This window comes from Amphibalanus amphitrite, unplaced genomic scaffold (genome assembly GCF_019059575.1).
Source record: "Amphibalanus amphitrite isolate SeventyFive unplaced genomic scaffold, NRLGWU_Aamphi_draft 000799F_arrow, whole genome shotgun sequence".
In the NCBI taxonomy this organism is placed as follows: domain Eukaryota; kingdom Metazoa; phylum Arthropoda; class Thecostraca; order Balanomorpha; family Balanidae; genus Amphibalanus; species Amphibalanus amphitrite.
Genome location: NW_024882293.1, coordinates 129826 through 343325, shown reverse-complemented (window position 1 = coordinate 343325; position 213500 = coordinate 129826). Strand labels below are relative to the sequence as shown.

The 213500-nt window shown below is 48.4% G+C and overlaps 3 protein-coding genes and 2 long non-coding RNA genes across 5 annotated transcripts; 3 read left to right on the top strand and 2 right to left on the bottom strand.

Annotated features, from left to right (window-relative positions):
* Positions 1-8083: 8083 nt before the first annotated feature.
* Positions 8084-124245, bottom strand: LOC122366349 (coiled-coil domain-containing protein 113-like). Its single transcript, XM_043338527.1, has 5 exons — positions 123599-124245; positions 104949-105224; positions 94352-94506; positions 33351-33471; positions 8084-9117 (listed from the first exon to the last, which is right to left on the bottom strand). The coding sequence occupies exons 1-5, from the start codon at positions 123680-123682 to the stop codon at positions 8983-8985; spliced, it is 771 nt and encodes a 256-aa protein (XP_043194462.1). The 5' UTR covers positions 123683-124245; the 3' UTR covers positions 8084-8982.
* Positions 77457-79058, top strand: LOC122366350. The gene is made up of 3 exons (XR_006253874.1): positions 77457-77481; positions 78284-78424; positions 78938-79058. It is a non-coding gene; the product is annotated as an uncharacterized LOC122366350 (long non-coding RNA).
* A 9785-nt stretch (positions 124246-134030) lies between the features above and the next one.
* On the top strand, positions 134031-135808 carry LOC122366355. The gene is made up of 2 exons (XM_043338531.1): positions 134031-134807; positions 134942-135808. The coding sequence occupies exons 1-2, from the start codon at positions 134031-134033 to the stop codon at positions 135806-135808; spliced, it is 1644 nt and encodes a 547-aa protein (XP_043194466.1).
* Positions 135809-153528: 17720 nt separating this feature from the next.
* On the bottom strand, positions 153529-167978 carry LOC122366354 (putative nuclease HARBI1). The gene is made up of 6 exons (XM_043338530.1): positions 167803-167978; positions 167351-167440; positions 166899-167202; positions 165996-166242; positions 161216-161394; positions 153529-153654 (listed from the first exon to the last, which is right to left on the bottom strand). The coding sequence occupies exons 1-6, from the start codon at positions 167952-167954 to the stop codon at positions 153529-153531; spliced, it is 1098 nt and encodes a 365-aa protein (XP_043194465.1). The 5' UTR covers positions 167955-167978.
* Positions 167979-195968: 27990 nt separating this feature from the next.
* LOC122366356 lies at positions 195969-202071 on the top strand. The gene is made up of 3 exons (XR_006253877.1): positions 195969-197226; positions 200337-200338; positions 202055-202071. It is a non-coding gene; the product is annotated as an uncharacterized LOC122366356 (long non-coding RNA).
* Positions 202072-213500: the final 11429 nt, after the last annotated feature.

The following is a 213500-nucleotide window of genomic DNA, read 5'->3' as shown; positions in this document are numbered from 1 at the left end:
CAGCAGCCCAAAGAACGTCTAACCGATGAACGAACAGCTATGCACGTCCGGGTTCGTTTGTGATTTGAAACTGATTTTATTATGAGTTTGACAGCGGGTTGTTGGAGTTATAATGTATGTCATATCAGTCGAACGTTTTTCATAGTTTTGGAGTTAGTCGAAGTCAGTCAGGGCTGACCCTGAGGCCGGAGTCGCAGTCAGAGCGCAACAGGAGTAACGCTGCCACGACTCCGAAACTGTTTTTTCTCAACATTTTCGGCTTCAAAAGAAGCTGGCTATATTCAGGGGAAAGTGGGGTAAGACGGTCAACGTAACTTGGAGGCATTTTCGGCTACTTAGAAATAACAACGAGACGTTAAGCTGAGTGAAAACGTTCTTATACATTTACTTCCATTTTCCAAAGGATGGAACTTAGCGCATATGCAACAAATGCATTGAAGCTATTTTCGCAGAACGTTGTCAAAACCCGTCTTAGCCCCATACGTAAATGAAAATATCCCGGGCACGGAGTTGGTCGCCTGAAAAGACGAGCTGTAACATAATGCTGCGGAGCGAAAAAATTGGCAACAGGTAAACAAAATAATGTGATAACATCCAGAGGTAGTCGGGTATATCAATGTGCTCACATTAGTGTCGTTTACGCATTTGTTTCATGTGCATTGACGCCTTGCAGTAAACACTCGCTTGCCATTTCGCTATTGCCGGCCCCGGAAGTGACATTTTGCCCTGACTGGGGAGGGGGGGGGGGGGCAGGCCGTTAGCGACGGGGGCTTGGCCCCCCAGTTAGCATGTTAGGCCCTGGTGTGTGTTGTGAAAGGCAACACCATGGTCCTAGCTTTTCTCTCTCAACCCCGACTAGGGCTGTGCCCGTCGGGAGCAGAATTAAAAATAATAATATTTTAGCGCTACTGGTGTGATCTGCAGAGGGGGTGGCCGTCTTGCTCCACTTTCCCCTACCATTATCTTACAATGCACGCCAATTGTGCACTGCTGCGTGGGAGAGGTCCTACATCCCACCACTCACGGTTTTCAGCAAATGACTAGAAACTACGTGGCTCCGCCATTTTCGGCACATCTTACAATGAATCTTGTTTTGCAATTGTGTGGCAGAATAAATCAGGCCAAGGATTTCAGTAGCCGCGTTTACATAGGGCTAGTTGCCAGATAGTGGAATTCCGATACCGAGACATTTATTCCACTAACGAGACATTTCAGGCACATTCCGCTAGTTCTGACGACCTATCCGGCCCTATCTGGCAACTAGCCCTATGTAAACGCGGCTAATGTCAGATCGCGTCAAGTGCCCTAGCCTCAGGAAGCCTCAGGAACTTTAATGCTTGCCAGCGTCAAAGAATGCTTGAGAGGTCACCGGTTGACCTGCAAACTTAACCCTTGAACTCAGTGGGGGAGGTCAAACGGACTCCTGTTTGTTTTTCACGAACAACTCACGTAAAAGAGGCCGATCACGATACAGCTTTCAGTACCCTCCAGGTGATCAATGTTATATCTTTCCGCAAATAGTCATGACCATGCAACCAATAACTTTTGGCCATTAACCTTTTTCTCGATACCATGTCAGGTCTCAATAGTGGTTCCACGTAGGGCCTCGGCTAAGGAATTTTGACTGGTGGGCCACTTGGGCAGCGACATGGACTGACCTTCGTAGCCATAGCCCCCCCCCCCCCCATTTTCGATTTCTCCCCAGATTTCGGCCACTACATATATTCTGCAAAAAAAGTCAGGATGGCATTAAAAAATGTAAAAAAAAACGGGGCTCGACCCCCCCCCCCCCCGACTCTTCAGAGAGAGAAGAGAGAGTAGGGACCCACAACCCTCTCAGTGGTGATACTCCGGCGGTGCACATAAAATCGCACAAATATGCACAAAATATTGACGCAGATTATAAAACTTTGGACGATAACTTACGGCCGGTCGGATGTTAAAAATCAGCGAGCCCTGAATAGATCGCTCGCCGACTACTATGGACGTCAAACCCCTTGAGACCCCACTTTTTTGCGATAATTTTTAAATGCGTGAACTCTCGCTGACGATGTTCTGGCAATGTGTGTTTCAGAACCTGCCGAAACTTTTATTACTAAGATATTTTGACGCCAAACGATTATGAAAGGTACTTCTCATTCACTCGTAATGCGAAGGTCAATTCAGGCCCGGGCAGAGGCTTGCGCTCGGCCACACTCGAGCCCCGCCACCAGCGCCATCTACTCTTAATGCTATCTACCAGCGCCCGCTACCGCTACCAGCTACCGCCCACCATCAAGCCTGGATGGAGCGCGAGATGCGAGTGACCGGTCACCGGGCAAGAAGCGCCGGAGGGGTAGGGCGGAGCTTAGCGCTGACGTCATTACGTGGCTCCGCCCCATGAGCGCGTAGCCTCTACCCAAACAGCAGATTCGTTCCGTGAAATTTAACATTACGAGTGAATGAGAAGTACCTTTCATAATTGTTTGGCGTCAAAATACCTTAGTAATAAAAGTTTCGGCAGGTTCTGAAACACACATTGCCAGAATACCGTCAACGAGCGTTAACGCATTTAAAAATTATCGCAAAAAAGTGGGGTGTCGAGGAGTTTGACGTCCATAGTAGTCGGAGATTCGGAAGTGGTCGGACGGGATCGGGCGTTGTCGGGTGGATCGGGAGGAATTGTGAACAGCACAAGTGCAACTTTACATATAAAGTGGGTTGTAGCAGGAACCCCAAAAGGGGGTTGTAGCAGGAACCCCAAAAGGGGGTTGTAGCAGCAACCCCAACATCTCTGAAAATTATCATTAAGCCTATTGGTGTCGCATGGAAAAGAATTCACTCAAAAGCCCAAGCACACTGCGCAACCCTAATATTTTCTTTAAAAAAAAACTAAGTTATGTACACTTCTGGTGAACAGTGTCCCAAACTTCATATTTCTCTTGGGTGTCTGAGCGGAAAATTCTAGCCACCCAAAATGTGAGAGTGGAAAATTATCCATTCTTATTCTTGAGTGTCATCTTCAGCCCAAATGAGAAATTTTTGGAACGCTGACTGTGAACGGTTCGAAATTCGTCCAACTGGTCAGATGTGCGACTGCAAGCATCATACCGCTCGTGAAGACGCATAATATCGCTTGCAGACTTCAATCGGCTGGAAGTTGCCGACACTACCTTTAGTTTGACTCTGGCTTATATCGTGTCTATCGGCGAGCCGTCTGAGATCGCTCGCAGGCTTATCCCCGACCGTCTGAACTGGTCTGTTCTTTATTCGTAGTTTTTCTTGTATCCGACTGGTCTGCGGCAGATGTTTGTGTGACTGTAACCACTCGACTCGATCGATCGGAAAGCTTGCAAGAACTCTCGCAGACCTCGATCGGCTGGAAGCCGCCGACACTATCTGTAATTGACAGAGGCAAACGTCAGCGGAGCGGGCCGGACGGGACCGGTCGGCGGGGCGGGCGGGCTGTTCCGGGTCCCCTCGCGCGGCGGGGAGGCGCAGTCGTCTGGCAGCGGAGCCCGGGCCGACGGTGTAAACGAACAACTGCACTCTCACACGGAGCCGAGTCTGGGCCATCATAACCAAAGTCTGGAGGAGCGCCCCGGCGACCGAGGTGCCACGCGTGACGGTGCCGCCGCTCTTCTGCGATCGGAACGGCGGGGGAGCTCGGCGCCCCGCGGCCGGTCCGTTCTGCGGCGTCTGGCGGCTCGGCGCTCGCCGTCTCCTCCGCGGGTCCGGCGGCGCCGCCTCCTGGGGGCGGCGACGTGACTGCGGGGGTGTCTCCGGCGGTAGCGCGTCGTTGGCTCCCCGTCAGCTGACGCATGATCCGGAGTGCCGAACTCTTCCCGTGGACGCGGACGTTCGGCCCCGCGCTCCCGGCGTGAACGGCCTCTGGTGTGGAGCGACATGACGGACTCGCGTGCGGTGAGACATCCGTTGAGGCGGTGAGTCAATGCGACTGTGGCGTTTTCCACGGGTTGCGTCACTAGCTGGTCTGAAATTTTTAAGTTTATTTTGGATTCTATAAGGTCCGATTACGTTCTGTGATACAGTGAATCCTTAGAAGTAAAGACTATGAGGGGTGGCTGGACTGCTGGGCTGCGCTTTTGCCGGGCTGCCCGCGCCGCCCAGCCACCGCGCCGTCGCGTTCGGTGCAGGAGGGCGCGAATGTGTGGTGCGGGAGGGTGGGAGTGGGACGTACGGGAGGTGGGGGGCGTTGGGATTGTGGGTTGGAGACGGGGTCTTTGCGTAGTATTTGTATTGCGTCTTGTGTTAAGAGTATATACACTGCTGAATATCAAGATGTGTCGTTGCTGGTACATGCGGCGTTTGCAACGCGTGGTAACAGCCAGTCCGTCAAATCGCATGTTATATCTTTCTGTGTGCTATGACAAGATACACTAAAATCGCTACGCTAAATGTCAATGGATTAAGGTCATCAAATGATCCGTTGAAGCGACGTAAATTGTTTAAATGGCTGAAGTTACATAGGGTTGATATTGTTTTTCTTCAAGAAACGCACTCAGATCCGACAGTAGAAAACATGTGGCAGAAAGAGTGGGGAGGCCGAGCACTGTTCGCACACGGGGACTCGAGGAGCCGCGGTGTAGCTATACTTTTCAACCCTAGTGTCAAAGTCGATGTAACGCGTACAATACGTTGTGATAACGGCCGATTTATCATAGCCTGTGTAAATTTGAATAGGTGCGAGATAGTCTTGGTGTGTTCTTATGGTCCAAACGTTGATAATCCTGCAACATTCACCGAATTGCTGAATAGATGTAATGATATTGAATGCACTGAAATGATCTGAGGTGGAGATTTCAACTTTACTATGCAAGATATTGATAGAATGTCAACAGCTCGTAACGTACGCAACAACAACAAATGCAAGAAAGCTGTAGTGGACTACATGGTCGCAAATAATTTGATTGATATTTGGAGGCATCTTCATCCTTGCAAAAGGGAATTTTCATTCCATCGTTCAAATCCTGCGAGTAAATCGCGCATATATTTTTTCCTCATTAGCAACTCATTCTTACGCCAGTCTAAGGAACCATATGCTAAAATACTTGACGGCTATCTTGCGGACCATAAGCTAGTCCTTTTAGAGTTGGTCATCGAGCAGCCTGAAGTTGGCAAATCGTATTGGAAATTTAACAACGCCCTGCTAGCGGACGAAAATTTTGTTAATGATGCTAAGGAAAACATTAATTTAATACTGCAGGAAAATGTTTGTAACTCTCATAACCTTCGTCTCCAAACGGTGTTGTGTTTTTCGAGGCTGGGTTATTCAGTACTCAGCACGGGCCAGAAGGCAGATAGATTTTGATTTAAGAAGTTTAGAAGCAAAAATTAATGCCGCTAACAATGTCACTGAGGAGCCGGACAGTGCAGAGCTGAACCGGATGATTTCAGAGCGAGATAAGCTATTGGAGAAGGTGACCAGAATCAGCATTGATAGGAATCGAGCCCGGTGGAGGCACTTTGCCGAGCGGGGTACGGCTTACTTCCATGGACTTAATACGCGATATCGGGTTAACCCGCGCCCTGCTGGGGGGGGGTGTTTGAACACCCCCCTTGTGGTTTTTCGCGAATATCTCAAAAACGGCGGCGCGGAGCGCCGCCATTTTTGGTACACCTTATCATACATCAATTCTACACATGTTGTGAAAATTTTAGACCAAGGTCATTCAAGGTCAGGTCACCAGGTCACTTGAAGTGACCTCACCTCATAAAAAGTTTCAATGTCTGTCATAGCTACACCGAGTGACCGATCGCTTTGAAACTTTCAGCGATTGCTAAGAGCAATAGCATGTACAAAATGTATATCTCCGAATTTTGATATCGATGACCTAAGGTCAGGTTCAATTTTGCGACCCTCCCCATTATAAGTCAATGGGAGAAAAATTGAAATGCGCTCTTTGGATGAAAGACATTATAAACACTCCCAAACACCGAATTACAAGTGGTTTAGACACACTGAACATTGAAAATGGTGTCCGTGACCCTTGTTTGTGCCCTGAGGTCATCTTAGGTCACGAATGGTATCTAACAGTTTTTCGCAAATAACTTTTGATAGAGGCATGCTAGAGCGATGAAAACGCCCTTAGATGTGTTCAGCTCGACGATACGGATCGACTGATATGCAACATGACCCTTTCCGGTCCGGTCATGACCTTGACCTGAGGTCAAATTTTCAAGTTGACCTTTCAAGGTCAAGTTATAGTTCATTCGATGCGTCTTGACGAGAGGAACACGACTGCCGGTAAAAGTAAGCTCGCGCAAGGCTTGGGTCAAAAGTTATTGCAGAAAAACGTTTTTCGAAAAAATCGGCTATTTTTGCAGTTTTTGCCCCCTGCAGGCAAAACCGTTGACGTTAGGTCAAATCTGAGAGAATTACTCAGAAAGGGTGTTAATAGGGCTATCGAATGCGCTTTTCCGCGGCGCTGTAGCTCTATTGGTTCCCGAGTTATGCGTTGGCTTCTTGGAAATTGTCTACATTCGACCTGGAAATCGGCGAAATTTTGCCTTCAATGACCTCTGGTGACCTGACCTTTGACCTGACCAAAAAATTGACCGAAGTGATTTCGTCATTATTTTTGACGCTCTTTCGAACGCCGCCTTCCGCGTATCGCTACGTGGCCCAGGAGCCGAGTTACAAGGGGGGGTGTTCAAACACCCCCCCCCAGCAGGGCGTGGAAATCCAGGACCCCCAGCAGGGCGCGGGTTAAAGCACCTTTAAAGTGCATGGCTCTGGTGCACTCCGGGGATGGCAGTTACTCGCAGGAAACTTCCAAAATGCTGCTCGAGTGCAAAACATTTTTTGGTGGTCTATATAATCGAAAAGATCGCATAAACGCTGATAGTTTTCTGGCGAACGTTAATTTACCGTCATTGTCACCGGAACAATGTAAGGAACTAGATGGCGAGCTTTCGTTAGACGAACTTAAAGATGCCCTCTTTTCGATGAAAAGCTCTACTAGTCCAGGTCCTGACGGATTCACTGTGCCCTTTTATAAAGCGTTTTGGACAGAATTGGGAGTTCTTATTCAATCAGCGTTAAATGAAAGTTATGAGCGAGGTTTTTTCGCTGAGGAATTACAGAGGAGTGTCACTATATTGATACATAAGAAAAATAAGGATACAAGATTCGTTGAGAATTTACGACCCATTAGTCTGCTAAATGTTCTATTTAAAATATTCACAAAAACCATTGCGCGGCGTGTCTCGAGGGTAATTGGACGTCTAATAAATGGAGATCAAACAGGATTCATAAAGGGTCGCTATATAGGCGAAAACATTAGATTGGTGCTCGATTTGATTACGTTTGCGGCAGAAAAGGAGAAGGGTGGCATGCTTTTGTTCTGTGATTGGGAGAAAGCATATGATTCTCTAAATTGGGAGTATTTGAAGTTCGTTTTGAAGCGGTTCAACTTCGGGGATAATTTCCTCAGATGGATCGACCTTATTTATCCCAGCCCAGACAACCCTCCTCCGAAGGCTCAGTTGCAGATAAACGGCCAACTGTCTGATCCGTACACAATTCTTAGGGGTCTGAGACAAGGGTGCCCACTTAGTTGCAGTTTATTTCTGTTAAGCATTGAGCCCATGCTACAAAAGATTCGGTCCAATCCGTTGATAGGAGGGTTTCACGTAGATAATACTTGCTTTAAAGTGTCTGCATATGCGGATGACACGTTATTCATATTGGATGGTAAGCCATCTTCTTTGCGTAACACGATACAGTGCTTGGAAGAGTTTAATGCAGTTTCTGGTTTGAAATTAAATAGACACAAGACACAGGCTGCATGGATAGGGCGGTTTGCTAGGAGAAAAGAGGGCATCTGTTCGGAATTAAACTTAGAATGGAAGTTTGATGTTGTTGAATACTTAGGCGTCACAGTAACCCTAGACAAACGTGACATGACTTATCCTATTCAAAGAAAATTGATAACCTTAAAAAGCGGCTGAACCCATGGCTAAGCCATGATTTAACGCCTTTTGGGAAAGTGCATGTATTAAAATCTGAGGCCCTATCACAACTAGTATATCTAATGTCAGTTCTCCCTATGCCCTCACAACAGCTCATTAAGCAGCTGGAAAGAATTATGTTCAGATTTATTTGGGGGAGCACAGAGAAAATAAAACGTTCAACAATGAAAAATTTGAAAAACGAAGGCGGCTTACAGGTTCCAGACATCAGGTCACAGGCGAACAGCTTAAAGATACATTGGGTTAAGAAATTCTTGGACCCAGACTGTACAAGTCCATGGAAGGTATTAATGCACGAAAAGCTTACTATCAGACGAGACATAACGGTATTTCATTGTAACGGCGATAAAAAATGCATCAGTCAAAGGCTGCGCAATGGATTTTGGGAGGAGGTCGCTGATGCCTGGTATAAATTAGCCGATGATTGTACCCCATCAGGTCGGCAAATTCTCTCCAAGATGATATGGTACAATAAAGACGTAAAATGTAGTAAGTCCATTAAAATTAGTCAAATGATTGCAAGAGGAGTCGTTCAAATAAAAGATATACACAACACCACTGAAAGACGGCTAATGACAGCTAGCGAGCTACAACTGCGCTTCCATATTTCGCATTTTATCGGCTGGAACAGTTTGCTCTTATCAATTCCAGCCCAATGGAAGCGAACCCTCGAGATGGAAAAACCGATAAACGACGACGAGCCGGAAATTTTAAGCGATATTAGTTCTATTCACAAGTGTGCCCAGTGGTCTTATCCAAAGCTTCTGAAATCAGTCCCAGTATCGGCACCAGAAACCGCCATAAGGAAATGGCAATCGGAATTAGTCCTGCCGTCACCTACGGTTTGGACCAATCTTTTTAAGAAGTTATACGTTAGTACCGCCGACTTTAGGCTCAGATGGCTTCAACTACGAATAATGCATCGTATTATCCCAACTAATAGCCGTTTGCACCTGTACGGAATCCTTCCCTCAGATAGCTGCGACCGTTGCCCAAGTTCACGCGAGTCTATCTTGCATTTGTTCTGGCTCTGTCCAGCAGTGTTGCGCTTTTGGGCCCAGTTGCGACAGCTGCTGAGGCTGCGAGATCCATTGTCGGCTCCGGCTGTACTGCTTGGTGTAAACCTGCCACACTGTCGCGGATCTGGGAATCAGTTATATATGATTGTGTTACTAGGGAAATGGTATATATGGCGATGCAGACTGAATAGCGCAGCACCGAACATGCAGGGGTTCGTGGGTATGTGTAGTGATTATATTCGGGTCGAGCGATATCATGCTTTAGTTACTAGCACAATGCATACATTTAACCAGGAATGGCACCAGCTGAGGGAAATGTTAAAAACAGCAAGCATCCGCCGTAGGTTAGTAGAGGTAGACAGGGACAACCTAGCGTGTGAACTGTTTATTGTAATTATGTGTGGGATTGGACACAATACGTGATATAATTGGCAACTGTTGAGTGTATGACCACGTGATGATTGATGTATAAATACACCCCCGGCGGAAGCCTGGGCAAACTGAAAAAAAAGACAGAGGCAAACGTCTTTCACGATTATTGCATAAAATTTAAAGCCTCGGTCACACTTAAACGGATTGGACCAACGGACGAGAAACGGACGAGAACTGTCAGCGTCCGGTGATGTCCGTTTGTTTCCGTTGGACGTCCGTTTGTCATCCATTAATATCCGTTCCATGTCCGGTGGTGTCCGGTTGAGCACACCGGACACCACCGGACATGGAACAGATATTAACGGATGAGAAACGGACGTCCAACGGAAATGAACGGACATCCCCCGAACATCACCGGACGCCGTCCGTTTCTCGTCCTTTAGTCCAATCCGGTGAAGTGTGACCGGGGCTTAACCTACGGCTGTCTCAAGACACCGGGAATGGTGATGGTATGAGGCGGGCAACGACGATCAAGTTCTTACTTTTAATAAATCAACAATGTAGTAGGGCCTCTGTCTCTGTCTGTATCACAATGTTACCTATGTCGTGATGTAAAATGTGAAAACTTCGATTTTTCAGAAAATTACTGGTGGGGCAAATCTTTGAGGCTGGTGGGCCATTTCGGGTCACTGGTGGGCCATTTGGCCCACCAGTTAACATGTTAGCCAGTGAGTTCCACGCATGTCGACATATTTATCTGCACGTTTCTAGGCTTTTTGTGATAGAAAACGAACCAACATGTGTCATGACCAGGGCCGACATGATCATATCACATGTTGGATCAGGGGCCGAACGGCTGTAGGGCGGGTTACTACGATCCCCCATACCTACTTAAGAAGCTATGAAACGGCCAATACGGGCGGGGTTAAAATTTGATACCCGCTTTCCAGTCACTGCGTCTCGTAACGGCGCACACGCTTTTTGCGAAGATCTAGCTAAAATAATCAGGAGCGAAACGACGACAGGGTTTGCACCCGCTGCCCTCTGGCCGGATCACATGTATAACACTAAAAGGTGACTAAAATATCGGGAAGCTTCACTATCAATTTATCAAAGGTATGAACTAGTGATGTCAATTACGGAAAATCGTGATACCGATACCAAACCAAATACAAACAATACCCATGGAAAAATACTGAAACCTAACCGACTTGGGAACATGAGGGAAATACCAATTTTTACCAAACTCACAGACTCATTTACATTAGATACATTAGAGATCATTAGATTGATAGATATTACATTAGATACTCATTTACATTAGATACTCACTTTTAGTGATGTCAATTTCAGAAATTTTGGAAACCAATACCAAACCGATACCGACCAAAACCACTGAGAGTATACCAAAACCGAACCGATTTTCAGAAACAGGGGGAAATACCGACTAGATACCGAAATCAGGGAATTATCTTCAAACTTTCTCAAGACATATGATAAGCCTTGAAAGGCACCTAAAACTTTGAAATAAGGTAACAAAAACAAATCAGGCAGTCTCTTAATTATTTGCATTGCAAAAAAACATTTATAACTTATTTTGTAACTATTAACAAATATTCAGGTCAGTCATTTTACTGGAATGTGGATTCAAGTCAACTGCATGAGGTGTTTGGAAAATAACTTGAACCCTGAATCTTGTCCATGCCTGAACCATCAAACATTCTTTCAATTCAAGTCATTCATTTCCAGTCCGGTCAAGACAGGGTTAAGTGTGTTATCATGATCCAAAAGTGGTGACCCAATTGACAATGATGGGCTACACCTTGGGCTGGCTACACCATTAATGTAAACAAAGCCCATGATACCTAAGGCCTGGTCGGAATCGGCTGCTGTGCTGTTGTCAGCTGAGATCCAAGCCCCTGATTGGTTGAGATATTGATGACGTATAACGCCTTCCCGCGCTGTGACGTCATACCTCTGCTGACAGCCGGCTTTTCGGCTGCTGGGAGAAGGCAGCAGCACGTCAGCCGAAATTCAAAGTGGCTCGAAAGTGGCGCATGTAAGTCAAAGCGCAGCTTTATAGTGCAGGTGGTTATTTTTTATATACTAGTTTTTGACGTATTTTGTATTAAATATTTTTCGCGAAAGATAGCAATTATTTCTTTTTCATGGCGCAATGTGCGAGTCAGCCTGAAAACAGTACCTACAAATCGAAATGCCAGCACCGCCTCAATTATCAATCCTGTAATTTTTTCTACAGCCTCGGCAAATAAACCTCAGAAATATAATGTAACGACTAACGGAAGATAGTCGTTGAAAAAAGCGCGAAAATGCTACCTCTCCTCAAGCCTCAACTCTCAACCCCTATGCTCAACCCTATCTGTCGAGCGCCATCTTAGCATCTCAGCGCCATCTGGGCTGACGTTTCCTGTCAGCCGATTATGAACAAGCCCGTCAGCAGCGTGGTGTGGGCGGGGCTTATTCTCGGCTGACAAAGTTCTGTCAGCCGATTCCGACCAGGCCTCTACAGTTAAACCCAAGTAGCATGGTGATTGGTGACGATACTGACGCAGCCAATTTTTCTTCATAAACAAATGTGTAACACAACAAAACTTGATAAATAATTACTTACGAGGCACACTGATAGATAGCAGACACCACTGTAATGATATCGCGATGAGATCTAAGTAAAATGTCCATAATTTTACGGAAGCATTGACACACGTCACGTGTCATCTCTTCCATAATGGCGGCCTTACAGGCGGCGGCCATTTGCATTAATGATTTAACTGTATAAAATAAAGTTTTTCTTTTCTTTTTTGCTTAAATCCACTTAAATCAAAATTCCTTGTATAAATTTTGACATCTTAAAATTAATTCAAGAAAGTTGTAGGCCACTTTTGCTGAGAAATGAAGTACCAGAAAAACATACTTGTTCAATTATTTTCAATTAGTTTTTGAGCTATATCGGTTCCTCAACCTGGCGCAGCTGAGACATTGAAATGTTTTTAGATGTGTTCAGTTTTGAAACTGCTGTGTGCGAGTCAAGCCAAAAGCCAATTATATTTTATGAGTGCTTATGATTAAATTGCTAGCGACCTGTATCTGTTGAGAGAGCAGGAAAGAGAACACTAATTGAAGAAAATAAATTATCCACAGGATCATGACAGCATCGCTCACTACAAGGCTTTTTGAAGTTGAGCGAAGTTGAAGATTTGTGGGGTGATGCGGGTGATGATGAAGTGACAAATGCTGCCTTAAATATTAAATGATAATGGTGAAGCTAGTGCTGTATTAAACAGGGTTTTGGATAATGTAATTGCATTGCAGTAAAATGGAGAGGAAGACAAGGTCAAGATCAATCACAGACTCCTCAAAGCAAAGTCAAATTTGTTGCTAATAAATGCTTTGGAAATTTTGAGAAAGGTAGTTTAAGTATGTTTTCCAGCATTCAGTGAGTTAAACATTAATTCATGTTTATGTCTTGCACATTGACTTTCTTTGTAGGATAATTATCCTCATGGCATTGGAATTTGCTAACACTGATATGTTGCCATTTAACATTGGTAGACTGATGTATTTGATATTACAGTTGATGTGTTTGCCCATTTGTTAGGACATCATGCATTTGGGAGAAATGTGTCATGATTGCCATTTTTCTTCATCCAGTGTCATTTAGCAAAATCAAATTTGAGTTCAGAAGGTTTATCAAAAATGCTTTCAAATATTTTATGACAGTAGTTGATTTTCATGATACCGACAAAATACCAAATGCTTTTGGTATATAATACCGAATACCGAATCGGTATTGGTTCGGTATCGGTATACCGAAATTTTGGTAACCGATTGACACCACTACTCACTTTACATTAGAGAGGATTCGTAACACCAACAAAATACCAACTGCATTCGCCATGAAATACCAAATACCAAGCTGGTATAAGTTTGGTATTGTTATACCAAAAAGTTGGTATCCGATTGACATCTCTAGTCTGAACCCTCGCCCGTATGGGGGGTGTCGAATGGACCCCCTTGGTTTTACGCGAATAACTCGCGTAAAAAGCGGCCGATTGCGACGAAACTTTCCGTACCCTCGAGTTAATTTATTTTTACACCTACCCTCAAAATTTCATGACCCTGACCCAAATGACCTTTGACCTGTGACCTATTTCTCGAGACCATGTTTCGCCGGAATCGCGATCCGGCGTATGTCGGCTGGCATTAGCCGGGCGTTTGCAGATTTTTGTGGTTGTAAGTGTTTAAACATGTAATATGATGCCGGTCCCCTGTATTAGGGTGGATCTCAAGGTCACCTGAAGGTCAGGCCACGTCATTGACCTTTGATGACCTCGGTTCACTTTTTCGAGTTGTAGCATGTTTCTAGGCTAGTTTTTGGAGCTGAATTCAAATTTAGCAAACATTTGAACATTTACGAAGTAGTTTTGGTATCTTCGTAACATGCTACGAAGCTGTCAGAGGCTGTTCACACGTGCTACGAATACCCGTCACGACCCCTACTGGTTGACCTGACCTGACCTGACCCGACCTGGCCTAAATGCATAAAGTCATCACCTGCAATCAAAACTTATATGATATTCGTGATCAGCACCCCGAAAAAAAAACATAGCAGCCACACTTAACGACGACGTTCTAACAAGTCCCGATTTTCAAGACTTTTGGGTCATTGACCTGACCTGGAAGGTCAATCGATGACCTAGGACCTTAACCCTCGCCGGCACAGGCCATTTTTAGTCCTTCGACGGCACAAGGCGTTGGTACGACACCCCCTCCCTCGCGTTTGGCCCCTGATCGAGCTACAGCTTCGCAGAAAAAAAAAACGAGCGTGTTGTCCGTCACGAAAAGAAGCCAATGATACCCAATTTTAAGGTCCTAGGTCATCGGGTGACCTTCCAGGTCAGGTCAATGACCCAAAAATCGGGAATATCGGGACCTGTTAGAAAGTCGTAAAGTGTGGCTGCTAAGGGTTTTCCGGGGTGCTGATCACGAATATCGTGTTTGTTTTGATCAGAGATGATGTTTGTAAGCATTTAGACCAGGTCGGGTCAGGTCAGGTCAGGTCAACCGGTAGGCAGGGGCGTCGTTTTGTATAGGCCTGGTAGGGCCCGAGCCCTACCAATGTTTATTTGGGCCCTAATAGGCCGGTAAGGGCCCTCAGAGGCCACCAATAGGCTCTCAGAGCCGAGGCCACCAATGCGCCCTCAGAGCCAAGGCCACCAATGGGCCCTCAGAGGCCAGCAAGAGATTCTCAGAGACCGTGAGGGGCAGGCTGGTAAGAGGCCCTTGGCGGCCTCTTAGGGCCTTAACTGGTGACAAGGGCTCTAAGAAGCCGGCGTGGGGCACTTACGAATATCTTAATACGCCACTTAGGGGCCCATGAGATGCTCTGACGAGCCCTGTGGGGTCCCTTTGAGACGAAATATGGCCAGCGTGGACCCTCAGCGGCCGATTGGCGCCGCAGGGACCCGAAGGGCCCCCTGGACCCGATGGGAGGGGCACGCGCCCCCTGTGCCCCCCCCCCCCACTTGGCTACGCCACTGGAATCTATCATGCTATGTTTAAGATCTCTGCAAGATGTATCCCCCGTTTGCTGACACTGCGGAGAAAAGGCAAGCTCGAAAGGAGGCTTAGCGGGGTGTTTGGCCCCTTATCGAATATCTACACCTTTTTAGGCGCAATTTCAAAAATTTAAAGACCAAATTCAAAAAGTTTACATTCAAAATGCACGTGAACGTTTTGAATTTGGTCTTTAACTTTTTGAAATTGCGCCTAAAATGCTGTAGAAGATATCATTGACTTGTCACCGTAAAGGAATTGTGGGCGTCACACGTTGACACTAAGGGACATCGTGCCGAGTTGCGCAAGTGGAAGCACAGTGCACACCGAGTAACGGCCACCAAATGAGTGGTACGAGTTGAAGTTAGTCGGCAAAGTGATAGTGGTTACATTTTGGTATGCCGACGGGGCTCTGCTTGTCAACTTTCTAAAACAGGGGCGCACAATTGATGATGTGCGTCCATTCGATAGACATCGAGGAGAGGCTATAGGGAAGCTGACATAAAGTGTGCAACTGATCCACGGCCACGCACCTGCGTACTTGCGCGGGGTGACGATAAGTTAAGTGATGAAATGTGGCTTCGAGTTGTTGTCGCATCCACTTTTTTTCCGAACCCTGCACCCTCTGGTTGCCACCTCTTCCCCAACATAAGGAAATTAGCAGTGGCAGCTTCGCTGACTGCAGGGAGACTAAAGCAGCTGTCTTGGACGTGGGATGGGTCCAAAACCCAATTGATTATGGAGACTTTGAGGGCTCTCCCGAAGGCCGAAGCGCTGCGCGAAATGTGTTTGTCTTAGCGGTGGTTATTTGAATAAATGAACTTTTTTGTCTAATAAGTCGATGATGTATCTCTCTGCTTCTTCATGGTCGGGCATGTAACTTTCTGAATGCCGGCTTGTACCGTCATCCTTTTATTTTGGCAAGCAGGTCTTTCTAACTATCGTGGTGTTTCGAGACCTCGTTAGTTGTCGAACCCTGCGATTGGCGTGGGCCTTCAAAGCCGTTCCTGGCCCCGTAGCCGTCTTTTTCATTCGGCTTGGGCCATCAAAACCGTTCCTGGCCCCTTTCAGCACAGCCGTGCTTTTAAGTCGGCGTGGGCCTCTTTCAGAATGGCGTGCATTCCTCCGACACTATTATAACTGCCTATTTAACTGCACGTTTTGTGCATGGAGCTCGTTGAGGACCTAGACTTCCAAAATGTTTTTTTTTCCACAGTTTTATTTACATAATTCGCATAAAAACACCGGCATGAAACATTGTTGTGGTCACCATCGGCGACCCGCCTGGCCAGGCCGGGACGGTGCCGTCCACGGCCCTGGGGAGAGCTGGGGGATGCTTCCCCAGCCGGGGAGATCTGATGGCTACCTCCCCGGCGCTCCAGGCGGGCCGCCAGCCCCCGCCCGCACCGCCCGGCAAGCAACCCCGGGCGGTGCCCCCTAACCGCCGACCGGGCGAGCGAAACGTCGACCCGTCTAGGTCGGCGCTCCGCACGCCCGGCCGGCCGACCGGCCCCTCACAGTAGGGGCCAGTCCCGGGTTGGCCCGGATGGGTCATAGGGGCGGGGGCTTGTTTCGCGCACATCGTTTTCCACTGATACAGACACATCATTGAGCGCTTCTTCACGATCGCCCAGACAGCACTCCAATGGTTTTTGCCGTAGCACACCAGAGTGTGCTAAACTGTTCGGCTTTATCGTTTAGTCTATGTACACCTACCTGCACATTAAAAAACGTCTGCAAATGAATCAAAAACAACCGCACCGTTACATCACTTCCTTTTTTACTTTGTTTCCATATAAAAGATTTGGCCAGTAATAGCAATAGGTTTAAACCATAATGTTTGTTTGAATCAACACCAAACAATATCTTACGAGGAGATAGCTCCATATTGTTATATGACCGGTTTCCTCTTTTAAACGCTCTCCATACTTCATCCCAAAAAGCCTCAACTTTTGGGCAGTGTACAAATAAATGTGATGCTGTTTCTACAGCTCGTTTACAAAACACGCACTGGTCATTTTCGACCATTCCGAACATCTTTAACATTTTTCTCGTTGGCAATATTCTGTGCAAGATGCGAAATTGCAGCCATCTTAGATCAATATTCTTTGTACTTTCGGTTAGATATTTCGTTATCTGTCTCCAGTCCGGAGCCAAACCAAGTTCTGCAACCCATTTACGTTCGCATGAACACGTTTCATTTAGTTTAGGTTTTACTAAAATTATATAAGCCCATTTCGTAGTACTTTCTACGTTGAATAACCTTTCCAATGTTATGTGAGCATCTGACGCAGGTTCAGAGCATCGTTGCACCGATCGCCATTCCGATGGTATCTTGCTGACCAGTGAGTTACACGTCATTATGTCCAAACCACTCCATTTCTGTTTTAGTTCTAGTGCAGTGAACCACTTCTTTGACGGAAAGTTATACAAATGTTTTACATGTGTGATCTGCAATGCCTTCATTACTCGCAATTGATAGTTCGTAAATGATGATTCAATGTTTAAGTTCCGATTTAAAAACAAAACCTGTGTCATAATCTCGTCTGTTTCACCACTGCTCTGTAGTATCTGGGCCCATGCTGACAGTGCCTGGTCCCAGAACATCGGGAGATGTCTCCGTCGGATTTGCAGGACGCCAATGTTACATTGAAAGATATTTAACCTGTCGCTGACCTGAAGGTACTCATTTACAAATAATTTCCAGCTCGATTCCTTCGGGTCCAACCAACGTTTGATCCATGCTACTTTAAGTGCGTTTGCGAACGATTCAACGTCTGGCGCCCCAATGCCACCTTCTAAGAACTGTCTCTTTGCTATTCCACGTTTTATTTTATCCTTCTTTCCCCATATGAATTTAAATAACAACGATTCCAACTTTCTTATGTAGGCCTTATCAGGATTCTCAATTACAGCGAAAACGTGGACGAATTTAGAGAGCAAGAGTGATTTCACTAGAATTACTCTGCCAAGTGGCGTTAGACTCCTTTGTACCCATGGGGACATGGCCTTCTCTATTTCTTCAAGCTTACAACTATAATTTATATCTCTTGTACTTTGACTATCGGGAAGTATTTTGACACCGAGCAGTTCTAAAGGCTCTCCTATTTTTAACCATTTCAGATTTAACTCCTGACAAATCGGGGCACCCCGATGCCTTGTAACACCCATCCATGAACAGATCGTCTTTCCCATATTAAGCTGTAGACCTGAGACCACTCTGAATTCATTCAACACATTTACTGCATGCCTTAAGGAGCTTTCCGATCCATCTAAGATCAGAGTTAGATCGTCTGCATATGCCGACAATTTTATTTCTCTTCCGGAAGTTGTTATCCCTTTAATCCGCTCAGCTGCACGGATTTTTCTCAAAAGCGGTTCGATGCACAACAACCATATCAAGCAGCTCAAAGGGCATCCTTGTCTTATACCGCGCTCTATTTGAAAATTCGATGATAGAAAGTTGCTCACGTTTACTCTACTGTTACTATACGAAGTGGTTGGATAAAGCATAGCTATCCATCTTTGAAAAGTTTCTCCAAATCCATACGCTCGAATTACTTCATTCAAATAGTCCCAGCTTATAGAATCATAGGCCTTCAAAAAATCACATTGCATTAGCAACGCTTTAATTTTCTTTCTTTTTGCATATTCCATTAAATCCATAATCAGTCTTATGTTTTCTCCGATATAGCGTCCTTTCATGAACCCAGTCTGGTCAGAGTGGATAAAGTCACCTATTACTTTCTTTAAGCGTAGCGCCATAGCTTTTGCAAGAATTTTGTACGGTACTGGCAGTAAGCTTATTGGCCTTAAGTTTTCCACACACCTTTTATCTTTGCCTTTCTTTGGGATTAGCGTTATTATACTTCCGGAAAAAGAGTCTGGTAATGTACCGCGTTCATAAATTTCAGCTATCAGCGCGAGCAGCAACGGACAGAAAATGTCCCAAAAAGTTTTAAAAAATTCAACTGTCCAACCGCAAGGACCAGGCGCTGTATTTAACTTCATAGAGGAGAGCGCAGCCGTCAACTCCGCCTCTGTAAACCGCATGTCACATTCCTCTCTTTGTGCTTCCGTAATTGCATCGATCGACTCTAAAAAAGAAACGGTTTCTCTTTCTGGCGTCGGCACACGTTTATAAAGCTTGCCATAAAAGGCGGTGCATTCGTTCAACATCTGATCTGCGCTGTCAGACAGTTCTCCAGTATCTCTTACATGATGTAAGAACAAAGATGGTATAGAGCGTGACCTCGCTTTACGTTGTTCAAGTGAAAAGAAATAAGCCGAGCTCTTTTCGGCATACGCTGCCCAATTGACTTTGCATCTGAACATGTTCGCTTTTGTTCTAAGCTCTATTATCTCGTTTCTCTCTTCTATAGCTCCTTGCAGTTGCTCATCATTTTCGTTTGCATCACTTTTAACAGAAATTATATTTTCTAGCCTTTTCAGCCGTTCCTCTCTAAGTCGTTTCTTCCGTGACGCGTACTGAATTACCTTACCACGTGTCATGCAAAGCACTGTATCAAAAAGAAGCGTACGGGATATTTCATTTGTATCGTTCTCTCTTAAGGCTTCTCGAATGAAAACGCTTGTCTCGTCGACAAAAGCTTCGTCTGTCAGTAACGAATTATTAAATTTCCAATACCCTGGACCTCTGGTTTGACTCATGGGGCAAACTGTCAGCTGCACAGCCCGATGATCGGCTAGGAAAGGTGGCAATATGCTGCATTTAACATGCGCTTCTGGCAAACATAAATTTTCTGATATAAAAAAGTAATCTAATCGAGATCTAGAAGACCCCCTTGAAAATGTAAATTGCGCGGCAGTAGGATGCAGTTTGCGCCATATATCAACAAGACTAAACTCATCTAAAGTCTCTCTCAGAGCTCTACTTCTTAGCCGACAGTAGTCTCGGACCGTTCTCTGATTTTGCCCATCTCGGTCCAGATTCGGATCTAACGTTACATTGAAATCTCCTGCAATAACTTAACCACCTGCATTTCAGTCAACCAATTGTTCGCGAGCATGATTGATTCGATCTCGTCTGTGTTTGGACAATAAATATTTCCGATCAAAATCGATTTGCCTTCAAATATCCCTTTAATGAATAGGGCTCTGCCCTGATCATCTCTTCGAATTTCTTTTATCTCAAGATCAAGACCTCGCCGCATGAGTATGCAAACACCCCTACTGTTACTAGTACCGTTAGAGAAGTAACTATCTCCACCCCATTCATGCGACAGAATGTGCTGCATCGAATCAGAACAGTGCGTCTCCTGTAATAAAGCCACATCGCAACGCTGAGCCTTCAGCCAAGTGAATACTTTACGCCTTTTGGGCACCATTGCATCGTTACTGGCCAAACCGTTAACGTTAAATGTTATAACGTTTAGCATCTTAGTTTTTTCTTTCTTTTTTAGTTTTTTGTTACCACCGCTCCTCTCCTACCTATACATAAACTTTTTCTCTTGGTATAAACACTCATACCCACGCCATACATGCCACCATACATTTGCACTTTTCTAATGTTCACTCGTATACACAATCTTAACACTACATCATAGCTAACGCGCGCACATATGCACACGCAACACACGTTTACTGCGCTGAGTACCTTATATCTAAAGCGCGGCCCATCGTGGCATACAGTTGTTTGGTCAGTGACACTACATGCCATATCGCCACTGGTTCCCTCCTTAGTCGGTATGTACACCTGCATAACTGCGACTTTTGCACGTTTATCTCTACTCGCTCCCCCTCTAGTCTACTTTACTGTGTCCCCCTCGCACGAATTTGCGAATATCGCCACCGAAGCGGTGACGTGCCCCAGACGCCGACGCCATCACACCGCGGCTACCTCCCACCCGACCCGCCGAAGTCCCCCCGCCAGCGGCCGCTCGACCTCTACCTTTGCCCGGTGCAGAAGTTGCGCTGTCACCGGTACCGCAGCCGCCGTCACTCTCGGAAACACCAGGCTGAGGACCGGTCCCCGCCGCGGCGTCGGAGCCAGCTCCCGTGGCGGTGGAGCCGATCGCCGCCGGATCCGGGCCGGTCTCCGCGGCGGCGGAAACCGCCGGGAGAGTCGCCGCGGCCGGGAGACCACGGTCCAACGGAGCAGAAACGACTTGCGTCCAGGTCCGCTCTTCTCCGATTTCTCTGCCGCCACCGTCTGCGTACATGTGCTGCCGCTGCTCTGTGTTGACATCCTGCGGGCTGCGGCTCAGCGTTCGCCGCCGTGCCGCTGATCGCGGGGCTGAGTCTCCGAGACGCGCCACTGCCGCTCCCCCTGGGTCAGCCGAGTCTCCACCTTCCACCGCAGGTGTCGCCTCAGCCGCTCCCAGTGAGACCCGCGGAGACTGACGTGGTGAATGTGATGCTTCGATCCTCTGGTTGGCAGACTGTTCGGCCAGGTGCCTCCACAGCCGCTCCAGCGCCGCCTCCGACCGCACCGGACGCGGCCGGTCGTGCTGGCTGGTGACTACGAACACGGTGCCCTCCCTGGTGAACACCGTGCTAATCAGGCTGTTCCGCTTCAGCTTCATCAGCTCGTTGAACAGCCACTGCCTGAATGGGGTGAGGCGCTCCCTGATGTAGAGGCCCGTGCCTCTCAGTCTCGTCTTGTTGCGCACTAGGAAGAATCTGTCCGAACCAGCTGCCACTGTGGTGAAGTGCACCCGGATCTGACGTTCATCGCGCTGCACCTCTCCGATCTGACTCATGTCCAGGTCATAGTTCATGAGGCTCTGGATCAAGTCTTGGAGTTGGCGGGCTGTGTCCTCGCCTCTGCTGGAGCGTGGTACTCGGGCGGTCGCCGGTCCGCTGAACACCAGCCAGCCGTGCATCTCCCTCTGCTGCAGCTGATCCAGCTGCTCCTCCATCACCGCCAGGCGCTCGGCTTGGTGGCGGTAGTTTTTATCTGCCTGCTGGGCTCGCTGCTCCACCTCTCCAAGTCTTTTCGCCAGAGTTTCGTTCGTGGTGAGCGCGAAGCTGAGAGAGGTTTCTAGGGCAGTCATCCGCTCATCGTTGTGGCGCCGTATCTCCTCCGCTAATGACTTGCTGTTGCGAGCGTTCTCCGAGCGGATGAACTCTTTCAGGTCCGTGATGACATCCACATCACCGTCTCCGTCCTGCCCCGCCTGGCTGCTGCCATCATCGTCCACATCGGCGGTGCGGGGGTTTTTTTCCACCGTCCTTGTGGAGTGGGCTGACGGTTTTCCGCTTGTTTCTTCCCATGGTGGCGCGGTGAAGAAACTCAGCTTCTCGGACTGGCCGGAAGGTGTCACTACCGTCACCCCGGCTCTGCTGACGTGACCGGGCGACTTGATGGCGAGGTCCAGCTTGAGTGGGTGTTCGCTAGATGTCACCACCGTCGCCCCTGTCTGTCGTGACCTCCGGGCTGCCAGACGTGTCAGACGAGACAAAACCGGCGCACCCAGTGAGAATAATCACGGTGATTTTTAATCAATGCCTTTCAAATTCACAACTTGAAAATGATATCCACGCCGGTGTTAGGGCGTTAAGTACCTCTTGAAAATACTTTCGCTCCGGTACTCACGCTACTTCCGCTGGAATAGCTAAAAAACAGACGGAGCTCACACCACCAGCTGACCGTGAATATGGCAGCACTCTGAAATGTTTTTTTTTTAAGATTTTGGTTTGTCTTGTCAATGACCAGGGCGAAAAAATAAGTGGCCGAAATCCGATGAGAAAGGCAGATTTGGGGATACCCTACCTTTTAAGCCCCGCCACATGTGGCCGGCCGCCGCCTTTGGGCCCTACCAATCATTTTCGGAAAACGACACCCCTGACCTGGTGACCTGACCTTGAATGACCTTGGTCTGAAATTTTCACAACATGTGTAGAATTGATGTATGTATGATAAGGTGTACCAAAGACGGCGGCGCTCCGCGCCGCCGTTTTTGAGATATTCGCGAAAAAACCACAAGGGGGGTGTTCAAACACCACCCCCCCCCCCAGCAGGGCGCGGGTTAAGGCACCAAAACTACTTCGTAAATGTTCAAATGGTTGCTAAATTCGAACTCAGCTAAAAAAAAACTAGCCTAGAAACATAAAAAACTCGAAAAAGTGAACCGAGGTCACCAAAGGTCAATAACCTGACCTGACCTTCAGGTGACCTTGACACCCACCCTAATGCATGGGAGCAACATCAAGTCACATGTTTGAACGTTTGAAACCACGAAAAGCTTGCAAACGCGCGGCTAATGCGAGCCGACATACGCCGAATCGCGATTCCGGCCAAACATCGTCTCAGAAAAAAGATCACAGGTCAAAGGTCATTTGGGTAGGGGTCATGAAATTTTCAGGGTGGGTGTAAAATTGATCGATGCGAGGGTATTGAGAGTTTCGTCGCGATCGGCCGCTTTTTACTTGAGTTATTCGCGAAAAACCTTAGGGGGGTTGCATCAACCCCCCTGTGCCGGCGAGGGTTAAAATCGGGTATCATCGGCTTCCTCACGTCACGAGCAACGCGCTCGTGTTTTCCTCGAAGTCTAGCTCGATCAGTGGTCAAACTTGGGGGGTCGTACCAACGCCCCCCCCCCTTGTGCCGTCGAACTGGACTTAAAATGGCCTGTGCCAGCGAGGATTAAAACGGCTCAATGGAAATTAGCAGATTTAATTATGTTATGGAAATTAAATATTCAACTAGAGGGACAGCATTACGCGCAGCGTAATAAATCAAGTTTCAATAAAATCGGCCCAGTAGCGGCCGAGTTATGGCCAGAATAAATTTAGCATCTCCTCCTGGCCGGCGGTGCTCTGTTCCGGTATTCATTGCCAAAGGTCAGTGACCTTTGAAACTTGAATTGCAAAAATAAATTTGGTGACTCCTCTTGGCCGGCGGTGCCTTGTTCCGGTATTCATTGCCAAAGGTCAGTGACCTTCCGGCTCTGATTTCGCTCAGTTTTGCAAGCGAAGAAACTGAGCCTAAGGCGCGTGCTCTCTGATCGGCGCCGGCCGCGGCCCAAAATCCCGCAAAGATGCGCCCGCCACGGGCACACCGCTGCACGCACCCCCTCGAAAATTTAATACGACAAACAGATGCACGCGTCCGACTTACGTTCAAAATTTCACCCCCGTAGCCCGCACCGTTCCGGAGCAATAGCCCGCCAAGCGTGACTGACGCGTTACATACATACATACATACAGACATTTTGATTTTTATATATGTAAACTAGGTGTCCAGCATTACGCGCAGCGTAATAAACCAAGTTTCATTACAATCGGCCCAGAAGCGGCCGAGTTATGGCCAGAATAAATTTAGCGTCTCCTCCTGGCCGGCGGTGCTCTGTTCCGGTATTCATTGCCAAAGGTCAGTGACCTGCCGGCTCTGATTCCGCTCAGTTAATCAAGCGAAGAAACTGAACCTAAGGCGCGTGCCGTCTGATCGGCGCCGGCCGCGGCCAAAATTCCGCAAAGATGCGCCCACCACGTGCAAACCGGCGAACGCACCCCCACCAAAGTTTAATACGACAAACAGATGCACGCGTCCGACTTAAGTCCAAAATTTCACCCCCGCAGCCCGCACAGTTCTACAGCAATAGCCCGCCAAGCGTGACGGACGCGTTACATACATACGTACAGACATTTTGATTTTTATATATGTAAACTAGAGGGACAGCATTACGCGCAGCGTAAAGAGGGACAGCATTAAGCGCAGCGTAATAAACCAAGTTTCATTGCAATCGGCCCAGTAGCGGCCGAGTTATGGCCAGAATGAATTTGGCGTCTCCTCCTGGCCGGCGGTGCTCTGTTCCGGTATTCATTGCCAAAGGTCAACGACCTCCGACTCTGTTTTCCCTCATTTTCGCAGCGAACAATCTGAGCCTAGGGCGCGTGCCGTCTGCTCGGCGCCGGCCGCGGCCCAAAATCCCGCAAAGATGCGCCCGCCACGTGCAAACCGCCGCACGCACCCCCTCGAAAAGTTGATACGACAAACAGATGCACGCGTCCGACTTGCGCCCAAAAATTCACCCCCGTAGCCCGCACCGTTCCTGAGCAATAGCCCGCCAAGCATGACTGACGCGTTACATACATACATCCATACATACATACGTACAGACATTTTGATTTTTATATATGTAAATAACTAGAGGGACAGCATTACGCGCAGCGTAATAAATCAAGTTTCATCAAAATCGGCCCAGTAGCGGCGGAGTTATTGCCAGAATAAATTTGGCGACTCCTCTTAGCCGGCAGTGCTCTGTTCCGGTATTCATTGCCAAAGGTCAACGACCTTCCGGCTCTGATTTCGCTCAGTTTTGCAAGCGAAGAAACTGAGCCTAAGGCGCGTGCTCTCTGACCGGCGCCAGCCGCGGCCCAAAATGCCGCAGAGATGCGTCCACCACGTGCAAACCGTCGAGCGCACCCCATCCAAATTTCAATATGACAAATGGTTGCACGCGCCCGACTCGGCGCCAAAATTTCACCCCCGCAGCCCTCACCGTCACCTCGCAACAGCCCGCCAAAGGGAACTGACGCGTTACATACATACATACATACATACATACGTACAGACGTTTTGATTTTTATATAGGCAACTAGAGGGACAGCATTACGCGCAGCGTAAAGAGGGACAGCATTACATGCAGCGTAATAATCAAGTTTCAATAAAATCGGCCCAGTAGCGTCCGAGTTATTGCCAGAATAAAGTTGGTGACTCCTCTTGGCCGGTGGTGCCCTGCTCCGGTGTTCATTGCCAAAGGTCAGTGACCTGCCGGCTCTGATTTCACTCAGTTTTGCAAGCGAGGAAACTGAGCCTAAAGCGCTTGCTCTCTGATCAGCGCCGGCCGCGGCCCAAAATGCTGCAAAGATGCGCCCGCCACGTGCAAACCGGCGAGCGCACCCCTACCAAAATTTAATACGACAAATGGTTGCACGCGTCCGACTCGGCGCGAAAGTTTCAACCCCGTAGCTCGCACAGTTCCAAGCGTGACGGACTCGTCACATACATACGGATATTTTGACTTTTATATAAGTAACTAGAGGGACAGCATTACGCACAGCGTAAAGAGGGACAGCATTACGTGCAGCGTAATAAATCAAGTTTCAATAAAATCGGCCCAGTAGCGGCCGAGTTATGGCCAGAATAAATTTGACGTCTCCTCCTGGCCAGCGGTGCTCTGTTCCGGTATTCATTGCCAAAGGTCAGTGACCTTCCGGCTCTGATTTCGCTCAGTTTTGCAAGCGAAGAAACTGAGCCTAAGGCACGTGCTCACTGCTCGGCGCCGGCCGCGGCCAAAATTCCGCAAAGATGCGCCCGTCACGTGCACACCGCTGCACGCATCCCCTCGAAAAGTTGATACAACAAACAGATGCACGCGTCCGACTAACGTCGAAAATTTCACCCCCGTAGCCCGCACAGTTCCACAGCAATAGCCCGCCAAGCGTGACTGACGCGTCACATCACAGATAACAGTAGTACCACAGTGTATATAAATACAGTGGCGGCAAATGCGCTTGGTCACGTGACCAAATCTGCACGTGCAGTTGTGGCGAGGGCACTTCCCGAAACTCTGGTGCCAACGGCCTCGCGGCGCCCATAGAGAATACATGGGACCTTTTCTTTTCAGACCTATCGTGTCTAAACCAAGCCATTTAGTGCAAGGATACGACTGGTTTGAGATTCAGTAGTCTTTTGGCTATAAGTCAGCATAAGAAACGTATTTTTATCGGCAAAATTCGCAAAGTACCAGGTGGTTTTCCGATACCCTGCACGCCTCCTAACCCCCGGCGGCCGACCGGAGGAGTCAGTAGCGCTCTACTCACGACTTTTGGCGATAGCTCAAAACACCTTACAGCTAGAGGGCTGCTATTTGGCACACCTTATCTTTGCTTCCATACGCATCTTTGGAAATCAATTGCATTTCCGTCTCAGGTCAGATCACTGACTTATGACGTCACACGTGAACCTCTGCAATAGTCACAAACAGGGCTGCGGAGTCGGAGTCGGAGTTGGAGTCGGTCGGAGTCGACAGTTCTACCCGGAGTCGGAGTCGGAGTCGGAGTCGCCAAAACCTTTCCGACTCCGACTCCGGAGTCTGAGTTGACGCCTCATGGCTCAACGTCATGCACCGCACCTGTTTGATTGACGATACTGCACTCGAAATTAGATTTTGTAGAAAAAAAAACATTTTGCTGTTTTGGACGAAGGTTTTCAGCGAAAGAAGCAAGGACGGTGAATGCCCCAGAACCTGCTTTTTAAAGGGACTGTCCCACCTTAACATTAGATTTGAGTTGAGATAGCCATCTTGATGGACGTTCTTTGAAAATCAGTGCCGTGAAAACCGTTTCTCCAGCAATTACTTCATCGCAAAGAAATTTGAGTTTGATTTTGACATCTGTGCAAATAAGTGCCACAATGTATTGGTATAGGCACTTAAATCTGATGACGTCATCAGGCTTTCGAACGTCCGTTAAATGTTTGACTAAAACGTTTTGTAGCACGCGGTGGAATATGCTGCGTTGCGCGCAACAAATGCCGCACTTTTAAATAAAGTCGCTAGGAACAGCGGAGATCCCAAAAAGTAAACAAAAGTAAAAGTCTAATATCTTGAAAACCGGTGAATATTTTTCGGTGAAATTTGGTAGATATTCGTTTTCGCTCGTTCTGAACCGAGCGACATCACTTTCATGCCAATTCATAAACTTTTTTAAAGGTGGGAGGGTCCCTTTAATTCTGCATGCTATTTACTATGCGTATTTGCAACGCAAAGCCTTAGAACGCACAAGGGATCGTTTCAGGCAAAATAAAAACATCTCCATTATGAACCTCAATATCAGGATATGGATTTTATTAGAATCATCCGGAGTCGGAGTCGGAGTTGGAGTCGGAGTCGGAGTCGATTTTTAAAGCCGGAGTCGGAGTCGGAGTCAGAGTCACCCTAAAATCCATCGACTCCGCAACCCTGGTCCCAAAATACCGAAACTTCGCAATGCCCTCGGTGCCAGAGGAGCTGTCACAGCGAGATGATACAGAACCTAGAGTCCTCTAGAATTCCCAAAACTTGTATATCTCGGATTTCTCCTAGAGGTCACATGAGGTCAGGCCGATCGCGTGACGTCACCATTACAAGTCAATGGGGAAAATATGGAAACTGTAGTTTTGACGCCGAGAATGATCTAAACCTAGCTCAAGCACATGGAATCGCATTTTCATGCACTTCTTGCAATGTTCAATGCCTCACTTTTGCATCTTTAACCTAGCGTGACGTCATTTATGACGTCAAAAAGGTCACAAGTTTTTTCGTCAATAGCTCCTGATAAAATTGAACTGGCAAGTCGGAAAAGTCGCCAATGGACTCGGGAAGACCTACCGAATCGAATGATATACGATATAACCTCCTCCGACCAACTTCGTGACCTGAAGTGCCTCTGACCTGACTTTGACACGATGTGAACACCTTATGTTGACCCCACCCAAACAAAAGTGTAGGTACCATTTGACGCACCTGAGCATGACAAACATGATGGTACTAAAATCGCGACGCTGCGCCGTTTTTTTTTTTTTTTGGCAGTTATTGCTCAAAACCCGAAATCGTATTTTGGCCCTCGGGGCACTTGACCTGACCCTCAGAGGCCACCAGTTGACCTGAGGCTTTTAAACCGTGCATCAATCGCTGCGTCCCTGGTCCCGTAACGGCACACATGCTCGTTTTTCCCGCGAGGCTAGCTCAATTCAAATTAGGGCGAGGGAGTCGTACCCGCCCTCTCTCGCGGCGTAGGTATGTAAAAAACTAATAAGTCTGGTGATGGTTGATGCAAGATTCTTACAGATAATGGTTGATGACGGTAGGGTATAAGTTATTAAAGATAAGTGAAACAAAGTTGCAGCCCTCAGTAGCCTTGATTTATGTTATGTGAGTTATAAAACAACTGTAAGCTGCAGGCTCAGCTCTTCAGTTTCTATCTATGCCTGCAAACACAATAAAATCAATGGAAGAGTACCTAATAATAGTTTTATTGTATTTTATTGATGCTTTTCTAGTTTCAATGGTAACTATGTCACAGATGATTCAATGTCATTTGCATGGTATCATTTACCACCACACGTCTAAATATTAAGTATATAAAATAATGCAGTAAAATAAGCTGCGCCACATCTGTCGACAAAATCTGGTGCCAACTCAAGGTCAAACGGAAAATGTGGTCACGTGACCAATGTCCGGCAGCTGAGAAGTACTGGATTGGAAACAGGATTCCGGTGGTTGCAGTAAGAGGCCGAAAACAGAACCGAATATTTCGTGCCCATATTTCGATATCTCCTCTCACAGGCAACAAAAAAAATATTGGTTTATGTGAATGAAACTTATAAAGAAGCAATCGACTAGCCGTGCTCGTGTTTATTGCTGCATTTTTGCATAATGGCAACTTATTTACTAAACGTTGCTGGTTACACTTTCCTCACCGTTGTGAGGGAACGTATGCCACTGATTTGATTATAATGATTTCTCACTCTCATCCACAAAGAGTACTTGTACATACATGGGAGTTTGATCTCTTTATTTACATGCTAATCGATACCAGTCCTGTCACAACGAACCATCCAAACTTCACGATTCAAACCAACGTCACAAAACACCCCTTCAAGTGTCACTTTGCTTCGCCTGCCCTCCCAATTTCATCAGCGACCTTACTTCCCCGCCTTACATCTTCTTGACCCTGCTGAGCTTTGGCCTCTTGTCGCTCCTCGATCGGGTTGCACCAGTGGCTGGGGTGTCTGCTTCCTGACTTTCGATGGACAGCACTGTCTTGAGTGTCTGTCTCACTTATCAGTTACCATGTTTCCACACTTTCCAGCAAATAGATTGAAAACCGTCGCATACATCTCTGGAAGGAGGCTCCTAAGGACGTCGTGGCTGGCTATCATTGCAAACGACTTCCGGTCACTTCGACATCTCGGTTTACGACTATCTTCGTCACTTCTGCGTCACTTCTTGGTTGATCGCAGACCAGCAGCTGGTTCCTGTTAGCTTCCGTCTTCGGCAGTTGCCTCCAAATCTGGCAGATCCTCACGGTGAGGTCGATGTCTTCCTCGTCTTTCTCCAGTCGTGCCTCCAGCGGCGTAGCCCCATGATAGATCAGCAGGCTGGCGGAGGCAGGGCGGAGGCACCGTACTTGTTACGCCTGGTGGCCGAGCGCAGAGCCGAGCGTGCCAAGGCGCCGGAGCTGTGTCCCAGGGAGGCCTTGGCGCTGTCATCCAGGTCCTCCATTTCAGTGGATGTCGCCACCGCGGCCACTAGCTCCTGGATGACAAGAGCACCATCCTGCTGTCACTTCTGCTGTGATGGTGCCATTCGGGCGGAGGCGTCGGCGGGGCTGAAACGTGACCAGTGACCCGGAGTACCGCCTCATTCTCCAGGAACTGTCGGACACTCAACCAGTTGTAGTTGCCACCTGATAGCTGATATTGTCATTCGTGAAGAACGCATCGGTCTGGCCCTTCATAACCTGCTTCTGGTGTGAGTGGCGTGCGGATGCCATGGCTAGTTTCGCTGGCCGCTCGTGCACAGGGGCCAGGGGGCATCGCGTAATCCACGCTGGTCAATACTGACAGGGCTGCGCCGCTCTCGAGCCGACGGCGCTGTCTGTGCATGCCGGTGCGAAATGACCGATCTTCTTCGAAATATTCCTTTCTGAAATGCAGCTCACACACAGCGGAATAGTCCTGATCCCACTAAGCCCGGTCACGGTGACCCATGGCGCCAACCCACTGAGCGCGTAGAGATGTTCGGTGAGAAAAGCGAATAGGTGGCATGTGAGACATCTCCTGTTCTAATCTTTTGTTCCTCTTGGTTCGTTGGGTTGTAGCCAGAACGGCAGGTTTTTACCGCTCATTCCCCTCCTCCATTGTTGATGTACCTATACGTATGTAAGGCTTTGCACCACAATTTCTTTCAAAAGAAAACACCACGCATTGTGCCCTCTAAATGATCAAATTAAAAGTGAAATACTTTAATTTTTTAAGCAAATGAAAGTAACTTCGGTAGCTTCGATTTTAAATGTAAACGACAAAACACAAAAAAGACGATTTCTTGCAATACACAACACACAAATTATCCACCCAGCAGCACGCGAGAATCTCATTTTGGCGCCGCCGCATAAAAGCATTCGGCCTCTTACTGCAACTGCCAATATTCTGTTTCCAATCCAGTACTACTGTTATCTGTGGTCACATACATACATACGGACGTTTTGATTTTTATATATGTAACTAGAGGGACAGCATTACGCGCAGCGTAAAAAGGGGCAGCATTACGCGCAGCGTAATAAATCAATTTTCATTAAAATCGGCCCAGTAGCGGCCGAGTTATGGCCAGAATAAATGTTGCGTCTCCTCTTGGCCGGCGGTGCTCTGTTCCGGTATTCATTGCCAAAGGTCAGTGACCTTCCGGCTCTGATTTCGCTCAGTTTTGCAAGCGAAGAAACTGAGCCTAAGGCACGTGCTCATTGCTCGGCGCCGGCCGCGGCCAAAATTCCGCAAAGATGCGCCCGCCACGTGCACACCGCTGCACGCACCCCCTCGAAAAGTTGATACGACAAACAGATGCACGCGTTTGACTTGCGCCCAAAATTTCACCCCCGTAGCCCGCACCGTTCCGGAGCAATAGCCCGCCAAGCGTGACTGACGCGTTACATACATACGGACATTTTGATTTTTATTACATACTAGAGGGACAGCATTACGCGCAGCGTAAAGAGGGACAGCATTACGCGCAGCGTAATAAATCAAGTTTCAATAAAATCGGCCCAGTAGCGGCCGAGTAATGGCCAGAATAAAGTTGGCGTCTCCTCCTGGCCGGCGGTGCTCTGTTCCGGTATTCATTGCCAAAGGTCAGTGACCTTCCGGCTCTGATTTCACCCAGTTTTGCAGCGAAGAAACTGAGCCTAAGGCGCGTGCTCTCTGCTCGGCGCCGGCCGCGGCCCAAAATCCCGCAAAGATGCGCCCGCCACGTGCAAACCGCCGAGCGCACCCCCACCAAAATTTAATACGACAAACAGATGCACGCGTCCGACTTGCGTCGAAAATTTCACCCCCGTAGCCCGCACCGTTCCGGAGCAATAGCCCTTAAAGCGTGACTGACGCGTTACATACATACATACATACATACATACATACGTACAGACGTTTTGATTTTTATATATGTAAATATAAAAATCAAAACGTCCGTATGTATGTATGTATGTATGTATGTATGTATGTGACGCGTCAGTCACGCTTGGCGGGCTATTGCTCCGGAACGGTGCGAGCTACGGGGGTGAAATTTTCGACGCAAGTCGGACGCGTGCATCTGTTTGCTGTATTAAATTTTGGAGGGGGTGCGCTCGCCGGTTTGCACGTGGCGGGCGCATCTCTGCGGCATTTTGGGCCGCGGCCGGCGCCGAGCAGAGAGCACGTGCTCTAGGCTCAGATTGTTCGCTGCGAAAACTGAGCGAAATCAGAGCCGGAAGGTCACTGACCTTTGGCAATGAATACCGGAACAGGGCACCGCCCGCCAAGAGGAGTCGCCAAATTTATTCTGGCCATAACTCGGCCGCTACTGGGCCGATTTTAATGAAAATTGATTCATTACGCTGCGCGTAATGCTGGACACCTAGTTTACATATATAAAAATCAAAATGTCCGTATGTATGTATGTATGTATGTATGTATGTGACGCGTCAGTCACGCTTGGCGGGCTATTGCTCTGGAACGGTGCGGGCTACGGGGGTGAAATTTTCGACGTAAGTCGGACGCGTGCATCTGTTTGTTGTATTAAATTTTGGAGGGGGTGCGTGCAGCGGTGTGCACGTGGCGGGCGCATCTTTGCAGCATTTTGGGCCGCGGCCGGCGCCGATCAGAGAGCACGCGCCATAGGCTCAGTTTCTTCGCTTGCAAAACTGAGCGAAATCAGAGCCGGCAGGTCATTGACCTTTGCCAATGAATACCGGAACAGAGCACCGCCGGCCAGGAGGAGACGCCAAATTTATTCTGGCCATAACTCGGCCGCTACTGGGCCGATTTTATTGAAACTTGATTTATTACGCTGCGCGTAATGCTGGACACCTAGTATATGTAAATATGTAATTCAGGCGGTTTAGTAAATGCCGCAACTGCCCCACTATTGTACAGTGGATTTAGTAAGGATCTCCAGACGTAACTACATGGCGTTGAACCTTAGTCCAGTCCATGTCAAATTCACAATTCCTATTCAGTTTGTGATGCGAATTACCGGCCGTCGAGGGGTTAGCCAAACTAGATCCGTTTGACGTCGCTAACACGAATTTGTCTCATGTAGCCAGTGCCATAAAGACTTTTTGGGGAGCAGTATTAGCGTAATGGGTTTTTGGAACGGATCGCTCATGTAGCCCGGGTAACTGTCCGACAAGACGGCCGGGCCGGGCACATACCTTCTCTGACATCACCCGACTGGAGCGAGGGTTGACGGCTCCCTTGATGACGTCCTTTTCAAACATGGCCGTTATGCTCTGGATCTCCTTCAGCCGGATATCTGCTGCCTCCAGAACAGCTCTGCCGACACACAGCGGCTGGTTACGGCCCCCAGTCAATGATATTGGTAGCTTCAGCTCTGGTCAGTCAGAGCGTGAAGGTTTTTATTGTCCCTTCACTAGTGCTAAACCTATGGGAGAAACCGATTTCGAGGGCAAAACTAAAAGTCGATTTTTTAACTTATTAGTCGATATACGTAAAAACCGAATGTACCACACGACAGCCTTATCTTTCTTCTATCGATGCCCGCATCCATTTTGGCGATGGTACAGTCACCAGCACTTGCTACTAATCACCTCGTTTTTGTTCAGCAGTTTGAAGACCGATCAATTCTCAGTCGCGCAAGATACGTCAAACGATCCGTTTGGTCCTCCGATTTTCGAATATCTTACTTGTTTTTGTATATTCGAAGCATTTTGGGATGGGGAGCCAAAAAAACCTCTTTTCTGCCCTGAAGTGTGCCCCAAGAAGTCGTAGAACCTAGCCCCGCCTCTGATCCACAGACCACTAGTGCCATCTCTTGTCAGCCGAACAAGCCGCAGAAGTAAATAATGTCACGTGACCTTTGCACACGCTACAATTACTACGCGGCTGTAGTGGTGGAAGCGGGGCGGAGGCGTGGAGAGGAACGCGATCGGTCGGCTGGGTTCAGGTCGCCGGGGTCAGAGGTCATCTGCCGGAGGGTGTTTGAGCGGTTGGGCCGTGTGGGCTGGCCTGCGGAGTGGGGAGCGCCGGGACCTGTCTGGAAACCAGCCCTACAACGCTGTGACAGTCGAGAATATTGTGAGGAAAGAGAGAGAGAGAGAGAGAGAGAGAGAGAGAGAGGGAGATGGACAGGGTGAGAGAGAGACAGGAAGAGAAAGAGAAAGAGAGAGAGAGAGAAAGAGAGAGAGGAGAGAGAGAGAAAGAGAGAGGGAGAGAGACAAAGAGAGAGGGAGAGAGACAAAGAGAGAGAGAGAGAGGGAGAGAGAGAGGAGAGAGAGAGCAAGAGAGAGAGAGAGAGAGAGAGAGAGAGAGGAGAGAGAGAGAGAGGAGAGAGAGAGAGAGAGAGAGAGAGAGAGAGAGAGAGAGAGAGAGAGAGAGAGAGAGAGAGAGAGAGAGAGAGAGAGAGAGAGAGAGAGAGAGAGGAGACGAGAGAGAGAGGAGAGAGAGAGAGAGAGAGAGAGAGAGAGAGAGAGAGCTAAGAAAGACTGGAGGGAAGGGGTAACGACGGGGGAGGAGAGAAAAGAGAGAAAACTGAAAAGGAAAGCCAGAGAGGGTAAAATGAGAAAGAAGGCAATGGGTAAATCAGTGAGAGGGAGCGAGAGAGGAAATATCTAGTTGTGTCAGCTTGTTTCACATGTAAAATGTAAATTTGCTTTCCATCATTACAGCTTGGGATTGGAAATTAAATCTTACCATCCTTATGATAAACCCACGTTGACGGGATGCAGTAGCGGCGGAACACCTACAATTAAGGGGATGGGGCACTGCCGACTTTTGGTCCTATTATTTCCATGCAACGCTCATAGGGCTAATGTTGAAATGCCAAAATCAAAGGGGGTCACGGTGCCCCGGTGCCCTCCCCGTTCCGCCGCCTATGACGGGATGGGGACGCTTTTATGGTCGTCGTTGGGAGCTCGGGACTAATGGGGTCTGGGGATGATGTTGAAGGTTTCTCAAATGTTTCATAAAAGAGATGCTATTTTTTGCACAACCTATTTAACATTTTTTTTACGTTTGCTATGAAAATGTTAGGCCCAGTTCCTTCAAGATCAGGTCCACGACTCCACAGCTTACAACAGGAGCTAGCTAACATAACAATTAACCCGCGCCGTGTTGGTGGCATGAACTTTCCATCGAGTGCTGGGGGGGGGGGGGGCGTTTCACGCCCCTCCGTCTAACTCGGGTCCTGGGCCACGTAACGACACGCGGTAAGCGGCAATCGAAAGAGCGTCAAAAATAAGGAGGAAAACACTCGGTCATTTTAAGGTCAGGGCAAAGGTCAGGTCACCAGGATTCAGCAAAGGTCAAATTTTGTTGATTTCAACGATTTCGAACAACCGACGGCTAACTCGGGAACCAATAGAGCTACAGCGCCGCGGAAAAAGCGCATTCGATAGCTCTTTTAACGCTCTTTCGCCAACATGTCCTCAAATTTGACCTCAGATCAACGGTTTAGCCCCCAGAGGGCATCGCTCTGATTGACCTCAAATTTGACCTCAAATCAACGGTGTTTTCACCGCTCTAGCACGTCTCTGTCAAAAGTCAAAGAACTGCTGAAGACCTTTTATGTCCTAAAATGACCTCAGGGGCACACACAGGGGTCACAGGTGCAATTTTCCGATTCAGTGTGTCATGTTTACCTATGGACCGATGTTTGAGAGGGTGTAGAACGAAATTCGTCCAAAAAAGGCGCATTTCAATTTTCTCCTATTGACTTATACCTAATGTAGCAGTCGCAAAATTGACCTGACCTTAGGTCACAGACATAAAAATCCGAGGTATCCATCTTATATACATACTGTTACCAAAAGGATTTACTGAAAGTTTTAAAGTGATCGCTCAGTCGGTGTAGCTACGGCGGGCGAGCTTTCGATTTTTTTCTGAGGTAAGGTCACTTGACGTTACCTGGTGACCTGACCTTGAATGACGCTACGCGTCGCGTCGCCGTTTTTGAGATATTCGCGAAAAACTTGAGGGGAAGGGCGTAAAACGCCCCCCCCCCCCCAGCACGGCGCGGGTGGTCGACATAGTGACTCGGACTGAACAAATGCCTTTAAAGGTAGTGTGCCAGCTTTCTTGGACCGTATGGAGTTAATGGCCCAGATAAGGAGAACCGGATTTTTAGAACTTATCCATACCTTCAAAACTCATGGAAACGTCTTAAATTCTTCAAATTTTGAGTACCCCAGTGCGAAATTCGCCCCGACGGGTTGTCGGTCGTACCCCAACCACATTTCACACCACTATGAACAATAAATGCACACACTGAAATCGCTATTACCGATATGCTCATCCAATCAAGTTTCGATAAACCCGTTCATCATCATCTCCTGCGGTTTCGAACACGCCTGTTAGGTGGCTTCTGATGCTCGTCGAGGTCGGAATTTCCAAATACGCGTGGTGCGTCGGGCCGCGCGCTCTGACTTCGGCCAAGAAAAATGCGTCAGCTGATCATTGTCATTTCTGCCACTTGCGTGTGGTGAAATGGGGTCGTAACTTATAAGACGGCTTTTTCATATCAATTATTTTACATAAAATCATATTTCAAACCATAAATAATGTTCGACAGCCAAATAAAAGAAACAATACCAATACGGGCTTACAGTTTAAGGCTCGACATTGTGTTGTCTACGATTAGACAGCTGATAACTCATTCCCGTACGTCGTATGGTCGTAACACTATAATGACCTTTGCTTATTGTCACAAGTGCGCCGCATTCGCGATTGTTGCCCGACGCCTGTTTGCAGGTGAGCTGCACTACAGTTGTTATACATATCTAAAAACCGAAAAACTTTTAGGCGAAAAAGGCACTATTCCAGGCCCATTTTTGATTTTTTTTTGCGATATTAGGTAAAAACAGAAGCTTCTTATCCTAGGAAAAATAAAATGGGAAATCTTTCAAAGGTGGCACACTACCTTTAACGTTTCAACGGTTGAACAAGGTGAGAGGATTGAGGTAGGCTTGTATCGGATTTTCTTCTGCTTGTCGGTAGTTTAGGTTGAAGTTAATTTTGCGAGCTGTCCATAATCATTCAAGAGGGTAATTCAGCTGCACATCGTTCGGGTTAAAGAAATACCGAACATTTTCAAATTTTGCAGTAATGAGCCAGTAGTCTACGAATATATTCAAAAAACAATTAGAAAAAGAATAAGCGGACCGGTTTCATCTATCAAAGACTTCTTTAGCGCTTTTTCAAAAACGTATAAGAAGAAAACTAGCACAGTGACAATCGTTTGAAATAAAATTGGATTCAGTAAGAACTAAGAACTTCATTGTCCGAAAACCGCTGATAGTTGATAGCTCAATGACACTTAGAGGCTAGAGCCGTGCATAAGAAGGCGTGAAAACACTCTCCTCATCTCGTTCTATTAGAGAGGACCATGTCATGGCGTGAGAAAGGTGTTCTCAAAATAAATGACACTGTATGAGTGAATAAATATTCCACGCCCCCTTGGGCTATTGACGGACCCTACTACCTGATCGGGTGGTGCAGCCGTTTCGCCCTCCACCTGAGATCTCGGAAAGTTACCGACCGATTTTAAACATTCAAAGAGCGTTCGATAGCCCCACCAGGGACCTACCTTGTTACCAGGTTTCGTTGACCTAGGTGCAACCCATGACGTCACAAGTCAGGTCAAAGGTCGCATTTTTTCACCGATTTAGTCTAAGGAATGCGTTACAGTCAGTTAACCCGCGCCCCGCTGGGCTATTCAGCCATACGCGCCCTGCTGGGGGGGGGGGGGGCAGATTCTGCCCCCCCTGTCTAACTTCCGAACCGATGGTCGTAGAAAGACGGGGAAAACGGCAATCGAAAGCTCTCAACAAGGCGGATCTTAAGAGCCCAAATTTTTTTGCTTAAGTAGGTCAGAGGTCAGGTCAAGGTCAGGTCAAGGGTACAAAATGCAAGTTTCTACAGTATCGGCCTTGCACCGTAGTTGCCGAAGAATGGACTGAGACTGATTGCCCAAAACGTGTTCTTAGACTACCAAGACAATATTCGTTGCATACACTGTCATTCAAAGGTCAAGGTCAAGGTCAGGTCAGGTCAGGTCAGGTCACCAAAAACAAAATATAGAAAAGGGCATGTGCGACACATGTTTAATGGGTCATTTTACTCATAGAATTCAATAGGCACACTCAATAAGTGATATGGACCACCTCTGGATAAATTTCAGATCGAGGTCAGTTCAAGGTCAGGTCAAGTGAGGTCAAATTTTGAAGTTGGTTGTTAAGGTCTAAAAAGGTGTCTATCTGATGCAGATTTTCACGGCGAATCGAATGGTGCTACTTTTGTTCCCGTACGAGGTCTCGAAATTCCAAAAAAGTCATTTTTCAAAAAGTTTATTTGTCGTTACGTCATAAAATTTTGAATAACTCCTACATTTTTGAACCGATTCTTCTAAAAATTGGTATGTAGGTGCACAAAGACCACTTCTCTGACATATATTCCGGTTTTTTCGATACACTCAAAATTTTGGATTTTATAATTATTTTTCCAAAAAAGTCAGTTTTTTGAAAAAATTTGGGCCAAAATCCAAAATTTTCAAAAAACCGAGATAGCCATTTGATAGACAAAGTGGAATCACGTATAACCTTTTTTGTTACGCCTTAATTCGTTCAAAAATGAAGATGTTAGCGGCGTTTGAAATTTTGCCGTTTTTGAAGCGAAAATGGCGAACATGACGTCACTAAAACGTCAATTTCTCAAAAAATTTCCGACGGATTTCGCTCAAATTTTCAGGGAACGTGTCAAATTGATGTATGATAAGGTACTGAAAGTTTGACGTCGCTGGCGTAACGCGTTTAGAAGTTATTGGCGAAAAACGGGAGGGGGGCAGATTCTGCCCCCCCCCCCAGCGGGGCGCGGGTTAACACATCAAATAAAAGGCATGTTATCGAAAAACATAGATGGAGCGTTGGTTGTCTAATACATATGTTGCCTAAAGAGGTCATTGATGCCAGGTCGGTTCACAGAGGTCAGGTCACTAAGGGTCACAATATGAACCCAACTATGCTAGGGTCGTGCGATACATGTTTTATGGCCAATTTTACATTTAAAATTCAATGGTGTGGGCTAGACAGCTATTAAGGCCAGTTTAGATTACATTCTAGTGGAGTTCAGGTCAAGGTCAGGTCAAAGAAGGTCAAATTTCAAAGTTGATATTTTGCATAAAAGGGGTATCTACTCGACGCAGCTCATCACAGGAAATCCAGTGGTGGTCTTTGGCTTGCTTTGTGTGTTCTGCGACGGCTAAAAATTGAAATTGAAACTTTTACGTAATAAGTTGAGTAGTAATAGACAAATATATATATTGAGACGGGTTACACAGCACATTGGGTGGACGCGTTTCGTCTAAATGACTTTTTCGACACCCTCTCGGAAATTAAAGTTTTAATTTCCGAGAGGGTGTCGAAAAAGTCATTTAGACGAAACGCGTCCACCCAATGTGCTGTGTAACCCGTCTCAATATATTTACGTAATAAATTTTAAATAGTTATTTTTTTGCCATAACTTTGCTAAAAATGGAGCTATCGAGTTTAAGTTTGGCATATCTAGAGCAGATAGTTATATAACATAAATTTCAGTTTTAATTTTGAAAATTGTTGGTATTTTGGGGGTGTTATACTTCTATAGTTTTGATGGTCAAAATCAATTTTTGCTTGGAAATAAGAGTTAGCAGTTTGGTAGCGCTGTTTATTTTACATCTTGTTGATCTTGAATATTTTTCGTTATCTTCAAAACGGTAAGCGTGACAGCTCTTCCCGCTAAACCTTTTATTGAGTCGAAAATGACAGAGCATGAATCCCTCTGACGTCATTTGTGACTAACCTTTCATAAGAGCTCTGGAAAAATTTGGTCACAAGGTGTAAAAATGATGCCCGGAGGGGCCTTGAAAGTTTGGTGGCGACATTTGCTATACTTTAGGACAAGGCCCTAAATACACTTTAGGAGATATCGACTGAAAAGGAGAGAGGGGGCCGTTTCGCGCCGCCCTTCCCCCCCCCCCCCCCTCAACGGGGCTTTCAGTTGCTGCTCTCACAGAACTCTTGGTTATATTACAACGTAGTGGAATTGTAATGGCAGTATGACCTTCCTGCCAGCGCCGGACCAGAGTTTAAACATGCAGGCTGAATTTTAACATTGAACTTTTGAATTTTTAAACCGTTGAGCTTTTTAGAAGTTGTATAAAATGTTCAGCTCCTTTTTTGGTCCATCACAGCGGGCTTGTATGTCATTTGTCAACCAAAATCGAATTAAAAACTTTTTATTTGGCCTGGCTACCTCGCCAACTTCTTAACTGGATCGTTTAGTAGCTTTTGATTGGGCACTGCCCACGTTGTCTGTCTAGCTTTTCGTGTCATAGACACTGTCTATGACACGAGAGGAGGCTGCTGACATCGTTTGTCGCGGTTGGATAATACCAATCCACGTCCCAGTGGCTGCTCGATCGCACTTTCCCTGGCCCACCTCTCCCACCAGGCTAGACTTTGCCCGGCACAGCCGTCGCCTCAGTGCCTCGGGCGATGACCCGTTCAAAGGGGCTCACAATTCGTATGGTGCCGTGGCTCTCAAACCAATACAGAACAGTGAAACGCAAAGGCTCACTTTCCATATAAGGCGAACGGCTGATTCTGGCGCCGGGGCTTCATTCATGCTAAGGCGCCCAATCACAGCGCCGCATTTCAGTTAGTGTCGGGCGCAAAAGCTACTATGCTCCGCCCCTCCATCACGTGACCCTGTCCTCACGTGGCCTCAGTCACGTGGTGTTTCCACTTCTTGGCGCATGGCGGCGCTAGTCTCGCAGGGGCGGTGGTAGCTTGCTCCCCCGCCGTCCGGGGGTGATGGGTAGCAACTGCTGGTGACTGTACATACAAAAAACGCTGAAATATGGCGATAAGGGGAAGATGTCATCCTAAACAATATCATTCAATTACATCTTGATGGTTGCTTTCTCGAATGCTCGGAACGTACCGAGTGGTGATGAACCTGACCTCTGATTCAAGCCGAATTTTGTGATACCAGCAGCTTTTTCAGGTCAGGTCAGGTCACTGACCTTTGACGTCATAAGTGAACCTCTGCTCGTCTCCCAGCCTCAACCCAGCCTAAGGACGTCTCCCAGCCTCAACCCTGGAACTGGAGATCGGGATCGTGATTCGTGGAGGAGAGCTAAGAGGAACTCCCGCCGCGCGTTCCGGACACTCGATGGAGGAGGGAGCCGGCGCAGCCGGGGTGTCTCCCGATGACGTCACGGAGGACAGGAGTCGGCGCTCGTCGTCTTCTCTGCTAGACTGCGCCAGAGAGCCGGTACGGCAGGTGCGCCTGCTGCCGCCGCTGCAGGCCGCCTCCACCGCTGATGCTGCGGCTGTGCCGACGGGGAATGGGGTCAGCGGTGTTACTGGGACACCAGGCAGAGATCACCGACAGCCGCCGGAGGTGATGCAGTCTACTCCTAGAGACTCAGCGTGCTCTAGAGAGGCGGACAAAGACAAGGAGAGCCTGACCCCCGCCGGCGACGTGACTGGTGACCGGTCTGTCGCCACTCTATCATGTGAGTCTGGTGGCGGGGAGTCTCCAATGCAGACTGTGTCTCCGGCCACCTCCGAGGGGGCGATGGGGCTCTCGTCGCGGGGCGGTGGGTTGCAGAGGGAGGAGCGCACTCGGCGCTTTGGCGGGAACGACGGGGACCTGGGAGCGAGTGCGTCTGCTCAGGGGGGAACGAGAGCTAAGGGGCCTGCTCGGGGGCGGGGGAGTGTTAAGGTGTCGGAGCAGTCACCAGGTTCGGGTCCAGTAGAGGACCGTTTGTCTGCCGACGTGGTCCGATCGTAGCAGCCGTCTCGTGGTCCTAGTGGGGGCTCACGGGACATACGGGAGTTTTTCTGTTGAGTTATACCCTACGCAGTCTCATAGGCTCGATGTTATATGTTGTGCGAGTTATTACGCGTCGTTTGTTAGTAAGGTGTCTAAGGTACCATTGTAAGGTGTTTGTACTTGTATTGACTGGTGATCAGCAAGTGTTCTTTATGTTATTTGTGCTTGCAGGTATGTGGCATCCACGGAACGTAGCGATGCTTTGGATCCTTCCGACGAGCGACGTAGTGAACGAGCTGTATTTGATTTTTTCGTCTATGTTAATGCTTTGTTTTTCATCAGTTTCCTTTTTTATTTTGTCAAATACGCAATCAAGTCACACAAAAAGGATAGAGAATGAGTATGTGTCTAACAGTGCTTAGCGTTAACGTTAGAGGGATACGTCAGTTCAAAAAGAGACGAGACGTGTTTCAGTACATTAAGGGACTTAGCTGCGCACTGTATTGTCTTGTGGACACGCACATTACCCCAGAAATGAAGGATAGGATTCGCTCGGAGTGGGGCACTGATGTATTCATGAGTTGTGACTTGTGGATCCGGTAATTCAAGAGGCATAGTGGTATTGCCCAGCCCTGGGGCGCCGGTGATAGTTCATAGTTTTGTTTCGATGAAAAGATACCAAGTTTTATCGACAGATAGGCAATCCTAGAGCTAGAAGGGTAGTGTTAGATGTAATTGAACAAGAAAATCTTATAGATGTTTGGCGAGAGCAGCATTTAAATTTATTAAGGTATACTTGGAGAAAACAAAATCCAGCCAAGTATTCTAGACTGGATTTCTTCTTGGTGTCACCAGAACTTTTGTCACATATCACGTCATCGGATATTTCTTATGGGTATAGAACGGATCATAATGCAGTTACAATAACATTTAAGAATCCACAAGTAGATAAGAGAGGCTTATTTTGGAAGTTTAATAATAGTCTGCTTAAGGATGAGAAATTTGTCAATCTTGTCAAGACGGAGATATCACACATTAAAAGGCTTTACATTTTACCCCCGTACTCTATGGAAGCAATACAAGGGGATCCAGATATTCAGTTTACAGTAAACGATCAACTCTTTTTTGAAACCTTGCTGTGTCACTTGAAAGGCATTTGTATTCAATATGCAGCCCGTAAAAAGAGGAATACAAATTTAGAAGAAAAACGCATCGTCAACAGGTTACAGAATCTAATGAATGATGCAACAGGCGACTCTAGGGTTATCGAGGAAGAAGAGAGGCTGAGGAACGAACTTTATCTGATTCGGGAGAAGAAGGTAGAAGGGATGCTTCTTCGGGCAAAAGCCAAATGGATTGAGCTCGGTGAGCGTCCAACAAGATATTTTTGTTCTCTCGAAAAGCGCCAATATGCTAGAAAGTACATAGGTAGTTTAGAGGTAAATGGGCATGAAACCCATGACCAAAATGTAATAATGATCCATTTGAAAGATTTCTTTGAGGAAGTATTTAGGTCTAAAGGGAGGCGTAAGAAGCTAGGTGATATCAGGCACCGACTGGGCGATAATTTTCCGAGACTTTCAACGGATGAGAGAATGGAGATAGAAGGAATGCTATCTGTTCAGGAGGCAAGTAGTGCGGTGGCCAAATTGCATAATGATAAGTCTCCTGGGCCTGACGGCTTTACGTCGAACTTTTTCAAGTTCTTTTGGAAAGATTTAGGAATATTCTTAGTCAGATCCCTAAACTATGGTTTCGAAAATGGTCAGTTGTCCATCTCTCAGAAACAAGGCATGATTACTTTAATCCCGAAGAGTGGAAAGCCAAAAGATAGAATAGAAAACTGGAGACCTATCTCTTTGTTAAATACGACTCAAAAAATACTATCAGCAGCGATAGCAAATTGTCTCCGTAAGGTAATGGACAAACTGATATCTGTCAATCAGAAGGGGTTTATGAAAAACAGATATATAGGGGAATGCATCCGAACAGTATACGACATTATGTGGGACGCCAAGCACGCAGGCGTTGATAAAAAGGGACTGATCATATTTGCAGATCTCAAAAGGGCGTTTGATACTCTTAATCACGTCTTTATTATTGAAACGCTGGAACTTTTAATTTTGGTCCGGAGTTGATCCGATGGATCAAGATTATGTTGACTGGAGCAAATTCATGTATAACTCAAAACAAGACTTCGACTGATTTTTTTCCGATAAGCCAAGGTTGTCGGCAGGGTGATTGTATTTCACCGCTGCTTTTCATTCTCTGCGTAGAAGTATTAGGGATTATGATACAGAATGATGCTTCCATTTCAGGATACAGGATAGGTGATGTGGAAAAAAGTTGAACAATATGCAGATGACTGTACTTTTATCTTAGATGGAACGTATAGCAGTTATACTAGTTGTGTGGAAACGGTATCCGAGTTCAGCTTGATTTCCGGTCTGTTCCTAAACATGCACAAAACACAACTTTTGTGGCTAGGGTCTTTTCAGGCTCCTGCGTTTGTAACTGATTCTTCGTTTGATGTTATTGTAGCACGCTACATCTTGACCATCTAACGTAGTATCTTTTCGGCACGGTCGGCCCGGTGACGCGCAGCTGAGCAGAGCGCTGCCGCACGCTTCCCTCCCTTGTCATTATTCCCTTCCTCCTCCCACCCGTCCCCAGGTCCACCCTCCCCAATCATTTCTCACTGTCCGCACAGAATGGGCCGCCATTAAACTCCAATTAAGACAAGCACCTCGAAGACAGTCACATCAGGATGAGTCATTGGTAGTCATTACAAAGCAGCTGAAGCTACAAGCAAACGTCGGCACACTGTGAGACCACGCGCAGGCTTAAGGCACGTAGCACATTGGATCTCACGTAGCCATGGTAGCACAACAGTGCGTCTCACTGCAACGGAATCTGCTAAACTTAGCAAACAGTTGTCCGGAACAAACGTAGTTCAGGACGTCTCCACTGCGGACAGAAAGCGCTGTTGTCCGAAACAAACGTAGTTCAGGACGTCCCCACCGCGGACAGAAGGCGCTGTTCTACCGACCCTCCCAACCAAGATGACGTCAGTGGGCGGAGCAAGAGTGACGTCACAAGGGGCGTTGCCGGCAGACGAAACGGAAGGAAACAAAAGTTTGAATAAAATGAAATTGAAGAATCAAAATTAAAACTCGAAAAGCACCAACCTTTCGGGGATTGGTTTATGCCAGCAACTACTAAGATGATAAAGCACTCAACACGAAGACGATTCGACGGCCAAAAATTGCAGAAACAGATGAGCAAGGTGACTAAACAGGACAGAGGGCGCCATCTTACGGGCCCACCCACAAGAGGAAGGCAGAGGAAGATGACGGCGCAAGGGCGTGGCAGTCACCCCCTCCCCCCAAGCTATAAAAGGGTGCACCACCCAACCAGAGAGTGAGACAGAGTCGAGCAGCCGAGAGTCACAGTCCACAGCTGGAGCCGGAGACGCCATCTGGGAGCCACCGTCAGTCCGGGGTCACCCGCGAGAAGCCTCTTCAGTTCAAGTGATCAGAGCCGGAGGACAACCGCCGACGCTTGTGACCACACTGAGAAACTCCAGAATGTGAGTGTTGTTGAAAAGTCTGCTCAATCCCAATCCTTGAACCCCCCCCCCCCCTCTGCCCGGTTGCCGTGCCGTGACGACTGCCAAACATTTTCGGTTGCCATAAAATGCACTCTCAATTGGAATTGGAAAACTTAAATTACTTTGAACTTATTGGTCCAGACACCCTAGTAGCATATTATAGGATCTGAATTGTGAGGTCATGTCAGAGCCGCCAGTAAATACGTTATTGTCAGTTGGAGTTCACGATTAGGCCGGGAGCGAGATGCTAAAATTTGAATAAGCAGCTCATTGTCACGAACGTTGAGATTGATGACATGATGCATGTCAGCATTGAATAATGAATATGTCGTTGTGTTTGGCCAAGCTGGTTCGTTGATTTATTATCGGGGTAGTCAGGTGCGATTAAGATTTGAGGTTGGGAAGTTTGTGAAATTAAGGGTGTAGATTCATGCTGTACTCACTAAAAGTTGCATTGCGAAATCATTGGTAATATTGCTATAGGAATTAATTGCGAAGTCGAAATCAATTATTCAACAGGTAAATACGGCTGAAAGGGAATGTAATGTTTAAGGTGGCTACTGATTCATGCAATCGATCTATGAATATGGCTATGAGTTATGATTTTCGACAGATACGAATGCTTGAGCTTACGGCGGAATTTCTTCTGTTACTTAGGTGCAGAGTTGTGAGCAGTGGTTTGAGGTTGACGGTTTGACACTTTGCGACTTTAGATGGTCACTTTGCGTCATTGAAATTGCGAAATGTCGAGTAACAGGTAGATGTAGAATTGTTTGTGGTTAGAACTAATATGCGACTAATATCGGTACCGATCGTTGTGCTTTTGTAGAATAAATACTAGAAAGGACCATCTTTGTTGGGGAACGATTAAATGGGACAAGGAGAAAAAAAACTTACGTAGAACGGAGCTGATGAGATGTCGAACAGGGAGATATTGTAGCGATATTTTACCAGATTCACACTCACTGACACACCCGGTGAATCTACCCAGCCAGAAGAGACAACACGCACGAGCACTACACCGCGAGTGATGACGCGCCCATCGGGGCGTGGCCTTGACTGACTGTCGACGCGACGCCAGCCGGCGCGGCGGCCAGTATCGTCGTCCCCGACGCGGGCGTTGAGCCGCCAGAGGGCGCGAGGAGCAGCCACAACAGGGGCAGTGGGTTAGCCGTAATTGGGGCGCGTGCGGTAGGTGAAGGTCATCGTATAGAAACATGGTTAGTTGTGGAAGTTGCAACGGGATAAGAACGTAAACAGTTAATGCATAATTTTAAATATGACATGCTATATGATATCTAGGACTGCAGTTCGTTTGATGTGCATTGGTTACTGCTAATAGGATGATTTAAATTAGATTTTCTATGAAAGGCTATCGGGAACCCTATGACAATGTTCTGGCACTCTATAAAGATAATTTGTATAGGTAACTAGTAGCCCATCAGAAGCTATCGAACGAGTTTCAAGGAGTCATTTCCGTTTGAGCATTCAGTAATTTAATATGATACGGTGGATCACAACCAGACGATTGATCGGTGCGTACTAATTGGTTCTAGATCATCTGATTAAATCAAGAGCAGTTCAAGGCCTGCTAGGATTGTATACGAGAACTGATGATTAGGTTCACGCGTGCAGCAGCAATTAGGACTTGAGATTACGATTAGGTTTGGATCAATAATGCGTTTCTGTTATTGGCGTTCTTGCGAGTTAGCGCCAATAATTACTCCACCAATATTGGCACAGGGCATTGTGAGGCACAGACGGCTTGTTTGCCCGTCTCCTATGGCGTAACGTTTACCAGCATGACCGTATGAGACACAGATGCACTTCTCTAACCACACGTCCAGACCGGAATAATAAGAGGGACACACCGTCACGTACGCAGGGCATATGCACGTTTTCCGCCAGTGGTACCGGCTACTGTTAGATTTCCCGCTTAGGTAATACTGGGTAACGAGGCAGTGAGAGGTTTCTATGGCAGGGGAAGGAGTAGACTGGTACAGTGCAGTCGGAGAGTAAGTTGGAGATATGCCAAAGGTAAGAAGTCGAAGGTCAGGGGTGAGTCACCCAAAGGGCGGATAAGGCAAGCTGTAGTGTCCCGAATAAGTCCTCATACTTATTTTGTAAGGGTACCTTAATCGGTACTGGACAGCCTCAGGGGAGGTAACGATGTACTCCAGGACACGTAAGGCCTTGAAAGTAAATCCCAGGGTTTAAGGAGAGTTCCTGAGGAGAGTTCCAGGATATGAACGGTGGTCCCTGGGTCGTGAACGGAGGTGTTACACGCGGACCGGAAGAGGGCATAGGTAATCTCTCCCGGATAGAGAGATAAGTCGGATGTAAATCGCGTATGTGTGTACCATAAGTCTATTGGACGTGTAGTGAATCCCATAAAATGGCAGGGTGGATATTTGTGCATAATTATTCTGGACGGCCCTGCGATAAGTATCTTTGTCGCCGGTTAGCGGAGCATGCATATGGATTTCGGAAAGAGACATTTATCTCGCCGGGGAGATCGCTATTAGTCAGGCACCTAACACCATCGGACGGAATTCGAGGGGCGCTAAATAAATTTGGGTGAATATATGACGAACGAATGTAGAGAGAGGATGAGCGTGAGAATGGTAAAGAATGAATCTTAGGATAAGGCCGATGGGAGTTTAGCGAAGCTCAGTTAGGACAGTCAAACTAATGACCCTCGAGGGCAACTAAACTATAGCAACGCTAATACGAAGTAAGTGGGCAATTTTCGTAATGGGGAGGCCAGTGATATAGGAATGGGTGACTGGACGAATGATCACATTCAATTAATCAATGTAATTACCACCCATAAGTTTGGCAGTGGTCATCGGGACTTCGAATGCCCTGTCCTTCACCTGCCCAACTGTGCCGCAAACCCAGCTGATCGGGTCCCTCTATCCCTAATCCGAGCAGTGAAGAAGCATCTCGTGCGTTATGGTCTATACAATGAACAGAATCATCACGCCTCTAAATTAAAAAGCATCTTCCATCAGATGTATTTGTACGCAAGGTGGATCTATATCTACATCACCTCTCCCAGGTGGATCTGGATCTACACCTCTCCCAGGTGGACGTCATCTGAAGATCCCTATCTGGAACCATACCTCTCTTTTTTTATCCCTTCTTTTTTCTTTCTCTAAATACCTTGCTACATTATTAAAGAAAAATTTAAGTACTTGGGCATTATTTTTACAAGCAACATGCTAGATATGAGCTCAATAAATTTTGAAGCAAAAATGATCGATATTAGAAACCTTCTGAAGGGGTGGCTCAGAAGAAAGCTTACTGTGTACGGTAAGCGCACGGTACTCAAAACGCTAGCACTTTCGAAACTAACGAACCTATTAACTGTATTACCTGGTCCTCCAGAAGACCTTATCGTAAAACTTCAAAGACAGTTTTTGTATACCTCGGAAAAGTGACACGAGGTCATCATAGGTCAATGACCTGACCTGACCTGACCTTCAGGTGACCTTGACAGTTGACACCCACCGTAATGCATGGGGCGAACATCATTTCACATGTTTGGACGTTTATAATCGCAAAAATATTAGAAACACGCGGATAATGAGAGCTGACATATACACTGAATCGCGACTCCGGCCAAACATGGTCTCGAGAAATAGGTCTGTCAGGGCTGTGTGGAGCGCGTGTTGTCGCCCCGTGTTGTCGTGCTGCGCTGTGGTTGGCTGTCCCCGCCGCCCGGGTCACGTGACGTGGCGACCGGCCGGTCGGGCCGTGCGGCGGGGCCGGGGGTCAGTGACAATACAGACGCGCCAGCGACCGGGTGTTTGCTGCTGCGTGCGTGGCCACGTGACATGGTGGCAGCGGTTCAGTGATCGCCATGCCTGAGGACGCGAAGAGTGCGACGCTTAGTGGCACTGCCACTGTTCCAGTGATCAGAGTGTCATTGTCGGATTTTCCGGTCTACGACGGTAGCTCGGCACCCGACCGTTTCATCCAGCAGTGCGAGCGGCTGGCGGCCCTCGGGGGCATCGCTGATGGGCAGCTTCAGACCGTCATCGCGGCGCGATGTCGCGGTCTGGCCCTGGAGATCGTCGAAGCTGACGGCGAAGTGGTGGACGTCACAGGCCGACTGCGTGCCGCCTTTGGCGCCGGGACATCCGAGTTGGCTGTGTCGCGTCTTGGCTCAGCGGTCAAGGGCGACGCACCGGTCCTGGAGTACGCCACGCGTATCAAGGAGCTGGTGCGTGATGCGTGCCCCGAGTTTTATGACGCCTCGGGCAAGGTCAAGACCATCTGTGTACCGGCCCACAAGGCCGCTCTCTACCGGCATCTTCTGATCGGGCTTTCGCCGCAGGAGAAACTTTTGCTGTCCCGTCAGAACGTGTCCACGTTCGACGCCGCCGTGGACGTGCTGCGTCGTGAGGAGACGCTGGCGGAGGCTTTCGGCGAGGAGGAGCGCCGCGCGAGCGCTTGGGTTCAGTGGGCGGATCGCGAAGTGATGGGGGTCGGGCGCGGAGACATGATGTCTCCGACTCCGAGCGGTGATCGGAATCAGGAGGATTCCTCGCGCCGTGAACGTGACCGTCCGTCCGTGGAGCGGGCGCGCCGGAGCCCGAGTCCGGCTCGCGGCTCCTGGGGGCGGTCCCGCGCCGTCGCCGCTGGCGGGCGCTCGGGCGGCTCGCCGTATGCGCCCTCTCGTGGCGGCCCTCGGGGCTCGCCTCGCCGTGATGACTCGCCGTGGCCGACTCGTCGTGGTGACCCGCGGCGCGCGCCTCGCCGTGGCGACTCACCGTGGGCTGCTCGCCGTGGCGACTCGCGACCGGCGCCTCGCCGGGATGACGCGTCGCCTGACAGTGAAGAGGAGTGGCGGCCGGGGCGCCCCGGCGGGAGACGCGGCTCGCCGGCGCCGCCGGACCGCACACGGAGGGAGGTGCGCTGCTGGTCGTGCCGTGGCTATGGGCATCTGAAGCGGCAGTGCCCAAACGGCTACTAGGGCAGCGTGGACGTCGGGTGATGACTCTTCCGACTACTCGGGTAAATGTGAACGGCTTCCTGGTAAGTGACGCACTTTTGGACAGTGGGAGCCAGTTGTCCTTACTCGATAGTCGTGTCTTTAGTGTCATCGCCCCGAACGCTGAACTGACGGCACCTGCCCGGCTGTTATCGGCTACCGGTCATCACTTGAACGCGGTAGGGAAATGTGTTTTGCCAGTGCTAATCGCAGATGGTCGAACTAAGGACACGGAGTTCACAGTGGTACATAATTTGTCTCACGACATTGTGCTGGGGTGGGACTTTATGTCGGAGAATGGAGTTGTTTTGAATTGTTCGCCAGATGCGAGCCAGATTAAAGTCAGGACAAAGAAGCCCATTTCAGTTCCCGCGCGATCGGCAGTTTGTCTAAATGTGAAAGTTGATCGGCCCGTGTGTGTTGCGGGGGAATATTTGTTTGTCGGGCAAAGTTCGAATGATGTCGAAATATGTGACTCGTTACTTACGCCATTTTCCGAGACGGAGATACCACTTTATGTTCGCAATCGTTCCGACCGCGTTATCACGATTCACCGCCGCAGCGTCATTGGTTATTTGGAGAGCGTCGAGCCCGTGGAGGCCGAGCCTGCCGAGCGCGTCGGGGAGGCTCAGGTGAATGCTGTGTCGGCGGACGACAGTCGCTTTGTCGGGAAGTCCACGGCCGACATTCTCTCAGAGTTTGTTGTCGGAGAACCGCTCTCGGCTACTCAGCGTGATCGGCTGGCCGATCTCCTCAGGTCGTATCCCGAGATATTTTCGCGAAGCTACGCGGATATCGGGACATATAACGGCGGAGACGTTGATTTAGAGCTGTTGCCAGGAGTCCGCCCTCAGTTCGTTAGGCCATACCCTGTCCCGTGGGCCCGAGAGGACCAGCTCAAGGCCCAGCTGGACGAGCTGCAGTCTTGTGGTGTTATTGAGGAGGGAGAGCCGTCCGACTGGAACAGTCCCATTATTCTGGTGCCCAAGGGAAAGGACAAGCGTGAATTTAGAATAGTGCAGGATATGCGGTCCTTGAATAAATGTTTGATGCCCAAAACGTTTGTGTTCCCGAATATAGATGATTTTATTTTTTCATTAGGCGACTGGAAAATCGCGTCCTCGTTAGATATTAAGTCTGCGTTTTGGAATTTGTGTTTGACGGAAGAGTCCAGTAAAATATGCGCATTCTATGCTTTAGGCAAGACATATTATCCCCGTCGCATGCCAATGGGGTGCATGCAGAGTTCGTATTTTTTGCACCTAGTTATGCGCCGAGTACTGGGAGACTTGCCTGGCGTTCACATTTATTGTGATGATATTTTGTGTACTAGTTCCTCGATAGAAGATCATTTCCGTTTACTGCATAGCGTCTTCGAGAGGCTTAGATCAGCCGGTCTCAAAATCGCTCCGGAGAAGTGCAAGCTTTTCCAAACGTCCCTGACATATTTGGGACACCTCATCACGCCGGACGGCATATCCATTGATCCCAGCCGTCTCAAGGTGATTGACGAGATGCCCCGTCCGTCTTCTATTAAGCAGGCCAAGCGTGTCCTCGGTTTCTTTGGTTGGTTTCGGAAGTTTTTCAAGTCTTTCTCGACTGTGGCAGAGCCTTTAGTTGTGTTGAGTAATGCCGATAAGTTCTATTGGAATAGTGAGCTGGAGCAGTGTTTCCTGCAGCTGAAATCTGAGCTCACTGCTCACGTGGTTCTCAGTTACCCGCGGAAGGATTGTCCGTTTATTCTATATACGGATAGTTCATCGTCGGGATCGGGACAGGTTCTCTCCCAGATCTGGCCCGATGGCCAGGAGCGGATCGTTGCTTTCAGTGGCAACCGATACAGTCGCGCCCAGCGCAAATGGACTATTTTCGAATTAGAGCTTTTCAGTTTTATCCAAGGTCTCAAGAAATGGTTCAAGTATTTGGCTGATAATGAGTTCCGATGGATTTGCGATTGTAAGAGTGCTTTGCAAATTCTGAAAAATAAGGAGTGGATCAATCCCCGCTTGGTCCGCTGGCGAGCGTTCGTCAGCCAGTTTCGTTTTACAACGGAACACAGAGGTGCCTCGCAGATGCGTCATGTTGATGCACTCTCTCGCCTTCATGAGGATGCTGAGCCCCCGATTGTGCCCAGCGAGGCGCGGAGGCAAACAAATGCGACGAGTGCTGAACTCGAAGGATCGCCTTGTGCGTTGGATGGTGTGCTCAAGGAGCAGCCGGTGGAACCGGAAGCGGCTCGGGAGGTCTTAATGACTACTGCTGACCTTTTAGTCCAGCAGGCTCTCAAGCCGGAATCAGTAATCTGGTACCAGAAACACGACCGCAATTGTCGAGCTATTGCGCACCGACTGAAGCACAACAAGTGGCCCAGGTACGCGCCGCCCGTTCTGCGGCGGTTATCAGCAGACCAGTTCACTTTTCGTAACGGGATGTTATTCCGCGGTGATCAGATTGTCTGGCCTCTGTCTAAACGATTCGAGATGCTCTACAATCATCACGACGTATCGCAGCACGCCCATGGAGGCGCCGGGAAGCTGTACGAGCTACTTAGCCGGCACCTCTGGTATCCGGGCCTGCGGTCCGACTGTACCGACTACGTAAAGAGCTGCACGAGGTGTTGCCAACGGAAGGACACGAGAGCCCATCGCTCGCCTCTGCTGCCCCAGCGAGCTTCATACCCCAATGAAGTACTCGTGATCGATATACTTTCCATGCCGAGAGGGAATGTTCACGGATGCTCAATGATTTTAACGTGCGTTGATAAATTTACCGGATATTTGACCTATTATCCACTGCGCTCCGGCGCCGCAGATTACGTTGTGGAGGCGTTGACACAGCATTTTTTGACCTTCGGTCCCCCTGAGCGCATTGAGAGTGACGCGGGTTCGAACTTGCTGAAACACGGTCATGTCAAGGTCTTGTGTCAACATTTCGGTGTGAATATTCGTGTGAGTGTAGGGTATCATCACGAGGCGGTGGGTGCAGTGGAGCGGCGTCATCTGGACATTAAACGCCGCTTGCGTGCTGTCTCTGAGTCGGGCGGCGCTGACTGGGAGACACGCTTGTCTGGAGTGGTCTATTCCTTGAACAATGAGATTTGTGACACTACTGGATACAGCCCGTTTTTTCTGTATTTCCTGCGCCATCCGAATAGTCCGCTGTCACAGCTAGCTAGCGCGCCCAAAAACAAGTATTCGCCAGATTTTGTGCACGAAAAACTGCGTCTGTTATCAGCGACCCTTCGGCAGGCTCAGGACCGTCGTGATGAGATGTCTGGTCGTTACCAGCGCCAATTTGACAAGCGGTATCATGTACGCGATGTTTGTTACCGGGAAGGAGACCGACTTTGGGTGAGAAATGTTACAAGGGCCTCCAAGATGGAGGACCCGTGGGTCGGACCGTTCATAGTGTCATCGATGGTCGGGCGCAGACATGTTGAATATATCACCGACAGGGGCGTCCGTCGAACCCATGTCCAGAATACAAAGCCGTATGAGGTGCGCCGCCCGTAGTTCATGTTCGTTGCCGCGCTGCCGTATGTTAAGGTTTATGTTCACTTGTTCGCTGCCTTGTTTATTGTGTGTATCCGTTGCACATTTTCGTGGAAGGGGGGTAATGTCAGGGCTGTGTGGAGCGCGTGTTGTCGCCCCGTGTTGTCGTGCTGCGCTGTGGTTGGCTGTCCCCGCCGCCCGGGTCACGTGACGTGGCGACCGGCCGGTCGGGCCGTGCGGCGGGGCCGGGGGTCAGTGACAATACAGACGCGCCAGCGACCGGGTGTTTGCTGCTGCGTGCGTGGCCACGTGACAAGGTCACAGGTCAAAGGTCATCTGGGTCAGGGTCATGAAATTTTCAGAGTATGTATAAAATTGATCATCTCGAGAATACTGAAAGTCTCGTCGCGATCGGCCGCTTTTTACGTGAGTTATTCGCGAAAACTCATGGGGGTCCATCCCACCCCTACACATACGAGGGTTAATATGCATTGAGCCACCAAAAAGCATCCGCCGATTTCGCTCTTTTTGCTCTTTTTCCACGTTTCTAGACGAATGGCATCATTTGAGGGGGCGCAAGCGCGAAAAAATAAAAATAAAAATTTTGTATGGAAATAAGGACCACCCTAATAAGTATCAACCCGAATTATGTGTATGCACATTTACCACGAGACTGTGAAATTGCATCGTTGTATGCCAAATACTTTCCGAGATATTCACCAAAAACCTAATTTTTTGCCGTTTGGGGTATTCTGGCCGCAATCTTCCTGGGATCGCCTATGACATCAGTAGAGCCATCTAACGAGAGGAACGCGGAAACACAGAAACATGAATGAATCGAGCGCGTAGTTAACGGTGTATGAAAGGGAGACTCGGCAGAGGCTATCCGGGTGGCCGGCGCGCGGCGCGCCCTTAGGCATCGGCCGACCCGTCGGACCGTGTGGGGTCAGAGGTCGCGCTCGGGAAGTCTCGGCTCTGGGTTTTAGCGCTGTGCAGTCAGGAAGGGAGGATAGGATAGCGCTAGCCCGACTGACTAGTATCTCGGCTGATTCGTGTGGGGTGGAAGGGAGCACAGAACGGGATGGTGGCTAGTGGTGGATGATGGGATGGTGGTTAGGTTAGTGCGTACTGCGTAGAACGTAGCTGAACATGCATTTTTTCATAGCAAACAACATGCAGCATAATGTGCGGGATTATGCCAGAACTCATACAATATTTCGGCCGAGGGAGTGGATGAGTGCCGTGACAAAGCATGACGATGCTGCCAAAATCGGGATGCTTTTTTGCCCCCATTTTTTACCCCTAACATGCAGCGCTTGATCCGAACTTAGAGGTCCCCGACTGACCTTATGACCTTAAAATCACACCCGTCCGGTGCGCCACCTTTTCTTCTGGGGCGCTCTTCTTGGTTGTATCTGTTCTTACCAATAACTAAAGCAAATCGAATGTTTAATAAAAAAGGCATACTTCAAACACAGTTTTATTCACATCCGCTCGTGTGCATACTTGTTTTGACCTATACCTTCTCACATCATAATACATCACTTCAGTGCTTAACCCTCAACGGAATTTTGGGTTTTCTGCATAAACCCCGGCCGAGGGGAGGGGGCGATTACGACCCCTCTCCGTCTTTTTGCCCCTAATTGAGCTAGCGCCTTGCGGATCAACTGAGCGCGTGCGTCGTATGAGATGCAGCAACTGGTACCCGAGTTGAATGTCTCAGGTCAACCGATAAACTCTGAGGTCAGTAGGTATAAGTGCTCCAAGTCGCGGGATCGGTTTTTGGTAAACAACTTCACCATACGTGGTTACAGAGCCAAGATAATGGCACCATCGAGTTTTGCATGCTCAAGCGCGTCGAATAGCGCTTTGTTTTTGTTGAGGTCAATTTAACCCTATTAGTGGCAGGGGGGTTGTTTTCATCCACCCCTCAGGTTTTTCGGGAATATCTCCGAAAACCCTGAAGCTACGATGCTGACATTTTCTGACTTTTCCTAAAACTAAATTGGGCACATTCCCTGAAAATTTCAAGTTCATAACTTTACCAGGGGCGGCTCCAGAGCACTGGGAATTGGAAGGTCCTATTCGTAAAGCGAGTCATTTGGGCGAAGATCACGATGCTGATGTATTATAACTGTATGCACCAGTTTTACGAACAGTGAATGAAAGGTATCATGTGATAACATATACAAAGTTATTGTGCATCCTCTTTTGACACGTTTTTGCTATAATAGGCGGATCCAGGCGTCCAAAAAGGGGGGTTATGTTTTACCTCCCAACATAGGTGCCCTGACACCGCCTATGCATGACCAATACAATTATAGTCGTTCCCTCATAAGAAAATTGTAACATAAAAAGACCATTACCACCCTTTTTAGAAACAGTACCATCAAAAACCTTATTTACTATACTTTTTGTGTACCCCCAATCTCAATGATCTGTATCCGCCTATGATTTTTGAAAATGCATATATTTAGGATCCATGTGAATTCCTGGTTCATTCTCTATCCATCGCCAAAAGTTGTGTTAAGATTGGTTCAGAAACCTGGCCGTGATTAACAGTCTAAAATGTATCTGCAATTTGCCCGTTTTTACCCCCCTCTACCCCCTATTGACATTTTTTAATTTTTATTTTTTAGAAATGTAGATCACGTTGAGTGAAATCGAATGCCGTTTGAATTTTGAAAATCGGCCCGTTAGATCTCGAGATATCAGGGGGGGGGGGTCGTAAACAGCCCCCCCCCCCCCTGCCACTAATAGGGGTAGCCAGGAGCCTGCCACTAATAGGGTTAAGGTGTTCACCTCAGGTCATGTCAGGGCAGAGCCACTCAGGCCACGAGGCTGGCTCAAGGAGGTCATATCGCTTCTTTGATTCGGTAGGTCCTCACAAGTCCACTGGTGGTTTCCCGACTCGCTAGCTCAATTTGATCGGGACTTTTTGGTGAAAACTCCTGTGACCTTAGTGACGTCATAAATGAAGTCGCCTAACTTTAAGAATGGAAAAGTGAATGCTGGGGCTTCCAAAGATTGTATAAAATCGCGAATTAATGCGCTTGAGACAGCTTTAGATGGTTCCCGGCGCCAAAATAACAGCTTTCATATTTCCCAATTGATTAATAATCGTGAGGTTGCGTGACCGACCTGACTTCAGGTGACCTAAGAAAAATACGAGATAGCTACATACAAGTTGTGAAGCCTCTGGGAGATAGTACTAGATCATATAAGCTTCATTCCCCGTTGAAAAGTCCCCTGGCACAAAGGCTGTTGCGACGTCGCGACATTTTGGGACCTTACAGAGGTTCACTTTTGACGTCATTGGTCAACGGCCTGACCTTATCCTTCGCACTTGTAGGAGGGTGTCGAACAGACCTCCTACCCTCAGTTTTTTTCGCAAATAACTCGCGCAAAAAGCGGCTGATTGCGACGAAACTTTCAGTACCCTCGAGTTAATCAATATAACGCCTACCCTATAATTTGTATGACCCTGACTCAAAAGACCTTTGACTTGTGACCTGTTTTCCGAGACCATGTTTGGCCGGAATCGCGTTTTGGCGTATTTCGAGTACAGCGCGTTTTATTGTCTTTTTGTAGCTTTAAGCGATCAAACATGTGAAAGGATGTTGATCCCATGGATTCTAGTGGGTGTCAAGGTCACGTGAAGGTCAGTCAGGTTACTGACCTTTGATGACCTTTGATCACTCTTTCGAGTTCTACATGTTTCTAGGGTAGATTTTGGAGTTGATTTCGCATTTAGAAACCGTTTGAGCATTTAAGAAGTAGTTTTGGTTCCCTCGTAACATGTGACCTGACCTGACCTGACCCGACCTGGCCTAAATGCACGAAAACATCATCTGTGATCAAAACTAACTTGAAATTGAGGCCTCCTGCTATGCGAACGGCCGCCGGGCAGCGATCGTTTTTATATCGCGCAACATCACTTTTAAATGAACTGCCTGTGAGTATCGTTGAGCTGGACCCCATTTCTTTCAAACGTGCCGTGAAGATGGTTAAGTGTAATAGGGATATGTAGTGGGAGGGGGAGGGGGCATAGGAGTGCAAGCTTTATGATGTGCACGTGTGCCTGATGTTTGCCTGTTTTACCCATTCCGCCTTTTACCTGTTTTTATATTGTGACTATCGGCACAGAATAGCCACGCCGGTGTATGTGGAGTGCTGGCAAAAGTCAATACGAAATTCGTGATCAGCACCCCGCAAAACCCTATAACAGCTTCACTTTACGAAGCTCTAACAGGTCCCGATTCCCCGACTTTTGAGTTATATTGACCTGTCAACCCATGACCTAGGACCTTAACATTGGGTATCATCGGCCTCCTCTCGTCACGGGAAACACGCTCTCTTTCCGCGAAGCTCTAGCTCGATCAGGGGCTGGACGGCAAAGGGGTCCAACGGACCCTCCCCCCTTTACGATAGACGCTTGCAAAACACCAATATGGGCGAGGGTGAAAATACAGCTGCTGTCATAAAAATTCACCTTGAATCAAAGGTCATGCTTGCCAAATTTCAGCTCTCGCAGCTATCAACAAAAATAAACATGTGGAGGCGGCACCCGCCTTCCCGCCCCCCCCCCCTCTCCTCTCGGCCACTGCCAGCGAGGTTTTAAGCGTATCATACACGTTACAAAGCATCATATCAAGATAACACACCCCAGCAGCCATATGCACTGAACGAAAACTTATTACCCACGCTAGTCTATCGGCACCATAGCACATGGTCGAGACTGTCGTCAGCCACGGACGCGCACTCGACCAACCCTTTTAGAGTTGCAAAATTTCCCTACCGCACTACCGGCATGCCGGTAATTTTTCACTACCGCAGGTTTTTTCGTGGTATCTGGCATGTCTTGCCGGTAGCATGCCGGTATTTTTGATTTTGCACAAAAAATTATCAGCATATGATTCAAACTTTGGACACTGAGAGGCTATTGAATTGTAATAAGTTGGACAATGGGTGGCTGTTGGGTGGGGCGGTTACTGAAATTGCCAAAATGTGGCATCTCATGTAGGGGTAAGCCAGAATCAAGAATGCAGGTTTTTTAGTATGCCGGTAATTTGGCGGTTTTTTTGCTTGGGGCGTGGTAGCATGCCGGTATCCCAGAAAATGTTTGTGGTGCCGGTAGCAGCCCATTGGGAAAACTTTGCAACTCTAAACCCTTTGAGCCCGTTGACTGCGGGTGACCTTGACATATCAAGCCTGATCGGCGGCCGGCCGCTGTCGTGCGGTCGTTACACGCGGAGGGGAGGGAGACACAAAGCTCTACGTTATAGCTGACCTCTGACCCTTCCCTGCGCCCTGGTCACTGACCCCGCTCCATGTCGCTGGGCGGTGGCATGGCGGTGGAAACCGGTTCTAGCCTCTACCCGTGCCACCATCCTAACCCTCCCCTCCCCACGCTACTACGCGGCGTGGAGTACGCTCGTGCGTAACTGGGCGGAGCAAGGGGTCACGCGATACAGGGGCGGAACTGGTTGCCCTCCCGCTCGCCGAGCGACCTACGACTAATACCCTGGAGAACCGTACCTATATGTATGTGATGCGTGCTTGTTGGCAGATATGTGTTGGTATGTATACGACGAGCTATGTGATTGAGAAAAATAAATAGATAAATGAAAAAAAACACAAAAATAGCATGTACAAAATGTATGTCTCAAAATCTTGATATCGATGACCTAAGGTCAGGTCAATTTTGCGACCTCTCCCATTATAAGTCAATGGGAGAAAACTGAAATGCGCCTCTTTTGGACGAAATACATTATAAACAGGCCCAAACACTGAATTACAATTGTTTAAGACACACTGAACATGAAAATGGTGTCCGTGACCCCTGTTTATGCCCTGAGGTCATCTTAGGTCACGAATGGTATCTAACAGTTTTTCGCAAATAACTTTTGATAGAGGCATGCTAGAGCGATGAAAACGCCTTAGCTGTGTTCAGCTCGACGATACGGATCGACTGATATGCAACATGACCCTTTCCGGTCAGGTCATGACCTTGACCTGAGGTCAAATTTTCAAGTTGACCTTTCAAGGTCAAGATATAGTTCATTCGATGCGTCTTGACGAGAGGAACACGATGCCGGTAAAAGTAAGCTCGTACAAGTCTTGGATCAAAAGTTATTGCAGAAAAACTGTTTCCGAAAAAATCGGCTATTTTTGCAGTTTTTGCCCCCTGCAGGCAAAACCGTTGACGTTAGGTCAAATCTGAGAAAATTATCCAGAAAGGGCGTTAATAGGGCTATCGAATGCGCTTTTCCGCGACGCTGTAGCTCTATTGGTTCCCGAGTTATCCGTTGGCTTCTTGGAAATTGTCGACATTCGACCTGGAAATCTGAGAAATTTTGCCTTCAATGACCTCTGGTGACCTGACCTTTGAACTGACCAAAAATTGACCAATGTGATTTCGTCATTATTTTTGACGCTCTTTCGAACGCCGCCTTCCGCGTATCGCTACGTGGCCCAGGAGCCGAGTTAGAAGGGGGGGGTTTTCAAACACCCCCCCAGCATGGCGTGGAAATCCAGGACCCCCAGCCGGGCGCGGGTTAAACGCCCCCGCCGCCAAATTTTGGGTACCTGTAAGGAACTGATTGAGGTTTATTGTGACAAAGTTAAAAAAAAATCGGTCGGAAAATTTTTTGAGATATCGAGGTTTTAATGACGGCATCATTTCTGTGTTTTCAAACAAAAACGGCATATGTTAAAAAAAATCATATAAAATCACAAAATAGACATACAGACATGCCGTAAACGCCATTAGACTGCCAATACCTTGACCAAGCAAATGGCTATCTTCGATTATTGATTATTGTTCCGCATTTTCCAAAATCTTGAACTGAACCTTGGCAATTTTCGTGACTATTTCACGACCATGATAAAGGCATTTCTTAAATTGAACTTTTTGAGCCAAACACGTACACATATGATAAAATGAATGTCACCATCGTGATCTACGCCCCAAATTACCCATAAAACATGTGTCACAGGCTGCGAATATCAGGTTTCATTTTCGGGGATATGTGCCTCTGTTCGTCAACGAGAGCTTGACGCAGAAGAACGTGCTGTACCGCTCTCTCCTCGACGCAAACAAGGCCAAGAAGATCTACACATTTTTCTTAAGGTGGGGACATGTATATTTCAAAGCCGAAAAATTTGGCACTAGCACGCGCGTAGATGGTGTAGAGAAGCTGCGCGAGCTAAGTATCGCAGTAAGCAGTTAAAGGGACTATCCCACCTTTAACATGGGGTTTGAGTTGAGATAGCCAAGTTTGCGGCGAGGTTCAGAAACCACTGTCTATCTAGGTTGCAACCCCCGCGGCCTCTTGGTGTTGAAGAAATTCGTTCCCTTCATTTGAAAATGGGCCTTGCGCAAGGCCCTATCTTCAACATGGAGCGACCGTTAGTGTGACGTCACCTCGTTTAGTCATTCTGATTTAAATGGGTTTGTTCGTTGAAAAATCGCTTAAAACTTGGTCTGAACTTTGTTGTGGTGCCTACAGAGTAAAAAGAATCAGCTTTATGACAGTAATGTGGCCTGGGGAAGGAGGTAATTTTGGGCTGTGACGTCACATATTTGAAAGTTTGTGTTTGGAATATGGGAAGCCTAAGATGTTGAATGAAAAATAAATGCCAGAACCGTGTTCCTGGTCATCCAATCTATAAAGTCGGGCACAATTTAACTGGTTTTAACAACATTTTAGAAGGTGGGATAGTCCCTTTAAGAAGTGATACTCGGTAAAGTCCTGAGCTTAACCGTAAAGTCGATCGCGCCTGTGGGCGCCGGGCGGTGCTTTGTTTCATCGCTATGTTGTCGAACGGAGTCCTAAAACCGATGTGCCTGATGTGTGTTTATTGTTTATGTTTATTGTTTAACCCTCGCCGGCACAGGGGGGGGGGTGATGCAAACCCCCTAAGATTTTTAGCGAATAACTCGCGTAAAAAGCGGCCGATCGCAACGAAACTTTCAAGTACTCTCGCATTGATCAATTCTACATCTACCCTGAAAATTTCATGATCCTGGCCCAAATGACCTTTGACCTGTTACCCCTTTTCCAAGACCATGTTTGGACGGAATCGCGATTCGGCGTATGTCGGCTCGCATTAGCCGCGCGTTTGCAAGCTTTTCGTGGTTTCAAACGTTCAAACATGTGATTTGATATTGCTCCCATGCATTAGGGTGGGTGTCAAGGTCACCTGAAGATCAGGTCAGGTCATTGACCTTTGGTGACCTCGGTTCACTTTTTCGAGTTTTACATGTTTCTAGGCTAGTTTTTGGAGCTGAATTTGAATCTAGCAACCATTTGAACATTTACGAAGTAGTTTTGGTGCCTTCGTAACATGTTACGAAGCTGTCAGAGGTGATTGACACGTATTACGAATACCCGTCACGACCCCTACCGGTTGACCTGACCTGACCTGACCCGACCTGGTCTAAATGCTTAAAGAAATCATCTCTGATCAAAACTAACACGATATTCGTGATCAGCACCCCGGAAAACCCCATAGCAGCCACACTTAACGACTTTCTAACAGGTCCCGATTTTCCCGATTTTCGGGTCATTGACCTGACCTGGAAGGTCACCCGATGATCTAGGACACTAAGGACAGGCGGTCGCGGGTTAACCCGCGACCGCCTGGGGAGGGGTCGGATCCGACCCCCTCCGTTTTTTCTTGAATAACTCAGGAACCGCTTACGCTATCAATTTGAAACGTCGCATACCTTCTCCCCAATCAATTTGACGTTTTCTGTGTAATTTGTAAGAAAATGTTTCAAGAAATTTTGAGATACATCGATTTAAGTGATGTAACTACATGGCGTTTTCAGTCAAAAAGTGGTAAATGTTTAAAAAAATCGCCAAAAATCAAGGTTTCAAGCAAATTGCAAATTAAGGACATGAATAGACGCAGCTCGACGAGCTCTTAAAAATGGCTATCTCGGATTTTGCATAAAAGGCGTTTTTCCCCAAAAAAAAAATTCAAAAAACTATATTTTTTGGAAAACATCTAAAAAAATCCAAAATTTTGAGAAATTCCAAAAAACGGAATACATGTTACAGAGCTCCATTAGAACATAAGATGTCCCAAATTTCAACTTTCTATCTTAATTTTTGACGCTCATATTGTAAAAAATAGCTCCAACATGCATAGGACATGGTGACGTCATAAGCATTTTCGTGAATTACAGCCACTTTTGAACATCGCATGTGAAAACAAATGGCACCAATTGATTCCTGGGACAAAGCTCGTCTAGTACCTAGAAAAGTGCATTTTTATATCAAAAATAAAAAGTTGAAAAATTGACCTTTTTTCATAGCCCTCGTTTACTTATTGTTGTGGCGAGAACTAATTTAGTGGCGCTGACCGCGCAGCCGATTGGCGCGGACGCGCAATTATCGTTTGAGTTTTACGCCTTTGTTGATAGTGTTGGTCGTTGCGGTGATTATGATTTTATATTACGATCGACACTTAGTTAGTAATATGTTTGGTTCGAAATGGCTTTGTTCAGTTTCGATCCTTTATTTCGCATAACCTGTTCACCCCCTCTCTTTATGATTGTCAACTGTTTTGGGTCGTAAGGACAAAGAGGTGTCGAGTCACCTCTAGAGCTTCTTCCGTTCTTGACCTTGGCCGAGGTAGTGCCATGTGTTTTTCTGTTGTGTGTGTGGGGGAATAAACCGCAAGTGAGGCGGACGCAGGTTTGTCCAAACCTCCCCCACCCCGAGGGCACAACAAGTGGCGACGAGGCGTAAGTTTTTACGCGGCCGTGATAACTGTCGGCAATGGATTTTTCGGTGGCCCCTGCGCCGTTTTTGCCGGCGGCCGGCGCCGAGCCCGGTACGGCCTGGCCGCGGTGGATAAGGATGTTCGATAACTTCCTGGTGGCCGTGGGCGGCGGCTCATTTTCAGCTGCGCGCAAGGAGGCCATCCTTCTCACGTGCCTGGGGGCGGAGGGGCAGCGAATTTTCGAGTCCCTCCCAGCTGCTGTCAAGCAGGAAGGCGAGGACCAGTACGCCTTCACCAGGCGGCGCCTGGAGGCCCAGTTCGCTCCTCGCCAGAATGTGTGTGTGGAGCGTTACCGTTTCAGGAGCCGGGTGCAGCAAACTGAGGAAACAGTCCAGCAGTGGGTGTCGATACTGCGCCAGCTGGCCAGCTCCTGTGAATATGGCGACAGAACCGACGAGTTCATAAGGGACCAGGTCATCGAGCGTACTAACTCTTCCAAGTTGCGACAGAGACTTCTTATGGAGGGCTCTGACCTGACTTTGGAGCGCACCCTCACCATCAGTGACACACTTGAGTCGGCTGAACGTGAGGCTCGGGTGATGGAGGCACCAGCTGCTCCAGTTCCTGTTCAGGCTGTCCAGCAGCAGCAGCAGCAGCAGCGTCGGCGGCCTCAGCGTGGTGGGGCCAGGACCCGTGCTGCTGGTCGGGTCTCCACTCATCAGCAGCAGCCTCAGCAGCCGAGGCCGGCAGGGAGTAGCAGTGGCCTGTGCTGGGGGTGCGGGCGTGCTGGACACAGGCGAGGGGACCAGTGTTGCCCTGCTGTCAATGTGAGGTGCTCCAAATGTGGGAAAGTGAATCACTTTGCCCAGCACTGTGTCCAGAAGCGAGTGGTGTCCAGTGTTCAAGTGCTGGCAATCGGGGCATCACCAATGACTCTGACAGCCCAGGTGGAGGGGAGGGAGGTCGTGTTCACGGTAGACTCTGGCTCCCCAGTGTCCCTCCTCCCCAGACACCTGGCGCCTGGGGCCCTTGAGCCAGCAGCAGAGCGCCTGTGCTCATATGGGGGGAGTGTGTTAGATGTGTTAGGGGTGAAAAGTGTAAATGTGTCATGCAGGGGGGAGTGTCATGATGTAACTGTGTATGTTGTGCCGCATGGTCGTGCTCTGATGGGCCTGGACATGATGAAACTGTTCAAAGTGTGCATCATTGGTGACAGTGTATGCTCTGTGTCCACAGACCCGTCCTGTCACGCCAGCCCAGTCCCTTCGCCCGTCGGGCCAGCCGAACCTGCCAGCCCTCACGCCGGTCAACCTGCCTCACCGTCCGAACCTGCCTCTCCGACTGGACCTGCTTCTCCGTCAGGAGAGCAGCCAGCCATCCTGGGCTACCAGCACCGGGTGACCATCGATCCAGGGGTGGCGCCAGTGCGCCAGCCCCTGCGGAGGCTGCCCTTGGCAGTGCTGGACGAGGTGAGTGCCAGGCTCAAGGAGCTGGAGGAGCAAGGGATAATTGAAAAGGTCAGTGCATCTACCTGGGTCTCTCCTCTTGTGGTGGGAAGGAAGCGGGATAGGTCCATCCGCCTGTGTGTAGACATGAGGCGGGTCAACAAAGCTGTGATTACGGATGGCTACCCGCTCCCCAGGATCGAAGATGTCCTTGACCGCCTGAGTGGATCTCAGGTCTTTTCCAGGCTGGACTTAAAGGATGCATATCACCAGCTGGAGCTCCATCCTGACAGCAGAGACCTAACGACTTTTATAAGTCATCAGGGGCTCTACCGGTTCCGGCGCGTCAACTTCGGCCTCGCGAGCGCCGGGCCGTGCTTCCAGAGAGTGATGGCGTCCATGCTGGAGGGGGTGCCAGGCGTGGAGGTATACCTGGACGACATCCTGGTCCACGCGCCGTCCCAGGCCGAGCACGACGCCCGTCTGAGGGAAGTGCTGCGGCGTTTCGATGCCCACAAGGTGCGGGTCAACTGGCCCAAGAGCGTGACGAATCAGAGCGAGCTCTCCTTTCTGGGATATCTGGTCTCGTCAGCGGGTGTCCGCATCGACCGGGAGCGGATCAGGCCGTTATTGGAGGCGGCCGAGCCGCGGGACGAAAAGAGCCTGCGCGCATTCCTCGGTGCCGTGGGGTATCATGCGCGGTTTCTGCCACGGTTCTCGGACGCAGTAGAGCCGCTGAGGGCCGCGCTCCGGGCAGACCAGTTCGAGTGGACGGCGGCGCTGTCCAGCGCGGTCCGCCGCGTCAAGGACGCGATAAGCGAAGCACCAGCACTGTGCATGTTCAGCACGGAGCTACGAACGGTGCTCTCCACTGACGCCAGTGACGTCGGCTGCGGTGCGTGCGTGACGCAAATGGACGCCTCGGGTCAGCCCAGGGTCATTGCGTACGCCTCGAAGTCTTTCTCGGCGGCCGAACGCAACTACTCGGTAGTGGAGAAGGAGGCGCTGGCATGTGTATGGGCCGTCGAGAAGTTTCGCCACTACCTGTGGGGTCGGCGATTCACCCTCCGAACCGATCACCAGGCTCTTTGCACCATTTTCGGTGTCAAGGGCTCCAACCGCGTCGGCCGGCGAGTCGCGAGGTGGGAGGCCCGGCTGCTGGAGTTTGCGTTCGACGTCGAGTACGTCAGGTCGGAGCGGAACGGAGTGGCGGACGGCCTGTCCCGTCTGCCGGTCGCCGAGACCTGGTGGCCTGATGATGATTCTATCCAGATCGCGGCTCTGTCGTTAGCGGCAGCAGTCACGGAGGAGGAGCTGCGGGACGCCTCGGCGTCAGACGAGTGTCTGGACGTGATCCGGGGGTACCTCGCCGGACGGTGGCCTCGCCAGAGGGATGTCGATCCTCGGGCGACTGGTTTTTACCAGGTGAGAGACGAACTGTCCCAGCTCGGACCGCTGCTTTTCCGCGGCGAGCGACTGGTTGTGCCGGCGGCGCTGCGTGAGCGCGTCCTGAGGAACGCCCACGAGGGTCACCAAGGTGAGACAAGGACCAAGCAGCGCCTGCGCGCGCAGTTCTGGTGGCCGCGGCTGGACAAGGAGGTACGTGACCTCCTGCGGAGCTGTGAGGTGTGCACGCAGCATGACGGCCACGTGCGGCAGGAGCGGCCCCCTCTCCAGCCGATTCCTCTTCCGGACGGTCCGTGGCAGCGCCTCATGATCGATGTGATTGGGCCCATGCAGGGGCCCCAGCACGAGCGGTACGGCATCGTCTTGTGCGACATGTTAAGCAGGTGGCCAGAGGTGGCGCTGTGTCGGGACGCGACGGCGGCGTCTATAATCAGCTTCCTGGAGGCGGTGTTCAGCCGCGAGGGGACGCCGTTGGAGCTGGTCTCCGACAACGGTCCAGCGCACTATGGTTGGAAACGGCCTCACGGATGGCCGTGGGCAATTTCGGAATTTATGTATATTTGGGGTGTCATTCTGTTGGAAATTGATGAAATGTTTTGAATTGGGCAGAAAAAATTATTTAGTTGCGCATTTAGTCTCCATTATTGTACGTGGAATCGGGAGTTTCTGATAGTGGCTTTTTTGGTGCGCCGTCAAAGGTTTAAACAACCGCGCTGGTGATAGCATGTGGAGTACCTCCATGACGTTGTAAAACTGGATTATTATATATCAAAATAATCCTTGTTATGTTGGCTATCGAGTGGAGTGACTCTTTTTCCCATGCGTGTTCAAAATCAGGAACGGCATTGCATTCTGTTTGCAGTGTCACCACAGCAATATTTGCAAAATTACGTTTATGTTTCATTGGACATACAAAAAGTTCTCCATCGACCTCCATTGAGCTTTTTGGCAGAATAAATCTCTGTTCAATTCTGCGTAAGGGGAACGTAAAAGCAGACTGCGCACTTGTGCGCAAAATCGTCCGTGAAGCTTCATCTCCCGAGGCGTACCTACCCGTCGCTTCGTTAGCACCAGGTCGGCTCGTCAGTCTTGCAATCGCTTATCCTTATAAATGATGGTAAGAAGCAGGTTTGCGGAGTCGTGGTGGCGCCAAATCCGACTCCGACTACGACTCCGACTCCTGACTCGTTGCCATGACTCCGGCCGACTCTGTCTCCGACTCCGGACCCCTGCCAGTGTTTCGGAGTCGTGATGGAGCTGTTCCGATTCGGACCGACTCCGACTTCCACTGCGGGCTCCTGACCGACCCCGACTCCGACTCCGACTCCTGGCTCGTTGCCACGACTCTGGGCGACTCTGACTCCGACTCCGACTCTGACTCCGACTCTGACTTCGACTCCGCACCCCTCGTAAGAAGTAACTGCTCGCCCCTGCACCTGGAGTATGGATATCGTGCAAACGTGTATGGATATCCTGGAGTATGGATATGGATATCCACCGACAGAGCAGACATACAGACATGCTGTAAACGCCATTACACTGCCAATACCATGGCAAATCAAATGGCTATCTATGGTTTTTGATCATCGTTCTACATTTTCCAAAATCTTGAACTGAATGTTGGCATTTTCTCGTGACTACTTCACGACCATGATGCATGCATTTCTGAAATTGCTCTTTTTCAACCAGCCACGTACTCGTATGATAAAATGAATGTCACCATCGTGTTCTACGCCCAAAAGTACCCATAAAACATGTGTCATGCATGGGCTGCGAATAGGTACCAGTTTTAATTTTCGGGGTTATGTGCTTACCTGATTGACCTGACTTTGACCCTGGCCAGTGGCCTGTGTTTGACTGACCCCTACATTGATCTGACACTCTTTTAGCACTTATATGAAGGGTTGTGACAGTTATGACAGTTGTGACAGATTGTTTAGGACCAACTGATGACTGAATTTATTTAGGACCAACTGATGACGATATAATCGAAACGCGAAACGCGAGGCACCGATTGCGAGGTTCTAAAGTCCATGCTACTGAAAGCCCGATTTCAAGTGTTTGACCTGACCTTGACCCGACCTGTGACCTCGAAATTCAACTTTAAAGTATTCATGTGAATCGTCTCGTCGCGTTCTTCTTTCGTTTGCCGCGCCTCGTGCGTTTCGCTGCGCCTATTTGTTCGCGAGTTATCGGCTGGGGGCGTTGAACGCCCCCCCCCCCCGGCAAACGGCGGATGGGGAAATACCCCAGCAACTGCTGGGTTAATCTGACGCATGTTTTGTCATTTGATCATTTTATTTCTTACTTTTTTGCCCAATCTAAAAAAAAAATCATAAATACTCTTTCTCCAAATTTTTTACCCTTTATGACCAATAGTAAGACACTGTGCGTCACTACGTTGATATTTCTCGCCCTAAAGCATAACAACAATATCCATTCAGTAATAGCAGTATTCAAAACATGTTCAAAATGCCTAGCGATATCGATAACATAACGAAAGACATAGGCGACTTATAGCATACTTGCAATGATGACGTCACACACGCGTGACGTGACGTGACCTCGTCATTTCTGAGTTACTGTATGATGCACGAAAGACACTGGTATACCTATGCAAAGTTTCATCGCAGTCGGTCTACGCATTAACAAGTTATGGGCAAAACATTTTTTCGCGTTGACTCCCGGCCATCCGTGAGGCCGTTTCCAACCATAGTGCAGCGTTCCGGTCTGCCCAACTCCGTGATTTTTTGACCCGACTGGGGGTCAAGCAGACTTTCAGCTCACCATACTCTCCGCAGTCCTGCGGCATGGTGGAGCGTCTGAATCGGACGGTAAAGGACGCCATCCAGTCGGCCCGGCTGGCCCGGGAGCCGCGCTCGGCGTACTTGAGGCGGTTCCTCACTGAGTACCGGGCTACCCCGCACGCCGGTACGGGAGAGACGCCGTTCCGGCTGATGCGGGGGCGGGAGGCACGGACGTTGCTGGACGTCGTGCCAGGTGAGGTTTCCTCGCCGGACACCGGCAGTGAGCTTCGTGCGCGACACGAAAAGTATCAGGCGGCCTACAAAGCCAGATATGACCGGGGGTCGACTGGCGCCCCGCGCTGGCGCGTCGGCGACTGGGTTCGGGTCCGACAGCCGGTGAGTGGGCGTGTGGAGGGCCAGAAGGCCGTGCAGATCAGCCGGAGGACTGGCCCGGTAAGTTACCGGCTCACCAGCGGCGAGCGTGTCCACGCTAGACGCTTGGTGCCCGGCCGGCCAGAAGGTGAGGACGCGGCCGCGCCGCGGGGTGGTCCCGGCGGTGGTGCTAATCCAGTTCCTGAGCCCCGCCCCACGCCAGTGCGCACCCGCTCCTCGGCACTCAGAAGTCCTGCTCACAGCCGCTGTCCAACCCCAAAGTGTACCGCCCCGGCGGGTGAGCCAGGGCCCCGCCGTAGCAGGCGGGGTCGCAGAGGCCCAGATCGGTTCACTCCGGGCGAGTAGCGTTAGGATTGGGCTATCATCGTAAGTTACGTTTGATAGCTGTGAGTGTAATGGTTTCCGCGGATAGTGGGAGGCTTAAGAAGCGGGAGTGTTTCCCATTAAAGAGAGGGGTGGTGTTGTGGCGAGAACTAATTTAGTGGCGCTGACCGCGCAGCCGATTGGCGCGGACGCGCAATTATCGTTTGAGTTTTACGCCTTTGTTGATAGTGTTGGTCGTTGCGGTGATTATGATTTTATATTACGATCGACACTTAGTTAGTAATATGTTTGGTTCGAAATGGCTTTGTTCAGTTTCGATCCTTTATTTCGCATAACCTGTTCACCCCCTCTCTTTATGATTGTCAACTGTTTTGGGTCGTAAGGACAAAGAGGTGTCGAGTCACCTCTAGAGCTTCTTCCGTTCTTGACCTTGGCCGAGATAGTGCCATGTGTTTTTCTGTTGTGTGTGTGGGGGAATAAACCGCAAGTGAGGCGGACGCAGGTTTGTCCAAACCTCCCCCACCCCGAGGGCACAACACTTATGTATGGTATAAACGATTTTTTATGCTTTCAATGCACACTTATCACCAGCACAGTGACTTGGGGTCACATATAACCATTACCATCGGATTCGGCGTGAAAAATGAGCCATAAAACATGTGTCGCACGCCCATGTAGCAGAAAGTGAAAACCGTGACCTTTCGTGACCTGGCCTGACCTTGACCCGTACTTAGTATGACCCCTATACGCACATCGTACCTTCACTAGGCCTTTGAGGTCATTTTTGGTGAGTTTCGAGCAGCAGCTATCGATTCCGCTGTCCGTAAGCCTAATCATGCAAAACCCCAGAATTTGACCTTTGACCTGACCTTGACCCGAAAGTTGACCTCAATCTAAAAATCTTAACAATTTCGAACGCCGCCTCGCGGGGCTCGATACGACCATTGGTTCTCGAGATAACAGGGATGCGACCCCCCCCCCCCCCAGGCTGTCGTGGGTACGGAAATAGCCCAGGCGGTGCCGGGTTAAAATTGGATATCATCGGCTTCCTCACGTGACGGGCAACACGCTCGTTTTTTTTTCCGCGAAGCTCTAGCTCGATTAGGGGCCAAACGCGAAGGGGGGTACCACCCCCCCCCCCTGTGCCGTCGAAGGACGCAAAATGGCCTGTGCCGGTGAGGGTTAAAGGGACCCTCCCACCTTCAAAAAAGTTAATGAATTGGCATGAAAGTGATGTTCCTTGGTTCAGAAAGAGCGAAAACGAATATCTACCAAATTTCACCGAAAAATATTCACTGGTTTTCAAGATATTAGGCTTTTACTTTTGTTTACTTTTTGGGATCTCCCCTGTTACTAGCGACTTTATTTGGAAGCAATAATTTGGCAGCCTCAAAGTGCGGCAGACGTTGCGCGCAAAGCAGCGTATACCACCACGTGTTAACGATGGTTTTAGTCTAAGATTTAAAAATCGTTAGATCTCCGCTGACGTCACAAATTCTAAGGGGGCATTCCAATGCATTAGCCCCTTAGAATCCGAAAACTGCAAGTTTGAAATTCCATATCTTCGAATTAAAGCATTTTTCGATGTTGTGAGTGCCCAAACCGGTATTTGCAGGCCATGGCCACCAATTTGGCTATCTCAACTCAAAACTCATGTTAAGGTGGGAGTGTCCCTTTAAAGGAAAAGGGCCACCTTTAACATGGGGATTGAAACTGAGATAGCCATCTTGTAGCCCGTGTCCGAAAACCTTCCTGTCTACCTACTTACGGCCGATTTCGGCCTCCATTCGTAGTTATCGGCAATTTTAAAAGAAAATACGCCAGGAATGCGTCCTTATCCCAGGAATGCGTTCTTATCCGACAATACAGCCACCCGCGGCGAGGCTTTGTTTTTTTACCAATCAGCTTCAACCAGCTCAGCTTTAACCAATCAGCTTATCTGACACAATCCGACGAGTCTGTCTTCTGAACGCTGATTGGCTTGAGTGTGACGTCATCGCTATGCCATCATACAGTAGGTGCCGTAGAGAGTATCAACATAGTACCAATATGTTAAATAGTTTTAAATACTTTTTCGCGAATTGTGCACTTCTGGCACCAGTTTTAAAAAGAAAATGAAAAATAATAATGTCAAAATGAAAAACAACGATATCTTCATGTTTCACGAAGGTGGCCCTTTTCCTTTAAGATAGGTTGGGTGCTTGCGTTTTCCACGTTTTCCACAGTGTATACTAGGGTTACCCGCGTGCTCCGCAACGCGAAGGGGGGATTTTTTGACCCGTGGGTATTGGGTTGGTCTGTGTCGATTTGGTTGGTAGATATCCATTTCGTTCGATTGCTTTTTGACGGCCAAGCATTTTGTAAGAAAACAAAAAGATACATCGCATCGAGGTGCCCGTGTCGTATTATCATGCGTTCTACTTTAGAATGATTCGAAAACTGGCGTTAAGTCTTTTGAGGCCATCGATGAATTTCGCTAAAAATGACAATGTAATGGTCTGCAACATTTACATTTTTAAGGATACTGTTGCTAATCATGCAAAAATGAAGAGTGAATATTGGACAAAATTGAATGCTCTATCCAATGGTACCATATTCAATTGCCAAAGGTATCAGGTTATGCAGCAAACCCCGTGTGATTAATAAAGTGGCACAAAATTGACAAACACCATTTTCTCCTGTGATTTGCACCACCTTGATTTGGATCAATCAGCTTTTCACAATTTTTATATGAGAGGCGGTACCTTTCTCTTGCAAATAGGCGTTGATTCAACTCGCTCCGTTTAACGGTCACCTAAAAATAAAATTAATTCCAAAATCCCTCAAAAACCGCAATTTTTCAAATAAAAGTGCCCTCTCCGGTGCACGTGGCGCGTGCTATCCTCTGCATTGCACACCATTCAATAGCCCGTTCAATTCTGTACACGATGCTGTTTTCCCCGTGCCGGTCGGACCCCTGGTCACCAAGATATTGCACGGGGACTGGACCCGTGTCGGCCAAAATTAGCCATTTTCGCCCGATTTCGCACGCCGATTTATACATGTAAAGTCTATGACGCGAATTTGCACTTTTTGAGCACGCGCCACGCGCTCCCTATCAATCCGATCGAGCTGAGACCCCTCAAAGGCACGTCGCGCATCCTTGATCTATAAGTTGTGCAAATTTCACCGGGCTAGGTGCAACGGTCTGGCCTGTAGTCCACGCAAAGCACCACCAAGTCGGGACCTCGGTAACGGACAGACGCACGCTCCTCAAATAGTAATATAGATAAATACAGTGGCGGCAAATGCGCTTGGTCACGTGTCCAAATCTGCACGTTCTGTTGTGGTGAGGGCACTTCCCGAAACTCTGGTGCCAACGGCCTCGCGGCGCCCATAGAGAATACATGGGACCTTTTCTTTCCAGACCTATCGTGTCTAAACCAAGCCATTTAGTGCAAGGATACGACTGGTTTGAGATTCAGTCGTCTTTTGGCTATAAGTCGGCATAAGAAACGTATTTTTATCGGCAAAATTCGCTAAGAACCAGGTGGTTTTCCGATACCATGCACGCCTCCTAAGTCCTAACCCCCGGCGGCCAACCGGAGGAGTCAGTAGCGCTTCACTCACGACTTTTGGCGATAGCTCAACACACCTTACAGCTAGAGGGCTGCTATTTGGCACACCTTATCTTTGCTTCCATACGCATCTTTGGAAACCAATTGCATTTCCGTCTCAGGTCAGATCACTGACTTATGACGTCACACGTGAACCTCTGCAATAGTCCCAAAATACCGAAACTCCGCAATGCCCTCGGTGCCAGAGGAGCTGTCACAGCGAGATGATAGTTACAGGACCTAGTATCCTCTAGAAGTCTCAAAACTTGTATATCTCGGATTTCTCCTAGAGGTCACATGAGGTCAGGCCGATCGCGTGACGTCACCATTACAAGTCAATGGGGAAAATATGGAAACTGTAATTTTGACGCCGAGAATGATCTAACGGGTGTCTTCTAATTTTTGGCACAAAAGTTTGATTTATTTTTATTTACACTAACGTCACCCAATGTCACTGAAATTCTTTGCATATGAAGACCTGACAATTGTGCACGCACCACAACATTTTTATTTTATCTTCGTGCAATATTCACTTATCATGGAGACTTTCACTAAAACGCAGGTTCGTGAATTTGTGGCCGATTTTGCCAAAGAACACCATTTCCTACCAAAAAGCGAGCTTGTGTCACGGCTGGAGGTAGCAGGAGTGTCGAGAAGAACTGCCTACCGTATATTAAAGAACATTGAGACTAGGGGTAGCATTAAGCACGCCGGTAAAGGGAAAGCTGGCGCAAAACCCTCCAAACTTGGGCCCCAGAAGAAGCGCCTTCTTTTGAATGCCGCCAAGGGACGCGTTGGAACATCCCTGCGCGTGCTGGCCCGGCGTTTTGGCGTATCTCATCAGTATGTGGCGAAAATCCTTCATGATAACAACATAAAGTATAAGAAAAGGATCAAGGTGCCCGAGGTCACTCCTGAGCAAGAAAAGCGGCAGAAGACCCGGATAAGACGGCTGGCCCGTGGGTCGTTCTCGAGGAACGCCGAACTGGAGGTGGTCATGGATGATGAGAGCTATTTTACGTTCTCAGGAAGTTATATGCCCGCAAACTCCGGCTTCTACGCTGGCCCTGGAGGAGATGTACCGGATGACGTCAGATTCCGGCCTGTGGGAAAGTTCCCGAGAAAGCTTCTCGTCTGGGTGGCGATCTCTCCCAGGGGGGTGTCAAGCCCTGTCATCTGCCCGAGCCGCAACAACGTAGGGGGCGACTTCTACCGCCAAGAGAGAGTGTCTCCAGAAGAAACTTTTCCCATTTTTGAGAAAACAGTACCCTCATGGTGGGTTTATCTTTTGGCCAGACCTGGCACCGGCCCACTATGCCAAGAAAACGGTCACGCTTCTGGAGGAGGCTGGGGTGCCGTTTGTTGCGCGTGATGAAAACCCGCCCTGCGTGCCTCAGCTGCGCCCCATCGAGGACTTCTGGGGCATCGTCAAGCAAGAAGTATACAAGGGCGGATGGAGAGTGGCATTAGAAGTCCAGCTGAAGAACCGTATTCAGAGGGTTCTTCGTTCGATCCGAGAGGAGGTGCCGCGCACCATGATGGAGAGGGTCCCGGATCGCGTGCGCCGTGCCGAGCGACGAGGAGTCAACAGCAGCCTGCACTGATCTGATAGCGTTAAGTATGAGTGCTTCCAACCATGTGTGAAATTTGGTGACGTTTGAGCAAAATATATGTGATTTATGAGACATTTAGTTTTGTGCCAAAAATTAGTAGACACCCGTTAGCCCTGGATCTAAACCTAGCACTGGCAGATCCAGGCTTGCGTTTTTGGGGGGGCCAACTCATGCAGGAGCCAAACCTAGGGTACCCCCAAATCCTGTTTTCTCATCGGATTTAGGCCACTTATTTTTCGTCACAGCCCTGACACTATGAATATTTTTTTTAACTAAAAATGAAAATATATAAATGGTAGCCCACCCGACACATGCCTTTATATTACTTTGTAAACAATTACCATTGCTTTTTTCATTCTCGCTCATTCCTCATTTTCCGAGTCTTCTTGTGTTCTGTATGTTGCTCTTCTTCCTGCTCTTCTGCCTCGGCGTGGTTGGCGGTGGCGCTGGTCCTCGCGTTGTTGGCGGTGGCGCTGGTCCTCGCGCTGTTGGCGGTGGTGCTGGTCCTCGCGTTGTTGGCGGTGGCGCTGGTCCTCGCGTTGTTGGTGGCGGTGCGCGTCACGGCGCTGTTGGCGGCGGCTCTCGCCTCGACGCGGCTGGCGGTGGTGCTCGCCTCGGCGCGGCTGGCGGTGGTGGCGGCGGCCTCAGCCGCGCTGGAGGTGCTTCCTGGCGCAATAACTCATAAAATCACGGTCATGTTCTGTGACTTGACAAAACGGTACGTATCCCTCCACTCCTGCCTCCGCTTCCTTTTCAGCGTTCCAAAAAAGAAATGGCCATAGATGCGCTAAAGTTCGTCATTCAATGGGGTTGGGAACTCGATTTTTTAAGAATGCATGAAAATGATCAAACTATTTTCACATAATTTATGGTGCATACCATTGCCTCATAAAATCAATATCCTGGGAGAAATGGGGGAAGAAAGGTAGGAAACTTGTTTTGAAAAGTTCTTGAAAAAAGATGCTCTTGATGCTGTTACGTCACATGTCACCTTCTGCGGTTGACAAATAATGGCGCATCTGGCGCACCACAGATTACATGTTATATCAATGGGTGAAAGATGTTGTTTGTTTCACTCTGCCATTCGCGCTGTTTTTAACTTTAAATTATGCTAAAACATTTACGGATGAAATGTTCAGTGTCAAAAATTGATGTGTCTGCCGTGTACTATATTCCCACTTAACATTGAGCGCGTGATAAACATTTTATGTACCTCGAATTTTCAAATGATAAAGATGATGAATCGGAGGATGCTGAAAAGCAAAAGCTCATTCCAATATTTGGACTACTTTACGATTAAAATGTTTACATTCCTGTCATCTTATTGATCATTTATTTGTTCTTTTTTATGAAAATAGCTTAAGGCGTTGAGAGCCGAGGCAATTTCTATCTACCGTGCCTTAACTTACCAGCAACAGCAATCTATCTACGCCCATACGGTGGCAAGGGAGACTGTGAAAGAAGCGTAAGATGGATTCTAAACAATTCTTTTGTGATATACTGAAGCGCAAAGTGCAGAGAAGAGCGTACAAGTCCTGTTCTGTGCCAGGCTGTTGCAGTAGCACTTATGAAACTCCGAAAACGATCTTAGTTCATGTCCCGAACAACATTACCCTGAGGAGATGATCGTCTGCAATAGCAGGAAGAGCTGATGCAAGTACTTTGAAATCCACTATCAAGTCGGTGCTATTGCTGTAATGATCACTGTGAGGTGAGATATTTTGTGTAAAGCCTAAGCTACACTAGCATGAATTTCGACGTTTTTTCGGTTTCTGCGGGATTTCGGTTCGCGTCGTAAAGTTCGCCTCATAGCGAAAGCATTGCGCAAGCTACACTGCCAGTCTGGCGTCCCGTGGAACGAAAACCCGCAAAAACCGACGAGTCGGAACCGAAAAAAAGTTCAGAGCCGTGAACTTTTTTTCGATTTCTGCGGGATATCGTTCCACGCGACATTTTATGGCGCACAGCGGCATTCTTTTGTTTTGTTTACTTCTGCCTTTTTTGAAGTGACAGAAGGTTGAGTAGGTGTCAGTTTTCATCCGATTTGTGTAGGTTATAGTCGTATTTTCTGTGTTAAGTTGTTCTGGATATTCACCTACCTACGCATCAGTATGGAACGTGCCACGAGAGATGAAGATGGAGAAATGAGTGGAGGTAATTTGAATGTTGTTATAATCAAATGAAAATCAATCTGTAACTTCACCCTACTAATGTGTTTCACATGAATTGAATTGTTATAATTAAATTAGTTGGGTAGTTTGGTGGCTCCAGCATTTCAGTTGCACTGATGGTGTGGAAAATTCAAGGAGAAATATGAAGCTCAAGCTTTGATTTGTATTATTTTTGCACGCATTAACTAAGCACATGAAAAGAATGTGAAATCGCCCTTTGTGAAGTCTCCCGAAATTGCACCTTGGGCTCCATACTGAATGAAGACAACACCATATTGTCACAAACCAACTATCAATCTAGAACATTGTTCACATGATCATGTAAAGCTAAAAAATTAGCTACATCATGAGCAGAAATAACAAAACCTAAGCTAACCTGACCTAATTTTACCAACGTAACATAACCTAGCCTGACAACAGTAGCGGCGGAACACCTTCAATTAAGGGGGGGGGGGGCACTGCTGACTTTTGGTCCCATTCTTTCCATGCAATGCCCATAGGGCTAATGTTAAAATGCCAGAATCAAAGGGGGGCATGGTGCCCTCCCCGTTCCGCCGCCTATGCCTGACAACATGTGGCTGGGTGTTAAGATATAAATGTTTTGTGTAAATAGTAACAATTATAAATGTGTGGTCTTATTCGTCAAGCTTGGAAGGATGTGTTTTTTCCATTTTAAGAATTAAAGTTAATAAATGGTGCAGAAGGAGAAAATCACTAAAATAATTGTTGTTATTAGGTACTGAATGTTTGACAACCTCCAGATCACTGGCATTTCTTTGTTGCAGAAATGGACTTCAACGAATCAATAATTGAAGCAGTCAGGAAGTACCCAGGTTTGTGGGACAAAAAGTCGAAGGACTATGCAAAGAAAAAGACTGTAAAAGATCTTGATTGGCAAAGAGTGGCAGCTGAGTGCAGATGTGATGGTGAGTGCTGACTGCTGGCTACCTACGCAGCTGAGGTTTTCAGTTGATATCACTTGAGCTTGCAATAATTGGTGGTTACATGCCTTGAAATGGGCTTTTTCAAGTACACTATTGAACTTAAATGGTCTAAACATCATAGTCACGAAGAAGAAAGGGTATTTAGATTGAATTTAGAAGATCAAGATACAAAGAGATGCCTTTATTGATTGGTTTGGCACAATCAGTGTGTTTTATTTTGCAATATATTATACATTGATATCGATCCAGACTGGAAAGCATCAATGCACTATGCCTGACGCCTGTTAGACCCTCATCCGCTGAAAACTGAAATTCTGCGCAGTTGGTTTTGCGCCGAAATTTCTCTGTTGTTTTAGCCGACAGTTTGATGCCTGTTTGCGCCAAAATTAAGCCGTTTTTATATTCTGCACAGTGCACACCAATTTAGTTCTATTGGTGACATTTTGTTCTGTTGGATGAAATGAAATGGTAACAATACTCTCCTTCCATCATCAGTGCAAGCTGCCAAAGAGAGGTGGAAGTCTTTGCGGGACTACTATCTGGCCAGAAAAAGGAAGACTCTGCCCAGTGGATCAGCAGCACCTGCAGGTGGCCATCAGCACCTAGGACCCTATGGGAATATGCTCAGATTTCTGGACCCCAGCACCCAGCGTGGGCCGTGAGTATTAAACAGATGTGCAATATCCATACCTACTTTGTCCTCCATCCAGCCATCCTTTGACTTTGTCCATCATTCTATATTGTCACACAGGTCAGAATTGACAGTTTGTCATTGTCCTGCTGAAATATTCAAGGTAATAGTTCCATGCATAGTAACTTGGATGTACCTTTTGTTACCATGACCTCCCATAGTGTTTATTTTATATTTCTTATCACTCGATTACTTATGTTCCTTGTTCTGAAATGCAACCATGATTCCCTCCATGACTTCATCAGCTCGCCTGCCTGAAATATGTACTGAAGCCATGTTCTCTCATTTTGTACCCAATGCATATTTCACATCAGTTCCTTTCCCTTATCTGCCGAAACGTTAGTGTGTTTCTATCCAAACTTAATCATCAGAGTTAAGGAATTGCCCCATATTGATTTAACCCGCTCCAGGCTGGGGAGAGGGTGGGGGGGGGGTGGACAGTGGACACCCCCGAGTGGTTTTTCGCAGATATCTGAAAAATGGCTCCGCCGTTTGTCGCTACGTTGGTCCAGGAGCCGAGACTGGGTGATGTTCAGAACCCCACCCCCTCCGGTCCGGCGCGGTTTTCTCCATTCCACATTCATCGTCCCAAACCTTTCCTTATTTCCATATTTTTTCCTTTTCAGTACAACCTCATCTATGACCTTCCGGCTGGATTCACATGGAGGCGGAGATGATCCTGGAGGTGATCCTGGGGCTGAGACCAACACTCACCCTCACATCCTGTATCTTGAAGATACCCAATATGAAATTGAAGTGACTGAGGAGAACACAGACGACACACCGCACTCACATGATACAACACAAAACACATCGCGCGCTGACTACACTGAAAACACACCGCGCGCTCTGAGCACACGAAACGCACCGGCACAAAACACATCGCGCGCTCACCACACTCAGCACACAACGCGCGCTCTGGGCACACAACACACACCGGGCACACAAGGCACACGGCTCGTGCACGACACAACGCACGCTCTGGGCGCACAAAACGCACCGACACAGAACACGCAGCGCGCCCACCAGACTCAACACACAACACGCGCTCCGAGCACACAACACACGCCTGGCACACAAGATACACCGTCCGCTGACGACACACACACACCGCGTGGCCAGGACACACAAGGTACATCGGATACACAAGGTACACCGCGCACCACATCGGGCACACGAAGCAAGCGCAAAACAACAGACATAGACTATGCTATCTTGGAGGAGCTAGATAGGAGCAGGAGACAACAATCTGACAGGGACTACACATTCTGTATGAATGTGTATGCTGAGCTGCAGCACAGGAGTGAGGCCACCAAAAAACTGATCAAACGTGCGTTCCAGCAGATCCTTGATGAATACGAGGACTGAAGGACACCCATAAGTCGCTGAGACTGCGACGTGTTTGTATGTGTGGCTGTGGTTGATTTTTTTTTGTTTTGTTTAACTAACTGGTGCCTTGACGTTGATGCCTACGTGTGCAGACAACCTGTTTTGCCGTATGTATCTCTATGGATATTTATTTTGTAGCTGACGATGTTTGTTATGTATTGTCCTGGCGTTTATATCCGCAGGGATGAAGGACAGACTGCCTTTTCTGCGATATTTACCTATGGCTGTTATTGTTCAATTTGGAGTTGACAACGTTTGTTTTGTCGTTGCGTTGATAGCCACAGCCCACAAGGACAGACAGCTTTCGTTAAGTCGTCTGTCCCTGTGATATAAGTTGTTCGTTTTGGTTAGCAACAGCCAACAGTAGTTTGTTGCTGATATTCATTCAATACATGGCTTTGCCGTGCTTGTTGATTGTTTTTGAGAGCAATTGCCGGTAACAGTGACATCATCTTTACGATATACACATTCAATCGTAACCATCGTCAGCTTATATTTCAAACTTCACGACACATTGAATCGATGCTTGAATCGTCAAGTAAACGGCGTGAAACAGTCAATCCGTTTCGACCAGGCACTGAATAGTTCAAAATTCAAATCATCACTTTTACAAGAACGGCACATCCAACATCATACCGCTTCTTATGCGCTCTCGCCATGGGAGTCACAGCGGCAGTGGTTACACACACACGGCGTACACGCACACATGATACACCCACAGTTCTTCACTAGCGGCGAATGCTGTTCAGCTGCCAGGGGACACTGCCGACGCCGCTGAAGTACTCGACGTACTTCTCTCGTACTTGGGCCGCCTGCTGAGGGTGATTGTGAGACGCGCCTGCGTCACGTAGGTCACGGAGACCGGGGATGTCTCGTCGCTCTTCAGGCGTGACGTAGCCGTAGGCCGCTGGCCCTCCACGTCTGGTCTCGATGTCCTTCTCTCTCAGGAAGTTATGAAGGACGCAGGTTGCCAGGACGATGAGTTTAACGGCCTCCACGTCACACCCGATCGGACCCCGGAACACCCGCCACCGTTGTGCGAGGATCCCGAACGCGTTCTCGGAGGTCCGACGGGCGCGGCTGAGTCTGTAGTTAAAGACACGTCGTTGGTCGTTCGTCAGGCGCGACCCAGGAAATGGCCTCATCATATGTTGCCGCAGCGGAAAAGCCTCATCTGCCACGAACACGTGAGGCACGGTCACTGCGGAGCCAGGGAGCGGCTCTGGGCCTGGCAGAACAGGCGGCCCGCCGTTGTCTTGGTCCTCCAGCAGCCGACCCAGGTCGCTTCCTCCCCACACTCCCCCGTCACTCTCCTGACCGTGGCTGCCCACGCTGATGTAGCGAAAGCGACACTTCGCGTCCACCACAGCCATCAGCACGATGCTGAAGAACCCTTTATAGTTAAAGTTCATTGAGCCACTGTTGGCAGGCTTGTCGACCATGATATGTTTTCCATCAACCGCCCCACAGCAGTTGGGAAACTGCCACTCCTCCTCGTAATCCAGGGCGTGCTGGCGCCACTGCTCGGGCGACGGTAGCCCCATCAGCCCTGGTCCGAGCTCCTCCCAGATGGCGCGGCATGTCTCAGGGACGATCAGGCGGATCGTGGCGAAGCCTATGCGGTAAGATTCTGCCACAGACTTCATAGTCCCACCTGACGCCAGGTAACTGCAAAAGGTGTACACATATGTAGTAATTAAAAAATGTCAGTCCTTTGTTGTCATTGCGCCTATGTCATATTCGTAATTAGTCGATTGGAAATTGAGGCACCTTTTCTGGTTATGCAAGCTTATGTGTTTCATTGAGAATTATACGCGCATTGAAAGTATGAAGAGGCTTCAGGTCTTACCGCAGCGTTGCCGCCAGGCGCTCTGCTGCCGAGATCGGCTTCCTCAGGTGCGTGATCTCCTTCGTGATGACGGGCTCGATCTTGCCGAGCACCTCGTCAAATTCATTGACGCTCATCCTGAAGTAGCGCCGATGGCCCTCAGGATCATTCTGGCGCAGTTCCTGTACTAGCGTGTGGAACTCGCCGCACTCTTCTCGGCGCAACAGCACCGGGCGAACCCACAGGCTTCGTCGCTGTCTCTCGCGTTCACGGCGCAAAAATAAAACTCTTAATAATGTTTGACGATCCATTTACTGCGGCTCAACTTCAACAGATCAGACAATACGACGTACACAAATGCGGCTGCTGCATAGCACGCATTCGCAGAGGCCGCTCCGATTGGAACGAAAAAACGCAGAAACCGAAAAAACGCAGAAACCGAAAAAACGCAGAAACCGAAAAAACGCGGAAACCGAAATCCCGCAGAAACCGAAAAAACGTCGCTAGTGTAGCCTGAGCTTAAGGGCTGAGTGTAATGCCCAGGAGATGACCTCCATTCGCCCCCTGACCGGTCAGGGTAATAAAATTTGAGTGGATGGCGGTCCGTTTGGGGTTCAGATGTCAATTGTATTTTGTTACTGTCAAGCAATACATGTTATGCTGGCAGCGAATGTGTGTAACGTCGGTTTTCGAAACAGAAGTTAGAACTGTAACGGCAGAGTGCTTGCTGGTCTCATCGTAAGTAGGTATTGTAAGTGTTGTAAGCAAAAGCATTGTCAATATTGTAAGTATTGTGAGCATTGATGTATGATAGATATCACCTCACATGATCTCGGCTCAGATAACCCTCTCCGGTGTCCCTGTCAGTAAATGGCACCTGGATCATTACAGATAAGATAATTTGTCATTATTCTTAAAGAATTGGGTGGTTTTGACTCGTTTACCCGAGGTGCAGGTCGCATTTCAATACTTTTCCATAGGCTTGCAATGTAAAGGTCACGACTCTGACCTAACCTCAGGTCACAGATCAAAAATTCTGAGATATACGAACGACACATACTGCAGGTACTGTTTTGAAGACTTGATGAGAGGAAATAACAAGATACCTTTAAGAAACAGGTAGATCCGATGTTTGAAAGTAAAGCCCCAGTCACAAATTTGACGCACCTGTGACATTTCCTGACACCCACGTGACTATTGTATTAACTTTTGTGTTTTGCGATGTTTTGACCTTATTTGAAGTACTGAAAGCTCAAAATGTATGGTTAATGTTGTTTAAAGCAGCATATTAATAATTATGTTTGTAAATTATCGATAAGCTGCTTATAGCAGGTCACGTGATTGCTACCAGATTATGTGCTCAGAAAGCATCTTTTCAACTTCGATTTTGAACAATTTTTACCTCCTTTGAGGCCAAATGATGGACGGTTTGAGGCACACGATGAAATGCTGAATCTATTGATGCCAAAATTTGTTCGTTTTTTTGCATTTTTAGACTAGTATATCCTGGCTCAAACTTTGACCAGTTTGTGTGTAAACCCTATGGTGAAGGGAAAACTTCACGCCCAGCAGGCCTCATTACAGTGCTGCCAAATCGTGTTTGGTGGGGGTCGGGAAATAACTTCGTGAAAAACTCAAGCTCTGACGTGTTTGCAAACTTTTCTGAGGTGGGGTCAACAAACCCGCTCATGTCTCGCGGCGTTTGGCAATTGTACAAGAAAATCCTGAAAGGCCTCCCCGTCCGAAATAGGGTTAATGTGTATATGAAGAGTTGCAGATGCCAAACATACCCAGATCTAAGACAAAAAAACATACATAGGACATACAGACATGTTTATTTGCATCTGTTTTGGATAATAGCAACTCATGGCGCCATCACCCGCGATAACTGTTAGGATTTGAGATATATTTTTATTTTGGCCATTAGTTTGGCTGTAATGTTTATTAATATTAGTTGGGCGGAGTTAGTTTTTTTTAGTTTTAGAGTTAGTGGTAGTTTTTTATTTAACTTGTGGTATGTTGTGCTGATTGCGGGTTGTTCAAACCTTTCAAATGTAAGGACCTTATTGAACTCAACCCTACCCCTACACTACCCTACATACGACTGGACGCTTTCCAAGCCCACAAGCATCACGACGCCGAGATGGAATGTAGCCGGGAAATCACCCTCGCCATCTGCTCTAGAGCTAATCGTGTGGGGCGGCGTGTGGGCAGTGTTGCCAGGTCTAGAGGTAAACCTCCAGATCTAGAGGTTTTAGGGGAGCGTTTTGGGGCTCCTGGAGGTTTTCGAAAAATACCGGATTCTAGAGGTTTTTTCTAGAGGTAATTTGAAAATGCGAGAAGTAGCATCAATATCTCTTGTCTTGAGAACTATTTGCATAGATACTTTATTTCATGCAATTATTTTAAAGTATTGCATGCTAAAACACCCTTTTTACAGATTGATGGAAACGAAATGTAATTGATTAACCCGCGCCTGACTGAGGTAGGTATTTTCTATAGCGCGGCTGACTGGGGGGGGGGAGAGGGAGAAGCACTTCAGAGCCCCCTCCTATCTCCGAAGTCCGAAACTGCCGAGCCGATTGTCAAAATTCAAATGACGGCTGATAAAACTGTCAACCGAAACCATCTTTCATTTACCTCAAGGTAACCGATGACGTCACAGCCCACAGGTTAGGTCAAAGTAAAAATTATCAACATTTTGGCTTGATCACAATTTAGGGTCTGGCGACAGGCAGCCGGCTGCAGCTAAAAGTTCGATCGTCATTCCGTGGGCACCAAGCATTGTCGACAAATGCGAAGGCATGCGAAAGATGAGCGATATTAATTAATCTTCATTGGTGATACAAATGCGGTGTTTCAAAGCACGCTGCCAGCCGCTGCCAGCGCGCTGACGTCAACACTTTGGTAGTGTTGCAGCAATGGGCTTGATGATGTCATCACGCGCTGGCAGCGTGCTTTGAAACAGCGCCACGGTTTGTGATACGGAGGCAAGTATGGAGGTATAGGAGTCATAATCAGCGGTAATGGAACAGAGGTTTCTAGAGATTTTTACAGCATTTTCTGGAGGTATTGGCATCACTCGACCTGGCAACACTGCGTGTGGGGCGCCGCTTAGCCTATGGGGGTGCACTTCTAGTGGATGGGGACGGGGGTGCACCTGCACCCCTTTCATATGGAAAGTTACTTCCCTGATTACATCTCCCCGTATTGCACCTAATCAGGGAACGGCCAGCAAACGGAGGAACTATTTCTGGATGACAGGCGAATAACCGCTCACGCAAGGAGCGGAGCTCCGCCCCGTCCAAACTGGCCAACAAAGCAGAGACAGAGGCAGCATCACATCTTCCATCAAAGAACTGGTTTCTGGCTTGGAAGATGAGCTCCATCTTTGCATCCGAGTCGGTGCTGTCAGGAATCAGCTGGTCTAATGGAGTGAGAGTAGTGAGACGACTAGCTATTGTATCAGAGCTGCCTGGTCTTCGTAGCATTTGCACCGATTCTTCTCGATCGGACTCTGAATTCTGTCCCTCCTGCGTATTACTTGAGGCATTGCTATGTAGCTAAGTCTTTGGCAGAGTTTCATTATCCATGCTTTGCAAACAGTGCCATAACAACACAGTTAATTAATCACCAAGCTGTTTTGTAAGTTCCAATATAGTTGAATCGCACGCGATTTGAGTGCAAAAATCAAGAAAAGTGCCAACTTGTTCCCGTAAAATATTTTGAATATTGACCTAAAAAATGAGTAATTTCCAGATAAAATAACAGCGAAATCAGTTTTCGCTTGCCAATAAAACTCACAGACATTGAAGCTCCATTATTAAAGGAACATTTTAGTATATGCCATTCTTTATAAAACTTCTTAGCCACGCAATACAAGCGCAAAATAAAGAGACACTGAAAACACGACCAATCACTCCGATTTACCATAGGAAAATACATAGACAATGTATGTCTCAACTGCGCCAAATATACAGACAGTCATATACCTACATGTGACGTCATGATTAGCCCGACCAATCAGAAGCAAGTTGTTTTCAGCCACAAATAATTAATTTCTGAACTAACTAGGCATTTTTTTAACAAAGTGATTTTAAATTAAATCATTAAAAATTCTGAGCTTTTTTATTTTACCAAAACATACAGAGCATACAGATAGGTCCCAACCCTATTGCAGAGGGTTAAGGATTTGACTTGTTTTGATTGGCTGTTTGGCGACGAATTATTTGTGGGCGGAAGCAAATAATAACTAAAGGAAACTATGAAGTGGATATTGTTTTTATTAATATACATTTTGGTATTATGAAATCATTTTTCATTTATGTAAGTACCGATGAAAGTTATTTATACATTAAATTATTTGAACGAATAAGCTTCGTTTCCATGACAACGAGTGAGTGTTCAACGTGGTTGTTTTGGTACGGAAGTTTATTGCCTTGGTACGGGGAAGCACCTCTGCGAACCCATGGAGCATTTGGTCAATTGTATTATTATTCACTCATAAAGCATTGATTTATCATTGTCTAAGCATTTTGTAATGCCTAATTTACATAAAAGTACCCATAGATTATCATGTATTGTGCCTATTGTTACTAATTGAATCATTTTACCTAAGGTTTTGCCAGTTATTTTGGAAGCCCGAGTTCACCGTCAAATCGTCAAAAATTGCTCCGCGAGTACTTCTTTCCGGTTTTCGGTGCAAGAGGAAAGCAGCCGAGGCCTCTTGCACCAAACTACCTACTTAGGTTAATTCCGATTTTACCTAGATTCTCTTGCACCAAACTACCTACCAAAAAACCAGAGGTCGATAAAATGCTTGGAGTTGCTCCAACGAACATCTTAGTCCCATCACTGGCTCCAACTTAGCCCTCGCCTGGCGGGAGGGGGATACAGCCTCCCTAAGTTTTTTTTTCGCGAATGGCGTAAAAGGTGGTGTCGCGTAGCGCCGCAAAATTTGGCACAACGTCTGGGAATGAGCCTCTTGCGATATATCCTGAAAATTTCAGGTGCCAGTCATTTCAGGACCTGGACTATGACTATGAAAAGTACGACCAGTGTTGGTACTCACACCTTTCCTTTGAATTAGACGGATAAACAGGCGCCATGCCTATAAATTCGCCCAAGCAAATGATATGCTAGATGAACAATGCATGCACAACTGTCTAATCACTGCCAATTGCCGCGTCGGCACACCGGCATCTCCTCACCTTCTCCCCACACGGCCTTGACTCCCCAACTCACACCATCACACTACTGCATATGGTGACCGGTCACACGGTGGATCTGAATGCCTACGTTTTCATGCCAAAGTCTGAAAGAACTAACGATTATCATCAGCGAAGAAATGTTGAAATTTAGCATTTTAAAGCTTTTAACTTAAAACTTTATAAGTGTGTTTTAACGCACTTGTCCTTATTAATTGAGAAAAGAGTAACTTTTGATCGTATTACCTTATACGAAGTAACGCAATCGAAGTGTGATTCCGGTCCACTGTGCGTTTTCAGGCGCGCTCGATAAAACACCCAGGCCTGGAGAAAGTTGGAAGGGCGATTTTCTGATCCTCCTTACCACAAAATGACCCTAAGCGAAAAAATGCCCGCGGGGCGCTGCCAACGCGTGCCAGCGGCCCTGCTAGTAAGGGCGAAAATCAATGCATGTGTATGCGGAGCACACCCTTAGCGCTACGATGGCTCCTTGGAGACACCTGGAGAAACCTCTGCCGGCAGAAGGGTCAGGTCCCTCGCAGACGGCGCGGCACGGCGGGAGCTTAGCGGGTGGCCTAGCCGGAAAGAGGATAAAAATAGCCGACTGGCCCGACCCAGCGAGGGGTGACCGAAGGGTGACCAGGAGTGAATGAGGGAACATACACGCGGTACCGAGCAGCCGATAACAGCACCCAGAGGTCGATAAAATGCTTGGAGTTGCTCCAACGAACATCTTAGTCTCATCACTGTCTCCAACTTAGCCCTGGCCTGGCGGGAGGGGGGGGATGCAGCCTCCCTAAGTTTTTTTTTCGCGAATAGCGTAAAAGGTGGTGTCGCGTAGCGCGCGCCGCAAAATTTGGCACAACGTCTGGGAATGAGCCTTTTGCCACATATCCTGAAAATTTCAGGTGTCAGTCATTTCAGGACAGGACACCAGGTCACAAAAACCGGTACAAATCGGTACAAGGTCAGGTTAATATTGGACATACGAGTATTGAGCGGAAACCGAATGAAGAGCTTTTCGACGTGAGTGCCGTGGAACGTAGCGCTACCAAGTATCAGACACAATTTGAAGCATTCATTTGACACGTGTCCTGGGAGCACTGAGCTCCGGTGACCTCAGGTCAAATCCCAAGGTAAACAACCGGTACATTGTCAAAATGCCTGCGAAAAACACTATTTCTTTCCATAAAATCTAGAGTTGTTCATCGATGTATTCCAACTTTCAGGATATGCTAAGCTCATCGCATACCATCACATGCATCCCGTTTTTCCGATTCGGTTGACCTGAGGTCATCTAGAGGTCATGACGAAGTCTAAATAAATTTTCCCGAATGGCTCCAACTGTGAAAACTTGAGACATATGCTCGATTTCAACGTTTGTGTGTTGTGATACCTTAGTATTCATCAAGTTGGTGTTTGCATGCTGCAAGAACACTAAATCGGGTCAACTGAGGTCGACTGAGGTCAAACTACGGTTTTACTAATGACTTGGCACACCATGGCTAGAGCATTACGCTAGGCTAGAAATGATTTCATTGCATTCCTTGTGATCCGCCGAGTCGAATGATTTGCGATATGAAAAAAGTAATTAGGGAAAATCGTTTACCCTCTTTTAGAAAAATATTCATTTATAGGTACCAGCCCCCCACAAAAAAATCCCCTAAAGTATTGGCCTAAAGTCACCAACGTTGCACAAGGACGAGATTCACTATGGGCCCACCTACCCTGTGAATTTGGTGTCTTATTTACAGTGTCATAGGAGCCAATCGCCAAGGGGGAGGGGTCGTATCAACCCTTTCCCTCACAGTCCGCGTTATGAAAAAAGCCCTCGCAGCTGGCGAGAGTAAAGATTGAGAGTAAAGAGAGCTAGAGCTTCGCGGAAAAACGAGCCTGTTGCCCTTGACGAGAGGAATCCGATGATACCCGATTTTAAGGTCCTAGGTCATTAGTTGACCTTCCAGGTCAGGTCAATGACCCAAAGTCGGGAATATCGGGACCTGTTAGAAAGTCGTAAAGTGTGGCTGCTAAAGGGTTTTTCGGGGTGCTGATCACGAATATCGTGTTAGTTCTGATCACAAATGATGTCTTCAAGCATTTAGACCAGGTCGGGTCAGGTCAGGTCAGGTCAACCAATAGGCGTCGGGACGGGTATTCGTAGTACGTGTCAACCGCCTCTCACAGCTTCGTAACATGTTACAAAGGCACTAAAACTACTTCGTAGATGTTCAAATGAATGCTAAATTCGAATTCAGCTCCAAAAACTAGCCTAGAAACATGTACAGCTCGAAAAAGTGAACCGAGGTCACCAAAGGTCAATGACCTGACCTGACCTTCAGGTGACCTTGACATGTACCCAAATGCATGGGAGCAGCATCAAATATCGTGTTTCAGCGTTTGAAACCACGAGAAGCTTGCAAACGCGCGGCTAATGCGAGCCGACATACGCCGAATCGCGATTCCGGCCAAACATGGCCTCGAGAAATAGGTCACAGGTCAAAGGTCACTTGGGTCAGGGTCATGAAATTTTCAGGGTAGGTGTAAAATTGATCAACTCGAGGGCACTGAAAGTTTCGTTGCGCTCGGTCGCTTTTTGCGCGAGTTATTTGCGAAAAACCATGGGGGGAGGGGTGGGGTCCATCCGATCCCCCCTACACATGCGAGGGTTAAGATACCCTGAGGCTGAAAAACTTGTACTTTGATTTTCAGGTCAAGGCCAGGTCATCACAACAGAAAGCTTAAATCATGACTCGGTCACGGGTCACATGTCACATGTTTCGTGACCTATATGGTTCATTCAGGCCATAGATTTTGAAATAAGTGACGTTTGTGTCATTGAAGGTCATCTTCAGCTTAATAGGTATAGCTGAGGTCAGGTCACTTTCGGGTCAAAAAGGTCAAATTTTAAAGTTGAAAATTTTCAACAAAAAGGATGTCTATTGGATGCTATTTAAGCTCAGTAACTCGCCGGTACTTTTTATATTGGTGTACGATGTTTAAAATGCACGAAAAAAACGTACGATTTGAAAAGTTAATTATAGTGAAGTTTTGACTATGACGCGTATACCTTAGCTATTTTCAACGATATCGGGCTAAAACTTTATAGTGACATGTTACATAGGCACCACAATTACTTCCTAAATGTTCGAATGGACGCTTCATTCGAAATCAGCTCCAAAAACTACCTTACAAGCATGTACACCCCGAAAAGTCATCTAAGGTCATCTAAGGTGAATGACTTTGACATGACCTTCAAGTGACCTTTGGAGCCACTATTATGCATGGCACAAACAACATCTCACATGTTACAACGTTAATAGCTACAAAAAAAAAACAGAAAACACACGGAATATGTGTGCTGACATACGAGTATGCGCTAATCTCGCTTCCGGCCTGAATAATCTGAAGAAGCAGGTGACTGGTCAAAGGTCATTTGGGTCATGGTCATGAAACATTTATGGTATGTACAAAATGAATTCACTTGTAGATGTTGTAAGTTTTGTCGCGATCAGCCACTGTTTGCGCGAGTTATTCGCGAAAAAAAACGAGGGGGGCTTTCGACACACCCCTCAGGCCCCACCTCTCTAAGTGCGAGGGTTAATTAAGCCGTGACTAATTTCTAAATGATGGTGTCGTTTCGACCAAGATATCTACTTGGGCACCGAAACGTTCTGGAGCAGCATACAAACATCAACACTACACTAACTTGCATATGACCACCATTAGAAAACATAACAATGCAAGAATGCACGTATACAACCAACGATAATTTAAACGTCCTTCTTACCTGATGGTTGTGTCCCAGACTGATATTGGCCAGTGCCCAACAATGCCGACGCCAGCATTTTTCTTTCCGAATAGGCCGGTCCTTATGTAATCCTTCCGTGTGTTTCTTCAGGCTCTCTTTGAGACTATGAAAAGTACGACCAGTATTGGTACTCACACCTTTCTTTTGAATTAGACGGATAAACAGGCGCCATGCCTATAAATTTGCCCAAGCAAATGATATGCTAGATGAACAATACATGCACAACTGTCTATAATCACTGCCATCCGCCGCGTCGGCACACCGGTATCTCCTCACCTTCTCCCCACACGGCCTTGACTCCCCAACTCACACCATCACACTACTGCATACGGTGACCGGTCACACGGTGGATCTGAATGCCTACGTTTTCATGCCAAAGTCTGAAACAACTAACGATTATCATCAGAGTAGAAATGTTGAAATTTAACATTTTAAAGCTTTTAATTTAAAAGTTTATAAGTGTGTTTTAACGCACTTGTCCTTATTGATTGAGAAAGAGCGCACTTTTGATCGTATTACCTAATACGAAGTAACGCAATCGAAGTGTGATTCCGGTCCACTGTGCGTTTTCAGGCGCGCTCGATAAAACACCCAGGCCTGGAGAAAGTTGGAAGGGTGATTTTCTGATCCTCCTTACCACAAAATGACCCTAAGCGAAAAAATGCCCGCGGGGCGCTGCCAACGCGTGCCAGCGGCCCTGCTAGTAAGGGCGAAAATCAATGTATGTGTATGCGGAGCACACCCTTAGCGCTACGATGGCTCCTTGGAGACACCTGGAGAAACCTCTGCCGGCAGAAGGGTCAGGTCCCTCGCAGACGGCGCGGCACGGCGGGAGCTCAGCGGGTGGCCTAGCCGGAAAGAGGATAAAAATAGCCGACTGGCCCGACCAAGCGAGGGGTGACCAAAGGGTGACCAGGAGTGAATGAGGGAACATACACGCGGTACCGAGCAGCCGATAACAGCACCGAACGATTAGAAAGTCATAAGTCAATGCTGTATTTTAGGCGTAAGGAAGCATCCATGTAGACGGGCGAACTGTCTCCAGCTCTTCCAAGTATTGCTAATATCTTGCTCCAACGAGCGTTCGCACGTTGAAAGTTTTATCGACCACTGACAGCACCGGACGATTAGAAAGTCATGAGTCAATGCTGTATTTTAGGCGTAATGAAGCATCCATGTAGACGGGCGGACTGTCTCCAGCTCTTCCAAGTATTGCTAATATCTTGCTCCAACGAGCGTTGGCACGTTGGAAGTTTTATCGACCACTGCAAAAAAACGCTACCGTGAAAATTTACCTAGAAATTCTACCGAGCGGCATAGGAACTTACCAATTGTCCGACCAGCTATTTGATTTCCATTTTTTAAGCATCATTGGAATCAGGAGCCGTGAAATAATGGGGGGAAATTACACCAACCCACAACTTTCAAAAATCGAGAGCAGCGTGTACCGCTAATATCCAGTTAACGCCCTGTATAAGACTTGGCCCTGGCTAGTCGCCATGACGTCAAGCAACTCCAACTCCGTGACCCCGCTTTTTTCCTTGGGTTCTTTTCTTATCGTCCACGTAATTTTGCATAAAAACATTTGCGTCCACGAAGTGAATTGTGCTTAACCCTCGCCCTGGCAGGGCATTTTTCATAACACGGCCTGGCAGGGGGGGGGGGTCGATGCGACCCCCCCCCCCTCGCGATTGGCCCCTATGGCACCTAGAAACACCAAATTTAGTAGGTAGGTGGGCCCCCCGGAGTTCTCGCCCCTGTGCAAAGTTGGTTGCTCTAGGTCAATATTTAGGGGGGTTTTGGGGGGTATAAATGTAAAAATTTCGCTAAAAACAGGTCAAAAGTTTTTCGCTTATAACTTTTGATCTAATTAAGATAGAGCAGAAAGAAAAGCACCAGTGAACTCAGCACGTCAAGGCGCGTCGAATGATATACTTTTTAGCTTTCTTACGTGTACTTAAAGTTTTTCTTAATTTTTAAGTAAACTTTAATTAATCAATTAAGTTCAAGTTAACCAAATTGCATCATATTGCATATCATTCGATTCGGCTGATCACCAGGAACACAATGACACTATTTTTAAGCTCTAGCGTCATTATGTGCCAAGTTATTGGCAAAAACGTCATTTGACCTCAGTTGACCTCATTTGACCTGACCCATGGATAAGTACACCAAACAAAGAAGCACCAAGTGACCTGCTGTTAAGTACTGTGGTTTCAAAGCACAAAAGTGATAGAACGAAGCGGATATCCCCAGTATTTTCCTAATTTTGTATTTTCCCATAGGCTTAACATTACGACGTAATGACCTCTAACTGACCTCAGGTCAGTGACCTCAAAAAACCCGAACTATATGTTATACAACTCGGTGAACTTAGCACACCCTGAAAGTTTGAAGGAAATCAGTTCAAAACTGTGAGCAGGACAGGTGCGAAAAGAAAATTGAAATTTGACCATGACCTTGTACCGGTTTTTCTGACCTGGTGACCTGACCCAAGGTCACCCGGACCTGAAATTTTCAGGTCACATGTAAAAAGGTTGCCCCATAGGCTGTGCCAAATTTGGCGGCGCTGCGCGCCGCCGTTTTTACGCTATCTTTGAAAAACCTTAGGGGGGGTCGCATCGACCCCCCCCCCCCTGCCAGGGCGAGGGTTAAATGCCACGAACAGATGTCGTTTTGTACTAATTTTGTAGATGGCGCCAGTGTTCATCCTGACTTCGTAATGGTGAGATCAAGTCCGGTGAGATGGTTTCACGGAAGCAGAGCGGCGGGAAGAGAATACTGACCGTGGACCACTGTTTTTTTTCTCTCTCTCTCTCTCTCTCTCTCTCTCTCTCTCTCTCTCTCTCTCTCTCTCTCTCTCTCTCTCTCTCTCTCTCTCTCTCTCTCTCTCTCTCTCTCTCTCTCTCTCTCTCTCTCTCTCTCTCTCTCTCTCTCTCCCTCCCTCCCTCCCTTCCCCCCCCCTGGCGCCAGCCGCTGAGCTTGCCTGAGGTTGTGCAGGCTGCGCTCGTGCTGGCCCTCCTGCTGGCGCAGCGAGTCGTTGAGCTCCTCCAGCTCCCGGCTGGCCACGTCACAGCGCTGCTCAGGTGTCAGCCGACTGAGTGGCGCTCCTCGCACGCCGCCGCTCAGGCCGACCCGTCCCTGCACGCACAGCCGCGGGGCGGCGTCACAGCCGACCTAAACAGACTATCAGCGGCTGACAAGTGGCCAATATCTTATTTTCCGACATTTTGGAATGGTATATTTCTTTCCATTCCGTGTCACAAATTTATCAGACCACACGAAATATTTCTTTATTGACAGTCCGATACACGGAGTGGCAATGCAATACCTACCATCGCCGGACCAAAGGAAAAAAGGACCTAGAAATTGAATTAAATACATAGAAAGAAACGCTCGCAGCTAACAATGACAACACAAACGCCGCAGGAAAATAAAAACAATGAAAAAACGCCCCCGCCTTGTACAGCCCACCGCTAAAGTAATGTGCGGTTTTACCAATCTCAATGGATGGCTGTGACTGGCGATTTTTTAATGCGGAGTGATCGAAAAGAAGACGTCAATAGATAAAGTTGCAGCTGCAAGGGTAACGATACAGGTTAGCTACATTCAAAGTTTCATTGTGGTCTGGCTACTCATTCCTAAGCTTCAGGTTCAAAAGCAGAACATACCCAGGACTAAAACCGCACATTACTTATGCCGTGGACTGTACGTCTCCGCATGCCCGCAGTCAACCGCAAACAACGACACCCCAAACGCGGCGAAATAAAAAATAAATGAAACGCTGCCCGCCGGAAAAAAGTCATAGCAAACACCAAAAAATAAAGATGAACAAAAAAAAAACGATACATAAAAAACAGCCGCCCTGCCCGCCGTGGACGCCCGCTCCGAATCGCAAAAAAAGAAAAATATCCGCGAGCGCAATAAAAATAAGAAAAAATACCACACCGAACGCCATCAGCCCGCCGGCAACAATGCCACCGCAAACGATGCGGAAAAGAAAGAAACAACAAAATAAAGAAACAAAACAGATAGCAATTAAAATAAGAGAAAAATGCCCGCACCGCACCACCGCGGTCCACCTGAGAAGAAAAACGCCACCACAAAACACCGCGGAAAGCAAAAAATAAAAATATTAAATGGACATGTTCATATCTAACATGGGGAATGGAGTTGAGATAGCAGTTTTGCTCGTTATATGCTAAAACCACATAATCCGGAGCCATTCGTCTCAAAAATATAAATGGACAGCGCTAGAGAGCAATTTCGATTGTCTTTACCAGATTGCCAAGGTCTTTACCAGATATGACCAGAGGTGTATGACGTTAGCAAGAAAGAGCCTAGATTTCAAGTTAACGGGAACGGATTAGCCTAACAGATTGGTCTTTTTTAAACGTCGAGCCGATAGGCGAGACGTTTGAATTATTTTTTTTATACCTACGAGCGTTTTTTATAATGCTATCCCAAAGCGCCGATATCTTTCGGGCGCTTAAAGATAAAAAATACATTTTGTATGAAAAAATAGGACACATTTCAGACTAGACGAAATGTCTACTACTATGCTTTTCAGACCCTGTAGAACATTCCTTTTCGGCTATTTCTCATTGTATATGCGTTTGAATTTAACCAAACTTTGGCATTGGTAGTTTGAGATCCCTACCTAATTTTTATCAATATGGTCTGTTAATAAAAAATGAACAATAAAGGCACTTGTCATTGACTGATAATGTTAAGGTCGTCAGTGCCCCGCCTAGAGGCTGGCACAGGCTGGGCGAGCTAGTAACGTGATAAATGACGTCACGCAAGATCAACAAAGCAAAAGAAAAGCATCAGACCTTGCAAGGAGCGCATGAAATCACGATTCCATGTGCTTGAGAATTTGAGATATGTAGTTGCAGATCATTTCCGGAGCCAAACTAGCAATTTCCATATTCCCTCCCCCCTTCCCCGCTGACTTTTAATGGCGAGAGACTAGAGTTCTGCGCGGCTGCAATGCTCCACAGCCTAGCCGCCCCGCAGCCGTGGCCCCACAGCCACAGCCACCCACAGCCGTGGCAAACTGTGGGCAGCCAGCCGTCAACCGGCCGTGGATACCTACTTTTGATGTCAGCCAAGTTGATGGCAGCCAAATAGCAAAAATAAGTTGTTTTTAGTTCAACATATAGACAATAGCACATTGCAAATGGCTATAGATTCTCAAGCTCATGAAGCATAGCTGCACAAGCTTGCAAGGGGTTAAGAAAGATAGGTAGGTACAGGTCTCGCGAGATTAAGCGGTAGGTTTTGCACTTTTACATTTCCGGTTATATCTCAGAAACTAATCGATCTACGATGAAGCCATTTTACACGATCATGGCCGGCTTGTTACCCAACAAGTCGATCGCATCTTCAACACTTAAAAGCTTAAGACGACGAAGATATAGCATGAAGTACACAGGTGCAAAACCTACCGTTAAAACCCGCGAGACCTGTACCTACCTACATGAACAGAATACTTTAACCCGGCAGGCGGTGGGCCTCCCGGCCACCTTCCGCGCGGTGCGGGGGGCATTTTTTGCCCCCCCCCCGTATCTCCGAAACTACTGGACGAATCCGGAAAATTCAAACGGCGTTCGATAGCCCTGTCAACTTTGCCAAGGGAAACCAAATTTCATTGACCTCGGGGTCACCGATGACGTCACAGGTCAGGTCAAAGATAAAATGTTTCACCGTTCACGGGGCTTCTAAGGAAAGCGCTATAACACCGAGTACAACGCATTTTGTCGAAAATCAGCGATAGGGCGTCAGTTGTCTAGCACATATGTTGCTTTTAGAGGTCACTGGTCATACCAGGTCAGGTCACAGGTCAGGTCACCAAAGCCCAAAGGTCACCAAGGGTCACCACTAGAGATGTCAATCGGATACCAACTTTTTGGTATAATGATACAAAACCGATACCAACTCAGTATTTGGTATTTCAATCCCAATGTGTTTGGTATTTTGTTGGTATCATGAACCCTCGCTAATGTTGAAGAGGCTAAGAAATCAGTAAACGTTTGGTATTTTCCTCATGTTCCCAAGTTGGTTTGGTTTCGGTATTTGTCCACGGTTTTGGTTGGTATTTGGTTTGGTATCGGTATTCCGATTTTCCGTAATTGACATCACTATAGTTCGTTTTTCTTAAGTTTGCCCCTCACTGTAAACGTCTCTTTGAACACAGCACGAGAATTGCTAGCTGAATTACTGAGAAAACTGGTTAGCGCACATTGTATTGTAGATATGAATAATATTTTCAAAAATAAGTTTTGAACACCGACGATTTGACGTTATGTTAAGCGCCGTGCAATTTATTTATTAGTTCAGACATAATTCCTGAGGAATCGTCTATCCCTGTGGGCCTGTAGGTATTGGCAAATACGATTTACGAGTCTGTGAAATAGTAAATAAATTTGATGAAATTGATCGTCTGTGAAATCTTGTCAAATCAGTGTGCGCCAACCAGTTTTCTCAGTAATTCAGCTAGCAATTCTCGTGCTATGTTCAAAAAGACGTTTACAGTGAGGGGCAAACTTAAGAAAAACGAACTATAATCATGATCTCTCCCTAATGCATGAGAGGCTAAGAAATCGGTAAAAAGTTGGTATTACTGTCATTTCCCCAAGTTGGTTCGGTTTCGGTATTTCTCCGTGGTTTTGGTTGGTATTTGGTTTGGTATCGGTATTCCGATTTTCTATAATTGACATCACTAGTCACCACATACCCAACTTTACTAAGGCTGTGCGATGCATGTTTTATGGCCAGTTTTTCATTTCCAACTCAATGGTGTTGGTTATAAGACCATCAGGACTCACCAGTGCAGTGGGTGGCCTTTAGATGCGCAGGTGTTAGGACTTTAATAGGCACTGGTGTAGGCACTCTGGTGTAGGCACTGGAGTTGGGCGTGTGAAACCCTCAGAGACACCGGTGTGGGCCCCCCTCATAGGCGCCGATGAGGGTCCCCAAAGTTACCGTTATTTGGCCCTCGGAAAAATAAGTATGGGACCATCACATGTGGGAAATGCCCCTAGAACTGGCCCCACAGAGGCCGGTAAGAACTCTCAGAGGCCAGTAACGGGCCTTTGGAGACCACCGAGGGGCCCTTAAAACCGCAAGAGGTCCTCAGAAGCCGGTGTGAGGTCCTTATGGAGATCTTAGTGTGGCTATTTAGGGCCCATGAGGTGCTCTAACGAGTCCCATGGGGCCCTTCTTAGTCGAAATATGGCCATCGTTAACCTTCAGCGGTCAAATGGCGCCGCAGGGCCCTTCGAACCCGAGGGTCCCTTTGAACCCGATGGGGGGGGGGGGGGGTACGTGTCCCCTTAGACCCCTAGCTACGCCACTGTTTCATATGCATCATGTCAGGTAGTCCGAAGGCCGAAGGGTCAGCCGGTGCCTAAGGGCACGCTGCGCGCCGGCCACCCGGATAGCCTGTGCAGCGTCTCCCTTTCATGCTCCGTTTACTACGCGCTCGATTCATTCATGATTCTGTGTTTCTGCGTCCCTCTCGCTAGGTGGCACCACGGATGTCATAGGCGATCCCAGGAAGACTGCGGCCAGAATGCCCCAAACGGCAGAAAATGAGGTTTTTGCTAAATATCTCAGAAAGTATTTGGCTTACGACGATGCAATTTCACAGACCACAGTGTCGTGGCAAATGTGCATACGCACAAATCGGGCACAAAATACTTATGCATTTGCACTTGATGTAAGACCAGATATAACCTAAAAAGCAAAACCAACCACTGTTTTACTGGAGAGCCGTACAGTAGGTCTATTAAAAAAGTCCCCGGCACCAGTGGGCGCTGCCTTCGCTGAGCCGAACCCCCGTCTGCCTGTCCCATATCGCGCCGGTATCAGGTCAGGAAGGGTCAGCGGGACCGCTCGGTCCGGCCCGCGGGCGGTGGACGGGCGGCCGGTAACGCTTTCCACCAGCCAGCTGTAGAATCCGACAGACGGGACGGCCACCGCTCAGCGCAGCGAAACCGGTGTTAAAGAATGGCAGTAGATGTTCATGGCCGATGAGATAGTCATTGTTAGCCCGTGCCCCACATGAATGCCTAGACTCTCACGCCCTGTTGGAGGGGAAATGGGGATTGAGGATCATTCTTATAACTCAGCTTTGGGCATTTAACCCTCGCACGACCAGGCCATTTCTCATAACACGAACGACCAGGGGGGGGGGGGGTTGTTACGACCCCCCCCTGGCGTTTCGAAACGGAAGGTCGTAGAGCTTAGCGGAAAAAACCAACGGATTGCTCTCAACGAGATCTCGCGATTGGTGGTATATTTTTTGGTCCTAGGTCAACATTTGACCTACTTATGACCGGTCAAAGGTCAAATTTTCGGAAAAATCTAACTTTTTTCAGATTTCCGCGCCGATTGCGGCAAAACGGTACGAGATGTCGACTTGAAACCTTCACTAACGTGATCCTTGATCAATTCTCTATCGTTTGGTGTGTATTTCGATGTCATAACTTTAAAAATGATGCGTTGGGAGCATCGGAAGTCTGCAAGGTCATTTGTCCATTGGGTCACGTCAGGCGTGTGACGTCACTGACCTGACCCTGACCCAAAATGAACTACAAGAAACAACCGACGATGCCTGAAATGGATAGCAAATTCGAATTCAGGGCATCAAAATACCCCGAAATGGCATACAAGTGCAAGAAGTCATTACAGGTCAACCGAGGTCAATGACCTTACCTTGACCTTTAGTGACCTTCAAAATGTCAACGGACATTGTGCCAATGTCAAATCAGCCAGTTGTGATTCTATAAAACAATCCATCAGTGCGTCAGGTCAGTCGGCATTTATACCAATGTGAAGCAATCTCCAATTTAGCGTAAATCTGGCCGGAGGTTGTTCCCTTTATGACGTCATAACTCCGTAACCTGACATGACCTTGACAAAAAAAAAATACCAAAAGTTGCGCAAAGGATGCCCCAAAGGGTACTGAAAATTTGAGCAGGCTATCTGAAACGGTTCGGCGTGTAGCTAAGAAAAACCTCGGGGGGGGGGTTGATACACCCCCCCCTAGGCGTTCTAGGGTTAAGTGGTATTCGAAGTAGCGTCAAAAGTAGCAAAAAGAAGAAAAAAATACTTCAGCTAATTTTGGATCCGGTCATAGCCAGAGATCATGTCACTAGAGGTCATCGATGGTAAAATTTTGCTTAGACAGGGTGCGTTGTGCGCACCGGTGCATTGGGTTTCCAATTTCCATGGAAACATCAACAGACTCGGAAGCTCGCAACAGGGGCGCGGGAACTACTTTCCGACTGGGGGCACACCATAATAGAGATCAACCTAGGATCCCCCCAAATCTTTTCTCACCGGTTTTAGGCCACTTATTTTTCATCTCTCGGCTTTTTCAACAAAAAAAGAAAACATTTGCAAAACAATGTGGTATTCCGTCTCAAAGCTGTGGGGGCACCGCCCCCACGGCCCCAGAGTTGGGGGGGGGGGGCAAGCTGCACCCACTGCCCCCCCGGCTCCCGCACCTATGGCTCGCAACGCTAGCGTGGAGCCCAATTCATATCAACCGCCGCAACAATGCAGCAGCGCAGCGCAGCGTGCTGCAGCGCGGGGCCGTGAAACACCGCCCAGGGCTACCCATGTGTCAGGGCAATCCAACCCACGTGATGGGCTCGGCCCCAGCGGAGCATGAGGTCCAGGACTCCCGCCCAGGCCCCCTGTCTCCTCCTAATTCCTATCATCCTTCCCACTCTGAAATCGACCGAAGAGCCTAACCTAACACAACAATCAGCTCATTTACCGCTATGTCTGAAATCTGAATAATATTGTCAGATTGAATTAGGGTCAACGGCTTAGCATGTAAATAACAACAACTGCCACCATCGGTATTATGAGAAAACCAATTGCTTTTCCACAAACACTTTAAAGTTTTTAGCTTAAAACTTGCATTAAATTAATTTTACCAGCCTCTTCGTTCCTCTTATCAAAACGCTTCGAATGAATCGCAAGTTTATCTTTAAAGGTCATTTGAAAAATTTGGCCTATGTTCAAAGACATGACCTGACCAGAAATGGTCATAGCATAGCAGGATATTAGATCCGTATCGTGGAACTTTACAAACACTTCAGATGATTTCATAACTAAGCATGTCTATCAAAAATAATTATTACATGGCTCATATGTAAGCTGGGTGTGTGAACATGCTTGCGCTTATGTTGAACGCAACTGATAATGTTCTGTTGGCCACATTTTCTATAATTAATTTAGCCTCCCGAATTTCATATTTTTGTTAATGACACCTTCACGATGTCGAGAAAAAAAAACGCTTAGGAGATTTTTAGGAACGCAGCCTGAGATACATTCAGTATAAGGAAGGTTCAAGGGTGCTAGATTCCTTACGTCATCGCTATCCTCAGGAAAAACCAATCCGCATCGCCCCTACATAGTCTTCATGCTTCCCTCTCTGGACGGGAGGTCACCCCACCAGCCAACCTGTAGTTGATGTCGGATCCATTCCAGGACACATAATCCTCTTCGGGTGACCGTTTGGGAGACGGCTGGACCGTCCCGACAGGGCAATCGTCCCACGGGGAACAGTCTCGCTTCCGCAGATCACCGTCGCTGGCTCGCACAACCCAATTACTACACCACAGCATAGTTATGTCATAGCTCTGCAAGGGCCTTTTCAGACCGAAAAAGATGGCCCCCAACAAAACAAACAATTTTCTCATTCAGTATTGTATCTCATCAAGCACCACATGTTTTCAGAGTATAGTTCCGTCCAAAAAAGCGCAGTTCAATTTTCTCCCATTGACTTGAGTTGACCCGGCCTTTCTGTCAACAATGTCAAACTTGCAAAGTAAACGTTTCAAATACATATACTGTTGCCCATTAAAATCGCTGAAAGTTCTGAAGCGATCGGTTAGTCGGTGTATTTACCGACTAATATTGGTTATAGTCGTATTGGTAGATATCATGAGATATATATTGGTAGATATGATGAGCACAGGAACTTTCCTTGAGGTAAGGTCACTTGACGTAACCTGATGTTATGACCTTGAATTGAAAGACTTGGGCGGGAAAAAATGGGTCATTTGAAATATCAAATGCTAGATTTTAACAATAATTGCAAACACTATCCCGGCCAAATAGTGAGTGAGAAGGGAGCGATTCCCCGACCCCATGTTTAGCTCCTATAATTGAGCTAGCTGCTAGAGCCTCGCGGAAAAAAAAACGAGCGCTTCCGTTGTTACGTGACGTAGCGACTGGCACCCCATTTTAAAATATCAGTGACCTCTTAGGGCAGGTCAAGGGCCCCAAGGCATTTGATAGGTTCTTGGTAAATAACTAAACGCATTATCGTCATTTCAATACAATCGTGTTTTCTATTCTCAGATGCGTCGATTTGTTTTTTTTTTACGTGAAGCAAGTTAGGATGTTTTGTTTACCTCAGGTCAATGTCATGTTAGGGCAGCGCAGGTCACGAAGCTGTTGAAAGGAGGACATGTTGCATAACATTTGATTCGACAAGTCTTGCAAAGTCCATTGATGGCTGTCCAGACTGGCTAGCTCATTTCGATCGGGAGTTATTGACGAAACACTCCTATGACACAAGTGACGTCATAAATGACGTCACGCAAGGTGAATCATGCAAAAGTGAAGCATTAGACCTTGCCAAGAATGTATGAAGTCACGATTTCATGTGCTTGAGGTATAGTTTCAGATTATTTCCGACGCCACATTAACAGCTTCCATAATTCCCCATTATGCTTATACGACACTAAGTGCATTGCGGATTGCATCATTTTATAACCGACAACCGTTCAGAGGCTTACCTAAGACATACCGGGCTTCTCACAAAAGTCGGACCAATTTCTTTTGCGGATAATGGACTGGAAACAATATTTAAACGAAACAAATGCACGTGAAAAGAAAGCAAATTTTTAGGAGATTTATATGATACCATATTCGTTGAGTTTAAAAAAAATGAGACAGTGGTCTTAAGACGCCAAAGCAAACTCAAAGAAATTCTACTTTCAGAATAAGTCGGTCGTTTCAACACAACCGAACTTCCGCAATCCTTTTTTTGTGCAAAGTAAGCACCATCTTGAAATGCTATTTTCCACGTTGTTGAAAGTTTCTGGCTCGAGGAAATGTTAACTGCGGGTTCAAAGAACATAGCGGAGGCCGCAAACCTAATCAAAGAAGCCCGGCGAACGTCCCTCGTGTCAGAGATGCGCTATACCCAGGCTGTCAATGGTCAGCGATACCGGATGACCCTGACAAATTTTTGGAGTGTCCTGCAGACCACAATGGGCGGCGATCCTGAACCACTCAAATGCCAATAGTTCCAGCTAGACGTTTCCACGGCCAATACCGCTAAACCGGGAGTGGCTGCAGGAGCGCTCCGGGCAGCGTGTGATCTCGAGATTTGAGACACATCCGTGACCAGCGAGCTCCCCGGACTTGACCCCACCGGACTTTTTCCTGTAGGACCACCTCAAGTCCCAGGTGTACCGAAACCACCCAAGAAGTCCCAAAGACCTGAAGGGTGCAATGAGGTCGGCGGTGCGCAGCCTGCCACCTTTCGCGTGCCGTGCTGCAACAGAGGCCGCGCTGCGCGGGGCTTAACTGTGCGTCGAGCGAAACGGGGGTCATCTCGAACAGGTCCGGCAAGGCTCAGTAAGGCGATCGCCGACGGTCGAAATCCCCCGAAACAAAATATTTTTAACCAGGCTTTCAGATGATACCTGATTTATTTTTGTAACACTGACACACCCTAAAATATATTAATTTTAAATTCGTCCGACTTTTGTGAGAAGCCCGGTAGTTAAGTGATCTGACCTGAAAACGTGGTTGATGTCAAGTGATCCGGCTTGATTGAAATGTAAGGCATGTGAAATGTCAGCCTTCTATCATCAGTGTGCTTTGAGCTACCGCAAAAAAATGCATGGTGGAGGCATCCACCCCTTCTTCTCGGCCGGCGAGGGTAAACCTCGCTTCGAATTATTGCAGATAATGATGTGACCGAAAACCAAGCATTATTCTGTGTCTAGAACGGCCGCTGACTTGTTGGACAAGATCTCCAATCTTAATTCGCTAGATAGGAATAAAATACTCGGTATGTGATACATATAGTTATACCCCTCGATTTGCCCTCGCGCTAAGTCTATTCTAATCATCACTGCCGCTTTTTTATCCGAGATGCTGTCGCCGCTAAACGGGTTGTTTTGTTTGCTTGCTTGCGCTGAATGGCCATTACAGATTATTGAAGGATTATGATAAAATAGGAATGAGGCAAGGGAGGATATGCACTGCAGGTGTTTGATTTAGATCACAAAGGCATCATTTCAGGCATCGTGCAGAGTCATTATCTTCCCCTCCTCTGCACAGCGGCATCTCTGCGCCCCACACACTGCGTCCTCACTCCACGGCCGGCCGCCGCCAACTGACCCACTCGCCGGGCGCCGCGACCTGACCCGTGTCGCTGCCGCGGCCTGCGCAATAGAGTCGGGGCTGGAATCCGGGGGTTCGGCCGGCCGGCCGCCTCTGGAGCGGGGGACTTTTTTAGTAGACCTACTGTACGTACATACCTTGCCACTCGGTTTGCCGGCGCGCCGTGCGCCGCGTAGAGTGCTGCGCGCTGATTGGTCACTGGTGCTGACGTCAGAGGCTGACTGGGCGGGGCTGATTGAGGGCGTGGCCGACTGGACGGAGCTGGCGGCGGGCGCGGCGCTGGCGGCGTGCTCCCATGGGTCGACCCGCTGGAGAAAGCGCTCAAAGACGTCTGTCTCCAGCTGCAGCTGCCGGACGGCCGTCTGCAGCTGCTCGGTGGAGCGTTGCAGCTGCTCGTCCGATAGCTGGTCCATCTGCGGCACAGCGCGCACCCCAGTCAACGGTCGGCGTCCAGTCAACCCCAGTCTCTAGTCATCCCAGTCAACGGTCCGCGGCCTCGGAGCTCAACTCATTCCCGGTCAGGGTGAAATCAGCCTTTGGTACCCTAGGCTCGAAATTGAAAAAAAAAACACACCACATTGTCACAAACCATACAACAACAAACAAAATTGTTCATGCGATCATTTAACCCGCGCATGACTAGGGGGGGGGGGGCTCTGAGCCTCCCCCGGTTTTTCGGCAATATCTTCCAAACCCTTGAACGTATTGTTGTGAAGTATATCAAATTAAGAGTTCTGTCATGCAGTTGTCACGCGCACGTGTATATTTATATTTGTATTTCTATTTATTAGATCGCCAACAGGCCCATCGCCCTTTTACTGACTAAGTCAGTTACACACAAGCTGCAAGCAATACACAAGATGACAGTACCTACATTAGAGTAAACGTAAGAAAATGTGATAAATACGGTAAATTTATAATCGGCAGGAGTATACAGTTATTGAGTACAAGATAAAATCACAAGAACAGTAGACATAAAATCGGTTCATGAGAAAGAACTATGACTAAGGAGTAAGAGGTCACACTATGACTAATAAGTAAGAAGTCTCGTAAACGGTACCTCTACCTACATACAAGATCGATAAAAGTAAAGCACGTGAGTATGATGTAAAAGATCACATGAAAGTGCCTTGCGTAATTGTGAATCCGATAGCGCGTGTTTTAAATGAGTATGAACTACCAGTAAAGAAGTCGGTGGTAGGGTCGTGGAGCAAGAATGAGTTGCATGCAGCTGGGATCCTGACAAACAGACATCGTTGCACAGTGTTCACTCGCGCACGCGGTGTGTTCCGACCCCCACCGGACACGATTTGGTAGCCGAGGTCTGTGACGTCAGCCGGGCGTGAAGTTTTCCCTTCACCATAGGCTTCACACACAAACTGGCCGAAGTTCATGCCAGGATAGCCCGGCTTGAAAGTGCAAAAATGATTAAATATTGACCTCAATAGATTCATTGCTTCATTTTATAACTAAAAACGTCCGTTATTAGGCCTCAATGAAGGTAAAAAGTACTCAAAATCGAAGTTCAAGAAGATGCTGTCCGAGCACAATCTGGTAGTATCACGTGACCTCTTTTAAGCAGAATGTATGTAATTCAAGGATGTTATTGCACGATTGCTGCCTAAAACATCATAAATAATACGCTTGTAACATTTATTGCTTCTGTTTAAGTCATAACATTGCAAAACACAAAGTTTATCATGACAGTCACGTGACCAAAGGTATAGCAGGGGTTGGGACAAGCACTCAAAGGATTTCAAGTTTCTTAATTAAATTATATAAGTTTCATGATGAAATTGAAAGAATGTATTTTTTCCTAATGAAATACAAATTTTCGTATGTAAAATATTTTCCTTATGGGCGAAATTCTCCATATAAGAAATGTCAGTGACGTCACCAGGGCTTTACTCAAAACATCGGACCTACCTGTTTCTTATAGGTATCTTGGTGTGTTCCACAGAACCGTGCTCCTCGTCCTCCGTGCCGGTATACGGCAAGACCGAACGCACCGACTAACACATCATTGTCCAGCTTCCCACGATGAATGTGGAATAAAAACATGATATCGTACTGTATGAATCTAGACTTGATGGAGCGCACTTTAAAATGTGAGAGTAAAACCGAGTAGTCCATGTCGTCAGAGCGCCTGTCAGAGTAACGAGCTAACCACATCAGAAACTTGTGCTGCACTCGCTCGAGCCTTGTCAGGTGAGATGCAGCCGCTCCAGCCCATATGACACAGCCATACTCGATGATTGAACGCACATGAGCGTAGTACGTACACAACATGGTTTTGTGATCAAAGGCGGCTCTGCTGTAGCGTCGAGACAGTTGCATACTACGGATAATCAGTCCTAACATCCGGTTTGCCTTGGCAACAGTCTGGTCAACGTGGGCGGCAAACGTAAGCTTGGAGTCGAGGATTATTTACTCCTAGGTCTCGGACTTCGGATCGGCGGATATTTGTAATTGTGTGCTAGAAGACAAGAATACCAGGGATACCTACCGGGGGATGTGCTTGGAAGTTGCTTGGAAGTTAAACACTGTTAACAATGCATTGATTATGCAACATGAACATATTATTGTTTATTTCTTATGAATAAACTCTCACTGTCATATTAACCCTATTAGTGGCAGGCTCCTGGCTACCCCTATTAGTGGCAGGGGGGGGGGCTGTTTACGACCCCCCCCCTGATATCTCGAGATCTAACGGGCCGATTTTCACAATTCAAACGGCATTCGATTTCGCTCAACGTGATCTACATTTCTACAAAAATGAAAATTAAAAAATGTCAATAGGGGGGTAGAGGGGGGGGGGGTAAAACGGGCAAATTGCAGATACATTTTAGACTGTTTATCACGGCCAGGTTTCTGAACCAATCTTAACCCTATTAGTGGCAGGGGGGTTGTTTTCATCAACCCTCAGGTTTTTTGAGAATATCTTCGAAACCGCTGAAGCTACGATGCTGAAATTTTCTGACTTTTTCTAAAACTAAATTGGGCACATTCCCTGAAAATTTCAAGTTCGTGACTTTACCAGGGGCGGATCCAGAGCACTGGGAATTGGGGGGTCCTGGGGGGTCCTATTCGTGAAGAGAGTTATTTGGGTGAAGATCACGATGCTGGTGTATTATAACTGTATGCACCAGTTTTACGATCAGTGAATGAAAGTTATCATGTGATAACATATACAAAGTTATTGTGCATCCTCTTTTGACACGTTTTTGCTATAATAGGCAGATCCAGGCGTCCAAAAAAGGGGGTTATGTTTTACCTCCCAACATATGTGCCCTGACACCACCTATGCATGACCAATACAATTGTAGTCGTTCTCTCATAAGAAAATTGTAACATAACAAAACCATTACCACCCTTTTTAGAAATAGTACCAACAAAAACCTTATTTACTATACTTTTTGTGTACCCCCAATCTCAATGATCTGTATCCGCCTATGATTTTTGAAAATGCATATTTTTAGGATCCATGTGAATTCCTGGTTCATTCTCTATCGATCGGCAAAAGTTGCGTTAACCCTATTAGTGGCAGGCTCCTGGCTACCCCTATTAGTGGCGGGGGGGGGGGCTGTTTACAGTGGCGTAGCCAGAAATCAGCGAAAGGGGGGCATGGTGCTCGAGGGGGCGACTTTTCCCTTGAGAGGGGCGCCATTGTGAGCTAGTGACAGGGGGTCAATCTAAAATGTAACGTCATATATTCATGCATTATTTACTAGGTGTTGCAAAATACGAGTATAAGAACGCTTCGCTGATTTTTCATAAAATCCAATGCAATTTGCAGCCCGGTGTTTTTTATCAAAAGCCTTGATCTTTATGCATATTTAGCACGATATTAGGATTAGGAAACGAGCTCAGGCTACGGACATGTTATTCTCAAAACACACACCCATGCGAATTCGAAACGGTAAAATATACGTGGATCGATAGGCACAATCTGTATTCTTTGCAAAAAAAAAAAAAAAAACATACAGGTTCACTCACTGATCCAAAGTGACCTGTGGACCTGTGGGCCTCTGGTCGACCGGGGTGGCCGTGCTTAGAATCTCAGACACTCATGACTGCATGAGTGCCAGATGGGTGAGGCGTGAGACTGTCCCATATAGTGGCACGAAGGTTAAGAATGTCTTCGGCCGGCGTAGTATAGAAGACGACTTTTGATGATGTGAGTGTGCATGGTCGACTTTAAATAAGCGCCATAGAAACCTGCTGATCTCACCGAACATTCGCCTTGCGTAATCCTCAGACGACCAAATATCTACATTGAGATGGCCAGGTCAATTTTGCGACCTCTCCATTATATATTAGGTAGTTAACCTGCGCCGTGCTGGTGGCCTGTGCTTTCCGTGTCGTGCTGGGGGGGGGGGGCATTTTCACGTCCCCACTCTAACTCGGCTCCTGGGCTACGTAGCGACACGCAGTAAGAGGAAATCGAAAGAGCGTCAAAAATACTGACGGAAAGACTTCGTTTTAATATTTAGGTCAGGTCAAAGGTCAGGTCACCAGAGGTCATCAAAGGTAAAATTTAGTCCATTTCAACAATTTGTAAACTGCCAACGGCTAACTCGGGAACCAATAGAGCTACAGCGCCGCGGAACGTGTTCCTCTCGTCGAGACGCGTCGAATGAACTATACGTTGACCTTGAAAGGTCATTTTAAAAATTTGACCGCACGTCAAGGTCATGACCTGACCGGAAAGGGCCATGCTGCATATCAGTCGATCCGTATCGTCGAGCTGACCACAGCCCCCTGGACGAGTCCGCCTTCAAGTGGTGGGGGGTGTGGTCGCCTGCGACCGCCGTCTGCGGTGGACAGCCGCGGACGGAACGCCAAACGGACTCAACTTGCCTCTCTTCCTCTGCGCGCGGCCACTGCCTGGTGGCACGTACTCCATCTACCGACTCTTCCTCGCCGAGGGTCGTCCGTCGCCTGGGCAGCGCTCAATGCCCCCGCGGGCCTGGGAGCCGCGCTCGCAGCGCGGCCCCGGCCCGCTGAGTGATTAGCGCGCCGGCCGCGCCCCCCTCCGTCGCCGGAGGAGGGAGCACCGACGGGGTGGGGACTGGCAGTAGGCGCCGCCTCAAGAACCGCCGCTACCGCAAGAATCGGGCCAGGAGAAGCCACGTGACGCTTGTCTCATGGAATGCCGAAGGTTTGCGCACCAAGGTGCAAGAACTGGGAGGCTGGCTTTCCGCGATTAAAGCAGATGTAGTGGCCATTCAAGAGGCTCAGCTGCCGAAGGCGGTGCCGAGCATACCAGGGTTCCAGCCCCCCGTCGTAGTGCGCAGGGCGCGCGGAAGACAGACCGGCGCGGTGTCGGCGAAGGGAGGAGACGTCGCAGTGTATGTCCGAGCTGGACTGCACTTCTCACCTCTCTCCGACCGGTACCTGGCGGCAGCGGACGACACCACGGAGCTCTGTGGAGTCCGTCTGCTAGGACCGCAGACACTGGATGTGTTCAACATCTACAGACCGCCCATCCGGGCGACGGGTGACGACCGAGAGGACCGCTTCGACCTGCGATGCCTCCCCAACAACAACAAGACCATCATCATCGGCGACATCAACGGCCATCACCCCAGCTGGGACAGGGCCTGCGAAGCGGCTGACGCGGTGGGGGAGAGGATGGCTGACTGGATGGAAGCGGAGGGATGGGTCCCGCTCAACAGCGGAGAACCCACCTTCGCGAGCTACCGATCAGGTGCTCAGACGGCCCCAGACCTCGTCGCGTGCAGTGCCCCCCTGGCCCGCAGGGCAGTGTGGTCTCTCGGCCCTGACCTTGGGAGCGACCACCTTCCCATGGTGGTGGAGGTGAGGTCCGAGACGGCGCTCCCCAGGAGGGTCCGCAAGACCAAGTGGGCGTTCCACAAGGCGGAGTGGCAGGCGTTCGCGGCCGACTGCGAGCAGTCGCTGGCCGAACTGGAGCCGGACCTGACGACTCAGGTATTGGCGGACCGGTTCGAGTCGGCGCTGCAACGGGCTGCAGTGCGCCACATCCCGCGAGGCGCCAGGGCGGATCCTCGCCCGTGGGCCTTGGACCCCGACCTCCAGGAGGCGATCATAGAACGGCGCGCGGCGCGCGCGGCCCTGCGCGATGGTGACACACCGTCCCGGGAGCGCTGGATCGCGGCCAAGCGGCGCGCGGCCGAACTGGAGAAGAAGGCCACCATCGCACACTTCAAGGACTTCGTCTCCACCACCTTGAACAGGCCAGCCAACGTCGGCAGGGTCCACAAGACGCTGAAGAAGTGGGAGCGATGTTGTGACGATGAGCCCAGGGACGGCCAAGCGATGCTGAAGGGAGACCGCCTCATCGTAACCGACCGCGATAAGGCAGAGGCCTTCGTCCAAGAGTATGCGAGGGTCTCGAAGCAGGTGCGCATACCGAAGCTGGACCGCGATACCAAGAGGCAGCTACGGGAAGAGCACCGCTCCTGCCGCGGGTGCGGCGATCGTCGAGAAGGAGCATGCGGTCCCTTCAGCCTGCAGGACCTGGTCAGAGAGCTCAGCGGACTCCAGCTCAAGAAGGCCCCCGGACCAGACGGCATCTCGAACGAGATGCTCCGACATCTGGGACCGGTGGCTCGCAAGGTCCTGCTGACCATCATCAACATGTCGTGGCGGACCGCAGAGGTCCCGAGGCAGTGGCGACAAGCGACGGTGGTCCCCATCCCCAAGGCGGGGAAGGACAAGCGACTCACCGCGAGCTACCGCCCCATTGCTCTGACCTCGCACGTCGGCAAGTTGGCTGAGCGACTCATCAAGCGACGTCTCACCTTCCTGGCCGAGTCCCGCGGACTGGTCCCACCGGAGCAGGTCGGCTTCAGGGCTGGTCGATCGGTCGAGGACAGCATCGGCAGACTCGTCCAGCAAGTGCAAGACGGATGGAATCGGCCCAAGTCCAGACGTGCAGACCCACCAGAAGGCACCACCGCCCAGAAGTACGTGCTGGTCGGGTATGACTTCGCGCGCGCCTATGACGTGGTGGACCATCGCCTCCTACGTCTGAGACTGCTAGAACTGGGACTCCCGCGCTGCATGGTGCAGTGGACGTGGCAGTGGCTCCGAGACCGACGAGTCGCCGTCGAGGTGAACGGAGTGAAGAGTGGCGAACGGGTGTTTCGGGCGGGCCTACCGCAAGGTAGCGTCCTGTCCCCGCTCTTGTTTCTGTTGTGGGCGGCACCCCTCGCACACTCCCTCAAGGCGATCCAAGGATGCACACCCTATATGTACGCCGACGACACTGCAACCCTGTGCGCGGGTGCGAGCATCGAGACGGCCAGACACCGAGCCCAGCAAGCCGCTGACACGCTGACAAGATGGGCCAGGACATCGAAGATGGTCGTCTCGGGAGAGAAAACCCAGGTCCTGGTGCTCTCGCAGTGGCCGAAGGACGCAGTGGACCTGTCCATCAGGGTGGCTGGAGCGAGAGTTCAGGCCCGCGAGACTCTCAACCTGCTCGGAGTAACGCTGGATCGCCTCCTCCACTTCGGCCCGCACTGCAAGAGGATGCGACAGAGAACCCGACCGAGACTGCAACACCTCAGGAGACTGACGGGCAGGGACTGGGGGCTGGAAGAGCGGCAACTCCGCATCGTGGCCAACGGCTACGTCAGAGGCGCGCTGGAGCACGCCGCCGCAGCGTGGCTACCGGCCGCGTCCCCCTCCCACGTGGAGGTACTGGAGAGGGAGATGAGGGAGGCCGCCCGCGTCATAACGGGCTGCACGCGCTCAACCCCCACCGAAGCCCTGATGGCGGAGGCAGGACTGGCTCCGGTGACGGCCCGGAAAACCACCCTGGCGGCGCGATTCCTCGCGAAGGCAAGAGCCCTCCCAGAAGAGGACCCACTACGCCGAGTAGCGGACGCGACCGTCAACCCACGGTTGAAGGCGGTGACGGGCTGGCGCACGGTGGGTCTGGAGGCCTGGCACATGGCAGGTGTCGTGGCCCCGATCGAGCCGGTGCTGCCGCCCAGCGTCGCCCCGTGGGAGGAGGCCCCCCCGGTGGTCTTTGACCTGGGGATAGGAGCCACACCCCCCTCCGGAGCGTCCGCGGAGACCCGCCGACAGGCGGCCGCCCTGCACCTGGCGTCCCTCCCCCAGTGCGCGACCTGGGCCTGGACGGACGGATCCGCCACGGGAGGAGTGCTGGACGGTGGAGCGGGCGGCTATATCGAGTGGCCCGACGGGGGAGCCACGAGCTCCGCGCACCAGCGGGCAAGCTCTGCTCGAGTTACCGAGCGGAGATGGTGGCACTCCGCGAGACACTTAACTACATCGGCAACCACACTGATCATGAGGAGGACCCCATCATACTGTGTACCGACTCGCAAGCAGCTCTATCTGCCCTACGGAGTGGCCCGGCCGAGCAAAGGACGCAGCTGAACCGAGCTGTCTGGGACGCTCTGGCCCTGGTGTCCGACAATGGAGAGCGGCAGGTGCGCCTACAATGGGTCCCGTCCCACTGCGGGCTGCCTGGGAATGAGATGGCCGACAGCCTAGCCAAGGAGGCGGCATCTCTCCCCCAAGAGCAGGTACCGGTGGACATGCGCACAGTGCATAGAGCAGCGGCGCGAGCGGCGGACGCTCGCACACGAGAGCAGCGACCCCCAGGCTGGTTCCGAACCCTGATGGGGACAACGCGCCCACCCACAGTGTCTGGCCTAGACCGTCTGACGGCTATCGACGTCCACCAGCTGAGAGCCGGACACTGGTCAGGGTCGCAACAATACCTGCATCGCATCGGCAAGAGCCCCACACGGCAGTGCGACGCCTGCAATGAACGAGCATGCGGCGGAGCCCTCTGCCCACTCTGTAAGGAGGAAGCCGACACCCCAGATCACATTCTGTTGCGGTGCCCAGCGCAGATGGGGCTTCGGTTCCGCCTGACGGGAAGCATACACGCCCCAACCAGAGAGACTGCAAGGAGCACAAGTTACATCGCGGCCATGGCGGCCGCGCGCAGAGGGATGCTAAGCCGCGAGGCTTCGCGTCGCTAGACGCCGAGAGGACGAACAACAACAACAACAGCTGACCACATCTGACGTGTTTTCGCCGCCTCTAGCACGTCTATCAAAAGTTATAGCCAAAAAACTGCTGGTGAACGTTTATGACCTGAGGCCTGTTTCACTAAAAACTTGTAATTACAAGTGTTTGTAGTTAACAATTCATAAGTATTTTTACCAACTACACAAAAACCGATTTCACTAAGCTTCATCGCCAGTGGCACCTCCGATAAGAAAAAGTTTGCAAATAAACTTGTAAACAGTAAAATTGTTTTAAATCAAGAACTATAGCATGTTAAAGATATTGCTTCTTTTTATCAAATTTTGTCTAGTATTCATGTCAAAAGCTGCCTAATTAAATTATAAATAATGATGCTGTTGGAAAAACGTATAAATGATAGTTCACATTATCCTATTATTGAAAGAAAATAACACGCAAAACATTTGACAGCAGAAGAATGTTGAATGCAATTATGGCGCGCGAATGACAAAACATGACGATATTTTAATACCGATTATTTTGCTTTTTAGGGTGTGTGCTGTTGTGTTAATCGGGTATAGGGGGTGTGTACTTGGACCGCCTCTGTGTGCCTGGGAGCGCCCCTGCCGGCGCTCAGCTGATCGTGCGCGCCAAGCGACTCGTCTGTCTCGAAAAAAATGGAACACGATGCTGGATAAGCTAATCTCGTGCAGGTCTGAGCCAAGAGGTATTACAGATAAACGTCCTCCGCGAAAAGTATATTTTGAGGCTAAAACGTGTACCTTAGGTCAAATCTGAGATAATCAATAAGAGAGAGCATAAAAAGAGCTATCGAATATGCGCTTTGCTGAAGCGCTGTAGGTCAATCTCTTTCTGAATCCTGACATGCGCCGCTCTGTCGAAAAATGTCAACATCGGCGAAATTTGATTTTCGGTTGTCGCTGGTGACTTGACCTTCGACCAGTGCGAACTAACCTTAAAAATGATCTAAGTAGTTTTGTAATAGTTTTTGACGCTCTTTCGAACGCCGCCTACTGCGTGTCTCGACGTGGCCCACAAGCTGAGTTAGAAGTGGGTGTTCAAACACCCCCAGCACGTTCAATAAAAAAACGCTTACGCTGGGGGCGGCACCCCACTGCTAGGCGCTGTCGGCATCGCAATAATGGGCGGCACAGCGCTGAGGGGCGCCACTTGCATTGAGGGGTGGCATTGTAGGGTGAAAGGGCAGCGTCGCATTGAGGGGCGGTATCGCAACGAGGGGTGGCACTTACGAGACAGCCTTATAAGGAACGCTTGGCACATCCTAGCCCAGCTCGGCTGCTGCATCTTGAAAAGGTCCCTTGGTCTCGATGAGAAAGCCCCATTGTCCAATACTTGCCTAGCGTCAGTGGTTTCGGGGGGGGGGGGGGCTATCAATCTTGAATGGGGCGGGGCGACCGAAGTCTCCATACAGTTTCGCGTCAGTGACTACTGGAGGGCGTCAACGACCTCGGATAGGGCGAATGTGATCTTCAGAAGGGCACCGGGTGCTCTAGAGGGGTACAATACTTGGATGGTGTCACTGCTGCCTTCAGTAGGGCGTCGGACGCTCTGGAGGGGCGCCATTGATCTCGGATGGTCCGACTGGGATTTTCAGAGGAGCATCAGTGGTTTCAGAGGGGCGCCATTGATCAAGGATTGGCCGACTGAAGTCCCGGTTCAGGTAGGCGCCAGTGGCTCTAGAGGGGCGCCAGCGACCTCGGATTGATGGGGCGACTGTGATCTTTAGAAGGACTGCAATTGTATTGGTCATGCATAGGCGGTGTCAGGGCACCTATGTTGGGAGGTAAAACATAACCCCCCTTTTTGGACGCCTGGATTCGCCTATTATAGCAAAACCGTGTCAAAAGAGGATGCACAATAACTTTGTATATGTTATCACATGATACCTTTCATTCACTGTTCGTAAAACTGGTGCATACAGTTATAATACATCAGCATCGGGATCTTCGCCCAAATGACTCGCTTCGCGAATAGGACCCCCCAATTCCCAGTGCTCTGAAGCCGCCCCTGGTAAAGTTATGATTTTGAAATTTTCAGGGAATGTGCCCAATTTAGTTTTAGGAAAAGTCAGAAAATGTCAGCATCGTAGCTTCAGCGGTTTCGGAGATATTCCCGAAAAACCTGAGGGGTGGATGAAAACAACCCCCCCCCCTGCCACTAATAGGGTTAAGCACGACCCACACAAGTACCACGAGACACTACGCACAATGACAGGACGAACACGCGACTACGCTATTCCACCACTAGAGGGACATAACGGAGACATATTAACTGACGACTTCGAAAAAGCGACGCTATTAAACAATCATTTCGCCAGTCAAGCGACGGTCGACTTAACAGGCACACACAGACATCCACTAAATCATGACTCAGACAGAACGCCGGTGCCCACTCTGGGTGAACTGATGACATTCGAGAGAGAGGTTCTCCAAATACTAAATTCACTCGATTCTAACAAATCAACAGGCCCCGATGAAATCCCAGTTAAGCTTATCAAGTTAACCACTCTTATCATCGCAGAACCATTATCCAAACTTTTTAATATGTCACTAAGTCAGGGAATTTATCCATCGAAGTTTAAAGAAGCGGACATAAAACCAATTTTCAAAAACAAAGGATCACCTTCTGACTACAGGGTGTTTCATAATGAATGTCAATTTTAAACTTGGGAGTTCATAAATAAAAATGTGTCTAGCACGTGCAAACTTTCAAGAATTGTTGGAAATTGATGGACATTTTATATAAATACTCGTAGCATTCAATACCAAAGTTGTCGTCATTCCTTTTTCAGAACGGGATTGGGCAGTGTCGGGGTCACCTCGCGGCTCGCCGCGCTCAAAGCCATTTTCGAAAGAACAGCAGGCGTGGATAGTGTTGCAGCTCGGAAGTCTTAAGAACATCTCCAAATTAATGAGAAAGTTTCGGCTTCATTTTAAGAGTTTACCCTTCACTTTAGAGTTCATTTTAGAGTTAGAGCAAGACTTCGTTGACTCCCCATGGACTGAGAAGAAGTGCCCCGAACCGTGCGCCATATCCGTGGACGGGCCCGATAGTGCGTTGATCTTCACGGGGCTATAGTGGAACCGTTTGTCTAGATAGAGGAAATAGAACCGACAAAAATCAAATGTCCAAGTCTTCTGGTGTATGTGAATCTGTAAAGTGTGCAAATATATTGTTTTATATGGTTAATATGGCGAATTTAAAATTGACATTCTTTATGAAACACCCTGTACACTTGTTACCGCCCCATCAGTATACTTTCATCGTTATCTAAAATCTTCGAAAAAATCGTCTTCAAAGGTATATATTCCCATTTACTGAATCATTCTCTTTTGACCGATAAGCAGAGTGGATACCGGCGTAGCCACAGTATAGAACAACAGCTTTTATATCTGACTCACAACTTGTAGAAATCACTTGACATGGGACGAGACTTTACTGCTATATACCTCGACATTTCTAAATACTTTGACAAGATCTGGCATGATGGACTGTTGTACAAGAGTAAGCACGACTTCGGAATTACTGACTCACTTGGCTGGTTAAAACCAGTAAAACGCCTTTTGGGCGAAGAACGAGCGAGCGAGATAGTGAGCCCTGCACGTGCCACGTGCGGAAGGGCGAGAGGGTACTTCCAACGGGCTTGTGCAAAGCACCCTTCTAACCGGTCGCTAGCGGTGTGCCAAATATGAACGCGATCGGCCCAGCCGTTCCTGAGATCTGGAAGCGGCATTTTGCACGTGCGCACGTGCAAACGGGTCCAAACTGACTTTTGCACGGCACCCTACTAACCAGTCCCCAACCGTGTACCAAATTTGAGCGCAATCGGCCCAGCCGTTCTCGAGATCTGGAAGCGCCCCCTGCACGTGCGCACGTGCAGTAACACCCTAACCGCAAGACATGGGAATGCATTGCCTGGTGGGTGCCTACATGTATGCCAAGTTTCAGTGAAATCGCCCCAGTAATTACCGAGTTATGGAAATGGGAACAAATTTGGCACCTCTTCTTTTTGTATTTTGCACGTGCAGTGGGGGTCACTCACATAGATCAAGAGTATGCGACCTTTGGTAGAAGGGATGCAGCTACCCTACAAAATTTACCGCGAGACAATCACCCAAGCGGCTGCTGAGATATGAGCCTCTCAAAATCACTACTTTTGCAAAACAGCCTGAACACCCTTGACTTTTCACGTGGCACGTGCCACGACGGTCACTGAGTTGTATCAAAAGTAGTCAATTACGGGGTAGAAGGGATGGGGCTACCCAGCAAAAAAGACCGCAGGCCAATCGGTCCAGCGGTTGCTGAGATATAAGCCTCTCAAAAGCGTTACAGGCCGGGCCGGGCCGCTAATACTGAGATTTTTCCGTTATATTGAAAAGACTCACTTCGCTCGCTGCGCTCGCTCGCTCGTAATAACAATAGACCAGTAAAACGCCTTTTGGGCGAAGAACGAGCGAGCGAGATAGTGAGCCCTGCACGTGCGGAAGGGCGAGAGGGTGCTTCCAACGGGCTTGTGCAAAGCACCCTTCTAACCGGTCGCTAGCGGAGTGCCAAATTTGAACGCAATCGGCCCAGACGTTCCTGAGATCTGGAAGCGGCATTCTGCACGTGCGCACGTGCAAACGGTGTCCAAAATGACTTTTGCACGGCACCCTACTAACTGGTCCCCAACCGTGTACCAAATTTGAGCGCAATCGGCCCAGCCGTTCTCGAGATCTGGAAACGCCCCCTGCACGTGCGCACGTGCAGTAGCACCCTAACCGCAATACATGGGAATGCATTGCCTGGTGGGTGCCTACCTGTATGCCAAGTTTCAGCGAAATCGCCCCAGTAATTACCGAGTTACTGAAATGGGAACAAATTTGGCACCTCTTATTGTTGTATTTTGCACGTGCACTGGGGGTGACCCACATACATCGAGAGTATCCTATTTTGGGTAGAAGGGATGCTGCTACCCTACAAAAATTACCGCAAGTCAATCGCCCAAACGGCTGCTGAGATATGAGCCTCTCAAAATCACTACTTTTGCAAAACAGCTTGAACACCCTTGACTTTTCACGTGGCACGTGCCACGACGGTCACTGAGATGTATCAAAAGTAGTCAATTACGGGGTAGAAGTGATGGGGCTACCCAACAAAAAAGACCGCAGGCCAATCGGTCCAGCGGTTGCTGAGCTATAAGCCTCTCAAAAGCGTTACAGGCCGGGCCGGGCCGGGCCGGGCCGGGCCGCTCATACTGAGATTTTTCCGTTATATTGAAAAGACTCACTTCGCTCGCTACGCTCGCTCGCTCGTAACAATTTATTCAGGACATTCCACTGGAACATGTGGCTATTACTGCCCGTCGTCAGTAAAACAGGCGATGATAAATGTAATAAGGTGGCGAAGTACTCGAATGAGCAGCATAATTGAATATCGTAGAAGAATAACCGTATGCTCACTATCTTTTAACAATCCAAAATTAGCCTAAAATGAATGAATATATTTCGGAAACGTTCCTTCTTCAGTTCAAAAGTTAACTATACAAGGCACAGAAATGCAAGGCCGTATAAGAGAGGTAGAATCATCCCGCAATTTCCAATGGACTGGTCGCTAAGCATTAGCGTGACGTCACTGGTGGAGACTGCGCGGCGCCCGGCTCCAAGCCGTACGTCGGGTACATTTGGCACTTTATCGTTGTTATTACTGAAAGTAACGACAACTAATGACTCTTAGTAACTTTTTTACCCACCTAAAGCTAATTTCCTTGCCGATACATTGCCGACCCGAGCCCCAGGGTTGACAATCTTGGGATATGGGTCGGATGGGCGACCTCGCGACGGGAGAAGGAACGATTGCAATTGTTGTGTCCCGCAAGCCGATTTCATTCTCTATCTGCACCCGGAGGGGGGGCAGGGGGCACGTGCCCCCATCGGATCAGGGGGCCTCTCGGGCCCGATGGGCCCTGCGACGCCAATTGGCGGCTGAGGGTCCACGATGGCATTTTCGACTCAGAAGGGCCCCACAGGGCTCGAAAGAACACCTTACGTGCTCCGAATAGCCACACTTCTCTCCATAAGAGCCACACACCGGCTTTTTATTGTTTCTTGTCGGCATTTGAAGGCCCCTTGCCGGCCTCTCAGGGCCCATTGGCGACCTTTGAGGGACCTTACCGGCCTATCAGGGACCAGCAGCTCTAAGGGTTCCACACACGCCTGTGATGACCCCTTAACCCAATGATTGAAGGCCCCCATAACGGCGCCTGCGAGGGCCCTCACCGGCGGCTGTGAAAGCCCCAAACCGGTGCCCAGCTGAGGGCCCCACACTGCCACCTCTGAGTTCAACCGGCACCCCTGAATGAAGTTCCAAAGGCCCAAACCAGTGCTTCTTAAGGCCATATATCGGCGGCTCTGAGGGCTCAACGCCGGAGCCTCTGACGGCCTAAGACGGGACCTTCGCATCGGACGGCCACTCACCGGTGACTTTTGAGGGCCCCACACCGACGACTCTGAGGGCCCCCACCGGCGTCTGAGAGTACCTTGCTGGTCTCTGAGGACTCCACAGGGCTCCTGAAGACACCGCAGACCTCTTGAGGGCCCTTGTCGGTCTCTGAGAGCCCCTGTCGTCTTATAGAGTTCGAGCCAGCAGCTCTAAGGGTCCCACACCCGAAGTTGATGACCCCACACTGCAGTGTCTCTGAGGGCCCACAATTGCAACTGTGAGGACCCTCACCGGCGCCTCTGAGGGCCACACACTAGCACCTCAGAGGGCCCACAGCGGCACCTCTGGGGCCCCGCACCAATGCCTCTGAGGGCCTCACACCGGTACCTACCTGTGAGGGCCCACACCAGTGCCTCCAAAGGCTTCATAACCGGCGGCCCTGAGGGCACTACACCGGTGATTTTGGGGGGCCTACCGAAGGCACAACACAATCCCTTAGTCTCGCTGAGTTTCTATCCCAATCCCATACCGGCTTATCCTATCCCAATTCCGGCTCAACTAATTAGCAGCCCCCCCCCCCCCCATGGGTCAGCGGCGCCGCTATGACCTTTAACCGGTTTCTGGTCCGCTGACGCACTCTTGGAGAGCCGAATCACAGCAAAACTCCATCCGCGACTGTGTCTATACGGCTTACGCTTTTCTGAAAACGTCTGCGTTTGGCCTTCTACGGGCCCGGCCGGCCGGACGGCCGCGATTGGCGATCCACCAGTGACGTCACTGGTAGTGTTAAGCTGATTGGCGAATAATACATGGGGAGAACCGGGACGACATCCCCCTACAGAAATGTACAGATTATTGAACGTCACAAAAGCGCCGAATTAACTGATCCCACCAAAGGATATTAATGACATTCTCGTGCCATATAAGTAGCACGGCCTCTTTTAACCCTCGCCTATGTAGGGGGGGGGTTGGTGCAACCCCCCTGAGGTTTTTCGGAAATAGTGCAAAAACGGCGGCGCGCAGCGCCGCCAAATTTTGGGTACCTTATGGGGCAAACCTTGCGCATCTTTTGATAAAAAAAAAATTGACCGGGTCATGTCAGGTCACGGAGTTATGACGTCACAAAGGGAACAGCCTCCGGCCGGATTTTCACAAACTGAGTGCCAACGCCCGAGGTTTCCTGCCGGTGGTACGGACATCGGTTGATGGATCGTGATGAAACTTCCCATGCATGTTGGGGCAAGTATTGGCTATCATATGGTATAAGAAACTTGACCGGGTCAGGTCAGGTCACGGAGCTATGACGTCACAAGAGGAACAGCGTCCGGTACTATTTTTGAAAAGCGCCCGAACCACTATTTTGCTAATTCTTGTCACCTCAATGGGAATATGCAGCAATATTAGCTTCTATAGGGAGCAAATGGACCTTCCAAATCCAAAAATACAATCAGATTTCAAAAATTTAAATTTTGATTTTTCGATTTCTGCCGCCGACTGTGACCTTGCCGACTTCCGGCGCTCCCAACGCGCCATTTTTAGAGCTAGGGAAACGAAATACATACCAACCGATAGAGAATTGATCAAGGAACACGATAGTGAAGGTTTCAAGTCGATATCTCCCACCGTTTTGCCGCAATCGCCGCGGAAAGTTGAAAAAAGTCTATTTTTCCGAAAATTTGGCCTTTGACCGGTCAAAAGTAGGTCAAATGTTGACCTAGGACCAAAAAATATACCACCAATCGCGAGATCTCGGCGAGAGCAATCCGTTGATCTTTTCCGCTAAGCTCTACGACGCTCCGTTTTCAAACGCCAAGGGGGGGGGGGTCGCACCAACCCCCCCCCCCCCCCTGCATGGGCGAAGGTGGCAGATCGCCGTTTACGGGCGAGGGTTAAACAATGTAAGACTAATATGGCATAAGACTAATATGGCTACTGCTGCCAACGGACCTGCTGAGTCCGTTGGAGGCGTTCCCGACTTGCTACCTCAATTAGATCGGGAGTTACTGACGAAAAACTCATAACCGTAACCATATATGACGTCACGCAGGGTCAGCGATTCAAAAGTGAAACGCACCTTGCAAGGAGTGTATGAAATTACGATTCCATGTGCCTGATATAGTTTAACCCTCGCCGGCACAGGCCATTTGAGTCCTTCGACGGCACAAGGGGGGGGGGGGGGTGTACGACCCCTCTCGCGTTTGGCCCCTGATGGAGCTAGAGCTTCGCGGAAAAAAGAGCGTGTTGCCCGTCACGAGAGGAAGCCAATGATACCCAACTTTAAGGTCCTAGGTCATCGGTTGACCTTCCAGGTCAGTTCAATGACCAAAAATCGGGAATATCGGGACCTGTTAGAAAGTCGTAAAGTGTGGCTGCAAAGGGGTTTTCCGGGGTGCTGATCACGAATATCGTGTTAGTTTTGATCACAGATGATGTCGTTAAGCGTATAACCAGGTCGGGTCAGGTCAGGTCAGGTCAGGTCAGGTCAACCGGTAGGGGTCGTGACGGGTATTCGTAGTACCTGTCATCCACCTCTGACAGCTTCGTAACATGTTACGAAGGCGCCAAAACTACTTCGCAAATGACCAAATGTTGCTAAATTCGAAATCAGCTCCAAAAACTAGCCTAGAGACATGTAAAACTCGAAAAAGTGAACCGAGGTCACCAAAGGTCAACGACCCTGACCTGACCTTCAGGTGACCTTGACACCCACCCTAATGCATGGGAGCAACATCAAATCACATGTCTGAACGTTTGAAACCACGAAAAGCTTGCGAACGCGCGGCTAAAGGCCTGGCTACACTATGCGTTTTCTGCGTGCGTTTTTTTGCGGGTTTGCGTTTTTTGCCTAATATCGTTCAAGAAAAAAGTAAAAAATAATATAATTTTTACATTAGTTATATGCAGAAGTTATTATAACTCTTATATTAACTACAATTGAATATAAAGAACATCACAAAAACGTAATATCGTTTATTTCTCTAGAACGATGTTACGCAAAACCCGCAAACACGCAAAAAACGCACGCAGAAAACGCATAGTGTAGCCAGGCCTTAATGCGAGCCGACATACGCCGAATCGCGATTCCGGCCAAACATGGTCTCGGAAAAGAGGTTCTCCCTCTGAAAGCTCCTCTGACTTTGAGGGTATTACGAAGTTGCGTCGTTCTCAGACCTTGCAGAGGCTCAGTCTCACTTATAACGTCATAAGTTACTGGCCACTGGTCAGTGGTCAGTGACCTGAACTGACCTGACTTGAAACAATTGGCTGGCTAAAGTGCCAGTTCATTGCTCTGCCGCGGGTGGCGCGCGCTGACTGCTGAGTGTGCTCTCACCTGTTGGTCTGTGACGGCTCTGAACGCGTCCGCCTGACTGCGGATGGACGCTCCTCCACAACTAGCGATGCTTGAAGTTGACATTCTTTTCTGCAATGATCTGAATGCGTATGTTCCACAGTATTTCTTTATCGGTGCCACGTATTACTCAGACGAACTTCAATGTTTGTAGACGTATTCACTATTCTACTTATTGTTATAGAATTTCTACATTATTTTTCTTTTCTAGAAGAAAAAAAGACTAGGAAGTTTTCTTGCTCATCTCCAACAATTACCGTTTGACCACACACTCACAAATCGAAAAAGCTTCTGTGCATCGGTGTTTCAAACCCGTCATTGGTTTCGATCTGGTCTTGGATCTGGTTAATTACGCCGATTAAGACGAATACCAGGTCAATGCTAGAAACTGCTTGAAAAGTGCTTGGAAGCTCGCTTTCGCTTGCGCTCACTGGCTTTTTTTTAGCTGATTTGCAACCTCGTGCATATTAGCTTAGGGATATGCCACAAAGCGGCCGTCTGTCGTCTATCGAACTGCTGCGTTGTTACGAGCGAGCGAGCGCAGCGAGCGAAGCGAGTCTTTTCAATATATGTAGTTAGGTAACGGAAAAATCTCAGTATGAGCGGCCCGGCCCGGCCCGGCCCGACCCGGCCTGTAACGCTTTTGAGAGGCTTATATCTCAGCAACCGCTGGACCGATTGGCCTGCGGTCTTTTTTGCTGGGTAGCCCCATCCCTTCTACCCCGTAATTGACTACTTTTGATAATTCTCAGTGACCGTCGTGGCACGTGCCACGTGAAAAGTCAAGGGTGTTCAAGCTGTTTTGCAAAAGTAGTGATTTTGAGAGGCTCATATATCAGCAGCCGCTTGGGCGATTGTCTTCCGGTAATTTTTGTAGGGTAGCTGCATCCCTTCTACCGAAAATAGGATACTCTCGATGCATGTGGGTCACCCCCAGTGCACGTGCAAAATACAACAATAAGAGGTGTCAAATTTGTTCCCATTTTAATAACTCGGTAATTACTGGGGCGATTTCGCTGAAACTTGGCATACAGGTAGGCACCCACCAGGCAATGCATTCCCACGTGTTGCAGCTTGGGTGCTACTGCACGTGCGCAGTGCGCACGTGCAGGGGGCGTTTCCAGATCTCGAAAACGGCTGGGCCGATTGCGCTCAAATTTGGTACACGGCTGGGGACCAGGAAACATGGCTTTGATTCAAGGCAAACCTTGAAACACCAACCGCATTTTCAGGTCGCGTCAGGTCACTGACCTATGACGTCATACGTGAACTTCTCCACGGTCTGAAAATGTAGACTCAGTGCCAGAGAAGCTTTTACAGGGAGATAAAACTTACAGGAATTGGTATCCTCTAGAGGTCTCACAACTTATATCTCGGATGTTTTCCTTAATAGTCCAGCAATCTGCAACTTTCTTTGCCTGATGAGCTCGGGCGGTGTTAAACAACGGTCGGTGTTAACCCGAAAAAATGTAGGCCCTCACTAAATGTGGAATAATGCAATTATGAACGACACTACAAGAAAACAATTGGTTGAAATGTATGTAGCATTGATGCGACAATCCAATGAAACTGAGAGATTGATCACTTTTGATCATTTGAGAGATTGATTTGGCCAAAAATTACGTGACTAGACCCTAAAAGGTTAAGGGGGTCGGTGTTCCCCCGTTTTCCCCTATAGTATGATAACAATTTGCAACAATCATAGTTCATACGCAATATTTGGGAAATATGGTAGCGTAGCGCGTAGCGGATTTTTAATTGTGACAGCTAACATGCTTTGTCCTGCGTCAAAGGATGAAACGTACTTTTAATAGAAATTTTGTCCGAATGGCTGAATGGGTGGCTGTGGGCCCGGGTGCCCTACTAAGCAGCGCTTGTTGCGATTGCCATGACACGACTTTTTTAAAGACAGACTCTGGCAGAGGAATTGGCGAGTCTGACAATAAAAGGAATGTGGTATGACAGTTTGACGTTTGTGAAAAGCGATAATGTGAACACATATATATTGCACAAACCGGTTTCGATATCACTTCATCAGTGTGCAAATATATAAATAAAACACACAAAAACAAAATACAAAACGGAGACGAAATAGGTACAGCACGTACAGCAGAGCAAATTAATTTCAAATACATTCATATGACCTCATGTGATTGAGATCCCAAGACGCTTCCGCACCAAAAGAACGGCTAAACTTAGGAAAAACTTAGGCTAAACTTAGGACGTATAGGAAAATCACAAACAAAGAGGACTATATTCATTTCTTTTCAGCTCATAGCAGGAGAACGAAATCGGGGGTAGTGATTGGATTCTTCCTCAGAGCGATGAGAATATGTAGTCCCGAAAATCTGAAGGAAGAATGTGATCATATCACTGACGTTTTTAGAGGTTTGAGGTACCCCAGGGCATTTATAATTGAATGCTATAATAAGGCAAAAAGGATCAGGAATAGGACGGGAAACGAAACAAACGGGAAGACAAAGAACGCTATAGTTGTTGTACCCAGGTCACAGAATTGTGAAGCATTATCAAAGATGTTGAAGTGCTCCGATATTCAGATTGTGGAAAAGGCTGGGGAGAAGATTGGTCAGGTTGTAGCAAAAAAGAAAAAGTGTGACCGTAGTGAAACAAGTTTAGTGTATAAAATACCGTGCAAGGGGTGTACACAGCCTTATTTCGGTGAAACGTCGAGAGGGCTTAAGAACAGGTTAACGGAGCACAAGAGAGATTTTAGGAACCACAATATTAACAATGCAATGGTGAAACATGCCGAAAAGTGTGGTAGTCTACCTGATTGGGATCGCACTGAGATCATACGAGATAGGTTAAGTAGGTCCGATAGAAAAACGATTGAATCGTCCCTCATTGAATCTTGTTTGTGTGTAAATTCCAAAGCTGGTGACATACGATTGGGAAAAAGTTTAGCCGTTCTTTTGGTGCGGAAGCGTCTTGGGATCTCAATCACATGAGGTCATATGAATGTATTTGAAATTAATTTGCTCTGCTGTACGTGCTGTACCTATTTCGTCTCCGTTTTGTATTTTGTTTTTGTGTGTTTTATTTATATATTTGCACACTGATGAAGTGATATCGAAACCGGTTTGTGCAATATATATGTGTTCACATTATCGCTTTTCACAATAAAAGGAATGTTTGTGCCTATTCTATTATCTGATTAGATACCTATACCTACATAAATATCAGATAGTGTAGGAAAGACTATTGTGTCAACGCACACTTTAGTCACTTTTGCATGGAAAAGTATATTTCTGAATTGACCGCGGGCCGGAACACAATCTTAGTTGCTGATTACCAGCCATGGGCCGGACGTCAGATGGTTGCGGACCGGATCCGACCAGCCGGAACCGGAACCGTGAGTTGCCGACCCCAAATCTACTCTAAGAAGTTTTGGACCAATATCTTCAAAAATAGCTAAGTTATACACTTTGTAGTCAGCATTTCACCATTATCAATTTTTTCTCAAAACAATTTTTCAGTATACGTTTTCAACATCGCAGACCAAAATGAATAGCACCGCAACGTATTCCTGAGCTCAAACTGCATCTGGTAAACAACTTACTTGTTGAAAATTTATAACTTGAAAATTTGACCTTTTTGACCTGAACGTGACCTGACCTCAGCTAAATGCAGCTGAAAATGGCATCAATTGACACAGACGACTGTTTTGGAAATATGTTGCTGAAATGAACCATAAAACATGTGTCACGTAACCGATGCGTGATATAAAATTTACGTGACCTATGATGACCTGACCTTGACATGACAAATCCTTAGTACAAGTTTGATACCCTCAGGGTATCTTAGGCATATATCAATGAGTATGTAAAACAAAAATGAGCCTGGTCTGGCGAGGCAGCCGGCGGTCAGAGCCTAAATGGTGAACAAGCCAAACTATTGATGATTTTTACTTTGACCTGACTTGTGACGTCATCGGTGATCTCAAGGGCAATGAAATTAGGTTTCACAAGACAGTTTGTACTTTTTCCATGGCTATCAGACGTTATTTGAATTTTGACAATCAGCCTAGCAGCTTCGGATATAGGAGGGAGGCTCTGTAGATCAACCCCCCACCCCACCCCCCACCCCCACCACCAACACCCCAGTCAGCTGCGTTATGGAGAATAACCCCGTCATGCGCTAGCTAACTTTAACTTTAACCCTCGCCCGTATAGGGGGGGGGTCGAATGGACCCCCCTCGGTTTTTCGCGAATAACTCGCGTAAAAAACGGCCGATTGCGACGAAACTTTCAGTACCTATGAGTTGATCAATTTTACACCTACCCTGAAAATTTCATGACCCTGACCCAAATGACCTTTGACCTGTGACCTACTTTTCGACATGGTACTTTTCGAGACCATGTTTGGCCGGAATCGCGATTCGGCGTATGTCGGCTCGCATTAGCGGCGCGTTTGCAGTCTTTTCGTAGTTTCAAGCGTTCAAACATCTGAAATGATGTTGGCCCCATGCATTAGGGTGGGTGTCGGTCACCTGAAGGTTAGGTCAAGTCATTGACCTTTGATGACCTCGGTTCACTTTTTCGAGTTTTACATGTTTCTAGGCCAGTTTTTTTTTAGCTGAATTAGAAATTAACAACCATATGAACGTTTACGAAGTAGTTTTGGTGCCTTCGTAACATGCTACGAAGCTGTCAGAGGCGGTTGACACCTACTACGAATACCCGGCAGCACCCCTACTGGTTGACCTGACCCTACCCGACCTGGCCTAAATGCGTGAATACATCATCTGTGATCAAAACTAACATGATATTTGTGATCAGCACCCCGAAAAAATACCATAGCAGACATTCTAACAAGTCCCGATTTTCCCGACTTTTGGGTCATTGACCTGACCTGGAAGGTCAACCAATGACCTAGGACCTTAAAATTGGGTATCTTCAGCTTTCTCTCGTCACGGGCAACACGCTCGTTTTTTCCCGCGAAGCTCTACCTCGATCAGGGGCGAAACGGCAAGGGGAGGTCCGTTGATCCCCCCCCCCCCCTATACGTTCGCGGCTGGAAAAACACCAATACGGGCGAGGGTTAACCCGCGCACCGACGGGGGTCTGCGCCAACTTAGTACCGACGGGGGGGGGCGGATGACCGCCCCCCCCTGAGATCTCGAGAACGAAGCAAGATAGCGACAAGCGGTAAACGGCATCGGATACGCACGGTCAAGATCTACAATTTTTACTAAGGTCATTTTCAGGTCAGGTCAAAGATGACGTCACAGGGGTCGAAAAAGTCAAAATGGCGGCGCTAAATATGGAGAGAGTTTTTCTCGAATAACTTTCGAATTAGTCAAGATAGGAACAAACTAAGGGCATCATCGTGATCCTCTCGTCAATCCGCATCGAATGATATATATGTTGACCTCGAAAGGTCAAGGTCAAAGGTTGACCTCAGGTCACGTGACCTCGAGGTCATCATGTATATCATTCGATGCGTCTTGACGAGCTGAACACAATGAGACCATCCACGCGTCTGTATCTTGTTCCTGTACGGAGTTATTGGCCAAAAACCTTTGGTGACCTTTGATGACGTCACGTGACCTCACAGCTGCCCAACAGCAAAACAGACCTCAAGGTAGTGAAGGTTGATCGTATATGAAGTCATGTATGGTATATGGGGCCATTCCGACCCGTTTTAGTGGTAAAAACAGGGAGTTGATTTTTCCCCCATTGACTTATAATGGGGAGGTCGCGAAATTGACCTGACCTTAGGTCACCGATATCAAAATTCCGAGATATACAAATTGTAGCTACTAATGACCTAATAACATCCTGCGACTTTCAAAGGCCTCCGACATCTACTGTAGCTCTGGCACGGTGACAAAGTTGCAAAAAAGTAACTTGAGGTTGGGTCATTCAAAGTGACCTGGTGACCTGACCTTGAAAGGTAGGAGGTTCAAATTTGCACACCATGTGTAAAATTGATAAGGGAATAGTCATACCAAATTTCGCGGCGCTACGCGCCGCGGTTTTCCCGCTATTCGCGAAAAACCTCAGGGGGGGGCGGATATCCGCCCCCCCCCGTCGGTGCGCGGGTTAAGCTCATTCTGGTGTCATGCATTTCACAGTTCTTTCACCTTTGAACGGAACACGTTAGATAGCTGAAAGGTGGCCTAACTGACATTTGACTCAGACAGGACCTTTTGGCAACAATTTCATTTTCAGGTAGGGTGAGGTCACTGATCTGTGACATCATAAGTGAATCTGCTCGGTCCCAAAATATTGCTGTCTCCAGCGCATTCAATGCCAGAGGAGCTTTTGCAAGGAAGAGGACACGTTTAGAAAGTGGCGAAAAGGTAGTGAACATTTCATTTTAGTTGCAGCAATGTACATCTCATTTTATGTAGTTGCAGGTCTATTCCGGCCGGGTCCGGCAAAGTTTTGTTCTATTCAAAAATATCATCTGCGAGTTTCTACATAAAAGGTGGCGATTCCTTTTAACGTTCAGTATGTTTCCCATAAACAGGGATTTACACACAAACGCAATTTGTCATGCTGACAACCAGGTTAGCAGCAGTGTACCCACAACTCATTTTGGTATCAGTGTAGGTAACGTATTGTACGTACACACTCATCTCATTTTAGTTGCGTGTCTATATCGGGTCTGGCATGAGTTTTGTCGTATCAAAAATATGTTAAAAACTCTGTAAGATGCCATATATGTAATTCATTTTAACGTTCAGCACCTATATTCCCCACGAACAGGGATTTGAGCACAAGCACGATTTGGTCTGCTGGCAATCAGGTTATGCAGCACAGACGGCTTGCTTTTCGACCATTCCCTTTTGAGCTGTAACTGCAGGGCGCCGGGGCTGGCCGCCGGCTTCTGTTTGTTCAGGCCCTGCTGGACGATAGCTCGATCAGGATTTGGTCCGGATGGTAGCCGGCTAACACCTCCTTCCTTCAGAAGTCCGGCAGGTTCGATTCGCAGTTCGCACCACCGCTGGGCCTTGGCAGAACGATGAGCCGTTTGAGTCCGTCCTGCACGAAAATGCATGTCGACCTGTCATCAAACGTGCGTCGATTCAGAACAGAACTCGGAGCCGCTGGAGGCTCTTGTAGCTGTAAGTAATGGGCCTCAGAGAGCTCTTCTAATAGCGTCTCACGGTCTGTCTGGAGATGAGATAGTCCTTGCGCGTGAGCCGCTTGGCCAATTTTGTCAACAACTGGCTCCTCTTCCCGACCGCCTTTTAAAATGCGATTTCTGTCACGGTCGAAATGGTGGGCGAACGCCCGACCTGGGATGATCGGCGTCACTGCCAGTAGCCGTATGTTTATCCCACCATCGCCGGACTATGCAATTGCAGGCAGATGTCCCAACTGATCAGCAATGGCATGCTGTGTCAGTTCGGCCTGGAGGATACCGAATGTCTTGTTCAGCTTCCCGATGCAGAAATTTCTGACCTTCATTCTGCGACGCTGCCGTTCGGGTGGACAATCTGTGTGAAACTGGCCGTAGTTCGGTGACCCATGGCCCGAGATCCGTTCACTTCAGTTTTTAGGCCAATGACCGTGCAATGCAGGGGTGCAGCTTGTATGCGTAGTTTAAGCGTTTTCACCTGGTCAGACCTGATCTGACCTTGACATCATGCCAAAACCCCCGTTATGCCTTAGATTGGGAACCGGGTAACTGTTGTCATAGGTAGAGGACTAAACTTTCGCCGGGCCCTGTATTTGGAACATGGACCGGGTGAGGTCTACTCAGTTACGTTGAGATCTTTATTACCAGTATAACGCCTTTTGGGGCGACTAACGGAGCGAGCGAGAGGGTGGGCCTTGCACGTGCGAAATTGCGAGGGGGTACCTCCAACTGACTTGTGCACGGCACCCTACTAACCGGTCTCTAGCGATGTGCCAAATTTGGGCACAATCGGCCCAGCCGTTCTCGAGATCTGGAAGCGGCACCCTGCACGTGCGCACGTGCAAAATGGGTCCCAACTGACTTGTGCACGGCACCCTACTAACCGGTCCCTAACTGTGTACCAAATTTGAGCGCAATCGGTCGAGCCGTTCTCGAGATCTGGAAACGACCCCTGCACGTGCGCACGTGCAGCAGCACCCCAACTCTGGCACATGGATATGCAGTGCCTAGTGGGTGCCTACCTACATGCCAACTTTCAGCGCAATCGGCCAAGTAGTTACCGAGATATTGCAACAATTACAAAACTGACACCTCTTCGTTTTGCACGTGGCACGTGCATAAGGGGTCACCCACATGCATCGGGAATAGTCCAATACTTGGTAGAAGGAATGAAGCTACCCTACAAAATTTACCGCATGTAAATCGGTCAAGTGGTTGCCGAGATATAAGCCTCGCAAAAGCGTGACCACGGCCGGCCGCTCATACTCAGAAATTTCCGTTAATCAGGAAAGACTACGCTCGCTTCGCTCGCTCCGTAATTAGGTCGTTCAATAAGCAATGATCAGTTGGACATAGCTTCTGTGTTATTACATAATACATACTGACGATAACAAACACATTCAAACTTTCACATTAAATACTGGCAAAATATGTGACCAAAGTTTCATTAATCTTCGTCACCTGTAACTATGCTAGGCTCAAAACTTAGGCTCATTCGTTTCTTCATTAGAATACGACTTTCTGAGCCCTTGCAACATGCTGCAAAACTTTCAGCGGTGGTATTCACCTACTATAAGAGCGTTACACCCTCTGGTCCAGCGTCGGCTGAACGACTCTCCACAGCTTCTCACCTGACGACGCCTCTGTCAATCAGCATGGCCGGCCTTCCGACGGTGGCGCCGGCTGGCGGCTGCGCACGGAAAGCCCGGGGCAAAACAGCCAATCGTCGGCGCCGACGTAACCCTTTCTTTCCCCCTCCCCGCTACCCTCTATCCCCACCGACAGAGAAGTTTATGCCCCAGCTTCCCAGCTGGCACGTGCCACGACGGTCACTGAGATGTATCAAAAGTAGTCAATTACGGGGTAGAAGGGATGGGGCTACCCAGCAAAAAAGACCGCAGGCCATTCGGTCCAGCGGTTGCTGAGATATAAGCCTCTCAAAAGCGTTACAGGCCGGGCCGGGCCGGGCCGGGCCGCTCATACTGAGATTTTTCCGTTACATTGAAAAGATTTCGCTTCGCTCGCTGCGCTCGCTCGCTCGAAAAGTCCGAAAAAGTATGTTTTTCAACTAAGCACGCGTTTTAGCCAGCGAAACGGGCAGAAACTGAGCCTAAAAAACTCGAACGTCGCCTTATGTTACCAGTAAAACGCCTTTTGGGCGAAGAACGAGCGAGCGAGCTAGTGAGCCCTGCACGTGCGGAAGGGCGAGAGGGTACTTCCAACGGACTTATGCAAGGCACCCTTCTAACCGGTCGCTACGCGATCGGCCCAGCCGTTCCTGGGATCTGGAAGTGGCATTCTGCACGTGCACGTGAATCGGCAAAATACCTACCTAGTAAAACTACCTACGGCGGTAGCTTCTCTTGCACCATCCTACCTACCTACCTAGGTAAATTTGACAGCTCGCGTTTATAGGATTTGTTTTGATTGGCTGTTTGGCGACGAATTATTTGTGGGCGCAAACAAATAGTAAATAAAGAAAACAATTAATTGGATATTGTTTTTATTAAAATACATTTTGGGATTATGAAATCATTTTTCATTTACGCAAATACCGATAGAAGTTATTTTGATATTAAATTACTTGAACAAATAAGCTTCGTTTCCATGGCAACGACGTGAGTCTTCAACCTGGCTGTTCTGCTACGGAGGTTTATCGCCTTGGTACGGAGAAGCACCTCTGTGAACCCATGGAGCATTTGGTCAATAATATTATTATTCACTCATAAAATATTGATTTACCATTGTCTAAACATTTTGTAATGCCTAATTTACATAAAAGTACCCGTTGATTATCATGTATTGTGCCTATTGTTACTAATTGAATCATTTTACCTAAGGTTTTGCTAGTTATTTTGGAAGCCCGCGTTTACCGTCAAACCGTCAAAAATTCCTCCGCGAGTACTTCTTTCCGGCTTTCGGTGCAAGAGGAAAACAGCCAGTCGGACTTTAACAATTGGTAAGTTCTTATGCCGCTCGGTAGAATTTCTACGTAAATTTTCACGGTAGCGTTTTTTGGTAGGTAGTTTAGTGCAAGAGAATCTAGGTAAAATCTGAATTTACCTGGGTAGGTAGTTTGGTGCAAGAGGCCTCGGATGGATGTCTGCATGTATTTAAAACTCTTATTTCTCTTCGTTATATACCGGAGCGCCATTAACTTTGGCTTACATACTATTCATACATACATACATACTTACATAATTCATTCATACATACTTATTACATACTATTCCTCTTTCCTTGGCAGATTATACATATCCCTGGATCAATCATATCCACTTGGTTAGACACATCCTATTCTATCATGGAAGTGGGCCCGGTGCCTGCTGACTCAGAGACACCTGCGGAGAGACGTCGGAGGTTAGCCATTGAGCGCCGGCGGCGTTACCGCGAGGCACGCCGTGACCAACTGAGAGACATCTCCCAGCTGCGCCGAGATGCAGACAACACTGCATACGAACAACAGCGGTCCCAACGGCGCTGCGCCGAAGGCACGCACGAGCTAAATCAGCAACAGCGCTCCCAGAGGCGCCGTGCCGAAGGCACAGACGAACTGGACCAACGCCAGCGCTCCCAGAGGCGCCGTGCTGAAGGCACGCACGCGGACATCCACCTCCGCAACAGATTCCGTTCGTTCTCGGAGCCTGCACGAACAAGACAAAGCATGCATCCCTTCGTAGTTGCAGTGAGTGCATTACGCTCTACCAAGACCTCTACCATCTGCCACGAAGTGGACATCCTCTCCGGCAGCAAGATAAATACATCCGGCACCTGCGCCCGTTGTCATCGGGAGGGGGCGATGCCACATACATTTTCGGCCGCTAACGGTATGATTCCTGACGCCGTGCCGGAGGAATTGAGCTCCCTCACTTTCCTGGAGGAAATGTTGATTAGTAAGGTGCTGCCCAACATCTACGTCTGCCGCCTCCGTGGTGGAGGCCAGTACGGCTACTCAAACCACGGCATCGCATTCCCACAGGAGCTGGAAAGCCTCGCCGTCGAGCTGTCCAGACGCCCATCGGACACAGGTGTGCTGCTCATCAGGAAGCGGGGGATAAACAACACCCAACGCGACTACCGGGTGCGGCAGGCAAAAGTAGCAGCAGCTCTACACTGGCTTCAGCAGAACAACCCGTACTACAGGGACATCATCATCAGTCTACCTGAAGCATCACCGAGCTACCTGAAGACGGAGTCCCGGACAACCTGCCTGAGCTGGAGGATGATGGAGACGACGACCTGGACTGGCAAGAGGAGGCGCCTGGCGGCGGCGCAGACATGGCTGCCGGAGATGTTGACCGGGAGGAGGCCACCACCGTCACGGCCGTGGACCAGCTAAGGCCACAGCAAACTGAGCTCGAGCGCATTGCTCAGGCCGTGGGGCGCAACGCCGAACCGCTACTGGAATGGCCGCGGAGAGGACAGCAGCCGGTGAACGAATATAGTCACATCGGACTGTTCACCCAGACGTTCCCCACCTTCTTACCGAAGGCCTCTGCTGACATCAGCCATGTAGACCCGACCTGCCCCAGAACAAAACGCGTGGAGTATGGAGAGTGGCTGGCTCACCTGATGTCGCTCGCGGATGGCCGCTACGCATGTCACCCGAGGTTCAGATATTATGTGTGGAACCTTCTCCAGCAAAAACGAGCAGCCCAGACCGGGCGTGTATTTATGAAAAGAGACGAGGAGGCTAGAGGCATCTCGGCTGAGGAGCTGCAACAGGTGCTGGCTGGCGGGAACAGGACCATCGAACACCAGCTGCACTACTTCGCCAGCAGCCTGCGCGGTACCCCACAATGGAAGCGCGCTCGACGATTCGAGCTGCTGGACCTCATAGAAGAGGTTGGCATGCCCACCTTCTTCTTGACGACCAGCGCAGCCGACCTTCATTGGCCTGACCTGCAGCTCCTGATGATGCAGCAAGAAGGTGCAGCGGTGGACGACATCGTCGTTGATGATGGTGGCAGGAACGGCCGCGTCGTGAGAAACCCGCACGTCGCTGGCGTTTTCTTTTCACGTCGCCTGGAGCTGCTTCTGGAACATGTTGTGAACAGCCAGGGACATCTGAAGCACAGGTAACACCTCCTCCAAGCGCGTTTGGGACCGTAAGAATGCTTGCTATTTCTGCGAACGAATGGTCATGAAGATGGCGCGACATTTGGAGCGCCATCACGCCTCTGATGTAGAAGTGCAGCGAATTTTAGCAATGAAAAAACGTTCGAAATAGCGATTCGAAGCGTTCCAGGAGCTGAAAAACAAGGGTAATTACATCCACAGCATGAAGGTGAGAAGGGGAGCTAAGGACGGAGAGCTCGTGCCATGGGGTAGAGCGGCTGGTGATAGCAGTTCCGGCGCAAAAGATATGGATGACTTCCTGGTCTGTGAGGACTGACAAGCCTTCTTCTTTCGCAAAACTCTGTGGCACCATAAGAGAAACTGCGGGAAGAAGAGTGGCAAAACCAGTCGTGGGCGTGTACAGGTCCGCGTCAGAAGCCTGATTCCTCCTAACCAGGGAACATCAGAGGGGCTGAAGCGAGTCCTAGACAGCATGATTGTGGATGAGATATCTCTGATATGCAAGACGGACCCAATGATTTTGAAGTATGGCGAAAAGCTCCACTTCAAAGCTGGGTCATGAAGCACACCAGAAACACTATATAAGTACCAAAATGAGAGAACTCGGGAGACTTCTGAAAGCTCTGAGAAATAAAAGTCCGGGGTCCGCGTTGAGTGACTACCTGGGGCATTCCACGATAGATCGTACCACTTTTTTCCAATTTGACACCCTCATCTCTCGGAATTTGACGAGAATTGGTCTCAGGGGTAATCAGGGGCTCTGAATCCACCTGTAACAATTTCAGGCTTATCAGATAAGTATTTTTTGAGTTATGGTGTATAACATGTTTTGGATCTTGCTTTGCAGCGCTGAGTTTGGCGGGCTGTAACTCTAAGACGGATTATTCAAATGCCAAATGTTATATAGCATTGAACTTGCAATGAAACAGAGATTAATATGTATTTTTGAAATTTCGAAAAATACACTATTTTTGATATATGACATATCGAGTTTTCTTTCATTTGTATTTTTCGGACTTTGGGACCAATTTTTTCATTTTTATTTCTTTAACCCGCGCCCTGCTGGGGGGGGGGTGTTTGAACACCCCCCTTGTGGTTTTTCGCGTATAGGTATCTCAAAAAGGCGGCGCGGAGCGCCGCCGTTTTTGGTACACCTTATCATACATCAATTCTACACATGTTGTGAAAATTTCAGACCAAGGTCATTCAAGGTCAGGTCACCAGGTCACTTGAAGTGACCTCACCACATAAAAAGTTTCAATGTCTGTCATAGCTACACCGAGTGACCGATCGCTTTGAAACTTTAAGCGATTGCTAAGAGCAATAGTATGTACAAAATGTATATCTCAGAATTTTGATATCGATGACTTAAGGTCAGGTCAATTTTGCGACCTCCCCATTATAAGTCAATGGGAGAAAATTGAAATGCGCCACTTTTGGACGAAAGACATTATAAACACTCCCAAACACTGAATTACAAGTGGTTTAGACACACTGAACATGAAAATGGTGTCCGTGACCCCTGTTTATGCCCTGAGGTCATCTTAGGTCACGAATGGTATCTAACAGTTTTTCGCAAATAACTTTTGATAGAGGCATGCTAGAGCGATAAAAACGCCTTAGATGTGTTCAGCTCGAAGATACGGATCGACTGATATGCAACATTACCCTTTCTGGTCAGGTCATGACCTTGACCTGAGGTCAAATTTTCAAAATGACCTTTCAAGGTCAAATTATAGTTCATTCGATGCGTCTTGACGAGAGGAACACGATGCCGGTAAAAGTAAGCTCGTACAAGGCTTGGGTCAAAAGTTATTGCAGAAAAACTGTTTCCGAAAAAAATCGGCTATTTTTGCAGTTTTTGCCCCCTGCAGGCAAAACCGATGAGGTTAGGTCAAATCTGAGAAAATTATTCAGAAAGGGCGTTAGTAGAGCTATCGAATGCGCTTTTCCGCGGCGCTGTAGCTCTATTGGTTCCCGAGTTATGCGTTGGCTTCTTGGAAATTGTCGACATTCGACCTGGAAATCGGCGAAATTTTGCCTTCAATGACCTCTGGTGACCTGACCTTTGACCTGACCAAAAAATTGACCGAAGTGATTTCCTCATTATTTTTGACGCTCTTTCGAACGCCGCCTTCCGCGTATCGCTACGTGGCCCAGGAGCCGAGTTAGAAGGGGGGGGGGGGTGTTCAAACACCCCCCCCAGCAGGGCGTGGAAATCCAGGACCCCCAGCAGGGCGCGGGTTAAAAAAATATTTGGCTCATTGTCAACAAATATGCAAAAAATTAGGAAGGTGTTCTTTCTATTAAGGTATTTATTTTACGTCACGATAACGGTTTCGAATAGTGATTTCGGGAGGGGAGCTTACAAATGGCGTGGTAAAGCTGCCTAGTGACATCACGGGTTACTGAAATTTCAATTGAAGTCTGAGTCATCTGAAAAAAGTGAAAAGAGGGTTCATCCAACCCTCTTTCCTATAAGCGCGAGGGTGAAAAAGACTGTTTGGTTCTGAAATTGTTTTGGACGCCAACGACCATATCTGTCCGAGATGCAAGTTACAGGACGCATACATGGTGTCCTCCAGAGGTCTCACAACTTGTATATCTGGGAATTTTGAAGGTTACGTGAGGTCAGGTCGGTCACGTGACATCACTGTTATAAGTCAATGGGGAAATATAAAAAACTGTTATTTTGGCGCCGAGAATGATCTAAAACTATCCCACGTACATGGTATCGTGATTTCATGCTCTTCTTGCAAAGTCCAATGCTTTTCTTTTGCATTGGTAACCTTGCGTGACGTCATTTATGACGTCACTAGGGTTGTACGAGTTTTTCGTCAATAACTCTCGATCAAATGGAGCTAGAAAGTCGGAAAGGCCACCAATGGACTCGGGAAGACCTTCCGAATCGAATGATATGCCATATGATACCCTTTGCCCAGCTTCGTGACCTGAGGGGCTCTGACTTGACCTTGATCCGAGGTCAACTACTTAAGTTGACCTCACCCTAGCAAAAAAAAAAATACCATTCGATGCACCTGAGCTAGGCGAAGACAATGCTGCCAAAATCGCGGCTCTGCGTCCATTTTTTGCGAAGCTATTTACTAAAAACCGAACCCGTAACTTCAGTCACTTGACCTGACCTCAGACGCTACCGGTTAAATTGAGATCTTAAAATCGGGTACCAATCGCTGCAACTTGTTGCGGCACACACGCTGGTTTTTCCGCGAAGCTCTAGCTCTATTAGAAGCGAAACGGCGTGCTGGGGTCGTATCAACCCCTCCGAAACCCATTTTGTTTGCGGGAAAATGAGGATTTTATAGAAAGAACACCTTTCTAATTTTGCATGTCGATTTGCAATGACATGAAGTTTATTTTGAAAAATAAAAAAAAAATTGAAAAATTTTGGTCCCAAAGGTCATTAAACAATGAAAATTTTTCTTTTGAATTTTTAAATGGTAATATTAATTTTTGATTCATCGCAAGCTTAGTGTTGTTTACTGTTTGTTGGTAGCTTAACCCGTTCTTGAGTTATATGCCATCAAACTCACCGTTACAAACCAAAGTTAAAAAAAAATGTAATGCAATATAACTCAAAAAGTTTTGATCTGAGAAGTCTGATATTTTGCCAGGCGTCTTTGGGGCCTATGATTACCCCTAGGACGGATTTTCATTAAAATCTTAGAGATGAGGGTGACGGGCCTGGTACGATCTATCGTGGAATGCCCCACCTGTCTCCTGAGAAGTTCCCAGACGTCACTGAGTCTGTGAGGAGCATTGCATCATATCATAGTGTAATAAATAACAAGTGAAGACACTTCGATTATTTTGTGTAATGCGTTTTCTTCTGCCGGAAGTGCTCTCTCAGAAAATCAACGATATCTGATGACGTTTGATGACGTTTTTGTCATTGTAGTGCAAAAGTTTCATCCCTGTAGTGAAAACTTTAACCCAAGAAACTACTATCCAAGCTTGTAGTTATATAAGTGTTGGTTTTAACAGCTAATTCACCCTTATTTTCTAAAAAACACTGAAAATAAATCCCTCTACACGCAACTTGAAATGAAATATCACTTAAACATAATGAGAAGACCAAAAACCTATTTTTACTACACATCTTTACAAGCTAAGAATGTCTTCTTTATGCCAGAATGGGTATAGCGTATGAACACAGGGACAGGCCCCACAGCTCGCAATACCTAAGAATTCATGTTCTCTTATCAGGCATATCGTTCGGAAGCTGTGTAAATGCCGACGCAGTGTTAAAATGAGCCAACCAGCTATTCATCAACTGGGCATTTCACCGGGCTGAAACGCATCGATGTCCCCTGATTTTGCATATTATAATGCATTCAATAGGAACAATGAACATGCGATGACTCTCATTCATTTCGCGCAATAAAAAGCATAGGTTCTCAAGTCAAAGTGAAGGAAAAGACCGATCAAAATGACTCGTATAATACAGACTTCGTTTAAATACTGTACACATTTAGGGGCTGGTACTAACTGTTATGGTGTCCTCTATTATTAAATATTTTCATACCGGTTCTGTCACATTGCATTCAGTTAGCGATCATACATGCAATAAAAACAGTGGGTTCTCGAGAGTAAAGTTACGGAATAGAGTGAATGCTGATACGATGTTCAGCATGTTGGAGCGCAGTTAGATCGAGTAGGACTTTCATTGGGCTGTGGCACATCGATGTCCTCTGATTTTGAACATTTTCACGCATTTTATAAGAAAATGCGATTATTTTCTTTCATTAAATGCAATAAGAAACATGGGTTCTCGAGTCTATGTCAATCAAAGGACCGATCAAAATGGGTCATGTTTTAGAGACGTTGTCAAAATACCCTACACTTTTTGGAGCTGGTGGTCTTATGATGTCCTCTGTTTTTGAATATTTTCATACCGGTTCTGTCAAATTGCATTCAGTAAGCGACCATACATGCAATAAAAACAGTGGGTTCTCGAGAGTAACGTTACGGAATAGAGTGAATGCTGATACGATGTTCAGCATGTTGGAGCGCAGTTAGATCGAGTAGGACTTTCATTGGGCTGTGGCACATCGATGTCCTCTGATTTTGAACATTTTCACGCATTTTATAAGAAAATGCGATTATTTTCTTTCATTAAATGCAATAAAAAACATGGGTTCTCGAGTCTATGTCAATCAAAGGACCGATCAAAATGGGCTATGTTTTAGAGACGTTGTCAAAATACCCTACACTTTTTAGGAGCTGGTGGTGTTATGATGTCCTCTGTTTTTGAATATTTCCATACCGGTTCTGTCAAATTGCATTCAGTAAGCGACCATACATGCAATAAAAACAGTGGGTTCTCGAGAGTAACGTTACGGAATAGAGTGAATGCTGATACGATTTTCAGCATGTTGGAGCGCAGTTAGATCGAAGAGCACTTTCATCGGGCTGTGGCACATCGATGTCCTCTGATTTTGAATATTTTCACGCATTTTATAAGAAAATGCGATTATTTTCTTTCATTAAATGCAATAAAAAACATGGGTTCTCGAGCCTATGTCATTCATAGGACCGATCAAAATGGGTTATGTTTTAGAGACGTTGTCAAAATACCCTACACTTTTTAGGAGCCGGTGGTGTTATGATGTCCTCTGTTTTTGAATATTTTCATACCGGTTCTGTCAAATTGCATTCAGTAAGCGACCATACATGCAATAAAAACAGTGGGTTCTCAAGAGTAACGTTACGGAATAGAGTGAATGCTGATACGATGTTCAACATGTTGGAGCGCAGTTAGATCGAGGACTTTCATCGGGCTGTGGCACATCGATGTCCTCTGATTTTGAATATTTTCACGCATTTTATAAGAAAATGCGATTATTTTCTTTCATTAAATGCAATAAAAACATGGGTTCTCGAGCCTATGTCATTCATAGGACCGATCAAAATGGGTTATGTTTTAGAGACGTTGTCAAAATACCCTACACTTTTTAGGAGCCGGTGGTGTTATGATGTCCTCTGTTTTTGAATATTTTCATACCGGTTCTGTCAAATTGCATTCAGTAAGCGACCATACATGCAATAAAAACAGTGGGTTCTCAAGAGTAACGTCACCGTTCCGTGCTTCTATCCTCAGGATACAGAAATCCTTCTCCTCCACGCCGCAACCCCCTCCGGGCTGGACAGGCAACTTTATCTCATGCGGGCTGCTCCCTTGGAGCGGCACCGCTGCTCCTGAGGGAGCGCACCCCGTAGCCGGGTGCAGTGAGTGCCTTGGGGCTGGGTGGCCTGTCCTCTGGACGGGCTCAGCCCCGGCGACTCACTAGGGTGCCTGCCCAGACCAATGTCTCCCCCTAATTCCTATCATCCTTCCGGCTCTGCAATGGTCTTGTCGACCGAAAGGGCCTAACCCAACAAAACAAACAAACAAACAAACAAACAAACAAAATGTTCAACATGTTGGAGCGCAGTTAGATCGAGAAGGACTTTCATCGGGCTGTGGCACATCGATGTCCTCTGATTTTGAATATTTTCACGCATTTTATAAGAAAATGCGATTATTTTCTTTCATTAAATGCAATAAAAAACATGGGTTCTCAAGTCTATGTCAATCAAAGGACCGATCAAAATGGGTTATGTTTTAGAGACGTTGTCAAAATACCCTACACTTTTTAGGAGCCGGTGGTGTTATGATGTCCTCTGTTTTTGAATATTTTCATACCGGTTCTGTCAAATTGCATTCAGTAAACGACCATACATGCAATAAAAACAGTGGGTTCTCGAGAGTAACGTTACGGAATAAGAGTGAATGCTGATACGATGTTCAGCATGTTAGAGCGCAGTTAGATCGAGTAGGACTTTCATCGGGCTGTGGCACATCGATGTCCTCTGGTTTTGTGTGTACCAAGGCATTCTGTAAGAGACTGGGATTATTTACCTTCATTTAGTGGAATAAAAAACGTGGGTTTTCATGTCTTAGTCAATTAAAAAATCCATTATGACGGGGCATGGAAGACGATGATGTAGGCTGAGGATAACGTTCAATGATTTAGGGAGTGACGTTTTATGACGTTTTATTACGTCATACTGCAGCGTGAGTAGCTACATAGCCCACTCCCAGCTGAAGAAAAGTTGTTACATGAGTTTGCATTATACATTGGTGAAGTGTCTTCACTTGTTATTTATTACACTATGATCATATGAAGGCCTTAACCCTATTCCTGGCGGGCTCCGCCGGGACAAGAAACTGGCGGGGGGGGGCCGATTCGGCCCCCCCTGAGATCTCGAGAACGAAGCAAGATAGCGACAAACGGTAAACGGCATCGGATACGCACGGTCAAGATCTACAATTTTTACAAAGGTCATTTTCAGGTCAGGTCAAAGATGGCGTCACAGGGGTCGAAAAAGTCAAAATGGCGGCGCTAGATATGGAGAGAGTTTTTCTCGAATAACTTTCGAATTAGTCAATATAGGAACAAACTAAGGGCATCATCGTGATCCTCTCGTCAATCCGCATCGAATGATATATATGTTGACCTCGCAAGGTCAAGGTCAAAGGTTGACCTCAGGTCACGTGACCTCGAGGTCATCATGTATATCATTCGATGCGTCTTGACGAGCTGAACACAATGAGACCATCCACGCGTCTGTATCTTGTTCCTGTACGGAGTTATTGGCCAAAAACCTTTGGTGACCTTTGATGACGTCACATGACCTCACAGCTGCCCAACAGCAAAACAGACCTCAAGGTAGTGAAGGTTGATCGTATATGAAGTCATGTATGGTATATGGGGCCATTCCGACCCGTTTTAGTGGTAAAAACAGGGAGTTGATTTTTCCCCCATTGACTTATAATGGGGAGGTCGCGAAACTGACCTGACCTTAGGTCACCGATATCAAAATTCCGAGATATACAAATTGCACATACTGGTACCCTAACTAAAGCCTGAAGAGAAGAAATTGATCGGTCAGAAACTCTAGCTCTGGCGTGATTGCAAACTTTTCTGAGGTAGGGTCACCAAACCGCCTCTGGTGACCTGACCTGAGGTCAGATCAACTCAAAATTTTCAGACATGTTGCGTAGAAGCCTTTTAGGAAAAGTCAGAAAATTTGAGCTTCCTAGCTCAACGCGTTTGGGAGAAATAACCAAAAAACCTCAGGGGGGGCTCCTGAGGCCCCCCCCGCCAGGAATAGGGTTAACCCACGAGCCGCTGGGGGGGGCATAAAGTTGCCCCCCCTTTACGTTTTGTGAAATATCTCCGAAACCTGATGAGCTACGCACGTGAAACTTGGCATAGCTTCAAATGAACACCTAGGCAATGTTTGAGGAAAGTTTGGTGGTTGTAGCACCTAAGATGACGTCACAGTGACGTCATAAAGTTTTGTCATTTTCCGATGTGGACCGTTTCTGATGACGCTGAGCATGAAACTCGACTGTAAATGAACTAGACAGCACCTGCTGTCATCCTAAAACATCTTACTACACTTCCATCTAGTTTCTGACCAATAATCAGCCCTTTATATTCGGTCCCATATATGTGATGTATCGTGAGGAATATGAGAGTCGCAAATCTATAATTTCACTTATGACGTCACTGTGACGTCATTTCAAATGGGATCGCCACCAAATTTGGACACAACCTCGGCTAGGTATTCAGGAAGATGTGTGCAAAGTTTCGTTTCTCTATCTCTTCGCGTTGCGACGATATCGTCGCAGAAGTAAAGGGGGGGGGGGCAACTTTATGCCCCCCCCCCCAGCGGCCGGCGGGTGGCGCGGAGGCCCAGCGGCCGCCGGGTTAACAACAAGTACGGCGTCCCGTCCCTAGCCCTAAAATTGGCCAGAGCCTGGTGAAGTGCGCCCTTATCATGAAAGCAGAGCAGATTCAGAAAGGTCAGGACACCACAGGAGTGTGCAGGTTTCTGGAACTCTATGACCTGGAGTGGACGGACCAGGTCGCCAGAGGAGCGTTGAACACACTCAAAGAGAAGCACTGGAACAAGCCTCCACTCATCCCTTTGACGACGGATGTTGAACTTCTCCAGAAATACCTGGACAAGGAAATGCAGTCTCGAAGGACTGTGCTGCTGCAGGATGAAGCTTCGCCCGCCGCTCACAAAGCCTTCGCAGAAGTTATTCTCACCCGTCTCATGCTTTTTAATCGGCGTCGCCAAGGCGAAGCTGGGCGCATGAAAGTATCAGATTTTTCTATGAGACGGCAATCCACTCCCGATGATGTCGTTGTGGACTCTCTCAGCCCTCTTGAAAAAGAACTGGCTGCCTCTTTGACACGAGTTGTTATCAAAGGAAAAAAGGGACGCGGCGTGCCCGTGCTACTCACTGATGAACTGCAAAGTAGCATTGAACTCCTCATTGAGAAGAGGAACGCCGTTGGTATTGACCAAGGCTATAGAACTCCAGGTAAGGACACCAGCCGTTTGACCTTGAACGCCGCCGGCCGGCCGATGACGTCATTGGAGGCAAGCCGGCTCGGCGGACACACAAGGCGAATGCATAACGGAGGGGCGTTGGAACGTTGCGGGAGCCGGGGAGATATTTTAATGTGGTTGTATACCACCATTGTTATGTTTATTGATCTACAGACTGCATTCTTTTAAACCTCGATGCACTCTAGGCCTGGATGGTTCGTACATTCGTGGAACGATCACCCCGTCCGAAGTCCGTGGTCGAAGCTGTCATAGTATTAAAGACACTAAGACGGGTGCAATAACGGCGATCCGATCCCGTCTCTGGCGAATCTAGAGGGGTCGTAAGGACCCAGGCCGAATCTGACCGTCTATTTTTAGGGAAACGGGGTGGGTGAATTGACAACCGATGGCTTAAGAGATAATGAGAAGAGATCCCGTCGTCGATTGTTGTTTGACAGACAACACATGTTGTACTGGACGTATGACCATCAGAGGTAATGCCTGAACGTAGGCAAGCATAATTGTTCTGTCATACTGTTTAGGAATATAAAATGGTAATGGAGATTATTGAGGATATGATCTCTACATTACAGGAATTCGCTAATTACTACGGCCCATAGGGGCACCGCCGGAGCTGTTGTTTTGCCATCGGTCCCAGGCAACTCCAGGGAGCTGCAGTACCCGGCGGCCAAAGCGGCCCACCTCGTCGACTCGCAGGTCCTGTGGGATTCCGTGATGCTTTAGTGCTTCACCCACAGAAGCACGGGCATAGCAGTAGGATGTGGGGCTAGGTGTCTGTCCACCTCTTCATTGAAAGAACAACGTATACAGCGCCTGGTCCCGCCGAAGCTCTGTATCGACCGTGACTTATTCACAACTGGCGGATCCAGGAAGCGGTCTTGGACACTGCGGGGGCTTACCCCAAAAAGGTTTTTCGGAATTAATTTAAAAAAAAAACTCTGATTTCGATTCCTTGCGCACTGCTGTGCAGTGTGATTAACCAACATTTCCTCAGAAAAGTTGTGAAGTTTTCTTTGATTCTCGAAAAGCGATTTCGGGCGCTGCCAATGTGGGGGAAGACATTTGCCCCAAATGCCTTCCCCTGGATCCGCCAGTGGGTTGCCCCACTCCGAGCTTGACTAAAACCATTTTCAAACCCCACCAGAAACCGATGGTAAGGTGAATTTAAATCCAATAACTCATCTCTGTCTGCCCGCCTAAATATGTATACAACACATGGTACGGCACCCGGCCCTGTCTGAGCTATGAGCCGATCGCGATATTTTCGGCTTTCCCCAACCCAAGCTCGATTAGGAACGTTCTCCTTCCCCACCCGATTGCTGATGTCAATTCAAATTCAATACCTCATCTCTGTCGGCCCGACCATAACCCATTCATTGCACACCGTTCAGCGCCCCGCCCCGCCAGAAGTATCCTAGCGCGCTGAGCAGTTGCCTCCAGCCGCGTCATCGCGAGGCCCCGCGCGGCCCATAAATTAATACATTGCGCGAATAGCCGTGTCGCCCCCCTGGTATTGACGACAACAACCCGTACATATTCGTGAACGCCACGGCTACCGAGCAGAACGCGCTGCGGGGAAATGACTGCCTTCGCAAGTGTGCAGCTGAATGTGGCGCGACTGCGCTGGAGGCGATTACGTCAACAGGTCTCAGGCGGCACATAGCTACACTATCTCAGGTGCTAGCTCGGCGGGACAATGGGCTGGACATGCTGGCCAATTTTCTGGGGCACGACGTTCGTGTCCATCGAGAATTTTACCGCCTGCCTGAGGCAACCATGCAGGTTGCCAAAATTAGTAAGATATTGATGTGTATGGAACGCGGTGTGGGGAATTTAAATGGCAAAACCCTTGACGAGCTTACGGTTGAGTATGAAGCGGCTCCTGAGACGGGACACATGGGTGGCAGAGCGGAAAGCAGGGGTGACGGTCCGGGAGGAGATGACTGTACTCCAGAGGGCGGGGGTGAAGCAGGGGAACGCAGCGCGCCAACGGCGCACGGTGCGGGTCCATCGGCGCCGCGGCGGGCACGACGCAGTACATGGGCGTAGGAACGGCTGGAACATTGTGGGTGCATAGGTGCAGAAATCCAGCCATGGCCGGTGAAGCGGGGGGGGGGGGGGCGACACCCGAGCGAAGGCTCGTTACGAGCTTTGAGGGTGTACCATGTCGAAAAGGTACCAACCGATAAGTGCATTTGGAAGCATTGACCCTCATCATCAAATCTCTTGCCTGATTCATCAAATCTATAAGGCAAGAGTGGAGAAGGAGCTGAATCAGAGCTCCCCACACGGTCATTCCTAGCCAAACACGAATATCCACCCACAGACCTATCCTAATCCCGGCGTCAGATGGCGTAGTAAACAGTTTAACGTAACGGAAAGGCGGTCGGCAAGTTCGACACTGCATCCGATGGATGGAGCCAACGACAGAAGAAGAAGACCCTCGCATGTGTAGGGGGTCGGATGACCCCCCCCCCCCCCAATGGTTGTTCGCAAATAACTCGCGCAAAAAGCGGCCGATCGCGACGAAACTTTTAGTACCCTCGAGTTGATCAGTTTTACACCTACTCTAAAAATTTCGTGACCCTGACCCAAAAGACCTTTGACCTGTGACCTGATTCTCGAGACTATGTTCGGCCGGAATCGCGATTTGGCGTATGTCAGCTCACATTATCCGCGCGTTTCCAGTCTTTTTGTGATTGTAGACGTCCAAACATGTGAAATGATGTTCTTCCCATGCATCACGGTGGGTGTGAAGATAACCTGAAGGTCAGGTCAGGTCATTGACCTTTGATGACCTCGGTTCACTTTTTCGGGTTTTACATGTTTCTAGGGTAGTTTATAGGGTTGATTTCGAATTAAGCATCCATTTGAACGTTTACGAAGTAGTTTTAGTGCTTTCGTGACATGCTACGACGCCGTCAGTGGTAGTTGACACCTACTATGGATAGCCGGTAGGACGCCTAATGGTTGACCTGACCTGACCTAACCCGATCTGGCCTAAATGCATGAAGAAATCATCTGTGATCAAAACTAACATCAGATATTTGTGATCAGCACCTCGAAAAAGTCGATAACAGCTTCACTTTACGCAGTTCTAGCAGGTCCCGATTTTCCCGACTTTTGGAATATTGACCTGACCTGGAAAGTCAACCAATGAAGTAGGACCTTAAAATTGGGTATCATCGGCTTCCTCTCGTCACGGGCAACACCCTCGTTTTTTTCCGCGAAGCTCTAGCTCGATCAGGGGCCGAACGGCAGGGGGTCCGACCGACCCCCTCCCCCTCCCCCTACACATTAGAAGCTGGAAAACGCTGCACACATTCGAGGGCTAATATTGTCAATATTGACTACCGCAAAAAGTAAAAGCGGCCAATTTAGCCATTTTCGAAGATATCGGGCTAAAATTTTTGACAGTGGGTCATCGGTTCGGTATGTGTTCAATCACATGCTCCATTTCCCTTTTTTCAGCACAAATGTAGGTTTTGAAGACCATCACTGATCACAGTAGCAAATGCTTCGAAAGATGGATAGTAGGCAACATATCCTGAATTTGCCGTGCTGCATGGGAATGAAAGGGTGTTGATGAAAAAGGGGTTTTTGGTTCAGATTATTGTGGGTGCAGAATACATTGTCTGCACCCACTGGATAAATATTGTGGGTGCAGCTGCACCCTTGCACCCATGGTTCCTACGCTTATGACGCAGTACATGCAGTCGGATGAAGAAAAAGCCGCGGTCAGGTGGCAGCTGTCCTTCTTCCTGGACAGGCTGGAAATACCTGGAAAGGTGGCGTGCGAGAGGGCGATCGCTGCCGAGAATGCACTGAGCAGCCGAACTTGGAAGGGTGTTAAGTACTTTGTGTACAATACTGTGCGCGCTGCTTCAAAACGATGTGCTTGACCGGAGGTCAATAAACCCGTCAGTTATTGAGTGGCGTGGGGTTTGATGTCGATGTGGTAGTGTCAGCGGTAATGTCATTCATGGCAGGGCTGCGGAGTCGGAGTCGGAGTCGACAGTTTCGGGAGGGATCGGAGTCGGCGTTATTGCGTAAAGTCATCTTCATAAATTTAGTTTCTTAGTCGGGAAGCCATGCTATTGTTGTGCTCGGTCGCTCCGCTCTGTCGGAGAATCCGACGACCCCGCCGTCCAGCCTCAGCAGTAAAAAGTGTGTCGCTCTTTGTGCCTGTATTTGTGCCCCGTTAATACCAGTCAGGCCGGCAATCCCTTCGCTTAACCCGGGGCCCGGAACAAACTCGAGTACCCCAAACCCACTGGTTCCCCCCAAACAGGGCTGCCGTGGGTTTCCCACGTCGGACGTCCCGGAATTACCCGAGGCCGGCCGACGCAAGAATGGTGAACGGCGGAATCAGTCGCCGGTGGCTCTCGGACCACACCCGAGGCACCTCCGACCACCCAACCCGCGGCACAAATCTCGTTCCCCACAGCCCAGGCGATGTACAACTGAGACGCTACCCCAGGTCGCACAGCACCCGGGCAGCAGAGCGGCAAAATGGCTGGGTCCGGCAGCACCTCTGGAGCAACCCAGGCAGCAGCACCGGTCAGCGGACGGGACTTCGCAACCGTCGGTCCTGCTGTGGCAGAAGCCCTGGCAGAAGAGGATGCTGGAGAGACGCTCAGCCCTAGGCCGCCGCGCGTCTGCAGCGGGGCATTCAGCCCGCGGCCGGCCACGCTGCCGGAGCTATCGGCAGCGCTTCAGAGAATGGGGGCGTCAAAGGCCAGCGGAGCTGACGGCATAACCATCGCGATGCTCCGAATGACTTTTAGTGTTACCGGACCGCACATACTGCATGTTGTGAACAGCTGCATCACGCGCTGTGAGCTGCCACTGGCATGGCAGACCGCTGTAGTTGTTCCTCTGCATAAGGGTGGTGACGTGGATGTGCCGAGCAACTACCGACCTGTGTCAATACTGCCTGTCGTTTCTAAGCTCTGTGAGCGTGTTGTATGCACGCAGCTCACTGATTACCTCGTGAGCCATAACATTCTGTGCCACCAACAGTATGGCTTCCGCCCCGGACTCTCCACGGAGGCGGCCCTGCTCGATGCTGTCACGTTCGCCGTCGATAACGTGGACAATGGACGCGTGACGTCATTGGTGACGGCAGACACATCCAAGGCATTTGACAGCGTCGAGCATGGCCGTCTCCTGGAGAAGCTGGGATGGTATGGGGTGGACGAGCGTTGGTTTCGCGCGTGGCTCTGTGGTCGCTGTCAGACGGTGAAGGGAGGAACAGGCGAGACACTACCGGTGACGCACGGGGTGGTACAGGGGTCGATCCTGGGCCCCGTACTGTTCCTCCTGTTCACCAACGACCTGCCGCAGCACGTGCCGTACGGCAAGCTTGTCATGTACGCCGATGATGTACAGTTCTTGGACACCGACCTGTCGGAGAACTTACCTCTGCTGAAGTGTCGCGTGGAGAACATGCTGTCTGTCGCCTTGCGGTGGTTCACCCAAAATAGGCTTAAGGTCAACCCTACGAAAACCGACATGCTTCTTCTCAAATCAGCTCGAAAAATTGTCACCGGTGACTTCACAGTGAAATTTGGCAGCTCTTCTATTAACTCTGTACGATCGTCCAAGATTCTGGGTGTGACTCTTGACTCGTGTCTGTCGTGGGAGCAGCATGTAACGGCGGTTGTCAAGCGATGCTACTCGATTCTGATTGGTCTCGCGAGAATGCAGCGCCGTATACCTCGAGAGACGAGGCAGCTGCTGGTGGAGACGCTGGTGTTTCCCCACCTGCGGTACTGTAGCTCTGTGTGGGGAAGCTGTTCCGTCACACAGAAACGCAGACTGCAGAAGTGCATCAACTTTGGCGCTCGCGTTGTAACCGGCCTAGGATACCGAGAACATGTCACGGAAACGCTGCGAGAGCTAGGGTGGAAACGGATCGAGCAGATGGTAACTGAGCACGACAGCTGTGTCATGTACCGACTGTTACACGATACCAGGGCCTCGGAGGTGTTACGCACACGGATTACCAGTCGTTCCGATGTAGCTGCACGTGAGACGAGGGCCACTGTCGACGGCCAACTCGAGGTGCCGCGCACGCGCACCGAATTCGCCAGACGGTCGTTCTACGCCCGAGCCGTAAGGGCGTGGAATGAGCTGCCACGATGTGTGAGGAGCTCCGCCACCTACGCTTCTTTCAAGAGGCAGGTGACCGGTGCCGGTTGATCTAGTGATCTCGCTTGAGACCTTGTAGGTATTTTAACCATTTTAAGGATTTTAGTCGGGTACATGTCCTTCTTTTGTGTGATATATTGTAGGAATTATGTTGGGTACTTGTATGACGTGGATAACTGAAAACCCACCCGATGGATGTTTTCCGAAATACATGATTATGATTATTATGATTACAGGAGCCCTCCCAAAACGGTCAACCTCTCAGGTGTCCCCGCACTTACCCGGGCACCGCCACGCACACACTGACCGCCGCCGCCGGCACGCACCGGTCGTGACCTCGGGTCAGACGTCACCACCAATCACAGCGCGGTACGGACACAAACTCGGCGCACGTTACAAAAGCAAAGGACCGGGCCGGACTCGAACCGGCAACCACCGACTGATCACGCCGGCCAAACGTCCAGACACCTTAACCACTCGGCTATCGGGGATATATGGGGGGGGGGGGGGGGGTGGCCGCACTCCAATCACCAAACTTCAGTATGACACCCATTCAGTGTCCATTACACTGTGCTCATTTTCTCGGTGGTCGCAAGTTCGAAATACCCAGTTGATTCAGGGTGTCGATCACTAAGAAAGCTATAAGTATCGAATACCACTAGCATAATACCCGACTGCAATAGCTACAGCAATACCCTTCTACTTATCAGATGTCAACTTATTAAGCTATCACTAATGGGACTTCGGTAACTGAGAAAGGTGCATCGATAATAATGTAAAGGAAAGAGGAGGCGTAACACCAACAGAAAAGTAGAAAGGAAATCTGTTACTGCGATATCTTAAAGTTTAAACGTGGAACTCCCTGCAAGAAGACGCAGAGACATCATAGAAGGGATACGGTATGTTAGCAATTGAAAGAGAAAGCTGGAGCTGGATAATGGGATTACAAACTAGCAGGTGACTAAGTACACGGGCGGATCCAACCGATCGTTTTTTGTGGGGGCAACGTCAAGTTGGTAGGTTAGTTTAGGGCACGAATCTGTAGTCCGTCAATGCTGCTATAAATTCATTTTTTATATTTCAGTTTGCATGTCAATCACTTTCCATATCACATTCATGAATTGTTCTAATCGTTATGCTCTAACGATGCACCCGTTTTCATGATGCTAACCAGGTTTGTCGGCTGAGTGGACCAGAACCAGGTTTGGGGTCGGGTCTCCGGCCTGGTGCCATGGCTGGGTCCGTATCCATGTCTGGACCGGGGCCCGGGGATGGGTATGGTGTCTGGTATAGGGCCTGGTCAAGAGCCGGAGCCGGTCTGGAGCCGGGCCCAGAGACGGGGCTGGACCTGGGGCCGGGTCTGGCGTCGGCTCTATGATCGAGACTCGGGCCAGGGCTGGGTCTGGGGCTGGGTCTGGGATCGACGTCGGATCTGTAGCCATGGCTGGGTCTGTGGCTGAAAGCTAAGGCTGGAGAGTATGGCTGGAGCTGGCTGTGACACTAATAGGGTTGGTGAGTGCTGGAGCTGGTGGGCACGAGGACTGGGACTGTCGGGCTGATAAAGATGAAGCTGGTGGGACTGAATGGCTGGAGCTGGTGGGGCTGGAACTAGGGCTAGTGGGGCTGGGTCTCCAGCTCCACCCAGCCCCAGTTCCAGCTCCAAACAACTCTGGTGATCAGCTCAACCTTCGAATTCCTCCAGCTTTGCTCAACCCAGCCCAAGCCCTATTCCTTGCCTTGCTCCGGTCACAGCCAGGCCCAGGACTCGGTCCCGGCCGCGGACCCGGCTTCAGGCTCGGCCCGAGGCAAGGTCCTAGCCCCATACCCAGCCCCACACTCAGCCCCAGCCCATACTAGGCCCCAGACCCGACCCCAACCCCAACCCCAGATCCGGCACCGGACCATCCCCACACGAGGACCCAGAATCCGGGCCTGGGTCCCAGAACCGACTCTAGGCCCGGAGCCAGATCCAGCCCCCTTCCCAGAACCGGCTCCAGACCCGACGCTGGCCTCGAGACACGGCACTGGTCCCAGACCAGGCCTCGACACAAGACCAAGGCCCAGTCCCAGGTCCGGCCCAAGACCCGGCACCAGACCCAGAACAAGACCCAGCATCATACCCAGTCTCGGCTCCAGTCCAGTCAGCGGCCCCAGATCCGGTCCCGGTCCCATACTCGGTCCAGCAGACCCGTTACCAGATCAAGCACCAGACGACTAGGGTAGATGTGAAGTTTGTGCTGGTGCTGGGGCTGGGCCTGATGCCGGATCTGGGCCGGGTATAGAGCCAGGACTGAATCTGGGGTTGGGTCTAGTGCCAGGGCCTAGTCTGTCTTCGCCGACTGGAACTGGGGCCGGGTCTGGGCCCGAGACCGGGAGCGGGACCGGGTCAAAGGCACAAGGCTGGGCATGGTGCCGGCTCTGGGCCCGGGACCGGGTCAGGGGCCGGATCTGGGGTGGGTGTGGGGTTAGGGCCTGATTTGGTGCTGGCGCTGGGTCTGCGGCCAAGGCCGGGCGTGTAGTGCAGGCACTTGTCTTATGTGCTCGCCCTCAAAATATCGCTGCACTGAGACGCATCAGATCAGCATCGCTCTTTTTTAGACTGCGTAGTCGGCAACAATGTTTGCAGGTAAGTACTATCAGTGACAAGGGTGGAGCTTCCTATTCACTTGGTGGGGCGCCTGCTCCACCAACTTGCCATTTTGCCCCACCAATAAGCGTTTTGCCCCACCAACTTAAGCCGATTTGCAGGACTTTACTGCTTAGCAAACCTATGTTTTTCGCATTGAGGAGCTTTGAAATGTCTGTGTAATGCAAAATATTATCTCTGTAATGAAAAGAATTGATTCATTGTTGAATTTTATCTAACTTAACAATCGGACATTGTAGGTTTGACAACTTTTTGCCCCAGGGGCGGCGGATTCGGGGGGCAGGGGGGGGGGGGCAGCTGCCCCCCTGGCAAATTCGTGGGGGGGGGCAAAAGTATCTTTTTGCCCCCCCATAATTTGTGACAAAGCCTAGAAAAGAAACCATATACCTGATTATGCTGTTCGATTATCTGAAGATGTAACCAGATGCCCATATACTTTATCATACGTTGCCTTTCATGGCAAGCGTTCGCGTTCAATTGAAGTTTTTCTCTCTTCAACCTAGTTTTGGAGGCATTATAAGCGTCCGCGTGACGCAGCAGCAACCCAGGCCTTCAGTGACCGCTTACAGGGGCGACGGATACGGGGTGGCAGAGGAGGCATCGTCCCCTAAGAAACTTTTGGAGGAGGGGCACACGCATATTCTTGCCCCTCCATAATTTGTGCCCTAAACATGACGAAAATTTCCATAACCTGATATTGCAGCTATGCGCTCCTACAGTTTGTCCAACGGTGCCTTTTGAATATGTGTAAATGCTAACCATTTCCGCTTTATATCATTTTTTTGTCTTTTCAGATTCGATTTAGAGATATTTTAAGTGTGCAAGAGACGCAACTCATACCTTCAGTGGTCGTTTGCCGCTATTTTGTACCTACATAAATGCCAAATCGCAAGCGAGCGGAGACGGAAGGGCTAGCCATTCGCTTGCGGATAGTTAGGACTAATGAGCGCTCATAATAAGCCACTCCCCTGATTTTTTTCGAGCGCAACAGTTTCCAGCGCATAAAATGGTAAACGCCGAAGTCGTACACATTGACCACATTGACCAATGCACGGTATGGTATGACACCCAAAGGCCAGTCATCAGAGATCTGCTTTGGGCATTCGGAGGCTTGTGTGGGGCCAGTGTAAAAACTGGATGTTCACAGTTCAATATCCGCTTTATTTCGATTTCACTATTAACCCGCGCCCTGCTGGGGGGTGTTTGAACACCCCCCCTTGTGGTTTTTCGCGAATATCTCAAAAACGGCGGCGCGGAGCGCCGCCGTTTTTGGTACACCTTATCATACATCAATCCTACACATGTTGTGAAAATTTCAGACCAAGGTCATTCAAGGTCAGGTCACCAGGTCACTTGAAGTGACCTCACCTCATAAAAAGTTCCAATGTCTGTCATAGCTACACCGAGTGACCTATCACTTTGAAACTTTCAGCGATTGCTAAGAGCAATAACATGTACAAAATGTATATCTCAAAATTTTGATGTCGATGACCTAAGGTCAGGTCAATTTTGCGACCTCCCCATTATAAGTCAATGGGAGAAAATTGAAATGCGCCTCTTTTGGACGAAAGACATTATAAACACTCCCAAACACCGAATTACAAGTGGTTTAGACACACTGAACATGAAAATGGTGTCCGTGACCCTTGTTTATGCCCTGAGGTCATCTTAGGTCACGAATGGTATCTAACAGTTTTTCGCAAATAACTTTTGATAGAGGCATGCTAGAGCGATGAAAACGCCTTAGATGTGTTCAGCTCGATGATACGGATCGACTGATATGCAACATGACCCTTTCCGGTCAGGTCATGACCTTGACCTGAGGTCAAATTTTCAAGTTGACCTTTCAAGGTCAAGTTATAGTTCATTCGATGCGTCTTGACGAGAGGAACACGATGCCGGTAAAAGTAAGCTCGTACAAGGCTTGGGTCAAAAGTTATTGCAGAAAAACTGTTTCCGAAAAAATCGGCTATTTTTGCAGTTTTTGCCCCCTGCAGGCAAAACCGTTGACGTTAGGTCAAATCTGAGAGAATTACTCAGAAAGGGCGTTAATAGGGCTATCGAATGCGCTTTTCCGCGGCGCTGTAGCTCTATTGGTTCCCGAGTTATGCGTTGGCTTCTTGGAAATTTTCGACATTCGACCTGGAAATCGGCGAAATTTTGCCTTCAATGACCTCTGGTGACCTGACCTTTGACCTGACCAAAAAATTGACCGAAGTGATTTCGTCATTATTTTTTACGCTCTTTCGAACGCCGCCTTCCGCGTATCGCTACGTGGCCCAGGAGCCGAGTTACAAGGGGGGGGGGGGTGTTCAAACACCCCCCAGGGCCCAATCTCACCAAGTGCGGTAATCTCAATTTGGGGTAAAATACCAAACTACCCCACTCCGTAACTACAAAAATACTGTCCCAAAATTAAGTTTACATAACTTGGTGAGATTGGGCCAAGTGCCCAACCTCACCAAGCTAGTTCAACTAATTTCGGGGTAGTATTTTTGTAGTTATGGAGTGGGGTAGTTTGGTATTTTACCCCAAATTCAGTTTACCGCACTTGGTGAGATTGGGCCCAGCAGGGCGTGGAAATCCAGGACCCCCAGCCGGGCGCGGGTTAAAAAAGTAAAAATTAACCCTCTCCCTGGCAGGGCATTTTTCATAACACGGCCTGGCAGGGGGGGGGGGGTCGATGCGACCCCCCTCGCGATTGGCTCCTATGGCACCTAGAAACACCAAATTTGGTAGGTAGGTGGGCCCCCCGGAGTTCTCGCACCTGTGTAAATTTGGTTACTCTAGGTCAATATTTAGGGGAGTTTGGGGGGTATAAATGTAAAAATTTCGTTAAAAACAGGTCAAAAGTTTTTCGCTTATAACTTTTGATCTAATTAAGATAGAGCAAAAAGAAAAGCACCAGTGAACTGAGCACGTCAAGGCGCGTCAAATGATATACTTTTTAGCTTGCTTAAGTGTACTTAAAGTTTTTCTTAAATCTTAAGTAAACTTAAATTTATAAATTAAGTTCAAGTTAACCAAATTGCATCATATCGCATATCATTCGATTCGGCTGATCGCCAGGAGCACAATGATACCATTTTTTAAGCTCTAGCGTCATTATGTGCCAAATTATTGGCAAAAACGTCATTTGACCTCAGTTGACCTCATTTGACCTGACCCATGGATAAGTACACCAAACAAAGAAGCACCAAGTGACCTGCTGTTAAGTACTGTGGTTTCAAAGCACAAAAGTGATGGAACGAAGCGGATATCTCCAGTATTTTCCGAATTTAGTATTTTCCCATAGGCTTAACATTACGACGTAATGACCTCTAACTGACCTCAGGTCAGTGACCTAAAAAAACCCGAGCTATATGTTATACAACTCGGTGAACTTAGCACATCCTGAAAGTTTGAAGGAAATCAGTCAAAAACTGTGAGTTGGACAGGTGCAAAAAGAAAATTGAAATTTGGCCATGACCTTGTACCGGTTTTTCTGACCTGGTGACCTGACCCTAGGTCACTCGGACCTGAAATTTTCAGGTCATATGTAAAAAGGTTGCCCCATAGGCTGTGCCAAATTTGGCGGCGCTGCGCCCCGCCGTTTTTACGCTATCTTCGAAAACCCTTAGGGGGGGTCGCATCGACCCCCCCCCCCCTGCCAGGGCGAGGGTTAATGTTGGAAACTTTTGAGGGTTAGGGCACTGATCATTAGTGGGTCTAAAGGCTGGCTATAGAATAAAGAGCATCAAACACGAACAGTAGCGGCGGAACACCTTCAATTAAGGGGGGGGGGGGCACTGCCGACTTTTGGTCCCATTCTTTCCATGCAACGCCATATCGCTAACGTTAAAATGCCAAAATCAAAGGGGGCACGGTGCCCCGGTGCCCTCCCCGTTCCGCCGCCTATGAATACGAAAGCAAAATCTAAGGCATTTTGGAAGAATGAGTATGCCCCGCAGCGTCCGATAACTACCACCTTCCAGTGGGTCAAGCCAACGGGGCCCAAGTCTATAATGGCACTTAACGATAGCACTAACCTTGTCTCACTTTTCGTTGAAGTCTGTTCCGAATGGTTTCGGCCACAGACTGGCTGCACTGAGGTCGTTTGGTATGTGCAACTGTAATTAAAGCCACCTGAGGCGCCCTGACACCAGGCTGAAGCTGGGTTGGAAATGCTTCGTCTTTGCAGATACCACTGGCCGCTGTTTCTCGAGTGCCTGAACCGGTAGATGTCGTGGCAAGATTTGGTGTGATAATTTGAACCTTTTACCGCAGTCAGCGCACCCTAAAGCCCTAAGAAAGAAACGCCCCACCCAGAGCTTCTGGATTCTCGTTCCAGGCCACCGTTCCTTCACCCCAGCCCGCCGCCGCGCTCCCTCACCTCAGCCCTCCGTTCCCAGCTTGACGAGCGTTTGGGCCTTATTAAGCCTTGCTGTAGGTATAGGCTTCCTGTATAAACCCATCGAGACAGCCCTGAGCCCGTCTCGGTGAGCTTAGTTGGCGAACTACTGCCATTGGGGAGGGTTTCTGGCGGATCGCTGTCCCAATAGGTTTAGATGCGACCGACTGTCTCTGAATGTTTGAGCGGTCTCCTCCCGCTGTGAGCTAGTTTCAGTTGATATCTGTCTCAGAAATACTTTTTAAAGGAAGGTTAAACGGAAATCGAACGCAAAATGAACAGAGGAAATGGTAACGAGTTACCTCATTGAAGAATAGCGCTCGCCTACTTCAAAAGGGTTGGCACCGTTCTTCAACATCTGATATGCGATCGGGTTATGACACAATTTTTCCCATTGGAGCTTTTTTCTTATACAGCAATAAGAAAAGCGTTTCATCGTCCACTGGCGGATCCAGGGAGCGGGCATTTAAAGCAGATATTTACTCTCCCTCCCCCTGGCCCCCATGCATCGCCTGAAATAGACAAAACGTACCCTCCTTATTTTTCCTAATAATAACACTTTTATCAGGCTTTTTTTGCTTTCTACTGTTCAGCAGTAGGGAATCGAAATCCGAGGAGTTTTTGGATTTTGGACACTTTTTTTGGGGGGTATGTCCCCTACAGCGTCGAAAACGCCTTTCTGGATCCGCCTATGACATCATCTCGACTGGGATCTTGCCCCCCCACGCCAAAATCGAATCCGCCACCACTGTTTTGCCCCACCAACTTTCCTGGAAAAGCTCCACCCATGATCAGTGATACTAAAAAGGCAAGAGTACTAGGTGTTGTTTAAGTCTTCTTTTTTTGCACATTTGCCTCTCGCAAGGGGGTTTTCACGGCGCAGAAGGCGAGGTATCGGTGAGATGAGAAAGCCAGCGGTGCGCAATTTTAAGGTCTAGGGTCAACTGTTATCCGTAACGTTTGGTTTCGAAACTGACTTACATTTTACTGATTAAATATCTCATGACCTTGGATAATTAAAACTGCAAAATTGTTGCGGCGTTCGACAAGTAACAACACTCCGCCGATTTAACTGTAGACACTAACACCACTTCGTCGTTGTCTCATTGTCTCATCCTGACGGTAATAGATGGGAAGGATTTATATCTTACCTACCGTACGGGGCCCGTCTAATAATGTACTTTCAATTATAGCGCATTATGTAAAAAATATACAAAACGCCTTCCCCAGCACGGTGGGGATAAGCCGCGATCGAGCATCTGGGCGGTTCGAGGACCTATTGCCCTAGCCGGTAACAGGAGGAAGTCATCGAGACATTTTACTCGGTACCGGAGCCTGAGCTGGCCCGAGAGCCTTGAACATTCCTGGCAGCAGTCAGACGCCTGCCAGTCATGCCGTTACAAGGCCTCCGTCAATAAAATGGCATCGTTTAACTAAGAAAAGTGTGATGTTAAGGTTTGGCGGTCCCTGACAATACGATACGCTACACCTACGATAGCTCACGGACGCGTTTTGCGATTTTTGTTTACTCAGGCCCATGTCACTCCACTTCTGATGACATCATATGGGGGCCTCAGGACAATAATGGCGCGGCGCGCCACAATCGCTTCAAAGCTACTTGCCAACAGTTGCCATTTTTGAAAATATTATTTTGAAATAGAGTTGCAAGTAATAAAAATATTGTAATAAAGTTGTTGAATAAATCGATACCATATCTAAAAACTTACTGAAAAATGATTTATTCATAGTAAAAATATAAGCTCGATGCGATTTTACGTTGCTTTCCTGCAACTGCAGAGGGTTTTTAAATCGTCTATATCTTCAAAACCGGCCATTTCTTAGCATATTGCTGCTCTTTTTTATCGCTAGAAAATTAGTTGAACTTTCCAATGACATCAGTGGTTGAGCGATGTGTGTAGAGTGTCACCAACAATCTTCAAATGAAGTTAGTCATTTTTACGTTGTAAAGGAATGGAGTACCCCTTTCGAGCATCAGGGGTGACGTCACTCAGGATCTGTCTCTGATTGGTCGGCGGGGGAGTGACTGTACCTTCTATAGATGGCCTTGTGTTTACTGTTTCCCCATGGTTTCCCTTCATTCCATTTATGGGCCTGTTCCAGCGCCTCCAGAAACCTCCAGAAAGCTCCAGTAAGCTCCAGAATCCTCCAGAGCGTTCCAGCGCCTCCATAAAGCTCCAGAAAGCTCTCGCCGAAGCTCCAGAAACCTCCAGTAGCCTCCAGAGAGATGAGAGGTCCAATTTTCTCTGGAGGGTCTGGTCTACAATTATGGCGGGCACGTGACATTTTGTGCTCAGGCAATTGGCGCGTCAGTTTTCAGATTTTCAACGTTTGGTGCGTGTTGATTTAGGTATGTAATCTTTAAATTATTTCTATTGTAACAGAACATAATCGAAAGTTGTTTGATCTCGCAATTAAATCAATTGTTCGTCCTTCCGTTGTCACCGGGACGTAATTGGCGTTGCGACAATAGTGACAATGGATAGGTAGGTAGGTACCTACCTGCCTACCTCACCTATTGAGATTGATAGATAAGTATTTGCAAGAGTGCTTTGCGTTGCATTGGCACATATTAATTTAGAAATTTTAGTAGAATTGTACTTGAATGCATTGAATTAAAAATCAAAACGAGATTGTTTCTTCTGAGGTAGCCGAACAATTGTGTGCTCGGTAATTCATAGTGAAATTGAGTGAATTATTTTATTTGAATTTATTAATATTATAATTTAAAATGAATTTAATTAAATTCTGTATTTAGATGTAAACTACCTACTTTCCAACCAAACTGCAAAGAGGAATTTCCACCAGATCGCTGTGCGTACTCTGACTTGGCGGAGTTCAGAGATATTTGGTGGTACAATGTGAATGTTGTGTGGAACAAAACACTAGTTGGCGTGAGCTGGTGCAGATTTATCACCGTAGTAGCGTTGTCAACCCAGTCGAAAGCTGTACCTAGTCAATTGTTGTGCATGTATGTTGAATCTATTGCTAATTTCTTGTCCAGCTTTTTACAATAGTCATCAGCTTATTTGTGTTTATGAATCTGTACCATTCCAAGACAATGCATTTCATCAGTATGTTGATTCAGGAAACTGATAGAATGATCCTCTTTTCAGATCAAAATGGCTGAAGACGAAGTCTTTCTGTGCTCAAAATGCATGGTGGAAGGTCCAATTAACTGGATTGTGCACCACACATGTGAGGGCATTGATCAAGTAGTCCTAGACGATTCCCAGTCTAGATGACGAGGAAACTGGTCTAGACAATGCAGTCAAAAAAAAGAAATTGGTCTGATGAAGCGACAAAGTCGCTGATATACCTCTATGGCGTTCATAAAGAAAAGTTCTCAGACCCCAGGTACAAGAAGAAACTTGTGTGGAACAAAATAACAGATGAAGCGAACAAAAGTGGTGGTGGTTTGAGTTTCAGTGTCAAACAGGTAAATAACAGATGGGAAACTCTCTGTGATGCTTATAAGAGGACAGTGGACAACAATAGACAGTCAGGTAGAAGTCGCAAAATCTGCCTCTACCAAAAGGAGTTGGAAGACATCCTTGGCAAAACCCAAGTGTCTCTCCGAGGATCGTCCTGGGAAGTTTGACACCCGACAACACACCGAGCTCGGACAGACAGTCCAATAGCGCTTCTAGCCCAAATGATGCTTCTGGGTCAGCTTGCCCATCTCAGGTGATCAACAGTACATCTGAGACTCTCAAATCTCCTTCGATGGGGAGCAAAAGGCCTACACCCAGTGAAACTGAGGGAAAAAGCACGAAGGCTAAGAGAACATCCAACGAAGAGGTTCTAGAGTTCCTTCATGGCATGGAAAAGAAAAGACAGGAGAGGCACAAAGAAAATCAGGAGCTAGCATATAAGATACACCAGGAAAGGCTGGCCCTCATGCGTGAGCTTCTTGGACGGGGAAAAGGTAGGCGTCAAAGTGAAGATGAACTTGGTTCAAGCTGAGTCCTTAGAGGCGTGGGTCGCCGGATTGCCCATGAAAGTTCAAATCAGGGGGTGTCGAAGTCTAGTAGGAAAATCTGGCAAATTCCCTGCGTGACGTCACGTCGGGGATGACCGACGGCACCTTGCACTGAAAGATACGGCAGAACGGCTTTTTTTGAAAAATGATTAAAAATACTTTTGTGCTGTTATGACGCATAAAACGCTTATCAGCATGTTCCTCATCATGTGATAAAGGCATATCCGTGGTCGAAAATAGCTGAGCCCCTCCCAATTTCCAACCACCGACCTCATAAGCAAAGGATGTAAGCGTAATCCTTAAGGGCGACTTTCCTATACATATCCGTACATATGCGTCCTTATGGAAATCGGTAGTGTGGCGATTGGCGACGCGCGCGACATCTGTGTGGCGACCAAGTGGCGACTGTGGCGACACCTGGTGGCTGCTTTTCTGCTGTATGTAGGCATTGGGGTTTTGCCAGATGTGGTTCCTACTGCTACACCACTATGTTGACCCAATACTAGAAAAGTTATTTTGCTAGTAAAAGGCAAGCAAATTGAAAGTTGATTTATAAAATTGCTTATAAATGATTACGAGATGATAATAAAGACATTTTGATTGAATAATTATTTAAATAATCAACCGTGCAACTATATTCTGGTAGGTTTAGTAGAAATAAGTCCGTGCAACCTTGTATTTAGGGCCTTGGTTCAAATGGCCATTCATTAGCTGGGGAATGGTGATGCAACCAAGAGCTTCGTTTGTGTGAATACGCTGTAGTGCATTAGATCATAGTTCATTTTTATTGATAGCCAAGAGCTGGTGTCATTTGCGGTTCGCCGTGAATAGCTGTGCCATTTGTGATTTGCCGTATTACGCGATGCCACTTTGTTCCTACTTGTGAATGCATCAGTTGCTGTTTTTTTTTCTCAGGTATTGGCATAATACATCTTACATAGTAATCCCTGCCTCTCAGCGGGCAATGGAAGGACAGACTAATGAGGCCATTCAACAGTGGCGCCTGAAAAGCAGCGCATCAGCAACGTGTATTTATGGTGCACCGACCACATTAATGGAGCCACCTCGTTTCTCTACTCACGCTTGGTGTAGTTAAAACCGTACTAAGACGAAGAAGGACACGGGCGACGTAACATTACAGACGACCAGTTCACTTCATTTCATTTATTTGGAAGGCCACACACAGGTAAAACCCATTGATAGTGGTCCTCAATCATACGATCATTCATTTATACACATCCAGCAGGCATAACAAAGGTGTAAAAATAAATGTCTGAGTAATGCTGAGCATGGCAGACTTCGAACCGTCCAAAATGTCAAAAAGACAGACATCTTTGGACTAATTGCTGCCAGCTTGGGCATTTTGACCGTCCACTCGGCGAAGTTACCGGACCACAGACATTGGATATGCATTTGCTGAAGCTGGCACCTCTAGCACGGACACATATTACCTAAGTTCCGGGCCCAGAAAGGCAGTCATCAGCTGTTCTCTTACAGGTGCGCCACGCTCATCACGCCTGTCTTCTGCCGCGTCATCTCGATGGCGCGGCACAACAACCTCGAGCCTCTCTGCACCATCGGTAAGCTCGCCAAAGTCATCGCCCCTGTCGCCACCTGCCAGACACATGTTATGCAACACACAGGCTGTGATGATGGTTTTGGTCGTGTCAGCGATGCTCCACATCTTCAAGAACTTGAGCCTACGGAAACGACCCTTTAACAGGGCAAATGCTCGCTCGATCACCATACGCCTCTTACTTACTTCTGTGTTGAATCGCTTTTGACGCCTTGTTAGCCTTTCGTTATCCTTGAACGGGGTGATCAGTTGCCCTGTTAAAGGTAGTGTGCCAGCTTTCCTGGACCGTATGGAGATAATGGCCCAGATAAGGAGAACCGGATTTTTAGAACTTATCCATACCTTCAAAACTCATGGAAACGTCTTAAATTCTTCAAATTTTGAAGACCCCAGTGCGAAATTCGCCCCGACGGGTTGTCGGTCGTACCCCAACCACATTTCACACCACTATGAACAATAAATGCACACACTGAAATCGCTATTACCGATATGCTCATCCAATCAAGTTTCGATAAACCCGTTCATCATCATCTCCTGCGGTTTCGAACACGCCTGTATGATCTAATGCAAGAGACGGTGGTGCGGTAGACCGCGCCCAAAGCCAGGGCCCCGGTAACGTGAGGTAGCCGAGTCGGGGCAGCGTGCGCTGACCCAAGCCGGGGCCGCGCGTCCTCCCGGTGTCATGTGATAGCCCGGGGCTGCCCGCGGGGATGCGGTAGACCGCGCCCAAAGCTGCGGCCCCGACTTGGGTCAGCGCACTCTGCCCCGACTCGCCTACCTCACGTCAGGCCCATGTCGTCCCCTATCTCTCTGCGTGTCCACTAACACGAATGACGTCACGCATGTGGGCGGAGCTATGGGCGGAGCCTAACGCACGCGGCAGTCCAAGCCGCCATATTTGAATTTATATTTTAATAGAATCTTGCCGATATTTTGGGTGAAGTCAATTTATATGGATAGCTTGGTGACAGTTTAGCTATACGAATAATAATTTATTATGGATGTGCGTATATTCAGCTTGGAATTGCAATAAAAGTTCCGCACCGCATAGATTCGAACTCGGGACCTTTGGAATACTGCGCGGGCACGCTAACCACTACACTACCGCGACCGCGCGGCGGCCGGCGGCAGGGAGGCTGCGGAGACATGGGGGGACATTTTACGCTTTTGTGAAAAAAGCAAAAGATTTAGCGAAAAACACGTAATAGATAACTTGCAGAAAATTGTCTGCTCTTTCAGATAAGATACTAAGGTTTGATATATCTTGTGCAGACTTCATTCTACAGTGCTTCGAAAATCGCTCATTTACATGGGGATTGAACTGGGCCTCGAGACTTGACTCCAAATGACGTCACGAGCTGACGTCACGAAAAGGTAGAATCGCCGGACGACCCTACCTGGTATATAGGGCCTTGCCTCACGTTACCGGGGCCCTGCAGCTTTGGGCGCGGCTTCTGCTCATACTTTGTGGTGCGGTGGTGGTGCGTCGGGCCGCGCGCTCTGACTTCGGCCAAGAAAAATGCGTCAGCTGATCATTGTCATTTCTGCCACTTGCGTGTGATGAAATGGGGTCATAACTTAAGAGACGGCTTTTTCATATCAATTATTTTACATAAAATCATATTTCAAACCATAAATAATGTTCGACAGCCAAATAAAAGAAACAATACCAATACAGGCTTACAGTTTAAGGCTCGACATTGTGTTGTCTACGATTAGACAGCTGATAACTCATTCCCGTACGTCGTAACTCTATAATGACCTTTGCTTATTGTCACATGTGCGCTGCATTCGCGATTGTTGTCGACGCCTGTTTGCAGGCCAGCCCACTACAGTTGTTATACATATCGAAAAACCGATAAACTTTTAGGCGAAAAAGGCACTATTCCAGGCCCATTTTTTGCGATATTAGGTAAAAACAGAAGCTTCTTATCCTAGGAAAAATAAAATGGGAAATCTTTCAAAGGTGGCACACTACCTTTAAGGGGTACGCGCTATCTCCTAGAATGACACTTTCACCATCGGGACACAGTCTGGGAAGCGCCTGGCACAAGGGAGAGTTACGGAATACCCGGGCATCGTGAACCGAGCCCGGGTATCCCGTTAACACGTCAATGAAGCGCGTGTCAGCCTGGCAGACCGCTTGGAGAACCAAAGAGTGGAAGCCCTTTCTATTTACATAGACCTCCTGGTCCTCGACTGGCTGGGAGATCGGGATGTGAGAGCCATCGATGGCCCCCACCAAGGCCCTAAATACAAGGTTGCACGGACTAATTTCTACTAAACCTACCAGAATATAGTTTTACGGTTGACTATTTAAGTGATTAATCAATCAAAACTTCTTCATTGTTATCTCGTAATCATTTATAAGCAATTTTATAAATATTCTTTTAATTTGCTTGCCATTTACGGGCAAAATAACTTTCTAGTATTGGGTCAACATAGTTGTGTAGCAGTAGGAACCATATCTGGCAAAGCCCCAATACCTACATACAGCAGAAAAGCAGCCACCAGGTGTCGCCACAGTCGCCCCACAGATGTCGCGCGCGTCGCTTATCGCCACACTACCGATTTCCATAAGGACGCATATGTACGGATATGTAAGGGAAAGTCGCCCTTAAGGATTACGCTTACATCCTTTGCTTATAAGGTCGATGTTTGGAAATTGGGAGGGGCTCGGCTATTTTAGACCACGGATATGGCTTTATCACATGATGAGGAACATGCTGATAAGCGTTTAATGTGTCATAACAGCACCCAAGTATTTTTAATCATTTTTCAAAAATAGCCGTTCTGCCGTATCTTTCAGTGCAAGGTGCCGTCGGTCATCCCCGACGTTACGTCACGCCGGGGATTGCCAGATTTTCCTACTAGACTTCGACGCCCCCTGGCCCCCACAATCTCGATGCCCCCAGCACAGTCGATCGCACCAGCTGCAGTGTTGTTTGGCCACTTCACGTGTTCTCCGAGCAGGTCGTTTACGATCGCATTCGTCAAGCGTCGGTTCGAGCGTATTACACTCGACTTGGTAAGATCGAACCTGTCACTAATGCTCCGAATAGTGTCCTGATTGGCTAAAGTCCACAGAAGGACCAATGGTGCTTTGCCTGGAGAAATGGGCTCCCTTCCGCCATGGTCTTCGGCGTACGCCCCTGCCGCGCCCAAGTCCTCCTGCAGTTGCTGCACCTGGTGTCGAGTCATCCTAGAAAAGGAAGCAGTTGGGTAAGAAACGATGATGAGGCACACACACTTTATCTTACTGGCTGTTATCCCCTTTGAATACAAGGGATGTAGGTAAGTGCAAAACTAGCCTAGCATGAAATGCTGCAAACCAACAAACTCAAACTCACCGGAAATGCCCACGGAAGTCATCATCAAGGTAGGCTGGTACAGTGGCTACCACATAGCCTCTCGCTCTCACTCTCTCAGCTTGATCATCTCTGAAACAAGGCATATTCAAGTATAAGTAAGACTAATACCATGAGTAGACATGGCCATATATACTGTCACATATAACCTTTAAATTGTTCTAGGAGAAAAGGTCTAATGAACTTGAATAACTTCAACAGCAGTGGCGGCTCAAGGGGAGCAAAATGGGCATTTACCCCCCCCCCCCCCCAACGGCATAATTTTAACATTACGCCTATGGACGAGACATGGAAAGAATCGATAAATTGTTATGGTTTGGCCCCCCTCAAAACTCTGAGCTGGATCCGCCTCTGTTCAACAGAAACTAATAAGATTGCGCAATACGCTATGACTTGTGATAGAAATTGAAACGATATTAAATTTATATACCAACCTTATATCCTGGATGTGATGAAGTATTTCTTCAGGCATTTCTTCATCTTCACCATTGAGTAATGCTGCCACTGCCTGGGCATGCTCCTCCTCTAAGTGGAGCAACATCTCTACTTCTTCTTCCTGAAGCTCACGTAACGGTCCTTCCGTCATGACTCGAAGATGAAAGACAAGAGCTGTAAAAACAAGGATCATATCATTATGACATGTCATGCTCATTAATCATTATGAATTTTCTGTTGCCAAGTCACTTTTTGATATCATTAGCATGCGCTAGAAACCACTAGTCCTAACAGAATAAGAAACCAGTTTAAACCACCACAAATCACAACAACCACTGAGATATTTTAATGCGGTGCCTAATTGTCGTTACTTGTTGATTTTTTTTTTATGACTCAACAGTTTACATAATTGCCACTACCCTCTTCCAGAATTACCCTTCCTCCTTGAGCCCAGGATGAAAAGCCTTATCATTTATAGCAATTGTTTGACTACAATCCTGTTTTGAAACTAATGCGCCATTACCGTATACAAAAGACACCAGCAGTTTTATCTCCAGATAGCGTTCCAGCGCCTCCAGTAAAACTTCTGGTAGAGCCTCCAGTCCAGAATTTCTTCTGGAGGCGCTGGAACAGGCCCTATAACTCATACGGCCTCGTCATCGACCCCACTACCAAGAGCATTTCAAGGAGATGCGTGACCATGGATATTTGTAATTTTTAGTATTACTTCTATGGCCGGGTGTTAAATGGAAAGAATGGATTTGAAGCGGCCTCCGTCCCCTCCAACTGCCCGGCGTATTTAGTACCCGTAAATTTTCAAACACATGTCCTCTATAGTCTTCGTGGATAAACTTCGATACACAAATGGGGCTCGGTTCTCCCATCTGCTCTCGAGACTTTCCATCTGTAATTTCTTCGAATTGACACATTGTTTTCAAGTTGTACGTATCCAAAGGGCCGTTCCTCAACAGGAGTTGTCGATTGGACTTCTGGCAACGTTGGGTCTCGGTAGTCGGTGCTGGGCGACGGGTCTCACTATTCATGGCTGACGTGTGTGTGTGGGTGTGTGGGTGTGTGTGTGTGTGTGCGTGCGTGCGTGCGTGCGTGCGTGCGTGCGTGCGTGCGTGCGTGCGTGCGTGCGTGCGTGCGTGTTAGAGTTGCAAAATTTCCCTACCGCGCTACCGGCATGCCGGTAATTATTCACTACCGCAGGTTTTTTCGTGGTATCTGGCATGTTTTGCCGGTAGCATGCCGGTATATTTTTTATTTTGCACACAAAAAAAATTATCAGCATATGATTCAAACTTTGGACACTAAGAGGCTATTGAATTGTAATAACAGCAATCTTAGCCACTGCAAAATACATTTTCTGGTAGAAGTTCCATTGCTAAGGGTAGGGGTAACACATGAACCTCAGCATTTCACAGGTTTGGTTCTAAAATTAGAATTGTCAAGAATCTTCTGTGGTCTATCAAAAGAAGAATACTCATTCATGTTGCAAAAGCACAACCTAAGTCTAATGGTAAGTCTATTGGTAGGTAGTAGGTATAATACAATAAGATAAATAAATGTTCATGGCAACATTCTCTAGGCAAAAGGCAAAATCAAAACAACACAAAACACGGGAGCTGGCCTTGAGTCCTGAGAAGTGATCTGAGATACTCTTCAAAGAATTTGACACTGAAAATCCAGCTGAAAAGGCAGGTGTTAGGTAGCCCTGAGCCTTACTTTGGTCCCAAAATGAAATGAAAATGAATTAAACTGGCATTTTGTCTTATCTTTGCAAGAAAACACAACATGCAGACGAAATGAATACAAAGTGGCGCAATATGATCTCCAAGGATTGACTTTTAAGATCTTCTGTCTCCTAAAGAAAGGATGTAAGCTGATGACGTAATATTTATTCATATGCCCCTTTGGTTTAATTACTCAAGAGAAATGGATTTTATTGTATTGAAAAACACTCAGTGTTGATTTCAATTGGAATTTAATATCGTGTTGGATGATTTTTATGAATAAAATCATTCACGAGGCAGTAGTTTGCAGTCCTAAAACCTTTTTTTGCAGTGTTTTAATCAGCTGGTTAAAAACTGTGTTATGGCGCATCTGTTCCGAAATCCTTGATAACCTTGTGTTTGTTCCCGCGTTTGAGATGGGGGAGGATATTATTTCGTTTTTATACATATTGTTTGGCGACTTCTCAGGACAAGTGAGTTATTAACACATATTTTACATGATTCGTATTTTACTCACGAGCCAGCAAGCAATGGCGGATAGGAAAACCAGATGTTGATCTCGCTTCCTCAGTTAGAACATGGCCGAATCTGTAGTTTTTTATATTGTGATTTGTGACTATTGTTCATTATTTGGTTGGTACCTGAAACATTTTAGGAGAATGTGGAAAATTACAACGCTTGTGGTAATATATATTCCCGACCGGGGCTGGGAAAATGCGTTTTATTCACCGAGGTTTTTGTGCGGAGGACCGAGTGCCGGTAGGCACGAGGTCCGTAGCAAAAAACCGAGGTGAATAAAACTGCATTTTCACAGCCCAAGGTTGGGAAGAGATTTACCACATGCCGTACCGGCGCAACAGTTAATATCATATTCATTTGATTTTTTACACTTTTATCTTAATATTGTGTTAATATTATATTAGTAAATGTTCATAATTATAGTCACCGTGATTATTTTTTGTGTTTTTCATTATTGGGCTGAGTTGAGTATGAAAGATGAAATTTTAGGGTTTGAAAAAGCTGAGGATGAAGATGGTGAAGCGCCAGAAGTTAGAATAAAGATATGGAGTCCAGCAGGAGTGAGGAAACCGTAAGGAAAACTGAAAATTGGGTGAAACGCTGAATCAAACGCGTCTTGGATCCCAGCTGGAACAATATCAAATGTTTCATTGTGGCATGTTAAGATGCTTCATGTATTTAAATTGTTCGTTTTTTGCGTGCATTATGTAGAAATAATGATTATTCCGACCATGTTCTACAGCAATAAATACATTGGCATTGGAACGATAACCTTGTTTAGTTGAATTACGTTGACAGCAAAAGTAAGTAAACACGCAGTCACTTACTTTTGCTGTTGCTGTTAGTGAACACACAATCCGTAAATATCTTCTTTGAAATTGGTTCTTCCGCTCAGAATATTCAGTAAAATTTTGTCTGGGAAAATCAAAAAGCCCTAGGGCCGAATCGTTTCCCAAATACCTTCAACATTAGCCGAGGCGGGTGGAAGCCATTTCCCAAATGCACGTGCTAATGTTAAAGGGATATCTCGGCATGTGGTAAATGTGATTGCTACTCACTGTGCAGTCTTCAGAAACATATTTCAGTAATAAGTTCTTTTTATCCTTGCTTTTTTGATTAATGTGTTAATGCTTTTTGTATGCAATACCTCTTGGATTACAGGTTATATTTTAACAGCTGTAGGCTGGATTTGAGCTTCAAAATTGTGGTACCTATTTGTGGGGCCAACTCAGCCAAAATCAGGCTGCTGGTAGTTTTGGTTGGACAATTGGTGGCTGCTGGGTGGGGTGGTTACTGAAATTGCCAAAATGTGGCATGTCATGTAGGGGTAAGCCAGAATCAAGAATGCAGGTTTTTTAGTATGCCGGTAATTTGTTTTTTTTTTTTTTTTGCTTGGGGCGTGGTAGCATGCCGGTATCCCAGAAAATTTTTGTGGGTCGCGGCGGTGCCGGTAGCAGCCCATTGGGAAAACTTTGCAACTCTAGTGTGTAGGTGTGTAGCCTGTAGGTGTGTGTGTGGGGGGGGGGGTGCGTGTGTGCATGTGTGTCTGGGGGGTATGTGTGTTTGTATGTGTGTGTGCGCGCGCGCTGCGAGCGCGCGCGCCTCGCTCCTCATGTGGGTCATGAACACATGCGCTCTGCGGGCCGTATATAAAGTGAGCGGCGGTCACCTCGAGAGGCAGTCTCGCTCCGCCGCCGCGCCGCTGTACACACCAACACGCACACCTAGCTGGGAGAGATGACGGGTCTGACTTTGCTGCTGCTGGCCGCCGCCGCTGCCGCCGCCCCCCAGTATGGCGCTCCTCCTGCCATCGGGCCCTCGTTCAGCTCGCCGGCGCCCTCGGCCGATTACGGAGCGCCCGCCTGTCAGCCGCAGACGCAGTACATCACCATCACGTCCACCAAGCTCGACTTCGAGACCAAGTTCAACTCTCGCAGGGTTCTGGAGCCGACCACGCTCTACCAGGAGCTGACCGACACCCAGTTCCAGCCGAGCACCGTCACCCAGACACAGGTGATCACCAGCTACGGCGCTCCGGAGGTGCGCACCAGCACCAAGGTTCTCTACGACACCAAGTACGTCACCAGTCAGGAGTACTTTACCGAGACGGCCTACGCCACTCGCACGGAGACGGTCACCTATTCGGAGACGGTGGTGGTGAGCAGCTACTACACGGAGACGGCGCGCGTGCCCAGCTACGTGACCCGCACCGAGTACCGCTCGCAGGTGGTGCCCGAGGTGCGCTACATCACCCAGACCCAGGTGCAGAGCCAGTACGTCACCGAGACCCGCCAGGAGCCGCGCTACGTCACCCAGACGGTGACCTCGGCCTACCCCGAGTACAAGTACGTCACGCAGACCGAGACGCAGAACCAGTACGTCACCGTCACCCGCACCCAGAACCAGAACCAGTACGTCACCGTGTGCCCCAAGCCAGCCTACCCCAGCTACGGCAAGTAGACCCGTCATCTCTCCAGCGCAGCATTCAGCTCTGATCAACAAAGGAACTGCGCAACGCGTGCCCGAGCGCATGTGACCTGCCCGGACACGAGCTCATTGAAACAATCAGCTGTTCATTATCTGTGATGCATTTATTGTACTATGTTTCTGTGTGTCCATGCATATAATTGTGTAGTCTAGAACGAGTAACGGGGACGGCTGGTCCGCGCCCCCTCTGGTCAATATCGCTGCATCATTGTGTGGGAATTCGCGACCTTTGCCATAAGTGACATTTTGTGTTTAATCATGTGTGCTGGCGTTGTGTATGCCTCCAGACGATTATATCATGTGATACGTATTTATTGTCGATTTTGTCCAAGAAACCTTGTATGCAATACAAATCAAGTATCGGACTATTTTCTGAGTCTGCACGCCAAAGTGGCGGTCCAAGTGCGCCATCGTGAGAGGCGGTTTCTGCGCCCAGCCCCTCACTCACTGACATGCCACTGGGTCGGTCACGTAGCGGCACGTGCTGAGCTACCCTCGAAATATCGTCAAAAATCATGACTAAGTCGGTCACTTTTCGGTCACATCGAAGGTAAGGGTTACAGGTCAGTCATCCATGGCGAATATTCACGATTTACATATTCTTCGACGAACTGGCTCATAAAACATGGATATGGACATGGAAAATCGACATGGACATGGACATGAAGACCGACGGGAGCTAAGGAGCTCAAAACTTGCAGGAAATATCCACTATCCAGGGAGGGTAATGGTTGCTACCGAAATATCAATTTTATTTTTTAAAAAAACGTTCGATAACTTTTTTCAAAACTTGAGTTTTTTAACGCTATATTTTATTGAACGAACTGTCGCGGCCATTCTTGAAATCATAGGCCTATTGTAACGTGTCTCAGTGAAAGGTGAGTGCCAGAAGAGCACTATATGGCGAACCTCAATATTATCAAATATTAGCCCTTGCCAGGCCAGGGCCTTTTTCATAACGCGGACGACCAGGAGGGTAGGTACGTCCCCCCCCTCGGCGATTGGCTCCTAGTTATGGTACTTAGAAACACCAAATTTAGAGGGTAGGTGAACGCGTAGGAGATCTCGCCTCTGTGCAATTTTAGTTGCTCTAGGTCAATATTTAGGAGGGGATGTGGGCAGGGGCGGATCCAGAAAATCTCCAAGGGAGGGGCCATTAGAAACCAGGAGGCCCCCCCCATAATCCCACCTGTTGGAGGCCCCATCTTCCCACTTGTTGGCCCCCCCCCCAAAAAAAAAACTGCGTCTATTGAGCTTATCTAGCTGTTCAGGCAACATCTCAACATCTGTGCAGGCTTGGAGGCCCTCTGTGCAGGTTAGGAGGCCCTGTAAAAGTGGTCATCTCTGTGAGTATAAGAGACCTCCAAGTTATGAAAAGCTTTACCAATCTTCTAACAAAGAAGTCTTCTCAGCTAGTCTTCTAAGAAATAACTAAGTGGGTAGGTTAAAAAAAAACTCATCGGATTTCGGCCACTTTATTTTCAGGAGGCCCCCTTTTCAGCTTTTTAACTTTTTATTTTATTTTTGAAAAAAATCGGCCAAGGGGGGGGGGGCCATGGCCCCCATGGCCCCCCCCCTTGTATCCGCGCCTGGATGTGGGGGGTATAAGTGTAAAAATTTCGCTAAAACAGGTCAACAGTTTTTTGCTTATAACTATTGATCTGATTAAGATAGAGCAACAACAAAACCACCAGTGACCTCAGCACGTCTTTGCGCATCGAATGGTACACTTTGTTACAAGTTTAAGATAACTTAAAATTTTCCTAATTTTTAAGTGAACTTACCGCACGACGGTGCTCTCGGTGCTCCGAGACTTCCACGCCGGGCCGGGGGAGGGGGATGGGGGGTATCTGAACACCCTTCCCTCCCTTCTAACCCGGCTCCTGGGCCACGTAGCGACACGCAGTAAGCTGCGATCGAAAGAACGTCCAAAATAAGGATGAAAACACTTAGGGTCATTTTTCGGGTCAGGTCAAAGGTCAGGTCACCAGAGGTCATCAAAGGTCAGGTCACCAACATCCTAAATTGTCCTCAACCATACAAAAAGCATACCTACCTATCATTCGACGTGGCTGAGCATGACGAACACGATGGTGTCAAAATTGCTGCTCTGATATTTTTTTGGCCGACCACCGACCAATCCACCTACTGGTATGCTAATCATTTTATTATCTATAGACGATGAACGCTGAACATTCTCATACATGCAAACCCGATAGGCGTTATCACAAGTGTATTCGCGGCCATTGGGGCGACGTAAGAAAAGAAGAAATCATCAGGCTCCAAGAGCTTTAAATTATCAGTTAGCATGCAGCTTTTCCTTTATGTGTAAAGAATCTACCATTAATTGTTATATAAAATTGCATTTAAAATCTTCCTTTTATGTTTTTCCATCGTTTGCACAATATATTCTTTTACTAAGCTAGAAACACTAATTATAAATAGTTCCAGCACCATCGTCAAGAACAATAAGGAGGGCTTTAATTAAGTGAATACAATAATCTAAACGGCCTTGCAAGATGTGAAGATCACTTCTAAAATTGCCTGTAGAAATATTGAAGGCAAAAGTTCAACTTCTTCACAAGACGTATGTCTATAAACCTATTCAACGTGTGACAACTCGGCCGGTATTTCGTCGCCTACAGCCCAGCTTACCCTAGTGACCGATAGAGGCGCTACTATCGATGTCCACCCGTGCCGCCTAACGATGCCACTTTGGGCTACAGAGCAAGTGGTTCCCAATCATACATATTACACGTTCCACACATCACATTACCGCTCGCTGCAATGCAAATAAACTTTGGCTCGTTCCATATAAACTTTGGCATTGAAAGACACCACTGTGTTATACTAAACATTGACCACAAGATATCGCGTATCAATATCAGTAACATTCAGCTCATCCTCCACTGGCGTAGGAATGTCATGAAAAGTGGGTGGGCCACAATGTTGAGGGCCTCCTTTCCAGGGGGCCCCCTATTTTCAGGGGCCTCCAACTTTCTCATCGTCCTGCTTTCAAGTATGACCTCCAAATCCGGCTTCTGAGATCGGGCAGATGTACCCAGGGGCCAGGGGCGTAACCGCTTAAGCGAACAGCGCGGAAAGTCCGCACTATTTTTAAAAGTTATTCCCCTCTCCGATTTTTTTTTTTTAGAATCTTTTTGCCGCAAACGGCGCATGACCCCTGAAAACCCTAATACAAATGTCTTCCTCGTTTCCCAGGAGCCCCTGGCTCCATAGGCGCCCCTCTTTGGCATATAAGCACCCTATAGTCATCATCAGAGACATCCCTACATGGCCCACAGGCGACCCTTGTCGCATAAAATATGCCTTTGTCTTAGGCGCCACTCTTTTATTGACATTGGAGGAGCCTCTCTTTGCCATGCCGGCACCCCTGTTTCGTATGAATGCACCCCTATGGCATTGATAGACGCCCCTCTATTGCATGTGGACGCCCATTTATGTAGGCCTATTGCATGTAGGTGCCCTTACTGCCTCAGAGCCGCTCCTCTTTGGCATGTCTTTCGTACGGAGGAGCCGCTATGGCATTGATAGGCGCCCCTCTATTGCATGTCGACACCCGAGTAGGCATCATAGGTGCCGTCTTTCGCAAGCAGACACCCCTATGAGCACCACAGGCGGCCGTATGGGCATCGCAGGCGCCATGGGCGTTGAAAACGGAGGGACGGGGGACGCGTCCCCCCGGTCGAGGAATCCGAGGGGCAACCCCCTCCCCAAAACACCCAAGGATGCTTAAAAAATGACTATTTGCAGAATAGTCAACTCCAACCGTCTCCGGCTTCAACCCCGTAGTCGTGCCGACTACCTACACTAAATCTCCAACTTCTAGGAAACAAGCTGCAAGGTTGATGCAAGACCACAAAACTTAGAGGCTGCTTGACTTGGTGACCGGACCTTAGGTGTTCTGATCTCTTACATGCTACAAGGCTTGCAAAATATGTGTTTTGAAGCTGTATTTTGACAAATGTTTTAGCCAATTTTCGCGACGCCTCGCGCCGCCGATTCCTACAGCAGTCCAAAAGAGAGATTGTGACTATAATACCTCCCCTCCTCCTACGCGGGCATGATTGCATTATGTATGAGATTCAGATTGGTGGCATGCGTCAACAATTAGGTACACCCTAAAAGAAGAGCAGCGGCTTTGCCCCTAACTGCGTCAAATTCAATCGGACTTCAGATATGTACTATAAAGAAAAAAATCCGGCTTGTTCAACCTTTAACACAGATAGTGCATTGGGCTAAACGTGTGGCAACAATACCTACTTTTGGGTTTTAAGTCTGTCCGAGTCCGAGCAACGCGCCCTGCTGGGGGGGGGGGGGCAATTTGGCCCCCCATCCCTAAGATCTCGAGAACCACGCAACATAGCGACAAGCGGCAAACGCTACGTGGTCTAGAATTGCTAAAAAATGAGTTCGAAATTTGACGTCATCAATTTTGAACAGTTTTTTTCGCTATAACTTGGCCAAAAAAGGAGGTATCGATCTGAAATTTGGTATGTATATAGAAGAGCGCCGGGACTATCACATATATTCCAGTTTTTTTTAAATTCCGAAAAATTTTGTTTTTTTTTAGTTTTTCTAAAAAAAAACGTTTTTTTTATTTTTGGGGGTCAAAAACCCAAAATTTTGAAAATTCGAGATAACAATTTTGTAGCGCCGCCTTTAACCTACATGCCCATATAAAAAACTTTGAAATTGCTTGGAAACTGTAGATTTTGCGAGCGTTTCAAGATTTCATGTTTTTTGCTCATTTTTGCTCGAACATGACCTCAGTTTGACCACAATAACTCCTGACCTAAGGTGACCTAAGCCTTGCAATTTTGTGTGAAGGTGTCAAATTGATGCCCGGGAAGGTACTGAGATTTTGGCGGCGCTGCACACCGCTGTTTTCTTGCTATTCAGGAAAAACCACAGGGGGCCAAATTGCCCCCCAGCGGGGCGAGGGATATCAATTATCAACTCTCTTTCGCATGTAGGCGCCCTTATCACCTAAGCGCCGGCGTTTGACTCTTATATGCAGAGGGCGGCATGAGACTTATCAGAGCTAAGCGACAGAGCCTGCCTTCAGAAGCCCTGTGTGGTTCTTAAAGACCGCATGACGCTCTCAGACGCAGGTGGGGCCCTCGGAGTCGACAGTGTCAGTGTGGGACACCTTCAGAGTAGCCGATGGGTGCCCGACAGATGTGGACCCTCAGGGATGCCGGTATGGGACATTAGAGCTCAGTGAGAGCTTGTGTGGTGCCTTCAGTGGCCTTGTGAAGCCGTTAGGCATCAACATGGTGCTCTCAGGCGCCGGTGAGTCCTCAGAGTCACCGGTGTGGGGCCCTCAGAGGTGTCGGTGTGGGTCCTTCAGATGCACCTATAGAGCCTTGAGATGCATAGGTGTGTGGCCCATAGAGGCACCGGTGTGGGGCCTTAAGAGACATTGGTAAGAGACCCTCAAAGGCGCCGGTGTGTGGCGCTCATAAACACTGGTGTGGAGCTATCACGGGCGGGTGGAGCCGTTAGAGGCCGGAAAGGGCCCTTAGATGCATACAAGGGGCCTTCAGAAGTCGGCGTGGTACCCTTATGGAGATAAGCGTGTCTACTTAGGAGCCCTTGAGGTGCTCTCATGAGCTCTGTGAGTCCCTAAGAAGCCGAAATATGGCCTGAGTTTTTTCAACGGCCAGTTGCCGCCGCAGGGCTCTTCGGGCTGTTATTCTCAGTGGCCTCCTCTGCCTAGTTTGAATAGAAGGGTCTCTCAGACCATCAGTCTCGGAGGCCTATTCTGGCCACCATCAGTCTCAGGGGCCTCCTTTGGCAGGTATTGATAGAAGGGCCTCTCAGATTACCAATCCCAGGGGCTTCCTCTGGCTCGTATAAACAGAAGAGCCTCTCAGATCATTAATTTCAGGGTCGTCTCTTGGCTACTTAAGAATAGGAGGGGCTCTCAGACCCTCAATTTCAGGGACCTCCTCTGCCGATTATGAATAGTAGGGCCTCTCAAACCACCAGTCTCAGGTGCCTCCTCTGGCCAGTATGAATAGGTAGAAGTGCCTCTCAGACCATCAGTATCATGGGCCTCCTCTGGCTAGCATAAATAGAAGGGCCTGTTAGACGATCAATCCCAGGGGCCTTCTGACTTGGCACTGGTTAGCATAAATAGAAGAGCCTCTCAATAGAAGACCATTAATCTTAGGGGGCTCTTGTGGCCAGTATAAATAAAGGGCCTCTCAGACCATCAGTCTCGAGGGCCTCCTTCGAACAGTGGATAGAGGGGCCTCCTCAGATTCACTAGGACCTCTATGACCATCAGTCTCAGGGGCCTCTTCTGACCAGTGTGGATAGATGGCCCTCCCAGACCACCTGTTTCAGTGGCCTCCTGTGGCCAGTATGAATATAAGAGCCTGGCTCAGACCATCAGTCTCAGGGGCGTCTTCTGACTAGTGTGGATAGAGGGCCCTCCCAGACCACCGGTTTCAGGGGCCTCCTGTGGCCAGTATGAACAGAAGGGCCTCACAGTCCATCAGTCTCAGGGGCCCCTTCTGCCTGGCGTGAATATGAGGGCCTCTCAGACCATCAGTCTCAGGGGCCTCCTCTGCCTAGTGTGAATATAAGGGCTTCCAAGGCCATCAGTCTCAGGTGACTCTTCTGACTAGTGTGGATAGAGGGACCTCCCAGACCACAAGCCTCAGGGGCATCCTGTGGTCAGTGTGAATAGAAGGGCCTCTCAGTTTATCAGTTTCAGGTGCCTCCTCCATACAGTGTAGATGGAGGGGCCTCCCAGACCATCAGTCTCAGGGGCATCTTCTGACTATTGAGGATGGCCAGGGGCCTCCTCTGACTAGTGAGGGTAGGGGGCATCCCAGAACGCCAGTGTCAGGGGCCTATTCTGACTAGTGTGGATAGAGAGGCCTCCCAGACCATCACAGTCTCAGGTCAGGGGCCTCCTCTGACTAGTGTGGATAGAGGGGTCTCCCAGACCGCCAGTGTCAGGGGCCTCCCCAGACCAGTGTGGATATTGGGGCTGCCTCAGATCCACTAGGGCCCCTCAGGCCATAAGTATCAGAGGCCTCCGCTGACAAGTATGGATAGAGGGCCTCCTTGGATCCACTAGGGTCCCTTTGAGTCCGTGCGTGGGGATTCGTGGAACTTATTTTTACCGAGTTTGTTTATTCTGGAAGGTGACGACGTCCTCTCAACTCAAGACGAGAGGGCCTCGAGTGAAAAGTGGGGGGGGGGGGCAAAACACATGGCTGGCCCCCCACCTCAAAAAGTGGGTGGGCACTTGCCCACCTGCCCCCCCCCCCCCTTCGGTTCCTACGCCTATGTCATCCTCAACACATATGAAACGGAGAACACTATACATATTAACCCTCTCAAAGAAGTTTTGGCCATGGCAGTTAGGGAATGAGGCATAGCTGCGAGAAGAATCTTCGATCTGAGAACACATCAAGATGAAATTACATGCATCACACTTGCAATAAAGGGCTCATACAAAAGAGCTTAGGTATAGAAAGTTAAAATATGCTGCTTGATATCGGCTGAACATTTACTCAGCTTAGCCGCCCCACAAGCGTGGTTCTAAATTCCCCAACTTCTGTGGTTGGTTCATCTTCACATCTTTACCACTTCGCTGCACCGAAATTTACCCCAGATGTGCAGCTGGCGTACTTGGCGCAACCATGCAAAGAGCAACGCTGTCGCCAGCAACGACTTCGCAACAGCACGCTCGACACATTTTCTGTTTGGTTACACAACTCTGGCAATGTACCCGAATGGGAGGCGCCCACCGTGCCTACGCTATTGACACGAGCCGGCGGCGCCGCTCGTTACTCACCAGAGGCCAGACCGGAGCGGCGCGGCGCGGCGGCGGCCGGTGGCCCGTTACGCCAGCGCCCTTGACCCGGTGCCCGGGGGCCGAGACGACGCTGCCAGTCAGTTGTTGCGCCACCGATGTGACGCGTCCGGCGGCGCTAATGACGGCCAGCGCCGCTCTGCCCTGCAGCGTCGCCGCCCAGCCGATACTCCCCATTCAGCCCCACGCTGCCTGACATGTCGTGCATGCAAACTACAGATGTTTTTTTCTTTAGAAGTGTTTTGGCTTCAAAATTATTTTCCAAGCTGTTACGTGAGTTTCGGTAACTTTTGAGCCCGTCCAAGAAATTCCAACTACTAAAATCTTCCTTTCTGATTTATATGTACTGTCATAGATAACATGAATCTGGATAGGACACGCAATCTAATAAATGAAGAATGGGGCCGAAAATTTATCGGTAGGATTATTAGTTTGTTGTCCGCGGGTTCGATCTGCTAACATATGTCATAATTGGCATTGGACGATGCATCGTTTAAACATTTGAAACTTTCATATTTGGCAAAATATTGAATCGGAGTTCAGTTTATTTTACGTAGTAACTATTTCTGGTTCACTTTTATTTTGTGCTTCAGAAGCGATTTAACATATTTTTGGATTCATTTAAGTGATTAAGACTATTTCGTGCTTGGTTTACAATTTCACGCTTGTTAGCTTAACCCGCGCCCCGATGGGCTATTCAGCCATATGCGCCCTGCTGGGGGGAGGGGCAGATTCTGCCACCCCCTGTCTAACTTCCGAACCGATGGTCGTAGAAAGACGGGGAAAACGGCAATCAAAAGCTCTCAACAAGGCGGATCTTAAGAGCCGATTTCTTTTGCTTAAGTAGGCCAGAGGTCAGGTCAAGGTCAGGTCAAGGGTACAAAATGCAAGTTTCTACAGTATCGGCCTTGCACCGTAGTTGCCGAAGAATAGACTGAGACTGATTGCCCAAAACGTGCTCTTAGGCTATTTGGTCAAGAAACATTGACTTTTCAGTGACGACCAAATTTCATTTGAATAGAAGTTTGTGTTATTCAGCCTGCTGCAAGTCCCATAAATTATGGTCACGAGTAATACTACTGTTTTGTGGAACAAGTGAAGACGACGAGGAAATTTGAATATTTTTGAAATCCGCGTTTTGGTTTTATTTAGATCAACCCTCACCGGACCTATTGGTTTTCTACATACGCGCCGGCCGAGGGGGGGGGGGCGGGTACGACTCCCCTCGCCGTTTCGCCCCTGGTGGAGCTAGCGCGTCGCGGAAAAAAAAACGAGCGTGTGTGTCGTTACGAAACGCAGAGATTCGTACCCGATTTTAAGGTCCTAGGTCAACCGGTGACCTCTGAGGTCAGGTCAAGTGCCCCAAGGTAGGGTTCAGTTTTTAGTGAATAACTTCGCAAAAAACGGCCGCAGAGCCCCGATTTTGGCAGCATCGCGTCGAATGATATACTTTTTGTTTGGGTCAGGTCAACTTAGGGTGTTGACCTCAGGTCACGGTCAGATCAGCGCCCCCAGGCCACGAAGTTGGTCGAAAGAGGTCATGTCGCATATCATTCGATTCGGCAGGTCTTCCTGAGTCCATTGGTGGCTTTCCCGACTCGCTAGCTCAATTTGATCAGGAGTTAATGACGAAAAACTAAGATGACCTTGATGACGTCATAAATGACGTCACGCAAGGTCAACATTGTAAAAGTGACGCATCTAACCTTGCAAGGAGTGCATCAAATCACGATTCGGTGTGCTTGAGATAGTTGGAGATCGTTCCCGGCACCAGAATAGCAGCTTTCATTTTCCCCATTGACTTATAATGGTGAGGTCACGAAAATGACCTGACCTCATATGACCTTTAGGAAAAATCCGAGATATACAAGTTGTGAGACTCGTAATGGATACTAGATCCTGCATGTTTCAATTCCCTGTGAAAGCTCCTCTGGCAGTGAGGGCGTTGCGAAGTTGCGACATCTGAAGACCGTGCAGAGGTTCACTTATGACGTCGTAGGTCAGTGACTTGACCTGACCCGAAAATGCAGTTGGTTTCAAAAGATCCGGCTTGAATCAAAGGTCAGGTATGCCAAGTTTCAGCTTTCTATCGCCAGCGTGTTCGGAGCTATTGCGAAAAAAAACTATGGGGGGGCGGCACCCCCTCCCCCCCTCGGCCGGCGAGGATTAAGCTGACAAAGCTTAGTAGCAACAGCGTAGTCGTGCTGCAAGCAATACCTGAAGATGACCGAGCCGCGCAAGTAAGGAACTTGAATTTGAGATCGGACTGTTTGCCTGCGGATAGAGCGCTTGGCGTGCACTGGGACGTACAGTCGGACACATTCGGCTTTCAAGTAGACATGGAAAAATTCCGGACAAGACTTGCTACAAGAAGAGGAATATTGTCCGCAGCTGCCGCATTTTACGACCCATTTGGTTTTGCGTCTCCGTGCGTTATCAGAGCGAGGATGATACTACAAGAGCTCACCCGGCTTAAATTGGGCTGGGATGAAAGGGTGCCTGCAATACACTACAAAGTACCTACAAACAATGGGTAAAATGGGATGGACAAGGGAGTGCTTCCAAGAATCGGGATAGTCACACCCGTCTTCTCCCATAGAAATGGGAGAAGTGTGTGCAGGCGGGCGGCGGCTGGTTTGAGGCATAGGCTGCATTCAGAAATGTCTGATCTATAATCTGTGAAAGTTGGAAAGTGTTAAATAAAGAAATAAAGAAGTTATGACCGATTGTTCGTTACTTATTGAACGACCTAATATAATTGGTATGCGGCTAAATTATTTTTTTTTTCATTTTTGGAATAGTTGCACAGATATGTCAGAGCACTATGGTAAAATGTGCCGCAATCAATTGCCGTACAGGATATAAACCCATTAAAAGTGACCTCGAACATCTTACGAACACTAAAACAGTACAGTTAAAAAGATCCGTTTTTCGCTTCCCGACTGAACTTTCTTTACGAAATAATTGGATCTCTGCGCTAAAACGTGAGGATGGTTCTTGGAATCCAAAAAATTGTGGTGTTTGCGAGCTACATTTTACAAACGACTTTATCGTCGGCAAGACAACAAAAAACACTGCACGCCGAAACAAGAAACTGAAGAAAGATGCGATTCCAACAAGGTTCACTTCCTACAGGTGAGTCTTAAAGAAAAATACATGTTACACATAATGATAAATTACCACTTATGCCATGTTTCTACATTGGTTTGACCTGACCATGACCTAGAGGCTAACACTAAAGTTTTTTTTTCAAACAAAACTATACCTATCTTTCTATGTGACTAGACATTATGTACAATTGCCGTGCTGATAAGAACGTTGTTCTTGATCTAGGGCATATTTGGCAAAGTGATGTTCAGAAAGCATGTAATATTAAAGGTTCCGAAATAATCCATGTATAGTAAGCATTTCCTTTCTTTGACAGGGATGATTTAGCCACAGCTGAACAGGACAAAACACGGCGCGGTTCGAGAGCTACCTCGACAGCCAGGAGGCTTGCTGTGGAGACGCTTTTGGGAAAAGAGAGGAACAAATGTTTGAAGCGGAAAAGTTCAGATCTACGAAGGAGCTATGGGAAAAGATGTCGAGACAGGATCTTCTCTCAGACTTTGTCATGGTGAAAGTGCCTTCGTCGGATTTAAGCAGTCATCTGGAAATAGTGACAATCAGACTAGAAGAGTTTGATACAATTCGAGGCCATCCTGTGATCAAGCGTAACATAAGCATCTACCACAACCTGCACTTCAGACTGCATGTCGACGGAGTGGAGGTACCGAACAGGAAAACAGCGGACTTGACTGCAAAGTCAGGTATATTTGCTTCAACAACCGAAGTGCGCAATGTCATGGCCCGCCTTAAAGCAGTGCATCTGACTGAAGGTGACAGACTGAACGCAACCGCAGATACGACAGACCGCACAATCGGGAAGGAGAGCCCTTAGTGTGGTCACTTTGGTCAGTTTTCTGCTGAGCAGATGAGACTCCACGCCACACCCATCAAACAAAGACGCTACAGTGCAATGCTGCTCAGTGCAGCGTTGGTTTGGCAAAGGACGAGCCCAAAGCTGTATGAAGATCTGCGGAAAAGTGGATTCTTGATGCTGCCACACAGAACAACACTTCGTCGCCTAACGTCTGCGCTCAGCGTGCGAGACGGCTTGGAGATTGGCACTGTCAAGTATCTTCAAATGAGAGTGAACAAACTCAGTCTGCGAGAACGGGTGGTGAACATTGCCATGGATGAAGTCTACTCGGCCAAAGCAGTAGAACTTGCTGGAGGCAGGGTTTTTGGGCAATAATAAACATAACATAACATATATTTCCATGCAACAACAGGCCACATGGGCCCAACAAGGTTACATGCACATGTACATCAATGCACATAAGCTCACATGAATCAGACATATCTCACATACATCGATAAACAATCTCCTTTCATTACATTTCATAAATATCCCGACACGAATAAAAAAGAAGAAAAAAGTTTTATATTTCATTTCAAGTGTCAAAAACTAAACCACTTTCTGCAAAGAATAAATCAATTCTATTCTTGAATTGCTGGATGGAGGAACTATCGATAACCAAAGATGGTAAGCCATTCCAAATATCTACGACCCTACTGGTGAAAAAAGACTGTCTTAAGCGCGTTCTTGTATACTTCTTTTTCAGTTTACATTTATGTCCCCTCGTAGAATGCGAATTTATTGTAAACATATTCTGAAAGTCAAGTTTGTCAATACCCTTGTAAATCTTGAACAGTTCGATTAAATCTCCTCTTACTCTCCGGTAATTTAGCGAAAACATGTTAAGTGACACAAGTCGATCTTTGTAACTCATTTGAGCTAAGCCCCGCACCATCCTAGTTGCCTTTCTCTGAACCCGTTCTAATAATGTTACATCTTTTTTAAAAGAAGAGTGGCAAGCTTGTGCACAATATTCTAAATGTGGCCTAACATAGGCACAGTAAAGTCTCTTCATGACCTCCTTACTTTTATAAGTGACATTTCTGTTTATAATTCCCAACATCTTAACCCTCGCCGGCACAGGGGGGGGGGTTGATGCAACCCCCCCTAAGGTTTTTCGCGAATAACTCGCGTAAAAAGCGGCCGATCGCAACGAAACTTTCAGTACCTTCGCATTGATCAATTTTACACCTACCCTGAAAATTTCATGACCCTGACCCCAATGACCTTTGACCTGTGACCTCTTTTCCGTGACCATGTTTGGCCGAAATCGCGATTCGGCGTATGTCGGCTCGCATTAGCCGCGCGTTTGCAAGCTTTTCGTGGTTTCAAACGTTCAAACATGTGATTTGATGTTGTTCCCATACATTAAGGTGGGTGTCAAGATCATCTGAAGGTCAGGTCAGGTCATTGACCTTTGGTGACCTCGGGTGACCTCGGTTCACTTTTTCGAGTTTTACATGTTTCTAGGCTAGTTTTTGGAGCTGAATTCGAATTTAGCAACCATTTGAACATTTACGAAGTAGTTTTGGTGCCTTCGTAACATGTTACGAAGCTGTCAGAGGCTGTTGACACGTACTACGAATACCCGTCACGACGCCTACTGGTTGACCTGACCTGACCTGACCCGACCTGGTCTAAATGCTTAAAGACATCATCTCTGGTCAAAACTAACACGATATTCGTGATCAGCACCCCGGAAAACCACATAGCAGCCACACTTTATGTAAGACACCTCAGTCTTCAGATACAGCCTCCGGTCTTACTGCATGTCTCTGTATTCCTGTGTTCTCAGCTTGACCGAACACACAACACACAACCAGCCGCGCCTCCGGCCGCGCTCCACACACACACCCTCTGCCCAGCGCTCTGCTCTGCTCTGCTCGCGCGCCGACGCGCGACCGCTTCCCGCCACAGCCGGGAACACGATTTAGCCGTGCATCCTTCACGGCTCTCGGCCACTAAATAATATTATACCTACTTACACTCCTCCCCTCCTATTGAACAATATGCCAACGACAGTCACAACAAACGCTTAATCAAAAGACCAGTGAGCAGGGTCGAACCGTTTCGGGGGGCGTACCTCACGCCCGAAACGGGTGACAGTTCGCGGCCGCTGATCCACATCCCGCGGCGGCTCGGCATCGAACGGCGGCGGCGGGGACGGCGGCGGAACATGTGGTACCTCCGGCCGGTGCGGCACAGCGTCATGGAGCGGTACAGGGTCAGGTGGCGGCACACAGTCAGGTCGCATCTCGGGCAGACGCGGCATCGGCACGTGCGGCAAAACAACAGGTTGCGGTACATAGCGGCCAGCTGTGACACCTTGGGGCGGAAATACAATTGGCGCCCCACCCATACCAGGCACACTATGGGGCCGGGCAATGGGCGTTCCCGGCACATCTCGCCAGAGAGACAACCCATGCGCTCTTGTCGCGGTCCTGTGCCCCTCACTCACAGCCGGCGGGCGCTCCACTGTGTTGTCCGGCTTCAAGCGGTTGTGGTGCACCACCAGACTGCGCCGCTTTCCCTCCTCGCGCACTCGATAGTTCACTGGTCCACATTGTTCTATGATCTCAGCCGCACGCTAAGGCCTCACAAACTTATGATATTCACCGCGCTTCGGTACATTGCGAAACAAGAACACTTTGTCACCCGGGCGATACGACCACTCGTTCATTCTGCGCTCATACAAAGCTTTGTTGCGGTCATGGGACAGCTGATCGCGCTTAACCACATCCTTAAAAGTAAGTCGGAGTGTCTCTCTCAAATCGTCTATGTACTGGGGGAAGGTTGGGGCCCGATCCACAACCGGCCGATCACCCAGCGAGGCTTCCGCCGGCAGGCGGGGCTCTCGCCCAAACATCAAGGCGAACGGAGAGTATCCCGTGCTGTCGTGCACCTGACTCCGGTAGGCGAGCATGAGCATCGGAAGATGCTTATCCCACTCCGTGTGCTGCTCAACAAACTTAGCGAGCATGTTCAAAATGGTGCGATTGGCTCGCTCAGTCATCCCGTTGCCCATAGGGTGATAACTGGATGTCTGAGACTGCTGAATGCCGAGCAGTTCGGCTCACAGCTTTCATCACCGCACCGACAAAGTTCCGACCTTGGTCCGAGTGCACACGTTTCATGACGCCAAAACGAGAAATAAACTCATTTACAAGAACATTCGCAATCGTAGTAGCCTTTTCATCCGCGAGGGGATACGCTTCAACCCAGCGTGTGAAGTGATCAGTGATCACTAGCAGGTGTTTGTAGCCTCGAGCGGTTTCCGGCAGGTTGGTCACAAGGTCCATGGACACCAGCTCCATCGGCTCGGACGCAGACAACTGCCCCATACTCGCACATGGGCGGGGAGTCGGAGAGTTTCGCGAGGCACAGCGGCGGCACTGTTCGCAAAACTCAGTCACCGTACGCTCCAGGAGCGGCCACCAAAACCTGAGTCGCGCGACTTTCGCCAGCTTTGAAGCGTTGAAGTGCCCACCCGACGGACCATCATGAAGCGACCCCAGCACCACAGGCACGAGCTGGGGTGGGACTACCAGCTGCAGCTGGTCGTGTCCCCTCGGCCCAGCCCGGAACACTCTGTACAGAACATTATCAATCAAACGCAGACGTGACCACTGCCTCCAGTACGGCAGAGCGCCCTTTGACACGGAGGACTGGGAGGGCCGCTGTGTGCTCCCAGCAAGCTGCCTCTTCACCTCCGCCATGGCGGGGTCTGAGTTCTGCGCCGAACACATGAAATCAGAAGGCCACATGGACTGAACGTGGCGAGCTGCGACGGGAGGCGACTGAAAATCCATTGTGTCTGTCTGTGTAGACACCTCCTGCGTGGGGTCCGGCCTCCGACTGAGCGCATCCGGAGCCTCATGTAGCCTACCTGGCCGATGAACAATCTCAAACTGAAACTCGCCCAAAATCTCCAGCCACCGCGCCAGAAGCCCGTCAGGGTTTCTGAAATTCACAAGCCACTGCAGAGCGGCATGGTCTTTGCGGAGCGTGAACTTACGACCCAAAAGGTAATGTCGGAACTGCTGCACAAACGTCACAGCTGCGAGTAGCTCCTTTTTAGTGACTGAATATTGCCGCTGGGATTTAGACAGGCTTTTACTGTCAAATGCCACTGCCCGCTCACCCTGTCCATCCCTCTGCAGCAGAACCGCGCCCATCTTTGACCCTGAACAATCCACGTCTAGTACGAATTCGCTCGCTCCCGGGGAAAAGTCAGGGTATTTCAGAACCGGAGCCGTGCACAGCGCCGCCTTTAGCGAGTCAAAAGCCATCTGAGCCTCCGCATCCCAATGGAAGTCTACGTCTTTCCTGGTGAGGTGATGCAGCGGAGCCGCGATAGCAGCAAAATCTTTGATGTACCGTTTAAAGTACGTTGCCAATCCCAAGAACTGTGACAATGCCTTCTCATTCATAGGCACCGGCCAATCCTTTACTTTGTCTACCTTTTCTGGATCGGGACTGACCCCATCAGACGACACCACGTGACCCAGGTTAGTGATCTCTGATTGAAAGAATTTGCACTTTGAGAGGTTGAGAGTCAAATTCGCAGCCGACAGACGACGGAACACCTTCTCAAGACGTAAAAGATGCGTGTCAAAATCGCCAGAGAAAACCAAAATGTCATCAAAGTAGCTCACTGCATCAGTGGGAGCCAAATCACCCAATACAAGACTCAACAGTCTGGCGAACGAACTCGGGGCACCACTGAGGCCATATGGGCACGTTGTGTATTGCCAAAGCCCAAACGGCAGCGTGATGGACGTTTTGGGTCGATCCTCCTTTCGGATGCTCATCTGGTTGTACCCGCTTTTTAGATCGAGCACCGAAAACAAAGAGTTACCTCCCAGGCTGTCAAGTAGGACATCAACCCTTGGGATTGGAAAGGCTGGCACCTGGCACACGCGGTTAAGTTTTCGAAAATCCCCACAAATTCGCACAGAACCGTCTCTTTTCTTCACCAGGACTACCGGTGATGACCAAGTGCCATCAGACGGCTCCAGCACCCCCTGATCTACCATATCCTGCACGCGCTGCTTTACTTCTGTCTCCAGGTGTGGGGGAATTCGTCTGGGAGCTGATCGCACCGGCTTGGCAGTGCCCGTGTCGATTACGTGCTCAACTAGTGAGCAGTGACCAAGCTGGTCTGAGAACAACGAGGGGTACCGGCGCAACAGAGCAAAGAACTTTTCCCGCTGCTGACTCGTTAGCGACACATCAGACAGATCGACCAAATCCTCCAAGGAACCCGCGCCAGAGCTGGGACCATTTGACACCCCATTGTCTGCATCGTTCCCCTCCCCTTCAATGGAGAAGTCGGCTTCCATTGATCCTAGGCCCTTGCCCTTAGACACCGAGACCGAGGATGACGTCACGTTACGCACCACGACCGGAACACTGCTGCCCGGTTTCACATCAACCAGTCCGTCCAGGAACGTCAACCCACTGACTGCGACGTCGGCAATGAACACAACCTCTCCCTCAAAATCAGCATCATCGACATGGCCGGGGATCACAACCTCACAGTTTGGGGGTATAGCGTACGTTTCCTGTACAGACACCCTGCACACACGAGTCGTCGGTCGCTCAGGCAACACCGTGGCGACCGGCTGACGGTTCACCTGGTTTGCAGGTGTCAGCTGCTTCGTCGATAAGTCAAGAACAAACGGGTACTGCGCGAAAAAATCCATGCCCAGGAGGCAGTCGATGGGACCGATTTCGTCGGATACAAACACAGAGAGCGGGTATGACACATTATCGATAACAAAATGCACTGCACACCGACCGAGCAGACGCAACGGCTGTTGAGTTGCAGTTTTAGCGGTGACGTCACAACGTTGTAGCTGGGGACGCGCTGAAATCTGATCATAAATCCGCCTGTGAACTATTGTTATAGCACTTCCTGTATCCACAACAAGCTGCGCTGGCACCTTACTAACCTTTGCCTTGACCGTAATGTCCGACGCCGATGCAGCGCAGTTATTCAAAACTCTCGGTCCCGGCGGCCGAGTGACCGGGGAGCGCGCGCGCCGCCCTGAGCGCCCTCCCCTCCGGCGTTTCCCGAGAGGCGGCACGTGCGCTGAACATGGCCCACCTTCCCACAGGCAAAGCACCTGGCTAGACGGAAACGACAATCTGGTTTCCCGTGACCCGTCTCCCCACAACACAGACATATGGGCATTGACACGTCACACTCCTGTCGTCCCCGGGCCCGGTCATGCCTCATCTGTCCCATCCGGTTAGTAGCAGCCAGCTGCAACTCCAGCTGCCCAATGCGGCGCAGAATTTGCTCCAGCACTGATGGTTCTGCAGCCTCGCCTCCCACTTTACGCACCCCCGGTCGCTCTGAGTCCGATCCGGCCGGCCCAGCCTCCGCCTGGTCGAGGGCGGGCTCGGACCGGGCGCCATCGCCGCCCACTGCACACACGCGCTGTCCCTGGCCCACCGGTCCCCGAGACAGACGATCAGCAGCCAGCACGTTTTGCACACTTTTTACGGCTGCATCAAAGGTCACAGATCCCAAAGACACCACTGCATGAGCCAACCGCTGAGGCAAGGCGGCCAGGAAATAGTGAAAGAGATGCGTATCAGGCGAGTGGGCGCCAAACACGGCAGTGACCAGGCCGCGCAGCTGAACAATGAAGGTGTCCAGTGACTGAGCCGTCGGGTCGAATTTGAGCGCCTGCAGCGCGCTGTGGCAGTCCAAGGCGCTAGCGTCCGGGAACACGATTTAGCCGTGCATCCTTCACGGCTCTCGGCCACTAAATACGCCCGGTTATATATGACAAGATATAACCGGTTTTTCCGCGACACTACGAGCGTCTTCTCTGGGGCGGCCCCGGAGCCGGGCCGACCTCTGCGAGCAGCGTTCGGCGGCAGGCGGGCGGCCGCCTGCGCCCCCGGGCGGCAAGGCCGCTAAGGCGGCGGCCTCATCTGATTGGTGGAGCGACTCGTGTCACGTGACGGTGACGGCGCGGGGTTTGAGTGCATTTGCGTGGTCACTCTGTTCTAAGCCGCCCGGTCTGACGCAAGTCAGCAGTGTTCTCGCTCTGAAATGTTTTTGCGTTTACTGTGGTCGTGTTCAGTGGAAACTGGAAGACATCAAGGGAAGTATAATTTCGGTTTTATATCAATGTTATATTGATTGACGAGGATGTTTTTTCCTTTCGGGGTTTTTATGTTTTTTTTTTACTGGTTTGTTGTTTCTGTCTGATTTTTTTCCCATTTTCGGCATGAGGTTTGGTTATTTTTGTGCTTATGTTATGCTATCACGGTAAGAAGAGGGTCGATGAGCAAGGGGTCGGCAAATGCCCGGTATTATAGGTTCTTTGAAGGTTAGATGAAACAACGAAACTTGGACTGCTGGTAGAAATAGGTTTGGTGTGTTTTTCAGATTTTGGGAGATTGAGTGTAGGTATTTGCTAGGTGTAACATAGCTGTAACTGCTTTTTGTTTCTTCCCTGGAACGGAGCGCCGGACTTTGCCATTCTACACTCCGTGTGAGTGAAATCAGCTCATGCTTTCTCGGTGTAGCAGCTCAGAGTGCACGGCCTGGCCGGCGTAGGGTTTGGTGGCCACGTGGTGTTGGCCGGTGGTTGTGCAGAGAGTTGGTAGAATTGCCGTTTGTGGTACCTGGTGTTGGTTGAACTGTGGTTCCCATACAGGTGAACGGTTACTGGCGTAAGGTGTGCCAGGTGGGCGTACCCCGTGGAGAATGAGCTGCTGGTGATGTTGGCTCTGTCCGAGCGTGTCCGAGCGGGGTTTTCATTAGTGGGTTAGGGATTGTTGATAACAAGGGTACCAACTACCGGGTGAGACTTGAGAGGGTAAATGGAATTCATTGTAAGGATAACCAATGCAATGGTATTTGTCTAAGATGGTATTGTTATCTGGTGTTGATAGGTTGGAATGAAAGGTTTAGTGGGTGATACAGAGGTACAGAGGTGGTACAGTGGAACCCAGTTTGGGTATGATAAGTCTCGGCGGACTAGGATATTATGGATTAGATGGGGAATTATGTAAGGTGGTTTTGGGATGCATTAGCGATAGCCTAGAAAGTTACAGGCTATTACCCAGAGGAAGTTTTTACACCCATGTTTAAAGGCTGCAGTAGGTATGCCATTCTCTAGGATGCAGTTTGAGGGTAGCCCGGGATTGTGTGGCTCTCACTCTGCATTGAGGTACGAGTTAACTGAGTTTCGTTTTTTATGGTGTGGCGTTTGTAAATCGTTTTGTTTTTTTGCCAGAGTGAGGTGCCTTTCTTGTCGTTGGTCAATAGAGCATTGCCAAGGCATGCATAAGCGACATCTGCAATATGCATATCCTGCTGATATGTCATCACACGCATTGTCAGATAAATGGCTCCAGTATACTCGTATATAGCCCCTTTTGATACGAGATTTCGGCTAAAAATGGTTATGTGACACATTCTGTTTTTTTTCTTCCATGGCTTGGTGGTTGGCATCCGACTCTGAACGGCGACGGATCGGCACACTCGGCGGGGCCGGCCCGCTTTGCCAGTCTTCTTTGGCCGCTGGAGGATTCCTTCACAGCTCCCACGTCAGCTGGGGGAGCTCCGACCCCTCCCAGCTCATCTTGCTCCAGTGGTGCTGCCTAGCAGGTCTTACGGGACATCGTCAGGTATAGGCCAATCTGGCCGGGGTTTTGAAAGGTACGTTATTCCATGTACGGGGCCCGATACATATCTGTTAATGGAGGTTCTAGGCGACCCGATAGGGTGGATAGTGAACGCTTGGGCATGGGCGATATCGGCATTTTTGAGGGGATATTTGGTTCCACCAATAGGGACATGAGGGCAATGCTGGTGGAAAGTAAGATACTAAGATAGTAATAAAATTGTGATAAAATCGTTAGGCGAAGTCCGAAGATAAAAATGAAATCTAGTCAACTCTAACGTTAGACGTGTTTTCAACCTTGGTTTGCTGCTGCTGCTGAGGGTTTTTAAATCGTCTGTAACTATCTTCAAAGCAGTCTATTTCTTAGCATATTATTTCTACTTGTCGCTATAGAATATGATATGACCTTTCTCCTGCAAAACAGCGAATGAACATTGAACAATACAGGTCAGGTACTATCATCCTTAGCTAAAATGAAGTAAGTCAGTATGCGTTGTTAGGACTGGGAGTTCCCCTCAGTGTCCCAAAATTGTATTTTGGCTTGGGTGTCAAAGGAAAATTCCTAGGGGCCCGGGAACGATTTTCAAGGTGGGGGGGGGGGGGGGGGGGGCGAGCATATAAGATACCTCACATGATGCATATGAAACGGTGGCGTAGCTAGGGGTCTAAGGGGACGCGTACCCCACCTCCCCATCGGGTTCAAAGGGAGCCTCGGGTCCGAGGGGCCCTGTGGCGCCATTTGACCACTGGGGGTTAACAATGGCCATATAGAAGGGCCCCATGGGGCTCATTAGAGCACCTCATGGACCCTAAATTGTCACACTGATATCTCTTTAAGGGCCCCACGCCGGATTCTGAGGGCCTCTTGTGCCTTTTAAGGGCCCTTCAGTGGTCTCCAAAGGCCCCTTACTGGCCTCTGAAAGTTCTTACCGGCCTATGAGGGCCCAGTTCTAGGGGCATTTCCCGCCTGTGATGGTCCCGCAATTATTTTTCTGAGAGCCCTATAACGGCAACTGTGGGGGCCCTCGTCGGCGCTTATGAGGGCCCACACCGGTGTCTCTGAGGGTTTCACACCCCCAACTCTGAGTGCCTACACTAGTGCCTATTAATGCCCTATATCGGCGACTCTGAGAGTGAGGACCCGAATCCCTACCCAACACCGGCGCATCTAAAGGCCACCCACTGGTGACTTCTGAGGCCCCCCACACCGGTCCGGTGACTCTCAGGGCCCCACCGGCGTCTGATAGTACCATGCCGGTCTCTAAGGACCCCACAGAACTTCTTCTGCTGGCCTAAGGGCCTCTTGCCGGTCACTGAGAACCCCCTGCCGGCTTGTAGAGGGTTCGCGTCCGCAGCTCAGGCCCCACACCCGTCTGTAACGGCTCCACACCAGCGTGTATGAGGGCCCACAGCAACGCCTGTAAGGACCCTCACCGGCGCCTCTGAGAGAATCACACTAGCACCTCTTAGCGCCCACACCGGCACCTGCATGACATTCCCACACCAGTGCCTCTTAAGGCCCCTTACCGGCGGCTCTGAGGGCCCTACGCCGGTGATTCTGAGGATGCTAACGATAACCGAAGACACCATACAAGCGCTTAGTGTCGCTGAGCTTTTAATCCCATACCGGCCTTCCAAGGGCGCCACGTCAGTGCACTCATTGCCCCACACCCCTCCCTTACACCCGGAGCGGGTAAACTGTGTACCTATAGCAACGATTTTACCACAGTTGTACGTTATGTATTTCTCAAAGTTGACTCAAGCTGGTGCAGTATAAAATCTGGCCTGCCAAACTTATGGCCAAGGTCAGGCCCAAACAAAAGCGGGATGACAACAGCAGATGTCAAATCGATACTGTAACAGCGGAAACCATTCAGATGGCAAGGGAAATGCCGTGTGTTTATGTTTAGATGTATAAAGGAAACAAGAAGTCCGGAAAAGGGAGGGAAGATCCTTTCTCGCTGCCTCAATGTTGAGGGGGCGCCGCCCCCTCGGCTCTCAGGTTGGGGGGGGGGCTGCCCCCTGTTTCCTGGGTCTATGAAAATTACTCACCAAATAAGGGATAAGGGTGGAAAATTGATGGTCAGATAAGGCCCAAAAGGAGTGGGAAAAGAATGTACAGCAAAATTTAATACAAGGCTGGTATGTGGAAAGTAAAATGGCTATCGAACCATGCAAATGTTTTTTTCTTGGTAAAATTGGGAGTGGAAAATGGGCTTAGAAAATGGAGGCGAGTGAAAAGTGATTTCATTTGGATGTCGTTTCCTACATAAATCAACAAATTTTGGGACACTGGAACGGGGTACCCCTCGCCAGCATCAGGATTGACGTCACTCAGGACCTGCCTATGGTTGGTTGGTGGGTGAGTTACTGTACCTTCTATGGGTGACATTGAGCCAGCTCGGCGTTTGGAGGCAGTAAACACCTCCAAAACGTGTCGAACTAGGAAGCAACGGCAACCTTTATACCCATATTGGCCTGTTTACAGCGTCTGTATGCCGGTCATTTGGTCCCTGATCAATCCGGAGCTTCGCGGAAAGGCTAGCTTGTTGCCCGTGGCGGGTGATGCGGATGCTATCAGATTTCCAAAACGGGTATTTTTGGTATTCAGGTCGGGTAATTGCCCTGAACATTCGGAGAATCTTGGGATGCCCAATTCTGCAAGTCCCGGGTGAAGCTCGCTAGTCTGCCCGGGGGTTGTTCCCTTCTATACAACGACCCCGTGGCAGCTCGCTAGTCTGCCCGGGGGGTGTCCCCTTCCACAACGACCCCGGGGCAGCTCGCTAGTCTGCCCGGGGTGCCCCCTTCTACAACGACCCCGGGGCAGCTCGCTAGTCTGCCCGGGGGGTGTCCCCTTCTACAACGACCCCGGGGCAGCTCGCTAGTCTGCCCGGGGGTGTCCCTTCTACAACGACCCCGGGGCAGCTCGCTAGTCTGCCTGGGGGTATCCCTTTCTACAACGACCCCGAGGCAGCTCGCTAGTCTGCCCGGGGGTGTCCTCTCCTACAACGGCCTCGGGGCAGCTCGCTAGTCTGCCCGGGGGCGTCACTTTCTACAACGGCCTCGGGGCAGCTGTCTGGTCTGCCGAGGACGTACTGGAGCTGGCTACCGCCAGGACGCCGGTATAGCGCAGGCGTCATTCCGGAGGCTTAGAATGCTGATGCCGGCGCGCGCTGAGAGCTCTCCCCTTTTTGCTGGTCGGCTATCTATGACCTGATTACCTATAGTCTCGTGGTCACTGTTTTAACCCCTTGTCAAGTTTTTAGGTAACATAAAACATTCATGGTCATCATTGCCACGTGTAGCACAGGGGCTAAGCCCCTTACGTAAGTAACAGTAGCTGCGGCCTCTGTTTTCAGTTGCTTAACAACCAATGGGTTTCCATGTTTTTTAAGGGGCGGCGCTAAAATCATAACAATAATAACAATAATACAATAATAACAATAATTATTAACAATAACAATAACAATAATAAAAGAAAAAGCAGCTCACTAGTCTGCCCGGGGAAGCCGTTTCTCATGGCCTCGGGTGCTGCCCGGGATGCTCCATTCTTCCACCTTCTACAACGGACATGGGGCGGCTCGCTTGTCTACCCGCAGGTGGCTGCCACTAGGACGCTCGGTAGCGCGGGTGTCCTTACGGCGGCTTAGAGCGCTGATTCCTGGAACGAGCTGAGAGCCCTCCCCTTTTTTTGCTGGGCGGCTGTCAACGTCCTCCGTTGATACTGTTCTAATCCCTTCAAAAGTTCTGGGAAAATTAATGGTCGCGCTGACAGGCATGTGCATAGGGTTCAAGGTAAAGGAAAATACAGCTTCTGCTGTCAGATGCCTCAGAACTCATGGATGTTTTTTTTTCGGCGGGTATATCGAGGGCCTTTAGTTGGTGGAGGCTATCATCGCAGTAGTGGCTAATGCTACCGGTTGTTCGTCCTGCTGTAAGGGCTTCGGTATAAATGGCGTAATATGGTTGTTCAATGGTGACCGCTGTATCGCTCACATCCATGTTGGCAGGTTTTAGGGATCGTGGCGTTTCTGGTAAGCTTCGGGCCAGGTTGAGAAAATAATTACCTACCTTCAACCAAGCACGTATTTGGGTGGGTTTCCGCCACTGGTCTCGACACTGGCGGCGACTATAGGTCTTTTGTGTTAATTTGTATCCCCCATTCGGTCTGCTGGTCTCGGGAAGGGGGTGTTTTATTTTGGCGCATTGGTGTCTGGGTGGATGTATTGAATGGGTGGGGACACCATTGCGCCGCGCGGGGGGAGGGGTGGCGGCCCGTTGGCAGGGCAGTCTCGGTTGAGACATGTATACTTGCTATAGTATGTTTGTGTCGTGTTCATTTGGGCTGAATATACCAATAGCCCCTTTTTGTACAGCTACAGTGTTTTCCTGGAGGGAGTTGGTTGTGAGGTTTGCGCTGAGATTGGTTACGCATAGCATAGCTAATTGTCTCTATGTTTGCTGGCAGCTCGAAGGGGAAGCGGAAAATACGCCCGGTTATATATGACAAGATATAACCGGTTTTTCCGCGACACTACGAGCGTCTTCTCTGGGGCGGCCCCGGAGCCGGGCCGACCTCTGCGAGCAGCGTTCGGCGGCAGGCGGGCGGCCGCCTGCGCCCCCGGGCGGCAAGGCCGCTAAGGCGGCGGCCTCATCTGATTGGTGGAGCGACTCGTGTCACGTGACGGTGACGGCGCGGGGTTTGAGTGCATTTGCGTGGTCACTCTGTTCTAAGCCGCCCGGTCTGACGCAAGTCAGCAGTGTTCTCGCTCTGAAATGTTTTTGCGTTTCCCACCCACCCACCACCATTTTGGGGCTTTTTTTTTACACGCACCACACTCTTAAATAAAGATGGGTTTTTCCACAAAATGTGGTTTTTTCCCCAACTAGGTCCCCCGGTTTTTTTCTAGTTAGGACTTTTTCCGGGGGAGGACACACACGACAGGGTTTCTAGTTTGGGTGGGGACACCATTGCGCCGCGCGGGGGGAGGGGTGGCGGCCCGTTGGCAGGGCAGTCTCGGTTGAGACATGTATACTCGCTATAGTATGTTTGTGTCGTGTTCATTTGGGCTGAATATACCAATAGCCCCTTTTTGTACAGCTACAGTGTTTTCCTGGAGGGAGTTGGTTGTGAGGTTTGCGCTGAGATTGGTTACGCATAGCATAGCTAATTGTCTCTATGTTTGCTGGCAGCTCGAAGGGGAAGCGGAAAATAATATTATACCTACTTACATTTACGACTTTCTAACAGGTCCCGATTTTCCCGGTTTTCGGGTCATTGACCTGACCTGGAAGGTCACCCGATGACCTAGGACCTTAAAATTGGGTATCATCGGCTTCCTCTCGTGACGGGCAACACGCTCGTTTTTTCCGCGAAGCTCTAGCTCGATCAGGGGCCAAACGCGAGGGGGGGTCGTACCAACCCCCCCTTGTGCCGTCGAAGGACGCAAAATGGCCTGTGCCGGCGAGGGTTAAGGGCCTTTTTTCGTGCCTCCTGACAATGGCGGCTAAATTTCATATCATCTGTGATCAAAACCCCCAAATCTTTTTCTTCATGAACATTTCGAAGTGTCTCACCATTTATGTTATATAGGTCATGATCACCATATCCCCCCAAGTGGAGGACTTTACATTTTTCTATATTAAATTCCATCTGCCATTCTCGAGTCCAATCATGAAGAGTATTCAAATCCAATTGTAGTGCTTTCTTGTCGTTTTCGGAAGTAATTTCCCTTGCTAATTTAATGTCATCGGCAAACTTCCAAAAGTTTGCTTGTTGCTTCGAGTCTATCAAATTTACAAAAATGATAAACAATAAAGGGGCTAGGACCGTACCCTGAGGTACACCACTTCTAACATCCTTCCAATCCGCTTCATGTCCGTTAAGTATTACTCTCTGTTTACGTGCTAATAACCAGCTCTCAATCCAGTTGAGTAAAGCCCCGCTAAGTCCATGAATTTCTAATGATGTTAGTAATCTTCTATGGGGAACTTTATCAAAAGCCTTACAAAAATCTAAATAGACTACTGATACATTTTTACCTCTATCTACAAGGTCTGTTACATACTCAAGGAAATCTAATAAATTTGTCAAACATGAACGACCACTTCTAAACCCGTGTTGAGATGGCAACAGAAGAGCTTCTCGCTCCAAATGTGCCAGTATGTGTTTTTTATTATCTTTTCGATTATTTTACATACAAGAGAAGTGAGACTGACTGGCCTGTAATTTCCCACCACTGTTTTGTCTCCGCCTTTTAATATTGGCACTACGTTAGCATGTTTCCAGTCATCAGGAATTTGACCAGTATCTAAAGAGTTTTTAAAAATAATATAAAGTGGCATGGACAGCTCTTTCGCTGCTTCCTTTAAAATTCTGGCAGATATACCATCTGGACCACCCGTCTTATTTATTTTGAGGTTCTGTAAACATTTCAGCATGTCCTCATGATTAAGAGGGATGCTCGTAAGCTTCTGTGAGCATGCATCGTTTTTATTGGTGGGAATGTTTGTAAGACCCTCATCAGTAAATACTTTAGAAAATTGATCATTGAGAATCTGAGCCTTATCAGCGTCTTCGTGATAAATTATTCCATCCTTTCTAATCGGACAAATTCGTGCATCATGTTTGTTGAACTTATAAAAACTTAAAAATCTTTTTAGGTCTCCACCGCATTCATTAGCAAATCGCATCTCTGTTGTACGCTTTGTTTTACGAATCATGCTTTTTAATGTTCTTCTGGCTTTCAAATACCTGATCGTTTTTTCAACAGATGGATTTGATTTAAATTCACTATATGCTTTTTTCTTTTCATTGAAACATTTTTGTACCGACCAATTAAACCAAGGTGGTTTCGGTATTTTACCTCTCCGCCTCCTCCTCATGGGAATAAATCGTTTCTGGGCCTCAGTGAGTACATTTTTGAAAACAATCCACATTTCGTCAACATTTTTACCTTCAAACATTGCGCTCCATTTCATACAAGTCAAGAACGATCTGATTGCATCATAATCTCCCTTGGCAAACTTTGGAGTAATATACATTCTAACACCTTTCTTCTTCAAGCGACAATTTATGCTGAATCTTATGATAGCATGATCACTATTTCCAATGGATTCTCCCACCATGACATCTGTAATTAAGTTTTCATTGTTAGTTAGAACCAAGTCAAGTAGTTCATCTTTTCTGGTCGCCTGCAATACATGTTGTGTCAGGAACAATTCTTCAAAATTTTCCCTGAATAGAGTAGTTTCCCACAGGGTTTCGGAGTCGGAGTCGGAGTCGGAGTCGGAGTCGCCCGGAGTCGTGGCAAGCAGCCAGGAGTCGGAGTCGGAGTCGGAGTCGGTCCAGCTGCCTCGACTCCGACTCCGGAAAGCTAACTGAAGTCAATCCGTGCTATCACTATTCAGTTGTTTTTAACCAGTGGCCCCACGGCAAAATTCGCTTCCGGTGATCACAAATAAGGTATGTTTTCACACATATTGTTTTTGTTCTGAAAAGCTAACATTGCATCTTACAAATTTCAAGTTCTGTCATAATTTAGTTGGCAACTTGGCAAGTATTTTGTATTCGCGTTATAACTTCTACTCTCCAGTGTCAAAGACTTAATGACAACTGTATATTTACTTTCTTCTTTTATCGCTCCGAAAAGTGCCTTACACAAACACAGACCGACATGATGGCGATGCCCGTTACCGTGGTCATGATACGGCCACATTCGAGTACTTTTCGGCGGGTTTTCAAGCTGGCCGCCGGCCGCTGGTCTCTAAGGATTCAGCAGCGTCCACGTGGGAGAAATGGTGACCGCATGAACGAAACCGGAGCGTTCTCTCGGTGGGCGAAAAGGGTGTCCGGGACTCCGGAAAGTTCTGGCGCCTCTTTTGGATGTCGTCTAACGCGCGCTGTGATTATTGGACTTTCAACCAATCACCGCAGATATGACCCCTTGTTCACCGCTCAGCTAGGGGTCGCTAAATATGACCTTGAAACCGTTTTCAGTGCCATAGGCGGCGGAACGAGGGGGGCACCGGGGCACCGTGCCCCCCTTTGATTTTGGCATTTTAACATAGCCTTTTCCATGCATGCATGGAAAGAATGGGACCAAAAGTCGGCAGTGCCCCCCTTTAATTGAAGGTGTTCCGCCGCCACTGTTCAGTGCTAGGCATATGGGCGAAGATGCGCCTTGTCGCTGAGAGCCCGCGCTCGGGGGCCCGGTGCGGCTTGAACGAGGCGCGAGTTGCAGCGCGATGCGGCGTTTCCCGGCGAACGGTTGAGCAGGCAAAGGTGCATTTCGGATTGGAAATTTCTTTGAAAATATTCTCACTCAGTTACGACTACGGTGGGGTCTGATGGACACAAATGTTCCATTATCTTCGTCAAGGTCAAATAAATGACTGACAGGCTAGTCCACGAGGGGTTCCTGGACACGGCAATCAAGGCGACTTGCCCTAAGGGTCATTTCGCACTTCAACAGCTCCAACAACGCCACTGCCGTCCAAACCAAACTGACAGAGGAGCTCGGCGGACCAGATCACCGTGGTGAAATGAGAATAGGCCACCTTATTATCCCAGCCTTAACTCGCCGCTCGACTAAGGCATGCTACGCGTTTTGCAGAATAAACTCTTAGGCCACCTCTCATCCCAGCCTGGAGTCGCTGAAGACTCGCATCATGACAGCATGGGAGGACAGGAAATGTCCTGCATCGTCAAAGCCCGCAGGCGTTTCCGCCCTTGCGTCGAGGCCGTCGTCGGCACAGACGGTGGTTACAATTAATGGGCACTTAACAGAAGCATGTGGCTTGGTGTTCCTTCTCATTGTTTTGTTCTATTTTTGAGTATCTATGGACCAAAGGCATTTATTTAAAAATGTTGAAAAACGCCAGGACTTTCCGGACACCCTGTAGAAATAACACGGCGCGTCATATCACGCGGAATTTTGGCAGCCACCATTGCCCTTTGTATCAGACCCGGAGTCGGAGTCGGAGTCGGAGTCGGAGTCGGAGTCGGTCAGGAGCCCGGAGTCGGAGTCGGAGTCGGAGTCGGAAGAGCACTACCACGACTCCGAGTTGTGGCTTGTTCCTTCTTTTGACAACTTTGGGAGATTGAAATCTCCTAAAAGGACAGTATTTTTATCTAGGCCTCTTTCTATTTCATCAACCATGGCCAGATCCGCTTGCTTTGATTGATTAGGAGGTCTATAGAAAGCTCCAATTCTAATTTTACTATGGAGACTTCCATCAGGAAAGATGTCAATCCAGAGGGATTCGACCTCACCACTTTCATTAAAATGTCCTAGTACGGATGGCCTTAGGTTTCTTTTCACATACGCTAAAATTCCACCACCTACTTTTGTTTTTCTTTGATAAGTGAACATATCATAGTTAGCAATGGCAAAATCTTGCAAAAGATCCCCTAACATATTCTCATTAACCCATGACTCTGTTATAATTACTACATCAAGATATTCAGCAATCATGTAAATTTGCAATTCCTCAATTTTATTTCTTATGCTCCGAGCATTGGTATAAAAACACTTCAGAAAGGTTTTAACCTCATTACTTGAGTCTTCCTCACCTGTAAATTTCTTTAGTTTTCCTGATGTAGCTCCTTTTCATAAAGGCTGCTCAGAAGGAGCACACCTTCTCTGCTGAAGTGACAACCATCAATTGAGTACAGTTCCCTTTTCCCCCAAAAATGATCCCAGTAGTCTAAGAAACGTATGTTCTTTGCTTTACATAGCCTCTTAACTCGCTCATTGATTCCAAGTGCTCTGGATGTCCATTCTATCCTGGCCCCAATTTTAGGCAAAATGCCGGTAATCATGCATTTTCTGCCGGACTTTGTAAGATCACTTATTACCATCTTATAGGTATCCATAAGTTCCTCCGATTATGTGTTGCCAACATCATTTACACCTCCTTGTAAGATAAGGACACTGTTGGGACTACTATCATTCACTACGCCAGTAAGTCTGTCTGACAAGTCCTGTAGCCTTGCGCCTGGTAAACACACCCTCATTCGTTTGTCCAGATTTTGTTCACAAAACGCTCTATCCATAAATTTGATCCGCGAGTCTCCATAAAGTATGACCTCAGATCCCCCCTTTTGTTGCATGACTTGGCCTTTGCCTCTTTGCTTATCATTAACGCTGGAGACTTTCGGATCGCGGTCAGATGCAGATTGGCCCTTTCCTAATCTGTTCCCAGAATTCAAGCGAATGTCCGCTTGAACAGCAACCTTGTCTGTCAATGGATTGCGGTCCCCTTGACCGTTCTCTTGACTACTAATCGGTTGACAAGATAGATCATTCACTGAATTCACGCTTTCAGGAGCAGTAGATAGTTTACTACATATAATCCCTTGTGATAAAGCCTCCTGTCTTACTTTGACATCCTGCACCTCTATTCGGAGTTGGTCTACACTGAACTGCAGGAGCCTAATCGCTTCCATTATGTCCATGTTAGTGACACCCAGAAAAGATGGGCCTGGCCTCGAATCATAGCTTGGATTGTACGCAGAACTACATACATGAATTGTTGATTCCAGTTCTTGGACCAAAACAGAGGCATTCTCGTGAGCGACCTGACAAGCACCTGTTTCGCTACTATATGAGTCAGATGTACATGGTCCTTCGGGCTGTCCAGAGGCCGGCCCAGATGTCCCCACCGGGAACCGTGTGACCGGTCCCTCGGGCTGTCCGGAGGCCGGCCCAGCTGTCCCCGCCGGGGGCTGCATCGCCGGTCCCTCGGGCTGTCCGGAGGCCGGCCCAGATGTCACCGACGGAGGCTGTGTGATCGGTCCCTCGGGCTGTCCGGAGGCCGGCCCAGATGTCACCGCCGGGGGCCGTGTGACCGGTCCCTCGGGCTGTACGGAGGCCGCCGGCCCATGTAATGCCGAGTTCGATACCCGCAAAGAGGCATGCTCCGGTTTGATGTGGTGATTTGAGCACCGCCACTTGGTCCTTTCTTCCTTGACGCAGCCGACATGCGACATGTTCTGGCAGGAGCCACTTGAACAGGACAAGACGCCAGCTGTTTTATTGACAGTCAGTTGGGGTGAATTTCTAGCGCTTTTTCGGGCTGCCGGCCTACAGTGCATCGTCTCTGATGACAGCCACCGAGCTATTCTTTTTGCTACGCCAAACCCAAAGCAGGTGTTGTTCATTGTTTATTACGCACGAAACAACCACAGGCTCCAGGCCCACTTACGGCTGCAGTCACATAACATACATGGGGCACATAAAAGATTCACGAACATAAAAGATGAATGACTAGACAGCGTAGATTAAGCATACGTAGATAGCACCGCTGCCTCAACCATGGACATCAGTAGGAACCCTCACTGTTTGCGAACTTAAAAACCTGAGATCTAAAAGAAGATGGTGAGTAAAAGAAATCAGTCCCTGGCGCTTTTTTCAAAAGCGCGTTGCATGTTTCCGGTAACCGCGACAGGAAGCCGTTACGCACAGATTTCACTCGCCCGCCCGGCACATGGAACATGCCAGTGTGACGGGTGCGTCGTGAGGGAACAGCCAGCGAGAACACGGATACAAGATACTGGCAGTCCAGGCGGTCATGCATGACAGACTGCAAGAACCTCATGTCGGTTTGAATCAGGCGAGCTTTGATGGACTGGATTTTAAAATGGTTCAAGAGTGTGGTGTAGTCCATGGAAGGGCAGCGGGGCTGAGTTTTACGCCCTAACCACATCAGAAACCTATGCTGAACACGTTCCATGCGTTTGAGATGAGTTGCGGCGGCCCCGGACCAGGTGACACTAGCGTACTCCATCACGGACAGCACGTGGGCTCTGTACGCTGACAAGATTGCATGATGATTGAAGTCTGGGCGGCGAGCACATGGGGACATCTGGACACTGCGCATCAGCAGACCGAGCATACGGTTCGCCTTGCCAACCGCGGCATCAACATGATCGGCAAAAGTCAGTTTTGCATCCAGGACGACACCAAGATCGCGTATCTGCTCGCATCGCTCCAGTTGATGTCCGTCCAGGTAATAAGTACCCTGTACCGGGGCCGTGCGGAGAGTGAATGATATCGTCTTGCATTTTGCTGGATTGAGCTTAAAGTGCCAAGTTTTTGACCAGTCGCGCAGACGGTTCAGATCGGCCTGAAGGGAAAGGGTGTCCTCGTGATTTCGAATGCGGTGAAAAATTTTGACGTCATCCGCGTATGCCAAACAGCCTGTCTTGATATTGCTTGGAAGGTCAGCGACATAGCAGGCGAACAAGATTGGGCCGAGAATGCTGCCTTCCGGGACGCCAGACAAGACTGGCGTCCACTCAGAGTGCTTCCCATCGACAATGACCCGTTGGGAGCGCTGGCACAAGTAAGACTCAATCCAGCTATACGCAAGACCTCTGATGTTAAAAGAGTGACGGAGCTTGAGTAAAAGGAGCCTGTGGTTGACACTAGTAAAAGCGGACGAGTAATCCGTATATATCGCGTCAGTCTGCAAGCCTTCTGTCAGTGATGTCCAGCAGTGTACCAGAAAGCATGCCAGGTTGGTGGTACAAGAACGCCTTGGGAGAAATCCGTGTTGTGAGTCAGGTAGTGCGGGGAGACATGCCTCAAGCAAGCTCTCACACACTACCTTCTCAAGAATTTTAGAACAAATGGCCAAAAGAGAGACAGGACGGTAGTTTTCAGGAAGCTTTTTTGAGCCCTTTTTGTAGACTGGGATTACATTGGCCCGCTTCCATACTGATGGGAACACGCCGGACTCCACTGACAGACGACAAATAATCTCGAGTGGCACCGCTATCTGGTCGGCACACTCGCGCAGGATGCGGGCACTAAGGCCATCAGCCCCGCAGGCCTTGTGCATGCTGAGCTCCCTTAAATACTGCGCAACACGACCGGGCGGTACATGAAATGTAAATAATCCGTCACAGTTAAGCTGTGGTGGTTGTGGTGTTTCCGTGTTTCAGGACCTTGTGTCGGTCAGAGTGGCGAAAAGTGATGACATTCGTCATATTCTCTGCAGAGAAGGTCACGCTTTTGTAGAGCAGCCACTTCTGACAATGTCAGGATCCCTCTTTAACGCGTTCACGTCCAACTATGTCAAAGAAGTGAACAGTGAGATTCATGCTGGAAAACGTGGGCAGCGCCGTTACACAGGACCTGTAACGCGTGATGAACATTCTGCAAAAATCAGGAAGCTAAGTGGCGGAAAATAGCTGCACCATTTCCAGGAGCTTTCCGTTTTTTACCTGTCACTAATGGTGTATGAACATTGAACATTGAGCTGTATGCGTCTTACATAGTTCCGCAAAGTGCGTATAATTTGAGATGTCATGTCACGCGCTCTTATGCGACGATTGAAAGTGTATGATAGCGCTTACAAGAATAGCGTGCGTGCGTGCTTTCGAAGCCAGACGATGTCCCCTTGTCAATTTTGTACATATGGCACCAGGCGTCGCCCCATGCGGCAGATGGCCCGTCAGAAGCGCCGGGAGGGACCCCCATGGGTCCCCGGCCGGTGAGATTACCCCAAAGGTCTCCCCTGACCCCTGCATGGGCTGGGGCGGTAGCTGCAGTGTGCCGTCCGAGCCGGGCCCTGCGAATGCTGAGTGTGCAGTGCGACCTGCGCTTCAGTGTATTGTGCCTTGTAATGTGTTGACTGGTGTTGAGCTGGACATTTTGGTATAGGTATACATGCTAATTCTGTTCACTGGCTGCCTTTAAAATGAAAAAGATTCGCTTAACCCTATTAGTGGCAGGGGGGGTTGTTTTTATCCATCCCTCAGGTTTTTCGGGAATATCTCCGAAACCGCTGAAGCTACGATGCTGAAATTTTCTGACTTTTCCTAAAACTAAATTGGGCACATTCCCTGAAAATTTCAAGTTCATAACTTTACCAGGGGCGGCTCCAGAGCACTGGGAATTGGGGGGTCCTATTCGTGAAGCGAGTCATTTGGGCGAAGATCACGATGCTGCACCAGTTTTACGAACAGTGAATAAAAGGTATCATGTGATAACATATACAGTTATTGTGCATCCTCTTTTGACACGTTTTTGCTATAATAGGCGGATCCAGGCGTCCAAAAAGGGGGGTTATGTTTTACCTCCCAACATAGGTGCCCTGACACCGCCTATGCATTACCAATACAATTTTAGGCGTTCTCTCATAAGAAAATTATAACATAACAAGACCATTACCACCCTTTTTAGAAACAGTACCAACAAAAACCTTATTTACTATACTTTTTGTGTACCCCCAATCTCAATGATCTGTATCCGCCTATGATTTTTGAAAATGCATATTTTTAGGATCCATGTGAATTCCTGGTTCATTCTCTATCGATCGGCAAAAGTTGCGTTAAGATTGGTTCAGAAACCTGGCCGTGATAAACAGTCTAAAACGTATCTGCAATTTGCCCGTTTTTACCCCCCTCTACCCCCTATTGACATTTTTTAATTTTTATTTTTTAGAAATGTAGATCACGTTGAGCGAAATCGAATGCCGTTTGAATTTTGAAAATCGGCCGGTTAGATCTCGAGATATCAAGGGGGGTCGTAAACAGCCCCCCCCCCTGCCACTAATAGGGGGTAGCCAGGAGCCTGCCACTAATAGGGTTAAGACGCAGTTTTTGGTTATAAAATTGAAAAGAATTGCTCAGATAAAATATCCACAGGTTTGCTGGAGCACCAGATAACGATTCCGCATGATCTGTCAAAAATCCCATCAGGGCCCTAATGACAGTCGGCAAAATCGGTGCACAGTCCAGATATATAGTGGTCTATGGCCTCAAAGATCCCTCGGCTGCTGAAGAGGCCCTTACCCTCAAAGGGAACTCAAGAGACGTTAAACGGCCCTAAAAAGGCTTGAAAGAGCCCTCTGCTGGTGGCAAAGGGCTCGCACATGACGTCAATAACAGCTTTGTCAAAAACGGACCTGAGAGACCTTGCCCGCCCCTGGTTATAAGGGACTCCTGTCTCTTGCAGTTACCTGAGTGGCCCCCGTTTACTGAGGGGCCCCTGGTTACTGAAGGAGTCCCTGGTTACTGGAAGGACCCTGGTTATCAGAGGGTCCCCTGGTCACTTGGTCGGTCCCTGATCAATTGAAACCTCCCGATCACCTGAGCGCCCCCTGTATACCTTGGTCTTGGCGTTGCCGTACAGTTTGAGGTCGCCGGCACACTGCGGCCTCCTCTTTCTCAACAAGTCCCTCTATTTCTTCTGCAGCGAGGGCGATTTCGTCAAAATGCTCCTCCATCGCGAAGCCTTGTGCGCACACGCAGTCTTCGGGGCGCTCGCTGCGCCAACTCTTGACGCCAACTGACGGGCTCCAAATGGAACAGATCCGAAACGAACGTGGCAATGCCGACACATGATCTCCCCAAATTTACAGAGGTCCCAGACAGTCTATTTGCAATAAGGGTCACTATATACTATAGACGATTCGGGAATTCGACCTTATCGACATGGTACTACGAAGTCAGCTGATCTGCCTGCCATTTAAACCGTAGTAAAAGTGGTATTTAAACGCTGCGAAAAGGCTTACGTACAACGTAGCTCCGATGGGCCGCTCTTTCTTTTTCATCCCTCCGATTTTCTTCCGACCGAGAGAAGTTTCGTACCGGGAGAAGTATCGCAGCCACGTCCGATATAACTTACGATAGCACGGATCCCCCCGTCCGTCCCGGTATCTCGGTCGGTAGAGCGTTGGACTCCATATGCCAAGTCCGTCCCGGTAGCTCGGTCGGTAGAGCGTTGGACTCCATATGCCATGTGATGAGAGCGCACGTCCCGGTTGCAAAAGTCCGGGTTCGAAACGCGACGTGTGCTTGACGTTTTTGAGCGGCTCCTGACGGGTATGGTTGTGGTTGGTGGCAGGCCGCTGCCAGGCGAAGTCAGTGAGGGGACCGGCCGTGCGCGGCTATGTGCACACGTTAAAATTTGGATTAATTATGCCATAGACCAGGATTGCTTGATCGGAGGGTAGAGAGCAGGGTCAACGCAACAAGCTCAGCTTAGCGGGGACTTTGTCCTTGTGATTCCTTTCTTTCAAAAGGTTCGGGCCAAATGTATATTAAAAAAGGGGAGGCGAACCAGGTTGGGCCGGATTGAACCCGGTTGGACCGGTGTCTTACACGCAATCATGTTCAGACAAAACAAAGGCTAATTTCGGGTTAAATATTTGTACTAACTGATCTTATTGTTTTTAGCTTACACGTATAATAAATAACTTTAAGCTTTTTTAACTCCAGACTTCATGCACAAAAATGTAGCATTCGTCCACTTTTCCTCATCTTCTCTTAGCGACTTGATTTGACCTTAAAGACCCATCTTACCAGCAAAAAAAAATCACCTGCGTGATAATTTAGGAGGGCGCTCTACGCATGAAACGCCAGCCGGTCAAAAAACTGGCGAACGATGCGATCTTTCTATTGCTTGAATTATATTCAATGCAAATTTCAGGAGACATAAATCATCTTAAAGGTAGTGTGTCAGCTTTCCTGGACCGTATGGAGTTAATGGCCCAGATAAGGAGAATCGGATTTTTAGAACTTATCCATACCTTCAAAACTCATGGAAACGTCTTAAATTCTTCAAATTTTGAGTACCCCAGTGCGAAATTCGCCCCGACGGGTTGTCGGTCGTACCCCAACCACATTTCACACCACTATGAACAATAAATGCACACACTGAAATCGCTATTACCAATAGGCTCATCCAATCAAGTTTCGATAAACCCGTTCATCATCATCTCCTGCGGTTTCGAACACGCCTGTTAGATGGTGCGGTAGACCGCGCCCAAAGCCAGGGCCCCGGTAACGTGAGGTAGCCGAGTCGAGGCAGCGTGCGCTGACCCAAGCCGGGGCCGCGCGTCCTCCCGGTGTCATGTGATAGCCCGGGGCTGCCCGCGGGGATGCGGTAGACCGCGCCCAAAGCCGCGGCCCCGGCTTGGGTCAGCGCACGCTGCCCCGACTCGGCTACCTCACGTTACCGGGGCCCTGGCTTTGGGCGCGGCTTCTGCTCATACTTTGTGGTGCGGTGGTGGTGCGTCGGGCCGCGCGCTCTGACTTCGGCCAAGAAAAATGCGTCAGCTGATCATTGTCATTTCTGCCACTTGCGTGTGGTGAAATGGGGTCATAACTTAAGAGACGGCTTTTTCATATCAATTATTTTACATAAAATCATATTTCAAACCATAAATAATGTTCGACAGCCAAATAAAAGAAACAATACCAATACAGGCTTACAGTTTAACCCGCGCGGGGCTGGGGGGGGGGGGGTAAATTTTACCCCCCCTCGCGAATTTTTGCGATATCTCAAAAACGGCGGCGCGCAGCGCCGCCAAACTTTCAGTACCTTTTCTTACATCAATTTGACACGTTCCCTGAAAATTTGAGCGAAATCCGTCGGAAAATTTTTGAGAAATTGACGTTTTAGTGACGTCATGTTCGCCATTTTCGCCTCAAAAACGGCAAAAGTTCAAACGTCGCTAACATCTTCATTTTTAAAGGAATCAAGACGTAACAAAAAAGGTTATACGTAATTTTACTTTGTCTATCAAATGGCTATCTCGGTTTTTTGAAAATTTTGGATTTTTGCCTAATTTTTTTTCAAAAAACTGACTTTTTTGGGAAAATCATTATAAAATCCAAAAGTTTGAGTCTATCGAAAAAACCGGAATATATGTCAGGGAAGTGGTCTATGTGCACCTACATACCAAATTTTAGAAGAATCGGTTCAAAAATGTGGGAGTTATTCAAAATTTTATGACGTCACGACACACAATTTTTTTGAAAAATGACTTTTTTGGAAGTTCTAGACCTCGTACGGAAACAAAAATAGCACCATTCGATTCGCCGTGAAAAACTGCATCAGATAGACACCTTTTCAGGCCTTAACAACCAACTTCAAAATTTGACCTCACTTGACCTGACCTTGACCTGACCTCGACCTGAAATTCATCCAGAGGTGGTCCATATCACTTATTGAGTGTGCCTTTTGAATTCTATGAGTAAAATGACCCATAAAACATGTGTCGCACATGCCCTTTTCTATATTTTGTTTTTGGTGACCTGACCTGACCTGACCTGACCTTGACCTTGACCTCTGAATGATATTGTATGCAACGAATATTGTCTTGGTAGCCTAAGAACACGTTTTGGGCGATCAGTCTCAGTCCATGACTCCATTCTTCGGCAACTACGGTGCAAGGCCGATACTGTAGAAACTTGCAATTTGTACCCTTGACCTGACCTTGACCTTGACCTCAAACTTTAAATTAAGTACATGTTTTTAGTAGTTCGTGATGAGAGCTTTCGATTGGCGTTTGAATTTTCCAAATCGGACCATTAGTTCGGGAGATAACAGGGGGGGTAAAATTTACCCCCCCCCCCAGCCCCGCGCGTTCGGCTGGAGACCCCAGCCCCGCGCGGGTTAAGGCTCGACATTGTGTTGTCTACGATTAGACAGCTGATAACTCATTCCCGTGCGTCGTAATTCTATAATGACCTTTGCTTATTGTCACATGTGCGCCGCATTCGCGATTGTTGCCGACGCCTGTTTGCAGGTCAGCCCACTACAGTTGTTATACATATCGAAAAACCGATAAACTTTTAGGCGAAAAAGGCACTATTCCAGGCCCATTTTTGATTTTTTTTTGCGATATTAGGTAAAAACAGAAGCTTCTTATCCTAGGAAAAATAAAATGGGAAATCATTGGAAGGTGACACAATACCTTTAATCCTTATAGCTCCCTGGCGCCCGGAGCATTCGCTAGCATTGCATTGCCAGCTGCATTACCAACATCACATTTGCATTACTTTGGGTTCGCCATAGTTAACAGTAGATGAGCCGGCCACAGCAAACCCATGCCTCATTATTTTTTCCTTCCAAGCAGTCAACTGCGAAGCTAACCAGCCGCCCGGCCCACCACCGCGATATGGAACAACGCTAGAGTGCGCCATTTGGCTGCGGCAGTGCCCCACCACGCCGGGGCTGTTTGACAGGTCACCCGCACCGTGACCTCGCCCCCCCCCCCCATCAGGCCCAGCTCGGTAGTGACCTCTCCTTGAATATCGCATGGACTCGACTAAGGCTCAACGCCATCTAGTTGCGTCTGGAGCTCCTTACTAGATCCACTGTACGTAGGTAAAGCCCACATTCATGTGTGGTCCCCCGTTTGAAACAGCCCATCCCGGAACTTCTGAAACTACGAAGGGCCCTGCCGTCAGCTCCGGGGATAGGGGCCCATGGAAGGCCCAAGGGGGGTCCCTAGGGACCGGACCCCCCTTCGCTACGCCACTGTGTGGATCAGTGTATGCTATCGTTTATCGTGCTTATGTGTATTTTTTTTATGAAAATATAGCAACTGTCCATCGTGTAGCCATAACAATTAGCCAATAAGCTCTGATGACCTCGCGCTGGCGCTTGGCGCGCGACTTTGGCCATTGCCAGACTCCTTTTTCATGGTGCGCCGCAGGTTCGGGTGGTCTCTTGGGAAAACGACGATAGCTTGGAGCAAGAAGTAGATAAGGACCTGTGGTATTCATCATCGGATAGAAAAAAAAACATCGGCGCATGAAATGACACCAAACAAAAAAAAATATGTGCACGTGCAATAACGTTTAATTGCTTAGGGCACTTCCATTACTTAATAGTCAACCCTAGTATTTGGCGCGACTAGCCTCAGGAATGTTCTGAAACTAAAACCGTTTCTTCGCAATTAACTTGGCCCACGCCCCACGTCATCCCAGCTTAGGCACGACAAAAATGAAATAATGCTTCAGGTCAGGATCACTGGCCTGAATTCCAATGCTTAAAGTTTACTCAAAACCGGTGTGGCTGATGCACTATTCACTACATTTCGTGACGGCCACCATTGTGTTGCACTTTTTCGGTAAGCTATAAGTTAATAAGGAAAGAATTGGTGAGTGGGTTGAAAACAGCCCTCACCCTCCACCCCCTTCTTCTGGAAACATAAGTAACCGAAAGATCTGGCGATGGTTTATCCACATCCTCTGCCGCCGCGCTGCTAGGCCTCGATTCGTTCGGTATGTGGATTCCTGAGCGGTCCTCCCCGGAGGCAAGGTGAAAGGTCATGGCCTGCATCATAAATTTATACGTTGCTGAATATGTTTTATAGTTCTTCCAAGGCCTTGGACACCGTTTTATTATACCTGATAAGCATTTCACTTTCTTGTCAATCAATACAGTTAAAGAAAACTTTATCATAATCTCATACTGCGGCAATTGTAGTTCTGCTTACGGTTGCCTCTTTATGATACGGGCCACCACCACCTCCACTGCGCTGGAGCTCTGGCGTTCTACCCCTCCCCGCTACGGACCGGCCCCCGGGCTAGGTGTGTTAGTACTGAGCGCAAACGTGTAGTAGTCACGTGACTTTCATTCACGTAGCGGGAACGGAAGCTATAGGCGATACCAAGGACGGGCTCTGGGGAGGCAACCGGCACGGAAAAATAGCACGATTGTAGTTTTGGAAGAATATC

Coding starts and splice junctions, on each gene's coding strand:
- LOC122366354 (XM_043338530.1), bottom strand. CDS start 167,954: ATGACGGAAGGACCGTTACGTGAGCTTCAGGAAGAAGAAGTAGAGATG. Junction 167,441..167,802: donor CATCACATCCAGGATATAAG/GTTGGTATATAA, acceptor GCCTTGTTTCAG/AGATGATCAAGCTGAGAGAG. Junction 167,203..167,350: donor GACTTCCGTGGGCATTTCCG/GTGAGTTTGAGT, acceptor TTCCTTTTCTAG/GATGACTCGACACCAGGTGC.
- LOC122366349 (XM_043338527.1), bottom strand. CDS start 123,682: ATGTCAACTTCAAGCATCGCTAGTTGTGGAGGAGCGTCCATCCGCAGT. Junction 105,225..123,598: donor GAGCCGTCACAGACCAACAG/GTGAGAGCACAC, acceptor GCTGTGCCGCAG/ATGGACCAGCTATCGGACGA. Junction 9,118..33,350: donor GTCGGGTGATGTCAGAGAAG/GTATGTGCCCGG, acceptor ACTGATTCCCAG/ATCCGCGACAGTGTGGCAGG.
- LOC122366355 (XM_043338531.1), top strand. CDS start 134,031: ATGGAAGTGGGCCCGGTGCCTGCTGACTCAGAGACACCTGCGGAGAGA. Junction 134,808..134,941: donor ACACCCAACGCGACTACCGG/GTGCGGCAGGCA, acceptor AACCTGCCTGAG/CTGGAGGATGATGGAGACGA.